Source organism: Cheilinus undulatus, linkage group 4, assembly GCF_018320785.1.
Source record: "Cheilinus undulatus linkage group 4, ASM1832078v1, whole genome shotgun sequence".
Lineage (NCBI taxonomy): Eukaryota > Metazoa > Chordata > Actinopteri > Labriformes > Labridae > Cheilinus > Cheilinus undulatus.
In genome coordinates this window covers 43,440,198-43,722,179 of record NC_054868.1, presented here as the reverse complement: position 1 = coordinate 43,722,179, position 281,982 = coordinate 43,440,198, and the positions used below count along the sequence as shown (strand labels likewise).

At 38.8% G+C, this 281,982-nt stretch overlaps 10 protein-coding genes across 16 annotated transcripts; all 10 read right to left on the bottom strand.

Annotated features, from left to right (window-relative positions):
* Positions 1-4,625: 4,625 nt before the first annotated feature.
* Positions 4,626-6,989, bottom strand: LOC121507777 (toll-like receptor 2). Its single transcript, XM_041784117.1, has 2 exons — positions 6,380-6,989; positions 4,626-6,136 (listed from the first exon to the last, which is right to left on the bottom strand). Exons 1-2 carry the CDS (start codon positions 6,987-6,989, stop codon positions 4,626-4,628), a joined length of 2,121 nt encoding a protein of 706 aa, XP_041640051.1.
* A 7,581-nt stretch (positions 6,990-14,570) lies between these two features.
* LOC121507776 (toll-like receptor 2) lies at positions 14,571-18,665 on the bottom strand. Its single transcript, XM_041784116.1, has 3 exons — positions 18,562-18,665; positions 16,319-16,937; positions 14,571-16,075 (listed from the first exon to the last, which is right to left on the bottom strand). Exons 2-3 carry the CDS (start codon positions 16,926-16,928, stop codon positions 14,571-14,573), a joined length of 2,115 nt encoding a protein of 704 aa, XP_041640050.1. The 5' UTR covers positions 16,929-16,937; positions 18,562-18,665.
* Positions 18,666-20,814: 2,149 nt separating this feature from the next.
* Positions 20,815-23,157, bottom strand: LOC121507775 (toll-like receptor 2). The gene has a single exon (XM_041784115.1). It carries the CDS (start codon positions 23,155-23,157, stop codon positions 20,815-20,817), a length of 2,343 nt encoding a protein of 780 aa, XP_041640049.1.
* A 10,212-nt stretch (positions 23,158-33,369) lies between these two features.
* On the bottom strand, positions 33,370-35,733 carry LOC121507774 (toll-like receptor 2). Its single transcript, XM_041784114.1, has 2 exons — positions 35,133-35,733; positions 33,370-34,880 (listed from the first exon to the last, which is right to left on the bottom strand). The coding sequence occupies exons 1-2, from the start codon at positions 35,731-35,733 to the stop codon at positions 33,370-33,372; spliced, it is 2,112 nt and encodes a 703-aa protein (XP_041640048.1).
* Positions 35,734-41,307: 5,574 nt separating this feature from the next.
* On the bottom strand, positions 41,308-43,671 carry LOC121507773 (toll-like receptor 2). The gene is made up of 2 exons (XM_041784113.1): positions 43,071-43,671; positions 41,308-42,818 (listed from the first exon to the last, which is right to left on the bottom strand). The coding sequence occupies exons 1-2, from the start codon at positions 43,669-43,671 to the stop codon at positions 41,308-41,310; spliced, it is 2,112 nt and encodes a 703-aa protein (XP_041640047.1).
* An 8,940-nt stretch (positions 43,672-52,611) lies between these two features.
* LOC121507831 (toll-like receptor 2) lies at positions 52,612-60,856 on the bottom strand. The gene is made up of 2 exons (XM_041784172.1): positions 60,810-60,856; positions 52,612-55,645 (listed from the first exon to the last, which is right to left on the bottom strand). Exon 2 carries the CDS (start codon positions 55,634-55,636, stop codon positions 53,273-53,275), a length of 2,364 nt encoding a protein of 787 aa, XP_041640106.1. The 5' UTR covers positions 55,637-55,645; positions 60,810-60,856; the 3' UTR covers positions 52,612-53,272.
* Positions 60,857-65,316: 4,460 nt separating this feature from the next.
* Positions 65,317-112,183, bottom strand: tmem131l (transmembrane 131 like). Of its 2 annotated transcripts, none has more exons than XM_041784945.1 (34): positions 111,930-112,183; positions 111,147-111,220; positions 105,017-105,060; positions 94,421-94,492; positions 89,355-89,478; positions 89,127-89,243; positions 85,471-85,575; positions 81,906-81,983; positions 80,107-80,260; positions 78,525-78,583; positions 78,335-78,440; positions 78,116-78,218; positions 77,738-77,882; positions 77,427-77,597; positions 76,716-76,785; positions 76,506-76,629; positions 76,332-76,401; positions 76,111-76,220; positions 75,903-75,972; positions 75,618-75,751; positions 73,862-74,004; positions 73,547-73,733; positions 73,138-73,323; positions 71,480-71,629; positions 70,806-71,361; positions 70,584-70,696; positions 70,316-70,485; positions 70,019-70,225; positions 69,827-69,905; positions 69,570-69,676; positions 69,348-69,480; positions 68,663-68,733; positions 68,336-68,469; positions 65,317-65,857 (listed from the first exon to the last, which is right to left on the bottom strand). In XM_041784945.1, exons 1-34 carry the CDS (start codon positions 112,051-112,053, stop codon positions 65,546-65,548), a joined length of 4,602 nt encoding a protein of 1,533 aa, XP_041640879.1. In that variant the 5' UTR covers positions 112,054-112,183; the 3' UTR covers positions 65,317-65,545. The 2 variants fall into 2 exon arrangements, with proteins under 2 accessions (XP_041640879.1, XP_041640880.1); XM_041784946.1 differs by having other exon boundaries at positions 76,716-76,782.
* A 6,701-nt stretch (positions 112,184-118,884) lies between these two features.
* Positions 118,885-146,821, bottom strand: mnd1 (meiotic nuclear divisions 1 homolog (S. cerevisiae)). 3 transcript variants are annotated; one of them, XR_005991806.1, is made up of 9 exons: positions 146,684-146,821; positions 145,873-145,938; positions 145,057-145,114; positions 141,379-141,527; positions 135,304-135,378; positions 135,081-135,195; positions 134,608-134,676; positions 124,302-124,346; positions 119,643-119,662 (listed from the first exon to the last, which is right to left on the bottom strand). XR_005991806.1 is itself a non-coding variant. In XM_041785485.1 (8 exons), exons 1-8 carry the CDS (start codon positions 146,684-146,686, stop codon positions 119,556-119,558), a joined length of 618 nt encoding a protein of 205 aa, XP_041641419.1. In that variant the 5' UTR covers positions 146,687-146,821; the 3' UTR covers positions 118,885-119,555. The 3 variants fall into 3 exon arrangements, 2 of the variants coding, with proteins under 2 accessions (XP_041641419.1, XP_041641418.1); XM_041785485.1 differs by lacking the exon at positions 134,608-134,676 and having other exon boundaries at positions 118,885-119,662; XM_041785484.1 differs by lacking the exons at positions 119,643-119,662; positions 134,608-134,676 and adding an exon at positions 122,660-123,312.
* Positions 146,822-147,874: 1,053 nt separating this feature from the next.
* On the bottom strand, positions 147,875-202,051 carry trim2a (tripartite motif containing 2a). 4 transcript variants are annotated; one of them, XM_041785325.1, is made up of 12 exons: positions 201,990-202,051; positions 164,516-164,694; positions 160,657-160,894; positions 160,164-160,315; positions 159,829-160,009; positions 154,667-155,390; positions 151,920-152,023; positions 151,587-151,754; positions 151,048-151,216; positions 150,038-150,108; positions 149,677-149,817; positions 147,875-149,027 (listed from the first exon to the last, which is right to left on the bottom strand). In XM_041785325.1, the coding sequence occupies exons 2-12, from the start codon at positions 164,647-164,649 to the stop codon at positions 148,875-148,877; spliced, it is 2,235 nt and encodes a 744-aa protein (XP_041641259.1). In that variant the 5' UTR covers positions 164,650-164,694; positions 201,990-202,051; the 3' UTR covers positions 147,875-148,874. The 4 variants fall into 4 exon arrangements, with proteins under 4 accessions (XP_041641259.1, XP_041641256.1, XP_041641258.1 ...); XM_041785322.1 differs by lacking the exon at positions 201,990-202,051 and adding an exon at positions 186,805-186,963; XM_041785324.1 differs by lacking the exon at positions 201,990-202,051 and adding an exon at positions 179,766-180,014.
* Positions 202,052-223,602: 21,551 nt separating this feature from the next.
* fhdc1 (FH2 domain containing 1) lies at positions 223,603-247,873 on the bottom strand. Its single transcript, XM_041786187.1, has 11 exons — positions 247,376-247,873; positions 242,616-242,677; positions 235,478-235,580; positions 235,309-235,394; positions 234,819-234,919; positions 232,961-233,031; positions 232,103-232,210; positions 229,672-229,742; positions 226,779-226,896; positions 226,459-226,623; positions 223,603-225,735 (listed from the first exon to the last, which is right to left on the bottom strand). The coding sequence occupies exons 1-11, from the start codon at positions 247,871-247,873 to the stop codon at positions 223,603-223,605; spliced, it is 3,516 nt and encodes a 1,171-aa protein (XP_041642121.1).
* Positions 247,874-281,982: the final 34,109 nt, after the last annotated feature.

Here is a 281,982-nt window from a genome sequence, read left to right as displayed (position 1 = left end):
ACGTGTTCAAAATGATATCACATAGAGATATAAGATGGTTTTCCAAATTTTCAAATCTTATTTATTAAGAAACTACTAAAATTTAGTCTTTTAATGCTTGAGCAGCCACCTTGTTGATGAAACGCAAGGCACTTGGCTTGAAGTGTGCCCCTGTAAAATCTCTTTTTAAAGGACTATGTTTTAAGGCCCCTCCATTCCAACGAGAAGTAGAACGCCCCAAACTCCTGATGTGAGAATCCAAAAACATAGGTGTAGCCATTTTCTTCATTGTAACTTCAACCTTCAATTTTTCTTGAGGGTGAGGTGTTCCGCAAGGCTCAATTCTTGGTCCCCTCTTATTTCTATTTGTACTGTCAAATGAAAATAGACAAACCATATTAATTTCAGTGCAAAAAAAAAAAAAAAAAAATAGCCTCTTTAACATGTGTTACTGTTATATTTAGTTGTTGTGCAGTTGAAGAAATAACCTATGGTACAACTTCTAGACTTGCCCAAGGCACACCAGCTGGGAACCACTGTTATTACACTGCTGCTTAACTAGACGTGACAAAAATGTCAGAAAAAGCCTGTAAAATTTTAGATAATAAATATATCATCTTGAATAGAAACAAAATCTGTTATTTTGTTCAGTCATTGAGATTCATCAGGGAATACTCTGTTTTCAAAAAACACTTACATTTTCTTTTTTTTCTTATAAATCCCGATAAATTGACATGAATTAACATTAATCAAGTTTAATCAAGTAAAAATTAATCATTTCAATTTGAAAAAAAAAAAAATAATGATAAAATTTAGCAGAAAAATGTCATGCAAAGTATGGGCCAAACATAAAAGATTTGACAAATTTGCTCCACACTTGTTAAATCATCCTGACATCTGTAACTCTGTAAACATGTGCATGTGTGTCTATTTATACATGCATGTCCAGTATTAATGCGTGTTAGTGTGTGTTTGTGACTCAGTGTGTTGTTATCAGGACACCCTGACTCCCCTGGCCTGCTCTTCATCAGTCTCCAGGCTTCTGTGTTGGTTTTAGGACTAAAGATCAATAGCGGCAATATGTCAGCTCTCAAGAGGCTGACAATGAATTACACACACTTTTAGGCACACGAGCACATGGACACACACTGACACAAATACACACAGGGGGACTAAACACACAACCATAGCTCGATCATTTGTGTTTTAAGTAATCGTCACAATTTGAGGGAAAATCACCAAAGTAGCAGAGGACAGTTAAATGTTTAGTTAAGTAGATTTTAAGGCTTTTTCTGCAAAAATAAAAGAATATTTAGTATGTTGAATATACTGTAGCTCTAGTGTCAAATGTTTCTCACAAATGCAAAAATCTTGGCCTGATTTATAGGTTTTGACCTCTATCTTTGTGACTGATTGTTTTGGTAACTTTACTGATTTTGCTTTTATTCTGTTGTTAAACCATGAAACTCCTTGGAACTGTGATTTAAAAAGTTCTATATAAAAAAAGGTTGCAGTGTCTAAACCATCAAATTACAGATAATTTGTCCAAGATATGATGCGCATTGCTTTTGAAACTAGGCTACACAGAGACGTAGAAGGTCAGTGAGATGGAGCACTTCTGCATAGAGATGGGCATGGTTTGGGCTTTGTCCCAAAGGGATGTGAAATAGAAACTTGTAAAATGGTGCTGCTTCTTAAATCAGTAGTTTTAAGAGAGAAAAATGACTCTACTGACTCTGTGCTGGGCTTTAACCCAGAAGTTGAACAGTAGAAATGCAAAGTGCAGCAGTGTAATATGATGTGTTTGTCTGAATGAAGATATTTAAAGGTTAGAGCAGGGGTGTCAAAGGCCTGGGGGCCAAATCCTGCCAATGGTGCAGTTACACCCGGCGATATCATATTCTATCATAATTGGCCCACTGGTATGAGGTCTGCAGATTTTCTCCAGTTTAAAAATGTAAACTTAACCTTGATGATTTAAAATATCCTTTTAATCTGAAAAAGTATCAAGAACAAATAGATAAAAAGTCAGGAATGTGGGACAAGAACTTAATTTGTTTGCATTTCATATTTTCATTTTTGCATCTCACAATAATTACTTAAATCTATAATTTATTATTATCTCATATTTTGACTTTTTAGATTCACAATTTTAAATTTTAAGTCACATTTTGACCCTTTAACTCATTATTTCAAATTTTATCTTACGTTTTGACCTTCCAACTCCTTACTTTGATTGTTAATCACATTCTTTTTTTACCATTTAGACTCTAAATTTCAAATCATAACTCGTATTTTATCCTTAAAAATTCATGATTTTGACTTTTTATCTCATATATTTTCATTTTGACTTTTAATTTTGTGTTTTAACCTTTTTAATTAATAAATATGATTTTTTTTTCTCAGATTTTGAGCTTTAAAACTTAATATTTTCACTTTTTTAATCTCAAAATCATCAGTGCTAAGTTTTCCCTCCATAATTCATTACTGGTGAAAATGAAGTTGACCGTTTAGGGTTAAATGTTGACCCTATTAGGCTCTCAGGTTAGACCTTAATTCAGAAACTGGCCCCTGCTGTGATTGAGTTTGACACCCCTGAGTTAGAGGTATAGCGTTTGCCATATCTGTACAAAAAGTAAAGCACATATTCTGTATGATATGTACAGGTCTGAATGCTTAAGGGGAAATAATGGACAGTTTTCTTAGCAGAGAAGGCAGAGACGCTTTATGTTATCTATAAATCTGATTTTAAAAGATGTGACATTATTTGAACAAGAGGACTGATACATGAGAAATCTAGTTTAACTTCAAACAGTAATCTAAAGTTCTTACAAATAAGGCTAAGTTTAAAAAAAAATAAATTGCAGTCGTCCAAATGTCCACTTGAGGTTGGCTCCTAAAATCAAATAACCCCCCAGTACTATCTGCAATATAACACCAATGCCAACAAATGTTTTTTTAATTTAAACTGCTCATTTCTTTGTCACCACAGAACTTTTAGATTAAGTTAAAAGAAGTTTAACTACTTGTTAAGCCCAGTCCAGACATAAGATTCACGATGCAATCACGCCATTTTAGAACATTGTAAAGGGGACCTGAGAACTGAGCCGTCGCCACCGAAATCAGGCCATTTGAAGGTGTTAGCGATGATTCAGTTTGTTAAATTGTCAAAAGCTGTTTTTCTTTTTTTTTTTGCATACAGCGTCTTTATTTAGGGGAATTCGTGACATCACCCTTAATGAAGGAATCATTAAGTCTAATGTCTGATCATTATCATGATGAAAAAGATACAGAGAAAAGGGCAAAAAATAGTGAACACTCAATCTCAAAGGTGAGAGTATCTGCCATTGCTTCTGTGAGTTTGCATGAGCAGTACTTCACTTCTTGTGAGGACAGATTTGTTGCACCATTTTATAAAATTAAATCTCTTTAAATTGTGTGAGTGTGAGTCATTGCTGTTGCAGCGATATAACATCTCATCCAATTGACCCTTCACTAAGCCCCCTTTTAAAACGACCACTGTCCAATCCTAGGTTAGCAACCGTAACTATGCATGGGAGGCCTGAAAGCTTTCACAAAGCCAAAAACTCAAGAGGAGAGATGTCAGATGAATGAAACAGTGTGGAAGACTGAGACCACATGAACAGAGACAGAGATTTAGCTTAGGTAGCAAATGGCTAAATGGAAGAGGAGAAGGGCCATTTTTGAAGGAAAAAATAATTTTGGTCAAGTCGAGATTGAAGTCAAAATGACGAGGAAAAAAGGTCGAAATTTTGAGACTAAAGAAAAATATCACATTTCCAGAAAAAGGTGTCTGAAAATATCAGAAAAGTTGACAGAAATGTCCACAATATGCTTGTAAAAGCATGGTATCGTTTATTAGTGGAGTAGTGTGAGCAGAGTTTACGTTCGCCAGTATTAACCTAGAGGACTGCAGACGGCTCAGCAACATAAACACTAAGCAGCAGCTTCAGCGGCACCCACAGTGGACGTTTTTCTCTCTTCCACTACACCAAAGAAATCACCATGGTTGGATTCTATAGATTTAACAGAACAGTGGCTAGGGTTAGGTTCTTCAGCTTTTGAGAACTGAATGGTAAGACTCCAGTTTCACTTGAATGCTGAGTTTTGAGTCTAACATTAAGTAACTGGTGCTGCTATTTGTTGTAATGGTTTCTGTTTTCTGTGTAGGATGTCATTTCCTGCTTAAATGGTTGTGGCTAATGTGCTAAAAGGCTAAATGAGAGCTAACGTGAAGCTAATATAGGAGTTTTTGTTCAAAACTCAAACGCTGGTGTCCAGATAACATTCCTCATGTGGTCTTCCACACTGTTTTATGAATATCTAACATCTCTCCTTTTGTTTTTTTGGCTACGGGAATGTGAAATATTGAACACCCCACTCTAAACATTTGGAGTATAGGCTGTAAGAGTCGAAGGTCCTGTAAGCACACCACTTCAGCAAACTAGCACTTGCTGAAAGCTTGTCAAACCTCCCGTGCATGGTCATGGTTGCTAATGCAGGATTGGAGGGAAACGTCAATTGCAGAGATCCTGCAAGTTACCAATCAGAGTGAACTGGGCTTTACTACAAGTAACACTGGACTTCAATGCATGTAAACAACAAACTGAAGCTCACAGTGTGATTTACACATTGCTGTTGTCCATTCCAGGTCTCAGAGTAGCTTTTCTCAAACTCTGCCAGAATCTGGGGATCTGGGTGTTGTCATCAGGCCACTCCAGGTATGTTTTAGAGTTCATGACTTTCCGGAGCTTACAGAACTTTTTGGGGATGCTGTCTTTGTCAATGGGCTCTAACAGAATCAGCACAACCGAGTCATCGTTATGATTAAATAGTCTGAAATGAGTGTAATCCAGCTCGTACTTGCACCACTCGCTCCTGACAAAATGCTGAGAGAGGACAAACAGAGTTCTGTGACTCCTCTCTATGGCGTCCATGATGTTGTCCACAATCCAGCCTCCGGGTAAGAAGTCTCTCTTGTGAAGGCAGAGTTGGAGACGAGGCTCCACCTGCTCCAGCTCAGGGACCAGGTGTGCCTCCACCCAGCCAGAGTCCATTTCGCTGTACGACACAAAGGCGTCAAACTCAAGCTCTCCCTTCTTTAACTTGGGCTTCCTCTTAGCTCTCAGCCAGGTCCAGGTCATCTTTAGATACCACAAAACATTGAATTTATGACACAAACCTACAATGAGCAAAATCACTCCAAGGATGAACAAGCAGAGTAAAGAAAAAGCCAAGGCTGTGTGACACTCGAACACAGACAAGCTCACATCTCCTACGCTTGTCCCTCTTTCTCCATCAGGGGAGTCACAGATGTACAACTTGAACTCATCTCTGACTGAGACCTGATGATGGACCACTTCACTCTTCATGAACGCCACAAAGTCACATGAACAAATGTATGTGTTGGTACTAGCCTTTAAACTCGTCAGATTGCTGTAAGCATTTAGAATATTTCTACTAAATGTCTGCAGGTCGTTATTTTGAATGGAGAGCATTGCAAGACCAGGGTAGAAACCACCATCTGGTAAACTTCTTAGCTTGTTTCCAGAGATGTACAACTCTTTAAGAAACGACAGACTGATGTTGAAAATAATCAAAGCATTGTCTGATAGATCGAGAATGCGTAAACTCTGTGGCAAACATGCTGTCACTTTTGTTAAAAGAGAGGAAGAAAGGTTCAAAACCTGAAGACTGGGTGGCCAGTAACAAGTCTCAGGCATGCTGTGAAACGCATTTCCACTCATATCGAGATGCTCAAGCTTATCCAATCTTGTGAAGATCCTGCTGTTGATCACTCGCAAGCTATTCCTGCTGATATTGAAGGTTCGCAGATTCCGTAAAACTCCCTTTCCATCACATAATAATTTGCTAAGAGCCAGATCAGGTATATAATTTTCACTGAGGTCCAAATACTCCAGATGTGAGAAAAGGACTGAAGATATACAAGGTATGGCAAACAATTGGCAGTTGACCACTGTTAGCCTGCGAATGACCATCAGCACAGGTGCCAAGAATGTTAGGACTGGGAAATTCCAATAATCAGGGACATCAACATTTTTGAGAACAACCTCCTCCAAGTGGTCGAATTTAAGGTCATCCTTGATCTGCCCATGAGTCAAGAAGAATTTCAGATCTTCAAAAGAAATTGTAGTTATATTGGAGCCTGACAGTTGATTAATAAGGACCAAAAAAGCTTCAGCTGTCATATTCCCATTCTTAAAAATAAGACTTCTTGTTCCACCGTCTGCGACCACATCAAACGGGAACATTTGATTGGAATCGCTGAACCTGGTGTTGCTGAATGTCAGGGTTGTGTTTGCATGAACAACATCAGTTAAAATGTTTCTTACAAGCTTTGCATTCATCTGAAATGGACCATCTAGACTGAGTGTAACACGCTCGATTGGCCCAGTTTGACTTAAACTTCCTCCTGCGTAGCCTTTTAGATTCACACCATCAATGATAATTTCTTCAAGATGACTGAGGCCAGAAAAGTCCACCGTTCTCACATCTAGAAAGTTGGGTCCTCCAAAATAAAGGATCCTCAATCTCTTCAGTGGCTGGAAAAGACCACCTTGACCCAGTGTTTTATATGTATTGCCCAAAAGGTTCAAATGCTGAAGAGAATACAGCTTCTCAAACCATCCAGCAGACAACGTCTCCAGTCTGTTGAAGGACAAGTCCAGTTTCTCTAAATTAGTCAGTTCTGCAAATGCTTGCTCCTGGATTGTGTTGATTTGGTTGTTGTTCATGAGCAAAGATATTAAACTGGCATGTGCATCAAAGTCGTTCTTCCCTATGGTTGTCAGCATGTTGAATGACAGGTCGAGTTCAGTGATGAGCTTTAGAGGGGTTACAGGGACTTTTTCAAGGTTTTGTTTTGAGCACTTGCAGGATGTTTGGTCACATGTGTAACACTGCGGTCTGGAGAGAGAGAGGCTTCCATGCATCAGCAGGAAAAACATGAGACAGGTGTGGAGTGTCATCTTGAGTCCCTAGGAAAGAAAAACAAGGCAAGATCATTTGAGCACTGTTCTTACAGAAAGAAATTCAAAATGCTCAGAACACATCATTTATAACATGAAGAGTATTTATAGACACATCTAACCTTAGAAAGCTGATGGATTTATCTTGCAAAGCTCCAATCTGAGCCAATCATGCTCGGCCTGAGAACAGACCTGACCAATCAGCATCTTTCAAGAGAATGAGGCTGTAGCTATAGGAGGGGTTTAGTCGCACTTAAAGCTGATGGCAATAGCAGGTGCTGGTGTAGCAATTAGCTTGGATGTGGCTATAGTGTAGCAGCAGTTTCATCAGACCTGAATAATAGGGATGGGGATCATTACTTTTTATTGGTATTGATACCCTTCTTGATACTGCTTATTGATCCAAGTCCTTATTGATACCACTATGGATACTTTTTTATAGTTTGGTGGAAAAACAAAATGTGGACAAATATTTGCACTAGTAGCAGTGTTTGAGTTAAAAATCTATGATTCAGTCCGTCACATTGATTTTATGTCCCTAATATTAACACATTCTTCATATTTACAACTGTATTTATTAAGATTTCTCGTCAAAAACTAAATGCCCCCATATTTATCTGGCATTTGAACACATCATAACATATAGAATACAGTCGTCTAATTTACTGAGGTTACCTGAACACATCATATTTTCCTTCTTCAGCTTGAAAAATTTACTAATTAACTTCAATTTTGACAACTCCACCGCGGATTTCTACACTGGATTATTAACAAACAGGACTTGCTCAAAGTTTTGGAGCACTTTTCAGCATTTATCTGAGAAGCTGAGGAAGAAAACTGTCCTGAAGCAGCTGAAGTGAGGGATATGAGAGCATGTAACTCCCAGCGCAGGCAGATATGAGTGCATGCGTCTCACAGGCAGCATCTTTTTTTCTCAAGCCGACAGTTGAAGGTACATTCTGGTTTGATGTGATGCACAAAAATTTATAGTTTATGTTCCCCTTGAAAGAACTGATGTATGTTTTTACACCAGTCTTATCTTAAAATGACGTTACGTCACAGAGCCTGTGAGACTCGATAGCAGTATCGATAAGCTAAAACGTTATTGATTCCGGGTATTTCCCGGGTTTCAATCCCCATTACAACTGAACAACAGTTTTTTTACTACAAGAAGAGCAAAGAAAAACACTGAAAGCTTTTCTTTCCAAAAAGTGTTTTTGCACTACCTCCGACTTGCTGGAGCATTTATCTCAGCTGTAGCATCAGCCACAGTTTAATCAGAACCAAGCAACTTAAATGAAATGTCTTCCCAATGATTTAAGCTCACAGTTTGCTCTGTGTTGCCACAGTTCTTATCTGCTTTGGGAAATTCCAACAGCTGTAGAGGTGAAACCCACTCAGTCTTTACTAGGGGTGGGAATTGATAAGATTTTATCAATATCAATGCCGTTATCAATTCTTCTTATCAATTCGATTCTTTATCAATTCCCTTATCGATTCCTACCTGTGAATTTTCTTTTTGGATGGCTAAAAATGTTAAACATCAAGTGTTTGGGAGGAGAACATGCTAAAATAGACAAAAAAAATCTCTGGATCTTTAATCTTTGAACTTGAATTAGAATATAGTACTACTGCTCATTTTCTTTAAAAGACAAATCCTTAAAATAAATATAAAACTAGACTCTAGATCTTAGCTTTCCATAGGTATCAAAATAAATTGAACTCTTGTGCAAAATTAACAATTATTGGGCTAAAAGATGCATGTCATGCATTAGGCCAGGGCAATATGGCCTAAAAATCATATAATTGTATTTTTCTTGCCTTTGACGATACATTATTATGTCACGGTATACTAAATTACAAAGAGATAATGCTTTTTAATCCAAATTCAAGCGTTATTAACCCCCTTCTCCCCTTAAAACAAACCTCTGATGGCATACTCAATTTATGTCCAAGTATAGGAACACAGAAAACATGTTGTACTTTTTGAAGTCTCTCCAGGTTTACTTCTGTCTAACTGCTCTCCAAGTTTCATATTTCATCTCTATCCTGATGAGGTGTGTTAAGCTGCTAATGACTTGAACACGTTTCCTAGTGAAGGCGTTCACAATAAATGTGTATCAGAAAAATAACAGCCGCAGACTTTTATTTTGAAGAGCTTGACAGAAGTATTGTGTTTAGCTTTGAGTTAGCTTAGCTTTGGCTGCCGTTCGGAGAATATGGCTAGTTTACAGAAGCTTTTCTGGCCTCATTTAACATCGCAGCCTGGGTCTTTGACTCACTGTGGACTTAGAAAATACAGTCATAAGTTAAAATAGACTTAAATGGTTGTTTATGCCATTTTAAGAGGAAGCGCTGCAGCGCTGGCCTCTGCGACCAGCCAAAGCAGCACTTAGCTTGTGTGCTTTGGCACACAGGCTAAGTGCCTGCACTAGCCCCATGCAGGCTGACAGAGACGGCACACTGACTTAGTTGCGGAACAGCCGTCAGACTTTGAGAGGAAAAAACACGTGTTTTGCCTGCTAACTCACACTGAGGTAGATACGATGATGTCATTAACAAGAGTTATTGCGATTGGTCGGCAGAGTCCAAATCTCTACCGTAGGCCAAATTTATATCATTTATACCGTCTACTGCATATACCGCGCACCACTATCATGCATTAGACATCACTGTTTGACAGACGTTTCTCATTGCCCTGAGTGTGTCATTTTTGGAGAAATGAAGCCACACTTTTGACCACTTTAGTCTGTTTTTGTGACAGTTCAATAGAAATAGGTGGTAATATGGTAATACGGTATCCTGGGGTACTAAAAACAGCCACGCTGTTGCTTTTACCATCATGAAGATGGTGCTGTGGGATTACATTAATAATAAAGAATTTATGTGTTTTTCCACCCACAGCACCACTGCCTGTGTGTGATGACGCTTTAAAAGTGATGACTGAACTCCTGTTAATGATGTCGGGACAGGATGAACACTCGCACATTTACCGGTGCACAGATACTTGCGCGCCATGGCGCAATCACGGTGCGGGGAGTGTTCTGGCACCGTGGTAAGGTCTTCTCTAAAGTCAAACTGTTAGACGTGCACCGCTGGCTCCTATGTGATCTAAGACAACGTGAGTTTAAAAACACTCTCATTCTTCTTACTGGCAAAACGTCAGTGTTGATATATTACGCATACCCACAGGTGCTGCGTCCTGCTGCAGCCATGCCAGGTACAATAGAAACCACTCAGGGTTTTTAAAAATGTTTAAACTTATCTTTACCTGTTTAATGTGAAATATAGATGAGAGTATTCACTGCTTTATGCGCTAAAGTATTCTGTAACTTTTTATAAGATCATCGTAAAATAAACACTCAACAGGACGGAGCTCATCATTGAAGCACAACGCAGACATAAATAATATTGAAGTCCAATCTTTTTCTGTTAAAAATCCCACGGAACATTACTTTACATGACCAGATTCTATGATAGCCTATTAGATTTGGATTAACCTGTCTCTTCTTCTGGGAGGAGAGGAGGGGAGAGAGGAAAAAGAGCGCACGTCTGTCATTGAAAGAGAAAGAAAGAGAAATTTCATTTGATCCCCTGCCATGATTTAACCTGTTTTACTTGTATAATTCACTTCTCCCACTCCTATAAACATCTCCTTATGAATGTGTTTTATTCTAGACTCGAAGCATTTTGATAAAGGATTAGATGAAACCCTGCAGAGGCGCACGCTCCGCTCATTGTGCATATGCGTGCATGCCGACAGGTGCTTGTTTAATGTTTTTTTCAAACACCTTGCGGTGATACTGTATAGCCCGGTAAATGTTTATTTTCTCAGCTTCTCTGTTCAGCTGACTGTCACATGCGAGGTCTGTATTTTATGGCATGCGGAGGTGAGGCATCGATAAGGGAATCATTAAGAAAAAGTGTAAATGATGTTGATGATCGAGCCAATCGGAACTGGTTCTTGGTTCCCACCCCTAGTCTTTACACTTAAACACTTCACCAGTTATAATTGAAATGTGCCTAACCTAACTTGATTTTTGATTTATCCTAATTTGCTTACATTTTCATTGATCAGTCTTACTGTTATTGGTTTTGGTGTTTTCTACGAAAGCATATAGCTTTCACATGAATTGTAGTTTAGATCTAAAAATTAAGTTCAAAAAATACACAAAGTCTGAGAATGAAGAAAGTTAAAGCAAACATCCTTTGAAGCGTGCCCTAAAGTTTAAGAAATGGAGATTAAAAAAAAGACTTCAACTGATGTAGGTGTATTTGTCCTGACTGAAACTTCACAAACATTTTTGTATGTACGGCAAATATTTACAGGATATATTGATTGTTCATATTGGGAGAAATTGTTTCAGGAAAAACCAATACAGCATAGTTTCATGATATTTTGTCTGGTGATATATTGTATCGTCTCGTCCACCAAGTATTCCTTTTTTTTTTTTTCAAATTAATTGCTTACATTAACTGAAGTATATGATAATGGAAAAATAAAATCAATTGTTTGGACAATTGTTTGTTCAGTGAAGTTGTTAAAGGTGACAGTCATAGAGCAGGAGAAAGTTAGTACAGCAAACATGCCAGCACCAGGGGAAGGACACTAGGAATGCAAGCAGATCACAAATGAGATGGACATGACACATGAGGTCTGCAAGAAGTGCTACATGAAAATAAAATACTGTGAAAATACAACAAACATGAGGGCTAGATTAATGGTAAGTCAGCTAAACAGTTGAAAAAATGGTAAAGATCGCAATACATCTCAAAATACTGTATTGCAATACTCACTGTATTGGAAAATACTCAAAATCGCAATAAAATGGAGTTGTGACCCAAGAATCGTGATAATATCTATCTATCTATCTATCTATCTATCTATCTATCTATCTATCTATCTATCAGCTATCTATGCACAGCAATAAGACAAGAAAAGAACTATATTACAATAAAAAAATAAAGATTTGAAAAACATACCTTATTGAATCCTGTGTCTTCTAGGTAAACTCTTGTGTCCGTCTGTAGCAGCCACAACACGGCAAAAGACGTACGAGGTTGTTCATATATATATATATACTGTAAACTTCCCGGCCATTTGAATTACTTCCTTTGTTGAGGGATTAATGAGCATTCAGAAGTAGATTGCTAGAAATAAAAATGAGAAGAGGAGCTTTGGTAGTACCTGGAACAGTAGATCTGTGATTATTTTGTTTGTTCTTCAGTTTAGTTCAGTTTTGTGAATGCAAATGGAACCAAAATCAGGAAGTTTTTTTCACCTGTTCTATCAGCAGAAGAACTGAGTTGCTATTTTAAAGTTCCTATGCTAAGAAATGTAGGTTTGAATGAACAATATATTTGTGCTTTGATTCTGACAGATTCAAATTTCAATGTGGGATTGTTATTGGAGTTTAACTACATGAGCAGAGGAAGAAAGAATAAATTGACTAGATCAGATGTCGGCAGTGTTTCTGTAGACAGGTGTTTAAAGACTCAAAACCTGTTTTTAGATTTTGAGTTTTATAAAGTTGACATTGCTAGTATTATAAAAGTAACTGCTCTTCTATTGTTCAAGCAGTCAGACAACTTAGCTTTTTTGTGATTCAAGTTTTGATGATTAAATTATAAGATTTTTGTTCCCTAATAAAAAGTAGAGAAAAGAGACTGTTCACTGAGATGGTCAGGAAAAGAAGAAATAAAATGTTGTGTTTCAAAGGTGATGATACAGTAAGTTTTTGCACAGAGTTAAAAGTCAATCTACCATGGATATTCCTCATCTCATTATTGTCTAAAGATACCAATGCAGTGTGGCCTGAATGTTAAAGGAAAAACTAAACATATAAATGAAACTGTCTGTGCAAAAAAGGAGAAATCCAAATATAATAAAAAATAACATTTTATGGCTCCACACACTCTTTCACTTCTGCTCGGAAATTTAAAGCAGATCAATAAAATTTAAATAGTGCATAATTTGCTGTTAAAGCAACATGAGTCTCAGTGGAGAAGTCACTAGTGTCTAATATGTGTGCATGTGTTTGTGTCAGTTCTGCTATTCACAATAAAATTGTGCAAAAAATGCACTCATTGAGAAATACATGCATGATATTTTGCTTGAGGAGACAAACATGGATAGTTTTATTTATTTTATCAAATTTGAACAAAACAGCAAGAGTTTTCTGTTTAGCTCCTAGCTATTACTCCTGATCATTTCATGGTGTATGTAAAAAAAGTGTAAACTAAGATGTCTTTATATATGATTTTATGGTGATCTCTACACCCCAAAAACTCGAAAATGGCAAAGACAAACAGAGTGTTGTTTTTGCCTTAGGTTGTTAAGTAATCTCTTTGTTTAAACTTTCATTCAGGGAAAGATTTCTGACTAGAGTTCAAGAATTGATGCTACAAGTTTGGAAGTGAAGTTATTACAGAAGTAACTCGTCAGTTGAGCACGTCTGTCGTGTTGTGTTAAGTCATGTTAAAAAAATCCACAAAAGACAGCTGCTGACTGAAAATCAAACCAAAACAGTACCTCACAAAAAATTTGTGAGGTACTGTGATTTTTTTTTTTTTTTCTGCAGGGTCAATCGCTACAGACCTCCAAACTTCATGGGGCCTTCAGATTAACTCAAGAACATTGTGTAGAGAGCTTCATGGAATGGGTTTCCATGGGTGAGCAGCTGCATCTAAGCCATACATCACCAAGTGCAATGCAAAGCACCTGATGCAGTGGTGTAAAGCACGCCACCAATGGACTCTAGAGAAGTGACAAATCGTGCTTCTCCATCTTGCAATCTGATGAACTTAAGTTTATATGCATGGCAAGGCAGGTGAGCGAATACTTTTGGCAATGTGGTGTATCTCAATAGAACCGACTGGTCAAGGAGTTCTGCACATGCTCCACAGTCTCCACACCAGGTTTGACCGGGACAAAAACAGTATCAATGCTAAGCGTTGCAGAAGTGGCGCTGATGCCTGCCTTCTGATATAATAATAAGCTGGAGGAAAAGTGTGCATTTCATTTTTAACTGATGTAAAGCATATAGTACATAAAAAGTGGACTGAGATGTACATTTTTCCATGTTTTTAGCATTTGACATAAACCATAAGCTGCTTACTAACCTGCTGGCAATCCAACCCATCAATAATTACAAAAAAATAAATGCTTAGACATGTTTGGAGGTAACAGAAAACCTTTTAATACTGACAATATATGATATTCTGGTAATGTTAATCAACTACAGAGTTATGAAACTATGAACTAAAGAAAAATGATTATTAACAGTAGCATACAGTAATACTGTTATTTCTATTCACAAACATTAGCAAACTAGATTTACATCAGCTGTAATGTGACATTAGTGCTGGTCTAATCAGGCAGCTTGGAATGTTTATTTCACATCATTACCTTGTTTTGCAGAACAAACACTTTGTGAAAGTGTCCTGGAAGGACAGCTAGCATTAGCTTTACACCACTAGCATCGGATACTGGTAATATACTGAAAGATGTTGGCCTATAAAACAAACTCGTAGAATAAAAACCTGAGAAGCAAATCCAAAAGTTTAAGCTCACAGTGTGATTTACACATTGCTGTTTCCCATTTCAGGTCTCAGAGTAGCTTTTCTCAAGCTCTGCCAGAATCTGGGGATCTGGGTGTCGTCATCAGGCCACTCCAGGTATGTTTTAGAGTTCATGACTTTCCGGAGCTTACAGAACTTTTTGGGGATGCTGTCTTTGTCAATGGGCTCCAACAGAATCAGCACAACCGAGTCATCATTATGATCGAACATTCTGAAATGAGTGTAATCCAGCTCGTACTTGCACCACTCGCTCCTGACAAAATGCTGAGAGAGGACAAACAGAGTTCTGTGACTCCTCTCTATGGCGTCCATGATGTTGTCCAGGATCCAGCCTCCAGGTAAGAAGTCTCTCTTGTGAAGGCAGAGCCGGAGACGAGGCTCCACCTGCTCCAGCTCAGGGACCAGGTGTGCCTCCACCCAGCTAGAGTCCATTTCGCTGTATGACACAAAGGCGTCAAACTCAAGCTCTCCCTTCTTTAACTTGGGCTTCCTCTTAGCTCTCAGCCAGGTCCAGGTCATCTTTAGATACCACAAAACATTGAATTTGTGACACAAACCTACAATGAGCAAAATCACTCCAAGGATGAACAAGCAGAGTAAAGAAAAAGCCAAGGCTGTGTGACACTCGAACACAGACAAGCTCACATCTCCTACGCTTCTCCCTCTTTCTCCATCAGGGGAGTCGCATATGTAAGACCTGAACTCATCTCTTAATGAGACCTGATGATGGACCACTTCACTCTTCATGAACACCACAAAGTCACATGAACAAATGTATGTGCTGGTACTTGCCTTTAAACTTGTCAGATTGCTGAAAGCATTTAGAATATTTCTGCTAAATTTCTGCAGGTCGTTATTTTGAATGGAGAGCATTGCGAGACCAGGGTAGAAACCACCATCTGGTAAACTTCTTAGCTTGTTTCCAGAGATGTACAACTCTTTAAGAAACGACAGACTGATGTTGAAAATAATTAAAGCATTGTCTGATAGATCAAGAATGTGTAAACTCTGTGGCAAACATGCTGTCACTTTTGTTAAATGAGAGGAAGAAAGGTTCAAAACCTGAAGACTGGGTGGCCAGTAACAAGTCTCAGGCATATTATGAAATCCATTTCCACTCATATCGAGACGTTCAAGCTTGTCCAATCTGGTGAAGATCCTGCTGTTGATCACCAGCATGCGATTCCAACTGATATTGATGGTTTGCAGACTCCGTAGAACACCTTTACACATAAATTCACTAAGAGTCCGATCAGTTAAAAAGTTTTCACTGAAGTCCAAATACTCCAGATGTGTGAAAAAGACCGAAGTTATACAAGGTATAAAATACAATTTGGAGTTGACGACTGACAACCTGCGAATCACCCTCAGCACAGATGCCAGGAATGTTAGAACCGGGAATTTCCAGAAATCAGGGACATCAACACTTTTAAAAACAACCTCCTCCAAGTGGTCAAATTTGAGGTCATCCTTGATCTGCCCATGAGTCAAGAAGAATTTTAGATCTTGAAAAGAAACTGTAGTTATATTGGAGCCTGACAGTTGATTAATAAGAACCAAAAAAGCTTCAGCTGTCATATTCCCATTCTTAAAAATAAGACTTCTTGTTCCACCGTCTGCGACCACATCAAACGGGAATATTTGATTGGAATCGCTGAACCTGGTGTTGCTGAATGTCAGGGTTGTGTTTGCATGAACAACATCAGTTAAAATGTTTCTTACAAGCTTTGGATTCATCTGAAATGGACCATCTAGACTGAGTGTAACACGCTCGATTGGCCTAGTTTGACTTAAACTTCCTCCTGCGTAGCCTTTCAGATTCATACCATCAATAATAATTTCTTCAAGATGACTGAGACCAGAAAAGTCCTCTGTTCTAATATGAAAAAAGTTTGGTCCTCCAAAATAAAGGATCCTCAATCTCTTCAGTGGCTGGAAAAGACCACCTTGACCCAGTGTTTTATATGTATTGCCCAAAAGGTTCAAATGCTGAAGAGAAAACAGCTTCTCAAACCATCCAGCAGACAACGTCTCCAGTCTGTTGAAGGACAAGTCCAGTTTCTCTAAATTAGTCAGCTCTGCAAATGCTTGCTCCTCAATCGTGTTGATTTGGTTGTTGTTCATGAGCAAAGATATTAAACTGGCATGTGCATCAAAGTCGTTCTTCCCTATGGTTGTCAGCATGTTGAATGACAGGTCGAGTTCAGTGACGAGCTTTAGAGGGGTTACAGGGACTTTTTCAAGGTTTTGTCTTGAGCACTTGCAGGATGTTTGGTCACATGTGTAACACTGCGGTCTGGAGAGAGAGAGGCTTCCATGCGTCAGCAGGAAAAACATGAGACAGGTGTGGAGTGTCATCTTGAGTCCCTAGGAAAGAAAAACAAAGCAAGATCATTTGAGCACTGTTCTTACAGAAAGAAATTCAAAATGCTCAGAACAAATCATTTATAACATGAAGAGTATTTATAGACACATCTAACCTTAGAAAGCTGATGGATTTATCTTGCAAAGCTCCAATCTGAACCAATCATGCTCGGCCTGAGAACAGACCTGACCAATCAGCATCTTTCAAGAGAATGAGGCTATAGCTATAGGAGGGGTTTAGTCGCACTTAAAGCTGATGACAATAGCAGGTGCTGGTGTAGTAATTAGCTTGGATGTGGCTATAGTGTAGCAGCAGTTTCATCAGACCTGAACAACATTTTCATTACAAATAAAAGCAAAGAAAAACACTGAAAGCTTTTCTTTCCAAAAAGTTTTTTTGCGCTACCTCCGACTTGCTATGGCATAAGTTTGCAGTAATTACGGGTGGAGTTTAGTTGTACTGTAAGCCAGTATATAATGGCTGCTGATGGAGCATTTATCTCAGCTGTAGCATCAGCCACGGTTTTATCAGAACTAAGCAGCCTTAATGAAATGTCTTCCCAATGCTTTAAGCTCACAGTTTGATCTGTGTTACCACAGGCTTTGTCTGCTTTGGAAAACTCCAACAGCTGTAGTGGTGAAACCCACTCAGTCGTTACACTTAAACACTTCACCTGTTATAATTGAAATGCGTCTGTCCTAACTTGATTTGTGATTTATCCTAATTTGCTTACATTTATATCAATCAATCTTACTGTTATTGGTTTTGGTGTTTTCTACAGAAGTATATAGCTTTCACATGCAGCCTGGGGCAAATGTGGCTCTGCAGGCAGTCGTCTCTCAACAAGCGATGCAATTGTAGTTTATATCTAAAACTTGAGTTCTTAAAAACACAAATTAAAGTTTGAGGATGAAGAAAGTTAAAGCAAATATCCTTTGAAACATGCCCTAAAGTTTAAGAAGTGAGGATAATAAAAGGACTTTAACTGATGTAGGGGTATTTGTCCTGGCTAAAACTTCACAAACATTTTTGTATGTACAGCAAATATTTACAGGCTTTTTTTCAAATTAATTGCTGATATGAACTGAAGTATATAATAATGGGAAAAAAAAATCACTTGTTTGTACAATTGTTTGTCCAGTGAGGTTGTTAGAGGTGACAGTCATAGAGCAGGAGAAAGTTAGTACAGCAAACATGCCAGCACCAGGGGAAGGACACTAGGAATGCAAGCAGATCACAAATGAGATGGACATGACACATGAGGTCTGCAAGAAGTGCTACATGAAAATAAAATACTGTGGAAATACAACAAACATGAGGGCTAGATTAATGCTAAATCAGCTAAACAGTTGAAAAAAATGGTAAAGATCGCAATATATAGTATTGCAATTCTCACTGTATTGCATAATGTTTAAAATCACAATAAAATCGAATTGTGACCCAAGTATCACGATAATATCACATCTATCAATCTATCTGTCTGTCTGTGTATGTATGTACGTATATATGTAATGTATGTATGAATGTATGTATGTATCCATCTGTCTATCAGCTATCTATGCACAACATTAAGGCAGGAAAAGAACTATATTACAATAAAAAAAAATAAATACTTGAAAAAAATACCTTATTGAATCCTGTGTCTTCCAGGTAAACTCTTGTGTCCTCTGTAGCAGCCACAACACGGTATAAGATGTATGAGGTTATTCAAATAAATTCTGGAAACTTCCCGGCCATTTGAATTACTTCCTTTGTTGAGGGATTAATGAGCATTCAGAAGTAGATTGCTAGAAATAAAAATGAGAAGAGGAGCTTTTGTAGTACCTGGAACAGTAGATCTGTGATTTTTTTTTTTTTCAGTTTAGTTCAGTTCTGTGAATGCAAATGGAACCAAAATCAGGAAGTTTTTTTTCACTTGTACTATCAGCAGAACAACTGAGTTTCTATTTTAAGTTCCCATGCTGAGAAATGTAGGTTTGAATGAGCAATACATTTGTGCTTTAATTTTGACTGATTCAAATTTCAATGTGGGATTGTTATTGGAGTTTAACTACATGGGCAGAGGAAGAAAGAATAAATTGACTAGATCAGATGTCGGCAGTGTTTCTGTGGACAGGTGTTTAAAGGCTCAAAACCTGTTTCTAGATTTTGAGTTTCATAAAGTTGACATTGCTAGCATTATAAAAGTAACTGCTTTTCTATTGTTCAAGCAGTCAGACAACTTAGCTTTTTTGTGATTCAAGTTTTGATGATTAAATTAAAAGATTTTTGTACCCTAAAAAAAGGATATATTTACATTTCTGTTTCAGCATTCATCAGCACTATTGGAGTAGTTACATGAAAAAGTAATTCATTACACATAACTGGTTACTCACAACTAAAACTAAGTGCTTACACTTCAAGTTAAATTACTTTTATATTACCTGAGATCTTTTGTGACTAAATTGCTAATAAAATAAAAAACTTTTACATATTCCCACATTACTGTAATATAATGTAATGGCACTATTTCATGCAGTAAAAAGTGCAAGGATATGTGAGTGATGGTACAAGCTGGGAAGAGAGGTTATTACAGTAGTAAATCTTCAGTTCAGGACGTCTGTCGTGTCGCGTTGAGAAAAGTCGTGTTAATAAAATCCACAAAAGACAGACGCTACCTGAAAATCAAACCAAAACAGTACCTCAGAGAAATATGAACAAGGCCACGGGAAGTAACATTTCCTCCACCACATATGCTGCCACAAGCCTAATTATCTCAGCATTTTTGGTTACCTGTTGCTGTTGTTGAATTCGAGCCTCAGCTTCTTGGTAGATGTCTAGATTCTCACTCCTGCCCTGGGGGTCTTTAGCTTCTAGCTTCGTGTTAGTCTGCTAACTTTGCAGGACTTCAGAGCAGTGGAGAGTTGTTTCTGGCTTGGGCACAGTTTACACCTCACCATCTCATTCTTATCATTTCCTGCAACAAATTTAAAGTAGTGTGCATATCTCTATGCATCTAAAGATTTGAACTGCCCCATTGTTTCCCTCTCCCCCCTCATGGGACTGGAGCTAATGTGTCAGTAACCTGAATCAGTGAGTGTAGCACCAGCATGTATCAAAGGGATTTGTTTTCTTCTCCGTTCAGGTAATGGTAAGATTTACAGAAACACCAGTAACGATATTATTATTTGACAGTAACAGTAATGTGATTACTAAGTTAGCAACAGTAAAGCGTTACGGAGGAATATAACGTGGTCTTGTTGTGAATCCTTGGTACAACTAAAACTGGACTTTGAAACCACTTGTAAACAAGCTAGTCTGACAGAAATCATTCCAAATGGAAAGTCTTAAAGTTGGACAAACATGCAAATGAGGTTGTACATCAGTTTTCTCTTGCATGCATCAACCTCAATACAACAGACTGGACAAGGTGTTCAGCACATTCTCCGCAGTCTCCACACCAGGTTTGACTGGAAAACAACCAGTATCAATGTAAAGCAGTAGTCACGTCATGGTCAATCACAGAGAATGCTTAGACATGCTTGCAGGTAAGAAAAAACCTTTTAATACTGACAGTATGTGATGTTCTGGTAATGTTAATCAACTACAGAGTTATGAAACTATGAACTAAAGAAAAATGATTATTACAGCAGATTTACATCAGCTGTAATGTGACATTAGTGCTGGTCTAATCAGGCAGATTGGAATGTTTATTTCACATCATTATCTTGTTTTGCAGAACAAGCACTTTGTTAAAGTGTCCTGGAAAGACAGCTAGCATTAGCTTTACACCATTAGCATCAGATATTGGTAATATACTGAAAGATGTTGGCCTATATATACAACCTCTTAGAATAAAACCGAAGAGGCAAATCCAAAAGTTTAAGCTCACAGTGTGATTTACACATTGCTGTTTCCCATTCCAGGTCTTAAAGTAGCTTTTCTCAAGCTCTGCCAGAATCTGGGGATCTGGGTGTCGTCATCAGGCCACTCCAGGTATGTTTTAGAGTTCATGACTTTCCGGAGCTTACAGAACTTTTTGGGGATGCTGTCTTTGTCAATGGGCTCTAACAGAATCAGCACAACTGAGTCATCATTATGATTGAACATTCTGAAATGAGTGTAATCCAGCTCGTACTTGCACCACTCACTCCTGACAAAATGCTGAGAGAGGACAAACAGAGTTCTGTGACTCCTCTCTATGGCGTCCATGATGTTGTCCAGGATCCAGCCTCCAGGTAAGAAGTCTCTCTTGTGAAGGCAGAGCCGGAGACGAGGCTCCACCTGCTCCAGCTCAGGGACCAGGTGTGCCTCCACCCAGCCAGAGTCCATTTCGCTGTACGACACAAAGGCGTCAAACTCAAGCTCTCCCTTCTTTAACTTGGGCTTCTTCTTAGCTCTCAGCCAGGTCCAGGTCATCTTTAGATACCACAAAACATTGAATTTGTTACAGAAACCTACAATGAGCAAAATCACTCCAAGGATGAACAAGCAGAGTAAAGAAAAAGCCAAGGCTGTGTGACACTCGAACACAGACAAGCTCACATCTCCTACGCTTCTCCCTCTTTCTCCATCAGGGGAGTCACAGATGTAAGACCTGAACTCATCTCTGATTGAGACCTGATGATGGACCACTTCACTCTTCATGAACGCCACAAAGTCACATGAACAAACGTATGTGCTGGTACTAGCCTTTAAACTTGTCAGATTGCTGTAAGCATTTAGAATATTTCTGCTAAATGTCTGCAGGCCGTTATTTTGAATGGAGAGCATTGCGAGACCAGGGTAGAAACCACCATCTGGTAAACTTCTTAGCTTGTTTCCAGAGATGTACAACTCTTTAAGAAACGACAGACTGATGTTGAAAACAGTCAAAGCATTGTCTGATAGATCGAGAATGTGTAAACTTTGTGGCAAACATGCTGTCACTTTTGTTAAATGAGAGGAAGAAAGGTTCAAAACCTGAAGACTGGGGGGCCAGTAACAAGTCTCAGGCATATTATGAAATTCATTTCCACTCATATCGAGATGTTCAAGGTTGTCCAATCTGGTGAAGATCCTGCTGTTGATCACCCGCAAGCTATTCCTGCTGATATTGAAGGTTCGCAGTTTCCGTAAAACTCCCTTTCCATCACACAACAACCGTGAAAGATTTGGATCATATATATAATTTTCACTGAGGTCCAAATACTCCAGACGAATGAAAAGGACAGACGACTCACAAGGTGTATCAAACACTTTGCAGTTTACCACTGTTAGCCTACGAATCACCATCAGTTGCTGCGCCAGGGATATTAGGACCGGGACATTCCAAAAATCAGGGATAATGGCCTTCTTGAGAACAACCTCCTCCAAGTGGTCAAATTTAAGGTCACCCACAAAAGTCCCAAAAGTCATGAAGAGTTTTACATTTTCAACAGTAATCTTAGTTATATTGGAGCCTGACAGTAGCTTCATAAGGGCGTAACAAGCTGCATCTGAAATCCTTCCATTCTTAAAAATAAGACTTCTTGTTCCACCGTGTTTGACCACATCAAGCAGGAACATTTGATTGGAATCGCTGAACGTGGTGTTGCTGAATGTCAGGGTTGTGTTTGCATGAACAATGTCAGTTAAAATGTTTCTTACAAGCTTTGCATTCATCTGAAATGGACCATCTAGACTGAGTGTAACACGCTCGATTGGCCTAGTTTGACTTAAACTTCCTCCTGCGTAGCCTTTCAGATTCATACCATCAATAATAATTTCTTCAAGATGACTGAGACCAGAAAAGTCCACATTTCTGACATAAAGAAAGTTTGGTCCTCCAAAATAAAGGATCCTCAATCTCTTCAGTGGCTGGAAAAGACCACCGTGACCCAGTGTTTTATATGTATTGCCCAAAAGGTTCAAATGCTGAAGAGAATACAGCTTCTCAAACCATCCAGCAGACAACGTCTCCAGTCTGTTGAAGGACAAGTCCAGTTTCTCTAAATTAGTCAGCTCTGCAAATGCTTGCTCCTCAATCGTGTTGATTTGGTTGTTGTTCATGAGCAAAGATATTAAACTGGCATGTGCATCAAAGTCGTTCTTCCCTATGGTTGTCAGCATGTTGAATGACAGGTCGAGTTCAGTGATGAGCTTTAGAGGGGTTACAGGGACTTTTTCAAAGTTTTGTCTTGAGCACTTGCAGGTTGTTTGGTCACATGTGTAACACTGCGGTCTGGAGAGAGAGAGGCTTCCATGTATCAGCAGGAAAAACATGGGACAGGTGTGGAGTGTCATCTTGAGTCCCTAGGAAAGAAAAACAAAGCAAGATCATTTTAACAATTGGTCATACAGAAAGCAATTCAAAATGCTCAACGGGGTAAAAAAACAAATCGTTTTTAACATGAAGAGCATTTCAGGTCAAAGCACAGAGCAAAAAGGACAATAAATATGACACATTGAAATAAAAAATAGAAAACAATACAGAAAATTTCTAAGTTGCTGAACATCCTCCATAGTTCAGCAACATCCATCATCAAGAAACTGAAGTAATCCAGCATGTGTACAGTGCTTAACAAATTTATTAGACCACCCTAACCCTAACCAAAGGAAAGTTTATGCCACAGCTGCCCTAAATTAACAGCATTGATAATTACCAAAATCATTTTTTTATGTTTCTGCAATAGTTATTACACCAATATGTAGAAGCTCTTTAACCCAAATGATATTTTTAATGCTAAAATATAATTATTATTGTTCTCCATGAATTTTCAAATTTACCGATTTATAAAAATAACTGAAAAAACAGTAAAGCACATTAATATTTCTTGATTAATATGTCAAATTATTATTTACTTGCATTCCTGAACAGAAAAATGAGTTTTAGTGGTTGAATGTTATGCTTGATTAATTTCTTACTTCTCAGAGAAGCCCAGTGAGCCGGCTCAAATTTGGGTGAATTCAGTTTGAAATCCCTCATTCCTGTTCAAAATGGTAAAACGTGGAGAGCTCACTGAAAATGAAAGAGTCCGCATTAAATCACTTCATGATGCTGGATGGTCTCTGAGACAAATATGACAGGTGGTCTCATAAATTTGTTAAGCACTGTAAATCGCCAAGATGCAGCTTTCTCACAAACTGAGTGACGGTGAAAGGACACTAGTAAGAGAGTCAAGACCAAGACATCTACGACTACTCTGAAGCAGTTACAAGCTTCAGCTGCTAAACGGGAGAGACTGCGTACAACATCTGTTGCTTTGGTTTTTAACCAGTCAAAGCTTTATGGGAAAGTGGTGAAGAGAAAACCACTGTTGAAGGAAACATATCTTAAATCTTGACTAGAGTTTAAAAGGCATGTGGGAGACTCCGTGGTCAAGTAGAAGAATGTTCTTTGGTCTGATGAGACCAAAATGATGCCTTTTTGGTCATCAGACAAGACGCTATGATTGCAGGCACCAAACACTGCACATCACTACTAACACAGCCTCCAAAGATTATAGTGAAAGCTGCACCAAATGGTTAAAGACAACAAGGTGAATGTTCTGGATTGGCCATGTAAAAGCCCAGACCTCAGTCCAATAGAGAATTTTAAGCTGGACTTGAAAAGGGCTTTTCATGCCTGATACCTGTGATTGAGACCTATCCACTTAGACTCAGTGGGGGCTGAATATTCATGCAATCCCTTATTTTAAATTAAATATGTCTATTTAATTGAAATTACTTTGTAGAAATCTTTATGTTGTACCCTGCCCTTCAAACAATAATAGCTGGGATTGGCTCCAGCCTTCCTCGACCCTGAACATAAACAACAGTGTAGAAAAGGATGGACATTGGTGAATATTCGAAACAGGTGTTGGAGGGTGAGCCTGGTTAGTACGAACAGCAACTGAATGTCTCAGCTGGGATTTTTGGGTTACCAGACAAATGACAAATTCAGAAAAACAGAGCATAGTTCATTTTTTTTTACAAAAACACATTTGATCATCAATCCATCCATCTATTCATCTCAGTTGTTGTATTTGGTGTGCTGTAGCACTCTGGTGTGCCTTGAGGCAATTCTAAGTGTGTACATTTGTAAAACAACACATTAATGAATTAGGGCTGCATGATATCGTATCTGTGTCAACATAAACTCTGTAGACATTTATAAAACAACCATAGCCAATACTAATATATGAATATAGTTCAGACCTTAAACTGCTAAAAAGAGCTAATGAAGGTCTGTAAGTCCAGATTAAAACTCAACAAACTTATTCATACACACAACAGTTGCTTACAGCAAATGCATTGGTTGAAAATAGCAGCAGAAGTGTTCCTGTATGCTGATACTGATGATTGATATAAGAAAATGGGATACAAATATGTAATCTTGAGCAAAAAATGACTACAAATCTCTAAATAATTTTCCGTTTTTATAATGTCAGATATGTTGAACACCTGCAGTAATTTATCAATGCAGCATGTAAGCATAATTAACCATTAAAATCGAGGCTGAAATAATCAGCAGGAGCTAGCTCTGTGCTACGTTATGTATGGCAAGGAAATAAATTACAATGAAAAAATAAACACTAAAAAAACATACCTTATTGAATCCTGTGTCTTAAAGGTAAACTCGTGTGTCCGTCTGTAGCAGTTGCAGCATGACAAAGATCTATGAGTGATTCAAATATAATCTGGACACATCTCTTCCTTTCAATTACTTCCTTATTAAGCATTAAGAAATTGACTGTTAAAAATAAAAACAAGAAGAGGAGCTCTGGGACTACCCTAAACAATAGTTGCACAATTTTAATTGATTTTTTTAGTTTCATCCAGTTCTGTAGGATGCAGATGGAACCAAAGTCAGGAAATTACTTTAGCATTTACCATCAACAGACCTTTTCTATTTTAGTCTCTATGATGGGAATAAAAAGTTTGAATCAGCAAACTGTAGCCTTTAAAAAGTATGCACCCCCTTCTAATTTTTACCTGATTTTTATAAATCAATCTTGGTCAATTTAATTTGCCTTGTTTGACAACAGAAAAAAAGACAAAAAAAACTTTCTTTGATTTAAAAATGAAAACAGTTTTCTACACAGTAATGTAAATTAAATAAAATTATGTAAGGTAAAATAAGTGATTGCATAAATATTTCTTCCATTTTAAGTGACTGACAGAGGTCCAGTCAATTGGTGCTAGTAATCTCACAATTAGTGAAATGGGGATCAACTGAGTGCAGTGAATGTGTCCCAAATGATTGTAGTATAAAGACACCTGTGTCTGGAAGACCCACTTACTGGTTAATCAGTATTCCTGGCTACCATTACACCATGAAGACAAGACATCACTCCAAGCAACTCAGACAAAAGGTTATTACAAAGTCTTTTTTTTCATTCATTCATCCTCTTACTTGTACTTTTAAATATTTATTTCTCTGAGTTCCCCACTACTACCCAATTTTCATACATGGAAAAAGGTAAGAAGAGGGGAGAAGCATAATGAGAAACAGATTAAGGAAGGTTGAGCATGGGTGAGGGGCCTGTTAGGGTCATTGTTCACCCTGTTGCTGATTCCAGGCTGCAGGAGCAGTATACCTGAAACTTGTTTTACCCATTTCAAGTAGAAGTATGAGGGAAGCAGATTTAGAATAGCCTTAAAAATAAGGATATGCTTTTTGTCTGTGTGTGGTCAAAGCAGGCCACCCAACTCGATCATACAGAAAACAATGATGAGTTAAGGGCTTCAGATGAACCTTGATGCCCCATTGTAACAGTATCCAAATATTTGAGGCATTGAGAAGATGCATGGAACACCATCTCAGAACTACCCTCACTTCCAGTACTCCCTCATTTTCATGAGGGAAGAAAGGGGAGAGGAGTGGGGAAGCATAGTGAGAAACAGATCAGGGAAGGTAAAATATGGTGGAAGAAGTCTGTCAGTGCTGTTATTAACCCCTGCCAGATAAGTTTGCATGCCCTAATTCTCACTACTCCCCCATTTTCATGAGAGAACAAGGGTTAGAAGAGGGGAGAATCATATTGAGAAAACACAGGGAAGGCAGAGAATGGGTAAGAGGCCATTTTGGGCCACTGCACACCCCTGCCAGATAAGGCTGCATACCCTAACTCCCACTGCTCCCCGAAGGGAATAGAAGCATATTGAGAAAGAGAAAACAGAGACAGATCATGGGTGAAAAGACTGTTAGGGCTACTGCACACCCCCTCTAGGTACGGCTGCATGCCCTAACTCCCTCTGCTCCCCCGTTTTCATGAGCTAGGAGAGGACAGAAGAGAGGAGAGGCATATTTAGAAAGAAAACAGGAAAAGATAGAGCATGGACGAGAAGCCAATTAAGGCTATTGCTCACTGCTGCAAAATAAGACTTCATGCCCTTATTCCCACTTTTCATGGTACAGGAGAAGAAAGAAGGGAGGGAATTATAATACGGAGGAGAACAAGGAAGTCAGGGCATGGGTGAGAAGCCTTTAAGGCCTATTGCTCACCCCAGCCAGAGAAGACTGCATGCCCTAACTCCCACTATGCAGTCTGCTTCTGTTTGTTAGTGTTTACTTTTTAATGTAACATTCTCAGTCCTGAAGTGTTTGTGACCTCAAATAATCAGTCATTTCTTCCTCCAATGTCAAAAACAAGCCTAAAACAGCTTGTTAACAAGCGCCAGCTAACAAGTGGAAATTAATGTTTTTTTTTTATATGGAATATTCACATTGCCTCCATTAATGATAAAAGAACATAAATTTTTCTTTCCTTTCTTTTACATATCAATGTTTTAATATGTTAGCACTTGTTAAGGTCTGCCATTTCCATAAATTCCTTTTAAACATTGCTGCAGTAGCTGGTTGGATGAGGAGTTCTATATGTCCAGATTCATGTGCAACCGAATGAGTTGAAGCTGGAGTACTGGATGGGAGCATACCTGCTGCTCCAGCTCCCAGCTAAAGGCTGTCTGCTCCCTGCAGTGATGACCAGTGATGACCTGGCTGTCGCTTCAGTTCTTTTTCTCTTCTTTCCTTTCAGCTTAAATAAAATCAACTTTTGGAAAAGTTTTCTCCCAAACAAAACTGCATCCTCTTTTCTGTATCTATCAAAATGCCTTGTGATGTAACATGTGCTTCAAACTTGCGAGCTTTGGGTCTCCCCTAATCTCTCCGATCCCTGAATAATTTCTGTCAATTCTACATCACCACTTTTAAAAGAAAAAAAAATAAATGCATACAATATCAATAAAAAGGACACTGGCACATTTATTCAATGTTATCTGCACCTTACCGGGGCACATTTTTTTGGGGGGCACCTCTAGATGTCTGTGAAAAACTGACAGACTTGTCACAAGGACAAATTTCTTTTGCCTTGTCTTAATTTGTGTTTCAAAGGTGATGATACAATGTGTTTTTACATAGAGTTAAAATCCAGTCTGCCACAGACATTCCTCATCTCACTGTTGTCTAAAGATACCAGCTGGGTGAGTCTTTCCCCTGAATTTAACAGGAAAAACTAAAGAATATCAATGAGACCATCTGTGCAAGAAAGAAGAAGCAGAAGTCCAAATGTAAGTATGATAAAAAAATAACTTTATAATGACCCTCCTCACTCTTTCACTTCTGCTCTGAAGCAGAAAATGCCATTTTAAACGTGGATAACTTCCTTTAACAGCAACACCAGCCTCAGTGAAGAAGCCACCAGTGTCTTTAATGTGTGTGCATGTGTTTTTGAAGTTACTGAAATTCAAATGAAATAAACATTAAACTGGTTATCACAGGTGTTCAGGGGGATGCAGCGGACTCAGTGGAGGAGGTAGCAAAGGCAGGTTTCATAGAAGCAAGCGGCTCTCTGTCCATCTTTGAAATTTGAGTTTCTTTACTCTGAAGTCAGTGACACAAAAAAAAACTTACGGTTGTCTGCAAAATTGTTCGCCTTTGCCTCTCAATTCTTTTTGCATCATTGTGTTTACAGTATTAAACAGTACAGTGTAACACTGAACTCACCTGGTTGGTCAGTGAGTTCCATCTACTGTTACTCTGAAGTGTTTGTTTTAGTTGGTTCAGCCTATAATGTATCAAAAATTTAACAATATTCTTGTTCTTTTCAGTTGAAACAAAAAAATCTATAAATTATTTCCATCACCAGGGCACTGATGGCCTAGAGGTTAGGCTGCACCCCCATGAACATGGGTGGCCTGGGTTCAAGTCTGGTCTTTGGCCCCTCTCCCCCAATCTCTCCTCCCTGTTTCCAACTTTATCCACTGCTCTCCTCTCTGACCGGCATAAAAACCCCAAGAATCTTTAAAAATCAAACAAATTGTCTGTCTCCTGATTTTGATGAGTTCAGTGATGAGTTAGATTTAAACAGGCGTCTGAGCAGTCCCATAGTTTATTAGTGTGAACACTCACCTTGCTGCCACACAGGCTGCTGTGTCCCAGGCTGAGGGCGATTCCTGAGGCTGTTACTCACTCCAGCTGGTCTGACTGCAGTGAACGTTCTGACCCTCCTGACTGGGATAACCACTCGGAAAAGTTCCAGTGCCTGCAAGATAAGTACAGAAATGCTTTACTTTAACCCAGAAAAACACTAATAAGTAAAGTTCCATTCCTAACTGGGTTAAATCAAATTTTTTATCGATCAGAATCAGGAAGGCTTCAAAAATGCTGGGAAATATGGGTAGACCTCAGTCCCTAGATCGTACTGATGTATGGACTGTTGCAGTGGCTGTTGGCACTACTTCAAGTAAACCTGCAGGAAACAAAGACACATTTGATGAAACAGCTTCAGCAGAAAGACTTAAAACTTTAGCACGTACCTGCTTAACCACAAAACTGCAGCATTAGAAAGGTAACTATTCAATATGTAAACCATGATCAGTGAACTCATCACTGGGAAGCTGTGGTCTATCATTCTCTGATTTTGACTCTGATGCTCTGATTGAGTCCTCATTATCTGTCCAAACATTGACATGTTGCATCAACAGATGCCCCAGTGGCCATGGTGGCCATTTTGATCCTTCGCCATAAAACAGGAAGTGGGTGTAACTCTCATATAAAACATCTTATTGCCTTCAAATTTCACATGTGATAAGGGTCTGCCTCTCTACAGATTTCAATGTTAATTTCATGTTTTTTGCTGAAGCGCCCCCTTCTGTGAAACGCCAGAAGCACCTTGGACGTAAAATGTGTACTCGTTTCTCAATTTCACATGATAAATCAGTGATACTCAACCGGCTGCTCTCGAGCCACATGTGGCTCTTTAGTGACCAGTTGCTGCTCTTTTAAGGCTTACTTGGAAAAAAAAACCCTTAACTCAAAACCTTTATAAAAGTAAACACCGTCATCAGTAAAGATTCATGGTAGGTCACATCAATAAAGCTGTTACCCACACAAAGAAGACAGGCTTTAACTTCCAAATTGAAACATTTATTATTTCAAATCTGTTTATTGTTACCGTTGGTTGCGCTCGACTGAGGAGCATGTGTGAGAGCAGAGGAGGTCCGCCGGTGTTGCATCTCTTCAGTAAGTTAATTCATTGTATTGTGCTGTCTTGTGCTCAAATTGAATCTTTCCATTTCCTCGTTTTGACTTTTTCTCCTGCCACTCTCTCACGCCCATATCTTATGACAATTATGCCAATGCACGTCATCATCAACAGAGATGTCGTTAGGCCATTTTTTGGGGGCTGAAGCCACCCTAAAATGTTTATCAGCTCCCCTAACAATAATTACAGTAAAACAGTGACAAAATTAATTGAGGAATGCACCACAGCATTAAGTAACTCTCTGATTAATGTATAGGATAGGGATACTTAGCCCATGGCTCTCTAGTCACCTGTGGCTCTTAGTGCCAAGTCTCAATGAAAACTTCTATTTACTTTTAATCTGTGTTTTATTATCGTTGGGTGTGCGCGACGGAGGAATGCGGGTAAGAGAGAGCAGAATAAGTCCACTGGTGGTGCGTCTCTTCAGTAAGCTCATTAATTGAGGTGTGCTGTCTTGTGTTCAATGCCCATGCTCTCACACACTGGTATTTTATGATGATCATTGATGATCATACGTGTCGTTGGTCATCAGCGACCCGCACACACATGGATCACATGTTGAGATAATGTAATATCTAGTGAAACATGTCCAAACGTGGGTGTTTTATTTGATCTTTAATGTTCTGCTGATAATAAATACTGTCAAAAGAGCAGAAACAGGACGCCAAAGCTACAGAATGAGGCAGGGTGGAATGATGTGTCTCAGAGAGCTGCAGGTGTGAGACAGGGCTGGTTTTAGTCATTTTGAGGCTGAGGGCAAAGACCAATATGAGGCCCTCCCCCCTTTAGCTAAAAGCATTAATAATGAGTGGAAAAAAATTTAGAAAGCATCTTTTTTATGTTAATAAAGCCACAGAACTACAGTAAATGAATTCCCAAATAGCCAACCATCATTCATCAGCACTTGAAAAGCATCTCAGAGCACAAACTAATATTTTACCATGTCATTAGACCAGGTGGAACTTGCATAAATAAAAAAAATATATGCTTGTTATTAGTAACATATCCTTTCCTCTAACACTATAGACATTTTGTGTGACCCAATGTATACCATCTAATTACAGAATAATCCAACAATTTACTGTTTCATTTTATTTCAACTATGGATCAGCTGACCTATGGATTTTCTTATATCCCCAGTTTTGGAATGTGGCTCTCCCTTAAGTATTTTAAGACAATAAGGTTCTTGGGTAGAATAAGGTTGAGGACCACTGTGATAAATGGTTCTTCCCTTATCACTTCCACATCTCAGCATACACCTTTGTCACTCTGCCACCTACTGTTGAGGGGCAGTGCTACCTCATAAAAAAGTCAACTGTACTCTTTTTTTCTCTCTGCTGTGCTGCAGCTCACTTTAAGGATTTGCTAACACCCCTCTAATAGCACACACTGGCGGTGGCGCCACACCCTGACTAGGCCGAGGTGCCCTTCAGTGCTGCTTGCAGCCCTAGTTTTGTTTGTTTTTCAGTTTAGTGCAAATGGAACCAAAATCAGGAAGTTGTTTTCACTTGTACTATCAGCAGAGGAACTATCTGAGTATCTAGTTTAAGTTCCCATGCTGAGAAATGTAGGTTCGAATGAACAATACATTTGTGCTTTGATTCTGACAGATTCAGATTTCAATGTGGGATTTCTACTGGAGTTTAACTACATGGGCAGAGAAAGAAAGAATAAATTGACTAGATCAGATGTCAGCAGTGTTTCTGTAGACAGGTGTTTAAAGACTCAAAACCTGTTTTTAGATTTTGAGTTTCATAAAGTTGACATTGCTAGCATTATAAAAGTAACTGCTCTTCTATTGTTCAAGCAGTCAGACAACTTAGCTTTTTTGTGATTCAAGTTTTGATGAATTTAAATTACATGATTTTTGTGTGCTAATAAAAAGTAGAGAAAAGAGACTGTTCACTGAGATGGTCAGGAAAAGAAGAAATGAAATGTTGTGTTTCAAAGGTGATGATACAGTAAGTTTTTGCACAGAGTTAAAAGTCAATCTACCATGGATATTCCTCATCTCATTATTGTCTAAAGATACCAATGCAGTGTGGCCTGAATGTTAAAGGAAAAACTAAACATATAAATGAAACTGTATGTGCAAAAAAGGAGAAATCCAAATATAATATAAAATAACATTTAAATGAGACCATCCTTTCACATCTGCTCTGAAATTTATAGCAGATCAATAAAATTTAAATAGTGGATAATTTGCTGTTAAAGCAAATTGGAGAAGTCACTAGTGTCTAATATAATATGTGTGCATGTGTTTGTGTCAGTTCTGCTATTCACAATAAAATAACCATTGAATAAAGTTGTGCAAAAAATGCACTCATTGAGAAATACATGCATGGTATTTTGCTTGAGGAGACAAACATGGATAGTTTTATTTATTGTATCAATTTTGAAATAAACACTAACAGTTTTCTGTTTAGCTTCTAAGCCATTACTCCTGATCATTTCATGATGTGTGTAATAAAAAATATAAACTAAGATTTCTTTAAATCTGATGTTATGGTGATCTCTGCACCCCAAAAACATGAAACTGGCCAAGACAAACACAGGGTTGTTTTGGTCTTAGGTTGTAAAGTAATCTCTTTGTTTAAACTTTCATTTAGGTAAGTTAATCAACTACAGAGTTATTAAACTACAAACTAACAAGAAAAAATGATTATTAACAGTAGCATACAGTAATGTTGATATTACTATTCACAAACAGTAGCAAACTAGATTTACATCAGCTGTAATGTGACATTAGTGCTGGTCAAATCAGGCAGACTTGAATGTTTATTTCACATCATTATCTTGTTTTGCAGAACAAGCACTTTGTTAAAGTGGCCTGGAAGGGCAGCGAGCGCTAGCTTTACATCATTAGCATCAGATATTGGTAATATATTGAAAGATGTTGGCCTATGAAACAAACTCGTAGAATACAAACCTGAGAGGCAAGTCCAAAAGTTTAAGCTCACAGTGTGATTTACACATTTCTGTTGTCCATTTCAGGTCTCAATGTAGCTTTTCTCAAGCTCTGCCAGAATCTGGGGATCTGGGTGTTGTCATCAGGCCACTCCAGGTATGTTTTAGAGTTCATGACTTTCCGGAGCTTACAGAACTTTTTGGGGATGCTGTCTTTGTCAATGGGCTCCAACAGAATCAGCACAACCGAGTCATCATTATGATCGAACATTCTGAAATGAGTGTAATCCAGCTCGTACTTGCACCACTCACTCCTGACAAAATGCTGAGAGAGGACAAACAGAGTTCTGTGACTCCTCTCTATGGCGTCCATGATGTTGTCCAGGATCCAGCCTCCAGGTAAGAAGTCTCTCTTGTGAAGGCAGAGCCGGAGACGAGGCTCCACCTGCTCCAGCTCAGGGACCAGGTGTGCCTCCACCCAGCTAGAGTCCATTTCACTGTACGACACAAAGGCGTCAAACTCAAGCTCTCCCTTCTTTAACTTGGGCTTCCTCTTAGCTCTCAGCCAGGTCCAGGTCATCTTTAGATACCACAAAACATTGAATTTATGACACAAACCTACAATGAGCAAAATCACTCCAAGGATGAACAAGCAGAGTAAAGAAAAAGCCAAGGCTGTGTGACACTCGAACACAGACAAGCTCACATCTCCTACGCTTCTCCCTCTTTCTCCATCAGGGGAGTCGCAGATGTATGACTTGAACTCATCTCTGATTGAGACCTGATGATGGACCACTTCACTCTTCATGAACACCACAAAGTCACATGAACAAATGTATGTGCTGGTACTTGCCTTTAAACTCGTCAGATTGCTGTAAGCATTTAGAATATTTCTGCTAAATGTCTGCAGGTCGTTATTTTGAATGGAGAGCATTGCGAGACCAGGGTAGAAACCACCATCTGGTAAACTTCTTAGCTTGTTTCCAGAGATGTACAACTCTTTGAGAAATGACAGACTGATGTTGAAAATAATCAAAGCATTGTCTGATAGATCGAGAACGCGTAAACTCTGTGGCAAACATGCTGTCACTTTTGTTAAATGAGAGGAAGAAAGGTTCAAAACCTGAAGACTGGGTGGCCAGTAACAAGTCTCAGGCATGCTATGAAATGCATTTCCACTCATATCGAGATGTTCAAGCTTTTTCAGTCTGGTGAAGATCCTGCTGTTGATCACCCGCAAGCTATTCCTGCTGATATGGATGGTTCGCAGACTCCCTAGAACACCTTTACCATCACACATAAATTCACTAAGAGCCAGATCAGTGAAATAGTTTTCACTGATGTCCACATACTCCAGATGTGAGACAAGGCTCGAGGTTTCACAAGGTATGGCAAACAATTTGGAGTTGACCACAGACACCCTGTGTGCCACCACTAGTACAGGTATCAGGAAAAATAGGGCTGGGAAACTGTAGTACTCAGGGATATTGACATTTTTTAATACAACCTCAACCAAGTGGTCAAATTTAAGGTCATCCTTGATCTGCCCTAGAGATAAGAAGAGTCCTAGATCTTCAAAAGTAAGTGTAGTTATATTGGAGCCTGACAGTCGATTAATAATGGCCAAACAAGCTTCAGCTGTCATGTTTATGTTCTTAAAAATAAGACTTCTTGTTCCACCGTCTGCGACCACATCAAACGGGAACATTTGATCTGATCTGAAGAACCGGGTGTTGCTGAATGTCAGGGTTGTGTTTGCATGAACAACGTCAGTTAAAATGTTTCTTACAAGCTCTGGATTCATCTGAAAAAGATCACCTGGACTGAGTGTAACACGCTCGATTGGCCCAGTTTGTCTTAAACTTCCTCCTGCGTAGCCTTTCAGATTCACACCATCAATGATAATTTCTTCAAGATGACTGAGGCCAGAAAAGTCCACATTTCTGACATAAAGAAAGTCAGGTCCTCCAAAATAAAGGATCCTCAATCTCTTCAGTGGCTGGAAAAGACCACCTTGACCCAGTGTTTTATATTTATTGCCCAAAAGGTTCAAATGCTGAAGAGAATACAGCTTCTCAAACCATCCAGCAGACAACGTCTCCAGTCTGTTGAAGGACAAGTCCAGTTTCTCTAAATTAGTCAGCTCTGCAAATGCTTGCTCCTCAATCATGTAGATTTGGTTGTTGTTCATGAGCAAAGATATTAAACTGGCATGTGCATCAAAGTCGTTCTTCCCTATGGTTGTCAGCATGTTGAATGACAGGTCGAGTTCAGTGATGAGCTTTAGAGGGGTTACAGGGACTTTTTCAAGGTTTTGTTTTGAGCACTTGCAGGATGTTTGGTCACATGTGTAACACTGCGGTCTGGAGAGACAGAGGCTTCCATGTATCAGCAGGAAAAACATGAGACGGGTGTGGAGTGTCATCTTGAGTCCCTAGAAAAGCAAAACAAGGCAAGATCACTTTAACACTGTTCTTACAGAAAGAAATTCAAAATGCTCAACAGGGTTAAAAACAAATTATGTATGACATGAAGAGTATTTAAAGTCAAAGCACACAGAGCAAGAAGGACAATAAATATGACACATCGAAATAAAAATAGGCTAGAGAAAAATACAGAAAATTTCTAAGTTGCTGAACATCCTCTGTAACACTGTTCTAACAGAAAGCAATCCAAAACGCTCAACGGGGTTAAAAACAAATGATATGAAGAGTATTTACAGACAGACAGACAGAGCCATTAGACTGGCCAGATTCCATGTTTTTCATATCAGGCAGAGCCATTGCAAAGCTCCAGTCTGAAACGATTGTGGTGAGTTTTGAACAGACCAGACCAATCCTTTGAGGAGAACAAGGCAGTAGCTATGGGCAGGATTTAGTAGTACTACAAGCCAATAGCAATGGCGTCTGCCAGTGTAGCGATTAGCACAGATGTGACTATAGCTGTGCGGCAGGTTTAGAAGGACTGGACAATGATTTTTCTAACAAGAAGAGCAAAGAATGGCCCTGAAAGCTTTGTCGTATTTTGGGGTCATTACAGATAGAGTTTAATTGTATTGTAAACTAGTATACATTGGCTGCTGATGGAGCGATAGCCACTGTTTTGTCAGAGCTACTGTATCCATTTCTTTATTACAAAAACAGCAAAGAATTGCACTGCAAGCTTTTCTTGGCAGGAAAGATATTGTTACTGTTCTCCTGACTTGCTTTAGCATGAGTCTGATTCACCTACTGGCTCCAGGAAAGGTTGGCATTTGCAGCTTTAGCGACTACATTGCCTAGTGCACTCTAGAGTTGCACATGTCCTGTACATCATATGCTTTGCTGCTCTGATTGGTTTATAATAAACGAAACCAGACCAGAAGTTTTAAATACTGGGGGCTTAGCCCAAACCCAAATCCCAACCCAGACATGATTCCCCTGGATATTTTTTGAGTTTCTGGCATTAAGTATTATGCACTTCTTCCAAGCTATTGAAGATACCAAATTTATGCTCACAAATCTATTCTAAAATGTTGGTCCCACCCTCCCAAAAAAATCCTTCAGGGACAACACAATTTTTAAAATTAGGTTATTGTTTTCAAATTGTCCTAAAAATTCTGACAGTATAATACATGTTGGTGATCACTGATTTTAACTTGTGCTGCCTAAATTGAGCCTAAACTGATGTTTAATTCTAAAAATTCCATATCAAATGTGGGATAGAAATTTTGAGTTAAAACTAATAATTGCAAAAATTCATTGTATGAAAAAGTAACACAAAAAGCAGAATGTGTGGTTCTAGACATATTCATTCATAAAATTGTAATATTTACTACCATATTAATACACTTTGTTGTATGTATAAAGTCTTTGAAGAGTAAAATAGGGTTCTGTTTTTTAAATAAAGATACGATAAGAAAATATACATGTTGTGATCAGCAGGATCGTTTGGTATATATCTATTTATGTGTTCATCATTAAAACATACTTTTCCAGACCAATAGTTTTTCATTTTTCATAGTTTTCCCTTCCCAAACACTTTCTTTGTGCAGTTGCTCTGATGATTATGAAGCAAAATAACCTGACATGCCAGATGAATGTTTCACACATCCATTTGGTAAACCTCTTATAGACAGTGTTTGGGAAAGGGCAGAGGCTTTGAAAAAAAACTTGGAGGGTGATTGGATGGACATTCTGTGTGTCACATCTTTACGGGCCAATCAGAGCAACGGAACATGTGACGTAGCCACTAACGAGGTGCAAACTCCATAGAGAGAACTGCATAATGCGAACCATGGCTACTGTTGACATGTCAGAACTTGACTTTTGTTGTTTTTGAAAAGAAAACTCACTGCTGTTCTTCGTTCTTCTTTTAATGAAGAAATGTCGTCAAGTTCTGCCCAAACAGTTCAGACGAGAGCTTTGCAAGATGGATTTGCCGGTGACAAATGCAGAATCAGGCAATCTGATATCCACTTGCTTTGCAATATTAGCAGCACATCCCCTGCAATGGATATTTAAAACAGTCCAGTGGGCATGTCATATTACAGCACACCACATTAAGCAAAAAATACAATAAAATTATGAATATTAAGATAATATTATATGGAAAATGACCTTTAGCAAAAATAAGACTTATGATACAAAAGAAAAAATTCTCCAAATGGATATCTGCTCGGTTCCCCCCTACCAACGGACTAAGATTCACCCACTAGTCCTGCCAAATTGAAGTGGTTGCTGTCAAACAACCTACCCTAGAACAATTTCTCAAGGATTTAGGCCCACAGTTTGCTCTGTCTGTGTTGCCACAGTCCTAATATGCCTTGGGAAACTCCAACAGCTGAGGTGGTTAAACCCACATACAGCCTTTACACTTCAGCATTGCACCAGTTATAACTGAAATATGTCTGACCTAACGTCATGTTTGATTAATCCTAATTTGCTTACATTTGATTAATTAATTTTAACACTGTATGTTGGGGGCTTTCTACAAAAGCATATAGCTTTCTCATGCAGCATGGAGTGAATGTGGTTCTGCTGGCAGTCGTCCCTCAACCAGAAGCAGCCACATGTTGATGAGTTCTTGGGCAGGATGCTTCACTCCAAACTGCTCCTTCTGTTGTTAGTGGTGTGTGAATGTGTATGGATCAATTAGCAGGTGGGTGCATGATAGTGGAATAAGCTGATATCTAATATGCAGTTGTTAAATTAATTTCAGCAAATAAGTGCACATTGTAAATAGTCTAAACCTTCAGTTCTTAAAATACACTTGAGTTTGAGGTTTGAGGATGAGTAAGGGAAAATAACTGACATTGAAACATGCTCTAAAGTTTGAGTAATGAGAATTAACAGAAATAAAGACTAAATCTGACAAAGGTGTATTTGTCCGGACTGAAACTTCACAAGAGATTAGTACATAGGGCAAATATTTACAGCCGATATGTTGATTATGCACTGTATTAAGGTTAGCAAAGGAATAAACTAGAATGAAAAAGTAAATACTAAAAAACATACCTGATTGAATCCTGTGTCTTCAAGGTAAACTCCTGTGTCTGTCTGTAGCAGCCACTGCATGAAACAAGGTGTATTGATTCAAATATATTCTGGAAACTTCCCATTTATTTGAATTACTTCTTGTTTAGAGAGTTCAATGCGAATAATAAAAAAAAAAGTTCTGTAATGAAGAAGATCTGTAAATCGAATAGAACCAAAATCAGGAAGTTGTTTTCACCTGTACTATCAAAATAGTAAAACCTGTTCAATTTTAGTCCTTATGATGAAAAATGTAGGTTTGAATCCACAATATATTCACATGTCAATATGGGCTCAATTGTAGTGGTATATTATCAATCAATTTCTTAGAAACACTAAATTAAAGTCAGTCCTTTCTGAGTAATTTTCAAGTATTTTTTTTTTTAAGATTTATTTTTGGCCTTATTGCCTTTATTTGATAGGACAGTGGATAGAGTCAGAAACAAGGAGAGACATGCAGAGAATAGTGCCACAGGCTGGATTTGAGCCCGGGTCGCCTGCATACATGGTTGGCGCCTTAGCCACTCAACTACCGGCATGCCCCAATTTTCAAGTAATTTTGAGGGTTAGGGTTAGGGCAGTGGGGGACAACTGGTGGCCTGGGGCCTCATGCGGTCCTCCTCACTCAGTGTTAAATTCATTTTAATGATCAAGAAACTGTAAATTTGATGAGAACAAAATCTGCCATTAAAACACATTTTGTATTTTTGTAATTATCTGTAAATGTTTGTATGATTTAGGTCTTTAACATGAAATTGGAGGCATAATTGGCTGTATTTTTTGCAGTAAAATTCTTTACTATGTATCATTAAATGCACTTGTATACAAAAGTACTTATGCAAAAAAAAAAAAAAACTACTAAAGTTACCAGTAAGTATTATGTCCGTTGGATTCAAAAGTAGTTTAAATTGGCTTAAGTTCTGTTTTTAGCTGATTGAATGAAGTGCCAGTTCTCTGCTGGAAAATGGTGGATTGTTTCCTCCGGGTAGGGAGTGAGTCTTTGCCTCAGGTGAAGGAGTTCAAGTATCTTGGGCCTTGTTCACAAGTGAGGGTAAAAGGGAGGACCAGATTGAAAGATTGATTGGTGCAGTGTCAGCAGTTCTCAGGCGTTGTACCCCCCTACAAGCGACTTGATTCAGTGTATAGTGGAAGTGTGTCAGGAACTATTCAAAATAAAAGCATTCTGTACAAATGAAAGGAAGAAGCGCATTTATACTGTGATTATATTTCCTGTGATATATTCTGCCAGTGTGGAGACAGAAAGTTTTACTAGTAGTCGATCTTTAGAAAACAACTTTATAAAGAGGTGCAATTAAGCTTGTGGCCTTCCTCAGCGTTATCAAGAAACACATAATTTATTCTACTCACATGGATGTTCATATGTGCTACAACAGGGTAAATATTACTCTCCATTTATCATTTTCCTGTCTATTATGGTCCATAACTGTATGCGACGTGTGAAAAAAATAGGCGAGATCGCCAATCTCAAAATTCTCTGCACCTCAGCCGAGCGGATCATCTGAAAGCTCTGCCTTGTTAACATGCAAACTGAAAATCCAGGCGTGTCCCGGTCGCCATGCTCCTGTTCAGGTAATTGAGGGATTTACAGCAATGCCAGTAAAGATATTAATATTTGACAGTAACAGTAACGTGATTATTAAGTTAGGAAGTGTTACAGAAGGATATGATGTGTTCTCATTGTGAATCCTTGGTACAACTAAAACTGGACTTTGAAACCACATGTAAACAAGCTAGTCTGACAGAAATCATCCCTAGTGGAAATTCTTAAAGTTGGACTAACATGAAACCAGGTGGTAGGTCAGTTTTCTCTTGAATGGATCAACCTCAATAGAATCGACTGGACAAGGAGTTCTGCACATGCTCCACAGTCTTCTCACCAGGTTTGACCGGAACACAACCAGTATCAATGCTAAAGCACTGCAGAAGTCGTGCCGTCATCTGCCTTTGGATATTACCATAAGCTGGAGGAAAAGCATGCATCACAAAAACTGCGAGCTGCTCGCTAACCTGCCGACAATCCAACCCATCAACAATCACAAAGCATGCTTAGACATGCTTGGAGGTAAGAGAAAACCTTTTAATACTGACAATATATTTGGTTCCGGTAATGTCACTCAACAACAGAGTTATTAAACTACAAAGTCACTAAAGTAAAAATGTTAGTAGCAGGGGCATACAGTAATGCTGTTATTTCTATTCACAAACATTAGCTTACTAGATTTACATCAGCTGTAATGTGACATTAATGCTGGTCTAATCAGGCAGATTTTAATGTGTATTTCACATCATTATCTTGTTTTGTAGAACAAGCACTTTGTTAAAGTGTCCTGGAAGGACAGCTAGCATTAGCTTTACATCATTAGCATCAGATACTGGTAATATATTGAAAGATGTTGGCCTATGAAACAAACTCGTAGAATAAAAACCTGAGAGGCAAGTCCAAAAGTTTAAGCTCACAGTGTGATTTACACATTGCTGTTGTCCATTCCAGGTCTCAAAGTAGCTTTTCTCAAGCTCTGCCAGAATCTGGGGATCTGGGTGTCGTCATCAGGCCACTCCAGGTATGTTTTAGAGTTCATGACTTTCCGGAGCTTACAGAACTTTTTGGGGATGCTGTCTTTGTCAATGGGCTCTAACAGAATCAGCACAACCGAGTCATCATTATGATTGAACATTCTGAAATGAGTGTAATCCAGCTCGTACTTGCACCACTCGCTCCTGACAAAATGCTGTGAGAGGACAAACAGAGTTCTGTGACTCCTCTCTATGGCGTCCATGATGTTGTCCACAATCCAGCCTCCAGGTAAGAAGTCTCTCTTGTGAAGGCAGAGCCGGAGACGAGGCTCCACCTGCTCCAGCTCAGGGACCAGGTGTGCCTCCACCCAGCCAGAGTCCATTTCGCTGTACGACACAAAGGCGTCAAACTCAAGCTCTCCCTTCTTTAACTTGGGCTTCCTCTTAGCTCTCAGCCAGGTCCAGGTCATCTTTAGATACCACAAAACATTGAATTTATGACACAAACCTACAATGAGCAAAATCACTCCAAGGATGAACAAGCAGAGTAAAGAAAAAGCCAAGGCTGTGTGACACTCGAACACAGACAAGCTCACATCTCCTACGCTTCTCCCTCTTTCTCCATCAGGGGAGTCGCAGATGTACGACTTGAACTCATCTCTGATTGAGACCTGATGATGGACCACTTCACTCTTCATGAACGCCACAAAGTCACATGAACAAATGTATGTGTTGGTACTTGCCTCTAAACTTGTCAGATTGCTGTAAGCATTTAGAATATTTCTGCTAAATGTCTGCATGTCGTTATTTTGAATGGAGAGCATTGCGAGACCAGGGTAGAAACCACCATCTGGTAAACTTCTTAGCTTGTTTCCAGAGATGTACAACTCTTTAAGAAATGGCAGACTGATGTTGAAAATAATCAAAGCATTGTCTGATAGATCGAGAATGCGTAAACTCTGTGGCAAACATGCTGTCACTTTTGTTAAAAGAGAGGAAGAAAGGTTCAAAACCTGAAGACTGGGTGGCCAGTAACAAGTCTCAGGCATGCTATGAAATGCATTTCCACTCATATCGAGATGCTCAAGCTTTTTCAGTCTGGTAAAGATCCTGCTGTTGATCACCCGCAAGCTATTCCAGCTGATTTTGAAGGTTCGCAGATTTATTAAAGCACCCCTTCCATCACACAACATTTTGCTAAGAGCCAGATCAGGTATATAATTTTCACTGAGGTCCAAATACTCCAGATGTGAGAAAAGGACCGAAGATATACAAGGTATAACAAACAATTTGGAGTTGACCACTGACAGCCTGCGAACGACCATCAGCACAGGTGCCAAGAATGTTAGGACTGGGAAATTCCAATAATCAGGGACATCAACATTTTTGAAAACAGCCTCCTCCAAGTGGTCAAATTTGAGGTCATTCATGATCTGCCCATGAGTCAAGAAGAGTCCTAGATCTTCAAAAGAAATTTTAGTTATACTGGAGCCTGACAGTCGATTAATAATGGCCAAACAAGCTGCAGTCGTCATGTTTATGTTTTTAAAAATAAGTCTTCTTGTTCCACCGTCTGCGACCACATCAAACGGGAACATTTGATCTGATCTGAAGAACTGGGTGTTGCTGAATGTCAGGGTTGTGTTTGCATGAACAACGTCAGTTAAAATGTTTCTTACAAGCTCTGGATTCATCTGAAAAAGATCACCTGGACTGAGTGTAACACGCTCGATTGGCCCAGTTTGTTTTAAACTTCCTCCTGCGTAGCCTTTCAGATTCACACCATCAATGATAACTTCTTCAAGATGACTGAGGCCAGAAAAGTCCACATTTCTGACATAAAGAAAGTCAGGTCCTCCAAAATAAAGGATCCTCAATCTCTTCAGTGGCTGGAAAAGACCACCTTGACCCAGTGTTTTATATTTATTGCCCAAAAGGTTCAAATGCTGAAGAGAATACAGCTTCTCAAACCATCCAGGAGACAATGTCTCCAGTCTGTTGAAGGACAAGTCCAGTTTCTCTAAATTAGTCAGTTCTGCAAATGCTTGCTCCTCAATCGTGTTGATTTGGTTGTTGTTCATGAGCAAAGATATTAAACTGGCATGTGCACTAAAGTCGTTCTTCCCTATGGTTGTCAGCATGTTGAATGACAGGTCGAGTTCAGTGACGAGCTTTAGAGGGGTTACAGGGACTTTTTCAAGGTTTTGTTTTGAGCACTTGCAGGATGTTTGGTCACATGTGTAACACTGCGGTCTGGAGAGACAGAGGCTTCCATGTATCAGCAGGAAAAACACGAGACAGGTGTGGAGTGTCATCTTGAGTCCCTAGAAAAGCAAAACAAGGCAAGATCATTTGAGCACTGTTCTTACAGAAAGCAATTCAAAATACTCAACAGGGTTAAAAACAAATCATGTATAACATGAAGAGTATCTAAGGTCAAAGCACACAGAGCAAGAAGGACAATAATATGACACATTGAAATAAAAAATAGAGAAATACACAGAAAATTTCTAAGTTGCTGAACATCCTCCGTAGTTCTACTTAATCCATCATCAAGAAACTGAAGTAATATAGCACATGTGGAAATCGCCAAGATGCAGCTTTCTCACAAACTGAGTGGCGGTGAGAGGACACTAGTGAGAGAGTCAAGACCAAGACACCTACGACTACTCTGAAGGATTTACAAGCTTCAGCTGCTAAAATGGGAAAAACTGTGTAGAACACCTGTTGCTTTGGTTTTTACCCAGTCCAAGCTTTATGGGAAAGTGGTGAAGAGAAAACCACTGTTGAAGGAAACGTATCTTAAATCTCAGCTAGAGTTTAAAAGGCATGTTGGAAACTCTGTGGTCAAGTAGAAGAATGTTCTTTGGTCTGATGAGACCAAAATGATGCCTTTTTGGTCATCAGACAAGACACTATGATTGCAGGCACAAAACACTGCACATCACTACTAACACAGCCTCCAAAGATTATAGTAAAAGTTACACCGAAATGGTTAAAGACAACAAGGTGAATGCTCTGGATTGGCCATGTAAAAGCCCAGACCTCAGTCCAATAGAGAATTTAAAGCTGGACTTGGAAAAGGCTGTTCATGCCCTGTGCAACCTAATAGAGCTTGAGCAGTTTCACAATGAAAATGGAGTAAAATTGCAGTTTGTAGTTGTGTAAGCTTGACTGAAACCTATCCATATAGACTCGGTGCTGTGATTGCAGTCAAAGGTGCATCTACTAAATACTGACTTAGTGGGGGCTGAAAATTCATGCAATCCCTTATTTTAAACCAGATATTTATATTTCATTGACATTACTTCATAGAAATTTTTATTCACTTCGCCATTAAAGATTTTTTTTGTATTTTGTTTTTCGTGTCTATATGTCAGTTGTGATTGACTAACAACCAGTCTATGTTGTACCCTGCCCTTCAACCAATAATAGCTGGGATTGGCTCCAGCCTTCCTCGATCCTGAACACAATCAACAGTGTAGAAATGGATGGACATTGGTGAATATTCAAAACAGGTGTTGGAGGGTGAGCAGAGGTGTCAAGTAATGAAGTACAAATACTTAGTTACCTTACTTAAGTAGAAATTTTGGGTATCTATACTTACTGGAGTAATTATTTTTCAGCCGACTTTTTACTTCTACTCCTAACATTTTCATGCAATTATCTGTACTTGCTACCTGACATTTTAAAAATAGCCTCATTGCTCCTATTTTATTTCAGCTTGTTTTCATTCTGGCTTGTCATTGTAAAAGAAAAAAAACCCCCAAAAAACCAAAACACAAATAAAATCCCTAAAACCTATCCAGATAAATCGCGCCATCTGGATAGAGTAAATTTCATTGTGGTTGGATGACAAGTATAAACACAATACCATTCTGACACCCTATTGGGATCCATCGCACCTGCTCACATGACACAAATCCCGTCACACTCCAGCAAGGAAATGGCAGACATATGTAACTTAGTACGAAGATGTCTGTGGAAGAGACTCAAGAGGACTCGAGTGAAATGTCCCAACCAAGCACCATCGAGGACGTTGGTAGCCATGAAGACCAGTACTTATAGGCAACTAGTCATCATATCTTCTGCTCCATAAAACACATGTTAATGCTCAGTAGTACACATATATGGTCCTTCAATGTATTTGCATTGTACTAAAATGTGTTAATTTTCAATGGGCATAAATGTGGCTGAAACAGGTGCATCCCAAATTTTTCAACTTTAACATTTTGATTTAACATTATAGTCATAATGCTTTTTGGGGAGGTGGGGTAGTGCACTATGGTAGAATGGAATGCAATGGAATGGAATGGTAGAATGCAATGGAAAGTATAATAGAATGGAACGGTAGAATGGAATGGAAAGTATAATGGAATAGAATGGTACAATAGAATGGAAAGTATAATGAAATGGAATGGTAGAATAGAATGGAATGGAAAGTAAAATGGAATCGAATGGTAGAATGGAATTGTAGAATAGAATTGGCCCCTGTGGTGCAGCCTAAGCTTTTGTCCTTAATGGCATTTTTTCCCCCTTATATTGCTTTTACTTTTATACTTTAAGTAGTTTTGAAACTACTTTTATACATTTACTTGGGTAAAAAGCTTGAGTTGATACTTCAACTTCTACCAAAGTCTTTTTAAACCCTAGTATCTATACTTCTACCTGAGTAATGAATGTGAATACTTTTGACACCTCTGAGGGTGAGCCTGGTTAGTATAAATAGCAACTGAATGGAGGTGGGAGCTTCAGTCTCAGCTGGAATCTATAGGGTTACCAGACAGAAAGAAAATATACAATTTAGACAAACAGAGCACAGTTGACTTTTTCCCCCCAAAAAATCATCATCATCCATCCACCCATCTATTCATCTCAGTTGTTGTATTTGGTGTGCTGTAGCACTCTGGTGTGGCTTGAGGAAATTCTTAGTGTGTACATTTGTAAAACCACACGTTGCTATACAAAAGTTTAAGATTAGGGCTGCATGATATCGTATCTGTGTCAACATAAACTGTGTAGACATTTATAAAACAAGCACAGCAAATACTTAAATATAAATATAGTTCAGACCTTAAACTGCTAAAAAATCTGATGTAAGTCTGTAGGTCCAGATTAAAACTCAACAAACTTATTCATACACACAACGGTTGTTTACAGCAAATGCATTGGTTGAAAATAGCAGCAGAAATGCTCCTATATGCTGATACTGATGATTAATACATGAAAATGGGACACACATATGTAGTCTTGAGCAAAAAATGTCTACAAACCTCTAAATAATTTTCCGTTTTCAAAATGTCAGTTACGTTGAACACCTGAGGTATTATATCAATGCAGCATGTAAGCATAATTTACCATTAAAATCAAGGTTGAAATAATCAGCCTATAAGTCCACCAGCAGCCAGCTCTGCGCTACATTAAGTATGAGAAGGGACTAAATTACAATGAAAAATAAACACTAAAAAAATATACCTTATTGAATCCTGTGTCTTCAAAGTAAACTCTTGTGTGTCCGTCTGTAGCAGTTGTAGCACGACAAAGATTGATGAAGTGATGCATATATATTTAGGAACCGTCTCTGCCATTTAAATTACTTGCTTATTAAGCATTAAGAAGCTGACTGTTAAAAATAAAAACAAGAAGAGGAGCTCTGGGATTACCCGAAACAACAGTTGCGCAATTATAATTTTTTTTTTTTTATTTGTTTCATCCAGTTCTGTAGGGTGCAGATGGACCCAAAGTCAGGAAATCTCTTTAGCATGTACCATGAACAGAGTAACACCTTTTCTATTTTAGTCCCTATGATGGGAATAAAAGGTCTGAATCAGCAAAATACAGTGCCTTTAACACGTATACATCCCCTTGGATTTGTTTTTTAAGATTTATTTTTGGGCATTTTTGTGCCTTTATTTGATAGATGAAGACAGTGGATAGAGTCGGAAACAGGGACGAGACCGAGGGAGAGACATGAAGTAGAGGGCCTCTGACCGGATTTGAACCCAGGCGTGCCTCTAACCACTAGGCCACATGCCACCCCCCCTTAGGAAGTTTTATATAATTGTGTAAATCGATCATGGTCAATTTAATTTGGCTTATTTGACAACAGAAAAAAACTCTTTGATTTAAAAATGAAAACAGATTTCTACAGAGTAATGTAAATTAAATAAAAATATGTAAGGTAAAATAAGTGATTGCATGAATATTTATTCCATTTAAAGTGACTGACTGAGGTCAAGCCAATTGGTGCTAGTAATCTCACAGTTAGTGAAATGGGGATCAACTTAGTCAGTGAATGTGACTGAAGTGATTGTAGTATAAAGACACCTGTGTCTGGAAGACCCACTCACTGGTTAATCAGGCTCGCTCTGAGACATCCAGATTGTTCCAAACAGGCTGGACAGGAGGGAGAGCCTCCAGGTCCCAGAGAAGTATGGCTGTGCAGGATGAGAAAGAAATGATATGAGATTTCAAACATGGTTCTGAAATATTATAGATTGTTTGTGTCTTTTCTAAAGCTAAATAAAGAAGCTGCATCCTAGCATCATATTCCCATGGTATTTTCAGACCTTACCTGCTGTGCTCTGTTACAACTTGGCTGTCTGCTCCCTGCAGAGATGACAAGTGATGACCTGGCTATCGCTTCAGTTCTTTCCTTTCAGCTTATATAAAATCAACTTTGGAAAAGTTTGTCCTAAACAAAACTGCATCCTCTTTTCTGTATCTATCAAAACGCCTTGTAACGTGCCATATGCTTCAAGCTTGGGTGCTTTGAGTCTCCCCTTATCCCTCCGATCCCTGGAATAAATTCCGTCAGTTCCTACATATCACTTAAAGAAAAAAAAAAAAATGCATTCAATACCAACAGAAAGGACATTGGCCCATTTACTCAATGTCATCTGCACCTTACCGGGCACATTTTTTTGAGGGGCACCTCTAGATTTCTGTGAATAACTGACAGACCTGTCACAAGGCCAAATTTCTTTTGCCTTGTCTAATTTTGTGTTTCAAAGGTGATGATACAATGTGTTTTTACATAGAGTTAAAATCCAGTCTGCCACAGACATTCCTCATCTCACTGTTGTCTAAAGATACCAGCTGGGTGAGTCTTTCCCCTGAATTTAACAGGAAAAACTAAAGAATATCAATGAGACCATCAGTGCAAGAAAGAAGAAGCAGAAGTCCAAATGTAAGTATGATAAAAAAAATAACTTTATAATGACTCTCCTCACTCTTTCACTTCTGCTCTGATATTTACAGCAGAAAATGCCATTTTAAACGTGGATAACTTCCTTTGACAGCAACACCAGCCTCAGTGAAGAAGCTACCAGTGTCTTTAATGTGTGTGCATGTGTTTTTGAAGTTACTGAAATTCAAATGAAATAAACATTAAACTGGTTATCACAGGTGTTCAGGGGGATGCAGCGGACTCAGTGGAGGAGGTAGCAAAGGCAGGTTTCATAGAAGCAAGCGGCTCTCTGTCCATCTTTGAAATTTGAGTTTCTTTACTCTGAAGTCAGTGACAAAAAAAAAAACTATTGTCTGCAAAATTGTTCGTCTTTGCCTCTCAATTCTTTTTGCATCATTGTGTTTACAGTATTAAACAGTACAGTGTAACACTGAACTCACCTGATTGGTCAGTGAGTTCCATCTACTGTTACTCTGAATTGTTTGTTTTAGTTGGTTCGGCCTATAATGTATCAAAAATTTAACAATGTTCGTTGTTCTTTTCAGGTTAAACAAAAAAATCTATAAATTTTTTCCATCACCAGGGCACTGATGGCCTAGAGGTTAGGCTGCACCCCCATGAACATGGGTGGCCTGGGTTCAAGTCTGGTCTTTGGCCCCTTTTGTAAGTTTCTCCCCCAATCTCTCCTCCCTGTTTCCAACTCTATCCACTGCTCTCCTGTCTGACCGGCATAAAAACCCCAAGAATCTTTAAAAATCAAACAAATTGTCTGTCTCCAGATTTTGATGAGTTCAGTGATGAGTTAGATTTAAACAGGCGTCTGAGCAGTCCCATAGTTTATTAGTGTGAACACTCACCTTGCTGCCCACACAGGCTGCTGTGTCCCAGGCTGAGGGCGATTCCTGAGGCTGTTACTCACTCCAGCTGGTCTGACTGCAGTGAACAATCTGACCCTCCTGACTGGGATAACCGCTCGGAAAAGTTCCAGTGCCTGCAAGATAAGTGCAGAAATGCTTTACTTTAACCCAGAAAAACACTAATAAGTAAAGTTCCATTCCTAACTGGGTTAAATCAAATTTTTATTGATCAGAATCAGGAAGGCTTCAAAAATGCTGGGAAATATGGGTAGACCTCAGTCCCTAGATCGTACCGATGTAGTTGTTCTTCTCACAGTAGGTGTATGGACTGTTGCAGTGGCTGTTGGCACTACTCCAAGTAAACCTGCAGGAAACAAAGACATATTTGATGCAACAGCTTCAGAAAGTGACTAGTTACACTACTAGTTAAATTACTTTTGCATTACTCCTTGTCATCTGAGATCCTCTTTAACTTAATTGCTAACAAAAAATACAATGCTTAATGTTAAATATTACCATAATAGTGTAATATAATGTAATGGTACTATTTGATGCAGTAAAAGGCGTAAGGATATGTGAGTGATGTTAACAAAAGAAGTTATGTAACAAGATGGGTCTTAGTGTGTGCTCCACTAAAAATTATTCGGCAGTTGAGTACATCTGTCATATTACGTTAAGTTAATAAACTAGGGGTGTGATGAGATCTTGAGCCACAAGATCTTGCGAGATGAAAATGTCACAAGATGTCTCGTCGAGGTGAAAATCATCTTGTGAGATCAATATCGCCCAGACACCAGGAGCAGCAGCTCTCCTGACAAAAACCAATTCCTAATTGGAAGTCATAAAAGATCACTGGTCTGCCAGCTAAATGAAGTAAAGGAGCTGATCTGTGGCTCGTTCAGAGCCTTGCTCCATCCCCCACCCCCTCCTCCGCGTGCACTACTCGGGGCTGTGCATTATCTGCCAATGCATAACAAGTTATCATAACAGTGTGAAATGATTAAATGCTGCTGCTGGAAACCTGTGCAGTCTCTGTGAGTTTGTGTATGCGCCCAGACTCGCTCATAGTGCTGGTATTTGTGACTTTGTAATTTTGATTCAGTCGCTTCTTCGTCATTTCTCCTTCTCTTCTCACTGTCTGTCAGTCACAAATCCATCAGCTGTTGGCTGTGCGTATCATCAATCAGAAACTTAACATGAGTAGCGCAACGGGCTGTTGTATACTGCAGGAGTAGCCTTAGCAAGACAAACTCTGTTTGAGTGCCATAAGAGTCCACCGTTAGCTCCAAAAAGCAAAGTTCTAGCTCTAGTTAAATGGTCCTTGTAAGTCTGACAGCAGACAGAGCAGAGACACACACTCACTCACCAACGCACACACATTAACACACACCCTCATCTGTGCGTCGTGTCCAACACTGTCAAAGGTCATATAGGAAAAAAGACCAAAAAAAAAAAAAGATAAAATAATCTATTTCTCTAAATTACTGTAAAAAAACAAACGTGTTACTGACAGAAATATTTCTTTTGAGTGTTTTAAATATGGATGTACCTTTAGAGGTTGAGAAATAGTTCGGCTTTACTGATGCAGCTCTTTATATTTCAGTCTGTTTTAAATTGTTTTTAAATTCCATTAAAAATGATCTAAATGCTTTATTATTGTAGCAATGAGTACATAGTGTAGTAAAATAAAGATGTGCTAGACTATTAAAATGAAAGGTCTGATTGAAGAGCATTAAAATGTACAGTTTGAGTCAGTGAGACAAGACAAACTGTGTGTGAGCATTGATAGCCTATTTTGTACAAGAGGAGTTTAAACATCTCTGAATAGACCTGAATGCTTTGCAATTATGACTTTCAGCCATATAAAGGACATATTTTCCATTCATATATTTTTTTTTCCAAAAATTGAAAAAAGGAAAAAAGTCTAAAATCTCGTCTCGTGAGATAAGTGTCTCCTCACACCCCTATAATTAAGTCGACCAAAGATCATTTTTGCCTGCTGAAATTTCTACATAACACTGCAATTTGCACAAATCATAATTCTAAAGAGGCAGGCTTACCAATGATCTCTCCTTTCTATTTTTTCATAAAAAGGTGACTGCAAAGTTGTCAAAATCACAGAAAAATATGTCAAGTTCAAGGCCTCAGTAGGTAGCTTTCCTCCACCATGTATGCTGCCACAAACCTATGGATCTCATCTTTTTTGGTTACCTGCTGCTGTTGTTGAAATCAGCTGCTTGGTAGATGACTCACTTTGGTCCTGGGGGTCTTTAGCTTTGTGTTGTTGGTGTTAGCAGGTATCTGGAAAGATTTGATGAGGAGTTCACAGCAGTGGATAGTTGTTTCTGGCCTGAGCACAGTTTACACTTCAATTTCTCATTCTTGTAATTTCCTGCAACAAATTCAAAGTAGTGTGCATATCTCCATGCATCTAAAGATTCGAACTGCTCAGTAGGTTCCCTCTCCTTCCTCAAGGGGCTGGAGCTAATGTGTCAGTAACCTGAATCAATGGGTGTAGTGTGAGCACGTATTTGTTTTCTCTGTACTTCTGTTCAGGTAATTGGGGGTTTGCAGTAAGGCCAGCGATGATATTATTATTTGACAGGAACAGTAAGGTGATTACTAAGTTAGCAACAGTAAAGCGTATAACATAGTCATATTGTGAATCCTTGGTACAACTAAAACTGGACTTGGAAAGCGCATGTAAACAAGCTAGTCTTACAGAAATCATGTAGAGTCTAAATTCTTGTAATTGGAATAACATGCAGGTGCGGTTGTTGGTCAGTTTTCTCTTGCATGCATAAACCTTAAAGAACAGACTGGACAAGGCATTCTGCACCTTCTCCACAGTCTACAAAACCATGATTGACCAGAAGATTAACAGTATCAATCCTAAGCATTGCGGAGGTGGAGCTGCTGTCTGCCTTTTGATATTACCATAAGCTGAAGGAAAAGTGTGCATTGCATTTGTTCCTGACATAAAGCATTTAGGACATACAAAGTGGAAAGAGCTCATTTCTCTGTTTTTAGCATTTGACATAAACCCTGTTGGTTGTTCTATAACCTGCTGGCAATCCAACCCATCAACAATCACAAAGAATGTTTAGACATCAATCAATAAATCAATCAACCTTTATTTATATTCAGGAAATCATTGAGGGACACCCTCATTTAAAATGATGTCGAGTCAATTACAGAATAAATTCAGAGAATACAAAACAATAGAAACAGAGTGAGACTGAAAAAAGGGCATTAAAATCATCAGACTGGTGATGATGAAATGACAATAAGGGTTACACTTACATAAAACAATTACAGAGCTAAGATTGAAGGTTTAAAATAACATTTCTAAAAAGCCCAAAAGGTAAAACCTCAGTAATCTTGAGCAGCTGCTGTAGCCTGTTCCACGAGTCAGGAGCTGAATAGGAAAAGGCAGTCTTTCCCAGTTCAGACCTGACTCGTGGAACATGCAAAAGCAGCTGTCCAGAGGAACATGTGTCGCATTGATTGCTAAAAGAGAGATGGAGAAGCTCAGTAAGTAAGATGGTAATGGTAGACATGCTTGAAGATGAGAGAAAACCTTTTAATACTGAAAAAATGTGATATTCTGGTAATGTTAATCAACTACAGAGTGATAAAACTACAAACTAATTCAAGAACAAATGTTAGTTGCAGTAGCATACAGTAATGCTGTTATTTCTATTCACAAACTCACATTAATTCATAGTAATGCTCGAAGGACAGCTAGCGTGAGCTTTACACCATTAGCATTAGATACTAGTAATATATTGAAAGATGCTGGCCTATGAAACAAACTCGTAGAATAAAAACCTGAGAGGCAAATCCAAAAGTTTAAGCTCACAGTGTGATTTACACATTGCTGTTGTCCATTCCAGGTCTCAAAGTAGCTTTTCTCAAGCTCTGCCAGAATCTGGGGATCTGGGTGTCGTCATCAGGCCACTCCAGGTATGTTTTAGAGTGCATGACCTTCCGGAGCTTACAGAACTTTTTGGGGATGCTGTCTTTGTCAATGGGCTCCAACAGAATCAGTACAACCGAGTCATCGTTATGATTGAACATTCTGAAATGAGTGTAATCCAGCTCGTACTTGCACCACTCACTCCTGACAAAATGCTGAGAGAGGACAAACAGAGTTCTGTGACTCCTCTCTATGGCATCCATGATGTTGTCCAGGATCCAGCCTCCAGGTAAGAAGTCTCTCTTGTGAAGGCAGAGCCGGAGACGAGGCTCCACCTGCTCCAGCTCAGGGACCAGGTGTGCCTCCACCCAGCCAGAGTCCATTTCGCTGTACGACACAAAGGCGTCAAACTCAAGCTCTCCCTTCTTTAACTTGGGCTTCCTCTTAGCTCTCAGCCAGTTCCAGGTCATCTTTAGATACCACAAAACATTGAATTTGTTACAGAAACCTACAATGAGCAAAATCACTCCAAGGATGAACAAGCAGAGTAAAGAAAAAGCCAAGGCTGTGTGACACTCGAACACAGACAAGCTCACATCTCCTACGCTTCTCCCTCTTTCTCCATCAGGGGAGTCGCAGATGTACGACTTGAACTCATCTTTGATTGAGACCTGATGATGGACCACTTCACTCTTCATGAACACCACAAAGTCACATGAACAAACGTATGTGCTGGTACTTGCCTCTAAACTTGTCAGATTGCTGTAAGCATTTAGAATATTTCTGCTAAATGTCTGCAGGTCGTTATTTTGAATGGAAAGCATTACAAGACCAGGGTAGAAACCACCATCTGGTAAACTTCTTAGCTTGTTTCCAGAGATGTACAACTCTTTAAGAAACTGCAGTTTGACACTGAAAACAGTCAACGCATTGTCTGATAGATCGAGAATGCGTAAACTCTGTGGCAAACATGCTGTCACTTTTGTTAAATGAGAGGAAGAAAGGTTCAAAACCTGAAGACTGGGTGGCCAGTAACAAGTCTCAGGCATGCTATGAAATGCATTTCCACTTATATCAAGATGTTCAAGCTTTTCCAGTCCCATGAAGATCCTGCTGTTGATCACCCGTAAGCTATTCCAGCCGATTTTGAAGGTTTGCAGACTCCCTAGAACACCTTTACCATCACACATCAAGTTACTAAGAGCCATATCAGTTAAATAGTTTTCACTGATGTCCAAATACTCCAAATGTGAGAAAGAGACAGAGGATTGACAAGGTATTGCGTACAATTTGGAGTTGACCACAGTCACCCTTTGAACAACCATCAGTATAGGTGCCAGAAATATCAGGGCTGGGAACCTGTAGAATTGTGGGATAATGACATTCTTTAGAACTACCTCCTCCAAATACAAAAAGTCAAGGTCCAAAGATGGAATCATAAAATACATGGAGAGTCTTACATCTTCCAAAGTAAGTTTAATTATATTGGAGCCTGACAGTCGATAAACAAGGGCGTAACAAGCTGCACCTGACATGTTCACATTCTTAAAATGAAGATTTCTTGTTCCACCGTCTGTGACCACATTAAACAGGACCATTTCAGGGACAGTGGAAAACCTGGTGTTGCTGAATGTCAGGGTTGTGTTTGCATGAACAACATCTGTCAAAATGGTTCTGACAAGTACTGGATTTTTTCGAAATTGAAGACCTAGACTGAGTGTAACACGCTCGATTGGCCCAGTTTGACTTAAACTTCCTCCTGCATAGCCCTTCAAATTCACACCATCAATAATAACTTCTTCAAGATGACTGAGGCCAGAAAAGTCCACCGTTCTGACATACAGAAAGTCAGGTCCTCCAAAATAAAGGATCCTCAATCTCTTCAGTGGCTGGAAAAGACCACCTTGACCCAGTGTTTTATATGTATTGCCCAAAAGGTTCAAATGCTGAAGAGAAAACAGCTTCTCAAACCATCCAGGAGACAACATCTCCAGTCTGTTGAAGGACAAGTCCAGTTTCTCTAAAATAGTCAGTTCTGCAAATGCTTGCTCCTCAATCGTGTTGATTTGGTTGTTGTTCATGAGCAAAGATATTAAACTGGCATGTGCATCAAAGTTGTTCTTCTCTATGGTTGTCAGCATGTTGAATGACAGGTCGAGTTCAGTGACGAGCTTTAGAGGGGTTACAGGGACTTTTTCAAAGTTTTGTCTTGAGCACTTGCAGGTTGTTTGGTCACATGTGTAACACTGCGGTCTGGCGAGAGAGAGGCTTCCATGTATCAGCAGGAAAAACATGAGACAGGTGTGGAGTGTCATCTTGAGTTCCTAGAAAAGCAAGACAAAGCAAGATCATTTGAGTAATGTTCTTACAGAAAGAAATACAAAATGCTCAACAGGGTTAAAAAGAAGTCATTTATAACATGAGCATTCAAAGGCACGCTACAAGAGCAAAAAGGACAACAAATATGACATATATATATATATATATATATATAAAATGGAGAGACATACACATAATTACCATAAGTAAAAATAAGTACATATGTATACTATATATATATATATATATATATATATATATATATATAGCTCACAGTCTGCTCTGTCTGTGGTCTTTACAAAAGTTATGTCAATTGAATGAAAATATGTAAGGTAAAATAAGCCTTTATTCCATTTAAACTGACTGACATTTTTCAACACAGGTTCAGCCAGTTAGTGCTAGTGGTCTCACATTTAGTGAAACAGGGATCACCTGAGTGGAGTGAAATGGTTTAAAAAACAACAAACTGAATGTTCTGGAGTGGCCATGGTCTTCGCAAAGCCAGACCTCAATCCAAGAGAGAATGTGTGGCTCAGAGATGCACGAAAGTCATTTTTTGCAAGTCCAAGTCAAGTCTCAAGTCTTTGGTCACGAGTCCAAGTCAAGTCTCAAGTCTTTGGTCACGAGTCCAAGTCAAGTTACAAGTCTCCGATGGTTGTAATGAGCGTTCTATGATTTGTCTCTGACGTCCAGTCTGCTTAGACCAGTGGTTTTCAAACTTTTTTTGCCCAAGGCACACCTAAGGTTAAGCCAAAATCTCAAGGCACACCAAATTTAAATCGACACAAAACAGACTTTTTAAATAATGTTACCATCAAGGTAGCCTATAAGGGGAGATTAAGGGGAGAGCTTTCTGGGGCCCAGCAAACTGGGGGATTATGGAGATGGCAAAAGTGGGCAAAAGGTGGCAAAAATGGGTTAAAAGTGATGACAAAACATGGCAAAATTGGGCAAAAAGTGGCTAAACAAAGTCAGAAATGGGCAAAAATTGGCCAAAACTTGTTTAAAGTGTCAAAATTGTGGCAAAGATGGGTTAAAATTGGCCTAAAAGGATTAACTGTGTGAAAAGGTGGTAACAATGGGATAAAAGTGATAGGAAAAAAAGGCAAAAGTGGGCAAAAAAGCAGTCAAAGGCAAAAGTGGGCAAAAAGTGGCAAAAACTGTGGCATAAATAGATCACAAGTGGCAGAAAAGTGGCAAATAGTGTTAAAGTTACTACAAGATGGTAAAAGGGGTTAAAAGTGATGGGAGAAAATGGCAAAAAATGGCCAAACAATAGCAACATTGTGCGAAAAGTGGCAAAAAGGTAGCAAAAACGGTGTAAATGTGGCAAAAAATTGGTCAAAAGTAGTAATAAGTAGTGGCAAAAAAGCAGTCAAAAGAAGTGGCAAAAATGGGTTGAATTTTTTTTAACTTGGTTAAAAATTGCACAAATTCATAACTTTAACACAAATTTCAACCCAATAATAGCTTGCCATGCTTTTCAGCTCTAGATGAGGTAACTGTTAGCCAGGATGCTAGCACCAAAACTACTGATCTAACACACACACACACACTGATATCATTAATAAATCCCAACTGGGGATGTCCCATTCTCAGGGGCTTTTCAGGGGTCCAGCCAGATCTGTGGACAGGCCTGGTTACAGTTCTTGCCATAAAGTTGTAGTAATAACATATGGTACAAATTCCCACAGCACACCTAGACTTGCCTTAAGGCACACTAGTGTGCCTTGGCACACCATTTGAGAACCACTGGCTTAGACCACTGCATCATTCTAAGGAATCTAAATCCTGTACTGTGTTATCACCATCACTAGGGTGGGGTATTGTCTGTGGCTGGCTCGCCGTGGTGTGTGCATGTGTACACTTATATATGAACAGGGCTTGACATGAACTTTTTTTCACACCAGGCAGCCACTGTGACTAATGGTTACTAGCCACTCAGTGTTTCCACTAGCCACAGTTCTGTTGTTGGAATGTATTTTCTATATATCATATGTACCTCTGCTATAAGATGAAACATATGCTCTCTCTTATTCCCTCATCAACATGATCAGTTTAAGCTCTCCTCTTAATAAAGCTCATCTCTGTGTCACACTTGACTGATAGAGACAGACACTGAGACACTGGAGATTAAATGTTCTTGTTATATGTCAGATATATTTCTTTAATGGTAGTAATTTTATACTAACACAAAAACACTGTTAATGAACTGTTTATTCTGAAAAAAAAAAAAAAACAACAACAACAACAAAAAAACTCAATCAGCATTTCTAATTCTCATTCATACAGATCTTCAACAGAGTATACTATTTATCCATTCTCCTTAAGAAACTTCCATCATTATTTATGGTGTACATTTTTTTATATGGGTAAAATCAAGCTAAATTTGACTTTATTCAGCTGAAATCTCCTGAGCTCCTTAGTTACTCATTTATCAGCCTCGTATATATCGGTCTCTGTTTCTCGCTGCCTCCATGAACCGTATTTACAGTTTTAATCTTCCTATTGTCTTTTATGTCCGTTCATTATCAATAAGCGACAAAGCAGAGATTCTAACAGTAATTTGTTCCCCACAAACATATGATATTAAGGGAATTATTAACCAAATATTTTAACATTGCGTACATCTATGGCTCACGAGGGTGACACAGAGAGTCCAAGTCCCAGACTTGAGTCCCCATCTCTGGTGTGGCTGGACTAAAAAAGGGATGTTCACACCCAATCCATGTGCGACCTGACAGAGTTTGAGTTTTGCAACTAAGAATGAAGTAAAATTGCAGTTTCTAGTCGCACAAGCCTGATTGAGCCTAAGGATGGGACTGATCCGATTCAATATTGGTATCAGGTCTGATATGAACATAATTAATAGATCGGGTATCTGCCTGACGGCGCTGATCCAAATCATCCTACAGTTTCCGGTAGACCATGAACGCACTGCAGTCTAACACGAGACAGTCTGTGTGTAACTGAACTAGTATCAGTTGGGGATGTTCTTAGCGGTATAATTACCTAGTAGATTAAACGTAAATCTATATTTAGAATAGTCAAAACTAGTCTAAAGACGAAAGAACACAAAAAGAGTGGATGTGACGTTAGCCTGATAACGGGCAGCGCTAGTATTGAAAGCTAGTGCTGCCCGCCTTCGTTCCTTTTTGCAGATTAATATTGTGCTTTGATATTTGGCCTCTTTTCACTTCGGGTAAGTAGTCATACATGAGCTTAACCCTTGACAGCCCACATACCACTTTATTTCCATTTACTACTTTGGAAAACTGTCATACCCCGGTCTTCCTACTATACGCTAACAGGTTAGCCGTAAGCCACCGCCGTCCTTCTTATTGTTTACATCCTGTGAAGGGTCAGAGAGGAAGGCTGCGGCCATTAACTGATGCTACGGTGGTCTCTAGTGGCGGGAGGTTCATTAAAGAGCATTATAGACGGGGATTTATAACTTATACTCAATTGTTTTTTTGGATAATGTTTGGATAATGAAACAATGATATTTTTTAGCAGTTCAAATAAATTTGTTTGGAATACATTTAAATTCAATTCATTTTTCTTTTATTTACTTTTTTTTTTTTTTTTTTTTTTTGCTTTTTAATAAGAGGAGCTGGGTGGTTTACTACAGCCTCATGTATCCTCACACATTATACCAACAACAATAATTGTAAAAAAAAGAAAAAAAAAAAATATATATATATATATATATATATATATATATATATATATGAATCAGTATCCGTATCGGCACATATTTATCGGAATCGGATCAGAACTGAAAAAAAGTGGATCGGTGCATCCCTAATTGAGCCCTATACACACAGACAAATTGCTGCCAGAGGGGCATCTACTAAATAATGACTTGGTGGGGGGTGAATATTCATGCAGTCACTTATTTTACATTACATAGTTTTATTCAATTGGCATTACTTCATAGAAATCTTTATTCATTTTGGCATTAAATAGGTCTTTTGCTTCTTTTGAAAAGAAGCCAAATTATATTGACCATAATTCATCTATAAAATCAAAGGGTAAACATCCAAGAGGGTAAAAACATTTTAAAGCCACTGTACATGTTGATATGTTTTAGGTTAACTGGTGATTCTAAATCCACCTTGAGTTTAAGCGTGGCTGCGTGTTTGTCTCTCTATGTCAGTTCTGTGATTGACTAACAACCAGTCTAAGCTGTACCCTGCTCTCCAACCAATAATAGCAGGGATTGGCTCCAGCCTTCCTCGACCCTGAACATAATCGACAGTGTAGAAATGGATTGACATTAGTGAATACTCTAAACAGGTGTTGGAAGGTGAGCCTGGTTAGTACAAGCAGCAACTAAATGGAGGTGGGAGCTTCAGTCTCAGCTAGGATTTTTGGGTTACCAGACAAATAACAAATCCAGAAAAACAGAGCAAAGTTGACTTTTTCACAAAAACACATCTGATCATCAATCCATCCATCTATTCATCTCAGTTGTATTTAGTGTGCTGTAGCACTCTGGTGTGTTTTGGGGTAATTCTTAGTGTGTATATTTATAAAACCACACATTGCTGTACAAGACTTTTGGATTATGGGTGCTCAATATTGTATTTGTGTCAACATAAATTATGCAGACATTTATAAAATGACCCAGGTCAATACTTATATATATATATATAAATGCAGGTCAGACCTTAAACTAACCTAAACCTAAACCTAAAGAGCTGATGAAGGTCTGCAGGCAGGTCCAGATTAAAACTCAACAAACTTATTCGTACACACAATGGTTATTTACAGCAAATGCACTGGTTGAAAATAGCAGCAGAAATGTTCATATCTGCCCATACTGACAATTACCTTTTAAAACTAATATCTGCAGATACTGAAATCAATCCTACTGAGTTAAGAACCTGTAGCACATGTTAGAGGCTATTTTGCATGGATATGATTATAGTGTCTTGAGCAAAAAGTGTCACCAAATCTCTAATATAATTTTCTGTTCCTAAAATGTCAGATATGTTGAACACCAGCATGTAAGCATAATTAACCATTAAAATCGAAGTTGAAATAATCAGCCTATTATTCTAAAAGCAGCTAGCTTCACGCTATATTAAGTATGAGAAGGGACTAAATAACAATGAAAAAAATAAATACCAAAAAAAAACAAAAAAAAAAAACAAAAAACCATACCTTATTGAATCTTGTGTCTTCAAGGTAAACTCTCGTGTGTCCGTCTGTGGCAGTTGTAGCACGACAAAGATTGAGGAAGTGATGCATATATATTTAGGAACCGTCTCTTCCATTTAAATTACTTGCTTATTAAGCATTAAGAAGTTGACTGTTAAAAATAAAAATGAGAGGAGGAGCTCTGGGATTACCCCAAACAACAGTTGCGCAATTATTAGTTGTTTTTTTTTTTGTTTCATCCAGTTCTGTAGGATGCAGATGGAACCAAAATCAGGAAATCTCTTAAGCATTTACCATCAACAGAGTAATGCCTTTTCTATTTTAGTCCCTATGATGGAAATAAAAGGTTTGAATCAGCAAAATACAGTGCCTTTAAAAAGTATACACCCCCTTGGATACTTAACCCTTTCATTGATTTTGTAAATCAATCATGGTCAATTTAATTTGGCTTTATTGACAAAAAAACACTCTCTTTAGTGTCTAAGTGAAAACAGATATCAAAATTATAATTCAATAAAATTTTGTAATATGAACTAAGTGACTGCATAAATATTCAGCTCCCTCAAGTCATTATTTAGTAGATGCACCTTTGGCTGCAATCACAGCAGTGTCTGTGTGGATAGGACTCAATCAGGCTTGCACCTGTAGACACTGCTGTGTTACTCCACTCTTTGTTAGGTTGCTATAGGAATCGTGTGGAAACAGTCCTTATCTAGTCCAGCCACAAATTCTCTATTGGATTGTGGTCTGGGCTTTGACATGGCCACTTCAGAACATTCTCCTTGTTGTCTAGAACCATTTCTGTGCAGCTTTCCCTATATACTCCAGGTCATTGTCGTGCTGGAAAATAAATCTTCCAAGCTGTAGTTCTCTTGCAGATTGAATAAGATTGTCGTCCAGGATTATACTACATTTTTGACACATCACTTCCCTCTACCTTCACAAGCCTTCCAGGGGGAGCTGCCGAGAAGCATCCCCACAGCATGATGCTGCCACCACCATGCTTCACAATGGGGGCAGTGTGTTCATTGTGATGGGCAGTGTTTGATATCTACCAAACATAGCGTCTTGTCTGATTGCCAAAATGCACCAATTTGTTCTCATCATACCAAAGAACTTCCTTCCACTCGACCATGGAATCTCCCACATGCCTTTTGGTGAATTCTAGTCCAGATTTAATCCGAGTTTTCTTCAACAGTGGCTTTTTCTTTGTATCTCTCCCATAAAGCTTTGACTGGTGAAGGACCCTGGCAATGGTTGTATGCAGAGATTCTCTCATCTTAGCTGCTGAAGCTTGTAACTCCTTCAGAGTAGTCATAGGTGTCTTGGTGTCCTCTCTCACTTGTCTTTTTTTCACAGTCACTCTTTTTGTGAGGACGGCCTGATCTAAGCAATTTTCCACATATACAATATCCCTTCCATTTCTTGAGTTACTTGGAGTGTTCTTTTTCCTCATGGTGTAATGGTAGCTAGGAATACTAACCGGTGACTGAACCTTCCAGACACGGGTGTTTTTAGTGTTAGAGTTAGTGAAATAGGGATCACCTGAGTGTAGTGAATGTGTCTCAAGTAATTGTAGAATAAAGACACCTGTGTCAGTCACTTTTCATGGAATAAATATTAAAGTAGTCACTTATTTTACCTTACATCTTTTATTCAATTGGAATTACAGTTTCACTTTGAGATTAAGGGGGTGGGTTTTTTTTGTCTTTTTTCTGTTGTCAAACAAGCCAAATTGTATTGACCATGACTGATTTATAAAACCAGGGAAAAAAATCTAAGGGGGTGAATACTTTTATATGGACAGTGTATTTGATTCTGCTGTTCAAATTATGCTGTGGATTTTTTTTCATCTACGTTCCTACCCCTCACCTATGGTCACAAGCTGTGGGTGGTGACCGAAAGAATGAGATCGCGGATACAGGCGGCTGGAATGAGTTTCCTCCGCAGGGTGTCTGGGCTCTCCCTTAGAGATGGGGTTAAAGCTTGGCCATCCGGGAAGGACTCTGAGTAGAGCCGCTGCTCCTCCGCGTTGAGAGGAGCCAGATGAGGTGGCTCAGGCATCTGGCCACATGCCTCCTGAAAGCCTCCCTGGTGAGGTGTTCCGGGCAGGTCCCACTGGGAGGAGGCCCCGAGGAAGACCCAGGACATGCTGGAGCAACTATGGGAATGCCTTGGGATCCCCCAAGAAGAGCTGGACGAAGTGGCCGGGGAGAGGGAAGTCTGGGCTTCCCTTCTAAGGCTACTGCCCCCACAACCTGACCTTGGATAAGTGGAATGTTTTTTTACTTTACAGAACTTGTATGGACAGAGAAAGAAAAAACTAATTTGTGTGTAGTCAAATGTCAGCAGTGTTTCTCTAGACAGGTATTAAAATGCTCATGGTTTATGTCAAGATTTTGAATTTTTAAAGTTTACATTGTAGCAGGAAAAATCAAAGTAGCCTCTCCTCCTTCGTCCAAGCATTAGTTCAGCCAGCCAGTTCTGCTCTTATGTGGTGGAAATTTCAATGAGTTCAATATAAATTGGTGTTTATGTTAAAATAAACACAAGATACTTGTACCTTAAATGGATCAGTACCGAGTAAGGAACTTCCCCCAAATAAACACCACACATGCATTCATCCCTATGCTTTTGCTGTACAGATAAATTACATGCGCACTATATGGCCCTTAGTGGCCACCATACCAATGCCTTCAACAGTCTCTGTGTAGTGACAAGAACAAAACAATTTATCCTACAACATGGCCACCAATGAACACACAACCAAACCACGAAACAAGATGGACAACTATAGACCCCACACATTAACAGGGGTTCACCTTCACCTATGTTTTGTCAAGTAATGCTCAAGAACTGACAGTTCTCTCCCCTCATTACCCAAGATAATGACCGCAGAACTTCTTTATGCGACTGTGTTCTTGTATAAAAGAAAGACTGACAAACAACTATTCATCAAAGTAGATAGTAAATGGGAATAAAAAGAAGACTGAAAAAGAAAACAGAAAAAATAGCATGGGTAGTAGCCTGTTTGGGCCAGCATTCACCCCCGTCAGATAAGGCCGCATGCTCTAACTCCCACAACTTCCTCATTTTCATGAAGGAAGAGAGGTAAGAAGAAGGGAGAAGTATATTCAGGAACAAACTGGAACAGGTAGAGCACAGGTGTGAAGCTTGTTAGGGCTATTGCTCACCCCTGCCCGATAAGGCTGTATGCCCCAACTCCCACTACTCCCCAATTTCATGAGGGAAGACAGGCAAGAGGGGAGGAATCACTTTGAGAAAGTAAACAAGGAAGGCTGAGCAAGGGTGAGAGCCTTTTAGGGCTACAGTTCACCCCAGCCAGATAAGGCTGCATGCTCTAACTACCACCACTCCCCCATTTTCATGAAGTAGGAGAGGACTGAAAGGAGGAGAAGCACATTGAGAAAGTGAACAGGGAAGGTAGAGCAGGGATGAAAAAGCCTGTTAGGACTATTGCTCACGCCTGCCAGATAAGGCTATATGCCCCAACTCCCTCTACCTACCTAACTGTATGAAGAAGAGGACAGAAGAGGGGAGAGGCACATTGAGAAAGACAACAGGAAGGAGCATGAGTGAGAGGCCTGTTGAGGCAAGAGCTCACCCCTGATGGGTTAAACCTGGCACGCACTCAAAGATTTTTTTGTTGTAATGTGAGAGACCCCACATGTAGACATCTAATGACAGATTTAATGGTTTTGTGTTTGTAGGGTGTGGTGTACAAGACAAACAGAGCGCATCACTTACTCATTCACCAACAACCAGTCTTGACTCTCAAAAATAAATGTAGTGATCTATCATCACCGTCTACATTCATTGCAATAGCAATTTCAGACAGGCTCTTCTTAATTTGATTGTGATGCATTTTACAGGACAGGTTGTATCAACACTTGTGTTGTTACCACAAATCAGATAATTGCTCCTCCATTTTAAATGTGTCTAACGTCATGCTTTATTTTACTACCATTGCCAAGGCTGTGTTTGCTGTGTTTCCTCCTTCAGTCAGCTTGCTCCCTGACTGGCTCCTGCTCGGTTCCACACAACAATTTTGCTCATGCCTACTCAGCTTTCCTCAGCTCTCACCACACACAAGATTTCTGGCTGTAAAATTGAACATTTAACATAACAATCTGAAGTTGGAGCAGCGATTGTCCGATTGTTTTTTGAGCAGGTCGAGAGGGAAATGCCACTTCACTACACACTACAACAAAAGGAAAGATAATCTTTGGAACCATTTGATAATAGGGTCTCTGCTGACTTTGGTCATGAGGGATCAGGTAAGAAATTGGCAGTTATCTTGTAGTGTGTGCCAGGCTTTGGCCAGTCTTTTTACTAAAAAAGAGCAGACCAAAGGGGCTGGCCACTGAGATAGTCAGGGAGAGAAGGACACAAAGAAAGAAAGAGAGGCAGGGAGTTGCAAGAACAGAGGATGGCATTAATTAAATTCTATGTTGCATATTTAAAGAAGGAATTACTTCAAGTACAAAACCTTTTTTTTATTTTCTATGATCAAAACTGCAAAACATCTAGAAAAATATACAACAAATGCTTAACCTTTCACAACATTTAACATTTGAAAATGGGAACATAAAAGAAAAGGAATATTCACATTTCCCCCATTAATGATAAAAGAACATTCATTTTTATTTCCTTTCTTTTACATATCAATGTTTTTATATGTTTGCACTTATTAACGTTTGCCGTTTTCCTTTTTCCTTTTAAACATCACCGCAGTAGCCGGAGTCGTTGGAGAGCTGTGAGTTGGAGCTGCGGTTGGATGAGGAGTTCCATATGTCCAGGTTCATGTGCGGGCCGAATGGGTTGAAGCTGGAGTACTGGATGGGAGCATACCTCCCCTCAGGCTCCCGGCTGAAGGGAGAGTGAGGGGGTGTTATGGGGGAGACAGGGGAGATGGGGGCAGATCGCTCAGGTTGGAAGTGGTGGCTCTGGTAGGGCTCGCTCTGAGGTGTCCAGATGGATCCAAACAGACTGGACATAGGGGAGAGGCTTCTGGTCCCAGAGAAGTATGGCTGTGCAGGACAAGAGTGAAATGATATCAGCTTTTAAAAACATGTTTGAAATATCATGGATTTTTTGTGCCCTGAATAAAGAAGCTGCATCCTAACGTTATCTTTCCACTGTATTTTCAGACCTTACCTGCTGCTGTGCTCTGCTACAACTTGGCTGTCTGCTCCCTGCAGTGATGACCTGGCTGTCACTTCCGTTATAACTCTTCTCTCCCTTCAGCTTAGATAAAATTATTTTTCCACCCTAGTACATGTGGAAAAATTTTGGCTCATCTGAAAAGTTCCTTCTCTTTTCTGTGTTAGTGTTATTCCATATGTTTTTGCACAGAATTCAACTTGAATCTGCCACAGACATTCTTCATATCATTATTGACTAAAGAAACCAGCTGAATGTGTCCTTTGCATGAATTTAACAGGAAAAACTAAAAATATCAATGAGACCATCTGTGCAAAATAAAGGAGAAGAACAAATCCAAATATATTTATATGATGAAAAATAACATTTTAACGACTCCCCTCACTCTTTCACTTCTGCTCTGAAATGAGAGCAGAGCAATGACATTTCAACAGTGGATAACTACACCTCATAAACAGGAGGGTACACTGATGTGTGTATAGGCTTATGTGTATGTATATATGTATAGATATGTCTAAGCATGTATATAAACACATAAATATACTCCCACAGTCCCAAAGATGCTGCAGCCACCTTCAAAAGTATGTATTTTTCTTCAATCTCAAACTGCAAGTTTAATTTTTCCCCCAATGGTGGATCAACAAAAGTTTATCTTATCTTCCTGCTGAAGCAACACGAGTCTCAGCGGAGAAGCCACTGGTGTTTTAAATATGTGTGCATGTGTTTGTGTAGTTGTGTAGTAACCAGTGAACTGGTGGTCACAGATATTCAGAGGAATTCAGAGGACACAGGAGAGGCAGAAATGACTGTTTTGTAGAAGCAAGTGGCAATCTTATTTGCCAGTGTTATGTTTCAAACTCGTGACAATCCTGAAATTTGGAGTCTGACACTAAAACTGGAGCGTATACAAGCTAAAATTCCTAATCTTTTCCCTCAGGGATGTAGTTTTGGGTTATGGTTATATCCATAACCATTTTGCCAGGTTTTATTTCTTTTTTTTCTTAACAATAAATCTTTGGGCTAGGTCTTTATTAGAGGGACAGGACAGTGGATGGACTCGAAAACTGGGGGGAGTGATAGGGTTAGTGGGGAATGACATGGGAAAGAGACCAGAGGTCAGATTTGAACCTTCAAGACTCTGCACATGTGGCACGCAGACATAACCACAAGGCTACCACTGCCCCATTTCTAGGTTTCTCTGTTTATTTTGAAACAGTCATTCAAGTTACAGTTAGTTACACCTACTGTTACTTGAACTACTTGCTTTATTTGGTGCTGCCTATAGCCTATCAAACATTTAGCAATAAGGATGAAACAAAGTCAAATACAGGATAGGGTCAAGTTGTGCAAACGACAACTTGTCCTCAATCACTGCTCAGGCACACAAGTCAAGGACCATGGACTAGCTGTGCACATGGTAGGAAAAAATTTTAATGAGGCTTGAGCAAGTAAATATACACTTTAAATCAGGGCCTTCTAAAACTAACTACAAGAGCATAGCCTGAAAATGTTAAAGCTTCAGTTATGTCTCTGTTAGACACTGCTTTTCTCTAGACCAGCTTTGGTGATTGGTACATCTGAGTGATGCAATCTACCATTAATCAGTGCCTGACATATTTCTTATAAAAACCCAGACTGTTAACATGAAATTTCATCACCAAACTGATCTAAAGAAGCAAGTGGATCTACTGGCTTCACAGTGTCATTTTGATACCGTATATTAATCTTATTCTTTGTGTTTTGTAGTGGCTGTGTCATCTGTTGTTTAATTGTGGTTAGCAAACACCAATGAGAACTGCCACCTCCTTGATAGAGCTGTGGATACCACCAAGTGTAACCGTCATTTTTCTCCAATCAAATGCATTTGTCACAAGACTGCATGCTCCAAATCATGATAAAACCAAGTAAAAATACTTTTGTGCCAACAAGGGACTTGTGTATGAGACTCTATTTATGTGGTTTTGGTTTTTTGGTAAAAGGATCCAACTTTGATCACAAAAGGTCACATATTGTGAAATTTAAAATGTGAACTTTTCGGCAAAAATTTTACACAAAGCTGTCATAATGTCTAGGATGCTTAATTTTACCTGTAGCACATCATAGAAAGGTAAAAACAATTTGATTACTGAAAAGTTGACAAATATTCACTGGTTTCAGCTTCCTAGATATAAGCTTTCTAAGTTACAAATGACCCAAACTCAAGGAGTAAGGAAGCTTACTGTCCAGAGAGTAATTCAGGCTTATGGCAGCGTGTAATGCAGGAATCACATACTTGCAGAAATTGAGTACGTTTTTTGTAAATGAGCATCAAAGCAGTCCATTAGATCATTAGTTTGAACACTCACCTTGCTGCCCACACAGGCTGCTGTGTCCCAGGCTGAGGGCGATTCCTGAGGCTGTTCCTCACTCCAGCTGGTCTGACTGCTGTGTACATTCTGAGCCTCCTGACTGGGATAACCACTCTGAAAAGTTCCATTACCTGCAAGATAAGTAAAAAAAAATTAATGCTGAACTTTCACCTAGAGGAACCTCTAGAAAACAGACATACAGCTCTATTTCTAGCTGATTTCAGTTTTAATTCCCTTCAATTTTTCATGCATTAGAATCAGAAATACTTCATCAATCCCTGCTAAAAAAAATGGATAACAGAGAACTGAGTCCTGAAATCATACCTATGTAGTTGTTTTCCTCGCAGTAGGTGTATGGACTGTTGCAGTGGCTGTTGGCACTACTCCAAGTAAACCTGCAGGAAACAAAGACACATTTGATGCAACAGCTTCAACAGGAAGAGGTCAAACTTGAACACGAACCTGCTTAACCACAAAGAAGCAGATTTTTTTTTTTTGAGGATATGTAAAATGTGCTCATTGGCAGAAAGACAAGTTATTTTCCTGACGGAGGCAAACTTGAATAGTTCATTTATTTTCCCCTTTTACAGACATATTTTGGGGACTTTTTCCCTTTATTGTGAATGGACAACTGAAGAGAAACAGGAAACATGGGGAGAAAAAGTAGGCATGCACCAAAAGGGAACGGGGATAGGGAATCAATCCTGCAACCAGTGTGTAGAGGACTCTAGCCTCTTTATAGGATCTCCTGCCCTTCAAAAAATACTTCTTTAAATCAGATTTTTCTGGCTAACTGCAAACCCCACAATATGAAAATGACAAAGTCAGACATAAGGATGGTGATGCTTAGGTTAGAAAGTCCAAAATCCAGTCATCAACCTCTTAACATTTCTTTTTCAATCATCAGTCATTCCAAGCATCTGGCTTCTAAGTTTGTTGGCTTGAAGCTGTAAAACAACACTGGCATTTAGTACAAAACAATTTTGACAAAGTGCATTCAGAAGCCTACCCATTGTATGGTGCGGTGGTAGCAGGTTGAGGTATGTAGGGCAGAGCTTCAGTGGTGTTGTATCTGAACTCATTGGTTAACGGGATGGATGGAGCGGACCACGTCTCCTCGGGCAAATACTGACCTGTCAGGTCTGGAAGACACATCAACACTTGTTAGAAATCAGAGAGTGATGAGACAGATGCCCCCTAAAAAGTGTGTTTGTACAGTGAATGTCTTCACCTGTGTTTCTGTCCACTCCTGCAGCAACAGCAGCAAAACTTGGGGTAAAACTGGGGGCTGTGGATTCTGGGCTTTGGCAAACTTCTTTACGGTACAAGCTGTTCATGCTGCATGGAGGAAAGATTACAGGTAAAACAGGGCAAGGATTAAACACAACTTGATGTTTTCATAGGACTCTTCAATGATCCAGGGTGCCAAATAAATTGAACCTTATTTTTTTCTTGTATTCAGTGGAGCATGAGTGTTCGGTCAGATACCTGAGAGCCTTGTAGTTTGTATTCATGTTCTGGTAGCAGTCTCGCTCTACTGGGTAGACGCCATACTGCATGGATTCCCCTGGGGAAAAAAAAACACAATTCGGTTTCAGAATGTAAAAGAAAAAAAATGCTTTTAGTTGAATAAAAATGATCAAATTCTTGTTGTTTCTTCATCACACAAGCCTCTCTTACTTTTTCTAGATGAGGTAGTGCAGGCGTGTGTCCTGGCGCTGGGATCTTTGTCACCCTCCATGCTGCTGGCACTGCTCCAGCTGCCCCAGCTCCCCCTGCTGGCCCTCACACTGCCAGATGAGCTGCCAGAGTCTGACCCTGACTCGCACACTCCACCACTGCGTCGCTCTGTTGCACACTTTCTCCGAGTACGAGCAGGACACACACCTGCAACATGAAAAGTGACATCAACTTCACAGATTATTTGTGATGTTATGAAAGCTGCAGAGTGCAGTGAAATGTCAAATAGACTCTCACCGTTCTGTTTGAGGGGGCTTTCGGTATTTTGTCCAGGCTTTGGTGCTTCTGACTTCAAGCCGTTGCAGCAGCGGTTCCTGTTGCGGGTTCCACTGATGTTTCGGTCCCCTGTTTTCCACTCTGAGTCTTTCTCCCTCTCTGACATCACTACTTCGTTGTGCTCAGGAGCACTGTGGCAAGAATCAGACAGGAAATTACAAAGTTCATTCTCTTACAGCTTTTTGCTTTCTTCCATCTAAAATAAGTTAAAGAATTAAATGGGGTCTACCTGGAGACACTTTCTGTCTTCCTGCGACTCCTCTTTCCCTTATTGTTTCCTGCTACAGCGCCAGTCTCTGCATTCTGTGCTTTCTTTTTCTGCCCTTTGCCATCTTCTCTTAGCTTGAATAGAAACAAAATAATATAACAGAGGTCATTTTTAAAAAAGAAACAAGATTAGAAAAAATCAAACTACTGAGGGTTTGTATGGTAACTTTAAACACCTTCTTACCTCCATCTCGACATTGTCCCTTTTATCAGAGTCGATCTTCTCTGCGTAGTGCTCGATGCAGCTCTTCTCTACAGGACTGCACACTAACAGCCCTGGTCTGGGTCCTGGACTTAATGTGACGTTATCTGGGAAACCAGCAGGCATTTCCATGGGAAACATAACTGCTGCTGCTGGTGCTCTATCTTCTATAGTGCTGTGGGGGTCTTCTTTAAAGTCTGCAGGTATCTTTTTATCCAGCTCGCTGATGAAAGCTGGTTCATTGTTATTGCAGACATCAGGGTCTGGGGTCAGAGGAGGGTCCGGTGTTAAGTCTTCTTGCTCTTCATCTACCAGCACGGCTCCAGCTGCTGCTGCGGATGAGCTTGACTTGTATTTGGTGTAATAGAGTGATACTTTGTGTTTCTTTTGCGACTGGGACGGGGTAACTGAGGAACCTTTCTTTGACGACTGAGGGCGAGGGGTGGGGCTGTTGGCTAGGGCTGGTGAGCCCCGCCCCTTACCTTTGTCTGAGGTGTGACCAGTGTCTACATAGCTCTTACAGCTGCCCTTGGTTTTACTGTAGAAAGAGACAGTGAGGAAAAACAGAACATTTTAAAACCAGAGAGTATTTATGTAGCATAATTATGTCATAATGTCTGAATATGTCATAAATGTCTGATAAACAGCTGACTTACTTTACTCCATTAGGTGTGATATTATTGACTGGGCCGTTGTCCCTGGAGAGGATGGAGTTGTGGCTGCTCCTGATGGTGGGGGTGGAGAACTCATTCAGGATATACTGGGCCTGATGAAAGGCCATCAGACACACGCCAAAAAGGGAGAAGCTGAAACACAAACACAACAGATATGCCACAAATCAACTAAAACTCCTTTGACATATCTATACAACAAAAACACAATGGCTAGTCTAAAAAATAACTAAAAGTAAATCTAAAACATCAGAATGTTAATTTATAATATAAAGAGAATAACTTCTCATTGAAGGACCACCACATGCCATTTTCCTTATTTAAACACAAATTTGAAAGACATTGTAATTCTATTACATGAAAGTATATATTCCCAGGGAGGGGATTTATTTTCCACTTTTTTTCAATATGACACATGCACAGGCCAACAAATGCGCACTCTAGGGTTGAGGGCTATGAAATTTTTAATGCCAAAACATTCCCATAATTTTCTGGTGACATTTGGTATTACCTTGCAATGTTTAAAAAAAAACCCACATTATACAAGAAGCAGTTCTGACCAAGTATCTGCTGGTGTGTATGCAGGGTATTTGCCTCTACATTTCTATAATCCAATCCTTTTGATAAATGCTTAGACCCCAAAAACAAACAAGCCTTAGAATGCAAAGTCCCTGTGCATTTAATAAAGCCTATCTTTGATAAAGATAGGCTCTAAAATATAACTTATTTTTTGAATTTCACAAGAAAAAGGGGGCTGCGTCCACCTGCGACTTTACTCAGAATACAGAATTTAGTGTCCACAATAACCAGCAAAAACTGTTAATGGCTTTAATTGTGCCTGATATTACTGCTGCATGCAGCACAGTTGGTTATTAACAACAAACTTCAGATCATTTCTCATTACTGATTTACCCTCAAGAAAAAAGAATCTAAGTGATTTTAACCAACATTGGACCACAACCAGCGATGCACATTTACCATTTGGACTTCAGAGAAGACTATGATGCAACAAATTTAGACAAGAGATGTTCAATAATTAAAATGAGGGCCAAAAGTGATGTTTAAAATAACAAGTAAGTCGATTGCCTTTTCTGATACCTGTGTTTTAATGTCTTCTCCCACTGTTTTAAGTCTGTTCTAAAGTAAGCTATGTAATAGGATGTATTTATTTTTTTGCTATTGGTCTTTCTTCTTAAAATGTCACTGGAACATGTCTTACAAACTGCATATCTCTGATCTTTCTAAGACATCCTCTCTGCCAACATTTCCTTTCATGGTTGACCATGAAATCCAGGCAGAGATTGTCCAACTGGTGACTTCTTCTACCAAATCCAGAAACCTCTTCTTTGAATCAACAGTTAGGTAACGTAGCTTGCCAGGAACAAAATGATAAACAGATCAGACTCAATAGAAACCCATCAGCTGCTGACATTCGTGCATGCCACATTATTTGCAGAAGACATGATGTCTGCTACCAGGGAAAGGAACTGCTGATACAGATGCTCAACGCAAACTTGGGTGCATTCTTAATTTTATCCTCTTTTATTTGTGATAAAACAAGCTGGACATATAGTTTAACCACAGGCACTCTAAATGTCTTCATAGGGAGTTGATAATTTAAGAATTAACATGTAAGTACTAACCAAGTGAAGACAAGTGTAACCACCCAGAAAGTTTCCTCCCAGCTAGGCCCAGGGACCACCTGAGCACAAAGAGGCAGCATGTGGTGAGGCAGCGTCACATTCAGGGTGAAAGGGAAAGACGTGCCTCGTGATGTCACCAGGGTTAGGTCCCGGATGACCCAGGATGACGTGAAGTCTGGGGTGAAGCTGAGGATAGATACACAAAGGTTTCATCAGTGAAAGGCATTAAAAGTAAGCAAGGGAGAAAGATGGAAAGTGAGAGCAAGATAAAGGGAAGAAGAAGAAATAACTGGGACAAACATGTTGAAGAGGAAGTTGTCAGCAGCTATTTTGCAGGCAGAAGTCTAACAGCAGCATGACTCAACTATAAAAAGAGAGAAGAAAAAAGAAATCCACACAACAAACTTACGCAATGGTGATCTCTGAGGAAGTGTTGTGGTCGAGACTGAAGGGGCGACATTGCAGAACTTCAAATCCAAACCCCTGACACTTGTATCCGTTTATATTCATGGACATGACGGTCAGAGGAAGCTCTCCTGCATTCTCTACTTTAAAACTCTTCCTGATAGCAAAGAGCGGCTTGTTGGTTCGCAGGCCTAAATGTGACAAACAGGAACCATTTACTGTTACTCAAACACTTTATCTTTCTGTTAACAGTAAATTTTCACCAGTTGTTATTACTGTACAGCCATGCAGTAATATAAAGTCGAACTATTAATCTCACCATCTCGACACTCCATCAGAGTTGACTGAGGAACGTTGAAGCGCAGAGAAGCTCCAGGGCCGGGCATCTTTCCTCCAACTCTAAGCAGCTCTTTGGCCCCGTGGCCCTGCACTGTCATCATGTCGAACACTGTCAGGTTGTTCCTGAAACACGGGGAAAAAGTTATTCAAAATCATTTAGAAATGAACCAAACATTAAAATCAGGGTTTATATGCGGCCAGTGTTAAAAATGATTTGATACATTTTCCTATATTGATTATGTTTGTATTGCTCCTTCATACTCTTCATGTCTGTTATTTAAATGAGCTATGACATTTGGCACATTTAGAAAAAACTGCAGGTTTCTGATAGCCAGATCTGATCCACTATCAGTATCAGGTCTGATGTTTGCGCGATTTTTCTACATCCATGTCATCAATCCAAAATTCTGATGTTTTCACTGGCCCATGAATGCATCGCACGGTCACAGCACCGCTAATGTAGCAGAGAGCTATGTGAGAGACAGCAGCTCTGTCTGTAGCAAGTCATCATACTTCACTGACACTAAAGAGCAGTCAAATAACAACCCATAAGCACCTGTTTGTGTCTGTGTGATGAATGTGAAGCACAGTAATGAGGCAAAAGGTGTGCTCTCCTCTCGACATTTAATGTCTGTATTACCAGCAGCATGAAGTAATCGTACTGTCTGTGGCTTGAACACGAGCTGCAGTGGCTCGTATTACAACGGTTAAAAGGTGTGTATTAACTCATGACTTGTTCATTTTTGGCCCATGATGATTTAAAGAAGCGAGCTGTGGTGTTAGGTCAGAGAAGCAGCTACAGCGTGGCTGACTGTAAAAACGGTGGCCACTGCGACAGCTATGTTAAATCAATGATAAATATGGTACTTCTGAAAAATCCTTCTCAATAAAAATCTTAAATTGTTATTTTACTCAGGCGCTTTTATTTTAAATACCCACATACATAAGTTATTTAGTAATAATATGACTTTTAACATTTGCAAAACAATTTAATGTATTTATAAACTGCTAAAAATCTACTTCAACATAGCTGTAAGGCTTAATTAAGAGTAAGATTTATAAGAAAATCCTTGGAGTAAGTGTTTCATTACTTCCCTGTCACTGCTCTGATAATACTAAGACTAGCTTTTATGTGGGTTGAATAAAATTACATTTATTGAAAAGTAAATTTTATTTGTTTTTGAGTGATTTTGAGCAGGTAGATCAAGCTTTTGCGAAATGTTGGCCAGTCGACACACTTGTGATGCTCTGCTTAACGAATTGTTGGCAGTGAAGACAAAAAAAGCATTAACTATAATGTCAGTACCCATCTGAGAAAAACTACATCAGACAAGAATTTTAAAACCATCAAAATTGTGTTTTTTGCATTATATGATTTATTAGAAAGGTCTTCATGTAAACCATATCTAATAACATAGAAGCTTGGGTCAAGATTTTTAACCATCTAAACTTTCTTTAATGCCACAACTTTCAATTTCAGTGTAATTCAATCCTGCAGCTAATGCTTGGATGGTTTTTGGAAAGAGATGCTTTTTAAAAAAGCCACATGATTGTGGGAAAAGCGAGAGTGTTTATAAAAATTTGTGACAATGCCCATTTAGCTGGCAAACAAAGTCAAAATAAAATCTCAATCATCGCATGAGATCTCTTTCAAACTTCACAAATTATGGGACAATGATTGCATGTATATGTTGAAAATGCATGAGCAAACACATCACAGTATCATTAAATATTACCTGATGATGAGAATGGTTGAGCTGGGTTTGTATTCAGAGGGAGTAAAGACCACAGCAACTTCTCTAGCCTCCCAGGGCTGCAGCAGCAGACGAACAACTCCCTCTCCTGTTAGATCCTCCATGGACGCACCCGCCTAAGCACAGAGAGACAGAAAGGATTATCTGAATGGAAAAAAACTTTAAAAGATTTTCAGTGTTGTTTAAAAAAGTTAAAGTCTTTAAGGTTGAGGTAAAAATGATTGAGTAAACACTAAAAAGTGTCACAAAACTATTTCTTAGATTTACCTTCGGGGGAGAGGCCAAAAGAGAAAACTCTGTAGTGCTGATGTTGACAGAGACGGGGCTGATATTAAACCTGCCAATCAAAACAGAAAACAGTTTGACACATCAATGACAGTAAAGTGGTGAACCAGAGAAATAATCAATTAAAGAACACTATACAAGTTTATTAAAACTTTTCTGTATCAAAATAATACTGCTGACTTCAGCGTACCATTTGGTTAGGAGGTCCAGGGCCTCTAGGGGGGCAGGGTACAGGGATAGGCGACGAATCTCTACAGAAACCACTGAAGAAGTAGGATTCTTCAATGTGAATGTCCTCACCTGGAACAAAATAAAATGAAATAATCATCCAATGAAAAGATGGAATATTTGTCTACACTTTACAGATTTTTAAAGTACAGATTTTGAGAGGAGTAGTTAAGCTTGACCCACCTTGCTTTCATTGACTGGTGTAGCACCAAAGTCTAGAGGAAGGGATGTCTCTACAGGCAGCCTCGGCCACCTGAGAATAGAAAAAAGAAAGGGATGTACAGGATTAAACACTATACAACACAAGATTATATGGCAAACATTATTTAGAAGAAAAATTTTCTGTTTGTGACTTACCTGCAGGGCAGTTTGTCTTTGCTGCTCTGCCAGTGAGAGCAGAGCTCAGCAGCCAGTTTGCTATCTGTGGCCCAAGATGAGGGGAAAGAGTCTGGGAGGAGGGACTGCTGCCACTCTGCACGACCTGATGAGACAGGACAAGGAGTAAATCATCAACGAAGAAAACTACCTTTTTCCCCAAATAAATGTTCATTAGGTGCATTGTCTCACCTGTTTCAGACAGTCTTAGAGGGCAGGGTCGTCCACACTCTCGTTCCACCTCAAACACCACCTCCCCCTGCTGGCAGACACATGAAATATTTATACTTCTGATAATGCCTACAGATTACAGGAATAACACAATAATGGTGTTTCATGCATACTACTTTTGACCTGTCCACTGAGCTCTCTGTGAGTTTTTTTTGTGTGAAATGAGACATTAAGGAGCAGTGGTGGACTTATTTTAATGTCACTGTGGTTGCAGGGAAATGTTAAAGTGGCTTAAACAAAGTGTGTTTAAAGGGACAATAAATCATGTGACTAATTGTGATTAAAAAACATAGTTCACCAAGTGTGGATCTTAAAAAATCACAACTAAATGCAATTAATCTGGACAGCCTTAATAAATAAAAAATAATACATTTACAGTTCTTAAAATTATTTCAAATGTTTGCAATCTCATCTCCTGACAATTTAGCGGTGCAAGGTTTCAGTCTGCTCTACATTTGGCATCCTCATTTATGTTAAAATATCACCAAACTGCAGACATGGCTCCAACTTTTCCTACCAGCTCAAATAATGAGATGCTAGCATAAATTTAGATGGCACAAGTACGTAACTGCAGGGTTTTATGAGTGTAAGGATTGGTATCAGTACCATTTCCAAATACTGGTACTCGTATCAGTGCATCTCCAAAAATATCTACTAGAACTGGTGTTTTACCTTAAAAGGAGTAGAGTGAAAGAATAGGGGAATGTGCAGAGCTGTGCCCAGGCTGGTGTCCAGACTCAGTGTGAACAACTGGTTGATGGGCAGGGACTTGCTGAGCAGCTGGAGGGACAGGAAATGCCAGCAGCCCTGAGGGACCACGAGTGGAGCACTGAAGTTCATCACCTGACAGACAGGGGGCAGCAGAGACATTCATGTTAAACCCTCTCCACTACTTAGAAGTGCAGTGGGCTCAGGTATGGACTGAGAAGGTTTTCTGACCATGCATGATATTTGGTATTATTGCATGAGGCAGCGGTTCTCACCTTCATCACTCCCTGAAGCTTCTGTGAAAGCCTGACATTCAGCACCGTGAGAGGAAAGAGGAGGGAGTTAGTTAGCCACAAATCCACCTGGTCTGCATCTCTTTGTTTCAGCTGCACCAGGCTGAACAAATCCTCAACGGTATGTCTAAACACAGAAGAGGAAGAAAATGTCACTGAAGTAACAACTCAAGTCTTACATGCTCAGCACAGGGATGTGACTGACAGGACAAAAGATCAGGAAAGTATGAAGTGAGAATGCACATGTGAGAGGGCTTGTCACTAAATACAACCACATAAGGGTCCTGCTTTCAAAAATACAATGAAAAATATGCTCTCTCGTTGTAATTTCCACTGATTAATCAAAGGTCTTCTAACTACCTGTGTGAGATATGTAGTCCAGGGAAGTTGTATGCTGTCTGGTTTCCCATCATTTTTAAACTGATATGACTTGTGCATTTCCTTCCATGGCCTGGCAATGAACCTAATATGAGACACAAAACTCATGTTAATATAACACTATCAGACACTTGGGTTAAATGATATTGCATTTATAATAGGATTTGGTTAGAAATGATTAGAAGTGAAATGAGTGCTTACCTCTGCAGGCAAGTGTAGCCACTTCAGTGAAGTTCTTTGCTTCTGGTCTCAGAAGAACTTGATTAAATTCCAGACTGGCCTCCACTTTTGATAACAGCTGCATATCCTGGGGAGATAAATCATCTTGTCAAAGTCTATAAATTGTTTCCTCTAATACCCACAATATAGCAAAAAAGGGAAAACTCCTCACCTTTATGTAGAACTTCTTGCCTCCAGAATTTAACAAATAAACTCCAAGCCTTAGTTCCCCTGTCAAAACAAAAAATGCCAAATATAATAAGTGTAAAGCAGAGCAAAGAAAATTACACAATTATGTGAGATGACGTTTGAACAGATTTACTCTTTCTGCAATAAAAAAGGCTTCCTTCCAAGGTTTCTATTACATTGAAGGCTTGCTGAAAATCTGCTTAAGGCAGAGAGCATTTCTTAAGAGGAGCAACAACAACAAGTAAATAATGAAAAATGACCTCCATTTCACAAGGCCAAAACTACACACACAGTTACCATCTGCTGCTGACAGAAATAGTCTGACACCGTCTGAGACAAATATGACACTATAACAAGTTTCAAAAAACAAAAGCTGTTGGCTGATTTGTGTGAACACCAAAGACAAAAGTTGTCATGGGTGAAAATGAGCAAGGTATTCACAGCATATTGACACAATCAAGCATTTTTAATGACTTTAGTACTCGAAATATTGAGCCCAACATAGCCAAAGAAGCACCATTTTTTATATCTTGTCTTGTCATGGCTACACATTCATTCTAGCCTCATCATCTTCTTTAATTATGGAATTTACTAGAACTGAGTTGAAAAAGGCTAGGAAAAGTGAAAGAAGGCAGCCACATTCAAATTTCACAACATGTAACTGGTGTTGTGACCCAGTTGGCCTCTACCTTTATAACTGCAGCATGGGGGGAGACTCCAAGACAAATGTCTCGCTTTGTGCCAATATCACGATAATATTTAGAGAGATTTCAAAGGGTTTTTTGTGTAGCTATACAATGTAAACACTTTCTTCACTTTTCATCCTTGATAGCCATGCACCACAAAAGCTCTTTAAGGAGTGCGATTTCAAGGACGGACTGAGACAAAAATCTGTGAAGTTTACTTTGAAAAAGTATCACACACTGAGGCTGAAGTTGTATCTAGTATCCTTGCTATCTCTCTCTCTCTATCCCACACACAAACTGCCGTCCGTGTCAGCTAGAGGTCTGCAGGTAGGAATGTTTCCTGCTCATTTATTTCCTTTATTATTGGGGGGGGGGTTTCAGAAAATCAGTCTTGCTGTTTTCATGATGATTTAAGATACTGTCTGACAGTTTACAAAGGAAAAAACACCCTAAAGTTAAGGATTCTACTCGTCGTACTGCTCTAACTGTGGGAGTGTCTGGAGTTGTACAACCAAAATACCAAACATGTCAGAAAATCCATCAGACCAGTTTAGAGCAGCTAGCCAGGCTATAGTCAGGTTGTGGCCAGCTGTACACAGCACAACAAACAACGCTTGATCTGACTGAAAGTCATTATGGCATCTAAATGAGTCGTGCAACTCAAAAGTCATGGCTGAATCTGATACAATGTGTAGTGTACGCCCAGTTTAAGAGGAGGCTGATAGAGTTGAGGTCTTTAGTGAGACAATAAATGTTAATTCTCCCACTGAAAAATTGTTGATTAATGACAAATGACTCTATAATAAGTTGTATGCTTGCTGTAAGTGATGCTGTCTTATTGGCCTCCAGACACTGCATCAGAAGGTCAAACAAACCCACCTACTGCAGCCGGTCCGGCAGTGGGGGCCATCAGCAGCACCAAAATGTGCTCGATGACGTAAGGTTTGAGCTTGTCCAGGTCAGCGGGCCGGTCACCACGCGCAGACAGATTAATCTGCAGACTGAGGCGCTCCTCACTCTGGAGGCAGGAGCCCTGAGATGAGAGGGGAGAGGCATGTTAGTCATGCACAAACAGGAAGATGAACATGGGAGTAATGTGGAGAAATTTGAAAGATTGAACATTTAGGAAAAACAAACAAAGAGTATCATACAGAAGACAAAAAAGAGATTGGGCAAAGTTGAAGTATCAGAGAAAATTTGAGATTATCATTTAAAAATGTTCAAAATCTTAAATTTTTCTTGGCTGTACATGAACAGATGGAAACACACTGGCAGTAATGTACCAATGCCCCCCCTCACCCTGTGAGTTATACCCAACAGAAGCTGACAAGTCAGTGCTAGAAGAGTGCAAATCTCCCTGTAAACCAGGGCTGGTCTCAGCGGATGATTCAGCTCTTGACGACCTGTCGACAGAAGCCTTGGCCTGGAGCCACTGGGGCTCAAGGATGCAATAGCAAACCTAATCCCCATGAAACCAAGACTCCTTCTAACTTCCTGTGAGGCTCGTTTGGTCTATTTACAGGGCAGACGATGACCGAAGGCCAGTCCTTGGTTTTGTTAATGAAGTCTTAGAAAAGAGCCAAGGAGCAGGTGTTGATCTTGGATTACAGCCGAGTGTCTCCGCTGGGAGAATCACGCAATTCAACGTAAGGAGGATTTCAGTTTGTATTATCATGACATTACAGTTGGGCTGTCTGCAGCTGACTCTTGCATCATGTGTATCACTCCACGTAAGCACAGGGAGCCACACATCAATTACAGAGTCTCTTGAGAAAGCAATTAAAAGTCTGGCAAGAGATCTCGCCCTCCTCAGGGGTTCTGCAGAAAACAGAAGGTGCTCGGATGACAAGCGCGGCTGTCTGTCTGGGCAGAAGGACGGTCAGTCTGAAACTTCAGGGGGTGGGTAGATGAGAGCCGTGAGAAAGTCTTATTGTAGAGTATGACAGTGCATCTTTTACATTTATACACAGGTACACCTCAAAAAATTAGAATATCATGAAAAACTTCAATATTTTTTGTCAATCATTTCAGAAAGTGAAACCCACACATTACATCCTTGTGTAGGGTGTCAATGACTGTCTTCTGGACATCTTTCAAGTCGGTAGTGTTCCCCATGATTGTGTAGCCTACTGACCCAGACTGACCCAGAAATGTCCTTAGCCAGGACAAAGAGAGTTGGGAAATATGGGGAGGGAGAGTGGGGAAAGACATGAACCAAACATGTGCCAGAATCGGGATTAGAACCTGTAACCAGGGCATCAAGAACTGTAGCCTCTGCCCCTGCTTCACAAACTGAGCTGTTGTTTAACTAGCTGTTCTTACAATTTCAATGACATGTTTGTAGATTATCACTGTGTTCCTACATTTTTTACAGATATAGAATTCCTTTAAACAGAATTTTCTTTAATTGTTTTTCTACAGCCACTCATCCTTTCAAATTAGGAAACATAATATGTTCAGAAATAACAGCAAAGCTAACTGAGGTTATTTGATGGTTCCTGATTCACTGGTCTTCTTCATATGAGAGAGAGTGGATAAAAAATACAATTTCCATTGAGGTAATCTAATATTCCAATAGTTAAAGTAGATTTGATTCATATTATTGGTACAAGTAGAGTATGTGAGTACATCTCAGGATATGTGTGGTTGGAATCTTGCAATAATGTAATCTCAAGTACCTGAGGACTGTTTAACAAACTCTTCGGTAAGCTGCACTCCAGGAGTAACCCCAGTATGGTGATGTTAGAGGCATCTTCCTGCAAGAAAATCAGAATGACATGGTTAAAGAATTAAAAAAAAATAAACAGCAGCATTAAAGATTCTATACAAATATTGCTAAGCAACTGTGCTCATCTTTTTTTTTCCTTTTAGACCTCTCATGGTCATAATTTCTGCTAAATGAAAAAAACTTTACTGAACTCTAGTGGTGCTGGCTGTGAACTGCACATAACAGAGTATAAAGCACTTCCTCCACAAAGTTTTTTGGTTGGTTAAGGTGCTAAAAGAGCAAATTAAAATTAGTAATTTGACAGCTTTCTATGCTCACAGATCGGTGAACATTTAAGTTGATTGCTTCAAGCATGGATAAAGATGCGTGGCTTTCATGCAGGAAGAGCGCATTGATGAATTTTCTTAGAAGAAAGTGCTTGTATTTTGCAAGATGTTAAGAAAAGTGCATAGGATGACCAGGGATTTTGATCTCAAAAGGATTTTTTGAAATTTTGTCTCAACTCAAACACTCACAACAAAGCCTTATTTGTACTTGTGTGTCAATCTGTGCTGGAGCATATGCCCTGCACCTACACAAAGGGCTGTATAACTAGCCTCAGGTGCAAAAAATGTAACAATACATTCAAATCAAACAGATGATAAGCCCTTTGACTGGTCCATTGGTATCATCTAGGGATGCACAATATTATCGGTAGTATATCGGTATTGGCCGATACTAGCTTAAAAAGTTAATTATCGGTATCGGCCGATAGTAAAATTTACATCGAAGTGTACGGCCAATAATGTGACGTCATAATTAAGCGCACGCAATGACGCCGGACGTGCGCCGACAACAACAAACTCAACATATCAGCTGTGTGGGAGAAGTCTGAGGTGCGGGAACAAGACAGCAAAGTAGCTGTTTACATCGCTTGTAAAGTACATCAGATGAGTGGAGGAGCTTGGCAACATGCCTTTAACACCACCAGTTTAATTTTGCATCTAAAAAAACGCCAACCTGATGACTACAAGTACTATAAAGAATGGCAAAATTTCTGGCCAGGGAAAACTCGGCAGCAGTGTCTACTTAAGTCATTCAACAAAGCTAAAGCAGTGACCACCCAAAGGTAAGGAGCTGAACAGGAAAATCATTGAATTTATAGCTCTTGATAATCAGCCTTTCAGCGTAGTGGAATATACCAGCTTATGATGCATTTAAAGCCCCGCTAGGTTATACCTAGCAGGCGCTTATAGCCTTACCTGAACTGCAAAACTTCGTTTCCAGTCATGTAGAGTAGCTCCTCGTTAAAGCTAAACATATTAGCTTCACCACGGATATATGGACATCAAGTGTCCGTCCTGTTAGCACGTTTAGCCTCACTACCTACGTAGATAAATGAGGATTTTACTCTTAAAAAATCTGTCCTACACTCACATGAGTGCTCATTCAGCAGCCGCAGTTGCAGCCGCTTTTGATAACATGTTTGGGGCTCTAAAAATAGAGATAAAAAGAGCGTGCATGTCGTCCTACGTGACATGTGTGAAACATTGCAAAAGCAATGACGACTTCTGTGTGCCGTCTCCTGTGCACACTCGAAGGTGCACAGAGATGTGTCCCGCATTGGAGATGTGGGTGTCACTGTGTTGTCACAGAGCTGTTTACAGTGAAATGCCCATTAGATTTGGCTGCTTAGTTAGTTTGTGCTGTTTAAAGCAGAATCAGGAGAAGTACTTCGGTTCAAGTTTTATTTCTGTTCATCTTGAGTCTCAGAAATTTGGAATCATAATTAAGCTCTGAACTATGGCTAGATTTTTTGCATTTAAGAATCCGTGTTGTTGTTGTTGTTGTTATTTAAAGCCCTTTGTCAGGAGTATCTCAGGGAGCCATCCTGCAAACTGGCTGAGTAATAAGGAGAATCAGTCTAAATGTATAAGCTATTTCTTTTTTGCACTGTGGAGCTCAGTGTAAGCAGGTTATTTTGCTGCTGCTTATTGCCCTCAGAGATGCAGATGACTTTGGCTGTACTGTTAAAAAAAACATGTAAGCATGTAATACACATGTAACCCAAAGACATTACTGTAAGTTTTTCATTACTGTATGGCTGTATTTAAAAAAACAAAAAACAAAACAAAAACAACAACAACAACAACAAAAAACAATGTATCCTTCAGTTCTGATAAAAATCAAATGTTTTGTCAGTTTGTACAAAAACAGACAACCAATATTTAAAAAAAATGCAGTCCATGATAGAATTGGTGTTTTTAACAGTGGAAAAAAATGTGATTAAATATCGGTATCGGCAAAAATTTGTTTAAAAAAATCAGCATATCGGATATCGGCAAAAATCCAATATCGTGCATCCCTTGTATCATCATTTTTCCTGCATTTCAAGAAAATCCCTCATCCTCTGCCTCCACTGATTCAGTGGCCGTACAGCCCATCTCCTCCAATGTCTCATACTTTTCTTCTTTGCAGTAACTGTAGTATAACCATCTGCTGTTAAACAGTTATCAGCTCCAACTCAAACAGAACATGCTTGACTTCAGTTGCCATAATTCCCTATGCACAAACAAGTAGCATGTGGCAGAACTGAAAACTGGTGCTACAACTAGCATAGAAGTTGCACTGCTGACTAGTGGGGTATTGCAGAACTATACAGACCTGCCAAAGCACAAGTATATAGCACTCATGACAGTGTAAATTCTATGCAGCAGTATAGATCAGACTTTACTGCCATTCACTGTGATCTCCATCCCCTCACACTTTTAGCATTTTTGCTGTAGCAAAAAATACCATCTTAATATGATGTGAGCTAAGCAGATACACACACACACACACACACACACACACACACACACACACAAATCAAAATAATTGTGAAGCAAATGTGTTAAACTTTGATCTAAACTCCAAAAAGGGTGTTGAAAATTTGAAAAGAATATTTTCATCACGTATGTGATGAAAAACGACAAGCTTGTTGAGAGACTATAAATCTGCATTCAACACAAGCAGCAGCTGTCTGAGTGATTCTGGAAGCTCAAGTGTCTCTGCACTCGGCCAAGCTGACATTTTGCAACTGCCACCCCACTTCCTGTTGCGGAGGCGAGAACTCCTGTCAGATCTCTCAGACTCTTTCAATGCCTCCACTTGCTTCTTACTTGCAGTAATTTGTCTGTGTGTCTGGTGTTTTCTTGTGCCTTTGAAACATCCATTCAAATAAATGACATTACAAAGCATGATTCATTGTAAATGGGGTGTTTGTGGTTGTAGTCTGCATGCAAGTATTTAAAATTTTAAACAAATAAAGAAAGGATTGTTTTGTAAGATCCTTCATGCTGACTGCACACATAAACTAATTTTATAACGACAAGGGCTCATCAGCGTTAAGCACAAGACCTCTGTGTGCATGTAAGCAGCTGTCTGTTTATCAGGACTGGGAGGAAAAGGGGAAATCAGCTGTTTCCAATGAGGAGCTCTTACTCACTATAATGCATGGACAGCACAATTTTAAACAGAGCAGTCTTAAAACATACCTGAGTTTGGGTCAGCTTAATACTCTGGATGTGAGGGAATATTAACAGACTGTCTTTTCTTTGGACAGACTTTAATGAACCCCGGTGAACTCCCACACCAAATACCTGGAAAGAAGAAGAGTTATCATTAGAAAAAAGGAAGTTTCAAATTTAAATTTCTAAGAAAAAAGCTAAAAAAGCTGCTAAATAACACACCATAGGGATTAATATCAGAAAATGAGCCAAATTTAAAATGGACAAAAAGGGTCTCAGATGAGGCCTGATGGTTTAATGTTTTGAAATCTGATGTTTTTTGTGCTGCTGGGCCTATGGTTTATTTACAATGAACTTCAGGTCACTGATTTACCCCTAGAAAAATGAAAAACTTAAGCCTTTTTTAAATGCACATTGCTGTTCAACACATAAAAAGCAGTTTGACTTCAGGGAAGATTGTAAATCTGTGCAGGATTCTGGGGCTCCATTCCTGGGTTAGCTCTCACTAAATCCCCGCTCAGGTTCAATGGGGATGGACAATGACAGATGCTAGAAATTGGGGGGGTTAATCTATTATCAGATGACGTAATGGCAAACACCACTGGAGCAGAGTGTCTTTGCCCTACTGTGCACTGTCCAAAAATACAACTTTAGAATATCTGAAAACCCACACAGCTTTGACGAATGGTGTCAGTATTTCCTCTGAATTAGCCATGCAGCTACCAATACTGCTGCCCTGCATGGACCCAGGACTCAGGACAAGGGGGAGACTGAAGTTTCAGGCATGTGGCAAAGGGGCTCTTAGCAGGAAAAGTGTCATAGTTTGATGTAACAGTAATAAGTAGTCTTAAAGTGAGATTTACAGTGAGATGAACCTTGATTCTGACAGCTGGGATGGGGAAGGGTCAGGCTTTGACTGCAGGGACAGAGGGATGTGAGACTGGACCAACAGAATGATTGCTCAGCTGTCTCATCCCAGAATCAAAATCCAGACCTGACTGGCTGTAGTTATCCTCAGTGCTTTATTTCTGACATAATTCTCTGCTGTCAAACTATGCAACTTTCTCATCTGATCTAAACAGTTATGCCAGCTCACCCACTACATTCCACGGGTAAGAAACACAGAGCACCTCTACAGACTTTGAGGACTTATGGATTTGCAGGATTTTCTTATGCCGATGTTTTAAAACATTTTTCATGCTTTCTGACTCTGTAATTTGTGTTTGCAGCAAGTTTAATGTTAATAGAGTTGATGTGGCTTTATGCAAATTTTTTTTTATTTGCATCAATTTTCTCCACTTCAGCTTGTTTCAGTTATGGCTTTGCTATCGACATTTATACGTGCTTTTTGATTAGCAGTGGCTCTGAATGGCCTGCACATTTTGTCTTAATGTAAGTGTTTCTGGCCATTGCTGATTAGCTTTTGTCTTCCTGTTCACCATATCCAAGTAGCTGAAAAACTTGGCTTCTTTATTTACAGCTTTGGTAAATTTGCTGTCTAGTGTGATGTGTGAATGTACTTGACACCTGTGATCTGTCACAGATCCAAATTACATAGTGGAAAGTAGGGAAAATTGTTTTAACTGTATCATAAGATCTGGGTTTTATGGTTTTTATGGCCACACCAGCAGCCCAGAGATAACGACTTGCACTGTAAAAATGATAGATAAACAGGAGGATAAAGGAAACTTGACATATCTTTGAAGCATGTGAAGGGAGTGGCACTGTTAAAGGAACTATCTGCAGGTCTGGGTGTGTTTGTTTGAGTACATGATACACTCTGGCACAGTTACAAAGTTGGACGACTAAATCACAACATATATTTCAAATTCTCCTAATGGCAGTGTTGTTTGTTTATAACATGCTGCCCCAGAGGTACAGTTTTCCAAGAGTAAGTAGTTTAGTTCTTTCAATTTAAGCTAAAAAAAAACAGATAAAAACTTGATTGAGGATTTGAAGAACATATCATAGACATTACTAATGCCTGCAAAATGTTCTACTCTGAAGAGGTAGCACAACCAGTTCAGGCAGAATAACAAGAAAGACTACAAAACTGGAGGCCAAGTAAGTACAGGGGATAAAGCAGTTAGAGGCATGTGAATGCAAATTACCAGACTGTATTTTAATGATTCTAGTAAAACAGTGAACAGGCAGAGGTCTCCTGAGGTGAAGCAAACACTCTACCAGTGTCACAATAAAAGCTGAAGAGGACATACAGTTTTATGAAACTATAGTGTTTTATGTTAAAGGCTACAGCAAAGAACTTCTCTTTTTCTTACTACAGACCACACCGCTACCCAACAGTCTCAGTTCCTTAATCTGAACTACATATGAAAATTTACATCCATTACATGTGGTTTCCTGGCATTTATTTAAAAAGAAACCCAATTTGTTAAGGACATTTGAACCACATAATGGCTTCTATTCTCCCTGCATACATATAAGGACCACTGCAGTTGAATCTAAACTTTGCACAAAAAGTAAGGAAATTTGTATTTGGTACATTATTTCTTTGTTGTAACAATGCTTCTTGACAACAAATCTTATACTGTTGTAAAGCCTGTTTATTTCCCTTTTAAATGGTGCCACATTTGTAAGGAACATGCATTTGTGGGATGAGCAGCAGAGTTGAGCATGTTGGTTGCGCCCATTAAAAATTTGCCAAATCTTCTCTGCCAATGCCAAACAGCTTACTCTGCCATTGACTCTTGTTTGACATATTGGCAATTTAACAATTTATTAATTTAACAAACAGGAACCTCAGTTTCGTGTGAAAGAACCATACACAGCTACAACAGCCTGGCACCAGCCTCCTTATGCTGGCCATCAGCCTGGTCACACTGCTGTGGGAGGGCATCTGATTCTTCAACCAGCAGTTGTCGCATGTCAGCCAACGTGGTTGTGTTGGTCACTCTGGCACGAACAGCACGCCCAAGCTGATCCCACAAGTGTTCAATGGGTTGAGGTCAGGACTGCTGGCAGGCAGGACTGCTGGCAGGCAGGACTGCTGGCAGGCAGGACTGCTGGCAGGCAGTCCTGACCAACGACATTATATGCACTATTTTGGTATTGCCAGATATTAGCTTAAAAAGTTATTATGGGTATTGACAGATGTGATTTTCCCCCAACATTTACAACTCATATATCAGCTGTAAACACCAACTACAAATAGGTTGGTGAGTTTTAGGCAACAGACCAACATCAGCTCAAGCTCTTTTCTTTGTTCATCCTCATTCCTTCAATTTTAAAGTTGGTTCTAAGAACTGAAGTTTGTTTCTTTTTTCATCCTTAAACTTTAAAGTCTGTTTTAAGGACTGAAGTTTCAGGTCTGAACTAGATTTTAACACTGGTATCAGCTAAAATGAATTTGTAAACATCAGCCAATTCAGTATAAACAAAAATTTACCATTGTACATCCTTACAAAACCAAATCATTAAGGGATCTTGTGTTTTATTTTCTTTTTTGTATTTGTATTTTTGTAATTATTTCTCCATGATTATATGATAACTTTGTTTTTCTTGCGCTTTCCTTTCGCATGTTCTCTGTTAGAAAGACAGAGTTTGATATGATAATAGTTTGGTTTGTCTGCAGATAAATTAGCGGGGAAAGTAGCATCTGTTGCATTATAATCCAATTTCATCAACACAGCGTTCAGTGTGAAGTGTGTTTAAATGAAACTGACCTGGTATGAGAGCAGCCCATGGGCTGATGTGTTTATAAATAATGTGTTTTCTACATTGCCCTCCTCAGACGGGAGGAAAATTAGTTTAAAAGATGTCTTCCCTCTGGGTGGGATCACCTAGGACAGGACAGGAAACAGGAGTCAATATTTCTGACATGTTCACACATAACAAGACATCAGTACTTATGATTTATTATGCAGAACATGAAGACACACACAAACACTTACTCTTCTGTGAAAGAAGGGTACGTAAAAATGCCTGCTGGATGTAAACATTGACAGCAGTGTCACAGGAACTTCCTGGCTTGGGTTTTGTATATATATGGTTTCAGCTCTTGCCAACCCCAGTGGCCTGTGAAGACAGATACATCAGCATTTGAAAGAAGAGTCTATCAATGAAGCATTTAGTCAAAGAGCTCCACAGCCAGCTGAGACATTTAATAACTTAATCTTAAGGACACTAAATATTCCCACACTTACATAAATGAGCTTATTCACGAGGCCTAGATTCAAATAGATCCTCCTGCTGCTTATTCAGAGCATCAGGAGTGGAGCAGATATGCTGGTTTCAAGCTAAGGAAGCAACATATCTCCATGCCACATAATGACTGTGTGTCACAGTGTAACTAATGAAATACTGACTGTACAAATGTGCAAAGCCAGTAAACAAATTCACATTTTATCTAGGTTAAGCAGAACTTTAATCCTTTTATTTAGTTTGAATAAGTAAGAGATTAGCCTGGTAACTCGGTCACTGCAATGAGTCACTGAATAATCACTGCTTTGCATTTTGTTATCTTTAGGAAGAAAAGAAGTAATTTGTCTTTTTGACAATAGAGGGCTTACAATGTTGACTTCTTTATTTCAGAAGTTAAAACTAAAACACAATAAGAAACAAATAAGTAAATAAGAAAGGTTTTAAAAGACTCCTAGTTACATCATAAACAAACTCAACCTACTTTTACAGCTACTCCAACCAGTCCACATTCTTTTTCGGCGTGGTGATACCCAAGCAAATGCAACCCATTCATCCATCTTGCCCCACCTTTTCCACTCACATCCAGGTTAACCAAAATGTATTATTTAATTATATGTCTATTTTATTAAAATACACATCTGTTTATGACCTCATGTTCTAACTGCTTTGCTCACATAGGTACAAATAATGACAAGGTCTTTAATGAGTACAAGTATTCATAAAGGGTGTTTTATTAATCATATAGTACTGACTCATGAAGACTGGGTTGTGCTTAAATGTGGGTTAAATTACAAGTCAACTGTGTCTCAGAGATAATCTTTCATAATGTGAAGTACATACATGGCTCAATGCAATCATATTTGTATTCATTTTGATCTACTAAGAGTCATAACAAGAACAGTAAGCTTTAATACATGCACTCTGACACCGAAGCCCTGCAGCAAATGCTGACACATTAAAGCTAATTGTCTGACATTAAGACCACACCAGAGAGGTGGTTGTACCACATTTTAACAGCTGCATTATAACACAAACATTGTAAAGCTGTCTCTGGCCGTGTTTGTGTTAACACTCAAACAATCCTGTACAAGTGTTTTTTTTTCTGTCTTATAAAAGAAGATACATACAAGATCACATTTTCTAGCCATTATTTGTCATCAGCAAACAAAAGGAAAATGATCTTATTAAGCGTCAGTGAATTAACCTGATGTGTTTGTGGTCAACAGACAATGCAAACAAAAAAAATCCTGACATCACTTGATTAATTTCAGTCCTTATCCAACAAACAAAACTGTATACTGTACAAGACCTACATTTGATGTTAAAATATAGATTAATAATTAAAATGCCTCATGTTGTGTTTTGTCTACATCTTCTTTCATGTGGTAAATAAGTGTGTCACTGTAATTTATTGCTTGTATTTCAAAATGTTGAGTGTTTGAGATCCATTAATGCAGGCACTGCAGATTTTGTAAATTAAGCCAGTAATCATAGTAAATAATCCATCCAACCATTTTCTCGAGCTTATCCAGGGCCTCTAATTTTGACTGCTCGAGCCCGCGATCTTATTCTTTTGGTCACTACCCAAAGCTCATGACCATAGGTGAGGGTTGGAACAAAGATCGGTACAAATTGAGAGCCTTGTCTTCCAGCTAAGCTCCTTGTTGACGACAACGGCATGGTACAATGTCTGCAGTACAGCAGATGCTGCAGCAATCCGCTTGTCAATCCCCAGGTCCATTCTACCCCCACTCGTGAACAAGACCCCAAGATACTGGAGCTCCTTCACGGGCCAAATAATTATGATCTTAATATGGATTAAAACTGTGATTAGGACTTTTACTAAGCAGCCCTAATATTGTGTGTAAAGACAACATAAACCCACCTGGTGCAACACAAACATGGATTTAAAATATGAATAAAGGAAAAGTACTTCAGAAGAATCTTTGAAATGTTGACCAAGCGCTTGCATATACTTGTCTTTATAGTGCTGTGATAGCAAAAATTTGGTCAGCATAACGCAAGATCTATCTGACTGGAAACATCAGACAGGATAGAAGAGTTTTATTTCTATCCTACCGTGGCTCTTTGACTAATGTGCAACTATTGCAGACTTCATCAACCAGCTTCCATTCTCCAGTGCAGAGAGGTAATGCATATAATACAGCAGTCAGCCTGCATGTTGTGCCTTTAAAGTGAATACAGTGAAAAGTTAGAAGCCAAGAAGCCAGGTTGAGGAGAAACCCTGATATAATTAGTCTGAAACTTCATGGTTGCCTGTATGTCATTGAAAAGAATGTGCCAATGAAAATCACTGGTAGTACGTTCTCATTCTATTAGTTTTCAAACTTAGGATCATTGAAGAAAAAAAAAAAATGCAGAAGTGTGCAAACGGCTTTAATTTCACTGCATATGCTAAAGAGCAAAACCCATACATCAGCATCAGCAGGTTTTTTTTTAGCATGTATGAGCTGTGAGTCAGTTTCATTACAGAGATAGTTTTTCACAATTCAGGCTCTAAAAAAGAAAAACATCACTTATTCTTTATTGTGATTAAGGTATCCATTTACAAGCGATTAAGATAATACTTTTAAAAAACTCACTTTTATAAATGCTTCTATTAATACATTCATGACCTTTTTACTTTTAGATTATTCAGTGAGGTGTTAACTGAAGCATCTTTCACTTCCTGTTTGACAGTGAGAGTTTGAGTTTACTTTCACTTTGGGCAAATAATATGCCCTCTGAAAAAGTTTAACTCAAGAGATAAAGAGGTCTGAATACAGTGCACACATTCTATGTAATGTTTTTGCTGGATAACCAGAGAAATGTCTAGAATTAAATGCCATACAGCATGTCATTAGTGGTTTCTCGTCAGGGTATACATACTTTTTCCAAACACTTTTAAAATACAGCCTGATGTATATAAGCTATTGGTTCTAGGGGTGTAAGGGTACGTGTATTTGTACCGTACCATACGGTACGGGCCTCTCGGTACGGTACAGACGTGTACCGAACAAATACATGTGAAGCCAAGCTCACATACAGACAGAAAAGCAGAGGGCAACTCACACTGTCCTGGCAACCACAGCAGACGACAGCAAAAGCCTGAGTATTCCCAGGTAAAAGTGTCCTGTTTAGGAACACTTCGTTGACCAATAAAATACAACAGTGGACAAAGACAACAACATTGGCGCTGACATTTTTCAGCAGCTGTGTCGCTAAAAGCTCATCATCCAGTGGACCAATCAAAGCATTTGAAAATGCTCCACTCAAGAACGCCGTTGTTAGGAGGAGGAACAACAAAAAGTCTCACCAGCCAGTTATGAATTTTCTATTCTTTAAGATTGGTTTTTTTTTTATGACAATTGTGCTCTGGCTCTGTGAAGCAAATTAACTTTTCCTTCAGCTATCAGCCTCAGAGGAGGACTCCTTCATGTCTGCAGCTGTGTCATAGGTAGGCATAAGATAGGCTGTGAAAAGCTCTCCAAAATTTTGTAGTAGGTCCCATTGGTTAAAAAAGTAATCCAGTGCTGAAGTCCGTGTTGAAATCAGCAGGAAAGACGCTAATTTACAAATTTAACAAGCTAATGAACGGCTGTATAATGATGCATTCAAGTTGGCTGGGAAATTTTAGTGTTTAAAGAATGGGTATAAATATGTCAATATATCAATTTAAAAAACCTAGTAATTCAAAAATATATTTATTTATTAATATTTTTAATCATTGAAGAACTTTTGGAAGGAGGTTGCTGCATTATTAATAATTTAAATGTAATTTAGACAGCCTATGTATTTTAATACAATTCAATAAAAAAAATAAAAATTAAATTTTATTTATTTGCTTCAATTACCGTATCGAAAATGTACTGAACAGTGACTTCAAAACAGTGGTACATACCGAACCGAAATTTTTCTGTACCGTTACACCCCTAATAGGTTCATTATTGAACTCCAGCAAGCCACAAAGAAAAGCATACTCTTGCATCAGCTACATCTCTATATATTAAATATCCAGTTTATTTATTAGTGGTTTATGTCTTATAACCTGTAAGTGACTTTGTGATGTTGGAGTGCATTCCAGTAGTTTTAACACACAGGATTTCAAACCAAACCTTCAGGATATTTTACTCATGAATACCTATGATGTAACCGGACAGAATGATGACGTCTGTTCCCACAGTTTAAACATTAAAAAAGGACACAACCAGCTGACTCGTGGGACTTAGGTCTCATATTTCTATTCTGATCTTAACTTTAAATTTCCTGAAGCAATCTTCCAGCATGCAAATATTTTTCCAGTACTTTTGGTCATTTGCCTGCTTTCCACATTCCACAACTATGGAACAAAACACTACAAAACAGACGCTGCTAGTGACTGTTTGCCTTTAAATCAGCAATGAGGACTGCCTTCCAACCACAGTACTACAAGTAATGTCTTGGCTGTTTTGGGAGTATGGAGGCAAACAGTGAAGTTCTTAACCCTTCTGACTGGGGTCAGCCCTCTCCAGTATGTGTCTAGATGCTGGGAAAGGAAACCTACTGCCATACTTGGATATCCCATCTGTATTTAAGGCTGAGGGGCCCCCTGCCTTATGAAATGTTCCCTTTCTGTAGCATTTATCACAGGTCACATGGGCAATACTGTTAATTTTATTAAAATGAAACTAGTATACTTTTTAAATAAAGACTGAGAGGTGTTGGATTTAATTTTTTAGGCATGTATAAAAGGATTTTGTCATTTAAGTTCAAAATGTCTTACAGGTAGGTTTGTAATGAAATGTAAACCAAAATGAGGAGGGAGAACAAGACTTACTGCGTCCCAAACTCCAACGCTGGGGGCTGAAATTGCAAGGGCCTCCCATTCTCCCCTGTATATGGAGAGGAGCTGGAGGAGAAAAGAAAAGAAAGAAGAGAAAAAACATCAGCACAGTATTTATATCTCTCTAGATGTTCCTGCATTTCACCAACACTTTAAGGCAGGAACATTGTGTCCCTTTTTCCAGCGGGGCATGTGACAGTTCACATGGATGAATGTACAAACAAAACTATAACTCCCTCCAGGATGATTCTCTAACCACTCACTGCCCTATCAGACAAGAAAACAGGGATGAAGCTTGCAGAAAAACAGATTACTATCATTAAAAAGGGGGGTCTAGGACTAGATAATATAGACCTTCACTTTTTAAAGGAAGCACTTGCATTTGAAAGTCCGCTGTAAACAGCAAAGATGGCACTCTTTTGAATACCATATGGCTTTAAGGTAGAGTTATTATAATTCATCTAACTTTTTTTTAACTTGAATTTCCTTAACTAGCAACTGGCCCACAAATAGGTAAAATAAATATTTCATAATATAAATCATCACAAGGTATGAAGTCTTTTGCTCTGCAAAACATGTAAGCACTGTTGAATATAAGACACAGTGGATTTCAGAGGTCAAGTTGTTTCTCTGATTTCTCTGTGCTCGTCTCCACAGAAACACACTTAGGTTAGTGAGGCAGCTAGCTGGGCTTAGGTTCATGGTGTTGGTGCAAACAACTGAGCTTTTGGGGGACAGTGAGAGCAGTGATTTGTTTCTCTGTCTAATCACATTTCTGTGGTCAAGGTAGGAGTGTGTGTGACACAACAATCTTAAATTGTGAGGAAATGGTGTATTGATGATTTTCCAAAGCCTGATTTATCTAACTTTGCAGCTCTATGCTCGTCCACCCCTCCCCTTCTGAATCCCGACATAGTGGAGACTTACGGCTGAAATTAAAAATTAAACTTAACAGTCAGCCCTTAAAAAGAACTATAACTGAACTATATTGAACTGCTTAATGGTTTTCTAAACTGTCAAAGTGCAAAAAACATTTATTTGCAAAATCAGCAGTGTGCAAACTTTTTGATAGAGATGGCACCCTAAATTGTTTACCAAGAGTCAAGCAGGCAAGAGGAGATTGCAGATTTGCAGATCTGATCCTATTTCTATAATAGTTACAGTTGATATCATGATCATTATTTTTTAAAACATCATCATTAAATTCAATGCATTCATTTACACACAATTCATCATGCTAAAGTGGTGGAAAAATGCACATACTGGTTGCATAAAGCAGATCAGAGAGCAGGAGAAATGTTTGGTGCTTAAAATATTTTGGGAGGAATGATGATGGAAGCAATAAATGGCAAATAATCAAATAATTCATGCACTGACCAAAAGGTTGTCACAGAAGAAAAAGAAAAGAATAAACCACTTATAAACCAAGTATTTGTGAAGTCTAAACAGTATTTGAGCATCAAGTCTGGGTTGTTTTGGTCAGTAACTTAGAAATTTGCCTTAAAATCAGAAAGAAAAATATATGATTAAATCCAGATAGTGATCTGGCCATAAAACAAATAGATCAATATCCTATAAACAACACAGAAAATTTGTACCAATGGATCCAGTGGTTAGCTCTATCTGTGAAGAATAAACTAATAGTCTCATTGGCGGTAGTGTTGTGAAATGAGGCTTGCTTAGTTAAAGCAAGAAGAGGTGTTTGAATGATCTGATGACAAAGCCATGTTCCCTTTTGTAGTGGGAAGCTGTCCCTTCTCTTAATGATAATAGTGTTTAGCTTCTACACAGAATGGTATTCCCCTCAGCGAGATACTGAGCTGTTGTTTAAAACAGAAGCAACCAAACATCACAGATAAGACACTAAACTCTTTTCTCCAGTCTTCCTCTTGCAGCTTCTTATGGAGCTCCTCTGAGTTATCATTAATGGCCATGTGTTTGACATCATTTACTATAGGCTCTGTATAGTTCCCTTAAAAGGAAAGAAGCAGCTAATTTGTTGGTGTGGCTGGTGCTCCATTCAGTTTCAGCACAACCTACATACACGGACCTTTAACCAGATGCCCGGATGTCAGTATTTATATATGAAAATGCAGTTTTATAGAAATGCAATATCAAAAAAGGGCTATTTAAAAAAAAAAACACTGCAGCATGTGTATGCAGTTATGCATAATGTTTGTGTATTTTGATAATCCTGCATTTTATTTTGGAAAAAAACTGAACATTGTTGATGACGTCCCCTTTGTAGGGGCATTTAGTTTCTTATAAGGAAAGTCCTATTGACTGAAATGCTGCTGTAGGATCTTCACGACCCTAAACCTGAAATAAGCAATCTGATATTGGACCATGTGAAAAACACAGTGACTTCAGGATAATCCTTTACAGTAGAGGCTGTTCACATGTTCTAATCAAAAATTTTTGCCTCTGTTGAGTTAGCAAAAAAGGTCTGATAGCTTTACTCATGTAAACAAAATAGAACGATAAGTTAATGCTGGAATGGCACTCTGTGTAAAGGTGAATACATTAAGGGATTTTTGTAAAAAAAAAAAAAAAAAAAAACATATTTGATGTGACTGTAACAAAAAAAGCAGACCAGGGCTAAAAAGACTTCTGATGATTTTAACTCATTTACATGACATGGAAGAGTGCAGCTCACAATGCTATGTAATAAATGTAAATGTTAGGGGGAACATCTGAGAGGATCGTTTCCTGTTTCAGCAGTAATCGTGTTTCCTGATTCCACGTAGGGGTTCTTCATCCTTTTCTTGTCATAAATTCCCATATAAACTCCATATTTGGGTAAACTCCATTAGAGACTACACATTGCTTATAGTCTATGCAAATTAACTTGGCTTATTACAGAAAAGAAAGATTATTATGTAAACGATATCTGAGTGATCTCAGTTCAACCTGTTGATAGCGAGGAAAGCCAAAGTCTACAGGAAGACAGGCATGTGAATCTTCTGCTGTGGGGAGTGTGGTTAGTGTTTACTCTGATGTTTTTCTGAAGGAGGGACACAAAACTACAAAATCTAAATATTGTACTATTGAAAATTGGGCACATACAACATTATTAATATGTAAACTTTCATTCAAGAGGTAAGAAAAAACTTCACATGAAGGGTTAAAGGTTTTAGAGGCGTTCCCTCTGCAGAGGAAAGATAAAAATGGTAACCACTTGCTGTTTTTTAACAGTACATCCATTCTGACCTAGATCACTTTCTGAGCTGCAACTCAGTCTAAGGAAAAAGAAGGTACAAAGCAGTCAAAAGCTTAGACATCAGATATAAAATAGCAAAGAAGAAATTCCCCCCAGCAAACCGTTACCTTTCTTCAGCTGTGGCAAATCAAATCTGCTAATTTTTTTCCTTGGTGCCCCAGAAAAGCATCAAGAGAGGGAATTTTATAAAAGGAAAGCCCTGCTTAGTCATCATAAAATAGCATCAGTTCAGGGCAGGCTAAAATGAACTGGTTTAATTATACATGCTGCAGCTTGTAACAAACTAATGTTGACAGACATACCTGCCAGAAATGATTTTTGGCAATCCTACATGTATTCAGATATTCTTTTAAATGTTTCTGGAGTCTACGAGTGTTTCACTTTTTGCATTCTGAAAATTAAAATCATGCACTTTGAGAGTTTATATGCTAAGTCATGGTTACAGGAACAATGTGCATCACATGTCCATCAACATTTCTAATATTAACAGGCACCTTTAGCCAAAAATGTATAGACAAAGGATATGTTTTCACTGAATTAATCATTTTTAAAGCTGTCACAATGCAAAGACGATGCAATCCAGATGAACCCAAAGGCTGGAGATATGTTTACTGTTACTGTTGCGTACACATGTGCATGATGGCTTCCACACATCACCTGTGTCTGTTCAGCATGTCTGTCAAACAAGCTGGTGGCAGACAAATTCTGTTTCCAAAGTTGGCATTTAAACCTCCAAAACAATGAAAATAAGATCTGTTGGTTCAATATATGACCTTGTAAACTGGTGACTTTCAGCTGAGTGCCACCCTGGCTGTGTTTGTATTAGTTTAGTTCTTCATTAAATACAGATCTGATGAGTATACTTTGTCTTTATAATGACAGAATAAACAAGGAGACATTCAAGAAGACTATTTTCATCAGCTGCTGTTATGATGACAACTACAAACACAGTCAGCTGAGACTCACCAGTTAAGGCAGTCACTGATTTAACAGCAACACTGGGACTGCTACGTTTGTGTTGCCATGTGTGTAGTTTACATCCCACACATTGCAAATGCATCACAAAATAGAAAGTATAAATCTAGCCAAAAAACGATCTGAAAACACAAACTATCAAGTCTAAAAGTAGGTAGTGATTAGTGATCCGACTTGCAGGTTAACTCACTGTACAAAATGCAGTTACGGTCTATGATAGAACAATACAGCAGTAACTGAAGAATGCAAATGCTCCTTAAAAGATAAAGTGCAGGATAAATGTATTTATTTACTGCACTTTGGTCTTATTTTTATCTGTTGTCCTACCTACTCTCTCAACTTTTTTCACTGCTGTCAAACATTGACTAGCTTTCATTTCCTTCTTGTATTCCTGGTACTACTACAGCACTTCTCTGGCCTATTAAATTTCATAAACCTCATTCATGTCTTAAGCACCATGAAAAGTCAACAGTAGTGACATGGCGACTCAAGCTTGCTGAGAAATCTGTCTAGAATGCCATTTTTTTCACACCTTGCAAAAGCAATTTGACGACTGTATCACACAGGTCTGCTGCTGAGCTACAACCATCACTTCAATGTGTAAAATGCTTATTTTTCTTAGCAACTTAACCAGAAGTTGTAATGGTAATAGAGGTTTTAAACATTTTAGTTGCACCCCAGTGAGTAAAAAAAAAAAACAACTCTATTGCTAAAACACTGCAGACTGCAGACCACCAAAAATACAAAAGCTTTAAATAAACAGATCCATGATCTGATTTCTCAACCACAATTGCAAAAATGACAAGGAGATTAACTGATCTTCAACCTGTTGCTGAGCAGCTGCAGCATCATGTGACTGGGTTCAAAGGTTCAAGCAGAAAGATGCATGAAACACTTATCAACAAGAAGCAAGCTAGTAAGACATGACAAGTTAGACTCTCATAGTAACGTCAGTGGAGAGAGAAAACAGAAGAGTTTTGTGGCAATATTTTGACTCAGATGCAGAGGGAAATGAGACAGATTTTCAGAGGCCACTGTGCCAAAGGTACCTCAAAAAAGTTAAAACAAAGGGACAGGACACTAATATTCTGGCAAAACATCTGATGGACAGACAGCCAGATCTCTTCTGTAAAGCAGCAAGTCGTGTTTCTAAAAATTATGTTTTCAGTACATGTTCCTTATGATAAACCCAGTGATAAACAATGCTCTATTTTTCACAAATCAAATTAAAACATCTTTGTAGGACACACTAAAACAAACGTTTGTGGCTATTTTACCTTAGGCAACAGCTACCGCCATCAGCTTTTGTGTTGGTTAATAATGTTACTGATGCTTGACAAGTAAATCCTGATGCACACTGTGACAACTGTGGTGCCGCTGTGCAAATGAAGCCTGGTTAGGGGTTAAGACTCCTTGGTCTTGGAGTGTAAAAGTGTATTTACCATGAAAGTGTTGGTACATGCTCTGTTACTTTTTCTTTATCAGCACGGCAGATTGTTAATCAAATGGACAACATTATCCTTCTTCCTTCTAAAACTCTTTTGCTGCGGTATCGAAGCAGGCACAGATATCAATTTATTTTTAACTGGTATCACATAGATGTTTGAATTTTGGTATTATGAAAGCCTCATTTACATTCTGATAATATGACAGAGCTGCCAAAAATTGTGTTTTTAGGTTTATTTGTTGTGTTTTACCGGCTACTAACAAGTTAACATTCAGTGTCTTGTTGTTTTCAGTCACTGGGTCTCAGATAATAGTGTGATTAACTTAAGCTCTGTCTATTTACTTAAAAACCACATGGCTGTCAAAGGGTGGACATTATTTGTAGACAGCTGCTGTAAAATAGTGTCAACACCAATATAGTTCTGCTTTTACTATTCACATACACGCCCTCACAGTTGTTAGAACCATTCATTTCTCTGCTCTTACATACTTTAAAACCATACAACCTTATGGTTTACCATCAGTTTTTTTGTCAATTAAACTTTATTTTCCTCTCTGTCTTCCTGTTGCAGATTCAGTTCATGATAAGACAGTCAAAACCATGACACTAAAAGCTAACAAAAGCTGGTGGTGTGGTTTGACACGATAAGAAGAGTGACAGTGTCTCCTCTATTGCATAACAAGTGCTCTTCTCTGCTTGTCTTACTGCAATTGTAATTGTTGGTTAATTCCTAACTTGTCATAAAGTGTAACTTCAAACACTGTGAGTCAAAGAGGAAAAGCTGTGTGTGGGTGAGTATATGAGAGGTCAGAAGTGAGGGGAAATGAGGCTGTCTGCCTCTGCAAATGAGCCTTGTGTGATGACACAAAGTTTCAATAATTCTAGATCAAATTAAGCAACCTATATCCCTAATCAAATATGACTAAACATTAATGTTTAGGAAAGCACATCATGACTATACCGAATGTAGTGATAAAAGCTGGTGTTCAATTAGTATTGATATACAAAAATATACATAAAATTTGGAGGGAGAAAGTAGAAAAGCTCCAAACTTGGACGTTAAGAACTTAAGCTTTTCTTGTCGTTTCTCCTTCTTATGCACTTCTTTAAGAGGTAGATGAGGGTCAGAGCTTTAAGTATTTTCTGCAAACTCAACGGCAGCTGCCCTAAAAGAAAAAAAATCCACCTCTCAACAAGCGTACCACTGAGCTTTAGTCCAGAGGGTTCTGTCCACTGCCACAGTACAAAAATAACAAGTTATGTTTGGCGCTATTTGATCCCCTGGATCTAACTCAAATAAAGTCAATGTTAGCAGTGACCTCAGCTGGGCTACGGGGGAGAGGTTAGGACGAGCAGAGAGTTAGGTCACCTGGTGTTGACATGTTTTTGTCCACACAGAAACATGTTGAGACTTAAATTGAAACCAAATGGTTCTTCATTCTCACGCCATGAAGTTTATGCTAAGCTGAAGATAAGAATAGACTTGTGACAGGAAAATGTCGTTTAAATAAAGAGAGTGAAGTGGAAATAGTTTTATAAGAAATTACAGTGTATCAGATTATTCGAAACAGCCAAAGTAGTTGAGAAAAAATGCTGGGACATTTTGGCACAAGGCTGGGCTGTGAAAGAGATATCATTAGCCTCTGTATCTGCAGCCTGCTTTCCTCCTCAGACTGGGAGAGAGTGATGTCAGGCCTGCTAAGTACCTGATAACCCAGGCACGAGAGGCTGCACAGCTCACAGCTCTGGGGGTCATCAAAAGTACTATGCCTCCTTTCCTTCTCACTCACCCTGGATTAAAAGTGGATTTATTCTGAGATAGTTCAGTTAGGGCTGTAAAATTCTCAATACATGTATTCTTTCTGATATATTTTAATGCCATGTGTCACTTAACCATATAATCTTTCTTCTTTTAAAGATCAACAGTATCAAAAATTTTAAAAAATGATTTAAAAAAAAAAAACTGCATCTCATTAGTTGTGATTCTTACAAAACTGCAGAAAGCGGCCCATTAAAATTCCCTGGTTGGCAAAAACTTTTTATCAAGTCTATATCTAATCACGCATTCTTTCTACTTTAGTATAAAATTCTGGTGCTGTGGCAGCCCTAGTTCAGTATCACAATGGGGTCAACAGGTTCATGTTACTCAGACTGTGGAAAAGCCCACGCAAGATCCAAAGATGACATGACTAGCATTCCTAACGACATGTTAGCTGACCTTTGCATGTTGAATTGGCCGCAGGCACTAAGGTTTCATAACTGAATTTTAAACATCACGGTGATGCTGGTGAAGGTCAAACAATACTGAGCCGTGTTTCCTGAGCACTAAATTTGTTCAGTTTGTTGCTTTTTATTCCAAAATCGGAACCAACTCCTGCAGACGTTCTACATTGTACAGAAACATTGGCAATACTTACAGTGTTTTGGTTATCACACAAAAAAGGATATATTGTAGTCCTACTATAGAAAATTCCATCTCAATTATCAACTATATCATTGATATAATTATATATTATATAATCAAATCACTTGATCTACAATATTGATGGAAAATCGCTGTACTCATCACTCGCAGCAGATTAGAGTTAAGTGTTGAATGTCCCTTTAAATGGGTTAAAAAAAACTATTTTAGGTTTGTTGTAAGACAAGCCACTGTGTTATGAACCATCAGGCCAAATCTGAGTAATGAAAAATAACACTAAGAATATTAAATTATACTTCATAGTCATGATATATGAGGCATTAAAATTTGCTGGTGTGGGTGTGTTGGCTGAATGAGCTGAAGCCACACCCACTCACTGATCAGAACACAGCTGCCTGCCTCTGTGCCAGAGCAGAGAGACAGAAATTGGGGAATAAATTTACTGTTTTCTGGTACAAATGTCTCCATCATGATACTTTTGATGGCCTGTGGCTGATAGATTGGGAAATTTACCCCACAATGAACAAAAACATAGCATATAACGGACCATTAACTTCCAATGAAGACAGTGATATCAGCTAACAACAGACTGTACTGAGACGAACTGCTCTGCGGTTTTATATCATTGTAGCACGTGAGGGCGGAGTAATTCCCAATCAAGACTGGTCTAAATCAGAAATTCAGTCACATATAGATCTATGGGTTTTCATATGTTCCCAGCAGCCTTATTCCAACATATCTAGTGTGTTGAGACACAAAGTTTGAATTTCACTTTACAGGGATATTAAAAACCTTAAGGACTTCTCAATACAATCAATTATTATAATAACAGACTGTTTTAAATAATGTGGTACTGGAAAGTAAAGGGGTCCTTCAAATTCTGCAAAATTTAAATTTTACATAGTCTTACTGCAGAAAATGTACAGTAAAATCCAATGTATAACTCACATTTTTAATACCTATTTTGGACGATATGGGATTTTTTCAGATCTCCAATGTGTGAGGGTTAACAAATTAACTAATTCCAGTTCTTCAAACACACTTTTTAGTGTAAGAAGTGATGATGAATAAAGAAAATTCAGCATATCAGCAGAAATTTCATATCTGTCGATATCAATATCATCCCAATAAATTCATGCATCCTTCATTTTATCATCTTAAAAGCTGACTGAGGTTTAGATCCATAATGACTAACATACCAGTACAGAGTGCAGAGATAAGCAACATCATTACCACAGCTAAGTGCAGGTGCCACTGTCACACACTCCTCAAGACGTAATGCGACTGAAAATTCATCCCCATTCACTGTGTACTACAAATGGCCGTGTAGGCTTCACTGTTTAGAATGTGCAGTAATACATAACACAAAACACACCGGCAGGGGTTGGTGTCCCCTCTGTAAGCCAAAAGTACACATTTAGAGAAAATTGGAAATATACAGTGTGGAGTGCTGGTCTGATGAAGAACACTCTTCAACAAGCAGAGAGGAGTCTGCACTGGAAGTGTGGAGAACATACATGTGAGTTTAGTATATTATGGGCTGGGCTCTTTACATTACTCACATGGCTTCTCCAGAAAGATAAACACAGCCTGAGCCAACACAAACACTTGGATACATATGTGTGACTGTAAAATGTGCATTTAACATCAGTACAAGAGACTGATGTGTTTATGAGCAAGCTATTTAACAACACTGTACTTAAATTGTTAATAATTTGCAGCAAACACTTATTTTCCAAACAATTTTCAGCAGGAACAAAAAACAGCTGGGAAAGGCAGACCTCCCCTCCTTTTTCTTTCAAGGAGTTTCTAAAATTAGTCAGGAATTTGGTTCTGTGCCTCTCTAACACACGCCCCCAAAACTCTCCCAGTCACACACGCCCCCTCACTCACCAACATAAACAACATAGCCTTCATACAGGGAGGACTTTTAAAGAGCCCTTTTAGAAAGCTTCAGCACTATTGCACTGAAACCACACCATGCTGTTTGAATTCACCAAGTTAAGACAACATTTGACAGAGTGCTACAAAAATTTGTTGCTTGTTGAATATGGTTGCATTTAATTGGAGCACTTTTTGCAGAAAAAACCCTCCTGTACGCAGTCATTCTGTGGTGATGCAGAGGTAGGCTTGTTTTTCCATTAGGCTGTCTACACCACAGGCCTGCTTTCATTCTGTCTTTCAGTATAATTCTAGTCTACATTATACAAGAGAAACACTCTGTATGATGCATTATGTAAGCTGGTTTGGGGTTTGTTGGTAATTATGATGTTGGTTAGTCCTGACCCATTCCCGAGTGGCATTCAAGAACAGGTGGAAACCTTTCATCAACCATTTCTCTGACCGATGTTTGAACCAGCAAACTAAGATGGTTGAGATGTCTCTTACGCCTTTTCATCTGAGTTTTCTTCCTGCCATGTGCGACAGTCAATTCTTACTCAATGTGTGAAACATAAATGTGTGAAAATAACAGAGGAGTTTCAATTTTATGCTGTTCACAAAAGATTAACTAAAAAAAAAAGGTACCTGTCTTCAATTGGAAGACCATCTTTTCTTCGCTCCTTCTCCACCTGAGAAAAAAAAAAAAGAAGACAAAGGTATTCAAATCAGCATGGTCAAACAGCAGACTGTCACCCACTTAATCTACATTTACAAAGTTGCCCAAAAAGACTCATATCTGGAGGCTCCTTTGGATGGAAGTCTACTTGTTACCAGTAAAAGAGTTTTTTCTTTGCTCAAAATGAGGTTGTGGATGTGCCTTTCTTACCACTTATCTGAGCATGTGTTGTGTGCATACAGGCTTTCTAATAATGCTGTAACTGAGAAAATACAAACATACCTGCCGCCACCATTTCCAGCATTTTGTGCTAAGGGATGTCAAATTCATCCAATGCTTAGAAGATGGAAATATTTATTAAAACTAGGACGCACTGATGGTATAAACATCGCCATCAGCTGATGTTGACCCTGCTGACAAACCCTGGACATCATCAAATGATGTGGCATAAACAATGTCAGTAACCAATGTTTATCAGTTGTGCCAATTTAATTTAACGCTGGAATCTGGCATACCTAACCGTTGAATCAAGTAGGAGAGTATTTTTAGGCAGACTCTAACAGTTTTGATGGTCAAACATGAGAAAAAATGTTGGCATAGTGGAAGTGTTACAACAAAAGAAGTGATGAAATATGCATCAGTATCGGCAATCATCTGTAAAGGCCCCAATTTATCATAACTGGTGTATTTCTAATAAAAACACATTTGACTCCGATGAGGGCTGGTGGTACGAAATTAGGCAGTGGGGGCCAGAACTAACTTTTGAATGAAGAAAGAACCCTGCATAAACAAGAGCTATGATGCATTTTCATTCAACAAAAACTGCTACCAAACATTCCACTGGGCAAGAGCATTTTTCCTAAGAAATGCCACAGGTTTTATGCTGCAGAAAATATAATTTCACCGTAAATAAAGTAAGGAATCCAAGCAGGAAACTGGAGTAGCCTTAGGAAAACAAAATTGGCATTGCATCTTTTTCAGCTCTTAGGGTAACACAGCAGGCAGCAGTTTCTGCAAGTGTTGGCAGAGTGCACTGTAGCTCTCTGAATAAAACAATGAACATCCAGTTTGTTGTCTCTTACTCCTTCAGACAGTAGTCAAACAGGATTACAGGTTTTATGAAGACATCTGAGATGATCTGCAGCTACAGAAAACAACTGTTGGCTAAAGTGCTGTAGAAAGTTGATGTCTGGTAAAACTGGGATAATAATTTCACATCATCTTAACCTTTATGTTGTCGGTGTGACCCACTTTCAAAAGTTTTTGATAATACCTATGTGTTTTTTGGATCTACTTGCATACAAATCACATGGCCTCTCACTGCCACACCCTCTGCAAATACCATTCACGAGCAATACTTACTTTAAATAAAGGAGGTGATATAAAGTGTGGAGTGTTTGTTGTCTTGGTGGGTCAAAAATGACCCAAGGGAGCTTTGATCATAAATAAAGCAAAATAGTTCACAATTTCACCTAAATCTGACTATTAAAAGGCATAAAATTATGAAAATGAGGTATATTGCCTGTATATTACAAATAGAAGCGTAAAAACTTGTTTAATGGTGATGCTATGATGCTGTCAGACAGAATGGGCTGATATGTTTATGCTTTATTAAGAAAAGTGGCGATCATCATCTATTATCAAATGTGCCTCTAATCATAACTACAGCCAAATAATAAAACACATTTTAAACTCAAAAACAAAGAATACTCTCATGTAAATAAGTCATACTGACTTAAAGGTTGAGTAAAAAACATGAAACATGTATGATTGAGTCCTCACTGGTGAGTATGAATGAGAAAAATTTGTGATGCATCACAGGAATTGGGGACATTTCATGCTATCATGCTTTAAAAACAGTGAAACCAGACTAGCTCAAATTTTACCCATGAGGACAGCAAACTCATTGTTCAAACAAAGAAAAATAGGATGAAATAAACTTTAACCAATCACACAGTATTTTTTACATAACTAGACATGAGATTATTTTGAGAACACACACGATATTTCCACACAGGCTATCAGAATATTCTTCCATCTGCCAATCAGGCAGGTGAGGTGCTCTGCTCATGGTGGAGGAAAATACAATAACAGACAAGAAAAAGAAACATCAATTAAGAATTTTAATTCATTTTTCCTCAAATTTCCGAACAAATGATTCCTTTATGGAGTTTCCTTTCAGAAAGTCATTTAATCATCACAAACCAGGCAAACTCAATTTATTATGAAATTGATTTTATACAGAACCATGTGCGTGCAGCAAACTACTGCTTAACTAGATTACACTTTGCATGTCAACATACTGCCTGTACTGAGTGTTGTTCAGGTTTACCCTTCCAGAGGGGAAAACTGACCAGCAGTGTACACTGTATTTAATTGGCAACAGACAAATCGGTCACACTGACACAGCTGGGATAAAAGCCTTACATCTGTAGTAACTGTTCTTCACCTCTGCAAAAAACAAAGCTATCCTGGAAAGAAGGACTAGCTTGGCAGCATTCTGGACACATGTTCCATCAAAGTAGAACTTTTCAACATGCAGCAGAAGACAGCTACATAACCAATGCAAATTTTCATTTTTTATTTACTAAATGTGGCGCTTAAAGTGACCGGCTGAAAATGACAAAAAGAGCAATCCAAACAGCACTTCTAACACTGTTAACTAAGGTGCTGTAAATGATGTTCCACATGTATGGCCTACAGAGATAAGCTTTGGTCTCTTCAAACATAGATCATACAGTTTCCATAGGAACAATCTAGGGGCTTATGGCTACATCATGGCTTCATGACCAAACTACTAACAGTGATGTAGGACACATAAGTAGCGTGGCTGTGATAAACACTGAGGATCTGGACTTAAAATCTCCTCTTGAATCTCTTCACCTGATTCCATGGTTAGAATGTCGGCTCCAAGTTAAACACACACCTTAAGGAACATAGAGATAAAACTGCATCTTAAAATGCAGGTGTATGAAGTTCTATAATCTCTAGTGTAGTCTGAATACGGGCTCAGAGGTATGAACTAGGGCTGAACAGTTTTGGAAAATAATCTAATTGCAATTTCTTCGCCCAAATTGCAATTTAATATGTGATTATTACTTAACTCGCTTTTATTCCTTAACAAGGTCTGGAAAAGTCTTTGAGTCTTTAAATTTATCTGATTATGATGATTTGAACTTGTATTGCAAATTGGATATAATTGGTGCACTGAAGGGTTTTTGTCATTCTCATATTTAATAAGAAAAAACGTACATAAATGAAGGTAGGATTTTTTAATAGACTATTCTAAAAAAAAAAAAAAAACTGGCACTTGAATGACTGCATGATATGTCATGCATAGCATCTCTGCTGCAAAAAAAAGTTTCAAACTGCTGTTTTGACACAAATTTCAGGTCAAAGAAATATTGCACCTTCCGTGATTTCAAAATTGCAGCAGGCCATATTGTGATTTAATCTAATTTACGATTAATTGCCCAGCCCTAGTATGAACCCATTTGAAATAAGACCAAAAGATTTTTAAGCCTGTAATACTTTAGAGGTTGTCTTCTCTGAAGAGCAAAACACTCTGAATGTATTCACTTACAACTGTAGCTCAAAGTAGGATTCATTTATGGCAATGAATATAAAATAACCCGCCATGGTTTAATGATATATCAGGCTTGTTGCCAAGAAAAGCAAAGCACATTTGCAGAAGTTTTTCAAGCTACATCATAAACTTTGATATACTGACTCATTCTATTATTGCACAACCATTGTCTTAATGTGGCAACGTGTGCAAGCTGCAGCTTGAAATGTTCCAGCGAGCAGATCCTTGTTTTACTCTGTGTTATATCCTCCAATACCCCCCAGCAACTTTAAAGCTTGGCTTAACTGAATGAGACAAAACAGATTTTCCAGCTGATTAGGCTCAGCAATGACAGAACACATTCTGTCGCTGCTTGTTGCAGCAGGTGAGCCAAAAATGCGTGAGGAATATTCATTGGAGGTGCAGCATTTGTAAACTAATTGGATTCTAGTTGAAGGGGGGTGAGGAAATTTTGCATAACAATAGTATGTATATGAGACATCGATAGACAGGAGAAAGAGATGGAAACAGCACCTATAGCACAATCAATAACACTATGAGACAATGCAAACATGTGATCCTTGATCAAATCCAAAACACGTCAATGTTTTAGAGATAAAAAATTAAACGCTACAGCTGTACACACAGTATCTGCTCAGTCATGATCTCTGCAGCTGATATTTGATCTTGGATCTGATTTTTACTACTGCTTACGAGACTGTATCTTCTGCATCACCACTTCGATGCGCCCGTAGCAACATACAGTAGTTACTTAACCAGCTGACTAGCAGAAGCACTCTAATATAGAGGAAGGAAAGATACCCATGTCATGCTCCATTTCACATGGCCCATGTAACTGAGACAGTCACTCCATTCACCACTGCCTATCTAAACATGACACCTAACAATGTCAACAATTCTGCCATCTGCCAATTGGTCAGCAAGGTACGGTGAGTGGAAAATACATGACAAAAGCCCAGGGCTTCTTCCTTTTCTTTAAACCACTTCAACCTAAGCAAAAAAATATTTACTAATCCTGTGCCATTTTTAGTTTTGGCATGTGTAAAGTAATTGCTGCCGTGTGCAGATTGAAAAAAAACAAACAAGAAGTTAAGTAACATAATGAACTAGGGCTGAACAAATTGGAAAAATAATCTAATTGTGATTTTGTTTCCCAATATTGTGATTTAACCCCTTAAAGCCTGTTGTATCATATTTGATACATACTTTTATGATACCTCTATCTAATCAATATGATCAATAAATTACTAAAAAAAAACAAAAACACCAAATGTATCAAATGAGATACAAAACCCATATATGTTAAATTTTATGGAAATTTGGATCTCAGTAGAAATTTAAATAAACATTTCAGTTCCAAAAAGTGACAATTTTCTGGCTATAATTTGTGTTTTCAGGCTATAATGGGTTAATATGAAAATATTTTTAGATCCCTCAAATGATGTTTTCCTCAAAAAAGCAAGCGAAATCAGTTGCTATTCTGAGGGGATAATATTTTTTGAACAGGAAAAGTAGGATTTTTTGAAAGTATATTAAAATAGGCACTTAAATGTATGTATAGCAAAAAAAGGTATCAACCTGGTATTTTGACACATTTCAGGTTAAGAAAATATTGCACTGTTTGTGATTTCAAAAATTACAGCAGGCCATATTGCAATTTAATCTAATTTGCGATTCATTGCCCAGCCCTATAATGAACTAAGCATAATTATCTTTGTGATAATCTCAATCTACATTTATAAAATTGCTTTGAAGTCTATTATTCATGGTTGAAACATACTTCCTTTATGTATTGAAAATATGTATATGCAATGTGCATGAACATTTCTGTGTTTTCATTGCACACAAACACATCTTTTTCACACCTGTAAACCTAAGCCTGCAGAAAATGCCACACCCCCCTCAGGTAACATGACAGTCAGCTGTTGACCTCATGACAGGTTATCTGTAAACATCAAACTTCTACTGTTTGTGCTTGTTCTGCTTCTGGATTATATAATCATCTACCCCCTGCTGCTTGATAATATTTAGGATTTTGCAAGCCAGATTACAAGAAAATCCTGCACAACACCAAGTATGACACACACACCACAGCAGGAGGAAATAAATGCCAACTTGTATGCAGGAAATAACTGCAGAGTAGTATTCCTAACGTGCTCTCACAGCGTGCGCTGCAGACTCAACTCCACAATGGACACTATGTACAAAAGAAAATAAGGAGGAGCCACATGGCAGGTGGCCTCCCGCTCTGGTTTCATTTCAGTATTGAACTAAGGATTCTAGCTCGATAATTACAACATTAACACAGCAGTGTGGTCACAAACACTGCCACTGATCTGTCTTCATGTAAACAAATAACATACACTCCTCCACTATGTTGAGGCAAACACAAAGGGGATACATCAACCACACACGTGCTCATGCATGAGGCTACTACTCACTTATTTGTGTCTGCAGATTAAATCTCTTAAATCACACATAATAAACAACCCCAAGGAAGAAATTAGGATTACCTGAAGTGGGACTAATGGGTCTGCATCCTCCGGTTGCCAGACCTCGACCACGCTGGTGGATATCTGACCCAGAGCTTTGTGGAAGTAAAAAAATTAAATTAACAATGAGATGTTGATAAAAAATTGAGCAACACTGAAAGAAAACAGATGCTGAAAGCGCTGTCTTTCTGTAGTTTTAAGTTTTAAACTGTAAAGGGGCGTGCTCTGTTGTTAAAACCAGTCATAACAAATGAATAAACTTCAACGGCGTGGATGATAATCATACAGACAAGTGAGGAAATGACTTCGCTTGACAAAGGCTGTTTGCTAGCTTCTTGATTAGCAGGCAGGTTAGCTCGATGGCTAACGAACTTGGACTCCCACTAATACTGTACAGGAGAATGTCTTAGCCGTGTATGGCAATCTTACATGAATATTAAGTTTTATTTAAATGGTAGAAAATGTAGTAATGTGCCGCTTTAAAGTTCCAGTAATACGTTACTTCCCTGCCTGAGTAAGTTACCGTTTATACCAAACAGCAAAGGGAACTGCCAGCTAGCATGAACTAGCAGGCTGACAAAACATCACTAAAAACCGTATTTAGTGCAAGAAAAATATAATTTACACAAGTGGCCACTTGAAGTGTATTCACGACCTATTTTTCGCCCTGTTGAAATTCACAAGCCGTTTGTACAATTTCGCCTGACAACCATTTTTATGCACAACGTCTGCTGTCATGTCAGTTTAGCTAACTCAACGGTCGCGTTGCACCTCCGGAGAGGAAAATAAAGGTGAGTGACAAACCTTGCAGCTGTGCCCCTCCGTGCTGGACGCAGGGTAAAAGCAATTGAAGTATTCCTAGTAGTATATTGATCCACGTTTTCCTGTGGCAGTGGCTGCCTTGTTGGAAGTCCTGTAGCCCCGCCATGCTGCCTTCTCTCAGCTTGCAGCCTGCCTTGTGTTTCGCAGCGTTGGTCTTTCTTTCTCTCAGCACCGAGCAGCAGAAACAGCAGCAGGAGCAGCAGCAGCTCCCTCCCTCTGCTCCTCCTCATGCACATTGTAGAGTGAGAGCAGACACCACTGTCACTTACAACAAGGCTGTTTACGTGTCTGTCGCTGAAGGTACATTAAACAAAGTTCACCAAAAAAGGGATAATATGAAGGTGCACTTGTATAATGTGTCATACAGTGGTGGAAAGTGACTAAAACATTTATTCAACAAACTACATGTAATTATAGCCTACCTTACATGAGCACTTCCATCTCAGGCTTCTTCTATTATTCCACACATTCTCAACTAGTCTAGCCTCAGGACCCACTGCCCCCAATTTACAAGGAAATCCCAACCCTTATTCCCCCAGCTTTATGACCAATCAAATGTATTAAGTGAAAAATGTTGCAGTTTGGACCTTAGATGGAAATAAAACATGACTAAACAATGAAAAAAGGACACGGAGTGCCTATAAAAAGTATTCAACCCCTTGGATGTTTTACTCTTTTAATCATGGTTAATATCATTTGGCTTTTTTGACAAAAAAATATAAAAATCCTATTTAATGCCAAAGTGAAAACAGATTTCTAAAAAGTAATGTCAGTTAAATAAAAATATGTAAGGTAAAATAAGTGACTGCATAAATATTCAGCCCCTTCAATTCAGTATTTAGTAGATGCACCTTTGGCTGCAATCACAGCACTGAGTCTGTGTGAATAGGTCTCAGTCGAGCTTGCACATCTGGACACTGCAGTTTTACTCCATTCTTAGCAAAACTGCTCAAGCTCTGTCAGGTTGCACAGGGATCAGGTGTGAACAGCCCTTCTCAAGTCCAACCACAAATTCTCTATGTGATGGAAGTCTGAGCTTTGACTGGGCCACTCCAGAACATTCACCTCATCTTACACATGTGCCATATTTATTTTATTTTTTTTAATTTGCACACATATAGGATTATATAAAATTGAATTAGAAAATGTATAAAAAATGTGTCGGGAGAGGTCAAGAAGCCATCAAGCTTATGCAAAGGACCTAACCTTTCTATGAGACAACAGATTAATCAAGATTTCAGTAAGAACACAAACTAATGCAAGCATACACCTACATATGTAGGTCCATGTGTAAAAAGAAAATAAAAATTGACGATAAACTAACAGATTTAACAAACAAATAGAAGTATAAAAACTATAAAAGAGTTGACAGAATTTGAACAGATTTAAAACATAAAAAACTAAGCTTCATGAATTAAATGTAAGGACAGTTTCCTTTTAAAAGTTTGTAATGATGATGAGCTCTCAGTTACAGGTCTTTTAGCATTCCATATTTGTACACCATGATATCTAATGGAGAACTGACCATGTTTAGTTTTATAGAAAGGAAGGCGAAGATGATTAACCTGTCTGGTATTATATGAATGAATCTGTGAATTTAAAGAAGTTTTTAAATGATAATGGTAAAGATAAAGGTAAAAACATGTATTTGTTAATAAACACACATATCTGATGAATGTTTTTAGCATAAATTGAAAGAATGTTTAGTTTTTCTTTAAAGTGGGGCAGAAGCTTCTGTTGAATTACAGAAAGTTGCCAATCTTATAAAACGTTTTTGCAGAGAGTAAATTTTAAGAAGGTTGGACAGGTAAGTGTTTGCCCAGACTGTTACCATAAATCAAATAGGATAAATAAAAGAATAATACAACGCCAATAAACAAGCCTTATCTACAAAATGTGTAAGTTTGCTGATGATCCCCAATGACTTAAAATTAATGTGATATTTCCAATTTAAATTCTCATCCACTAGGATACCTACAAATTTGACATGGGATACTTGAGAAATTCCATTTCCCTCGATTGAAACTCTAGCATAGTCCTTGTAATAACTGCTGCCTCTTCCTGCAAATACTATGAAACTTGACTTTTTAAGATTTAATTAAAGTTTATTAAGTTTGAACCATTTTGCAACTCTTGCCAATTCCTCATTTGCATTCTTTATTAAAGTATGTAAGTCAGTGTGTGATAAAATCATGTTGGTAAGAATTACAAGCTAATGGAAAATCATTCATGTAAATAAGAAATAATAAAGGTCCTAATACAGATCCTTGTGGTACTCCACATGATATGCCAAGGGTGCTAGAAGCACAACCATTGGTTACAACATACTGTTCTCTTTCACCCATATAATTGGTTAACCACTTCAGTGTGTCACCCTGAAAAGCATAGTATTGTAATTTAGTAAACAAAATTTCATGACTGACCATGTCAAACGCTTTAGACAAGTCTAGAAAAATGCTTACTGAATAACTGTTATCATTTAGAGCTGCCTGTATTTTGTTTACTAGCTGTAAAAGTGCCAATGTAGATTGTATGGTCCTTTCTAAATCCATATTGATGTTCAAATAAAATTTCATTTTCTTGTAAATGAGTTACAATTCTGCCATAGATCAATTTTTTCAAGAATTTTTGAAAAACTTGTTAAAATGGATATAGGGCGATAGTTTGTAAAATTACATTAGTCACCAGTTTTACATAAAGGTATATTTTTTGCTTTTTTAAGGTCTTTCAGAACAATACCAGTTGCCAGTGATAGACTGAGAACATGAGTGAGGGGCTCCAGTATGTAGATTGATACCTCATTCACCAACGAACTACTGATTTCATCATGACCAGCTGAGGTGTTTTTTAGGTTTTGATTAAATCTCCTACTTCATTTAGTGATGGGGGCTCAAAATGGAAAATGCAGTGATAATGTTTCCTTAGGTATTCTAAATGACTATAATAATAATGTTGTCGATTTTCTGTGAGAGAGAAGCACCTACATTAGCAAAAAAGTTATTGAATCCACAGGAGATTTCATATGGATCACTGATCAATTTATCACCTTTAAGAAACTGTAAACTAGGACCTAATGATGGTTTCTTTTTTATTTAGCAGCTGGTTTATAACACCTTCCATTTTTTGATGGATTTAGCTGAACAAGTGTCCTTCAAGCAACTCAGAAGTGTTGTCTTGATGGTGTAATGGTAGCCAGGAATACTGAGTTACCAGTGACTGGGCCTTCAAGACACAGGTGTCTTTATACAAAATTAATTGAGACACATTCACTGCACTCAGGTGATCGCCACTAGCACCTACTCTAGCACCAATTTGCTGGACCTCTGATGAATTAGGTCAGTCACCTTAAAAGGGAATCTGTTTTCACTTTGACGTTAAATAGTTTTTTTTGGTCAAAAAAGCAAAATAACTTACTTTAGTTTTTACCACATTTATGCTTTATTCACTTGGGTTCTGACCCACCAGTTTAGAACCCGTCTTACAGGGAAATATGCTACATTAAAAATAAAGTTATTCAAACTATATTCAGAATAGTAGCTCCTCCCCAACCATCTACATGAGAGGTCATGTGAGGAACATTTGGCTCGTTATGAAAGATGCTCAATCAATATTAATGCCTTTTTATGTCCTACAAAAACAAATCAGACAATCATCATTTTGATCGATTGTTTCTACATAATTACATTAATGTCTGAAATCACAGCAGCATGGGAGGTGTTAGACAAAGTGATTAGCACAATACAGAAACTGACTTTTTTATTTTTACATTTGCCCATGTTGAAGATAACAATTTAACCAATGGCCAATACTGATGCCAAACATATTTTGGTGTTATACTCCAACAGTGTCACATCTTTTATCTTGTGTTTTACCATGAAAATATGTCGGACTTTGTCCAAACAACAGGTTAAGTCTTCTGCCCAATAATAAATCTCATCTCTGCTGTTAGATGTGCTAAATGCCAGCATGAAATTAACACGAAAAACATCTGCTACTGACATTGTTTATGTCCACATTAATTGCTGATGTTTTCTAAAAGGGCTGATATCGGCCGATACCAATGTTAAACTGATGCATCACTTTTACGGCTGTTAAATATGCACAGGGCCAGGGTTGTGGTTAAACTTTGCATAACCTGAGATGCCAGATGGATTTGTTTCACACTTCCATCTGGAAAACCTCTGATATACAGCGTTTGGGAAAGGGTGGAGCCTTTGAAAAAAACTCTGAGAATGATTGGATGAATGTTCTGTCTGTCACATCTTTAAGGGCCAATCACAGCAACAAAACACTTCACATCATCGCCACTACCAAGGAATAAACTCCATATAAAACTGCATAACGCAAACCATGGCGACTGTAGACATGTCAGTACACGATTTTTGTCGTTTTTGAAAAGAAAATAACTCACTGCTGTTCTCAGTTCTTCTTTTAACGAAGAAATGTTGTCAATTTCTATAAAACTGACGCTTTAGCTGCATCTATGCTAATGTCTTCTGCCATAACGGCACTGGCCTCTTGTTGCTGCTTGCATAATGTTACGACTCCGTCGCACCCGAAAGTACTGCCCCTCGTCACTGATTGGTCCTGTCACTTTCTAACCGGGCCCAAATGGTTCAGATGGGAGCTTTGCAAGATGGATTCGCCAGTGAAAAACAAGGAAACGGGTATCCATCTGCTTTGCAAGGGTTATTCTTTGCACAAGTACACGACAAATCCAGGAAGAGTTTAATGTTGCCACTTTGTCCACAGGTGTGCTTCAGTGGACAAATACTGGAAGTTTTGAATGGGAGTTTAAAAAGGCCAATAAATACATAAATAAATAAGGAGGCACGAAGATGGTCGAGTAGTTTAGGGGGCTACCCATGTACGCGGGTGGCCCGGGTTTGTATCTGGCCTGTTGCCCTTTACCGCATGTCTCTCCCAACTCTCTTCCCTGTTTCTGAGTCTATCCACTGTTCTTCCTCTATCTAATAAAGGCATGAAAAGGCCAAAAAATAAATCTTAAAAAAATAATAATAAATAAATAAAACAACAAGCCAAGACATTAACTAAAGCTCAGGAGTATTTTGCATACTTAGAGCAATTTTAAGTACATTCACCTTTAATAAAGGCACAGCTCAGGAACATACAGTAGAAATTAGCTCTGGCAGTATGAATGCAATAGTGTGTGGAAACAGTTCACTTGCATTATTCTTGTCCCTAACATTAAATAAACAAGTAATAAAACTTACATTTTTAACTTAAGTGACCATTTTACTTTAGCCTATTTAATAGTAAAGCTTCATGCTTTTACAGCCTCACTCATGTCATTGAGGAGAATTTATAAAGCTTAAAATTTTAGCAATTGAACAGCTAGAATCCAATATTACTAATAAGTTAATTATTGTAACATTGCCCAGAAGCAAAAAAAAAAAGTTTGTCACATTTACCAGTGGCTGGAAGCATTTAGGGATTGCAATGCCATAAAAGATAGCAGTGTTGAGATGAGGGTCTCTAACATGTTAGACATGTTTACGAGTTGTTTGCAGTGGCATCATAAAAAGGCTGCCTTTTAACTACCTAGGTAGCTGTGTGCATGCAAATGTTGAGTCTTTAAAGAAAAGAAAAAAGGTTGGTGTTTTGGAACATTGTTTTTCACCCTGTATTGTTTCTGTGTAATTAAACATGTCATAACTCCCAGCTTTAAATTTGTGGTCATTCAGATGGTGCTGAATTTATGTTAGTAACAGTTAATTAAACTACCAAACTTTATGTAAAACAGAGAGACTAAATGACAAAATCCAACCAGCTACAACAGAACTAAGCTCATGTTTAATCCAACGATGTATTTTCAGAGCTTGTTAAACAGGCCGCATTCATTGAAAAGAACTTCGCTCAAGTCACATTCTGTCAGAGCCACACCTCCCTTTACTTACAGGTATATAGACAGTATATAATTGTCCTTAGGATCAGGTGAGAGTTGTTGTCAGAGTAATTATTACCTTACTGATCCCCTGTGAGGACAACATGTTTGACAAAAAAGCTGCAATGAGCAGCAGTGTTTAAGTCAGTGTTAGTGAAGTAAAACTGCACGGCCTTCTAGATAGCAGAGCTTTTGACATTCAGCATGTCAGGCTCATGAATCATAGTCAGGACAGGTTGGGCAGGTACGCACATGAACACACACTCAGGTTACTCTTTAGTGGGTGTGTCAGCCCTCAAAACAACACTACAGCAAAACACTTTGAGGAGGTTTTTAGCTGGATCACTCTTCTTAAAAAAAGAAGCTTAAGGTTGACTCGTCACATTTACAAATTCTGGTATTTACATCTGCTTATCAGTTATTAGTAGGATATAATAAACAGTATAAATACTAACATGTATGCACTAGAGAGCCTTATAAACAGAAAAGCAACCACACTTTTAAACCAGCAGACTGCAGGATGTTTGCAAGGGCACACATCTTCCTCATAAACTGTTGTAACACTAACATCTTTGATAGTTTAAAGATAAAAACAACTTGCACATAGAAACACTGTTTTAAAAAAGCAACATAACTTAAAATATGCTCCCTGTACGTGAAGGAAACTAAACTTATAAGTAGTTCAAACAAGCATTGATCAAATTTGATATTTAAATGATTTAACCTGGATACACTGGCAGCTAGGTTACTGGGTAAATACTTGTTTTGCATCTGTTTTGACAGAGAAAAATGGAGCAAACAAGCAAATGGCCACTCTAGGCATGTCACGACAACACAGTTCCTCCCTGGCGTCACACAGAAAGTGAGTGTGCAGCACTGAGGAAAAAAAAAGTTGTGCTTTCACAGAAGATTTTGCAATATTTTAGTGGCAAATTCTGAAGAAATAAATGCATAAAACCGGGCATGTTCAAACGATTTCTACACCACACTGTTTTGTTTTTGAAAGGAAAATAACTGCAATGCAAAAGCATGTAAAACTCAGAGGAACATTTTATTTTCAACACAATAAAAAGAAGTTCTACAAAAGTAACTACGCTTATAATATTTAGCACTTGCAGACAAAACATATCCTAAACATGGCCCCTTTTATATGAATGTCAGAACTGTCTGAGAGAACCTTTTGGGAATGTGGAGGACACACTGAGGGATTTGCCTTCCCTGCTCCAGGCAAAATTAGAAAAAGAAATATGGGGGAAAAGTGCACAAGCATTTGATTCCAAACCATCTGTGTAAAGCATATAAATTACATCTTTGGCTAAACAGATGTGTTAAATGTTGATTCCTTTCAGTCATCAACTTGGGCCTCTCAGTTTTCATGCAAACAGGTGTCCCAAAAGTCAGGCTGCTAGTTTGTGTTCATCACAGAACCCCTTCACCCCTCAGAGCCTCTAACGGTTCTCTTCTCTGGTTGCACCAATGCAACAGATCAGCTGATAAGGTCCATCTGCCACAGCAAAAATACTGAAATACAGTCTTATTCAAAGCTCACCCCAGGTCATATGTAGAAATCTGGGGCATTTCTTTACATTCTAACAAACAGAACTTAAACTGAAACTGAAATCAGCTTACTGCCTTCAAACTGAAGTGTAATTAGATATTTTTTCCCTTATTTCGTCCGTGAAGTTTTGTGGAAACGTAGGCACTCAGTCCAAATAGTCAAAGTCCTCAGGGATCCCAAAGGCTTTATTAATGCGGCTGTCATCGAAGGCAAACTTCTTCTTTGTCCATGACTTGATGGCAAAAACATTATCTGAAAGCAGAAATCTTTGTTTAATGAATGGGAAAAATCGCCAGTGTTATGTGGCACTATAGACTGCTCATCCAGTCTGAGATTAGAAGAATAATCTTGGACTTCAACGTGATGTTTGAGTCCAAGAACAAACCACCTGTCTCATTGCTCTGAGGCACTTTCTCAATGCTGTTTTGGGAAAAGTAAAAAACTAATTTGGCTGAAGAGATATTGCTTGGAAACAAAACATTTCCCACCAATAAAAACAACCCACATCTAAAAATAACTTGTGCGATTAGGCTGAATGGGTGCGTCTGGATCTTGTTGTGAAAACTGCACACATATTTTGTGTCAAAATCATGCATAGTGCAGATTTGATATCATGAATTCATGAGGTGAAGCTCGGCCTGATAAACCTGGTTCAAATAGTCGATTCCCTCATTTGAGCCGTTTTCAAAACCATTAAGAGGGGATGAAATATTCATCAAAATACATTTATAGGCCTTAGTCTAACAGATTTTTTACTGACTTTAAAATGACACAAACTACAAGAAAATTAGGCCATTTTTAGGCCCGATTCCCCCCATATGACCAATTGAGCAAAGGTCTGAACATCTGATGGTGCTAAATTTTATCTCCCTGGATGAACCTGTGGTGTTAGATGTGTCAAGAGTGGTTTTATCCTCGCTTACCTGATCAGAACATGATCAGGGCCACCCTGATTTGAAATCATAAATTTACAATATTCTTATTTATTTCTTTGAATTGAAAGACTTTAATTTTAAGGATCAGAAATCCTGCTGTGTGGAGGGGAACAGCAGGGATAGCTGAGCATGCACTCTGTTTATTGTCAGGTGGCCAATCAAAGCGCAAGCTGAGTAAAGGAGGAAGCAAAACAAACACAGCCATGGTGATTGATAAACACAAGGAATACAGTAAGATAAAAAATAATGGAGATGTTGGAGTTGTTCATTTGTGGTTAAAACATGAGTATTTATACATACCGCTATTACACCACTAGGCCAAAAAAGTGTATTTCTTTATTAAGGGGTATTCACTACACAATGACTCTGAATTTAATAGGAGACAGAAGATCTGATTTTTTTGCCATTGGAAATTGGATTATACAAGGTTCTACTGAAAACTTCATAAGTGTATACCTTGTTTTTCCATCCAGAAGGGGATAAAGAGTCCCCAAATGTAAACTGAACCGGTTTAAAAAGTAGTTTGTTGCCCACCTCTATTGGGATTTTGAATAAAGTTTGGTTGTACGATAACGTCATGTTCTATTACAGGGCAGATACTTTAAGATTATTTTTACTTCTGCTCCTTTTCATTCAAAGTTGAAGATTTTACAATGGATACAAATTGATTTGTTTGTTTTATTTAATGAAATAAAGGTATGAATACAAATAAACAAATATTTATATTTTATCTTCTCATCGTTATTTATCATAATCATCATTTTTATGAAGATTAGGTATTAAATTGTGTCAGTCCTTGTGTGTGAGTCTTAACACTTGATATTTTTTGTTACTGAAAAGTAGGTCTGCCAGAGGTAGCCACAAACTACTGCTGACATCAAACTGGTATTTTTGTGACCCAATAGAAAGCTTAAATAACCCCAGTTACAAATGTATTAGAGCAAAGTTTGGAGACTTCCATCTGTAAGCTAGACAATGTTGCTTTGCTAAGTTAAAAACTGAAAAGAATTAAAGAAATGAACTGATGATACATTTAAAAACGTGAAACATAGAGCTGTAGGTTGCATCAAGACTTTCTGACATCACAGCTTGTTAGAGAAAAATATCCTTGTAGCTTTGCTCTGAGGCGACAGTTGTGCACTTCTCCAAGGAAGCATTTTGTTTCTGCTTACTGCGACATGTTCTTGTTCCACAGAGTCCACCCTGACTGAGGGAAGTACAAGCCATGGAAGTGGCAGATATGACTCACAGTCTCATAAAATGAATATAATTACATGGAGGTGGAGCAAAAATTTGCCAACCAAAGCTGACAGGGTGACTTTGTTGACCAGCAACAGGCAATGTTGACCCTAAAGAGTCAAAAGAGCACAAGCCTGGCTGGTTACCATGATCCTGAAAGGTCAGCTGTCTCCAAGGTTACGGCTCAGGTCAATGAATGCACACAGAGAGCTTAAAGTGTTGACTCCTGGGAGGTGACACGCTGAACACAAAGTGCCCTCACAGCTCTCACTTTAAAGAGAAATCAATAGAAAAAGCCCCGATGCGGTGATTCTGAAGTTATTTTGGGACTCAATGCTCAGGAGGAAACCCTCTGCAGTAAGTGCTGAGTCGAATCTAAACGGATTCAAGAATTTTAAATCATCAGTCAGCCTACTGACCAAATATAAGCCTGAATTTGATCATTGATCTGCTGCTACAGTCCTCTCTTAGAGAGTGAATCATGTGGAGTTTCTGTTTAATACAGTTTTATTCAAATTTTGGCCTCTGCACTGCTGGTTGAACAAAACAAGAAATCTATTAGGTCATCATTTTCTACATTTATCATTAACAATAAATGATATCTGGATTTGCTGATATTTCCAAACTTATTTTAGCTGATACTGATATATACCTAGTTTTTAATTGTGAGGAGCACCAAGTGTGTCCTGTATTAGAACTGAGCTTTTCCTCTTTTTTGCAACACTATTGGTTTTAGAAACAGACACTGAAAAACAAGTCAAACAACATTTTATTTCCAAAGATTTGATGGATGTGTTTGTTTATAAATTTGGACATTCAGTGAAAAGTCAAAATGTATTTCTAACCATAAGCGTCAAACTAAGCTTCATCTGCCTCTCTGAGTGCTGCAAACAGCAGTGTAACAACTTCCTGACTGACAGTGAGCTCTGTCAAGCAATAAATTAAAATGTCACCCTTTTTCCAGGGAGCTTAGACTTTCAAATTACAACCTGTGCTCCAGAAAAGTTGGGTGCTGTGTAAAATGTAAATAAAAACAGAATGCAATGATTTGTAAATGTCATAACTCATATTTTCTTCACAAGAGAGCATGAACAAAATATCAGACGTTGAAACTGAAATTTTTTAACATTTCATAAAAAAAACACCAGCTCATGCTGAATTTGATGGCAGCAACACATCTCAAATAAGCAGGGACAAGGCCATGTCTACCATTGTGTTGCATCCCCTCTTCTTTTAATAACAGTCCATAAATGTCTGAAAGTGAGAAGACCAGTTGCTAGAATTTTAGGACAGGAATGTTGTCCCATTCTTGTCTGATGTAGGATTCTAGCTGCTTAACAGTCCTCAGTCTTCTTTGCTGGATTTCTCGTTCTGTAATGTTCCAATTGTTGGAACGCTAATGTAAACTCATACCATCAGAGATGCAGACTTCTGAAATATGTGCTGACAACAAGCTGGATGGTCCCTCTCTTCTTTAGTCTGCAGGATGTGGTATCTGTGGTTTCCAAAATGAGTTTCAGATTTTGATTCAGCTGACCACAGAACAGTTTTCCATTTTGCCTCAGTCCATTTTAAATGCACTTTAGCACAGAGACGATGTCAGTGTTTCTGGATCGTGTCCACATATGGCTTCTTCTTTGCATGATACAGCTTTAACTTGCATTTGTGGATGGTATGGTGAACTGCGTTGACAGTTGTCCCTTGCACACAGAGATTTCTCCAGATTCTCTGAATATTTTGATGATATTATGGATTGTAGATTATAGGATATTCACAGTGGAATGTTTTTTTCAAAATTGCTTTCAAACACAGGTTTTTGCAAATTGGTATACCCCTGCCCATCTTTATTTCTGAGACTCTGCCTCTCTAAAATGCTCCTTTTACACTCAGTTATGTTACTGACCTGTTGCTAATTTACCTAATTAGATGTTTTATATATATATATATAGAGAGAGAGAGAGAGAGAGAGAGAGAGAGAGAGAGAGAGAGAGAGAGAGATTTTTGACAAAGAAGACTTTTAATTCTTTATGTTTGATTGTGAATAAAATATGGGTTTATGAGATTGTTTGTGTCTGTTGATTGCCTGTTTTTATTTACATTTTTGTAAATAACTTTTTTGGCATTGGGGTTATAACAGTCCTAATTAAACAACAGCGTTAACAGCAGAGTGGTTCACTGATACAAAATACAAAAAACACATTCTTTAGTACTACAAAAAATGTAAACAAGCTATACTGCAGACCTAAAAATTCAGTCCTTAAAACACAGGAATAAGCATATTAAAGATTAATAAAACCTATACAAAGGTGGGTCTGCTGGTTCTGCTAAAATCTCCACAAACTTATTTATATGATGTGTATGGTTTATATAGAGGCTGAAAATGTCAACAAAAATGGTCATATCTAGTGGTAACTTTTCAAGCTATAATTTGCTGATGCAGATAAAAAGCTGATAATATCACACATCCTGACTGTTTGGTCCTAAACATTAAAAACAAAATGTTCACATAAGTTCCAAAAGAGCAAAATGATGTTATATCTCCTCTTGTTCATGCAAACCTCAAAATATTAAATTTGCTATCATGTTAAACACTTGATAAATGTCTTTAAAAATCATTTAAATAGTTATGGCCTTTTTGATTTAAACAGTAATGGCTGTACCTTAACTCAACAATAATTATGTGTGCAATAATAGAGAATAGAAATAATATGACTCACCTGTCCACCTGGAAACAGCTTCTTTTGCTATAACATTTGACTTTCCTGCAAAAACAAATCCACAATCAATTAGTGCATCGGTATGATAAAGTTAATGAAATGTTTATGTGTAGATATTTAATGTGTTATTTTATTCCAACTAAAGGGAGAGTAAATCAAATAGAATATATAAAATGTTAAGATTTGACCCGTATAAGCAGGTCAGTTTTAGTAAGGCAATTTCAAAAGGTTACCTGAAAACTGAGAGTTGCATTTTATTGTGTTCATACAGTGTATTCACGGGCTTAAAAGATCTGTGTCAGAAAATGAGAATCAGAACATCATCCATCTGTTTCCTTCTGTGTTAAAAAATCATACTGTACATTTATGTTTTGTGAGCTATGTGTGAACCAGACTTTCATGCTGTGTGTGTGTAAAATAGGCCAAACAAATAAATGCTTAATGTTAAAAACCCAGCAGACAGTTGTCTTCAGAAGACATGTATCTGCAACAAATGTATGGTTCAGTAAAAAAAAGCAAAACACTAGACTCAAGACAAAAAATGCGCAAGAATGGAGGAGCAATGTTTGAAAAATTGATGATTACAATTGAGGGAAAGTGGACAGATCAGCTCACATCTTCCCTTAGGTTTGAGCTACCCATCAACATCCTGAAATGGAGCTAAAAATGAGCTCAAACAGCTTTGATGTCAAGTTTTAAGCAAGACATTTGGCACTACATGAAACTGAATCCTACAACAACTGCAGGTAGCACTGTTAAGTTGATGGGCACCTGCAAAGATCATTTTATCTTTCCCCAGAAGCTAAATCTTCTGTTTCATCAAAAGACTGTTTTTGGCTGCTGTGCTGAGGAGAGTGGGCTGCAGCATCCTCAAATCCAGCCAATAGAAGCTATTTCAGGCCGGGCTCAATTTACAGCAGGATTTGGCAGAAAATTGAAGCAGCGATCTGGTCTAAAGACATGTCCAGTAGCGATGCTTAGAAAATATCTGCTTTAGTTGTCACAATTGGTGCCAAATGTTGCATAAGTCTAAAGGTCATTGCAGCATTAACAGATGATGAAACACTGAAAACAAACTATCTGAAAAATGTTAAATAGCAGCTGCAGGTGGGAGTGAATGAATTGAATAACTTCTGACTCATGAACCTGGACCTGTTATGGTTTTATGTTGTGTATAAAGATTTCAATAACAAGGAGAGACCTCAACAAAAGTCTAAATGCCGTCCACATATAGCAGGGGTGTCGAACTTATGGCCCACAGGCCACATCCGGCCCAGCAGCAGGTGCCATATGGCCCGTGAGATGTTTAGGGAAAAAGACGGACATTTTAAATTATTTTCAATATTTACTAACCTGTTTAGATTACTTACAAGAAGCTGTCCAAAGCAGCTAATATACCCTTGTGTGTGTGTTTATAATTAAAAATAACTTCTCATTGGAGCAAATCTGGCCCCCGACCCAAAATGAGTTTGACACCCCTGACATCTAGTCAGCAGCTATAGGGGCCAAGGTTATAATAGTTTGGAATATTTCATTAGTTTTAATTTTCATTTTGTTTTCACCTTTTAGAAGGACACTGTAATGACTGGATGACACAATTTATCTAGTAAATCGACTCCATGACCAGTGTGTTTAGGGCTATACTCTCTGTATATGTGCAACAGCTCTACCAACTGAGCCAAACCAATGCTGAAGGTAGGTTTTAATTGTTTAAAAATGCAGATTTTTAATTAATAATTTAGTACTTTTAAATCAATCATTATGCCATTGTATATAAGCACCTGAATGTCTATAACTGCTTTAAATGTCCTTTGTTAAGAATTAATCATAAATAAGGAAACTTTGGTGAATGTCAGAATCTTCTAAAAACTGTCAGTCTGAAGAATGATTTTTGAAATATCAAAAGTAAACAAGGCGCATTATTGGTAAATAATTCAAACAACTACAACAAATACGGTTTCCTCCTTTGTGCAAATTCACAGCCCTGTTTAAGGTCTGATTTATGCTCTGTCAAACAGTCTCACACTTTGCCCGCACATGCTTACAGCTGTGATTTCTTTGCCCATCCCATGTTTGGTGGTTTGTGACTCCACCTGTTACCAGCAGCTTAATGGTATCTGTGGGTGTGGTTGCCATTGTTTAAAATTTTGACGGGACAAGTTCAACTAACATCAAAATGTTGTCAGTCCACTGGTTGGCAGCAGTGATGGTATTTTCTGTGTTAATTTCACTGAGCATGACTTCACTTTATTATTTGACTGTGACAGGTTTACAAGGAACACTCACACATTTATTCCAGTATTTGTTTTTGTATTTCTAAACTAACTGGATACGCCACAGCATTTTTGGGGTTTTTAATCTCACCTGTAGTTGAAAATGCTGATAGGTTTACAAAGGTGAGGCAACCGCTGTCAAACTTGATCTCAAGACAGAAGACACCCTAAAAAATGCACCGCACAACAGTTTGTAAACAAAGCTAAATAGATAAAGGAATAAAGCCACCTAAGTTTATCCTACTTTAATCTTTGAAATATCCTTCTATAAAATAACATGATTAATCATCTGTTTGAAACTATCATGGTTAGTTTTTTGTTATTATCCTGCACTTATTTTTCACTTAAATAAAGAAACTTCAGTATTACTACAGTTTTTATGTACCTTAAAATTAAAAAATAAATAAATAAATAAATAAATCTTTTCATTGCTGTTACTTTTACAGTACTGATAGGCTAACAATAAAATGCAGAGAAAACATGATCCTATTAGCACTAGCGCTAAACGATTTTGAAAAAAATATCTAATTGCAAATATTGTTTGCAATTAATGACATTGCAAAAATGATCTAAAATGTCGTATTGAAGGGAATGGTCGTTTTTGTCGACCAGAAAAAAATCCACAAAAAACAAGGAAAGTAGGACTTTTGGAAACTATTCTAAAAAACTAATACTTGAATGTTTGCATGATGTGTACAACACAACATCTCTGCAGCAAAAAAGTGTATTAAACTGGAAATTTGAAACACATTTCAGGTTAAAGAAACATTGCACTGTCTGCCATTTCAAAACCACAGTAGGCCATACTGCAATTTAATCTAAATTTCGATTAATTGGTAAGCCTTAATTAGTACAAGGTCATCTCTTCATGACATGCCACCTTGACCAACAACAGAAAAAGTCAACTATACGGATTTATAGCAGGTACACTACCCAGCAATAACCTGACACAGGTGCAAAAAAAGAAGGTAACAGGACAAAACAAACAATTAGTACTGGCTAAACTGACCCAACAAGGACAGTTTTTCCCATAGGATGTAAAAAAAAAAAAAAAAAAAAAAAAAAAACTACCTCCTGCTCAAGCCTGATTTCTAATCCTGGGTCAAATCTACGCTGTAGCATAGGATGTAGGTTTATGTGGCCCTACACAGAGATGTACATGATTTTTACCATGAATTATTTATGTATTCAATATCTGGATAAAAAGTGAGATTCTGGCTCCTTGGCTTCAATGTTTGGTTTGAGTTAATGCATGTTGTCACATTCCACCTCTGGTCTCAAAGGATATTTAGTTTAAAGGTGCATCTGTAGGAGCTCCATGTGCACAAACAGGCCTGAGCCCATTCAACAAGTTCAGTCCAAACCCCCTCAGCAGCAGACATAACATAATGTCAGTGCAGAGCTGCATGCTGCTATCTGAGCACAATTCAAGTTTCAATGGGGGGAGATGGTTATCACTAACAGAGTTCTATGTGTGTGTGGAGGCATGTGGAGACAGAGAATAATTTTGAAACCAAAGAACAAGAGACTAAAAGTTAGAGAACGCCTCTCCTCTCTGTCTTAATAAATCTAATGGCTATCTTTGTAATTGTAGTTGCATAATGTGTATTTCTGATGTGTATCACATTATATAACTTTCACTGTGCAGGGTCCGACGTTAAGGTTTTCCAAGTGCTTCCCAAATCTACTTGCCCCATCTAAATTCCTACTTGCCCTGTCCAGGAGGTACTTTTTCTGGCTGTCAAGTGCATACATTTTGCTCACAACATACTTAGAACTAAAATCCATTGCCTGTTGACTATGGAAAGCAATACACAACATGTCTTTCTTATGAAAACTGTATTTATTAGCTATGTGTTAGCTCACTGAAAATTATATTTAACTTTGTACAGATCAGTGCAATGTGAGAGCTGAACCAGGCTGTTTTCAGAAGAAATTCAAACTCAGGAATTTCATATTTACAATACTAATAAGGTAATAATACAAAAACAGATTTTTTTTTTCATAACTGATGAAACCAACTATTCTCAGAGGAAAATGAGGTCAGCAAAACACTGACACTAGAGAGGTGGCGGGGTCTGCTACATATGCACCAAGTATAAAATGGTGCTTTTCTTCTGTTTTTGTTTGGTTTATTCATCATGAAACTGAAGATTTTTTTTTTTTTTGGGGGGGGGGGGGGGATTTTTGTGCCTTTATTAGATAGAGGAGGACAGTGGATAGAGTCGGAAACAGGGTCAGGAGTGGGGGAGAGACATGCGGTAAAGGGCCTCAGGCCGGATTCGAACCCAGGCCGCCCGCGTACATGGAGAGTGCCTTTAACCACTAGGCCACCTGCTCCCCGAAACTGAAGAAATTTTGCTGACATGTGGAAATCAACCAATTAAGATTTTTCTTGTTTGATTAAAAATGTCTTCTCCAAAACTACATAGTGCCCCTTTAAAGTACTATTTTAGAGTTCCACCCTGTAACTGTAACAGTTAGACCAGTGGTACTCAATCTTATTCTACCAAAGAGCCACATTGTCTAAAAAATACTTTAGCTAGAACCACAATACAAACCAGGAATGTAAGGTAGATAATAGATCAGTTAATCTGTAGTTGAAATGAAATAAAACAGTGGATTGGTGGATAATTATGAGGTTAAATGGGATACAAAGATTTTTCAAGATATTAGAATGTGCTTAGTTTGGGCTCTTAGATGCTTTTCAAAGAAAATGATGAATGATGGTTGGCTATTTGGGTATTTATATCTCACATTGGGGCATTTACTGGAGTTCTGCGACTTTATTAACATAAAAGAGATGGTTTCTAATTTTTTCCACACATTATTATTCCTTTAGTAAAAGGGGAGGGGCCTCATACTGGTCTTTACCCTGGGCCGCTAAATGACTAAAACCAGCCCTGCCTCACCCCTGCAGCTCTCCAGACACATTGTTCCACCTTGCCTCATTTTGGAGCTTTGGTTTTAAATTTCTGCTCCTTTAAAAATATTTATGATCATTGGTGCATTTAAGATCAAATAACACACCCGCGTTTGGACAACTTTCACTAGATATTACGTTATCTCCACGTGTGATCCGTGCTCATTGATGACGCGCATCGGTATAACTGTCAAAAGATATGGGTGTGAGAGAGCATCAGCAGGAAGTGGCTGGAGAAAAGTTAAAACGAGGAAATGGGAAGCTTCAGAATAAACATGACAGCGCACCTCAATGAATGAGCAAACTGAAGAGACGCACCACCGGCGGACTTCCTCTGCTCTCTTCTCCTACACACGCTCCTCTGTCGAGCGCATCCGATAAAATACGGATTTAAAATAATAAATGTTTAAATTTGGAAGTTAAAGCCTGTCTTCTTTATGTGGGTAACAGATTTATTGATGTGACCTACCATGAATCTTTACTGATGACAGTGTTTACCTTCATAAAGGTTTTTAGTTAAAGTTTGTGCAGCTGTCTGCACGCCAGCAGCCAATGGAGGCAGCGACACACTGCATCTGGCTACTCGGGGGCTCCGTAGTAACAGAAACGAGAGAGGAAAATAATAAAATTAATGAATAGAAACACTCAGTCGTGCTTGCCCGATCGGGCATGTCCTTACAAGTTTTGCTTGCCTGTCAGCTTTTTGAAGTTGCCCTGGGCATTCGGGCAACCGTTAATGTCGGACCCTGCTGTGTATCATACATGTCAAAGTGAAACGATCATAAATACCAGTCCAAAACATTGATATAGCATTAGCTCACAGTGGAAACATCTAGAGAAAATGAGAATGAAGATCACTGTGATAGATGTTATTTAATAAATATGAAGGTTTGGTTTCAACATAATCCATTTAAATAAAGATAAGCATCTGATATCTTGAAAAAATGATATTATCACTTGGGCTTCACATTTAATCATAAATCAAATATGTATACGTGAGATGTAATCACTCTTACCTCTTTATATTTAAGAATGAAAATTGCTCTTCTGGAATTTAACCCATATTTAAAAAATGTTGAGGCATGGATCGGGGTTCCAACAGTTGTAATGGTGCTACATTTAGCATAGACACCACAGGCTCAGTTTTTTACAGAGTTAACATCAAGAACAAAAGAGGGGGACTTTAGCACGGTCCTGCAGCAAGCTAAGAATATTAAACAGCTTTAACATTGTAATATATGATTTTTTTTAGGTTACTTTTTGGCCTTTTACCTTCATTTGACAGGACAACTGAAAATAAAAGAGGAAACTTTGGGGGGAGAGAGAGTGGGGGAAGACATGCACCAGAAAAAGAAAGTGATAACAGTGGAAGCTCATGGTAATTCTAACTTGGATGCCTAACATTATGGCTAATTATCAAATCCACTGTGATGAAAAGAATAGGAATTTTCTCTGAAGAACAACAAGCTTCAGCTCTATTACTGAGCTGAGAAAAATGATCCAGAGGCTGGACGGACACTGGCTGTGGAAATGCTAGCAAGATCAGGGTCTACTGTGCCAAACTGTGCAAAACTGTGCAAAACTGTACTGAACCAAACCAGCCTTCTAGGAGGAAACTTAGCATATGATAAAGGCAAGAAAAGTTATTACTGAGCTTTAAGGCCCACCATGAATGTATCATAAGTGCTTCAATTTTAAGACCATTTTAGTTTATAATAAAACATTTATCTAAACTGATGAACCAGACTCTCAACATTTCCTCTGTTTCAGCAACTTCTAAGGTATCTTAAGGTCTTAACTGGATTATGAACAGATGAGTCAGAGTTTTTATTTGCCTGCACGCCCATCTGACAGTCTGTTGAGACAGTGCTATCATGTTTTAGCAGAGCAGTTTGCTTCATTAATGAATGAATGCATGCTTGGTATAACTTTGGGAGGTGCAGGTAAACACAACAGTTTTTTTTTATAACATCACATGCCACACATGTCAATAAAGTTACACACCCCCTTGACCACAGGTTAGCTGTAACTCCGACACGAGTCAGTGCTGGATTTTTCCAATACCACTAATAGCTGTGTGCACTGTGTGGAAACCCTGTAGACGAGGTGTGCAGCCACCAGTAAACAAGTTATAGCCAGTGGCCTTGCATTCAAGTTTTTTTAAAAGCGTATCACTCAAACTGGTTTGAGCTGAGAGGTCAGAGGTTTGTTCGTGCGACAATAAAAATTCATATGCAAAGACTTAAGATTAGACCAGGGGGAAAGAAAGCTTCTTTTCTCAGCAGGAAGTTAGACTGTTCACACTTGTCGTCTTCAAACTGCATAAAGCCTGTTTGTGGTTCAAGCTGACATTTCAATCTGACATGAAAGTGCAGAATAAGCGCATGCAGAGTGACCACTTAAGATCCATTTTCACTTCCGTGTTCAAGCTTGATTTTGAGCATGAGAAGCTGAGACTGTGCTGCTAAACAGAGAACATACACATTACTTCAGGAGAGTGCAATAAGGCACAGGTAGATATGATGTTCAGCTTGCTATGTTGGTTTGTTTATCAAGTTAAATGAGAAAAAGGTCCTTATGTAAACTGGGGGCTAAATGAAAAACTCTAAGGGACAAGGAGACATCGCTGTCTCTCTTCTCTGCTTTCTTGTCTGAACTTTAGCACTGCAAAGCTGAGACAAAGGCTAGCATGTAACTTTAACAGTAGCTAATCAATTCATAAGCTTAAAGCACATCAGCCTTGCAAAACAAAGTAAACAAAAATGTGGTACCTTTGATTGCTGATATGATTTTAATGTGTCTTTTAATAATTTAATAATATGTTATGTTAATATTTTAATGTTAACACAAATGAGCTCTGTAGAGCTCTGTGCTGCTAATATGACTTGTAATTTTTTTTTAATTAACTTGGTAAAATGATTTTAAATGATGAATCATCACTTCGATATGTTACTTTAATCCTGACAATAAATTTTCAATAATGTTAAATCTCTACCAGCAATATAAAAATGTATCTTTCAGGCAGAGGTGGAAAAAATACATAACTGTTGTACTCAAGTAAAATTGAAAGTATTTCATTTAAAGTTTACTTTAACTACCGAGTACTGAGTAGCTGTACAGTAAAATATGACCATTTTTATTCACAAGAAAAATTAGAATAGATCCACAACCAGGTTTTTCAGGTAGAGTCACATCTCTATAATACCGTAAAATAAACTCATATAGAGTTAAATTTAAAACTTTCAATGCATCTGTTTTGGTCCACACTATAGATAGTTAACGTACATTTTTTAAGTGTTAAATATTTTACAACATGACAGAGCTGCAGTAACTGTTGAAAATCTGAAGCAAAGTGGGTCACCTCCGGCAAGAACAAAGCAGAGTCTAATTAAATGAGGAAATAACCAGTAATAATAACCAGTAGTAATACCAGTAATACTGATACTTTAATGTCAAACTCCAACCCAGTGGATAATTTCACTCATGGTATAAATGTGTCTTACATCATAGACAACCATCCACTGAAAACATGAGCAAAAAAGCCCAGCAGGGTATGATGGCGAACTCTACCGACACACACCCCAGATTTGAAATTGCAGTGGGTGGAGCTTAGATCAACTGACTCTTTATAAATTTGAACTACAACTGTGGATCAACTCCTTCAAACAATGCCAGATGTGTGGACTCATTCTCTCCCTTTGTGCTGCCATGTCATCAGCAGCAGAGGAATATGTACAAGAGTATTGTACTCAAGTAACAGTGTAGCTACTCTAGTTAAAACACACTTGAGCAGAAGTAAAAGTACTGATTTCAAAATGTACTCAAAAAGTACAAGTATAAGAAAAACCTACTCAATTACAGTACTTTGGGTGAATATTATTAGTTACTTCTCCCCTGCTTTCAGGAGTTTTGGACTTAAATTTCAGAATCTCGCATTTGACATCTAATGCACAGGCAGCACTTTTTCTCAACCCAGAAGATTTAATTATCATTTGTAAATATTCTGTTTGAATAACTACATGCTTAGCAGGCTTGAAGGATACTTACTTTGCCTAAGAAAACAGAGAAAAACAATGTCTGCACTAAAGTTCACTCAATTCATCCGTTAAAGATGACAATTTTAAGAGCTTATAACAGATGGAAAGATAATAAAACAGTCACATTGACACTAAAACATGTGTAGTCAACATTTTTTTAAAGGTTTATTTTTGGGCATTTTTGTGCCCTTATTTGATAGAGAAGGATAGTGGATAGAGTCGGAAACAGGGGTGAGAGCAGGGGAGAGACATGCGGTGAAGAGCCTCAGGCCGGACTCGAACCCGGGCCATCCGCGTACATGGGGCGCGTGCGCCTTAACCACTCGGCCACATGCGCCCCGAGTCTACATTTTTTAAAACAGAACACTGACCATTGTTGAATAGTAAATTCAAGTTAAACGTCAGTGACCACTGGTATTAATAAGGCTACACTTTAGATGACGGTTGCTGGTTTTCTTCATTCAAATCTCCCACATAAAAGAGACTTCTGAACTCTGTGAGACAGCCCTGTTAATAGAGGTCGAATAAGATGAACAAAAATGTGGTCATACATCTCTAGACACCATTGAGTTTAATTAAAGTAACCATTCTGTGTACCTCTCCTGTTTGGTTACATTCAAAGCCATCTGGACATTAAAGATAGCTGATACATAAAATGTGTGAGGAGGGCGTTTGAGGGTGTGAAATATGTTTCTTAGGATCCAGCTTGTGTTTGTTTTGAGCACTATGAGTGGGTGATTTTGACTCCTGGCCAAGTTCATAGCGTCATTTGTTATTGGAGTTTGTTTTCCCTAGAATATTTGTATTAATTTTCTCATATCTGTACTGAATGATTTATGTGCTCAGTAGCTGAAGAGGTTCGCTTGACTTTACTTGAAGATATAACTGGAATTTATGTCATCTAAATTAAATCTTATTTAAAAATATATACAGTACATCCCAGAAGTTGGGAGAGGGGACAGAACTAATTCTGTGGTTATAACCTGGTGTACAGAATCACTTATTAATGATGTTGTAACTCAAAACCTCCTCAAATGGTTGGCTTTTTAAGACTAGCAAAATTGAGCACTTACTGCAAACAAGCATCATCTTTCTTCGAAGCCACCGTGTGCTTGAGCACTACATCTTTGTTTCTGGAGAGTCTGATGAAGGAATGATTGCAGGAGTTAGTCCTTGAACCCAGAAAGGTTCAAGGAGTTTGCACGTAAAGCTCCCTTGTCTTCAAGTTAGTGGATTTTTGGTTTGACGGCTAAAATTAGAACTGTATTTAACACAAGCTTAACACATTTTCACTTGTTGTTCATTCGTAAAGATTATGGCTAAGAGCTTATTTTCTGCTATAATCCAAATCCATGTAAAAAATCTTCAATGGCTTTACTTTGAAGGATTCTAACTTCTAGGTCAGCCTACCAAAAACACAGAACAGCAACCACAAATATCCCCTTTGAGCAGGTGGTAAGGAACATGTCTGGGTTTCTCTCGTCTGTGTGTGTAGGGGCCTGACTGATGCAAAACCTTAAAACAGTCATGTTGTGTCTGTACTCACTCATCTCCTCAACGACTTCTGGGTCACACTCTCTGTATTTCTCCAGCTCGGCTTGCAGCTGAGTTTTGTCTTCTCTCAAAGCTGTCAGCTCCTTCATCAGAGAGCTCCTCTCGTTCTGCACAAACACAGGAAGACCATTTATGTGACTTACTGAAGCACTGATTATTCAATTCATTCAATATTAAATATATATTTCTTATCTTAAATATGAAAAGATTCTTACTGTATCCTCACGACCCAGTTTTGCCTTTTCAACTGCTTTCTGAAGAGATGCTTTTCGCTGTTTTGCTTCAGAAACCTTTAAAGTTAAAAAAAAAAACTTGAATTAAGCAGAAAAATAACTAAACATATTTTATATTTAGTTAACTCAAAATGACTTCTCAAGACACAATGTTCATACACAGAAATTATCAAACTGTTTTAGGACTAAGCAATAATCCACTAAAGGAAAAGATCATCAATGTTTAGTAGAAAGCAGGCGATAAGCTAGAATGAAAAGCTTTTAACTGCAATGTAAACACCGTTTAAACATGGCAGCTACACAGTAGATTAAAGCCTTATGGCTTACAGGCTTTAATCATTAATTACACTCAAGTTTATTGTATAGTTAAAGCTTGCATACAGTCGTCAGAAAGACAGGAAGTTGTCTTTTGTGCTCTTAGTAGTTTCACTTGAACTTTTGAAACAGACAGAAGGCTCTTCGCTTGTTTTACTTATTCTAAGCCTTACATATAAAAATAAATACTAGTGTTTAAACAGATAATATCATAACTGTTAAACATTTTAAGATTTGGTCCTGTTATTGTTACCATACTTTAAATAGCTGGTTGGGTATCTACTTAAAAATAATTTTGACAGTCAATTCAACAAAAGTTTATATTGATAAGTTAAGTCATAGAGGGTCAAACATTGTTGGCTGGGTATGTATTTATACTTTATACATGTATTTGTATAATTTGACTATTTTCAATTTTGTACTTATTTATTGGTTATTCTGTTTGAATCAGCTATAGGACTCAGCTTGATACCATTAGTATAACTTATACAACATTTGAGTACTAATACATGCTTGTTTGTGTGGGTGTAATTTCAGTTGAATGAACTTACACCCACACACCAACCAATCAACTGGTCATTCAGGTATAAAAGAAAAGTAAAGAGAGAGAGAAAGGGCGAGAGAAAACCTTCCCTTTATCTAAGAGTCTGTTTGACCCGTGACAGGTTTTTTATCGCATCCTTCTAGTAGTCTAAATGATCTTAAAATTCAACAAAACAAGTTTTATGAAACATTATTAATTATTTTTACTTTATTATGTTGTACTAAAATAACAGCTGACTCAGAAACAATCAGCAGGCACTTGACTTTAATAATTCAGTACAAACTTCCATGATCATGGTGTGATAACCATTTAGCATAATGAGGCTGGATAGTTGTTTGTAGTAATTCATAACAATAACTATTAACAGGATCACTTGCTGCAGCCCAGGACTTAATACTTGTATTTGCTAACCAGTGAATTAAACAGGCTGCAGGAGTTAATGCTTTAACGTAGGGCAGCAGAGACACCCTGGGAAGAACCAAGTCCTTCCCATTCAGAGCAATCTAACTTCATATTAAAACCTGAAATAGTTAGACTTTGTACCTCCAAGCTCTGGTCAAAGTTTTTTTTTTCATGAAACATACATTTTCCAAAGACAGTAGGTCATGAATGTGTCATTTGTTACTGAAATTACAGCATGATACTGATGTGGTGATGGCACAGTTTTGTAATCAAAAGTAAAAACAGGTGCCAGCTGAGAGAGCCTGTGTGGCTCTTCATGTCTGCTGAGGATTTCATAAAATTCACCAAGTGACCTGAGAACGATGCAGAGCAAAAACAGGCTTCATGATTAAAGTCCTGTTCAGGTTTCATGCTCTCTAAGCGCCCTGTCTCTCCTGTGTGCCCACAGTTAAGTAATAAGATTAATCATCACTGATGTAATAATCACATGCCCAGTGTTAATTTTGGCCGCTATTTTTAATTTTAGTCTTAGTTTAAGTCTTTAAATGAAATGCATTTTAGTTTTAGTCACATTTAGACATTTCTATGCTTTTTAGTTTTAGTCTAGTCGACGAAAACTCAAAACACTTTAGTCTAGAATTAGTCCATAAAAAGTCTTCACATTTTAGTTTTTACTCCTAGTCCAAGCATTTATTTTCTTGTCTAAATCTTGTACCAAATCATGGTAGTGTGTTCTATACACTCTGCTAAATCTGGGTCCCTTTTCTCTACAGCTGAGAGGTAGAATAGCTACAGCTGCAATGTTTTTTTGACAAATTTACCAACTGTGGAGAAATATCACAGATTTTGAATGTCAGACGAAAACTACATTATACTTTAGTCTAGGTTTAGTCATCTTGACGATACAAAACTTAGTTTTAGTCAGTTTTGGTCATCACAAATCTATTTTCGTTAGTCTAGTTTTTGTCATGGAAAAAAAGGCTGTCGAAAAACCTTTTCAGTCACTGCACTAGCCAAACATCTTTGTTACAGCATTAAGTATGTAGTTGAAGCTGTCTATGACAGAGGAATACATATTGAGAATTTGCAAATGCACGTATATACAACCATACAAGAATTTGAGCATTCAACATTTAAAACCCCAAGCCCAGCAGACCCATATATATTTGAAAAACATTTCCTTTTGCTGTGTAAATGAACACATGAACTTTCATGTTGCTCTGAATGGACTTTTAAACAGGGCTCTGTTTTTTCAGCTTTAATTGTGAGAGTTGTCTTTAATTATCATCTGCTTAATTTCCATGGGGCCCACTAAGATCACCACCAGTGAATCCTGGGAGTACACTACATTAAAAATCTGCATAAACCTTATATATTGGTCGGATCCTACCCAAGATCCAGTCTCCCTGTACCCTGACGGCAGGTTTGATTTTGGGTTTTATTTTGTTTGACAAGATCAAATCACAACTATACTCATCAACATGGAGGAAGTTTAATTTCAGCTCTTCTGGTGTTTTTTATGATTTTTTTTTTACCCCAAAAGTTCTTCAGAATCCACCCACTTGTTTCAGTCTAGTCGGATGTTACTATACATATAATCTGATTATTCAGACAACAGTATCAGATCAGCAGTTTATCAGAGGCATGATCAGCACTGAAAACATCAGATCAGAGTAATCATAATCAAGCATGCCTGTTTATTGTAATAGCTCTGGTAAATTAACACGTCATTACTTTATGACAGATTGCTGCCTGACAGAATTTAACTTCTGTCCCAGAAATCTGGTGGCTGACATTCTCAGAGGAGTCACCACCCTCACACCATCTGTCTGCAGAGCGACATGAGAGAAAAGTGGAACACAACAGAGATGAGCAGCCGTGTTACTTTCTTTGACTACTATTAGCTCGCCAAGATATGAGATTATTTATAGTGAAGTTTCATTATTTGGTGTTATTTTTTCTTCTTGTTTTTTTTTTTCTTTTTATACTGTATATTGTAAAGGAAAGAAAAATACAATCATTACAAACAAACTATAAATAATCTGCGCTGTAGTAAAGGATCAGAGGAACTTGCCAAACAAGCTTGTTTGCATTAATGCCATCTTTTCTCTTCTTTTTGAAGTCAGGAGTTTCAGGTCAGCTGATGTCATTTGCTGACCTCATTTACTGTAAACAGTGAACAGCATCCTCTTACAACTTCTACCAGCCAAAATAAAGGTTTAGTCATACATATCTAAACAGTTGCTGTAGATAAAAGTCTCCATCCTTTAGAGATAATCTTGAATTTTTGCTTTAGGAAGCTTCAATGAACTACTACTTATTTAAAAGACCATTACAGCACATGACAGAGGTTTTCTAACAAAAGTATATTTTAAAATTAGCATTTCAGTCCTGATGACATAAAATGACTTGAAATTCAATATGAAAATAAATTAAATAGTTGAACAAATATTTCCATGACTTTTTTGGGGATCCTCTACCTGGAAAATTTCAGTGCTAACACTTTATTTCAACCACACTTTCGTTTGTGAGTTAACCCACTCTAACAATATGACTCTTTAACACCATCCCCTGACTGGAAGGCACATTTTTATGGTGTAAAATGATAAATGTATGATGAGAAACTCTGGCCTATTTGGTCTCTCCACCTCAGTCACTGTTTGTAACAATAATGATTGGTATCTATTCATTATCAATATAGAGTATTCTTTAATGCTAGGATGCTGAGGCCTTTTTGAAAACATGCTGTAACAAGGACTTGATGGTGCTGAATTTTAAATGTATAACAATCTACCGTTTCATGCACACACGGAAGGGAGAAAGAGAGAGACAGACAGACAGACAGACAGACAGACAGACAGACAGACGGACAGAAAGCAGCAAAATGGGATTTTTAACATGAAGCCTGTCTGCTTTGTTTAACCGTCAGGTCAGAATGTGCAGTATATAAAACCCTCTACAGTCTGCAGACACAAACTAACTGTGTGTCTCATATCAACGAGTCCTGCATGTAGCACATATAATAGAAGCCGTGTTTAATGTGGACCCTAAAGTCCCTTCACACGCTGTGGAAAACTTTTAAAAACTTTCTTTAACCTTTCATTACGACACTGCAATGCTACTTCGGTATAATGCTGTAACTGCCATTATGCCACAGTCAAAAAAGACACAGCACATGTACCTTTCAACATCACTGCATTTTCTCCCTACTCCTTCATGATTTTCATGCCTGATATCATCTTTATAGCATGTAAAGTTACAGCAACAGTGAAAGCAAGTTCATTGTAACACATAAATAATGGTCAGTGTAAAGCATACTATGATGCACAACACACAGCAGGATGTCCATGCTTAAACCATGGGCATATATGGGTATTTAAGCAAAGCCTCGAGGCAGATAATTTGAGGGATTTTTGTAATTGAGTAACTCTTTGCAGCCCTAACATAAACTACACACCAACCAGCATAAAATCATTTTAGAATAAACCAAAAAAAGCAGTGGTAAAAAAAATCTCACAATAATATAGTCCTTTTTATTGTTACCTTGTCTTTTTTCGCTTTATTCCATTTTCATTGGATATGCTAAAATGTGCAGTCTTTTTCAGCACTGGGGTAATGCATTTCAAAGTAAGCCTTTAAGAATGTTCTAATTACTTTTCTGTTGTAATAACTAACTCATCATGTTACCTCTGCAATTCAAGTAATCCATTATAAAGTTATTTTTCATGACTAGAATTTGATACTGGAAAAAATTATGTTATTTCTCTTTACATTTTGTACCTCAAAAAACATCCCCCTGAATAAATGCACAGTTTCTGTTTCTCTCCAACTTCTGAGCAGGTAGCTGTGCATCAGGGGAACCTAAATCACGTCTTAAAACTCACTTTTATTTTTTGACTTTTAATTCAGAATGAGAGTTGTGTGATCTCCGTCCTTTTATGTCTCCCATGTTCCTAATCCCTGTGTTTTTACGGCTTTTTTTTTTGTTTTATGTTTTTATGTGTTTTTATTTTATTTTAAATGTTTTTTTATGGTGTTTTGCCTGCTTTTATTTCTTTTCTCTTAATGTGTACTTCTGCTGTGTTTGTGATTTTACAGTGCAGCACTTTGGTAAACTTGAATGTTTTTAAAATGCGCTATATAAATAAAGTGGATTGGATTGGATGTCAGTACTCATTTGCAGCTTGCTAATTTAACCAGCAACATGGCAGAAAGGGCAGCATTTACTTTGTATAAACACCTCTGTTAAACTGATCTTTTGGAAGAAAGGGAAAAGAGCAACATCATAATGACACATAAGGTGAAGATCCCATTCATTGACAGGTTAGCCTCTATCACATCTCCAATCTCTGCTTACAGGCTTCAGAGTGGCAGATTATGGTCTGCAAATTAGGTTGTAAAATGGTGGTAGAGCAGATGTTTTTTATAGTTGGCTAGGTGCCTTTTGGACAATTTAACCAATATTTAACCAGTCACAAAAGACTTTTCAATATTGGGGATGTAAAATTACTCTAATGCGTTACTTTTCTCAGTAGGAAAAACAATAACTTAACATGTACATTTTAAATGGTATTAAAAGTACTGTTGCCCAGCAGTGGCCTCCTTATTTGGCTTCGTGGTTTTCAATGTGCCACCTTGTTTAAATGTATTACCTTGTGTGAAAATGGCATATAATTGCACATGCAGGGCAGATACAAATTTCTGCTCTGATTTGTTGACTTCTCCTCTATTCTAACAACATAAAAACTAATGGGAAGTCCAAATCTGTTTTGACCTTGATTCTGTTTCAGCCTCACCTGTTTGTTCAGCTCCTCCAGTTTGTGTTTGCGAGCATGCAGAGCCTTGCTTGGAAAGGCCCAGTAGTAGTTGGATGTTCCCACTCTCTCACAGTCTACCATGTTGTCATCCACCAGACTCTGCAGCACGTCTTTCACTGTCATGGGGGCTGAAAGCACAGGAGAGAGAAAAATAAACATACACCTTCCACTTTAGAAAGTGCACAATCCTTTATCATCCATCGTTACACTGCCTTCCCAGCAGAGATGATGCTATTTGTAGATCACTGATTTAATTTGAGGAATTCTGCTTGATGTTGAAGGTATTGTTGTTACACAGACAGGACACTTTAAGCATCATAAGACGTAACTGATGGTAAAATGATGCTTCAGACTGAGAATTCAAAATCACAGGTCAGTGCTGGGTCTCATTTTCACTGCTGACAGGAATAGCCAGTAAAATGTTCACAAAAGTAAACCCACACATCTGCAGCCTATCTGCCCGGTTGTATTCTTATCTAAGAGAGCGTTGCATGAGAGGATGTAATAAAGCAGGAGCTCCATCTTGAACAGAGTCAGCGGTGAAATGTGATACAACTCCCACACGTTTGCTCAGCCAGTCCACAGTGGAGCTGAAAGAGCTTATCTGCTGAGTTGTGCCGAGTCCTGAGAGGATGTTAACCAGCAGCAAAAATAACAGCGAGGATGGAGAGTGAAAATATATATGTGTGTATCTGGATGGATCAGATAACACTCTGCATGTGTGTAACTTTTGCACTGTCCTTTTGATTTCTTTCTCTTTAAAAAGCTTTCTATCCTTTGTCAACTTCAAACTCCTCTGTCTCATAACGGCTACCAGCATGTTTTTACTTCTGCTTTTTTCATCTGAGCTGAGATCACTCCCTTGGCCCCTTCTACAGAAACATTTGCCCATTACACAGCACTCTTGCTGCCCCCTTCCCCCCATCTCTCAGTAACCACATAGTGCCCAAGTAAAGGGGTCTAAAACATGTGCTTTTAATCACAGCAACATGATCCAGTTCCTCCAGATTAATGTTATGTCAACTTTTAAACCAAGAAATCTCCTCTCAGCTCACCCAAACACACACAACACTTTTGTTCCTCAGCAGGGTCTGGCACTTAAAAACCCAAGAATATATTTTCTTAAATTCTCCCCTTGATACTGGTGTCATTGCTCTCCATGTTTGCATTGAGATAATGTGTTTTATTTCAAAACCAAAAGCTTTCAGCAGTTCTCAGGCGATGAGATTACTGTCACTGATAGGTCTGCTTCTGCTTAGACTAAATACAGCAAAGATGGCAGCTGCAGCTTAGCTAGCTCTGGTTGCCATGGTGATTTTGCAACCATGCCAGTACAATGTTTCCAAGAATGTATGAGGGTGTAATGAATGTTGACACTAATTGCACAACCTAAGGTAAATAAACTGAATGTTAACTTATAACACCAATACTGGTATTAATGCATGCTTTACTTGATTCATTGCACATAAATTACAGTAAAGTTCCATTGAAGTTTTCTAAAACAGACTATATATATATAATAATATATATTTTTCAAAAGTAAGACACTTTTGACAAGTGTCTTGTTTAATGGCTACTTTGTTTTGGATGTCAGAAAAGAATAAAGAAAATGAAAATTATTAATTAACTTACCGTGACGGCAGAATCCTAATTTGCTTAAAATTATGGAGCAAAATTGCATAGCAAGCTCAGTAGGGTTAACAATATAAGGATCATCCAGGGCAGGGTTTGACATTATCCACCTCTGATTACTCTTAGCCAAAATCGGACACTCTGGGGCCATTATTAGGGATGTACAGATGCATCACTTTAACTCTGGCATCAGCTATTATCAGCCCTGCTGACAAGTATCAGCCATTAGCAATCAAATCTGCTGTGTCCAGTCAAATAAATGCTTCATCTAGTGCACCTCACTGTTGAGACAAACAAGAGGCACCCAATAATTTGCGATGAGATGAGTTGAAACTCCAAAATGCTTGCAACAGGACACTTTGCAATGTTCTGTCCCAGCAACCTCCATGGCAACAACTCTCCCAGTCACTCGCTTCATAGTGATTATTTCTGAAGTTATCAGACAAAAAAATCTGTCTCTACAACAAGGACTGTTTTGTACATTAACATTTTTTCATGTGTTTTTGTCACCATGATAACGTAAACATTTACATCTGCACAAGATGATTAATCACCAAATCCCCCTTTTCATTACCATCATAGGGTAGCAGTGAAATTTCACAGCACATATAACCAGAAAAATCCTTTGCTAGTATAGTCTTGTTACGACAAAGGTATCTGCCGACAGTAATTAAGATTGAGTGCAGCTAAAAAAACAAGCCTGTTAACACTCCTGTCTCCTCCATCAGCTGAGACAAGGGTGTTTTAAGTTTCCATGTTAAAACGTAAGGTAAATAAGGATAGGTATCATCATCCACAAAATTCATGGCATGACTTTATCTAATTAAATTAGCATTTAAAGCCTTTCAAAACAAGATGTATATTCCCCTATTTAACATTTACATGTTTGCAACATCCTGCAACCAGCTGTCTGCAATTTCACAAGCTGAATCACAGGTGATTACATCTGATGGATTGATTTGAGCTGCAACGACTTGGTTCAGACTGCTGCTATCTTTGACAGCAAAAACCGCCGAGTTGAGAAACCTTTGGTCTGAACTGGGCATAGAAGGAGTCATACATCGAAAGAAGAGATGGAAAACTATCAGTATCTGTACTGGCTATCCGCTAACTTGTTATCTTAAACATCGGTCTCGACTCTTTTTTTCACAATCGGTGCATCTTTGGTCAAAATAAATACTGAAAGGGGGCCCCCAGCAAAGCTATAAAAGTTTTGGATTTTTCATTAGTTTCTATTTTTATTTCATTTTCCCTTTCTGTGTTTGATTTCAGTTTAGTTTTTTTCAGTTTTGACTGCTGGTTTGTTAGTTTAGTTTTTAATTTTGCAAAAATTCTACGTTTTAATGTTAGTTTTTTACAGATAGATGTTGGGGCTGAGTGAGAGTCATACATTCTGAAAAAAATATTAAAACAGGCTACTCTTCACGTTTCATTTATTTATTTGTTTGAATACAACTCCAGACAGAAAACTAACACTGTATGAAGTCTTAACCCATCAGATCAGGCGATTTTACGCTCCCCAGACTTGGGTGTAGGTGTCAGTCACTATGGTTGTGTCAAAGACTAAAACTAAGGATATTTTGTCTCCAGTTTTATTTTGTTTTAGTTAGTTTTGTAAGCACACTTTACAGTTTTAGTTAGTTTTAGTTTTTTTGGTAAAGCTTAGTTTTCATTTAGTTTCAGTTAACTAAATTGAATTTTTTGAATTTTAGTTTTAGTTATTTATTTAGTTTTAGTTAACTATAACAACCTTGGCCCCCAGTGACCAAAATTTTTAATTTCCCAATACTGCAGCTTTCCTGACTGTAAGGTTTTTTCTACAAACATCCAGATTCCCTCATGTTGGAATTACCTTGTTTATACTCCAGTTATAAGTTGCACCCGCTTTTCATTTTGAGAATCACGTAAAAAATGATGACCCCTTTATTTAAGAAGAAAGACCTCTGTACTTGGCCAGCTAGACTGGATCAAAGACAATTTAATAATCTAGCATTAAAGACATTTAAACTACAGATCATTACTCACCAATGCCCTTTTGCTTAGGAGCAATCTTTTCGATGTCTTTCAGCTGAAACACATCTTTCTACAAAGAAATTGAGAAAAGAGTAGAATATCATTTTTATCAAGCAACATGGAAAAGGTGTTTATTTAACATCATGAAACTCTGCACAGGTATCTAAGATTTAGGATATGCTTTAATTAGGCTTTCTGGAAATGTATAACACTGATTCAGTATGTTCAATTTCTGTATTCTCTGTAAGATTTATTCAGTCAACTGCTGCAGTGATGTGCGTTAATTCTTCCATATGTCACAGGTAAGAAGTTTTTCTTTTTACACACAAAATATACAAAAACAGGCTATTAAAATCACTAAAGGAATGTCTCAAATACTGGTACTGAAGTTATCTCACTATAAACATTGTCTACTACAGATGCTAGGGGCCATTTCAGATATGAAAAGTATCTCTGGTTTTCTGTGCAGTTCATGTGTCCTTGTATAAAAGACAGAAAACCACAAAAATTGTGCTTCTCTTCTTAGAAGAACCAACTCTTCGTCTGCTGCAGGTGCTCAAAATCAGAACCAAAAAAACCTCTTCAGAGTCTTAAAGGCACAAATTCTTTACAAGCCAATTTACGCATAGAATTCTAAGTAGTTTGGATGTCAACTCCTGTCTTATTCACATAAATATACTAGCCCAAATCAATCTAAATAACATCGTAAAATCAAAGTTATCATGCTATTCTGCATAACTTTCATTGTTTTTAATGTGATGTGTTGATCCTGAGAAGATTTTTTTCCTTGAAATGTATAATAAAGTCACTTGCGATGTAAAAACTCACTGATTCAAAGAAAATCTCCATCATGCGAGTCCTCTTCTCCTCCAAACTCAATCCTTTCTTCTTTGACTGTAACACATACATCAGTGTAACAAAAGGACTGGCTGATATCAGCAGTAGTAGATCATGATAATAATTACACAGCAACACAAGAAAATCCAAGCAAATTCAACGATTTAAGCATACAATGAAAAATAGAACACGATCATTTTACAATACATGTTCAACATCTGCAGTGTTTATATATATATCCATGTTAAATAAAGGCTATTACTGTAGGTTGATGGGTGCTCTTAATCACACGTCTCTACACTAGTTGTTGTAATGCATCTCAAGGCCACCAGAGGCAGTGTCGGACTACACTCAACTTGACGAAGAAGAAATCTTGCGGTGAGTCTTCTTCTGCAACAGACTAATGGAAATGAATAAGCCCAGTAATTCGAGTTTATCTTGTTCTTGTCGTTTACAACTCACATACAAAGGTCTGTTTCTCCGCTGGTGATACACATAGAAGATCACATTTATTTTAGCCGGTTCAAGCACCCTTATGCCCTTCATTTCTGAACCTTATTGAAGGTTGACTACATCAAGTGCTTATATTGTGACAAAGGGAAATACCAGCAGTATGACACGTGATTTAGAATTTTAAGCTTATTAGCTAACTCTAAATAATACCCGTGTGATCATTTGGCCATGCTACTGTCGGTTGGTAGATAGCTTAAACTACAACTACCGTTAGCAAAGCGCGAGCTTGTTGCTGCCAGCTAAAAACAACCGTTGTTAGCCTCTGAAAACATTAGAAACATTTACTCACCATTTTGTTGCGGGGGCTGCACCATAAACTTCAACTTAAATAAATTATTTAAGTCCTTTGTGTTGTGAATAGAGCTTTTGTAGTTGCGACGTTACGAGAAAATAACCGCTCACAGTGTACTGAACTTCCCGCGACTGGTTGTCATGGGGCTTTGCTGCCTTCTGGGCTCCTCGTAAACTCGAACATCGCGTCCTTGTTGTTAATGTCCCGTAGATGTCTACAAGTTCAGGGAACTCTTTGTGCTTAACGTAGTCCATAAAAAAGCGTTTTGTTTTCGGATAAGATTCAAAACACTTTCATTATCCTAGATAGTTCGCTGAAAAATATTTTTGTCAAGCCTTTTACCTTCTGTCCCCAAAAGTATTGTTCTTTCCGACTTTCTACGAAGGCAGCATCTCTGTATCAACATAGGAAGATAGATGTCTTGCGCCCTCTGCTGTCTAACATAATGCACTAGTCAAACGGAGGAAAAACTCAAGCCCAGTTGAACCATTTAGTCTGTTAAATCAGGTTAAGCCAGTAAAAAATCAAATGCTTAATAAAGTTCAGCTCAATTAATAACAGTTTTTATATATGTAGTAAAAAAGACAAGTACTATTGTACTCATGTTAAAGGGAAACTGAAGTAATATAGAGTTACTCAAAGTTCTGACTACTGAGAAGTTATTTCTGATACCCATAGTGCTTTGGGTATCAGTGCTCTGAAATGAGGGATCATTCTCTTGCTTCACTATGTGGATAAAAGTATTTGAACGCAGAAACAGTACAGTACAGAAACAGTACAAACACACAGTTGGCAAAGAAAAAAATCAAATGCAAACACAAGCTTTTCTTTTCTATGGGCACTTTAATTCCATTTGGCATGACAAATATAAACAAGATGATGAAAAAACAATAATTTAACAGAACTGTGTAGAAAATGTAAATGACCAAATTCTGGATAAAAAGTGATGAAAAGCATGTGCTTGAAGACAAACATGTTTGGACAAAGGCTCTCTACAGTGCATTTTTAAATCACATAGTTTAACTACTGAACTACAATTGCATTTTGTATTCTAAGGTAGACACATTTCTCTCTTAATTACTACAGATGTTTTCATGAAAGGCATAAGAGCTCATGGGAATGCGTGAAGGTGAGGACAGTTCTGCAGCCTGAGCCTGATGTCAGCTCTCGGATGTTTGTACAGAAATCACAGCAGGTTGTAAATCCAAACGTCAAGAGGCTTCATACACATTACACCCACTTGCATACATACATACAGTACACAAACACACTCCAGATTGTAAGTCACCATATCAAATTGCTTCAGTTTGGTACCTTAATCGATCACAACAAACACAACCAGTCATTTTATGTGTTCTTTGTATCAAAATTAAGTTATCAGCTTACTAAAATAACTGCTTATGTGTTATTTCTGAGTGATGACATACAACATCCAGTGGTTATTTTTATATATAGGTTGAAGTGTCATTGAAATAGTGCTTCAATTGAATGTCATTTTGGTGCTGTTGTTACTTATCAGCCTAAAGTTGGTTTCTATACAGTGCACTCTATCTTTTTACTGGTGTTTATTAGTAAGAATAGCATGCACAGAGATGCATTATCATGCTTTAAAATACCCTGCTACCTACAGTGTTTTTATTTCATAGTGAACAGGCAAAATGTGAGGACTCTTCAGAGCAGGAAGCTACAGTTAGTGGAACTACAAATTGATTTCCTTTATCATTCATGTAACTAAGGTCCTTGCTTATTTGAATAGCAGTCTCTGATAGCACTGTGTCTAACCAGTACCTATAATCATGAACCAGTGCAACAGCCTCATTTTCCAGTTTTACCACAATCTCACAACACATCAAAAGTCAAACATATTTACAATTCTTAAAGTTTGATTTTAAAAACTGTGAAGTTAAGATGGGACCTGAAGAAGGTAATGAGTGTCTCCTCAAAGCACCAATCAGCATCAGCCACCTGTGAACATTGGAGATCCTCGTGTTTATTTCAAACCACAAATAATCCCCTCTGTCTTTGTTTGGTCAGAGGTGATGCCACGGACACACACACGTGGAGAAAGAGTCAAACAGATGGCACAACGACAACAAGGAAGAACAGGTGAGTGCAAATCTGCCGGTCGCCCGACACAAATGGGTCCATGTGAGTAAATATATACACTGTACACAGAGCGAGGGGGGGGCTACTGAAGGTAGCGGTAGACTTTGAAGCAGTGGTTGCCAGAATCTGCAACCACAACGTGTCCGTCAGAGGTGAGAGCCAGACCCTGAGGGCCGTACAGTGGGTCTGCTGAGGTGTTGATGTAGGACAGGAACGAGCCACTGCCATCAAACACCTGAGAGAGAGAAACACAAAGGTGGGGTTTAGTTTTGTGTTTAGAAAAAAAAAAACAGGAGATGCTTCATCTCCCACACCACAGTTATTGAGATCATGAATGATTAAACACAAAAAAATTAAGTGAGACCTGTTGCAAGGTTATTATAGTTAACTAAAACTAACTAAATAACTAAAACTAAAATGTTAAAATCATTTAAGTTAACTGAAACTAAAAACTAAGCTTTAAAAAAATGAAAACTAAATAAAAACTAAATTCTGTGCTTAGAAAATTAACTAAAAAAATAAAATGAAAGACAAAATCTCCCCTGATTTGATTTGAGAAGACTTCACACAATGGTAATTTTTGGTCTCTAGTTGTATACAAACATCAAAACTGAATAAATGAAATGAAAAGTGGTGAGCCTTTTTGGGTCTCGCCCCTGACAGGTATCCGATATTGCCAAAAACACTCAAACTAACACTAAAACTAATAAAAACTAAACTAAAACAAAGCATTTTTGCAAAATATAAACTAAAGGAAACTAGCAACCCAGCAGGAGGGACTTATTAAGACTAAACTGAAATGTAAAACAAAAGGTTAGCACGAAATAAAAATAAAAACTAATGAAAAACACCAAACTATTATCACCTGGACCTGTTGCACTGACCTGTATCCTACTGTTGCCCCAGTCTGCCACTATAATGTTTCCATTCACATCCACTGCCACTCCTGTGGGGGCGTTGAACTGACCGTTACCCTCACCATTAGATCCAAACTTCAGCAGGAACTCTCCCTCTGTGTTGAACACCTGAGATTTGAAAGTTTACAAAGGGTCAAACAAAGTTAGACAATCATTTTAAATATGAAAACACTGAACATTAAGGGAATCCATCAGTTAGAACATGGTTTAGTTAATTATAAGCTGCTTATCAGACACCTGGATCAATGAACTGAGCTGAACCTAATTTTTAATGTTTTAAACTCTGTTCTGGTTTAGTACACCTCCATCTCTTTAATACTTCACTTACTTTGACTGAGTGGTTGTGGAAATCCGTCACAATGATTTCATTGTTGTTGTTGACAGCAGCAAAGTGAGGACCTGAAAGAGAAAAGTGACAACAAAGACTCAGATATGTACTACTGCAGTTCATGTGAAAACAGTAACTTAAAGGTCACATATTATACCCCTTTAAGACAAGTTTATATTGCTCTCAGAGGTCCCCAAAACATGTCTGTGAAGTTTGTTGCTGAAAAAACACTCCAGTATTGGATTTATGCATGTATAAAAAACCCTCAGTTTCAGTCCTGCTCAGAACGAGCTGTTTCTGTGTCTGTGGCTTTAAATGTTACTGAGCTGTCTGACTCCCACCTCTCAGGAAATGTATGTGGCTCTCCTGATCTTGAGAGGAGGATCAGGAGAAGGTGGCGGAACTTTCTTCCAAGCAGGGAGGGCCTACCAAAGCTGGGGGTGGGGCTAACTCCCCACATGACATCATCAGGGGAAAGTCTGAGGACAGCTTGTTTCAGCATAAGGACTGAAAGGTGGAGAACGAGAGGGGAAGAGGAAATTGATTTTTCTGATTCTTGGTGGGAAGTGTGGACAGGCCAGGGGCACATATTTTTTTTTAGAAAAGCCTGAAAAAGTTTTTTTTTGCATAATATGTGACCTTTAATGAGGGGTGTTTTTGAAGGGCATGCAAGATAATACACATACATTGCATATAAAGACAGAAAAACAAAAAAGATGATGATAATTATCTGTACCTAAAAATGTGGTACTACATGCTTTCAATAGTCTTGCTGTCAACATGCTGTTTATAGTCAAGCTAATACCCACCGCAGTGACCATTTAATCCATGGGAGATTAAATAAGAACTAAATGTTTTAAAGTGTCACTTTATTATAACTATTTAAAGGATTATAGGATCTTTATGGTTCCTGGTTTTGCATTTGTCCTCATTCCACATGCAGGTGTGCTCTGGTTGTAGAGAGAGAGGGCGACTGTAGGGGGCAGTGCACATATTACCATTGAGTGTACCTGCAAACTGCCTGTCCCCGTTGCCGCGGTTACCAAACTTGGTGACCAGCTTGCCGTTGATTTGAAAGATGAAGACGCAGCATGCCTTGTTGTCGACCACGATGATGTGTCCGTTTTTGTCCACCGACACGCCTTTAGGACCCATCAGCTTCCCTGAGCCGATCTTATTCTGAGGGAGACATAACACATTATATCATTATTGTACATTCAAATACAAGATAGAGCAACTGTTTTAGTATTTTTTAGATAATATCAGATTTTTGACACATGTGTGGCTCAAATAAAGTAAATGCAAATAATTGGTTTACTTGTCAGTAAAATAATGGTGATTTCTGTTGTATTAGCTAAAGGAAAAACGGCTAATTGTACTTTATAACATCAAGTTTCTTTTATAATGAAGATTCAGCATAACAAGTCAGTTGAAATAAATAAAAGCCAGCCATTATGATGATTAATTGGTTGTTTCAGTATTTTTCAAGCATACATGTTAAACATTTTCACCCTTCAGCTTCTTTAAAACAGACCAGAGTCTGACTCACCTTAAACTTCCCTTCACTTGAAAAGATGCTAACCCATTTGTTGTCATAGTCAGCGATGATGATGTCACCGTTCGGATGGACAGCCACACCTGTTGGCCGCTGCAGTTGACCAGGTGTCCTTCCGCGGACCCCAAACCGGCTTTTGAACAAACCATCATTTGTAAAAATCTGCAGCAAGAAATACATAATAGAAACCACTTTGTTAAAATGATGCAGAGGAAACTGCTAGAGTTAACTGAGCTGTAATGTCTTGGTGCTGGACCAATGACTTACTAAAGAGGTCATTGACCTCGAATATTTCTGTGCTGTGAGCGCACAGGAAGTCATTTTTACCTGGACACACTGGTTGTTGCTGTCTGCTATCAGCACCTTTCCTAGAGAGGAGGCCGCCACTCCCTGCAGGTTTGTGAACTCCCCTTTGTTTCGACCTTTGGTGCCTGAAAAACATTTGAAGAGACATCCTTCAAATCAGTATTGCACTGTAAAATGTATAATTGCACAGTTCTGCACAACACGTTGGATTCTATGTTTAAAAACATTTTAAAATCAGGAAAAAGTGTTTTTAATGGTTGAAATCAACAGCTTCTGCTTACAGACTAAGAGTGTGTTCTTGACAGAAATAACTCTACTACTGCCTAGAGAGCTGAAATTAATATAAAACTATTTTTCTTAATGATTAAAAAAAAGTAAAAACAAAATAAATCTTTTGATTAATTTGAATCTTTTGAGTCTCATGGTTAAATCCATAATCTAATCCTCTAATCTACTTTAAATCTCCTCTTCAGACATCTTTATTAGTGAGCCTTAGTTAGTTTTTTGTTGTATTGTCCTTTTGATGTCTATTTAATCTCTATTTGCAGAGTCTACATAGGAATGAAGAATCTCCACACAGATGTCTGAGTTTTAACATGGGAAGTGTTCTGGTTTCTCTTGCAAGCTTTTGTTTATACTGCAGAAATACTCAGTGTGGTTAGCAAAAAGTAGGCGTACTGTTATCTACACTAATTATACACCAGTCCCCATCAGCAGTAATCCAACAATGGTGAACTGATCCCTATAAACAGATAGCTGAATACAAGAGCAGTTGACAGTCTATCATAGATCAGACATTTAAACTTGAGCCACAAATCTGTGTGATGCTGTGATGTTTAAGACAAGATGTTTGAAATGCAGCTAACCTGAAAAATCAATCCTAGATTCAAAAAACACTTTAAAATTTGTTTTTTTTCCATTCCACTAGGGAAAGCCAGAAGCCTGCATGTTAACTTTGTACAAATGCTGTGTTGTTTTTCCTGCAACTCCATTTCTTATAAGTAAATCACAATATCACTGCTGTCTTTTTTGTGACCATAGAACTGAACTGAGTTACACAGAATGGAGCTACACTGTAACACTGAACTGCTCTGAGACTCAACAGATGAATGATCCCTCTACCAGGATGTTACGATTTGAAAACTGACAGTTTACTAAAGCAGGGCACTCAATAGAAATTAAACTGCAATATGCAACTTTTAGATTTTTCTTTAACCTAAAATGTGTCAAAATGCCAGTTAAATGATTTTTTTGCTGCAGCGATGTTATGCTCTACACATCATGCAAATGTTAAAATGTCAATATTTTTGAGAAAAGTTTACAAAAACATCCTATTTTCCCTGTTTTTCTCTGTTTTTTAACAAAAATCTAGAATGGCATTAAAATGATCATTCTCTTGAATGTCACACATTTACCATTATTTGTTTGTGAACACAATTTAATTGATGTTGATGATGAGAGGTCTCAAATTGATTATTGGTTGTTTCATTGCTGATGTTTATTCAAAATAAAAATTAAAAAAATACAAAAATAAAAAAGCTTTTATTCACCACGTGCATTGCCTTTAACACTGCATGGCAGCACCTACATCCAAATGGACTTGAAGCACTTAGTGGCACTTACTGATGTTGTTTCTTCTTGTCTAGATCTTTGCTTGTGTTTTACTTACTCTCAAATGTACTTTGGACAGAAGCGTCTGCTAAATGACATCGTAACATTGTAACAACAATTCATATTGAATTTGTAACAAGAGTCAAAATGATTGGAATTAGGTCATTTTTTTTGGAAAGTCACTCTACAATAGAGACTATCATAGTACCGTCATCAATTATAACTAAATAAAAGTAGACTTACTTTAACTTAAAAATGTCAGAATGTGAAATGTATTGAATTTTAAAGTAAGCATTATTTTAGGAATCTAAAGGAAATAAATCTGATTTCTAATTGATACAAAAATATTAAAAAGTGGTTTTCAAAGTGTGAGACAGGCCTCCGCTGCTAGAGGAGTTTAGGAGAGGTGCAGTGTGAGTAAACATTTATCAGAAAAAGGTAATTTCTTAGATAATTTCTGCAATTTTGGTGGTGAAATTGAAATTTAAGTAACCACAGAGAAAGGAGAAAGAATCTGGAGTGAACAGTAAAGAGAGGAAGTACAACCACGACTGTTTGAGTTTGGATTTTTCTTGATTGGTCCAGATGATGCTCCGTACTCACTGTGTTTAATTTGCACAAAGGTGTTAGCCAATGACAGCATCTCTGGCGATGTAAATGCTGGCCTCACATTGAGACTAAGCAGCCATGTTTAATGACCAAACCATAATAGTTTTTTGACAGGAAGATCAAGTGACTGTGGTCACAGAAAAGGCAACTGAGATATTTAGCACATTAAAACCAAATAAAAAGCAAACTGTGGGAGTGCAGATTATAAGGGTGGAAGATGATCCGCTGTTATTCATTTCAACAATGCAACTACAATATCAACAGCAAAGATGCAGACTGATTTTTCTCACTAAATGGATGCGCAAATATATAAAAAGCAACGTTGGTATTATGTTTATCGCCAAAACCAATAAACGAACTGCCCTGGAAAGATAGATGTTTAAAAAAATATACAGACAAAAATGCCAAAAAGCCTTATAAATGTTGACCAAATAGAGATAGGTGTTTAGAACTCGAGTTGTTTTAACTTTTTTGAGCTCACTTTCCCTAACTCTGGCTTAAATGATTTCTATCCTCCCTTCCTGCTTGCACAACGTCTGTTTTCTCACCGATTCTGAAAATAAGGTCGTCCTCTATGGGGTTCTCTTTCCTCCTCCCCGTGCTGTACATGCTGGCCGGTCTCTTTATGGCCTTCTGCTTGATGTGACCGCTTCCTGGAGACTTCAGCCTCTTCTTCATGCCGTCACAGGTTGGCGATATGTCTATAGACTTTGTAGCTTTTATCTTAAAGGGGCTTCCTTTGATGTGTTGGTCATACAACCACAGAGATAAGTTAAAAGTCCCCTCTTTAGGAGCCGTGAACAGATACTCATAAGTGCCGTTCTTGTTGTCCAGGATCTCTCCTTCACCTTTGCTGCCATCAGATGAGGACATTTCAGCCCTGATGACTGCATTTCCCATCTTGCACAGCTCTCTGTCTTTGTCCTTAGTGGTGATGGTGATAGAGGTGGGTACTCCGACCAAACAGTGCCTCAGCCCTTCACCTGTAGCTACAGTCTCAGAGGCCACAGCGTTGGTCGTCACAATAGTGCCCAGGTTGTGGATGGACTTCTTGAGTCCCTCTGTCTCCACGATAAAGTCCAGCTGGTCGTTCTCCCCGGGCTGTAGAGGAAGCTCCTGGCTGGCGAGCTCTATGAGACGCTCACTCATCTGTTTCTTCACCAGCAGCACCTCTGCCTCGGTGCCGTGGCTCAGCGCCTGCTCCGTGAAGTTACAGCTGCTGTTGATGCCGTCCTGACCCTGCAGCAGGCTGTCCAGCTGGGCCTGGAGCACCTACAAATGCAAACACCAGGGGGCAGCAGAGTTACTTTACAGTGGTACCACTAGTTTTAAAGCTTACCACAATGGGTAGTAAAGGAAAAGTGCACAAAGTCTCTTGGATTTAAAAATGAAGCCCAAAAAAAAAAAAAAAAACGTAACCATTTGAATAAAAGCAAAAATATCAGGTAACAAAGACAGAGCAACTGGACGGACCTAAATTAGATAGATACCCAAACACCCATTAGCACTTGCTCATAATCTTTTAGAAGTGCATCATATCTCAAACTCACCATATTATAACATTTCAACATTTCTCTAAGCCAGATGGAACTTGCTGAAACAAAAACACATGATCGCTATTGGTGCAACATCTGTTCTACTGCCACGAATCACACATTTTTATTAACTGCATGCCATTTTATCATACAGTAAATCACCAGTTCTTTATTTTGATATGTCTACAAAAGCTACCTTACTTTAATTTGCTTGATTTGAAGACACTGAGGGGTTGGACCTTGCTGATGGGGCCTTGGGTCCTCCAAGGGACCTTTCTGAATAATCAAAATCTATTTAGACACTTTCTATTCACTCATGGCAAGTAATTGTAGACATATACCTCATTACTTCATGCACCACTTTTATGACTATATTGAGGCTCCTTGGAGCAGGAGGCTCCAGGCAGCTGCCTAGCATGGTTAAACTTTCAATATAGCTACCGTAAAGCTTCATTTGACTGCATAAATATAGTTTGGAAGCATCTTCGTAACACCCAGGCTGCCATCCAGCAGGTAAAATGTACATATACTGAGTGAGAAAGTTGTGGGTTTTTCTTTCATTAACAGAGGGGTACCAACAATTTTGTCCACGTGTGTAGTTACAGAAGGGCATGCATACCTTTTATTCTTGCGCTTTCCCAAGATAGCATGGGAATATTTCTAGGAATTAACTCTACCTTAGGGAAACCAGCTTTGTTATTCCAAGAAAATAAGACACATAAGGTAAAATGTTTAGAAAATGACTGAACTGTACTTGTTATAATTGGAAAACTACGTAGAATGAAAAGTTTTGATGTATGTCCCCTTAGGGCTTCTGTACATCATACACTTTTTGCTGCTTTTTCTTTGCAGGCACACCTCCAAGATTGATTAGACCTACTTTTGTATCCTGAACCACCAGTTGAGAACCCTACAGGGGTTCTCAACTGGTGGTAGACTATGTTTATAGACTATAAACATAATTGGACAGAGATTTGACAAAGTATGGGAAATTTTAAAAAAGTACACATGTGAAATGACAATCTAACCATAACTTTATGGGAAAATAATACCGAACTGATAAAGTGATAAAGACGTGACACTGAGGAAAAAGCGACTCCAGCAGAAGCAGGTACTGACCCCTTGCTGATCAGGATGATGAGGAATTTCTGAATAATTGCTCAGCCTTTATATGAGCAAAGCTGCTTGTAACTTCCGTATTATCTCAGAACCACACAGCATGGTCTGCGTGGGTCTGGGAACAGCTGATAGACGCTGTCCTTCCACTTTGAGCACCCACACATTTATCCCAACAAGCTTCACTGTTGTGTTGAAGAGAGAGTGGGAGTTTTTGTGTAAAAATAGAGCATCAACCATGACTGGGCAGTCACTGGAGGGATGTGATATAAGCTCATTAAGTGTGTTATGAAAACATTTGACCTATAATATGCTGCTTACATTAGAGGCCTGTTTAAAGGAGATCTGGCTATGCAGTTACAGTTAGTGAAAGTCTCTAACGATGGTGAGATTTCCAGAGTCATATTATAACCACTGTGATGATTGCGAACACAAGCTTAACATGCCCATGTCAATGCAAACGAAAATATCTTTAAAACCACACTCCACTGACCCAAAGCTTGTAAATGTGACTTAAAATAGCAGTTGGGTAAACATGCAGCCAGCGTGAGAAAATACAACTTCATATCTCTAGAGAACAGGTGCTCTTGTTTTATAAGAGAGACTAATCAAATAGAAGAGTAAAACCCAGACTTTCCTTCAAATTTGGCTAATTGGGCACCTAAACTCTGTTCACAAAATAACTTTAATAATTGTGTTTGAAATGACCATATAAACTCATAGATAACTAAGCATTTTTAACAGTACATGTCTGCGAATATTCAAAACGTCCTGCAGAAATTCCAGTGTTATATCATCATGAGTCATTCATTAGTTTGCATGTGGTTTGCAGCAGTAGGAAGTCTCAGTGCTGTATACAAACACGAGCTAACACAAGTCACATTTAGATCATAAAATCTTTCCATATGCTTGAACATCTTGGAGTAGTTCTTTGTTATTTAGGTACTTTAACTTTTTGCTATTTCACCAGGATAGAAGAACCAGGGTAGACTCACCGCAAGCTGACCATCACACTCCTCTTCTTCAACAAGAGAGGCCATCTAGCCATCTGTTTCTAACTGCAGTCAAATATTTCCTCTCTATCTTTAACGTTATACTAACTCAAACCCTGAAGGTCTGAAAACAAAGATTGACTATACAAACTGTAAAGATAGAGCTCAAGCTTCAGCGTAAATAAAGCCTTGTGTGTTTGCATTGAGCAGTGTTGTGTTCCCTCACTGCACATGACACACCCAAATCATCCAAACTGTACATTCAGAGCGCTAGCTCCATCTAGCTACAAGCAACAATACAGCTAAACGTCACATTTCTGACTTTCCCTCAGGGATTCGGTGTTTGGATGGTACACCAGCTACTGAATTGTGAATCATTAGTGACCCATGTGACGCTGCTCCCTGAGGGGTGGTGGCTCACTCTGACACAGACGGTACGATTGGTTGTTTGGACTTGGGTGGTGCTCCAGCTCCCCGCCCCTTTCTGCCTGTAATCACCCATCAGACCATCTGAGCCCTCTGACACATAGATCAGCAGAAACAGCCTCATGAGCAGCCTGTGACTGCAACTAGGTCAGTGATTTGTTCATATTAGTTGTTGTATTTCTTGGTTGTTTGCTTTGATACTGCCACTCCAAACACTTTTGATAACAGCCAATCAAACCCATTTGGAACTGACACTTTTTTTGTGACCTCCTATCATTAAACTCTGTATTAGACACTACATAAAGTGTTATCAAAGATATTTGCATATACACTGGTGTGGATAAATTTACAGGGTGGTCAAGGCTGCAACTAAGGGGTCCTACATGTACATGGGCCTGTGAAATGGCCAGAAAACTAAGAATTTAAAGTTACTTCAGAGAAAAAAAAATGGTATTAACCCATATTAGTCCAATTTGTACCAGCTTGTTTGGATAATAATGGGTCACATTTAAAATACCAAATGATGGGCTTCCTGTGCCGATGTTCATAATGCCTTTGTTTGATAGAGTAAGGACAGTGGATAGACTAGGAAACAAGGAAGAGAGTGGGGAGAGACATGCGGTAAAGGGCCACAGGCCAGATTTGAACCCGGGCTGCCCGTGTACATGGGTAGCGCCTTAAACCACTCGACCATCTGCACTCCCCTGGAGAATGTATTTTTAATTTTTTTAATTTGCTAGGAAATTTTAGGGTGGATTTTCTTTGACATTTAGAGAATTTGTTTGACATTGTTAAAGAATTTGCATGGGATTTGGGGGGGATTTTTATTGGAATGTTAAAGCTCTGTGATAAAGCTTCACTGAAAGATATGAGGATTATTTAAAACAATTTTAGGCTACTTTTTATTGGAATTTATTTGGAAAGGATTTTTGTCTAAGAAATTCCAGCCTGATGTTTTAACTTATCAGACCACACTCAAACTCAGTTCTTTCCAAATAATTGGGAAAAACTAAAAATTCTTTCCAAACAAAAGCTCAGGTCTCAGGAGGTGAAACATACAGGGTACAAACTTCCTGAGACTAAAAATTGTGTTTATTTTTTTGGTTTTTGTTTTTTGAGTGGGCAGGGATTTTAAGTTATTTTAAAACAATAAAGCTGGCTGGGTGAACAGTGTTTCTGTATGTCATTTATAATATCCTGAGAGCACAGTTTTGACACATTTTAAAAGATTTATGGTTCTACAAGTGTTTTAAGTCTCTGATAAAACTACTTCCTGTTGCATGGTGAACAATAAATTGCCATGACTAAGTTTGTTGATGTGAGTTGAACCCACTGGCAGTTGTAAAAAGGCTACAATTAACAACAACGACCACTAACATTTAGTTTTTATGTTCATATTAATTTTGTGGGAAATTATCACAATTTTCAAACTGAAACAAACGGTGACCTCTGTCAACCACTACAAGCCTAGTGTCAGCTATATCAAAACAAACAAAAACCCCTCAGTAATAAGGCCCTTTTAAGAGGTTAACAAACACTTTAAAGTGCTTTTACCTAATTCAAAAATAAACAAATGACTTGGGGCAGTATGGAAATATCAGAGGAAACAGCCATGGCCTATTTCAAATGGTGTTAGCTTACCTTCTGCTTGAGGCCATAGTTGACTTCCAGCTCCATGAGTAAAACACTCTTGCGAACGTTCAGAGTCTTCTGCAGCTCATCAAAAGTTGTGTGGATGTCGTCCTCGATGGAGCTCTTCTGATTGGTCAGCTGCTGTAGGATTTCTGACAGAGTCTGCAGCGCTGAGTCGATCTCTGGCAACCTGGAAGGAAAAAAGGGAAGAGAACCAAGCACAAAGTTTACATTAAGAAAGTCAATATTCATAGCATAGCAAGCAATTGAAGAAGGATTATGTTTATTTTAGTGATGCCATTCTAACTGCTGCTTTGCATACAAAGATTGAAGTGCTGTTGTACCTCTTCTTGACGGCGTCCAGCTGGTCCTGTAACGAGGCCTTGTGTTGTTCCACAACGTCTTTGAGAGGCACAGTGGGGTGTTCTCCGTGTTCTCCGCTCGTACACTCCTGACACATGGCTGTCTCACAGGGTGGACAGTAAAACTCCATGACCTAAGCAGCAGGAAAAACAAAACTACCCATTAGACTTAAATACAGGGTTGAGGTCTAGTCCAAAATGTTTTAGCCACATGTGCAGTGTTGTTAATGGCAACGCTGGACGGTGACCTGCAGTCAGAAATATCTACAGGACGCTGCCAAACTGACTTCAGAGAATGATAGATTTTTTTTTCCCCAGGGAATTAAATCCACTGATGTTTCCTCTGAAGCTGTGAGAGAGGTGACTATTAAAACAGGCTACACTGCTTTTACGGAGGGTTTTAAGTTCTATGACAAATACATAGTTTGTGTGAGAGATAAAGAGGAGGTAATCATAGGTAAAGTCAGACTCTTACGTTGCCTCCATGGTTGGGACAGGACAGCAGCTGTCCTGCAGCCACAGTGGTGATGGTGTTGAGCGCGGCGGCCTCCTGGCTGCAGCTGTCCGGAGCCCGCTGCAGCACGTCCATCAGGTTGGTGATGAAGAAGTTATTCTGCAACGCCGCCACACCTTTCTCCGGCAGGATGGAGGTCTGGCGGCACACGGGGCACGACAGTGTGAGGCTGTGGGCCGGGATGTAATTCTGCAGACACCTGGAGGAGGAGGAGAGCAGCAGGAACACAGAGTGTGAGTGGGAGCGGGCTGTAATAAGACAGATCAAAGAGAGCCTGCAGAGAGATGTAGGTGGTGTTTATGTGATCTATGTAAAACAAATCCAGGAAAGAAAAAGGACTTAACTATCTAGACTATAAAGACAGATAAATAGCAGATATGCAGTTACTGATATAAATACAACAAGATTTCTTTATGAAAGTCAGCCCTTCACAAGTTACTTTATTTAACAATGTTAAAAATGAGGAGAAATTTTGTCTCTACTGCCATCTAGTGGTTAAAATATTTGCAGCAAGAAAGTAGTAGTTTGTTTCAAATGAGAGGGTAAATGGAGGGCTCTTTTACCTACGAACAATAAAATACAATCTCACATTTTATTTTTAAGACTATTATTTCAGTAAATAAATTTAAAAAAAAACAGATCATCAGGCTGCTCCAGTGTTCTGAGACCTGGTGGTTCTCTTCATGTTTTCTGCTTTAGAAACAAGCAGGAGGGGATTTTCCTTATGAGATCAAAAAAAAAAAAAACTGAGCTTTCACAGATCTGTTGCAGGGTTATTTTTTTTTTAAACTTTAAGAGACATTATATGTTTTTGATAAAACTGCATCCCAGCACTATTTTGATCACGTTTATCACTGGATTAAACAGGTATTATCTGCGGTCTTAAGCCGTGAAGACATACACTATAGCATGGAGCTACTGCACCTCTGGGACGGTTCTGGATGGAGTTTATGATCATTTACATAGCTGTTAATTAGCTATCAATTCCAGTTTAGGGGGATGCAGCTCACTAACAGAGCCAGCAGCCCTTGTTGGCCAACTCACCGGAGTATTTTCAGGCAGGCCCATGAGACAGAGAGCATCAATTGCAATGAGTTAGTCTTTCAGTTTTAACAAATCACAAAGTAGTTTTAGTTTTTGTCTCTTTACTAATTTGTAAGCATAATTGTTGCAAGTATTACAGTAGCACTGGCTTTTATCAGGACTAATTTGGACAAGCATTTACTAAAATGATTGACTGTAGTCTGTGTTTGCCCTTATCAGCCCATTAAATCCAGTGATAACAATGAAAACGTGATCTTAGTGCAGTTGTGGTCACTCCGCTGACTCTAACCATCATCATCAAGGATGTGGTCAGAAATGCATTACCATACAGGAAGCTTTAAGCGTCCAAACATGTCAGTAATGATACATGGACTAGTAGAGGTTGCTGTGTAAAGTGTCTAGTATGAACCAATTCCTTTTATACACATTCATGTGCATTCAAATGCCAGTTGCGAAGCAATAAGAGCAAATTGGGGTTCAGTGTCTTGCCCAAGGACATGTTGCTGCAGGACGTGGGGATCAAAGCCCTGATCCCAGTGCAATAATACCTTTTAAAGGTCACATATTATTCAAAACACACTTTTCAGGCTTCTCTCCATTCTCAGATTTTCCCCTCATGATATCATGTGGGGAGTTAGCACTTCCCCAGGTTTGGTTGGCCCTCCTTGTTTGGATGAAAGTCTCACCCTCCACTCCTGATCCTCCGCTGAGAGGAGTTGCAGGAGAGCCAACGATTTCCTGACAGGGGCAGAATCAGACCACTCAGCAACATTTAAAGAGACAGACACAGAAACAGCTCATTCTGAGCAGGACTGAAACAGAGGGTTTTTTAGACATGCAAAAGTCCAATACTGAAGGGGTTTTTCAGCCACAAACTTCACAGGCATGTTTTTGAACCTCTGAGACCAGTGTTGACTTGTCTTACAGGGGTAAAATATGTGACCTTTAACATTTAGGATTTATTGTACACTACATTTTTGAAGGGGACATATTATGCAAAAATCACTTTTTCAGGCTTTTCTAACAAAAATATGTGCCCCTGGCCTGTCCACAATCCCCTCAAGTACCAGAAAAATCCATTCCCTCTCCCCTTCTTTTTCTCCACCTTTACATCTAGTGACCACACATGGGGAGTAAGCTAGGTTTGGTTGGCCCTCCCCCACTTGGAGGAAAGGTCCACCCTCCTCTACTGATCCTCTCAACTGCCAGCTGAGATGCTGGATAGCTCAGTGGGTTACCCTGCTGACTTTGGTCTGGGAGATTGATGGTTCAAATCCTAGTTAGGTCTTGAACTTTGGATGAAAGCGTCTGTAACATCAGGAGTCCTGCATCCATTTCCTGAGAGGGGTGTGGTCAGGAGCAGAGTCAGACAGCTAATTACCATTTACAGACACAGAAACGGCTCGTTCTGAGAAGGGCTGAAACAGAGGGATTTTTACACATGCAAAAATCCAATACTGGAGTTTTTTTTCAGCAAAAAACTTCACAGTCATGTTTTGGGGACCTCTGAGAACAATATAAACTGGTCTTAAAAGGGTAAAATATGTCCCCTTTAATGCTTCAGCATACCAAGACATTTTGGACAATGCTATGCTTACAACTTTGAGGCAACAGTTTGTGGAAGGCCCTTTTCTGTTCCAACATAAATGTGCCCCCTGTGCACAAAGCTAACATAAAGACATGGTTTGATGAGCCCTGACCTCAACCCCATCGAGCACCTTTGGGATGAACTGGAACGGAGACAAGGAGCCGGGCCTTCTTGTCTAACATCAATGCCTAACGTTGAAGATGCTCAACACAAACTGGGCACAAATTTCCACAAAAACACTCCAAAATCTTGTGGAAGCCGTCCAAGAAGAGTGGAGGCTGTTACAGCTGCAGAAAGGTAGCCAACTCCATGTCAAAGTTAACGTATTTGAATGCGATGCCATTACAGTCCCTTTTGTGTAATTGTCAGGTATTAGAGAAAAGCATCTACTAAAATGAAATCAGCTCCATTGTTGTGTGTATCAGTAGAATGACTCTGCAGAAGCCTCCAGAGCGAGGGGACAGACTGGCACTGTCCACACTTTCTCTTTGTGTCAGAAACAAAGGCTGACTGTCGGAGAGGATGACACCAAAGCACAATACCCCCACTGATCACAAGATCCAGATATTACTATAGCCAAGTCTTAGTTGTAAATGTAGCTACATGTATTTACTTGAGAAAATATGATGCAGTAGGTTCTTAACCTTTAGAGCTTATAAAATTCTTTCTTCTGCTCTTAATCTCAGAGGAAACAGCATTTTAACAAGATTGTTGAACACATGCAGTTAGTTAATAAATTACAATGCTTCATCTGTGCTTGTCTGATTAAAATCTTCATATCTGGCCTTTTCCAATGCAGTTTTTATCCCTTAAGGAGGAACCTCAGATTAACTGGAAATGGACTATCACAGAGCTGAAAAGAGGCCTGCTTACTAAACTTACTAAAACTTTGGTAAAACTGGACATGTTAGACATACATGATGGAGTGTGGTGATGTACACTGCCAAATCTATGCTGTGGACAAAATAAATAAAACTTATAACAACAAAAAAAGCCCAAATTTGTTAATAAAGCGCACTTAAAAGCAATCTAAGTTGACCAAACTGCTGTAGACTTACAAGTAAAAATGCAGACGAGATTAATTTGCTCATGTAATCCAACACTCTCTTCAGATTAGTCAAGTTAGCATCATTTTCAGGGTAAAAGCACAGAGTTCCTTCATTAAAACAGCACACTTAGTGCACTCACCTCTCACAGAAGGTGTGTAGGCAGGGCAGGACTTTAGGGTTCTCGTAGCGGTCCAGACATATGCTGCAGATCAGGAACTGCTTGTCGATCTGACGGACCACGGGACTGGGAATAGTGGAGCCTTCACTGGCCATCCTAAAACTCTGACATACGAGTCCCTCTTCCTCTTACCCTGCACCCTGCAGAGACAAACACGGAGAGGATGAGGTGTGTGACGTCACGGTAAAACATGCATGGTCAGTGATCAAACACAGACAGTGGGTTGTAAAGATCAGAGCACCTTTCTTCACTCCATCCTCACAGAGAGAGAGGAAACGTTCACACAGAGTCAGACACGGTGCCCTTGGAATTGGGATTTATTTGTTTTGTTTTGATTTCATTTGTTTTGTTTCCTCTGATAAATCTTTTATGGATTCACTCACAAGATCACAACCAACCTTATTAAAGGGATCTGGTGTTAACAGATGTGCCTATTCAGCTTCTTTGTGAGCATGAATATAAATCAGTGTTGAAGTGAATCTTGACCTTGTGTTACCTCAGATGAAGGAGTAATCTGAGTGAAGTACCTTATATAATGATATTAGAACGAGGGGATGAGAATCCTGAATCCATTAGCTGCAGATATGCGAAGCTAAAAGTATCAGAATAGGTTTCAAGTGATAAAACTGGTGCTTCCCTGGCATCCAACAGCATGCAGAGATAAAACTAATCAACGCAGTGCATAATTATAATACTTACATTGGAGAATGAACCAATTTAAGGCATTTAACTGACATGTCTTGACCCAACAAGGAAGCAGAGCATGAGTATGTGCACGCTGGATGTTTCTCTCAAAAAGCACTTTGGCTGATAAATATTTGATTATAAAGTGAACACAAGGCACACCATGTTCAGCTCTCTACAGCCAGAGTACATACAGAAATAAACACTTTACTTCGTAACCTACATTCCCAATATTTGCACAGATCCGTGGGTTAGTAGAAGTCTAACTCACTCGCCCGTTTGATCTCAAACTTCCTCTGCAGCGCCCTTATGCCTGACTCCTCAGTAATGTTATCTGACAGCTAACTTAGACACAGAAAGTGTGTCAGTGCTTTTATTGTCTCCTCACATTGAAGACGGTCTCAGAAACAGGCCACCTCTGCTGCTGAGAGGAAACCCTGCGGGACCGGGATTCTTCTGCGGTGCACGCTCTCTTTCTCCTCCTTTATCTTCAATCCCTTAACGTCTTCCCCTCTAAAATATGTCTCCTTTATTTTCTCTTTGTGAAAACAGAGCGTGTACAATAATACAACATGCTGTGATCTTATAAGCTTGCGTGGAAAGAGTGTTATTTTGTTCTCATATAAATCTGCTATTTCTGCAGGATGTTTCTAGAACTTCCTAGGCACATACAAAATAAAATAAGTACCATTTTCTTTACAGGGCAACCCAAAATTAAAGCAAACTATTAGTTTCTCTCAGTAATGTTAGCTCTGGGTAGGCCTCTTTGGTCAGTGAGTGGGTCAGTCTAGTTATAATAAGTCAGTTATAATAAGCAGAAAGCTGACATTCACTTTATGCTGTTTACTGTCACAAAATTATTGTTATTCACCTGCCCCAGTGGCTGGTAGGTTAAGTAAATTCACCAGACACTTATTTGGCTGTTGCCAATTTCCCACCCTAATATGATACAAAAAATGATGCACTAATACAACACCCCACAATATATATAACAAATAGTACGCTTTATGTCAAATGGTCATAGATTGAAGAGCTTCTGTCATTGGCTGCCTCCAAAGTAGAATCAAAAACAAAAAAAAAACAAATAAAGAGTTGTAAACTAAGACACTACATGATGCAATACCTTTATTCTCCCATTAGAAAATTTACCTCAGACCAAAATGCTGTAGACCTTATGTCATTAAGCCAATCACAGCTCTTTCTCTCAAGACAGCAGTCCATGTAAATATGACATAACTCTCACTAATCCAAGCTGCTGCTGTTATTGGCATAGCACAAATCTTGCTGCTCCCTTATAATGGCATTCATGCTACTATGGATTAATTGCTTTTGAACTAATTTTATTGTATTCACTACACGTTGTCATAAATGTCATAAATGTATCCATCCATATGGAGGTTTCTAGTCATGCATTCCCTGGAAAATCAAAGCCTTCTGCTTGACTAACCCAGGGAGTTTCTTTAAAGCAGAGCCTTCTCTGCCAAGTAAAACTGTACATCCATTTGTAATAAAATGGTGAAATGTATAACCAGTGTTCCTGACTGAACTTTATTCTCTCCTTGGAGAAATTTACCACTATATAAAAACTGTCAGAGCAACAACAATCCACAGATTCGTCAGGCTATGATACAATACAAAACAAAGTAATACAAAACAAAGCAATACTATAAACTTTACTGTGCCCATATGAGAAATGGTTATGCTTAAGTCTCTTCACTGATTTCACAGCAGCATCATAAAAAACAGAGAAGAAAATTAAGAATCCATCAACGATATCAACAATACTATACAGTCTGATACGATATGAAACTATACGATACCATACAATACCGTTATTCTCCCCTTGAGAAGATTAACCTGGAACTACTGTTTATCTTAAGTTGACTACACTTGGCATAAATAGCAACAACAATCCAACGATAGGATAGGATACAATACCTTTAACCTCCCATTGGGAAAATTTCCCTTCAACCTTTAAATGCCTCCACAATAGTATCTTTAACCCTCAGAGATCTAAGCACTCGCTGGTGTGCTTGCTATGTTTTTATTAATATCTTTGTCATTTTACATCGCAGAAATGCGGTTCAAGCACTTTCGTGAGCAAGAGAATCTCAACTACTGCCCCACCTGCCATCCCACGTGATTCCCGGCCGGAGTAACAGGGCAGTTAAGAAAGCAATGGGCACATGTCGTCGCCTCTCACTGTGCTTCTCTGGATGAATCCTTTGCCCGTTAACCTTTCCTAACCAACTGTCACCGTGGAGCCCCTAAAACCCTCCCTATCACAGCTTTTTCAGGAGAGGTAAGGCGAGACAATTAGACCTGTTGATCTCCGACGATGGGTAAGCGTTTGAATGTTGCAGAAATCTTGGAAAAAAATACTGAGAGGAGGTGATGGAGATGACACAGCTTCATTTTGGTGAAAATACATTTCTGCTCAAAAAAACAATACGACAGAATTTCAGTTTAGACACGGTTTCTACACTTTCCTATTATTCTATTCATAGATTACACTGCTTTTGTGAAGCTAAGACTTTGGTAAACTTATTTCAAGCACCAAAACAATTTGTCCACATGAGTGAGGGTTTTCTAAAACAACTCTTTACATAGTCCTCTAGGACAAAAATCAGCCTCAGTATCCATAAAGCTGAGATTTTCCTGAAAATTTTGATATCAAACACCTGGGTATCGTGTTATTTGCTAGTACATTAAAAGGGGGAACTAAAAATCAAGGAAACACCCTTAGACCTCAGAGGATTAACTAAAAAACATAAGATAAGAAATATGAAGTGGTACAGAACAATCCAAAACAACAGCATTTCTTGGATTAAAGCACTTCGGCCACTTAGATGCCTGTTAAGTTGCTCCATTAATTTAAAACTGTACAAAAAAACGAGAATCAAAATGTAAACAATAACAATGATACAATAGGAAACTATGGGATACCTTTATCCTCCTCTTAGATGACATTTTCCTTAGACTCAAGTACTGCTTATGCAAAAATGCCCTCAGAGCTGTAACAACTCATAAAATCAATAGATAGAACAATCCACAGGTAAACAGCATTAAAAAACACAAGCAGCATATACTGCTCATTACCAATGTGGGGCTAGAGACAGCAATGACAGTTTTTCTACTGTTTACCAGCACAGACATGCTCAAACAGAAGCTTAGTACTAAAGCTGTAGGGTAATAACTCACCGGCTCTTCGGAGCAGATTAAGCAGATGAGCAGAGCATCAAATATGGCACTGATTATAAATCCACACAGACAGACACAACAGGACAACAGAAGCAGCCCCGTGCTGACTGCGCACAAGGTCGCAGCAGCCTCACAAACGCTACACTATTACATAATCAGACCCACACAAGCTGAGCGGAATAATTCCTGCTGGATGGAGCTGTCATACAGTGGAGTATACGCATGAAGAAGGGGAAGATTATTGGAGGAATTCAAACGTAAGCAGAGGAACTTCCCACGTGCAGTGACAGCCAAGATAAAGAAGTTAAGATGAGACAGACATAAATGTTAAAAACAGCTGCATTCATCACGGTTTTAGGGTAGACTTACAGTGCTGCATCTATGGGCAGATCAACAGGCGTCATCCACCTCAGGTCCCACACTGAAACACTGGCTCCATGTGAGTCTAAGCCAGGTCATTTCAGTTCTCAATCAAGATGATGCTCCCCTTTAGGTAGCAGCAGACAGCCGGCAACAGGATGTGTGTGTGAGAGACACACCGCTCCTCTGAGTGTTTTTGGGTGTGCGCACACACGTGAGCCAAGTTGAGGAGGAGCGATTTGTCCAGATTGTATTTCAGTTTTTACATCATCTCCTCCCCGCCCTCCCTCTATGCTCCTTCGCTCTTCCTCATCACTTCCTCTCCTCCAATCACTCTTCCTCTTGGCTCCGTCTGTCTCATCCATTCATCTTCCTCCCCTCTCTCTCTCTCTCTCTCTCTCTCTCTGTGAATAAATGCTGGCTCACTGCAGTGCAGCGAGCGTGTGCAGCATCAGGAGTATGTGACTGGCTGACAGCTGATGATCTAACAAACAGGATGAAGAGAAAAAGGGGGACAGCACTTATGGGTCCCCTCTTGGCCATTAGAGTTAAAGCCAGAGGGATTTTTCTGTGAGCAAATGTTTGTGTGCATGTGGGTGTGTGCCTGCTGCTGACTCACTGTGCATAAAAACACAGGTTTACAGCAAAATGGTAAGAGAAGGGAAGATCAGATGCAGAAGGGACAAAAGCATGTCTGAAAAAAGTGGCATAAACCAGATGTACTCTTAAAGGGCATGGACTCCTTCAAACATAAATACTTAATGTTTGCAATGATGTACGCCACATAAGGTCCAAGAATTCACTAAAAGCTTCTAAATGCTCTCATTATGGCCTCAGAAGGAAACCAACCTCCATGATTTTAAGGTAAGAAGAAGAATAAAGGTCACAGAGGGGTAACACTGCATCATCACTGAGGCACAGATCTCTTTTACTGCACTGCACCTCAGAATGTGTTTTAATCCAAACTCTATAAAGCTGCATTTACAAGAATATACAGATCCTGAATCATGTAAGCGAAGACTTTACAGGCTGTAAAAACATCAACCTTCTGAATGAATGAGGCTTGGATACATTTAATTATTTAAATACTTGTGTATATTTGCATCAAACACGCACAGTATGTTCAGAGTGCACATCTGTATCGGCTAGTTTGAAAACAGTGGATGACCTTTTCAAGCAGTGATTAAAAACAGGAAAATGACAATCAGAAACTGTAGAAGACATGGACACACTCTCAGGGACATTTCTAACAAGGTTAAAGCCTAGTATGTGGCTGACCACAGCTATCTGGATTGCCTGTTGAAATGCCAGACTGAATCGTGGGTTCTGGCAGAGTGGTTAGTTTTTGGGGTGTGGAATTGTGCTGTCCCTCATGTCTGTGGGTTGAGAATTGAAGGATTTAAAAAGATTAAAAAATGAAGCCCTGTCGTCAGGAAACAGCTAGTTATCTAGCCAGTTTATGAATAGTCTTCGGTCTTAAGCCTTTGGTTCAACCGGAAGTAGTTTCTGACTACTGTCCCAAAGGTCCTTAGCTGGTCTGGGGACCTAAGACTGAGGACTGAGATCTGAAGACCGATGAGCGGAGACACATGAGAGCAGGCTTCCCTGGAACTCTTTTCCTGAAAAATATGACCTCTTGTTGGATGTCACTCCCTGATTGGACACTGCTACACAGTGAATGTCTATTAGGGGTGGGAATCACTAGTGGCCCCATGATTCGATATTATTGCGATTTTTTAAACATTTTGCAATACAGTAAGTATTGCGATACATATTTTGCGATCTATACCATTTTTTCAACTGTTTAGCTGATTTAGCAATAGTCTTGTCCTCATGTTTGTCGTATTTCTGCGGTATTTTATTTTCATGTAGCACTCTTTGCAAACCTCATGATGGGATGACCCAGTCAGTCATCTAAGTGCTTTGGAGCCAAACAATGGCAGTCAGCATACGAAATCAGGGGCTGACTGATACTGCATTGATAGCGATTTTTTAGTGGTCTTTGAGCTTGGTAACCGATATGCATTTACAGTCAAACAAGCCATAAGTGTCTGAAATTTCAATGTTCTTTTTTAGGGGTGTGACGGTATCGATAACACCGCGGTACTGCGGTATCAGAAGCGTCTCAACACCAGACATGTGGCGGTTCAAAATGGAATGTCAGGCCAGGATCCAAAAAAAAAACAAAGACTGGTTAGTGTGCAGAATTGAATGTTTGCCCCATTCCATGTCTGAGTTTGCAGATATATAAAAGTACACATTTTTTAATTCAGCTACTAGCAATGAAAACTAAATTTGAATAAACTTCTATACAATTGGTGATATAGTCAAAGAGCATTTTTGATATGTTGACAATTTTACACAGTTTTGTTAATTCCATGCAGTTATAACAATTTTACAAATTCTGAAATTTGCCAAAATTTGCAATCTCTGCTAATTCCATTTTTACAGAAATTTCCATCCATCTATTTTCTACACTGCTTACCCTGTTTGGGGTCACGGTGGGGCTTGAGCCTATCCCAGCTGTCATTAGGCGAGAGGCGGGATACACCCTGGTCTGGCTGCCAGTCAAACACAGGGCTGATGTTTAGAAACAGACAACCAAGTATGCTCACACCTACCGCCAACCTAGAGTCACCAGTTAACCTGACGAGCATGTCTTTGGTGGTAGGAGGAAGCCAGAGTACCCGGAGAGAACCCACACGTGCAGAAATTTGAATAATTTAAATATTCTGATAGGGATCTGGATTGCAGTTTAAGTTGGTTTTGTGTGGGACAATTTTGAGGAAGACCCTTGTGGTGTCTGGCGTCAGCCAAAGAGTTTTATTCTGTGAGTTTTCACCAGACTTCCTGGGTGAATTTTAAAAATGATTTGTACATCCAATTCAATCGCCATTACTCTGCTTCCAGTAAACCCCGCCTCAGTCTCCTCAAATGACACTTACTGGTCACAGCTGTTCTCAGACCGGGGATAGCTGTCTGAAGTCTGGCTGATCTATATTAGAGCCCGACCAATATGAGATTTTTGGGGCCGATGCCGATACCGATATTGGGGGCTAAAAAAAAGCTGATATCTGATATATCAGCAGATATATGAAATAAGAACATTGATATACACAGGATATGTACAGTACATGAACACAAATGTGGACATGTGAATAACCAATTGCATTTATCTTTGTTTATTTCACAAAGATGCAACTTAGACGACATTACAATGCTGTATAATAATCTTATATTTTGGCTGTGGACCATATTAGACAGGAAAATGATAAATGGAGAGCCATATTTACATCATTGTGGCAAATATGCACATAGAATATGTTTACAGTTTGTTTCTTGATAACCCTGAGGAAGGCCACACGTTTAAATGTGCCTGTTTTATAAAGCTGTTCTCTAAAGATCTACTATTAGTGAAACTTTCTGTCTCCAGAATGTCACAGGAAAGATAAACACCGTATGAGTGTATTTCTGGTTTGTGCTTCTCAAAGTAAAAGCCCGGTTTAGCATTTCTATAGAGAAACTCTGTTCACTTGTACAGAATGCTTTTATTTTGAAAAGTTCCTGACAAACTTCCACTGTACACTGAATGAAGTCGCTTTTATAAGGGGGGTTTATTGAGGTAAAACTTATGAAGAAGCACAGGGCTTTGAGAGCAGGGAGATGCAGCTGACAGGCAGAAAACTTGCGCCCTGTGTGAAAGCTGCACCGGCAGGAATCAGAGCTGACACGCGCGGCACAGGCAAGCAGTAAAACAAGCCGAGTGAGTCTGCCTGCAGCAGGGATTGGGCTGCATGTGAGTGCTTAGGGACAAGGGAGGCAGTCACCGCTGCTCAGTGAGTAGAGCAATTATGATACGTGCTTTCATGTAAGAGTCTCCAAAACTTTTCAGTAACACCAGAAGAAGTCGCTAGATTTGTCACTGGTCGCTTTTTTGAAATGAGTCACTAGAGGGGTCTGAAAACTGGCTAAATACAGCGAAAAAGTCGCTAAGTTGGCAACACTGAGTGAGGAAGAGCTGCTGCTGCACTCTGCGTCTGAGGGGGAGGGGCCAAGCAGTCGGGCTGAGTTCTGCATGGAGACACACAGAGTGACAAGAGCAAAAAGAGAGAGAGAAAATCCCTGCGCAGGAAAAAGAAAAAAAAGTTAATCGGCTACATATTGGCTGATGTTGATTAATCTGTGGAACGCTGTAATTTGCCTGACTAATTGGCCAGCCGATAAATTGGTCAGGCTCTAATCTATATGCTTTGCAAAGATAAATGGCAAGGTGAACATCATTCAACCCCTTTTTGTTGTAAAAATCAGGATTTCAAAAAGGGACTTGATTGATCTTTGGATTCCAGCCCCAAGTGGACACTTTAGGAACTGCAACTTGTAATACTTCTACATTTGCTTCTCTTTCAAGGCTTGGTGTCATGTTCACGGTATGATTTACTTTACAGGCAAAAATGTTTTCTTTTGTTTCATACCTCTAAATTATTTCCCTCAGTACTGAAACGGCTCCGCCTACTCAATCACAGCTGATTGGCTGGAGAAACAACCAGTTATTTCAAATATGGAGCATGTAAAGGTCCACCTCTTATGTGGCTGGTAGTGTTGTACTCAAGACCACATTGTCCGAGACCAAGACTTGCCTGAGACCAAAGTGCACCAAGACCAAGACAAGACCAAGACTTTTGGGAATCGAGACCAAGCCAAGACCGAGACCAAGACAAGACCAAGACCATAAAAATCAATTTTATAATTGATTATAATTTAGTTAATTTTAGTTTTCTTTTCAATAAATTTGACAGATAAAAGGTTGCTAAAGACCACAAAACATGTCCTTAAAAGTCCCATTTCATGGGAAATGGAGATTTTAAGAAGAGCTTGGTTGCGTTTAAAAAACACAAGAGACTGCAGCATTTTGTGACCAAAACCTGCACGGTGGGGTCTCATTATAATGAGGGATCGGGGCCGTTAATTTTTATTGAAATCGGTACTGTTATCAATACTCCTTTTCAATCCGAGTCCTTATGGATACCGCTAACGATACTTTTCTACAGTTCGGGGTAAAGACAAAATGAGGACAAATACTTACAATAGAAGTGGTAAAAACTGAGTAGTGTTTGAGTTCAAATGTCATGATTCTTATTTCATATCCCTGAAATACAATGTCCTTATCTTCAAAGCTGCATTTATTGAAATTTCTCATCAAAAATAAATTTTCTTATATTTTATGGGACATTTGAACATATCACACTATATAGGATAAAGTCTTCTAATTTACTGAAGTTACCTGAACACACCATATTTTCCGTCTCTCAAAATTACAGACAAATTGAAGGTGTTTGTTGTTTTAGCAAGTGCTTCTTATTATTATCACATTATTGAAGTCGAAGAATAGCAGATCAGTGTTGGTCTCGACCAGTCTTGATGTAAAATCCCCATTCAGGCCTGTCCGAGACCGAGACAAGACCAAGACCTTCAAAATGTGGTCTCGAGACCAAGACCGGTCTTGAGTACTACAACACTAGTGGCTGGTCAGTTACTTTGCATTCATGAAAGAAATCACAATTCTCAGATTAAAGTGTGCTTATTGGGTGTGCCATAATTCTTTTCTGCAAGATCACCAGGGCCTGTAGGAGCATTAAAAAAAACCCCACAACCAAACAGACCAAAATCCAATTTTCTTTTGTCTCTGAAATCTAAAATAATTGTCAAACATACTTTGAAGTCGGCTAAAGATCAGAGTCTTTCTGCTCAGATTCAGACTGGTCTACTTGAAGAAAATCAAAGTACAAAGTGCATTTTAAGAGTGCATATGCACCGGGGGGAAAATCACAGAATGAACCAAGTTTATATGCATAACTGGAAATATAGGGGAGGAAATACACAGGGTTTACCAAAAGCCTCTGGAGAGTTTTTGAATTCCAGTTAAGTTGCATGATAATGTTTCATGAGTCATGATAAACATTAAATCATTCAATTTTTGTTACTAGCATGTATGCATCTAAAAAAAAAGGACATCATCAAAAAGCCAATGCAGCAATCTATGATCTGTAACAGGTCAATTCCAAATAAACGTCAGAAGTAAATTCAGCATTACATGGGAATTTTGCATCGACATAATGAGTATCTTTGGTGGTTTTGTGTCGGCCCATGCTGTTTTTTTCTGTTCATCACTGACCACCAAATAAACAAACACATCACAGCTCTTTCTTCTCCCCTGTTCTAATTAACAGGAGTTGATCTGGACAGAGCTTTTTCACACATTTCATTATTCCTGGCAGCTCTGAAGCTGTTCCAGTGATCTCATCTCAGCCGCTGCCAAACTCGGCGAGCTGTGAGTCAGTCAGAGGAAAGGAACACACAGACAGAGAAAGAGAGAGAGAAGCTGATTATACTCTGGAGGAAAGATAGAAACATAATGGCTGAAAGTCAACAGTGAAAATTCACCACATAATCAGTCTCTAAAGCAGAACACAAACAGATCAGGCCGACATTACTCTGATTCTTTTATGGTGATGGAACATGAATAGAACCTGACTTATGCTTTGAAATACTCTGAATAAAACCATGGCTCACCGGCCTTAAACTCCACAGGATACTTTCATTGAGTTACCGGGGCCGGCATTAATTTGGATAATGCAAATCCTGTTCATACACCGGCATCCTTCAGACAACAGCTTCCACGACAAACAATGCACTGCTTCATCTCTTTGTCTATAATTTGCTAAAGTACACATTGCAATCTGAATGTTGAGTCTCCACCCTGCAAAGAGAAACAAAAAACAGGGACTGGAAAACACCATGACTTCCAGTGTCAGGCTTTTAGTAAGAGCTAAATCAAAGGATTTATTACATGAAGAAAGCAAAGAGAAAATTTCTTTTTGTATTTAAATTATCAACCTCCTGTGTTGAAGAAATAAAGCCACTACTGACGTGAAAAGTTGCTCTTGAGGCCGGTGGCAACAGCACTACTAACACCACTATTACAATGACAAATTTTACAGTCTGGTTCCAAAAAAACAGTTGTTTTTTTTTTGTACACAATGAGGGGTGATTTTTTTATATTAACTGTGTAACTTATTCTTTGATTATGTTAGGATATGAGTCAGTGTTTTCCACAGAATGATGCCGTACCTGGCTGGTAGAGATAGCCATCCCACCCTGCCTCTTTCTGTAGCTTTTGCTTCTGCTGCTTTGACAGTATTCATCAACAGTACGTTATATAAAGACACTCAAATACCATCATTCCACTCTAAATGTTGACAATCCATAATCATAGCGGGGGAGCTGCATCTGTAGAGGTTTACTGTGGATGAGACAATACTTGAGTTGTTTATGACAACCATCAGATATGACACCTCAAAACTGGAGAAATGTTACAATCAGGGATGCTTTATTATCAGCATTATATCAGAGTCAGCATACTATATGGACAGAAGTATTTGGCCATACCTGTTAATTATTGAATTCAGGTGTTTCAGTCAGATATGCAGCCACAGACATGTAAAATCAAGCACCTAGCCATGCAGCCTCCATTTGCAAACATTTGCGATACAAAATGAGTCACCCTGAAGAGCTCAGTGACTTCAAGCGTGTAGGGCCCTCTGATTTCCATGTTAACGGAATCATGGATGGAATCATGGAACTGGCCGATAAAAACAGAATCTACAATTTAATGCGGAAATTGCGGAGATTCAAAGTCAAAGCGTGACGTGACGACGGAACAGCTTGCAATTGGTAACCACAGTCCAGTCGCAATGCATTCTGGGATATAAACAGACAATACAGTGGTGGGCTAACCAGCTAACTGCGGGAACAATCAAAAAATGGATTATAAATTGAAACAAAATACGTCCAATATCTGAGTTACTGGAGTGGATTTAACCTTTCAAGACCCTGGAAAGTCAGACAAGTTCCAGGCTCACTAGCAAACATTTTGTAAGAGCTATGAAGGCATTAAGAGTGTCATTAGAAAGGCACAATAGAGAGCTTTCAAAGGAAAAAACAAGTAATTGCCCACGACTTACAGTCCAAAAGTTATCAAACAATATACCAAGAGTGCACCAAATACTTTTGTCCATATACTGTATCTTATTCAGCAGCATGCATGTGCCAGCAGCAGTGCCACTCTGCTCTGCTGGGATACAGGCTGACACTATTTTCAGCACACATCAGTCATGCAGTCTGACCCAAACAGAAATGAGAACACAGAAAGAATCCGATCATTTTCAAACTGCTACACATATTGTAAATCTCATCACTAGAGCAACGTTATTTTATAGAGGCAAGGGGCATCAGTAGGTCAGAGGGTCACATGGCGCCATGGCCAAAGAGAAGTTCATTTTGGAGGTGAAAAAACCTTGGATTTCATACGACAATGTACTTTCTTTCAACAAATGTTGAAAAGTGAACAAGTCATCCATGGGGAGGAAAAGTAATCTGTTGTTTACATGTTATTCTCACTTTGTACTCAGTTTCCTGTGATCTAACGACTCCCGTGTGAACTGGTAGTTCTCCTGTGGTCTTGTGATTGCTGCTGATCTTCAGCTGCTCTGGGCTGTGCTGTACTTCAGAAAGACTCAGTCACATATTGCTTTGAACACTGCAGGCTATTATGGAAATTTTGGGTAAGGAATACATAAACTCCACATGCACTTGTTACTAGGTTGATTAAAAATAAATCAGTGTCATAATTTCCTTCATAACACTTTTCCAGAAACCAACAGGTAATGAGACTACACCTTTACTTTGTATTCTTTGAGTTGCATGAGTATCAGCCTCAGATTATTTTCAGCTAAATGCTAAAATCAGCATGCCATCAATAACAACATCGCAAGTATGCTCCCCATTTTCACCATCTTAGCATGCTGGCATACTTTTTACTTCTTTAACATGATGATTCTCAACCTTTTCAGCCCGGGACCCCCAAAATAAAGCTGCCAGAGACGGGGGACCTCCACTGTACCTGAAGGTGGTTGAACACAGCCACCCACATTCAAAGATAGTCATGTGCACACAAGGCTGCCCTTAAGGGGGGAGAAATGGGAGCACTGTTTGAGGCCCGGCTGAACCGGGGGACCATGGAGGTCAGAATTAAACAGAATTAAAATGGGTTAAAATGGAAAAAATTGGTGGAAAAGGTGGTGAAACTGGATTTTGAAAGTAGCAGGAATGGGTTACAGGCAGGGATGGGGATTGAAACCCGGGTCCATAAGGACCAGGTTCTGTGTTTTTTTAAAATACCTGAAAATCAATAAAGTTTTGGCTTATCAATACTGCTATCGAGTCTCACAGGCTCTGTGATGTAACTTCATTTTAAGATACATCTGGTGTAAAAAATACATCAGTTCTTACAAGGGGAACATAAACTAAAATTAAACAGAATTAAAGTCAATTTAGGAACAGCTGAGACAGAAAATATGATGCGTTCAGGTAACCCCAGTAAATGAGACGACTGTATTCTATATCTTACGATGTGTTCAAATGTCACATAAAAATGGGACAGTTTAGTTTTGGATGAGAAACCCTAATAAATACAGTTGTAAATATGAAGAATGTGTTTGTATTTGAGGGATATAAAATCGATGTGACAGACTGAATCATAACTTTTTAACTCAAGCTCTACTCAGCTAAGACCACTCAAGTGTAAATATTTGTCTCCAATTTGTTTTTCCACAAAACTATAGAAAAGTATCGATAAGGACTCAGATCAATAAGGAGTATGGATAAGGGTATCAATATCAATAAAAAGTAACGATCCACATCCCGAGTTACAAGTGGCAAAAATTAGATAAAAATGGCTAAAATGGGTTGAACTGGCAAAAATGTGTATAAAAAGTGGTAAAAGGGGATTAAAAGGGGCTGAAATGGGTATAAAGTTGCAAAAACGTTTTAAATTTGGTGAAATGGGAAGAAAAAATGGTTTAAACTGGCGAAAATTGGTTAACTGAGGCGGAAAAATATGCAAAACTTGGCAGAAATGGGTTAGACAGGCAAAAATGGGCATAACAAGTAATAAAATGTGGTTAAAATGGAAGTAAAAGTGGTTAATAGTGGCGATAATTGGTCAACAGAGGCAACAATAAGCATAAAGTGGTAGAAATTGGTTTAGTAGTGGCAAAAACAGGCAGGGGAAAGTGGCAAAAATGAGTTACAATTGGCAAAATTGGAGGAAAAAGTGATGAAAATGGGTCAAAATTTGGCAAAATTGTTATTAAGTGGCAAAATTGTAATTTAAAAAGTATTCTTAGTTTTTTTGAGTCATCTGAAGGGCCTCTGGAGAACCACTTCTTTAACATAAGGAATGCCAGAGTTGCAGATATTTTCTTCATAAAATCTCAAATGTTGTGATATTTCTGCCTGTCTGGCACATAAATGTCTGTGCAGCGTTTCTGGGTAAACCTGCCCCCAGTTTTAGAATTGGTGGCCCTAATGTTAGCACTCAACCTTTTGGAAATGTGATGCTCTTAATGTCACTTCAGTCCATCCAGTAGCTGCAGGGATTTACTGTTTCACATAAAAGCATGTACCAGACAGCAGATAGAACAACATTATCAGTCCTGAGGCAACAGCAGCAGCATGAAAATGCTAAAAAGCAGCTGAAAATGAAGGGTTGGCGTTTTATGTCCTCCTCTTTAAAGCAGTCAGCGGGGCCATTACAACACTAAAGGGCACTAAAAGCTCAGCTGACCTCTTTAACACAGACACTGAACACATCACTTAGCTTGTCCATGTTGCCTCAACTGTTCACACCCCTCTCATCTCTCCACATACATTAGGACACTTCAAAGGCTAAAGTGAGGCCAAGAACAGCATTTCTAACTGACCTGAGAGCTGAAGTGTACACAAATAAACCTCAGCTGATCCTCCAGCCATCCTTTAATAAAAACACAACTTTAACACAAGGTTAATGTTTGACTGTTAGAGAATGTAGGGAATGAGGAGAGTTTAAAGCAGCTCATTTCATACTCACCAGTATGAAGAGAAAACAGTTTTCAGACTAGGCTTTAGTCGTATGTTAGGCCCTGCTCCCTCACTGTGGATCTGCTTCTGCTCTCCATCCTCTCTCCAGAGCTCTGAGCTCAGCTGTTTACACCTTTATTCTGTGTCTAAATACACAGAATGCCATGTCATCCTGAACTTTAATGACACGGCTCAATCAGATAACTGCTTTAGAGAAAGGAGGACGACCGGGCTGATCACAAACACATGATTTCATCCCCTTTCGTACAGGACACAAGTGTTTTCAGAGACTGAGGTGTTGCTGTTTATATCCCACTAACTCCTGTGTGTCACTTCACATTATTTCATGTTTTATAAAGCTTCGTGATGTAACACTCATTCGTTTGTCGGGTTAAAAGTCCAAAAGTCCAGTCACATGCTGCTCTGCTTGGCAAACATGTTTCTGTCAGCTGGGAGTCGAGACACGGCATTTTTCTTTGATTAAACTTTTTAAAGATGCAAAGTTTCATACAGCTTGTTTGAGTTTATCTTGTTTATATCTCCAGTTCCCACGTCTGTGCAGTGATTGCTAGAGTATCTTAAAAGTAAATGGTAAATGGACTTGAGATTGTATAGTGTTTTTCTAGTCATCTGACTACTCAGAGCGCTTTTACACCACAGGTCTCACCAAGCCATTCTCACCACATTCACACACTGATGGCAGGGGTTGCTATGGAGAACTGTCCATCAGTTTTGGCTATTCCCATTCATATGCATGCCACAGTGGGAGCAAATTGAGGTTAAGGGTCTTGCCCAAGGACACATCGACATGTGACTGCAAGAGCTTGGAATCGAACACACAACCGATTGAGAGACGACCGACTTGAAACAGTTGCCCCCAGTCTTAAATGTTCTGTCAACATAGCTGTCCATTTAAATACGACGTACTCCCTAATCCCTGCTTGCATTAATGCTGATGCACCACACTGCTGCTGGCAAAGCTTAACCTCCTCCACCCCAGCCTCCTCTTTTATAGCATAAAGCTGTTGCACCATCATAGTCAGATTCATGCTACTACTTATTAATTGTTTTTGAACTAATTTTGTTGTATTCAGTACACATTGTCATATCTGTATCTATCCATATGAAGATGTCTAGCTATGCAATAAATGGAAAGTCAAAGCATGCAGCTTGACTAACCCTCTGACCATCTTTTGAGCATATCCTTCTCCGTCAAACAAAACTGTATATGCATTTTGCAATGAACTGGTTAAATGTAAGACAAGAGTTTTCCTGACTGAACTTGGTTTTACAGATATATGTTAGGACACAAAACATTGAGCTTGAAAATGGGACATCCAGGTCGAACTAGGGTATGTGGTAACCCTTATTTCAGTGCTAAAGCATTGCTTTGATGAATACTATCTCTCAAGCTTACAGACAGCCAAAGACAGATGACAATGCAACTTCTGGAACTACTGATTATTTTGCTGTTAAAACCGAATGCATAAACTGTGGATGATGTGCAGACCTCCTACGCCACTCATTTATCCTTTGAATGTGTCAACTCTACTGTCATGCTACAGTCTAGTTTATGACTCTGCCACTCTTGAGCATGATAATATCACAAACAGACATAAAAAAAACCTTTACAGCTCTTAAATATGTCCCAATTCTAACAAAAAAAAAAAACAGGACAAAGGCATACTGTGTTAGACACAGACTGTACATAATACTGTATGCCTCATACTACAACATGAGGTTTTGAACTTAATTTTCACTACAATGCAGTTTTAATTTTGGCAGCTATTTTTTAATTTTAGTCTTAGTTTTAGTCTTTAAATGAAATGCATTTTACTTTTAGTTACATTTTAGTAATTTCTATCCTTTTTAGTTTTAGTCTAGTTTTAGTCAACGAAAACTCAAAAACATTTCAGTTTAGTTTTAGTCGATAAAAAGTCATTGTTTTTGGACAGATTTACCCTCTGTGGAAAAATATCACACATTCTGAATGTCGGATGAAAACTAAATTACATTTTAGTCTAGTTTTAGTCATCTTGACGAAAACTAAACTAAGTTTTTGTCTGTTTTAGTCATTAAAGATCTATTTTTGTTAGTTTTAGTCTAGTTTTTGTCATGGAAAAAAAAGGCTGTCGACGAACATTTTTAGTCATAGTTTTAGTCGACAAAAGTAGCACTGCTACAATGTTCTTTTCCTTATTATCCAAATATTCAGCATAATGTTGGATAATTCCACATTGTAATGCTGTCCTATTTGCCATCTACCTAACTGAATAAGCTACAGCTATACATGCGTACTGATAAAAGTGTTGTTACCCTCTGCTGGCTAGCTTTGTGCCAATGAGCCAACAGGAACGAGAGAAACAGAAACAGTGCAGATGCTGTAGGGATATTCTTTTTTTCTTTCCATCTTTATTGTCGCCCTAAAAGTTTAACAGATTACTATTATGAATGGATTACTTTAACTACAAATCATGTTACATTTCTCATCACAACGGAAAAGTACTCTGAGTACTCCAACAGATTAGATTACCATGTTATCCCCGATTTGAGAAATTTGATCAGTGCAATACCAGTTGGACCAATAGAATGATTCAACATTTGCTAACTGCATGTAAACTTTCTGATTGCTACAGTTTAGGCCTGGAGAGAGTCCCATGCTCCTTTCAGCTTTTATGCTAAGCTAGCCTAATTGCATCCTTGTTGAAGTAGGCAGCAAATGATTACACCCAACATTATCCTCATAATCAGAAGAGGAAAACATGGACCAAAGACTAAAGTACACTGACGACTATAAAACACATCATATAATCATAATTAATATTTATAGAGTTCAATTATAGCTGCTTCTTGTACTTGAAAGTCAGTGTGTTCCTCGAACTCCAAACCAAAGGGTCTATCTAATAGACATACCCATAATAACACTATTCATTATTGTGTCAACGGCTTCAAAAAAAAAGTCAAAAATTCATGGATAACCCTTCATCTGATGTTTCTTTTTATAGTGACGTCTCCACACCTTTATGTCATACCGAGGTACATATTAAGGGCTCTACTCTTAGCTTCAGTGGACTCAGAGGTTTAACATGCCTTTAATGTTAGAGGAGGAGACATAAGCCCAGCCCATGAATTATATGAACAGTTTCATGCTAATCTAAAGCATCCACTGAGGACAGGATGATGAGAGATTACAGCGGCAGAGCACGCCTTCATCCTAAACATCCCCTCATACGACCCCACGCTACCCCTCCCCCACTTAAAGGTCTTTAAGACCAGCAGCATCTTTGATAAGTGGTCATAATGGTTGGTGGGGTTTTATATCAGCTGTAACAGATTTCATAGGGGCTTTGTTTGTCTTTGTGTGATCCTTTAAAGACAGCTGTGTAGTGGTCCCGATGTAGTCCTGTCTTTAGTGGGTTAAATGCACATGTTGCAGAGAGAAAAGGTCGTATTCTTGGTGAATGAGGAAGCCTATGTCAATGCGTCACCCGTTATATATCTGCCAACCGAGCACTCTGGTACCACGAGATAAGACAAAGCTCTGCGCGGGTGTTTTAGTGCATGTATGGTAGCAAGTGACCTCAAATTAAAGCCTACAGATGTGCTAACGTAGGGCTGGTGGGAAATGTCCATGCTGCACATCTGTCAAACAGAATTTAATGAAGCTCAAACATCATGGCCTCATGTCTAGACAAAACACAACACAGAGGAATTAGAACAGCCATTATATCTATAATGTATTTATATTTCATGATTGACTAAACTTGAAAAGTATGTGTAATTCCATGCATTGTTTTAAATGTTAGGCAGAGATAGCCTTTATTTTCATGGAGAGTTAGTTACTAGATAAACCTACTTTGTTATTATAATTTATTTAAATGAAAAAGTTTGATAGTTTGGGACATTTTCTGCCTTTTTTCAGATTGTTCAAATGATCCAACATACTCACAATTTAGCAGAAAGAATAGAAAAAGTCTGTGTCTATTTACATGAACATATAGTCTGCTTACCAACATCTACAAAGCTCAAATACCCACCAAACATAAAAGAGGAAAAGCAAGCTTTGGCATGGCTAACTGCTAAATTTACACTTTGCTTGTCTACAGTATTATCTCACTGGTAGCTTTTGTCCCTCTGACTACCTGTATCTAATCTTTATACACAGCTATGCTTTGCTAGCAGCTAATGGCTGCAGGTCAGCATACCATATTGTACAGCATGAAGGCTGAATCAAAGATCACTTAATGAATTTAGACCACAAATAAGAGCATTTCTTGCATTTTTAACAGTTTCCTGAAAGTCCTAGTTTATATTGCGCTTACTTTTGTTTTTAACTAGGAGCAATGCAACACTGTGCACAGTGTTGGTAGCCTTAAAGGCCAACAGTATGTCTTACAGCTGGGCAATTAATTACAAATTAGATTAAATCGCAATATGGCCTGCTGCAATTTTCAAATCGCAGAGGGTGCAATATTTGTTTTACCTGAAATTTGTGTCTAAATACCAGTTTAATTTTTTTTGTTTGTTTTTTGGGGGGTTTTTTTTCAGCAGAAACATCATGCATTACATATCATGCAATCATTCTAGTAGCATATTTTTAGAATAGTGTACAAAAAAGTCCTATTCATTTTTGAATGTTTTTCTTGTTAAATATGAGACTTATATACCTTTTTCATTCCCTTAAATAAAACAATTCATATCCAATTTGCAAAATAAGTCAAAACCATCAAAATTAGATATTTTTTCCAAATTGTTCAGCCCTCGTTTAATCTAATATTGTGTTGGTTTAGAATGATTTACTGTATGTTTTTGTTGGAAAATACATGAGATAAAGAACTTAAGAAATAATCGTGTATTAAATCACAATGTTGGGTAAAAAAATCGCAATCAGATTTTTTTCCCAAATCGTACCTTAGTATGTCCACAGCTGCCTGTTTTTTTTAGCAGCACCCAGAACCATTAGTTTCAGAGCACTAGCACTAAATGTTGCAAGGTTAAAAAGCTGACAAATGTTTTTTTCTGTAATATATGTAAGGTCTGTCTGCACTTAGAGATTTCCTTTATTTAAGGAAAAACACTAAAAACCATGAAAATAAACTGAAGTAATTATATCCTGGCATTAGCGGCAGCTGCAGACCTAGAAACTTTGATAGATGGAGAGAGTCAGATCAGTTTCTCCACTGCCATTGTTGTTGACAAAGCTGGAATCATAAGCTCCACCCCCTCCCTTAAATTGATCAGCCAGTGATGGAGTAGTGACACTGACAAGAGTTGTTGTGTTCCAGAAGATGAACAGATTTCAATAAAAAAGCACTAAGTGCTTGAAAAGTGATGGAGATCTTTGCTTTTTTAACCATCATTTTTGGGCATTTGGCCTTTATTCAGGTAGGACAGCTGAAGAGAGAAACAGGAAACATGGCGAGAGAGAGCGCGGGAGAAGACCTGCACCAGACAGCACAAAGCAACAAGTGCATCAAGGACTACAGTATCCGCAGTGATGGAGATATTTGTTTTAAGAGTTCTGCATTTCAAAAGTCTTGGTGCCATTAAAATGGACTAAATTGGAGCGCATGCATGGCTTAGGCCACACCCCATTTGAGGAGACTAGTCCTAAAAGTGGACAACCCTAGCTACAAGACCAACATGCTGCTGCCAGTTCCTGCATGTGATTCCCCTCTCTTGATCCCTCTTACCTGATTTCCTTTTCTACACTGCCCTGCCAAAACAATGGATTAATTTCCTGTGAAACTGCTCCAGTGCCTTTTACTTTTCCCAGTCCTGGAAGTAGCTTTAACACAGGAACAACAACAAAAAACTAAACATGGTAATGTTTACTTTTACTAGACAGTCTAATTGTTTGAATGCATTTGTATAAAAGCTATGCAACTGATTGTGCTGTCATTGTTTACCAGACGTGTTTGCTTTTATTTGGATAGGACAGCTGTGATAAGACAGGAACATGAGGAGAGAGAGTAGGGTAAGACATGCATCAAACAGCACCAGGATCTGGATTCAAACCTGCAACCAGTATAATGACAAATGCAACCTCTGCATGTGGGAACCTGCTCTACCAGCTGAGCTAAACTGTCACCAATTTAACTTTTGTGAATTCACTGCAATTCACATCATGAGTACAATGTTACTGCACAATGCATGTGTTTCTCATGTTGAGCAGGTCTACTCTCTCTCGGAACATTACTCAATTTCCCAGGAGATATTTAAGTGAGAGGAGACCGATGTTATGTTTGTTGTCAGTGAATGTTAGAGAATCATTAAAGAGGATCAAGTTTCAGGTATTGAGCCCTCTCTTTGTGCTTTTTACTCAGAACAAGGTCCTAAAAGCAGCTGTGTAGCCAACTATTCCCTTAACATTTTCAATGATGCTGCAAGATTTCTTATTTCATCGCATCAGCAGCTGATATACAGACTACACTGTGTTGTTGGTGTTTATTCTCTGGGGGTTATGTTCTTCAGATTTTAAAGAACAGACTTATAAACACTCAAGTATCTATCATGCATCATTTAATCACTTTTTAACCAAACTAAAAGGGAGCGTTACATGCTTTACAGACAGATGTGCTGTGCAACTCTTTCAGCTGTATAAACTTGACTTTCTTTTAAACATGCAGAGTGCACCTGTTTGGCTTTAACATGAGTCTGAAGTCACTGAGCATGACAAACAGGAAAGAGGAAATGAGAAGAAAGTAGTATTTTCTTGCATTATTACAGTATCTTAAACTCCAGCACAGACAGCAGCATGAAGCACATCTGCTCAGAGTAAATAATATGAGTGTGTTTTGCTATTGTTGGCTCTAAAACTTGCAGGTTAATATCCTGGACTTACAGAGGCATCTTTTAATAAGATCAGTCCTGTGCAGAAGCAAAACACTTCATGAACATCCTACCCTGTATGGTGACTTTTCTAAAGCATCCTCTATAGCACTACTCTCTTTTTATAAACATAAACCTTTCTGTAGAGTACATTTTCTGGCATTTCCCCACTCTTTCCATCCTCCATTCCACTTCCAAACCCCAAACATCCTACTTACTTCATCTCCATGGCTGCTGTTTTCTCTCCCCTCCTCTCTCTCCCCTGTGGTAAAAGCAAACGCTGCTCCCCGTCATCTAATCCTTGCCATCTCTGATGTTCACATCGGTTTGTGCGGCGGGCAGAGAGGGGAGCACATGTGAGAGGCCTGAGCTGTTACAATAATCCAAACAGACTGACAGGGAGGCTCTGGGTGAGCACAGACAGGCCGGGAGGTGGGAGGAGGGACGGGCCTGTGTGTGGTGTAGAGGGAACTACACGGACCAATCAGAGGGTTTATGAAAGCAAAAGGAGGTGGGTCTTTGAGCTTCTGAGGCTGCTCTTTAACCTGAGTGAGGGCAAGAGTCCCTGAGGCATGATGGGAGAAAGTGATAGAGAAAGACGGCGTATAGGAGAGAGAAATAAAACCAAATATTCCAACAAAATCCAAAATGTCGCCCTTTTTTTTTTTTTTTTTTTTAGGACTGACTCCAGCATAACAGCATGGCACGAATATCTCTGTATGGCATGCTTGTTTAAACACTTTACTATAAAATAAACACAGAAAGAAGACAAAGTTGAATCAACATTCAATGTCAATACTTTAATCGCCATTTCCAAGTAAGGCCCCATGTTTACATTAGCCTGTCTGTTCTCATTATAAAGCTGAAATTACATCACTCTTTAGGGACATGGGGCAAAATCTGAGAGATTAAAACACACACTCTCCCTAAAGAGGAACACATGTTCATACTGACTTAATTTTTCCATTGTCATTCCCCAGAATCCATGATGTAACACAGCAGCTGGATAAAGTCGTAGTAATTGATACAATGTGGCTCAGAAACATGGTCATAAAAATCAACAGTTTATCATAAAGACACTCATTACAGTGCAGTCAGATACATAAACATCATGCTGCAAAGGGGGAAATTGCATTTATTCAACCGCTAATCCGGAGAGCCCCTCTGGCCCCTGGGGGACGCAGCGCACTGAGGTGAAGCTGGTAAACAAGACTACAGATGATGCAACAGAACTTCAGACCACGACACTGCGGAGACGAGAGAGAGGACTGCTTTACCCTCATACAGTGTCTAAAAAAGTATTCACCCCCTTGGATGCTTTAACCCTTTTATTAGTTTTATAAATCAATCATGGTCAATATAATTTGGCCTTTTTTGTCCAAAAAACACCCCGATACAACTCTTTAATATCAAAGTGAAAAAAGGTTTCTACAAAGTAAGTCAACTAAATGAAAATATGTAATGCAAAACAAGTGACTGCATAAATAATATAATTCAACAAGTGATTGTAGTATAAAGACCCCTGTGTCTGGAAGGGCCAGTCACTGGTTAATCAGTTTTCCTGGCTACCATTAATAATAATAATAATAAGAAAAATTATAATAGTAACTTTATTAATCCCAAGGGGAAATTCTCATCTGTTTATAGTAGAATTACATTACACCATGAAGACAAAAGAACAATAAACCAATATACCAATAAACTCAGAGAAAAGGTTATTGAAAAGTATAAGTCAGGGGATGGATACGAAAATATTTGTAAGACACTGATCTTGAAGAAATGGAAGGAATATGCACATGTGTAAATCTACTGAGATCAGGCCGTCCTCACAAACTGAGTGACCGTGCAAGAGAGGCCACCAAGACACCTATGACTACTCTGAAGGAGTTCCAAGCTTGCAAGCTTCATCAGCTGAGATGGGAGAGACTCTGCATGCAAAAAGGCACGTGGGAGACTCCATGGTCAAGTGAAATAAAGTTCTTTAGTCTGATGAGACCAGAATGGTGCTTTATGGCCACCTGACAAGACGCTATGTTTGACATCACTACAAACGTACCATCTCTACTGTGAAGCACAGTGGTGACAGCATCATGCTGTTGGGATGCTTCTCTGCAGCCAGCTCTGGATGTGCGTAAAGGTAGAGGGTAAAATGGGCTTGAAAAGGGCTGACCACACCCTTGATAGCTTAAGCAATTTTGTGAAGACAAATAAAGTAAATCGCAAGCCTAGCTGAGACCTATCCACACAGACTCAGTGCTTGAGGGGGTGAATATTTATGCCATCACTTATTTCAGATTACATCTTTTTGTTCAGTTGACTTTACTTTGTAGTAATTTGTTTTCACTTTGATATTCAAGAGGATTTTTTTTGGTCAGAAAATTAAAATTATATTGACCATGACCAATTTTGTTTCATGGATGAATATGGATAAATAATGGAGGAGAAAAGCTGTTAAAAGTAGTACTACATTCCCACTTTACGGGCAAATGATCCCAGAATGCTTCATGAATAGCTCGAGGCATGAAGCTTTTCTCTATCATTTTGTGAAATTTTTCTAAAAGGTGGGGAGGGGCATGGAGGTGCATGTTGGGAGTTTGGGCAACAGAATGTGGTGCTGACAGGTGAAAATAATCGTGATCTGTTACAAGTAAGCAGCACAAAAGATGACTTAAAGGTTGGATGGTAGCTGTTTACAAGGAGGCCAGGTTTAACTTTAACTAAATGTTGTTACTGAACATAGGCTGCAAGCTTGGTTAGTGCTGTTTTCAGTGTTTGGAATCTGTCAGCTAGATGATGAGTTAGTTGGCCATGTTTCAACAAACAAGACATCCTTTTAGTCCACGCTGCACCTAGATTAGTTAGAAGATCATTGGAATCAATGTTTCCAATATGGCGACTGCCATCTTATTAGCATCTGTTTAATAATCCAGTGGGAAACATTGAAACTGTGTCCATGTGATGGTGCTGATACCAAAAATTACTTTAATACAGACAATTTCTTTGCATTAGTTCATAAGTTGTTCTCATTTTCATTTCTAGTTATAGGGAGTATCTAATAACCATGCACTAATGTCTTTTTACTTCTGTGTTAAGGTCCCTGACAAACTGAATTGGACTTGAAGATATTGTTTCTTTACTTTTTAGTCATCTGCACAGCAGCACATTTCCAGGGAATCCAAGTTTCCCCATGTTAAACATTCTCTAAAACAGCCATGCAAGAACTTTGACCAGATATAAGAGCCTGAAATGGAAAAATTAGGCTCAAAGTTCATTCTTCATTCAAACCAAACTGTTCCTTTTTCCCCTGTACTCCCCAAGTATGTTAAGTTTATGTTAAGGGTAAGTTTACTGATTGTGATAATATGAAATTCTGAAATCTCTCAGAATAACATCAATACTTTAAAAAGCACCCTTATAAAAGAGTGTTTTGTCAAACGAACAAACACTAGACCACAGATCAGGCCCCCCAAAGCTTCCTGTCCGGCCCGCAGAAGATATTTAAATTCAGAAAAGGAGGAAAAGAAGATGTTGTGGTATCTTTTGTCTTTAAATGTCTGCAGCTGTTAAATCAACCCCCAAAATAATTAATACTAAATAGTTTTAGAATGACTTAACATCTGGTCTGTTTTTTACAGAAACTCACCTGTCAACTTTTTTTCGTAAATATTAAAAAATGTATTAAAACTGGCAAAAATGGTCAGATTAGATGGCACAAAAAAGGGGGTTGGAGAGTGGCAAAAATAGGTGATTAGTGTCTAAATGGGTTGTGGAGTGGCACAAGGGGACAGAAACTTGCAGGAAAAGTGGTGAAAAGAGGTTAAATGGGGCAAAATTTGGTAAGAAAATTAAAAAAGGGGCAGAAAATATATCAGAAATGGGTTTAAAGTGGCAAAAATGGTGAAAAATATAATGAAAAATGGCAAAAAAAATGGATAAAGGAGTGATACAAAAGTGATAAGACAGCCAGGGAAAGTGGTTAAAAGAGGTTAAAGAATGGAAAAATATTAGATTAAAGAGGCAAAAGGGGCAAAAGTATCAAAAATGGGTTAAAAGTGGCAAAATAGTGCAAAAGCAGCCAACGGCAAAGTAGTGAAAAGGCAGGAAAGTAGGCTGAGGAGTGATAAAATAGCAAAAAGTGGCAAAATGGGTTTAGAGTACCACAAAATGCTGGAGAAAAAGCAGAATGACACTGTGAAGTACTGAAAAGTGTCAAACATGAGTTCATATTGGTGCTAAATCACAATTGGGGAGGGTCCATTCTCCGGGGATTTTCAGGGGCCCAGCAAACTCTGTGGGCATGACTGTCTTCTTGTGGTCTACCTCATTCTACATATTAGGGGCAGATCTTACTAGTAATTCCTAAAAATTTCCCGCGTATTGAAAGAAATGCATATACTAATAAAATAATATGTTAATCAGACAAAAATGTTGACTTAATTTTTCTTTATTTGAAAGTCCAGCCCCTCGAGACTCTGTCAAGACTAAATCTGGCCCTTGTGCAAATGTACTGGAGGACCCATGCACTAGACGGTACGATAAAGGGCTGAGGTTTGAAGAATCCTTTTGCAGTGGATCACAGTCCCAGTATCCCATAACATAGCTGCAAAATAATCGTCCTTCTATAAGCACAGACAAAGAATCAGTGACATAACTTTTCGGGTCCTGAAAAGGCAGCAAAAGTGCTGACTTTCAACTAAACTAGAAAACAGAAAATTGAGGATATTGCATAGCCATCTGGCAAATAACTACAACATAAATGACCTGAAAAAATATGCAAACAATCCAAAATACAATTTTAAGAAATATGCATGAATCTCTACATTAATATTGAAGTGGATAACTGATAAAATTAATTCAACCCCTGTATAGTTTTTCTGAATGCAAATACAAACTAACCTGACACTGACCCTCAAAACAAAGCATTTGGGAAAGGGCAGACCCTTTGAAAAAAAACTCGGAGGGTGACTGGGTGAATGTTCTGTCTGTCACATCTTTATAGGCCAATCAGATCAACAAAACACGTGAGGTAGCCTCTAACAAGCTGCGCAAGTACCCCTGCCAACTAGGTTAAACTCCATGAAGAACTAAATTATGGGAACGATGGCGACTGTAGACATGTCAGTACACGGCTTTTGTCGTTTTTGAAAAGAAAACAACTCACTGCTGTTCTCAGTTCTTTTAACAAAGAAATGTTGTCAAGTTTTGATAAAACTTACACTTTAGCAGCATCCTCACTAATGTCTTCCTGCGTAATTGTACCTGTCTCTTGTTGCTCCTTGCATACGTCACGACTCTGCTGCACCCAAAAGTACTGCCCCTCGACTCTGATTGGTCCTGTCACTTTCTAACCGGGCCCAAATGGTTCAGACGGGAGCTTTGCAAGATAGATTCGCCACTAAGAAATGCGGAAACAGGCGTATCCATCTGCTTTGCAAGCTTAAATACAAGCAATACTTATTTAAACCAGATTTTCTGTATGAAGCTGTTAACGTGTTTTTCTCCAGTAATAATGACATCTTGATACAAGCGTTGGTGGGGACTGCTTGGCCTCCTCAAGTGGATGCTCGAGGATATGCAGTTTTCCTCACTTGTGCATTGGCTTCAATTTTTTGTCTTCTTTTAAGATGTATTTTTTGGGTTTTAATGCCTTAATACAGATAGAACAGTGGATCAGGTCAGAGACTAGGAATAGAGAGAGTAAGGAAGGACATGCAGGAAAGGAGCCACAGGCCTGCTTCAAGAACATCAGCCTCTATACATTTGTGTGGCACAGACAAACCCACTAGGCCACTGGCGCCCCCTGGCTTCACTTTTCATCTCCTGCTGATGGTGCTTGGTTCTGACACAAACAGGACAACTGTCACTGCCATGACACAACTATTTAATCTGTATTTATGCTTCTACAACAGCGAAATCCCCCCCAGCAGCCTTCTCAGTGTGCCTGCACACATCCACACACACCCACCCACACACACACACCCACACACACACTCTTCTACAAACAGGAACACACATAGCCAACATATCACAGACATGCCTGTCCCTGGAGAGTTACTTATTTCTTGATTGCTTTAATCTGATTGGCAGGCCACAAACTGTGTTTGCACTAATTATCTAAATGCGTCTGGTTTCCTTCTGTACATCCACGACCACTTAACTGGATTACTGAGAGCAGAGAAAACGTGTCTGTGTAGACACAAATTCAATGTTTTCACCTCATCTTCGAGTGATGTGTTGTTTGTGTAAGCAAGTAAGAACTAATCAGATGTAAAATGTGAATCCACATCCACATTATACTGTACATCAGTGTTGGTATGATACCAGAATTTCACATTTCAATATGACACCATTATAAACAACACTGATACCTTTGTCAGTACCATAAAAAAATTCCAAGTGCTACATATCAAATATTGGAAATTTGGTACTTCAAGCACTTTGCCAGGACTGTCTCAGTGAACCATCCTGCTAATTTGCTTAAGGGCCACTCACACTAGGGCGTGTTGCCCTGTTCCCCTCTGGCCTGCACTCACAATGCTCCACCCCGGGCCTGACCATGAACACATTATCACGTCATAATATGAGTAACAGAGTTTACAAGACCGGCTGTTTCTCAGAGTCTGGACAATGAAGAAAAATACACATGACAGCAATTTTACTCTCTTGTGGGTTTTTTTGGGGGGCTGTTTTGGTCAGATATGCTAAGACAACTCTCATGATTGTTCAGAGAATTGCTCATATATATTGAAAGTCGCATGCACACATAATCTTACCATGCCAAAGCCCACCTCTTTTCCTCTATGCCAGGGCCAAGGAAGTGAACCGTGCCTGAACGATGACTGGCGCACTCACAGTAGTGAGAAACAAACTGAACTTTGGGGCTTAAGCGTGCTTGGAAATGGTATAGATTGCTGAGTGTAAGTGCCCCAATCAGGAGAATAAATTCTAATTTAAAAAGTACAAAAAAGGCACAAGAACATTGGTCTGACTGTTTAAACAGGCGATGAAACAATCTGAGAAAATTGTGTTAAAACTGCAGGAGAAGAATAAAAAAAGTTTTATAGTTTTAAACCAGTCGTTCAGGATGTGCCGTTTACTGTTTTTTACAGACAAAGTACCGGTCTGACCGTCCACTTCAGAAGAAAACTACAGGAAATGTGAGGATGAACAGCAGACACCAGAGCCATACCAATAGAAGTACCAGACTGTTTAAGGTAAGCTGGTAGTTTCCTGACAACTGCTCCTCTTGTTCCCTCAGGCAGAGAAGACAAAAACAACATAGTCAACACACAGTAGAAGCAACCAGAGGAAATTGAAACAACAAGGACTGAAAATAATACCAAAAAAAGGATGGGAAAACTGTAAGAAAGAGCCATAAACACTACAAAATGCTGTAAACTACCATCATTCTTCAGTAAAAACCTCAACACTGCCTTCAAATAAAAGCAAAAGACTGAAATGAGTCATAAAACCAAGACAGGTTTATGGATATTCTCTCCATTTGGCTCATATCCTCTGCACAGTGTTGAGTGGGTATGGTAGAGCAGCAATATCCAGTCAGTATTAAGCTTACTGTGATTAGGAGAGTCATGTTAGCTCCTTTCGTGCAACTCTGATCTCCCCTGCTGGCTGTAGTATGACATACACTTTACATTATAACAGTGTTTGTTTGAAACACTGCAGCACCTCTTGTTTAAGTACTACATAAATCCACAGGCATGTGAATACATTGTGGAGTGGAAATCTTCACCCACAAATAAAAAAATGTAAGCATAAAAAGAGCATAGTACTGCTATTGCTAAGCAAGGCCAAATAAGTGTGGTCTGACTGGCTGTTTTCCAGAACTCTCAGCCTCTCCTTCAGATATATGCTAAAGATGGATTAAATTGTATCTTCAAGGGTGATCACTTAAAAAAAAATCACTTCATCAAAAAGTTAGTGGAGATAAAATTCATTCTCAACAATAATTATGAGCTACAGCCTAAATAATCTCTGCAGTCACAGCATGTTTTCACCCAATCAGCCTTCAGGACTCTTTGTACAGGCCGATGACTGACAGCTTCCTGACGGCTCTCCTGTGTCTTACATCTCACCTCATGTTATTCCCACCTTATCAGCGCCCACCAACGTCCTATAAACAGACACCTGACAGGTGGGAATACCTGAAGTCACTGGTGTAGGTAGACACGACCTTTAAGTTATCTAACAGAAACATTCTCTTCCATTATAGTTTGTTAAATATGAGGATTCTTTAAATCTGTTCTCTACCTGGGGTTCATAAAACATTTCTGTTTCTGTTTCACACAGTTTGCTTAAAGGCAGTTGAAATAAAACATTGATTGAAATTAACTTAAATGCACTATACAGAAATTGTAACATACTGTATCATAAAGTTACATTACGTAATGTAACATGAAGTTTCATATTTCATTGCAACATATCATCCTCTGTCGTATTATAGTGTAACATGTATTGTTTCATAATGTAACAATGTGTAACCCAGTACAACCTATGTCAATGCTGTAACATATCAGATTGTATTGTAAAGTGAACTAACAACATACAGCTAATGTAACTTTATGTAATGTGAGATAACATCATTTCAAGCATAGTAACATCATGTTGTACTGTAACAGAAAATGGTGTACTGTATCATAAAGTTACATTATGTAATGTAAAACAATGCATTTTAAATACATTCTCATTGTGTTGCAATATAACATAACCCAACGTAGTGCTTCGTAATACAGCATTAGACAGTGTTACATTGCAAATCAGGGCACTGCATTGTAACATATTGTGTTGTATTGAACTGTAATGTAAGATAATAAAATGTAAAAAAAACTTCACGTTGCATGCTCGTATCATAATATTGTTTTGTATCATCCTGTTACATTTCATTTGATATAAAAATGGAATGAAATTATGTTGTGTGCCGTTACATCACTTGACATTATGTGTCGTGACAGCCTGAAGTTACATGACTTGGCATTATGTGATGTATTTGACATTACATGACATTACATGACATTACGTGGCATTGCGTGATATGGCGATACATAACGTGGCGATACGCTACGTGGCGATATGATAAGTGCCGATACGTTATGTGGTGATGTTATGTTATGTGATGTTACGCATCATTATGTAACACAATGTTGCATGTGATGTTGCGTTATGCGGCTTTACGTTATGTGATGTGTGATTTGACGTTTCATGACGTGTTATGTAATGTTATGTGACATTACATAGTGTTAGATTACATAACGTTACGTTACATTATGGTACATTGTGTAATATAACTTGTATCATTTTTTGGTGTCCAGTTATATCCTATTTTATTGTATCTTAAAACAACTTTACCACATATGATATGACTTTGAGTTAAATATAGTGAAGATAAATTTATAAAAAAGATGAACGCTTAAGAAAATTAACATTTAAATTATAATGTAATGATTTCTCATGCCACTCAGCAGTTCATTTTTACATTTTAGCCGTTTGTCAAACTGTCAATTTTTCTACTGCATCCTGTGATCTTACAGCTCCCTCACTGACAAAGGTCCCTGCCCACAGTGGTGTTTGTTGTTGTTGTTGCTCCAGTAAACGTTTCAGCTGTTAACACACAAACACATAGCGACTTCTTCAAATCCCTTTCACTCAGACACATGGAACTACTACTCTACTTAAGAAACACTAAGCTGGCTGATGTCCAATCCTGATCAACGAGCTTTAACCAGCCAGACGTAGCTGTAGAGCCCCAGCAGAGCTCACAACGCAGTGCTCATTGATCCTTGGAGGTTAAAGTGTCATAGGGCAGCGGGTCAGCTTGAGCTGCAGGGCTGCAGTCACTGAATACGCTGGAGAAAACATCAATATGAACACCAGTTGGCTTTGCAATGGAAAATGATGTCTGACAATTGAGATAATTAAACGCTAAAGTCACCTGACTGCCTGACAACAACAGCATCTATTGAAATATCACTTCCCTGCACACAATCTAATGCAATCTAACATAACAGCAAATAAGTCCCATATGTACATTATTGCTTAAAATCTTACTAGTGGCCATATGATACCTGGAAGCAAGTAAAGACACCAAGACAGTAACTGTAAGCACATACCTTACAGGACCAAGAGGAAATAGTGCAGTCTTCTTTACATTGGGATGTAGCACAAAGAAGTACAACGAGGGGGTATGATGAGCAGTCAAAGCTAGCATTGAGCAGGTGTGCCAACTGTCAAGTCTTTCTAAGGGCCTAACTTGATGAAACACCCATGAAGTGAATCGCCCACTTAATAATCCCAGTGATGTCCTGGCTCTTGCTGCCCATCTGTCTAAATGGTTTAGTTAGTGGAGGGGCCATTAAGGTATTGGCGTTGTCACATTAATGAAGCCTGGATCTGCTTAAGGCGGAGGTGTTGTTTGGATTGCGGTGGCCACTGAAGACCATGTGGTGTTATGTAACCAGTGAGTAGTGTATAAGGGCCTGATTAGGTTAAAGGGTTTCTCCGCTGAGTGTTTATTCCTGCCATTATAGGGCACAAGTACACTATATAGTCAGAACTATTGACCCTTTGTGACAGGTGTATCAAATCTGCTCACCTAGCAATTAGGGATGCACGTTAGATTCATTTTTAAATTAGTTGGCGCAGGATTTACAAGCCGGTTAAACTTATTACCTATCATTTTTATAAACACAGGCTTGAAATCCTGGTCTATAATGCTCTTTTAAACTGTAACGAACCTCCCACCACTATAGGCTACTATAGCTTCAGTTAATGGCTGCTGCCTTCCTGTCTGGCACTTCCCGGATGTAAACATGAGAAGCTGAGGGGTGGATTAGCAGGTAGCGTGTAGTAGGAACAGCGCAGTATGCCCATTTTTTAAAGTAGTAAATGGATGTATGTAGGTTGTCGAGGGTTGAACTCACGTGTAACTTTCATCCGAAGCGAAAAGAGGCAACATGTCAAAGCACGATATTAATCTGCAAAGAGGAACGAAGGCTGGCGGAGCTAGCTGCTAATGTTAGCCACGCTGCAGAGAGTATCAGGCTAATGTCATACACAATGACCCTGTGAGGAATTTGAGTGTTTCTAAGGATTTTCTCCTCTTGAGACTAGTTGGTTAAACAAAATTTAAATGGGTGTTTAGCCAAATAGGGAAAAAGACACTCAGGAACATCCTTACTAGTGATGCAGTCTCTATTTGTGATACAAAATGAGGAGCTCGTTGACTTCAAGCATGGTTCTGTGATGGATGCCACCTTTGCAATAAGACAGTTTATGACATTTCATCCCTGCTGGATATCCCACAGTCAACAGTGAGTGATATTGTTAGAAAGTGGAAGTGTTTAGGAACAACAGCAACTCAGCCATGAATTAGAAAACCATGTCAAATCAGAGCAGGGTCAACGACTGCTAAGGCACATGGTGCTGGCGTTAGACTTAAATCTGCTTCACGGTGAATGTTATTAATGTGATTTGGTGTCTCGACCTTGTGTTTACTTTTTTTCATATGGTGAGGCATGGTTATATAACCTTATCTGGACTGATAGTTAATCATGTAAGGGCAAATATCTTTGAACATGGTTGAACTGGAGGTCATATCATATCTCAAGATGCTGCTGCCTCACAAGTTTCTATTCAGTTGCCTTTGGAGGCATTTTTATTTGCAATCCTTATGTTAAAACAGAACAGGAGATTACCGTGACTAGTTTATGTTTATAAGATTATTAAGTCAGAGCCTGGCTAGTACACGTGCCCACTTTTGCTCAGTCTAAATGAAATCAACCAGAGTGGATTTACAGTAAGAGCCTTTATGTGTGACATGAAGGCGTTATGACGAGTCAGCCGACCATGACAGAGAGGTTAAGTGTACATTCAACATTACTTCAGTGCACTCATTCGTCTTAATGGCTGTAGTTTTTTATCAGCATGAGTCTAGTCTTACAGCTGCAGCTGCTGCCCAGCGTACTGCAGAAGTGATGCAGCCTCACTGCATTGCTCAAGCAGACTTCCTGTTCCCATTATCACTCCCTGCATTCAAACAGCTGTGATGTCACAGTGACAGAACGTAAAGAAGCTGCTTAAGGAAAAACCTCAGATATCAACAAAGAAAACCCACACGCTCTAGGGAAGATATAGAGGAAGGATGGACAGTGAGATCGAGACTTTAATCTACTTTATCTGTGAGGATGAATAAAGCCATCTAAAAACATGAATATGACTGTGATTTTCAGCTGAAATAATTTGATAAAGCCGGTAATAACAGCAATGCTGCTTCACATTATTTTGATGCACTAATGTGCACAGAATTGTACGAGTTACAAGCAAATAGAATTAATAGTTGGCCTTTTGAATGAGAGCTTTTTCTTCCCTGGAAGCAACCCTTTGCTTCATTTCATGCAAAACCTCTTTTCAGTTAAGGTTGGCCAAAATAAGCTAGCTAGTTTGATCCTTAAGTGTGCTGATGTTTGTTTGTGTCATGAGTTCTTATGCTTTGTTTAAGTCTAAGTGCATGATGAGGCCCAAACCTACCATATGAACACTCACAGAAAATAAGTTTCCAGTCCTTGGTGTGTCTTTCATGCCTATTTGTCTTTGAGGCGTTTGCAATGCATGAAGAAAGCTACTCGCAAGTGATGTTAATGAAGTTAAAAGCCAGTCATTTTGCAGAGTAAAGCTTTCTGTCTGCAAAGTTTGTCACTACAACTCTGCTCCATTCAACCACTTATGTTGCACTCAGAGGCCAGGAACAACAGCATTTGCATGCATCCGCAAGGTATACAATAGTCGGACTGTGAAAGTACAGGGATGGGTCAGAAAGAAGGCCCAGGGATGCCTTGTACTCAAAATACATTCAGGTTATTTTGGAGTCAGAGTATGTTTGTGCAAGTGTACTCCCAACTCACTCCCAACTCATATCCAAAACTGCATGGACCTTCCTACATTCAAATCACTCCTCAAAACACACCTCTTTAGAAAGCTTTTAATCTGTGACTCTGATCTTCCTTTGTTGCTGTTTTGCTTGTGTTGACTTGTCTGTTTTTATGGTATGTTTAATGCGATTTTATCTTTTCTGCTTTGTACAGTGTCTTTGAGTTTTATGAAAAGCGCTTTATAAATAAAATGTATTATTATTATTATTATTATTATTATAGTTACTAGAAAAAAAATCAAAATATTCCTGAGATATTGCATTCACATAAAAAGGCCTCAATGGACATAGATATGGACAAACTGACAGGAGAGATGGACATACAACCCAAAAACATAATCCCTCCAGTCTCCAGTATCACAGCCATAGGGGCATATAAAGATAAAAAGTAGCAGCAGGTACGTGCAGCATTGCCATTGAGTTCTCATCACAGTGAGACAAGAAGAGAGAGAGAGAGAGAGAGAGAGAGGGGGGCTGTCAACTGTGACAGTTGAAATTGTGTAATGCACCTTTAAATCATAATGTGTTGCTAGGTTACTAGGGGAGCAACTTCACTAGAAAGCACTTTTGCTTATCCGTAAGGTCAGTTTAAGATAACTTTGGGGACTTTTTTGTTTTTGTTTAGGTAGAACAGCAGAAAAAGAGACAGAATATGGGGAGAGAGTGTGGGGGCAGACATCCACCAATCAGCCCCAGGACTGGGAATCATACATAGAGGTCTCTAGCCTGTGGATATGGGTGCCTGCTCTACAAACAGAGCTAAACTGAAACCCATGATTGAAATTAGTTTGGGTGGCATCTCATCATGGACATGTACCTGATCTTTACATTTTTTATAGTTTGGTAGGTTTGCTTCATTAATTTATCTTGCTAAGCAGACTTCGGCTTTTGTTTTTTGTCCAACTAAAATCTGACTCAGTTTTATTGGCCTGATGTTTGTGAACATATAATAGATCCAACTTTTGTTAACTTTGCTGTCTAGGTACAAATATTAAACATTACATTTTGGCTATTCTCAGGAGATTTCAAAGAAACAAACTCATTGTTATAGCAAAACCAGCTCTGTTATCTAAGATACACTACTTGGACAAAAGTATTTAGCCACCTGACCATTACACCTTTACACTTGAATAAGGAGTTGGCAACCCTTATAACAGGCTCCACTCTTCTTAGAAGGCTTTCCACAAGATTTTGGAGTGTTTTGCGGGAATTTGTGCCCGTCCACTCTGTAGAGCATTTATGAGCTCAGGCACTGATGTTGGACAAGAAGGCCTGGTTCACAATCTCTGTTCCAGGTCATCCCAAAGGTGCTCAATGGGGTTGAGGTCAGGCCTCATCAAACCATGTCTTTATAGTCCTTGCTTTGTGCTCTGGAGCAGTCATATTGGAATAGAAAAAGGACTTCCCCCAATCTGTTGCCACAATGTTGGAAGCATAGCATTGTCCAAAATGACTTGGTATGCAGAAGCATTAAGAATTTCCTTCACTGGAGATAAGGGGCCTAAACGCTGAAAAACAGCCCCAAACCATTACCCCTCAACCAAACTTCACAGTTGCCACAATGCAGTCAGGCAGGTAACGTTCTCCCGACATCCGCCAAACCCAGACTCACCATCTGGCTGCCAAACAGAGAAGCGTGATTCATCACTCCACTGCTCCACAGTCCAGGGTTGGTGAGCTTTACACCACTCTATACAATTCTTGGCATTGGACTTGGTGATGTGAGGCTTGCATGCAGCTGCTCAGGCATTGAAATCCATTCCATTAAGCTCCAGCTGCTCTGTTTTTGTGCTTACATTAATGCCAGTGGAAGACAATGCGGCTTATTAAAAGACCTGAGTACAATTATTAACAGGTGTGGCCAAATACTTGTTTCCATGTAGTGTAACAAGATCAATAAGATCTCAAGAAAAAGGCCAGAATTACTTGTTATTGCAGCAACATTGAGTACTATGGATTTATGTCCGCTCAAGGCTTCTGTATATCATGGAATTTTTGCCACATATTGCTTTCGTGTTACACATTCAGGGTCCAATGAAAACAGCTCCGCAACCCACATTTGGGTCACACGCCACCCCTTGAGAACCACTGGTGTAAGATAATAAAAGCAGAGCAGAAAGAAACAGAAAGTGAGTAAATCCTGACTCCACACAGGACACCATTCATTAAAGTGCATCAGCAGGCTTGGAGCTTCTTTGGGTCTCAGATTTAAGATTGGAGTCAAACTTTGTCGTGCAGCAGGTTTGATCATATTTGATCAAAGTATTCATGCAGAGATAAAACTCAGCATTACAACACTTGTAAACTATGCACTGACCTAAAAGTCTCTCAACTAACAGCGCGCGTTCTTTCAGTGTTAGCTAGGCTATAGTAGAGCGTGAGTTAAATTCAGATTCAGTGGTCTAATGTTTATCTTATCTACCGGTGTGTCCGCTAGAATGACGCACGAGGATGTAACCTTACCTGACTTTCTCCTGCCTGTCCTTCTGTCTGTCTGTGTCCCGGATTTGTTTCTGTTCTCCTCGCGCGCACCGTCCTGTCTGCAGCTCTGCATGAATTAAACTCCAGCTGCACCGAGCACAGCGCGTGCACTCACTCCCGGCTCACTTATTAAAGGACCCGCCGACATTAAAGGTGCAGTGAGAGCCCGGAAACAAACTTCATCAATATAACATTCAGGTGTAAAAATAGCTTCAGCATCCATGCATTATTTCTGCTTTTCTCTGCCATGGTTATACATGCTTGTTTTTCTTATCTTGTGTGATGTAACACGGAAAAATACCGAAAGATATGACAATTTCAGGGAAATCCTGCCGTCTGGATAACAAGACTGTTGGCTTTTGAATATATATAAATAAAATAAATTATTTTTGTTTATTTTCTAACAAGTATCACCAAATTCTTTCTCATCCAGCAAAATTAGAAGAGGAAATACGTTTAAAAATATCTTTGCAATAAGCCTGAAAAATATCAAAACTTGATTATTAATTGAAAGGTGGAAAGCTGACGTGTGAAGGTTATAAACAACTATAAAGACGACTTTTACTGTCTTAGTGTGGTTGCAATGAAAACCTCATTTTAACCAGGAATTCAATATTATATGGCCCAGTGATTTTCAAAGTGGGGGTCCTGGCCCCACAGGGGGGTGGGGGGAGTCGTGAAAATTTAGCATGAAAATCCAGGGAAATGAAATGGAAAAAAAAATCAGCCAAACAACCTTGTTTGTGACAAAATCGTTTTAAAATGTGTCTTTTCATTTGTTTTTCATTATTGCATGAAATCTATGTATTTTTTCCTCTGTCCTATTAAAAATAAAACACATATAAACAAACTAAAAGATAGATGAATGTAACAAATCAATAACAAGAGAAAAACATTAAAATTTTAATATACAATATATAGTTTCATAATCTCACTGTTACTTTTGCCATTGATATTGTCAGAACATATATCCTGAAAACTGTTGGCAAATATATGTTGGATGAAACAAAGTGGAAGAATGTTAAATGACAATAAAAAGGAAGCACATTAAGAAGTTGCATTTTTTATTTCTGATATTTTCTATCATAATATAAAAGGAAAAGCCTATCAGTAATATTTGCTAGAAGGGAGTACTGGCCAGACAATAATGTTTGATGGGGGTCCTTGGCATCACAAAGTTTGGAAACTCCTAATTCTCTTTTCATTATTTAACCATCAAATTTCTGTAATGTATTTTATATGATGTTATAACATAGTATATACAGCATACTCTCAAGTCAATTCACAAAAATATTGTTTCAGCAAATTGAGCATATAGCATTAGTTCAGATAGTCCACGGAGTCAAGCACTGCCATAACTGAGATCAGCTGATATCACATGCCCTCTTCAGCTGATTTGCACTAAGCATGCTATTGGCTAATTGCTGTCATGCTGCCATATTTAACAGCTCTACACTGGCTGCGCTCTGCTGCTCTGTCTGCAAGCTCCTCTTGCAACCCTCCTCCACCCCAGCTCCTCCTTCATTCTGCTTCTGACTAAATCGATGTCATTCTGTTGTCACTGACGCCTGCTCTGCTCTGGGTTGTTGCTGCTACTCTCCCCGCCTCAGGCTTTCCTTAGCTTGTTTAGTTGGGATAGAAATGCTGTTATTGCCATGATAACGAGTTAAACCCAGTCAATTCCAGGGGCACATGGATGTGGGCATCCTGGGTTCAAGTCCAGCCTGCAAGTCCTCTCTGGTGTGTCTAACCCCCATTCTCTCATCACTTTGTTTCTATCCTCCTTTATCAATAAAGGCTTAAAGGCAAACATTGATCTTAGAATGAAAAACTCAGCAATTCCTTGAAATTTCAACATATTATGTTTTTATCATGGGAAAGCCAGTTAAAGTACTCTTATAAAGTGTTGCTGTAACAAGTAAACATAACCCATTAGATTTGCAGTCTTTATACGTTTTCATAAAAAGACCTTGCCTTTAGCCAGCATACAAAAAGAGAAGAGAAAAACCCCAATGCATCTGCACTGTTTCTGTTTCTCTCCTATCTGTTGGCACATAGCTGCATACCAGAGGAAGGGAAACACAGCTGTGCCAATGCATGTGTGTCATTAACAGGTTAAGCTAGTGGGACGACAGAGGACAGCATTACAGCATGAAAATATCCCCATTGAGTTAAGCTATTTTGATATGGCATACCGTATTACGCACAGCCTGTGTGTAACACCGTATGTCTCTGTCCTGTTTGTTGTCAGTTTGTTTTTATAAGGAGCTGCAGAGGATATAACGAATGTTATTTTATTATTTGGCTGCAAAGTGACAGACAATGGGCAGAAGATAAAGCTGCAAATTGAAAGTAGAGTCCACACATTCAAAGGTAGATGTACAGTAAGCTGAGTACAGTTTTTACAACTGTCATGTAAGTTGTAAAGTAAGTAGTTATAGGGTTTTAATTTTTTGTCACAACAAAGTATTCTAATGCTTTACTGTCATCTATATGTAAATCACAGTGGTGTAATAGTGTGTCCAGATGTGGGTATACTCAGAATTTATATACTCTTTATTGGATATGCTATTATATATAAAGCGAGTGTACTCTATGGGGTCTGAAATGATAAGTGGGTATACATATTTTAAAAGTAACACCACCAAACAGCTTATGTTATCGCAAGAATCCATGGGAAAATAAAATGTATGGATTTATGACTGCTTAGGACCTCCGTACCCATCAAACACCCATGCAGAGGGGCACAGGTGGCCGTATGGTTAAGGTGCGCCCCATGTGCATGAACGGTCTGGGTATGAATCCGGCCTGGGGCTCTTTACCGCATGTCTCTCCCCCGCTCTTGTCCTTGTTTCTGACTCTATCCACTGTCCCACTCTATCAAATAAAGGCACAAACTAAACCTTGAAAAAAAAAAACACCCATTCAGAGATTTAAAAATGTACCTCAACAAAAGTCAGGCCTGTGCTTTAGATAAATGCACATTATTGGGCCTGTAAATGGACACATATGTTTGCTTAACCATAGATTATTCTTACATACCAGTGCTGTTAAAGATCTTGAGCAGCATTGCCCTACTCCTGACCGGACATCCCAGCAGCACCAGCAGCAGTAGCTGCTGTTTCCAGTTAAGACCCTCCCCTCTTATGAGGGAGGCTGTTGCTGTGACAACCCTGCATAATGCAGCCACCCATGAAAGAGTCTTTTCAGATTAAAAAAGAAGAAAAGGGAAGAAAAAAAGACAGAAAAAAGTTATTTGCATTCCTTTTCCATTAAAGATTTTGTTCAATAGAAAAAGGCGCGATGAGGTTTATTGTGCGGTTTGTATCTGAGGAGGTGGAGGAGGAGGGGAGGGTTGAACTTGAAGCATCTGAAGGCCCCAAAAACTAATGCACAGTGTGTTTGTGTGTTAGCCTCAGTCAAAGGGCACCTGCTTAACATGCAGTGCACATTTACAGGCTCAGTGCAAAGATTTCTGGTTGTTTTCACACCCCACCTTCAATTAAAGCAGCAAAACAGGTACACTAACAACATTAAAATTCAAGTTCATGTCCCTGAAAGCAGCACAGATATTGATCTGTTGCGGCTTTGTTCTTTAGTTTTGAGAATTAAATACACACATAATGAAGCAGGCTGTAAAAACTCAATACTCATTATCAAAGTTTGGGAAAAATCAATTCTGGTGCTTTTGCCTTGAGTGATTTTAATAAAGAATCAAACCAGAGCTTCAAAGGAAAAACAGTCCATAAATCCTGCACCAAACTGTTTCAGAAATGTCTGATCAGAATCAGACAGGGTTAGAGCTCGGTTTGGTGCTGCTCGGCTCTCAGCTGCCTGCACCTGCTGTCATCAGTCCAACAGAGCATGGAGGGATTAGCACAGACGCTTATGAATGGCTGCTGAATAATTGACCAACTTCTTTTGTCTCTTTCACGCTGTTTTGATTGAACATATGTTTAAGGACAATTTTCACTGAAAATTTGATGTGGAGCGCCTTATTATAGGGCTTCTTCTACAGTGGAAGAGTTTTTTAAGAAGACAGTGTATAGTCCAGTAAACAATAAATTCAGTTTTATGTTAAAGGAGTAAGAGCAAGCATATTACTTTAGAGAACACCGTTTTCCATCTCTGTTGTAGCTGTCCATTCTAACCCATAAAAAGTGAAAGGATACTCAAGTATATATTATGAAATGCTGTTTATAAGACTTGTTTTGATTCCACTACATTCATGACAGATACTGTATACAGGCCCACCCACAGCTTTGCCATGGCCACTGAAAAACCCAGTAAATGGGCCCTCCTCAGTTGTGATTTATTGACATGTTAATGTATTAATGTACTGTGCAGAAGTTTTAGGCATGTTTGGGCCGGAATTTGAGGCTGAAGTAAGGCGTCTAATGGTGAGTACGCATCGGGCGGGAAGGAGGATTGACACAACCCAGGTCATGCTCTGGATGTCTATGTACATTACCAAGGGTATGGGAAAATAATCTGATGAAAACAAAACAAAAAAACTATAGCTTTAGGGTGGAGTTATGGGCAGATATGGCACTTAAACATAGCCTAGGATACTGTTAGGGCAGATAGGAGGGTTGCCACAACCCCCTGTTGTTGTGTGTATGTTCTAAGCACCTGAAAACTGTTGGTGGTTGCTGGGTGTATTACCAGGGGTGCTGTCAAGAAATGCTGATAAGCTCGACCTTGGCTGCTGAGCGACACATACATGTCAAATGTGTTGACACTGACTCTGGCTGTCCTCCCTCCTCTCTTCAACCCGGGGTTGTGGAACATCAGGACCTGTGAAGAACCATTAAGGTTCTACATGCCTAAAACTTCTGCACAGTACTGTATGTGTGGTGGATCAGTGGCATTGGTGCGAGCATCCTGGCTCACAGTTACTTCATTTTGGAGCTGAAAAGTGTGTCAAGCTATTTTGGGTTCTGATATTCAGATGACTTATTCATGCCAAACTTTAACCCCTATACATCACTGTTTCTGCACAATTTTTTTTAACGTTTTCTACATTTTTCCACTTTTATGACATTTTGTCACTTTTTAACCACTTTTCAAAAATTTCCCACACATTTTTGTCTTTCCTGACCAATTTTCTCCATTTTAACTTTTTTTTTTTTTTGCCACTTTTTAACTGATTTTTGTCAGTTCCCACCCATATTGCCCCTATTTGTCTTTCTAGACCAATCTTTTAAATTCAATTTAAACTATCTTTGAACCACTTTCCACTATTTCTGCCCCTTGTATGGGCTTTCTTGACCCATTCTTTTCATATTTTAAGCAATTTTGCCACTTTTTAACTGCTTTTCACCATTTTCCTGTCCATTTTTCCCCATTTTGCTGGCCTTGACCCATTTTTGCCTATTTTAACCCTTTCTTTGCCACTTTTTACAATTTTCTCACACATTTTGTCCCCTTTTGCCTTTCTTGACCTTTGCCACTCTTTAAATCAATATTTCTGTAGACAGGCCCACCTACAGATTTGCCAGGGCCACTGAAAAAAACAGTGAATGGGCCCTCCCCAGTTGTAATTTATTGACATGTTAATGTATAAATTAATGTGCGGTGGATCCTAACATCAACAACTTGTTCTCCCATTTCTTTTTGGAACAAAAGGGAAAAATAATAATTCTATGAAAAAAAAATCTTCAAAATATTCACATATTTCCAAATAAGAGTCCTTGTGCTTCTTTGTACTGCTCTACTTGTGCCATTATTCAAAGAAGTTCCTGTCTGCAGCGACACAGAGGGCCACATCACAGTCTCTCTGTCTGTCTTTCTCTCCACTATGAGCTATTCAGGATGTAAAGACATGTGCAGTTTGCCAAAGCATGATGTGAGGACAAAACAGCATGCTTTGGTCATCACAGCCCATCACAAAGCATCGTGGGATTGGATAGGATAGGCCGCTGGCAGCAAAACTATCAAAAATGATTAAAAACTTATAAAAGGACATTCAATATCGGAGTTATCGTTGTGGATTTTATCTTTTAATACCCCGGTAAGCCACCCAAGTTCCAGGCTCTCTAGAAAAGCCTCTGTAAGGGCAATGAAGGCGTTGATAGCGTCATTAGAATGGCACATCAGCAGGCTACAAGAGGGAAAAAACTAAGTTGCTATGATTTATGGTTCAAAAGTTATTTAACCTGTAAAAAAACAGTGTCTCCTTTTGTCATATACAACAACATAGGCCTCAGAGGGCTAAAGAAATATATTGGAGTGCATGTATAAAATGACTCACTGAAATCCAATGATCTTTCTTTAATGTGGAAACATTTGCATTTTTCAGGAGTTTATGTTTTGTTACCATCTCTTTGTGATAAAACATGTAAATTTATTAGTTAAGCAAAGAGATTTTTTCCAATAAACTTTTTTTCTGCTTTGTAATTTGTTCTTACACCAAGTCCTAACAGAACGAGAGCATCAGATGTTGCATTGCATTATACAGGATCACACGCTCGCTGTCCTACACTCTGTAAATTTCAGTTTCAGTCAGAGCATAACATTTCAAACACAGATATGGATATTATGAATGCACAACTTTCTCAACTCTGTCAAACAAGCTAACAAGCTCTGTTGCAAATTTTAGAAAACATTCCTGTCCGACACTCCCGAAGCTTGTCATCTCCCTCTTTTCTTGTTCCTCCCCCATCTCAATGCAAGCCACAGAGAGGAAAATAGGAAAAGGTGAAATATTGCACTTCATTGCTCGCATACTGTAAGGATACAACAGGACTGAGTGATGCTTGCCTGCATCACATGTAGTTAAATCTTGTCCTTATAGTGTACCAGCATCAGACATTGTGTCACATTGCACAGCATCAAACAGCTTGTGGTCCACACTAAGTCTTAAATATTCAGTTCTCTGGCCTTGGGATTTTTGTTTCTCCCCATACATCAAGGGTTAATGTTTGCAAAATGGAATACTGTTATTCAATCATTCAAAAAAGTTGCCTTCAAAATACCATGATTGTTCTGTACCTCTTTGCCTCAGCATTGTTCTGTCACTAAGCATAAAAACACAATGTTGCAGGAAAAGGAAGCAGTCCATCACATCAGTGTAGATGTAGATAGTAAAAAACTGTCTCACCCCATGTCCATTTCCTTTAGTTTTTTCTCTGTGTTCCTTCTCTGTGCGTCTCCAGGATCAGCTTACATCCTTCCTTTGGTGGTTTTTAGATCTGAAGACAGAAGGAAGAAGAAATGTACATTAACAATACAGACAGATAAGAAAAGTAAAGTTATCAATATAGACAGCAACAACAGTTTAAAAAACATTCACAATATATGACACCAGAGGCTGGTGGAACTGGTAGTTCAGGGGCAACATTTACATCAGATTTTACACTTGGCCACACAAGAACACAAGTTTGGTTGGTAAGAGGAGAAATGCATAAATAAAAACAAAAGATTATATAGAAAAGAATAAAGGACGATAGGAAGACAGAAATAATGGTGTATGCTCCCCCTTTTTTTTTTAAACTTGAATTAAAACATATTTTTTACAAGGTGGTCTAAGGGTTTTTTTTAAAGGCTAATCCTCTGTGTGGTCTTGTGTAGATGTCACATTGATTAGCCCTGCAGCTGTAGTTAAATTAGTCCCTACATGGTGGTGACATGCTGTGGAGGCTGTAGCACATACATGTGGTACAGGGATGTTTGTTAAAGGTCAGTGTGATTCAGAGACGAGAATCAGATGTGACAGAGTGTCCTTTACTGTTACAGGGAGGGGGGTCATCTCAGGGACCCTGTAGTTCAATTATAAACAGAGATTTATCTAACAGCAAGTCCACCCTGAACAATAGAATAAAGATATGGTTTCAGTAGGGGTGGGAATTGTTCTCTAACTCAAGAGCAGCCCAGCTAAAGCTACCTCCTCAGTAGCCTCAGTAAAAAGAAACTATAAAAACAAACAATCAGTATAACAGGATAGGATAGGACAGGTTAGGATAGGATAGGATAGGATAGGATAGGATAGGACAGGACAGGATTGGATAGGATAGGATAGGATAGGATAGGATAGGATAGGATAGGATAGGATAGGATAGAATAGGATAGGATAGGATAGGATAGGATAGAATAGGATAGGATAGGATAGGATAGGATAGAATAGGATAGGATAGGACAGGAAAGGATTGGATAGGATATGATAGGACAGGATTGGATAGGATAGGATAGGATAGGATAGGACAGGATAGGACAGGACAGGACAGGACAGGACAGGACAGGACAGGACAGCACAGGACAGGACAGGAAAGGATAGGACAGGATAGGAAGAAATAGGATGGATTGGGACAGAATGAAATTGAATACGATAGGATAGGATAGGATAGGATAGGATAGGATGAAATAGGATGGATTGGGATAGGATGAAATTGGATAGGATAGGATAGGATTGGAAAAAATTGGATGGGATGGGATTGGATAGGCTTATATATTATTGGACAGCATAGAATAGGATAGGATGAAATGGGACAGGACAGGACAGGATAGGATAGGATAGGATAGGATAGGATAGGAGAGCCATATTTAGGAGCTGTGTAGTGCTGAAGTATTAAGTCAGAGTGCCAGGGGAAATCTGTTTAGAGCACCATATGTAATTAATTAAAATACTGATATGTGGCAATAACCATTGTTTAACTGTATCAAGAGTCAGGACCATAATAATTAGTTGAATGGTGTTTTGTCCCACCTGTAATGAATGCATTTTTGGGCGAGGTACCCATAAAACTTTGTTTTTGGCAGTCAATCTCATTGTCAGAGAAAGTCTATATCAAACATGCAATAAAGTCGACACTGGAGGAGTTTAAACTCTCCAAAAGAAAGCATGCCTCTGTCCAATCTCCCAGAAACCACTGCTGTTGTCATAAATAAAACAGACAGAAGATATGACTCACTCCTACTAGGCACGGTTGTTCTGAGACCTCCTTCCTGTTTGATCCCACTTCTCATCTTCACGATGCATTAGCTGAGCAGGAGAACATTGTCCAGCTGTTATAAAATCCATCAGAAAGATCCCAAACCTGGAAACATGAGGAAGTTTTCTGACTGGGTGAGGACGTAACAATCAGAGTGAGAGTAAGGATCGTGCTCTTCAGGTGTTAGTTTGAGCTGCAGGATAATGAGGGATTGAGAGGAGCATAATCCCTCGCACATGGCTACAGAACCCTTCATGTAGAGATAAACGTGCCAAGTCACGAGCACATCTCATGCTACACAACAGAGAGAGGCAGAGAATACAGGACAATGCAGCTGGCATGTAGGCCTACTTAGACTAAACCAGGACACTCTTTATACAGGTTATCAAACTCCAGTGTGTTTGATGCCTTTATGTGTGCATCCCTGTCCCTTTACAGCAGCATTTATGTCAGTTATAGCCTTTAATTAATCATACATCCAATCTTACAGTATGCATCTGTTAATGTAGGTCCTAAATGTTTTTTCTTATTTCTGTCTTTTAATACCAATCATCTAGACCTTTATGTAGACTTTAGTCCTGATTTTAAAAGGGAAAAATCCTGTAACAGTTAAAAAACAAGATATATATCTCAATAAGACAAGGGGATACAATTAAAGCTCATAGGACTGGAAAAGGGTGTTTGGAAAAATAAGCATGATGAGCAGCTTTTGTCCTGCAATTCTGGGAAAAAGCTGCAGGGGGAGACAAATGTCAAAAATAATTAAACAGGGTTAACAACAGCTGTCTTAATTGTATCAGGATAGATTAGTAAACGAATCAAACATAATCATTTATTTCACATTGATATGATACTAAATTTAATTTATTGTATAGAGATGTGGTATTGAATTACTGTGACAGAGTCTGTTGAACTCTTCAGGGACATACGGTGACCCCCCCCCGAGGAGTCCAGTCCCCATGGTGGAGATGCTGGCTGATGATGTCATCTGAAGCTGATGATGTCACCTAAGGCTGATGGGAAGAAGAAAGGGAAGAAACTGAGAAGATTTGGCATTGATGGGGGGCAGGAGGGTTGCATGAATAAAGTAATGGAGGTGAAAGCTATATTTCTAAAATGACTACACCAGTATGATTGGCTAACCATGAGGATGAGGGGAAGTGCTATTGGACAGATAAGACTAGGTGATGGGAACAGCTGACTACATGAAAATGAATGGAATGCATGGAAGAATGCATGCAACAGTGTTTGAATGCGCCAGCATGCAGAATACAGTCTTAGTGCCTAAGATTTCACCAGAGCTAAGCTAATAGCATCTATAATATAAATATTAATAATAGTTACTAGAATAAAAGCAAATGCATAACTCTTGGGTGTTTAATATTTAAACACAATAGAATAATACCTCACTATATGGAGAATAATAAAGAGTGAATGTAAAATTAAGATCAAGCCTTTTTTGCTTCTATTCTGGTTTCTTTGACCTTTTCTTGCTATTATATATTTTTCTGATGTAAGGAGCTCACTTGCTGCTGTTAAACTCCAGTCCTTTTAAACTTCTTTTACCTTCTGCTTTTAAAATCAGTCACTTAAATCAGCTACAAAGTACTTTAGAATTTGCTTCCAAGTCTGCTGGGAAGTAAGAAAAAAAAGAAGGAATACTAGGGCTGCAAGCAGCACTGAAGGGCCCTCGCACCCCAGTGCAGGTCAGGGTGTGGCGCAACCGCCCATTAGTGCCAACAGTGGGGTGTAGGTAAACCCTTGCAGTGAGCTGCAGAACTGCAGAGACAACAGAGATCCTCCTTTAAGCGCCCTTACATTAAAAAAAAATCAGCAAGGTGCACTTTGTACATGAATGTAACAGTAGGGGGCGCAAGAGCAAAACCATAAAATCAACATAAACATTTGTGGAGATGCAGACCCTGATCATACATGTGAAATTTGAAGGTAATCGGGTGTTTCATATGAGAGTTACACACACTTCCTGTGTCATGGCGAAGGATCAAAATGGCCACTATAACCATGGGCATCTGTTATTGAGTCATGTCAATGTTAGGACAGATATTGATGAGTTCAGGTGAAAAACAGGGCATGATAGGTTCAAAACAGTAAGAATGATACAGAAATGACCCATTTCCTGTCTGAGGTGAAGGATCAAAATGGCCACCATGGCCACTGGGGCTTTCAGGAATGAAACATGTTGATGTTTGGACAGATATTGAGGAACGGAGATCCTCCTTTGAGCACCCTTTAAAAATATCAGCAAGGTGCACTTTGTACATGAGGTAGTACTGCCCCTAAACAGTAGGTGGCAGTATGTCAGAGGTGGATGTTGATATATAGAGGTGATGAGGGAAGAACTATTTACCATGTAAAAATTAAAAAAGGTTGGATTTGTTATTTTTGAGGTGTAATTGCATCTTACAGTAGGGGGCACTACATCAAAACCTTGAAATTAATATTGAAATTTGTAGAGAGGCAGACCCTGATCATAAATCTGAAATTCTAAGGCAATTAGGTGTTTCATATGAGAGTTACACACACTTCCTGTCCAATGGCGTAGGATCAAAATGGCCGACATGGCCACTGTGGTGTCTCCTGCAGAGCATAAGCTGAAATCTCCGTCTTGTCTAGTTTTAGGAAATACCTGTCTGGAGTCCAGGAGATGATCCTCAAATGAGTTCATTCAAATGTGAGGACTGTAAATTGACACCCCCAGTCCCACCCCTCTCCAAAAAGGCCAAATTTGGACACTTTTCCTTTATAATGTCACTTATGGTGCATTTTAGTGCATGGTCCCAAGAGGACTTTTTGTTCATATAGTCATGATACATATGTGTACCGAGTTTCATGCATGTTGCTCAAACTTGTGGGCGGGGCTCCTAAATACCAGTGAAAACCAGGTTTTGTGGCCCCTGAGGGGCCATTTTTTGAGTAAGATGAATGGAACCACCAGAATACAAATTTTTTCACCAGGATCCAACAAGCCACCAAATTTTGTGAGTTTTGGAGCATGTTAGGGCCCCCAAAAATGCAAAAGTTGTGACAAAAAAGAAAACATTCCTACAGATACAATAGGGCTTTCGCACTTGTCAGTGCTCAGGCCCTAAAAAACCACAATACTGAGCAAATAAATCCAGTTGCTACATGTGGAGGAAATAAACCGTAGAAATGTCTGAGGACAGCAGAGAGCTCTCAAATGAGGGGCTTTGCTGCCCTCTAGTGGCTAACGGCTGAAGTGGAACACTTTCAGCCTGCAACATCCCAAATGTGCTGTTTTTTCTTCATTAAATGTAGGAGTATTCACAGTAAATAAGTGTAAAAATGGCTGAAGTCACGTTTTTTCGTTCAATAAAATATTTTTGAAAAAAATCCTTTATAACCGTTAAACCTACCTGATTTAAATGAAAGCATGAAAACGACTAGCAGAACAAGTCTTTGGGGTCTAAGGTCTCATTTTTAAAAATAAGGATCTAAAGCCCCAAAAAACTAAAAGAAATACATAGCATATGAAATATTGACCCCTTTTGAGGACCTACACAGACAAACTATTTCATCTGATGAGTTGACATGTGAAGGTGTTGCTAACAGCTACTTTGTGTGGTAGAAGTAACCATAGAAGATGATTCAAGTCGAAGTAGAAGTGTTGCTTCAGTTCAGGAATTTAAAGATGGAGATATCAGTGGTTGTTGGGATTATAAACTTAAAACAAAAAGTAAGGCAATTTGTGTTTGGTACATTATTCCTTTGTTGTAAAAATGCTTCTTGGCATTAAAGTTTATACTGTTGGAAAGCCTGTTTATTACCCTTTTAAATGATGCCAAATTTGTAAGGATCAGGCATTTGTGGGATGAGCAGCAGAGCTGAGTATGTGGGTTGCACCCATGAAAAATGTGCCAAATCTTCTCTGCCAATGCCAAACAGCTGATTCTGCCATTTACTCTTGTTTGGTGTTTGGTGGATTGGATGATTGAAGTTTGAAGAAACAAGACATATTGACAATTTAACAATTTATTCATTTAACAGACAGGAGCCTCAGTAGCGTGTGGAAGAACCATACACAGCCACAACAGCCTGGCACCTCCTCCTCATGATGGTCCCCAGCCTGATCACACACTGCTGTGGGATGGCATCCCATTCTTCAACCAGCATTTGTCACAAGTCAGCTAATGCGGTTGTGTTGGTCACTCTGGCACGAACAGCACACCCAAGCTGATCCCACAAGTGTTCAGTGGGGTTAAGGTCAGGACTGCTGGCAGGCCATGCCATCCTCTCCACTCCCAAATTCTGGAGGTAGTCTCTGATAAACCCGCTCTGTGGGGGCGAGTGTTGTCATCTTGGAGGATAGAGTTCTTGCTGACAGGGTGAGAAAACTGTATTCTTGGGGTGTTGTCTTCTTGGGACGCCCACTTCACAGCCTGCTCTGACATGGAACTTGGCCTTCACTTTGGAGATGGTACTAGGGTTCACTCCAAACAATGCCGCAACTTGGTTTTGCAGAACACCAGCTTGAAGTTGCCCAACCGACGGGCCCTATCCAGATCAGTCAAATGTGGCATGCTGATTCTTGAAGCAGACATCCACTGACCACTGGTAGCAGGGCCCATGCTCACAGGTGCTGCCAATCAGGTGCCTGATTGGCAGCACCTGGCAATCAGGCAACATGGCAACAATAAAATAAGCTGGCTTTTCAGTGGTATAAGATTTATTACCAAGAAGCATTGTTACAACAAAGAAATAATGTACCAAACACAAATTGCCTTACTTTTTGTTTTAAGTTTATTTTGACAGAGTATTTTAACGTCTTCTCCTTGCTTAAAGTTTTAAATGCTACATTTTTCCAGAAGTAAATCACTCCTAGTTGCTCTGTGGTGGTGCTCTATAAATAATCTTGCCTTACCTACAAAATAACTTATGATTGCATCATATGCATTTTATTGTCTTGTGCACACAAATGGGGTATCACCAAATCATGTTACACTGTTATATTATCCTTACGGGTAATAATTTTACTATATCTTTATTTAGCCATTTATGTGAACACATTTTCTCATGAATGCTTTGGCCAATTCTATTCAAACTTTCCAACTTTCAAACTCTGACTCAATGACAAAATGTTAGAGATTGGAGTCTATAGGTCATTGTGAGCACAATTCAAGAACTCTTCTAGGGAATCCACTCTGACACACAGATAAATTAGTTAGATTTTGTGGTCAAAGGTCAAGGTCTTTTGGCCTCCACTTCATCCCTTGCTCATACACTTCTATGAACCATACTGCCACTAAACAACCCAAGCATTCTTTCTTGCTGTTCTTTGAATTAAGGTTGATGTAAACATGTGAAAACACTGAGATCTACCCAAGCCTGAATTTTTTGTTTAGAATGTTTAAAAGTTGTTCACCTCTTCCCTGTCTTGGTTTTATTTGAGCAGCGCAAATACACAAGCCCCCCTAATGCTACAATGATATAAAATCACTGAGCAGTTCATCTCAATATAGTCTGTTGTTAGCTGGTGTCACTGCCTTCATTAAAAGATAAGAGCCAGCTATACGCTGTTTTTATCTACTGTAGGTAAATTTTCCAAATCTATCAGCCACGATGGCCTACAGGTCAATAAAAGCATCAAAACGAGAGATTTGTGCCAATCAATCTGTAACATCTATCTACTCTGGAACAGAGGCAGACAGCTGTGGTCTGATCAAAAGCTTTTTTTTTTTTTTTCAAGTTTTAGAGACTTTGACTAATTCAACTGACATGCTAACACCATCCCAGAGTTGATTTTACTACCTAATTTTTTATGATTTTGAAGCTTAATTTTAAAAACTAAAAGATGTTTTTCATGACTGAAATTTGGCCTGGTGGTTCATTACACAGCGGCCCTTTTTGTCTATCACTTTACAGGGACTTTAACCCCTTAATGCCTATTGTATCATATTTGATACATACTTTTATGATACCTCTATCTAAGCAAGTTAAGGTTTTTATTGTTGATTGGACAATGGGAAGAACTGGATACAAGGGAAACAGAGAGCGGTGAACAACATTCAGAAATGGGACAGATTTGAACTCAAGCCTCCCACTTTGAAATAAACCGCCTTTGTAGATGCGCACAGGCAAAACTACTGGACTAACAGTGGCCCTATCCCTGAACTTTTTCTAGAAAAACCTCTACTTTCACTTTCTGGCCATTGCACACCTTACAGAGGCATGTAACCAATGGTAGATGGTAGTTCTGGTTTATCTTATTATCATACCGCTCTACTGTTTTTTTCTGTAATATGTGCTATTATCCATCTACATTATTGAGTTATCCATAGGTGAATGGTGTTTTCTGTTTCAATTTACTTTATTACTCAACTTTTCTCTACTTCTACCCAAAAGTTTTTAAACAGTACAGCTGTCTTAGTAAGTTGATCTCATCTTGTTTAAAATGGTTTTCATTGTACTATAGAGCGTGAGTAGAGTTGGACTAAGCTGAAAGTTTCTACATTTTGACCTAAAGAAAATCAGCTTTATGAAAGAGATAAATAAGCTGCAGGATCCGTGCTCACTTTACAACACAACCATTCAACTTAAAGAAAACAAAGAGCTGAAGTTTTCAATGTACACAGCAACATGTGATTTTATTTCTTTCTCAGATGTCAACATCAGAATATTAACCGCGGTAAAACATGGACGGAGTTGCAGCCCTGTGGTTGAGTGTTCAGTGATGATCAGTTGCTCAGTTCAGTGATCAGTCTTTTGTTTTCACCGTGAGTCTTCAGATTGTAAATGTCTACGCAGAGAAGAGCAGAGCGAAGGCGCGGAGCAGCTGCTGACATCAGACGTAAAAGCCAAGATACTTTACATGAAGTCAAAGAACAGATTAGCCATTACTTTCTGTTGCAAAACACATCCTTGGAGAGACACTTATGAACATTTGGGTAATGATTAAAGACAATAAAATGACTGATTCTTAATCATCACATTTGAGAAGACTGACCAGAAACATCAATTTGAACTTTAAGATGAGAGTAACTTGTGCACGGCAGTGACCTTTTTGGTTTACAGGACTTTTAGTTCAGTAATGGTTATTGATGTTTGTTCTGTTACCATGGCAACCACTCCCTTAACAATAAGGTTGTAGTGAGACAGGGCAAGAAAGTATGCAAATTCCTCTGCAGAGAAGCCCGCTAATGCAATGTAAAGGGCATCCATTGTGATGCTGGGGGCTGTTAAAGAGGAGGCAGCAGGGGGCATTATGGGATACACAAAGGACGAGTGTGAGAACGGAGACGCTGTGAATGACATCGAGAGTTATTGTGTCGACTGTGTGGGTCTGCAGCAAGATGGTGAGGTGCATCAACCTGATCCTTGATCCAAGTATTATAAAAGGGAGATAAGTGGGAAATACCATAATTCTCCTAATAAAAGCTCATGTGAATTTAAGGCCTGGTCCTTGACTAGTGCTGCTGCACGTTTTGACAAATTCAGGCTGGTTTCTATTAGAGGCCCACATGCTCTGAGTGTTGGATTACTTTGTGAAAAGTCCATCTGTCATGTGAAAATTTAACCCTTTAACATCTGATTTTAAACTAAAGATGTTCTGTTCTCCATACTCCAAGCATGCAGTCATGAAATGATGGTACCAACAAGTTAGACTGACCTATTATGGGATTGAATACTATTTAAAGCCTCCTATTTCCTCTATTAGATATACAGTCAAAGAGATCTAAATTTACACTGTCAGACCACACAGGCAGCGCCACGTCACACTGGGTCCTTTGTGTCATCTCTTCATTTGCATCACAGGGAACAGGAAGACCCACAGCATGTCAACACGCTGCAGGTCAGGACTCTCAGCAGCCATCTGATAAGAGAAACGTCTGCTTAGACCACTGTTAAATATGAGCTTTATGATCACGTAAAGCTATGTAAACATGGTGATAGTCAGAAAAATACTATGTCTTTACACTATGTACAAAGTGATTCACTAACCAGCGGCGTCACTTTCTCAGCTCAGTGTGATGAAATGTAGGAAAAGGTTTTTTTTTTTTACAATCTTTGAGTTTTTACTGGTGAACAGCAACTTTAAGCTTTAAGGCAATGAGCGGGTGTGAGTGTTGTTGCCATTAAGGCAATGGCACGATGCAGTTTGAAAGGCAAGTGGTGTGAAATAAGCTAAGGTCCAGTTTGCTTCTCACATGTATTTCTACCACATTACAGCCAAGCATCTGATAATACTATAACATAGCTTGTAATGTCTGAAAGCTGACAATGTTGTTCAAAAGCAAACAAACAGCAAAGCATATGGATTAGCCACCTAGCTTAGAAGCTGACCGCTACTGATCTGCTTAGTTACAGTGTTGGCAGCTATTTCAGCTAACAGTCTGCAGAAATTTAAAATGAACTTTATAGTTTGAAAAAAAAAATCAAATTATCCCCATCTGTTTTCATAAGACAATGAGACTAAAATTTGGGTTAAAAATAGCAGCTAATCATATCTTTTAGCCACATCCTAGCTGATGTAACATTAGCTAGGAAGAGAATGACGGCTAACATTAGCTCCATAAGTGTTACACAATGCAACAGGAAAGACTTACAGAGTTTAAACTTTGTTAAAGACATATATTTGATGACTCATTAGACGCAATGGGTTAACTGTGAGCTAACCTTTCTTACCATTTTGTAAAACACGCTAAAATGACAATGTTAGCCAGAATGACTAACACTGGCTGTTGTATGTTAGTTGCTATGTATCAAATGTGATACTTTAACTTTATCGATTCCCCAATATAGACCTTGGCTCAACCAAACATTGTCTGTATGGATGCCAATGTACAGTATAAGGTCATAGAGTGCTGCAGTACTGAGTCCTAAATCCCAGAGATGCGTTAGCATTTTAGCACTTCTACTTCCATTATCTTTAGCTCTTTGGCAGTTTTGAATGTGTTTTTTTATTGGTTAGTTGTCTGATAAAAGGTCTGTGGTCGACACAAGCTGAAGGATTTTAACATTCTTTAACTACTATGACTTTAAACACATCTAAAAGTGCCACACTTGGAAATTTTGAAGCTTTTGCGCATCCCTAAAAAGGCAGATGCTAATAATTGGTAAACTAGGACTACAGATTTTGCCGGGACAAGAAAGCTGTCTTTTTACCAAGTGGTTCGGCTTAGTGGAGTACAGTTTTGTATGGCTCCATAAGGTAAACCCCAAGATGGCTACTGTTTCCACAGACACCTTTGCCCTCAATTGGTGGGCGGGGGGGTCTAAGTCAGATAGCTGCATAGTGAAAGACAGTCTGGCTGCAACCCTTCATCTCTGACTGCCACTCCCACAGAGCGTTCATCTAAGAGGCCGTATATCTCAGAGAGGGAAATTTGCCCTAAAATTTTCCAAATAATCAGAGTAAACTTCTCTCTGGGGTTAGGAAGAGATGAAAGTTAAAAACCTGACCTGATAAACCTGATTACAAAATGTTTAATAAAGGCTGGTAAACAGTTTTCTAACAGGAAAAAAAGCTTGTCCTCAATGAAATCACTCAAACGGAGCCAACGGAGCTGCATAAGCTACATAGATAGTATGGCCACATAGCTAACCTAGCTAAAGCTAAGCTCACAAAGCAGCTACAGAAGCTATATTTTCTATGTGGAGCTTTTAGCTCTAGCTTTGTTTGCTAAAGCGCACCTTGTTTAAGCTAACTTAAAAAAACCTTAATAACTGAAGATGAATGAATGTTTTTATTTCAATATGAATTGAAATGGATGAATTAAAAATGAAAGAACACCTTCAAAACATTTGAAAGTGTTAGAGATATACAGATGTAGATGCTTAGCATTGTAACTTAGTAACACATGAGAAACAAACTGGAGCCTTAGGCTGATTTATGACCTGTCTGTGAAATCCTTTAGGTTAATAAAGGTGAGAGTATGTAGAAAATGTAAGAAAGCTACATTCACAGAAGAATCATGTAAGACTGATAAAACAATCACCTAGCTGTTGATCAGTGTTGTTTGAGTTGCATTCAATGCTCCTCTGTTGAAGCACTGGTGTTGATCGTGTGTTAGCCTACAGGAGATATTTCCTACGTGCACGTCTACTCCATGATAATATGGAGGAGTTCTAACACATTTACAAACTACAGACACTTACAAACACAAGGTACAACAGGTACCACAGTCAGATATACACAGGCTTATAATCTGTGACATTACATATTGTAGTAATATTAATATATCATGGATTTGCAAAAAGTGACATTGCAGTTGAGAACAGGTCTATGTCTTCATCATGCACAGTCAAATGAACATATTCTACATTTTCCTGCTGGTACAAGGCCACTGCGATCCATCTGAGGTAACAAGCAAAGACAGCAAAAAAAAAAAAAAAAAAAAAGACAAATAAAAGAGAGCAATACTCTACAGTTGACCACCACAGAATAACAGAAGACACCATAACAGCAGCAGGTAAAGGTTCAATAAAACGTGTAACCCTGAATGAAACAGACACTGAAACTCAGTCTCTAATTGTCAGAGCTATTTAGCAGCATTGTATCGTCAGTAGTGTTCGACAACGACATCAATCACAGACACAAATGTGTGCAGTAAACAGACAGCCAAGCAGGCAAAGACAAATAAATCTGCTGTTTGTCGGATTACTTTACTGACTGTATATTAAGATGGACAGAGCAACAGTCGCCTGGGAGTGAAGCCCCCATACTTAATCCCACCTTCTCCATGTTAGCAGATGGGACATTGGTCAGACTATAAAGTTAGATTATATAACAATAAACTTTTGCCATACCTGGATTCTATCTTGATACTTAGGCTGGAGATATGCTGTTCACACTTGTGTTCTCCAGCTGAGTCATGAGCATGTTTGCCTGTATGAAACACATGCTACTGGAGGACACCTCTAGAGGGCACACCAAAGAGCTCAGGCTACTACTGTCTGATTTGTGGGATGTATGTAAGGAATATGGCTGTACTTGAGAAGGTAACAATAACATTTATTCTGAGACCAGAAGTGCCCTTAAAGAAACATCGTTAGTCAACAGTACCATCAGATCAGCTCAGATGACTGGTGGACATGACACACCATTGACATTGGCACCGGTTTTGCTCCATTTCTCCAACATTTTTTTCTGTGCCTTGATGTAAGGGTCCTGGTGTCAGTTTAATTAGTGACTGTGTTAGCTGGTGATTTTCAGCTGACTGTTTAAAGATATTGTAATTACAGCAGCTGTTGAAAATGAGTAATTGCAAAAAGTTGTAATACACCAAACACAGCCATAGGCACAGTTGACTGAAAAGTCACCAGCTTTCATAGTCACCTCTTGATCTAATACGCCTGTCTAAATTCCATTCGTTTTCTATCCAAGGTACCAATTGTTTAAGAACCAGAGGGGGGACAAAGCCTTCATCTAGCATTTGGCCTTTTATCTACAGCCAGGCATGCACTGTGCACTTTCAAGCCTATTCTGTCCTGATTTTTTGAGTGGTGCTGCTGGTTTGCTGTGCGTCGTGTATGGGGAAACCATATCAGCTTATCCTTATTTGGATGATTTTCAGACATTTCTGATATTTTGGCTGCACAAGCTCATACAGAGAAAGCAGAGCCACTAGCAGATTAACAAACATCAGGGCATTTTCCTGAATAAACATTTGTACAACATTTGAAATCCCCTTGACCACTACAGGAAGGCCTCTCTGATATGCCATGCAAATCTAAAGTAAAAGAAAGAACAGGAAGCATTTGCAGCTGTCCAGCCGGTTGTAATGATGGGCTGTTTATAGATGAGTTTGTTTAAAGAGCTGTTTTTTTAATATGAATCATAGGAGCCAAAGGTTTTGTTTCATTTGAATGACTATTTTTATTATCTTATATGCACAAACTTCAATCATGAGTCATGTGCATACTGTATCTCACATCTGGATGGGCATATGGCAGCGATGAGGCAGAGATTAAATTTCAATCGCTTATTTGATGCAAAAAAGGGTGAATGTAAAGATTGACAGTTCTGCTGAAAAATATCACTCTTTGCTGTTCTCAACTAGATTAGCAGAGTAGAGGAGGAACTTCTCAGAACTGTGAGTGGCTGCTTTAGACTGACTCTAGAATCTTTTCTGCTGTAAACTGTTTTGACCTGAGAGGTCATTGATGCTTCATCACCTCACTTTTATCTGTGATTCAGTTAGCATAAGGTCTGTGGTGTCAACTTTCACCAGCCTCCCATCTGTGCATGCCTCGGCTCCAAATTATGTCATCCGTACAATATGTCAATATCCCATGACAAGGATATGGCTTCAATTCAGCACACTGGAAGAAGACAGACATGTGTTGTCCACATTAATACACAGTCAGTGATTTAGTTAATGCCCCGCCCCCTAAAGAAAAGCTTAGAAAGACAACAAAATTGATGAAAATAACAGTTTTTTGTTCCAAAGCTGGAACAAATTGGACAGTTCATTCCATGTTGCTCTTTGCATTTCATAAACCTGATAGTCTGCTACTAAGGGAACCTTACAGGGCTAGAAAGCTCAACATTTTCAGTTTCTTGTCTTTTGCATGATATGACAGTGTAAGAGTGCACTTAGATGTGAGAGAAGAGCAAATGTCAATTTACATCAAACTCATGGAGAAAGTCTCTTTCTTTCTGTCATTTGAAGTCCACCAGGTTTGTTCTACTTCCAGCTTGGTTTAGCACTTCTGCTGGGTGTCGAAGAGTCTCTAGACTGAACTGCCTTTTCCGCGCTATTAGTCTTTCTGACATCTTCACGTGCGTAAGGTAGTGAGGGAGTCTCGCTGACGAGGCTGTTCCTGGACACTTTCACACTTTGTACCCTTCGTAGGTTTGTCCCTTGTGGGCGCTCCTCGCCGGCAGGAACTGTTGGCGAGAACCTCGTCTGCTTCACTGAAGTATGCCGGCCGAGGACGTAGGGGGTGCCAGGGGTGGGAGGGATGGACGGGGGGCACAGCTCCTTCTTTGTCCTGGTAGTCGAAGCTACGGTGTTGCGAGCAAAGCTCGGGACATCAGAGGTGTTTCTTGCACTTAGAGTGTTGGAGCTGCTGTTCTCAGAAGATGCTCCAGCCTGAGCTTGAGCCTGGGCCTGGGCTAGGGCTCTCATGGTGGAGCGGCACATCTTCTCCTCAGGCGGAGGTTTGGGGACGTTCCTAACAGGTTTGGTGCTTGGTTTGTGGACAGCCTTCTTCTGGGCTGCATCTTGTGCCCATCTTGAAATGCTGCTTGCGAGTCCACCCCCTCTTTGAGCTTTTGACTCATCAGGAGGCAGACTGGAGTGTCGAAGAGGCCGTGTGGTCTTCTCGCTTCTTCCTCTTGGTGGCGTGCTCTGATCGCGAAGAGGACGGCGTGGTTCACTGCTGTCTTGCGCCGAAGGTCTGTCAGTTCTCTTGATGCTTCCCGTCCTCGTTATTTTAGAGATTGGTAGAACTTTCCTCATGCTCTGGCTTTCTGTGCTCGTAAGTGTCCGAACACCACGACCAACGCTGGACTTGGCCGCTTTGTTGGTTTTGCTCTTAACTGGTTTTCTGCTGTTTCTCAGAGCGTCTCTCTCTGCACTTTGTTTCCCCTCCACGGTGTCACAGCTCTCTGTATCCCACTCTTCTGTGGTAGCAGATGGAGTCATGGATGCTGCATCCACATATTTGGGCTCTGCAAACTCACTGTTTGAAAGAGACTGATCATTGGGGGACATGGAGTCCAAATTTGAAGACAGGGAGCTTGGATCCTGCTGGTTCTCGTGATCTTTGCCTCGGTAATGAAGCCCCTCTTTCATTAGGGATGAACTCTCAGCTTCAGAGTAATCGAAGGTGACAGAGCAGTCTGTTTCTGTGCAGTCTAGTATATAAAACACTGGTTTCTTATTGGATGCAGAGGTATCTAGAGGAAGGGGGGTATCACAGGTTGTTGATGACACAGTACTGTTGTCTTCTTCTTCTCTTTCTCCAACCTGCAGGCATAGATCTCGTTTCCCTTCCCAGGCTGCCTTTGGATCTCCAAAACTTCTATTACGTACATGGTTGTCAAGATATCCAGGAGGGGAAAATCGCTCCTTTTCTAAATCCGTCACTACCACATCTCCCTGGTTGACAAAGTGCATATAGTTGCTGTTATTGTTTGGACTTGGTAGGTCAAAAGCTTGAGGACCTGGAACCAAAGTGTGCTTCTCCACACTGACATTCATGTGGGTGGTCGTCGCTGGGTTGGGGAGATTCACGGACTTCTGAAAGACACAAAATGAGCGAGGCACGGCGCTGCTCTCTGATAAAGAAGAGTATTTATTGTTGTTGATGTTGTAAGGATCATTATCATTCAAACCAGGGGAGGAAAACCTCGCCAGTGGGCTGATAGGCTCAGTTTCTGCATGTGGAGACGTCACTTTCCTGTCGCGGTCCAACTCTCGGTTGTCGTCCTGTGCTAAGATCCACGGGATTGTCCTTCGCTGCACTGTGCGCCCCGTCCGAGGTAGGCTGTTAAATTTGGAGTAGTCTGTGGGATTCCCAGAACCTCCAAATATCTCCAGGTATCCTTTGAGTTCTCTGTCTACTATGGAGGTCATGGTGTGTCGGTGCCGGCGGGCGCTGGCGGAGCGTCCCATGGGGCTGTGTGGACTCTGAGACCTCTGCTGGAAGAAATCCAGCAGGCCTTCCTTGGTGAGCATCTCCACGTCGTTCTCGCTGCTGCTCCGGCCAAAACCACTGCTCTGGTCTACACCCGACCAAGCGAAGCGCTTTTCCTCCAACTCCTTCAAACGGCGCTCTCTCGCTGCTTCCTTCAACTCTCGATCCATGTTGTCCTGAGGAGACGAAGGTAGAAAACTTTACTGGCAGGCAAACAGACAGCAATACCACAATATGATGGTATGCTAGCTTCACCTCCATATCTGCCTGATGTAATGGAGATTACCCCTCTGTTTCAATATAGCTGCTACAAACCCCTATTCCAGAAAAGTTGGGACATTGTGTAAAATTTGAATAATAAAAGATAAAGTTACTTGTAGATCCTTTTCTCATGAAATATGCACACATTCTGAATTTCATGCCTGGAACACATTCCAAAAAAGTTGGGACAGGAGCATGTACCATTGTGTACAATGAGTGCTCCTTTTATACCCAATCATGGTACTTTCCACTGTTACTTATAAACATACCAACCTTCAAAGTGTTTTCTGAGCATTCCACTACTTTTCTTGCCCCTGTCCCAACTTTTTCAGAACATGCTGCTGTAATAAAATTCAGAACAAGTCAATATTTCCATAAAAACATAAAGTGTATGGTTATATTTTGTTTCTGTGCTGTATTTCTTTGAGTATAGGTCGAAAAGGACTTGCCAACTACTGCATTCTGCTTTCATTTACATCTTATGCAATAACCCAACTTTTTTGGAGTTGGGGGTTTGTACATTTGTAGCTTGGCATTTAATTACCACTGGATTTAATGATGACAGATAATACAGTTTGTTTGACCATTTCTAGAATAAAGAAGATGAAATAAACTAGACTTCTCTCCCTGACACTCACCTTGACAGCTTTTTTAAACTTTAAGCAGAAGTCCTGAAAGATGCGGAAGCACTCGTCTAGCTTGAAAGTGTCCTTGTCTTCACAAAAGAAATCGATGAGAGCATTCCCCTCTTTTCTCAGATCCAGTCTCCGTCTCTTCAAGTCCTGCAGCCTCTGTGCTGAACTCTGAGACAGGACATATTTAATTTACAAAATGTCTTAGACTTTTATGGATGTCATCATCTATAGGGCCTGAGTCAGCAGTGTCAGCGATGTACAGTGGCATGCATCCAACTTTCTGTATATGTAATGTATTACATAACTGCTGCTGTCTGCTGTACCTGCAGAAAAGGCTCCAGCTGCTGCAGCAGCTCCTCGTCTCCTTGAATCTTCTCCTCCAGTGATTTGATCCGAACATATAAAGATGAAAACTCCACCTCGATGTTTTCCACTGAGACCCTACGTGAAAACATCACAGAGACATGATTCTGCACTTTGAGACAACGTTGGAAATGACTTGCATACAAACACTGCTTGGTGGTGATATTTGACAGTATTTGGGAGAATGTTATCAGACTCTCATCAGCTGAAGGTGAAGGTAAAAGCACTGTGAGAAATGCATTCATTTATTCTGAGTAAGGGTGGGGAGTTACTGTAGTCTCTGGTGCAGGAGTGCTGACTGCATTCACAGATGACCTTGTGAAGCTGACAGAGCCTGACAGCCTTAAGCATCACACTGCCTGCTCAGAATGACTTTCTAAGTGCTGCACTTAGGTTAGATGTCAGCTCATGTAAGAACTCTGGAAGTGGTTGTGAATTTGATTATACATCATAATGTTAAGCCTTTAGTTTCAATAAAATTCTAGTTCGCAGTTTCGGTCAGTAACAGGGCACATTATTAGACACAAAATTAGGCCCAGTAATCATGGATAGATCACCTGTTTTCAGAGGCAAATGTGTGAAGCATAAGGAGTGTTAATTTGCTGATGAAATGTATTACTTATTTACAGTGCGGACTCTTGCAGGGTGATATAATTCACTGCCACAAATGCAATCCAAACAGCTCTTATTGCTCCCAATGCAAAAACTTTTGCAATCCTGAGCTGCAGTCTACTTTATATAATACAGATTCATTAATAGATTGACAACATTCCACATTATTGGCAGCCATTATTGTTTGTTATAAAAATGTCTCTATTCCATGTTAAGCCTGCTTTAAATTAGCTCCATGGTTGTGAAAGGCCTTCCTCATCTAAATCAGGCTGAACCGGAGGGGGCCCAGTCAAAACAGTTTATGTAAGAGATGGATGTGGACTTTATTTTTTTTAAAATTGGAAGCCAATCCTCATGTTGCCTTAAATCTACACTCTTCCTAATGGTCAGCAGGGAGTGACTCCACTTCTTTCAAAAATAACTTTGCATCAAACTAGATAGGAAGATTATCATACCTTGCACCTGTTTTTTACTCCCGTATACAGGCCTGCTCACAGAAGTGTCTGCTCCCCCCAGTGAATAGGCCCTCCCCAGTTGTGATTTACTGATAGTACCAATACATTTTATTTATTTATTTATGTATTTGTTTATTTAAAAGGGACAGTGCACATTAATGTACAAATGTATGGGATACATATTGTACCCTGTACATTAGCAAAAATGCTAATTTGCATCTGTTGTCCCTTGGCAGGTCACAAAATTAAACAAACAATTCATAAGGCTTAAACATTTGTGTTGGATCAGTAGCATTGGTGCTAGCATCCTGGTTAACAGTTACTTCATTTTGGAGCTGAAAAGTGTGTCAAGCTATAATTGGGTTCTGATATTATTCATTTGTGCCATTTTTAACCCCTTTTCATCACTGTTGTCACCTATTTTACCATGTGTCTTCACACTGAACCCATTTTAGCTAATTTAAGCCACTTTTTAAACCTTTTTTCTACTGAACAACTGCTTTTAACAGTTGAGTTGCCATTTTTGTTCCACTTTTAGCCATTTTTGGTCACATTAAATGCATTTGTGCCACCTTTACTCTATTTTTTGCCACTTTTTAACCACTTCTCACCATTTTTGCTGCCAATTTATGTCACTTTGTTCCTTCCTTGGTCCATACTTGCTGCGTATCCCTTTTTTGCCCCTTTTAGCAACTCTTTAACCACTTTTCACAACTTATTTCTGCCCATTTTTGCTGCTTTTAACCCATTTTTGCCACTTAAAATAAAATTTGCCACTTTAGACCCAGATTTGCCACTCTTTCACCAATTTCCCAGCTTATTTCTGCCATTTTTTTCACTTTTAACCTATTTTTGTCAATTATTATCTTTATTCTACATTTATTATTTTCTGATGGTATCCTGACCTTTGTGCACACCATGGCTTAGCTTTAAAGTCTGAGATTACTTTTCACATGGGTTAGTTTAATGTGCCTATCCACATCGTCAACATTACCAAAAATGGTAATTAGGTTTTAAGAAAATGTGTTTTCTTTTTGAAAATGCTTTGTGGTACTAAAGTATAAATAAATAAAATTTATTCTTGCTGCTTTGATTGGAGTGGTTATTATGCAGGTTAAAAATAAAATATGGTTATCACAGCTTAACTTTACAGTGGATCCTGATTTTGCTGACCTCTTAAATCCATCAAATATTCCCTGTGTGTGCTCTGTGACCCAATGAAATGAGGAAAGTTAAATGAAGCAGCTTGAGGCACCAGCCTGCAGGTGCACCTGGCTCTTAAAGATGCCAGGTGTAAGAGGCACTACTGAGACAGACGCGCCCAAAATCGTCAGCTTGCTGTCAAAATAAGGCCCTTTTCATCTAAAGCACTCTCACAACTGAAAATACGGCAAATTACATGGCAGATACTGTGTTTATATATCAGATACAAGTATGAGGCTGTATCAGAAAGACAAACTCAAACTTGAAAACAATGTAATGACATCTGAGGTGAGCAGTGAAGACAACAGAGCAGACACTGCTTAACCTGAGTGACATCAACACCCTGTCTTCTTTCTTGCAGTTAATGTTTCTGACTTTCATTTTTCATACATTAGCTCATCCAAACTTCACACTAACATTAAACCAGGGGCAGCTGGGACAAAAAGTTTGCATAAAGTCATATGTACAGATTCAGTGGATTGCACCCTCTGTGAGTGAAGCTGGTAAATCTTCATGAGTGTAGTGCATGAGTGAGAGAGGCTAATGTTGAAAAACTTGTCTCAAAATATCACTAACTGCGTACCTGGCAGCACTCTGGACATCCTGAAGTCTCTCTGGAAACTTGAGCAGATTCTCGTCTTTTTTCTTTGCCTCCTGTGTATGAAGAGAAGCACAAACAATTTAAATCCTTGTGTTTGTTACAGCTCATTTTTAAGTAGCATCACTGCAGTGTGGAGGGCTTTCTTTTGTTTGGTTATATAAGCCTGGCAAGCTTCTCTTGGCTCTTTTCTGTTTCCTGTCACCATCTGCTGTCCACCTGCCCTCCTACTGTCTTTGCACTTGTCTGTTTGCACAAGCACCTATGCTGTGAAACATTTATACAAAACTATGTCTGAATTTTCTCTGCTGGACTAAAACACTTACTTTTGTTTTTGATCTCACACATTTAAAGCTTTGTGTGTAGCCGGCAGTGTGAACCACAGACTTTCTAAAATTAAATATTAATTTGATAAATTCTTGTCCAGATATTATACAGGTACCTGACTGATATATTTAGGGAGGAAAAGCTACTATAAACTGTGTGCATTACCTTTAGCACTGCACGGTAGCACCTGTGTCTGACTGGACTCGTGGCTCTTACTGATGTTGTTTCCTCCTGTCTAGATCTTTCCCTGTGTTGTATTTACTTTCAGATGTAAATCTCTTTGGTCAAAAGTGTCTGCTTAAGACTTTGAAACAGTTTTAAATTTTTGGCAGCACTTTATTTTAGTGGGCTCTAATTACCTTGTAATTGTAGGGTAATAAGTGCATTAATCTAGCAGTTTCCCCTAGAATAAAGTGTAAATACCAAGTAATAGGTTCCCATATTACAAAGTAATAATTTATTAATATTACAGAAGGATTTAACTCGTAATAATGTATTAATTGTGGAGTAATTCTTCACACTATTTAGGGAAATCTCTGGTATTAGGTGGTATTTTACCCTAACCCTAGACCTCTAACCCTAACCCTTGTAATACTGTGGCAATTCTCTGGTAATTAGGTGGTATTTCACCCAAATCCTAGCCCTCTAACCCTAACCCTGGTAATTTTGTGGCAATTCTCTGGCAATAAGGTGGTATTTTATCAAGTTATTTCTTAGAAATAAAATGATCATTTTCTATCTAAGTTGGCAATTCCTTTATTATGGTCCTTTAGATTAAAGTGAGTCCTTCCTGAATAATTTTCAAGTAATTTTTAAGGTCAGGGTTAGGGGAGGAAAAAAGTTGCCACAATATTACAAGGAATTACATTATTACTAGGTGAATACTTCCTTAATATGCAAGATTCCCAAGTTATTACTCGGTGAAATGCTGCCTTATTACAAGGTTATTACAACTTCATTCTTGTAATTACCACCTTATTCTTGAGAAATTACTAAATAATTACCATGTATTACTATAAAAATTCTAGGTGATTAGTGCCCACTAAAAAAAAGTGTCACAAAATCTTTAAATGAATTTCAGTTGTGCAAAACTACTTTAAATCTAAAGTAGTCTAAAAGTTTGTTTCTAGGACAGTTTTTATTATCATACACTTTAAAATGAAACAATCCCCATTATTTCAATGACTAGTAGTATAGAAATGAAATAAAGCTTTAAAAAATATGTGTGTCTGTTTTGGAGAACAGGAGTACAGGAGAAGAATGAGTCCAGTGAAAACTTCAGGCAAACTTCTGCACACTGTATGGAAACATCTCCAAAGTTTTTTCACATTTTGGACCATGTGCAGGATATTGAATGCAATTTTTGGCAATCAAATAAAAAAAATCTAACCCTCGTAGCCTAGAACCCAATTTTTTTTTGTCACTGTTGTATCAGAAAAGTTAGATTTTTACTAGAACCATCAAGAATTTTAAACCTTATTTGAATCAGCTGTGTTGATGGAGTAAATATTCACTACACACTAGTATATTAGATTATTCACATGTAAATAAAGCTAAAAACAAACACATTCATGGTATCAAAAACATTCAGAACTGAACAGAACTTGTAGGCAGGTTTGGTCCAAAACATGTGGCTGAAGTAAGGTGTGTAATGGTGAGTAAGCACGCCTGAGAGCACCGCTGATGGGAAGGAGGAATGACACAACCCTGTTTGTGCTCCGGATGTCCTATAAGCAGGGGTATGGGGAAATAATCTGTTGAAAAAATAACAGAGTCTACACCTGCAGGGCTGAGTAAGCAAGACCTAGGTTACTGTCCAGGTGGGTAGAAGGGTTGCCACAAGCCCCTGGTCATGCTTAGGATGTCCCAAGGTCCAAAACCCACTGGGATCACCTGGAGTGACTGGCACATGTGGCACATCTCTGATGAATCCTTAGCGCCCTACATGCCTAACACCTATGCATATGACTGTATATAAATACCAAAATATTACTATTATACTTAAAATTCATGTTTAAATCCTTCCCTTGCTTTATTTTGCAATATTATGAGCATCATACACAGCAGTATAACTGCAGCCTTCACTGACCATGGCAACAAAGTGCAGCAGGTTCATCCCGGGCTTGTTTGCCTTGGTATCAGCCAGTGAGAGGAGAGATGACAACTTGAAACCAGCAGCGTTGCCAGCATAGCCGCCCTGAAACGACACAGAGAAAATTCAGTATAATGAGAAACTGATGATAAAATAATAGCTCTGCTAAAGTGCTCTACTTCTAGGAAAAAAACTCAAATAATGACGAAAACACAACTTAATCAGCAAACAAGTATAGCCTGTGCCGCTAAAGCTCAATGCAGTCCATTTATCTTTGCCATAGACCTCAGCTGTTTTTTCAAAAAGTATTAAAGAATTAGGTCAACATTTAAGAAATATGCTTTGTTTCTTGAGGCTAAGAGTTCAATAAGAAGATCTATACAACTGCTTGTCTGTAGGGGAAATTAGAACAGCAGCTTAGAAGTTTAGCTTAGCCTAGCAAAAGGCTACTGGCAGTATCCTGGATCCATTTAAGGTCTGTATAAGGCCATTTTATTCAGGATTAACCACCTGAATTAAATGACCAAACGTGACCCATGATGTTAACTATTGAGGTCAGAGGTGTGGAAAGATTGACAAAGAGTATGGCTAACTGTCTCTCTTTGTTTCCAGTCTTTATGATGAATGTTTTTACTTTAATACACCATTTATTCTGGCATAAATACTGTGATTTATTTCCCATAATGTATGTCTCAGCAGGAGTACCTAGGTTTGCAGAGGAAGAAGTAAAGCACTGAATCTATCAAAATGACTGTTTTTTTCCTTTAAAAATCTTTCAAATAAAGCCAGTCTTATCCCCCTGATTGAGATGGTTTAAGCGTTTAAAAGCATTATGGGAACATAATTGTGACTCACGGCGTTAAGGATGTTTCCAGCCTGCAGCACCAGATGCAGAATGGCATGAAGTTCCTCACAGTTCATCAGATCTACAGGATGAGATCAATATAAACTTAATTAGAGAGCATCACATCCTCTCATCACACACTACTTTACTGTCATTGCTACCTCCACACAGAGCAACAACCAAGCCCACTCCTAATTCAAATCAACTGAAATCAATTTGGCATTTAAACTTGAGTCTTTTTAGTATCAACAGCAAGTCTGAAAGTAAAAACTGTTAAATTTTTAATTAAAATTTGTCAGAAAAGTCCAGATTAATTTGTCCCTTGCAGTGCTGAAGTGACGGCTCTGCAATGCAGTGAAAAGGTCACAGAACTGTAGAGGAGGTTTAAGAAAAATCCAATACAGCTCTGAGAGGCAAACAGAGTGACTCAGCTAAAACGACACAGGCTGCAAAATAAAGCACTGGGTGATTTTTTTCAGGTCCTTCGTCTGTGTAGAAATACTCAGAAAATATATGGGACATGGATGTGGTTATATACTATATGGACAAAAGTATTTGGCCACACCTGGTAATTATTGAATTAAGGTGTTTCAATCAGACCTGTTGCCAAAGGTGTTTAAAATCAAGCATCTACCCATGCAGTCTCCATTTGCAAACATTTGTGATATCAAAAAGGTTGAGATCAGTGACTTCAAGCGCAGTGATGGATTCCATCTTTGCAACGAGACAATGTGTGAACAGCAACGACAGCAATCCAGCCACGAAGAGGAAGACCAAGCAGGTCAAGTCGGCTCAGGATCATGGTGCGTAACGTTCCGCTGATTCAATAGCTGAAGAGTTCTGAACTTCCACTGGCATTAATGTGAGCACAAAAACTGTGTGTTTGGAGCTTCATGAATGAGTTTGCATGACTGATCAGCTGCATACAAGACTCACATCACCAAGTCCAACGCCAAGTGGCAGATGGAGTGGTGTAAAGCTCACCGACACTGGACTGTGGAGTTGTGGAGACATGTTCTGTGCAGTGACAAATCAAGACTCTGTTTGGCAGTCAGATGGGCGGGTCTGGGTCTAGCACGTGCCGGGAGGAAGTATGGGGAAGGTCCTTTTCTATTCCAACATGACTGTGCCCCAGTGCACAAAGCAAGGACTATAAAGACACGGTTTGATTAGTTTGGTGTGGAAGAACTTGACCAATACCCATGGAACCCTAAACTTAACCCCATTGAGCACCTTTGGGATGAACTGAAATGGAGATTGCAAGCCAGGCCTTCTCATCCAACATCAGTGCCTCACCTCATATATGCTCGACAGAATGAATGGGCACAAATTACCACAGAAACACTCCAAAATCTTGTTGAAAGACTTCTAAGAAGAGTGCAGGCTTATATAGCTGCAAAAGGGGAGCCTCATCCACATTTAAGTATATATATTTGAGTACAATGCCATTACAGTCCCTGTTAGTGTATTGGCCAGGCGGCTGAATACTTTTGTCCAAGTAGTGTGCATGTGATAAAACCTTTTAAACAGCTTTGTCTTGGCTTTCAGTGTTTTCATGTATGCATCTTTGTATCTGTCTTTGACTAAATGCTGCATATGCCGCTACTGTGGTGCATGAAACATTCCAGATATTGTCTGACAGTACTATTTTATCAACTATAACAAAGCAAAGTAAAAGTATTAATATGCAACCAGCGTAACGACACATGAAAGAGTAAAAGATGAAACAGCGCTGTCTTTCCAGTCAGTATCTCAGGTGACACATTCCTATACTCTGTTGTGCTCACTGACAGCTCAAATATCTGGGTTACCTGTCTTGGCACATGTAGGTGTGTGTGTGTGTGTGTGTGTGTGTGTGTGTGTTATTACCTTTAGTGGCCACACGGACAACATCGATCTCGTTGCTCATTACATTACAGGAAGGGATGAACTCTTCACGGAGCACCATGGCCTCGATCCGTACCTCAAATCTGTTAGACAAAGCAAAAATGGTTAATTTTGTGATAATATGGGGTGTATCCTACTCTGGAGGCTGTTATCAACCATAATAAAGGAGGGGATGGATTTTTTTTGTGAGGGATAGTCACTTTAAATGTAGATATGTCTTAAAACGAGTATCAGTGGAGCTGACAGATGTATCTCCTGACACTCAAACCTGGTTTTACAGTCAAACTACTTCAGGAGAGCTCCCATAAATCACAAACCTATCCTGAAAAAATAATAATAAATCCCTTGACACTGGATAAACCGTCATCCTTTACTGACCCCCCCCCCCCCCCACACTGTAGACAGGTAGGCTGTTCTAAAATGTTCCTTTATCCAAAACTACATTATGTAAACACCATAGAAATCCACCTACCGGGGCACCTGGATCAAGAGGAACATAAAGGAGTCGACCAGTGTCAGCTTGCCTGGGTCTCCTTTAAACGACTGAAGCTTCTTGATCTGTTTGAGGAGATAAAAAAGGAGGAAGTTGAGCAGGCTGTATTGTTTTTTTGTACATTCAGTACTGGTGAAAGAATACAGACCTCCTCTGCGTCAGGCAGGAGCCTCAGCAAGTCTTTGAGCAGCTCCGCTCCGTAAATCTTTCCCTCTCCTCGCCGTATGTCCTCCACAATGGAGCTATTGGACCTGGAAGATAGATATTTCAATTTAGCTGGATGACAAATAGCACAGGTGCTCTCTTATGACGCCAGTCTGAGTATACAAAGGCTGTCTGGCTTGGTGAAATTTAAAGGTTTGTAAATTATTTACAATCACTGACTAATAGGAGCAAACTGCTGCAGCCACTAAAAGTTCTGTTATTTGCTTCCAAAATATATCTACTCCCAAACTTATCATTTATCAGTGCATCCCTGCAAACTTCACCCTTTGTGTAATCTGTCGCACTGTACACCTGCTTTAATGTTTATGATGTTATTTCACCAATAAAGAGAGAAACTGTTTGGCTGTTTGTGCAACAACAAAGGCCTTTTTGATACAGAACAGGGTGCTATTTTGACACCAGAAACAGGCGTTTAATCACCACTTTAACATTGCTTAACTCCACTGACAAAAACAGTAACTTTATCCATTAGAACGTGGGAGTGACTTCTCATGTGATGCTTCAATTGATCACTTTTGGGGCTCTTGTGTGTTACACAAAACATTTCAAACAATAAGACAAACAAGAACTCTTGAGCTCAGGTGCCTCCAATTTCTCTTGATCTTTGCTGAGATGTTTCTACACGTTGACTGGGGTCCACCTGTGGTAAATTACATTGATTGGACCTGATTTGAAAAGGCCCAGTACCATCCCAACAATGACGCATGGCGGTGGCAGCATCATGCTGTGGGGGTGTTTTTCAGCAGCAGGGACAAGGAGACTGGTAAGTGCAGAGATATCCTCAATGAAAACCAGATACTCAGACTGGACTGAAGGTTCACCTTCCAACATGACAATGACCCTAAGCACAACAGTCAAGACACCACAGGAGCTGCTTAGTGACGACTCTGTGGATGTCCTAGAGTGGCCCAGACAGAGCCCTGACTTGAACCCCATCAAACATCTCTGCAGAGACGTTAAAATGGCTGTCCACCGACAGTTCATCCAACCTGACTGACTGAGCCTGAGAGGATTTGCAAAGAAGAATGGCAGGAAAATCCTTAAATCCAGGTGTGCCAAAGCTTGTTGCAAATTCAAAAAGACTTGAGGCTGTAATTACTCCCAAATGTGCCTCAACTAAGTGCTGAGTAAAGGGTCTGAATAGTTAAATCAGTTTTTTCTTCTTAAATTGCACTTTCACTTTGCCATGATGGGTTACTGAGTGTAGATTAATAAGAGAAAATGAATTTAAACAATTGTAACATCAAGCTGCAACATAACAAAATGTAAAAAAGTGAAGGAGGTCTTAACACTTTGTGAATGTACAGTACAGTACAGGTACAAAAAGATTCTGATTTCCACAGACCGTCCTTGAAGACAGTGATGCCTGTTGTAGGGTCATAACGCCAGAGTTTTAGCTTCAGCGTGATACTAGTAAAATCAAATGTTCTTGAAACCTGTTTCAATACCACTGCAACCTAAACAGTGATCCTTGGTGCCCCACATTCTCACTGGAAAACTCATTGACATATCTATAAAACTCAAAATATTGCTCAGCCAAACCTATAATGTCTGTATCATGAGGGCCCTCAAGTCCAAGGTGACAAATATTGGCATTGTTTTTGAGCAACAGTGCAGGATTTAGACTGTAATTCTTGATGGACTTCTCCTTCCCAGTACTTGTATGTTTCAAAGCTTCAGTTCGTTTACTGTTCTTAATTAGAATAAAAGAAGTTGTATTGTTTAAAGGTAAAATATGCTGTTGTTGCATTGAAATATCTACATTAAGTTTAAAAATAACAATTCCTGTTGCACATACATGTTTGTGTTAAGTACTTACATAACTTCAAATCTTTCCAACAGTCTTCAAAGCTTGGGGAATTCTAAAATGTTATAACTGTCATGTCTTGTCAAGCTATGGCAGAGCTAAAGTGAAAGATACCACATGTTTACTGTGCTGTGAAAATGCTGAATTTTACATCAAAGGCTGCTACATGAGCAATCACGGAGAGCTATTGCCTGCTGTCTCTGCTGCTGTGTCTAATTTATGTTTCATGCTGCCACTTGTGATGGACCACATTTAATATTTGCTACTGAGAGTCCAACCCCTGTAATGTTGTGATCCAAATACATTTCTAAATTGAGTATGTGAGCTTGTGTGCTCACCTCCACCAAGCACGCATGCTTACTGAATTGAAAACTCTGTCCAACACAAAACTGCACTGCATAAGTTATATTTACTACTGGCTCTGTATGAGGCAACAAAATTATTAGTTGGTTGAACCGATTATCCATATTCTAATCAGTTTAGCCAGCAATCCTAGTCAGATGCTCCTTCAAGACTGTTAAGAAGTTGTAGTTGCCCCTCTTGCTGTGCTTAACGGCAACTGCCATTATGCCGTGATCTTCCCTAAAGCTGAATGTAAACAATGGTGAACTGATGAGACCAGGCATTTGACATTAATTTGCAAATAGACCAGAATGACAGCAGTGCTAGCAATGCTAACATCAGCTATGTATACCAGCTTCACACTACTCACAAACAGCTGCTGTGACCCATCTGATATAAATCAAGGATGTTTCCAGGCTTCTGTTTCCCATGCCTATTTAAATCTGGTTTAACCGCAAACATGTCAAGTTAGAAATAAGTCAAAACCTAGATATATAAAATTCCAGAATAAATTAAAGACCAAGAATAAAAATGAATATGAAAAACCAAAACTGTCATACCGCAATGTTCCTGTGACATACCAGTTGCGAAGCTTTCCATTTTTACGTCCAGTGACGTGCTGAAGGAAAGCTCTGGCAGGAAAGCAGCAGCTATTTAACTGAAGTTACAGCAGCCACTAGTGGCAGGGGGCTTCATTACAGTTTTAAAGAGCATTTGACTGGGATTTCAGGCCTGTACTTTGAAAAAATAATGGTTCTTAGTTTAATCAACTCGTAAATCTTGTACCATCTAAATTTGTGTACGAATTAGACGGTTTAACCAGATAACCACGTGCATCAGTAGTTTAAATGGTGCATGATTTTGACTGTTTTCTGTGTTTGCTTGATTTTAGAGTAGTCAGCTAAATACAGTTAAATTTTATGCAAAACTATTCGCCTAGGAACATCATGACTAAATAGTCTTTGTTTCATGGATGAATTTCACATAATGAGGGAGAAAAGCAGTTAAAAGAGGCCTTTATGGACATTTTCTTCCTCTTTATGTGAAAGTAGTTAGTAAATCCACCAACTGGTGGATCAGGACTCATAAGTAGGTGGCATGACCTTTTTGGTGGGTTGCAAATGTCTTTCTGCAAAGAAAAATTGCACCAATTATCCATGAAAAATCTTTAAAACATGCTTGTTTTGTACTGTACATGGCCCAAATGTACTTTTTCTTGAAATAAATCAGATTGATCAAAGAATATCAGAAATTTGGATCGCAATTTCTGAGTGATGGAGGGTCCTGAGGCTCAACCAGTTGAGAACCACTGCCTTATGGAAAATATATACTGTATGTATTTTTAATTAAACAGAGTTCTCTTTCCAAGCATGGAAACACTAGAGTTGTGCAGAACTGGGCAGTAATTCTCTATTTGTCATTGATTGTTATTGTTTTGGTTTATTGTGCATTTAAAAGAAAAGGTATGAAACATTTTTTGGAGTATCAACATTTTTACAGCCTTAGTCTGTTCTGTGCCTCAAAAAATTTGACTGTACTGAACAACATCACTTAATTAAACTAAAACAACAAAAGCCTTTTCCCTTTTAATTGAAGTAACAAGCACCATAAGCCATTTTAAAGCAATGTTAGTGATGAAAAAGGATTACAGAAGAGTCTTTGATTTAAAGGAAACAGATTAGTCACTACTACGATGAAGTCACAGTCCTGACTCAGTTCAGTATGGCTGACAGTCAAATGTCATTAAAATACAGTGGGGAGCAATGCAAATACACTGTCATACAACCCACACACTTTTCTCTTCTCTCTGCCAGACGACTTCTGTAACACAACGCTGAGTCTGCTTGAAACACAACTTGAGAGGTCCAGAACTAATTAATTATGAACAATGGGGAGCAAAGTAAGCCTATTACAACAGCTAACACAGATTTGGACCCTAATCTCCCTCAGTTATAAAGCTTTTGAATGGATTCTTCCACAGTCTGGCTCAAAAACACAAACTTAAACAGAAAACGTTTCAAGAGAACAGCCCCACTCCTCCCGGAAATTCAAACAAGGGTAAAGTAGAAACATCTAAAACACACTGCTCTAACACAACACTGTATTCTTCTTTCTTAGCCACTTTTTCTAAATGTCAAATAGCGTCTGGATTGTTTATGTTCACCAAAGTGCACCCTAGCCATAAAGACAAACCGTATAATGAAGCCTTTAAACTCACTGATTGCTTAGTGCTTCCCTTCTGATTAGCAAACCCCTCTTTCCTCCACATTTATGCAGAAACTGATCAGCCACAAACTAGCTGGAAGCTTAAAAGTGCTTGCCACAACCCCTCTTTGTCTGAGGGGCTATGTATTTCATATTTTTCACAGTTATGGCCTCATAATCCAGCCTTTAAGACTGTAAAGTCTCTAAAACTTTTACACAACCACACTGAGTTTCATAACAGAGGCCTCAGAGGAAAATAATGAGCCCACTGTATAATGCAGAGAGGTTACAGAAGGAAAAAAGAATAGACAAGTATTAAAATGCCGCTAAATGCCAACCTCAGTAAGTGGTTATGGGGCCTTTGTAGCACTGCTACACTGGCAGCACAACAATAACAATAAAATATGGAATATTTTTTATTATAGAGCAGACAGCTGCAGTGTAGCAGCTTCAGTAGGAAGCAGACATGTTTGTTCTCTGACCTCCATCAGGTCAAACCCACTGATGAACACCATACATGTTTTCCGTACTGCCTCTGAGGTGGTTTGCACCTGCAAGTACACTTTCTTACCAAAGTTCTTCGGTAAAAAGTTAACAAAAAATGAAGGTTTTGTACTGAAACATTGCAAAAAAATTGCTTTCTTTTGCAAGTTAGACAGTGTAGGGGAGTTCTCTTTGAATTTTTGTTGCCCTCCTACATACCTGTCTTATAAAATAGATGTGTGAAACATTTATTTCATTGGGGACAAATCAGCAGCAATGATTCCTTGTGTTCAGGTCCTTACCTTAATTTAGTTTAGTTTAGTTTAGTCTAGTCAGTCATAACACAACACCAAACATTTTGCACAATGTAGACATTTCAAACAAAATCAATAGTCATGTGTTGAATAATCAGAGCTTTAGTCCTAAATACTGAGGAAGGACAGATACCACTAAAGCAAAGTGTGTGCAAATGCATGCATCTGCATATAAATATGTAAAAACACAACTCTATGACTAACAAACAAAAGAATAAATGGTTTCTAATGTAAAGATAACTTTGTTACATCAAAAGCCATTGTGCTAAGTGTATCTGCTGTTAAATTGTTAACTCAGTTAGCCACAGAAGGAGTGGCACTTGTTTTAGATTACTCTGCCTAGTCTGGGAACAGTAGTTATTTTGGAGAGTTTACATAAAGAGTGTATGTGCTTATTCGACTAAGGGTACACTCACACAAGGGGAGTGATAGCCAAAGTGGGCAAATTTAGTGAGAGGGGTTCCAGGTAAATGTGGGGACAATGATTTACCTCCAACAGACATCAGAACTATTAAAACACTCCTTCCTTTTACCAGTTCCTACCTGTGTGGTATAGGATTTTCAGTGTACTTAGTGAGGGTAATGGGTTAAAAAGGTAGAAAAGAGCTAAAAAAAAAAAAAAGATTAGTTTCTTGCTGTAACCTGTAAGGCATTTATAATTCAAGTAATCCGTCATTAGTTACCTTTTGTCTTAAAAGTAATCCGTTACTTAAAGAAAAATCCCTGTTTTGTGGCCACAAAAAAAGAAGGAAAGGAAAAAAAACACAAGTTAAAATCCTCCTGGTGTATTGTTTTCAATGAATCAGCTGTGCAGCCTTTCCAAATACGCATGGTTTATACTCACAGCGTCTGTACTGCATTTGTTCCCAACCTGGGGTCTGGGGAGGCACCAAAGATCTTAGAGGGGGCACGAGACTTTGTCTGCTCTGAGGCTGCCAAAATTAGATTCGCAAATATTGACTAATAGCATGATAAAGCAGTTATCAAGTAGTTTATACAAAAGTTGTTTGATAAGAAAAGCATGCAAAGGCCTTTTTTAAGGTTTTATCAGTGAAATAATTAATTTTCTGGTAATTTTTGGCGGCATTGTGTCACTTTTTCTTCTCTTTTGGGTGCTAGGGGAGCTCTGCTTTTCTTAGTTACATGTAGGGAAGGCTCCAAGGAAAAAGGTTGGGAAACCCTGCTGTATTGCTCTGCCTGGTTTGCTGTCAGACTGTGGGCATATTACTATGTGATGCCGCGTCCATGCTCAGGTCTGATTGGGCTTGGATCAATGTGAGTGAGGCCACTAGTGCAAGGACAAGAGGTTTTGGGGGGTGCGGGCAAGCTTCAGTGCTGCTTTAGTACGGTGCAAAGAAACTATCTCTGCAGTGAGTGCACCCTAACTTTCACGGGATCCAGTTTTCCCATCGCGTTTCCTGAAAGCCTGGAGCAAATCTCTTCGAACTACAGTAATCAGCCTTTTCTGCTTCATTTGTTTGTATGTTTTTGACTTTACGTAGTTGATGGATTTGTGACTTTTTAAGACGTTTTTATTCGGTAACAGTTTAACGTTTGTTGAATGGCATTATTTAGGAATTTCCAAACAGCAAAGTTGCAACTAGTTTGCTCTAGCATGCCACCTTAATAAGGCTTAAAATTATTTCATTACATTTCTCCCTTTATCTGACCTTTTTCTCTTTTGTATGATTAATTCACTTGCCTTAGTCATCAAGTTATATGCAGCAGACAACTTGATATTTGCAAAAGACAATCAAAAACCTTTTTCAACACATTATAACACAACAAATAATAACCTGTCTTCACAGACTTAAACATTTAAATTATATGCTATTACAGGCTTGATTCCACATTTTAACATCCATTTATTCTCCACCCTCCCCTCAGGGAATAAAACAGTAAGGACTTACTTCTTGAACTGCTTCAGGAAAATGCCCACATTCATCCCCCTCTTGGAGTCAAGGATACTGACCTGAAAATAAATGAAAAATATCACAGAATTACAAACAAAAACACAAATTAATGCTCACAAACAGCACTCATCCACACCCTTTTCCTTTAATTAACATCACCTGGTTGCTGTTGCTTTTCAGCATCCCCACCTCACCACCATAGTCACCCTATGGGACTCTGAAATTCCACCGGGCTGCACGTGGTGTTCACACCTTCCTCATTAACAATGGCTTTTACTGCACTCCCTTTACAGGTGACTGTACAGTACGTACATTTTTAAAAAGGATCCCTCATAGACCTCATTAGGGCTCTCAAATAGGAATTAGACACTTGTGCCGCTTGACTAAAGACAAAGAGTACAGCTGAGGAGAAGAAAAGTAATGGAACAATTTAAAATAACACACATTTATACACGCTAGGCAGTAGATGTGTTTTAAGGTGCTAAAATAAAATAAAAATAGTTCTGACTTAAAGCTCCCATGAGGAACATTTTGATTAACCCCCTGTGAATAAAGCAGTTCATCTTTACCTCTTCTGATTTTGTCCTGTAAAGCTGCTGAATAAAGCACAATGTAGAGCGTCATACTGCGTTTACAGATCAGTTTTACAAGCAGCAAATAGTAAGAAGCAAAAATAAACATCAGATAATAATTTTTGTTAGTTAGATACTCCCACACACCATCACTACAATATGGATTAAACATGACAGATGAAAAATAGATGTTCCTATACAATTTTTCCTAGAGGAGTGTTAAGCATCAGCCAATACAGAGCACCAATCCAATACCTGTGTGAACTTTCTGAATATAATCATAATGTACAGCCTCTCCGTGACACTCCAAGTTGTTTATCCTGCAAATTACTGTGAGTTTTACTGCTAAATATTAAATTACAATGACACAGAGAGACATATTGCAGGCTCTCTATCTCTCTTTCTCTCCATTATACTCTATTCAGGCCATCTCCATCATGACCTGCATGTTTAAGCATGCACACTTTGGCAAAGCATGACAGGATAACAGAGCAGCCTCGCAAAGCATTCTGGGAATGCAATAAATGGCTGTTGGATTTTAAGTGAGCAGCAATAAATGATCAAAAATGGATAAAAATGGATAAACAGACATTCAGTATTGGACCTATCACTTTGGATTTAATCCTTTATGCTGCTGAAAAGTCACCCAAGTTCCAGGCCTGCTAGAAAAGCTGACATAAAGGCTGCGAAGGCATGGATAGCACCACTGGAGCAGCACAACAGCTGTCTTTGAGAGGGAAAGAGGGTTTAAACAAATACATACAGAATAATGAATGTCAGTGGCCAGTGGGTCCTTTGTTTGGCTCTTCTTTGCTGCCTTAAAAAATGGTAGCACATGTGTGCAGTTTTTCCAAGCAGTGAATAATTGATTTACAATTTAAAATGCTAGCATTAAGCATGGCTAAATGAAGGAAAATATAAAGTAGAAAAACAAAAACAAAACAGTGCTTGTTGATACCAATACCCGCAATTTTAGCAGTTTTTCCGACACTGGTATAGGAATCAGAAAAGGTCTAACTGCAAAGAAATACTGATTTTCCTGATTTCTTACAACTTTTTCTTAATACAAAAGCATTGTCTACATTCAACTAAATACATTTAAAGCTAAAATATGTAGAGTTTTTACGCTGTAATGTCTATATTGATTTGAGGCAAACACAAGATACTTGTGCTCTACAGAAAATGTGAGCAAGAAATCCTTAAACCCACGTAAATCCTTACTATTCGCTCCACAAGTCAACTGTGCCAACTGAAGGGCAGCCAGAGGCAAACACTTCGCTGAGGTTGTCAAGCAGAAACACTCCTTTACTGGTGTTTTGTCCAGTTAGTCCTGGGACATCTCCAGAGGGCTTAACAGTGATCGCCATGGAAACACTAGATGTTATGTGAAAGACTGCAACATAATTCATTTATAATTTGTGCTGCTTACTTGTGATGTACCAAGATTATTCTCTTCCTTCAGTTGCAGGTTCAATTGCAAAATTCACCCCGAAATGCAGAACTCTGTGGCCCCACCCCTCTAGGTATTTCCAGGTCAACTAGCACCAAGCTCTGTGGCTTACTTCTAGATTTGAATTGAAGACTCTGTTCATTAAAAAAAGCAGTTTGTATAGTTTATTTACTAAACAGTAAACCAGTGTTTTGGTTTTATTTATGACTTTTTCACAATTAAAAACAAGAGGTAAACAGCAGAGTTGGGTGGAGCTGAGCGCTGGTCTCTACTTGTTTTGAGTAACTGTTTTGATTTAGACACCCCCTCCCCTCAGCAGTGACTTTACATACTGTATGTTTAACAACCTAATGTGATAATAAAAGTATTTCGAGGGCTGATATCAGCACTCATACCACCTTTTGTATGATGAAATTGATTGGGTCTGACTGTTGTATAATCAAAAACTAACAATATAGTTGCCCAAATGCTGGATTTATTTCAAGCTCCCCATGAGCGTTTGGTAACAGCTGTTCCCTGAAAACTGCTCACGCTTTGGGGATTGAGAATCAGCAATGAGTTCATTGTCCTGACAAAGACGTCATTTTGTGTCATGTGTCTCTGCACTTCACGCAGGTATTGCTTTACAGCTCACGTGTTACTTTCCAGGAGTTGGTAATGACGTGAGGATGTTTTTGTTCTGGTTATGAACACAAATCATTTTTGAGGCTCAAAGCAAAGCTGTAACTGAGCACCGTTACCTAACAGTCTTTGTAGGGAGTACGGAGAGAGAGGTGTGTACTGCAGCATTGTATTGGGGTGAATCCGGGACTTTCTCATGCTTGTGAGTCCAGGATCTAGAGTATCCAACAGGTCTGCACTGATGTAACAGTCCCACGGTATCAAACATCTGAACTACCTCTGATCAAGCTTGTGTATTCTCTAAATCAGAGTTTGAAGACAATATGTAGTAACTATGATCAAATAGTTTCTGTTTCAGGAATGATAGCATACCAGGCCATCTCATATTGACTGACAGTTGCTGGACAAGTGGAAGTCACATGGGGACCACTGTTCACTGATCTCCATTGTTGGACAAATACTACACCCATCAACATACTCTAGAGAAATACTGCAGTTCTCATAAGCCCCTTGAAGAGGACTATAGTCTGTAAGCTGCAGCGTTCTTTCCACAATTGTTTTGCTCTGACTGACTGCTCAATGCAGTCACTCACTGAGTTCATTTCTGAAGTGCGATTATGAGTTTATGGAGAAATACAGAGAACAGTATGAAAAACAGCATGTTACTGCACCTGTGCAGGGTTGACCTTTTTATCTGCTTCCTTTTTAGATGTCTTGTTGATTAAATGATGGTATCTGGCATTTTATTTTGAAATTGACTGGATGTCCTGCATGTTCCTATGTATGTGACTTCCTGTTTGAGTTGATCTACTCTGCTCAAATCGATGCATGCTGGCAAAGAGGTGCAAAGTGGGGGCAGCATCATGCCGAAAGTTTAGTTTGTTTAGTTTGGGAATAACTGGAAGGGAATAATTAAAAGCTACAAAAAACAGTCAGTTTTGGCACAAACAACTCAGGTGTCTGCTAGAAGACCTAAGATGAAGAGGACTTTTACCTTTCAGCTGATAATGACGCAAAAGAAGGGCTTCACCAGGAAAAGATTAAGTTTGGGAAAGAACCCTAAACCTGAATCCTGCTGAAGATCTATAGGATGACCTAAAGAGGGTAACTGCCCTCTTATTCTGGCAGATTTTTTGCACTTTTGAAAGACAGAGTAAGGAGTTTTTTTTTGCCAAGATGAGCTAGGCGACATTGATGGACTCCAACCCAAAGAGAATGAATTGTGATAAAATCAAAAGGATCCAAATTTTAGTCTCAGGGGGTGCAAAATTTGGTCAACCAGGATTTTGTCATTTTTATTTATTCATCCTTGAAGATTTTTTTAATAGACTGTAAATGTTTTAGGTTTCATTGAAGGTGGAGAAAAAGTTCTGTAATGTTATCTCTTAACAGGAGTGTAAGGACTTTTTACAGCCGCAGCATTTAGTTGTGTCTTTGTTTTGTAGTGTCTATTGTGTTTGTGATTTTTTCCCTGTGATTTAAAGGCCCATTCAGGGATGGAAGTTGCAAATTACAGTAGCTTCAGTTGTGACTGCCATAGAAAGTAGCATCGGTTTGCCTTCTTCATGCCAGTTCTCTTACAAAAGGGCATGTAACCAAATGATTTGGGGTGCCTGGTTAAGTCCGTGTGCTGTTGGCTGTTGTCCTCGAAGTGTGCAGTCCAGGTTCAAATGTGGCCTGTGACATCCTGCCCCTTCTCTCTCCTCAGTTTCTGACTCAGTCCACTATCCTGTCTGAGTAAAGGCCTAAAAGCTCCCCAAAATATCGACCTCAAAAAATAAAAATAAATACAAGCAATCTTTGGCTTTCATGAAAAAATATTTCAACCAGTACATAGATTTACTGGATAGTAGCAGTAAGTCATGGTTAAAAGCTTCTCAATTAAGCTTTACTTTCATCTCTTTTACTCCGGAGGTTGCTTTTTGCAGCTTTAAACCATGTGTGAAACCATCTGTGATTTTGTGTATGCTGTTTGTTAGTGTGGTTGTGTGTCTTGTGTTGTGTTGGACATAATGACTCTCCACACAAAAGGCCCCTCTTATTGATGTATACTTGCTATATAAAACCTCTGCAGACACATTTTCTGCTTTAACTCAATCATGATATCTACTCACATCCTCCTTGGTGCTCTCCTTGAAGGAGCGGGACCTGGAGATGTGGGTTGAAGTTCCGGTTGCTGGCCTCGGCCCTCGGATGCCTGTCAACGCCTCCTCCTGCTGCCCGAACAGCTCCTCCACCGACTGAACATCGATCTGGTACTGCTGCTGCCGCACTGCCAGGGTCCAGATGTTCGGTTTCTCTCTGACCCTCTCCTCTGGTATCGGCTTCCAGAAGAAGCTGCGGACGCGGCGTTTCTTCCGCGTGTTTTGGTTGGTGGTGGTTGGAGGGGGCGGAGGTGCATCTGGAGGAGGTGGGGGCGGCAGGGGAGGAGGAGGGGGAGCTTTGTGGCTGGAGGTGTCGGGGTCATCGCTGAGGGAAGGTATGTTGGCGTGCGTGTGTGCGGACATAGAGGACGGGTCAGAGGTGGTGTTGGAGGAGGTGGTGCAGCTGCTTCCCTCGCTGCTGCAGCTCTCTGGCTCATTGGATGTGGGTAGAAAACTCATAACAAGCATCGGAGGGGATAACCGTCACCATATGAGCTCTAATCTGAAATATTACGGTAGCAAAACTTGTTTCAGGACATCAATACTTCTTCTTTTTCAAAAAAGTTCCCAAAGGAAGATTTCAGATACATGAGTTCACTTCAAAAACATCTAAATGCTGTGGCATACATCCTCTGATTGAAGAAGAAGTTCAGTATCCCTTCATCTAGTCACAATGAAGGGAGCAAGTCCTTTGATTCTGTCCGTCTCCATCACTCAGCTGGTCAGCCATCGTGCCGTGCAGAGCCTTTGAAGGTTACCTCCCGGGGGCAGAGGGCGAAGGTCGGCGATGGCCATGAAGCTACAAGGGCAACAAAAACAACACAGGACAGGATTATACAGAGCTAGTCATGCATGTTGTCATGGACAATCTGAAATTAGGGGAAATTAAGGGGTGCTACAGATCAAAAGAGAAGGGGTACAATGTCAAAGGAGCTCACAATGAACGAAATGGCAGATCCTGCTTTTTTCCTGTTTCTGAAGGGCTTTGAAGTCAGGTTGTGGGGTGTGAAATGGTCAGAGATGTGACGACCACCATTTAGAGTCTGTTACACAATTTGGTATCATTTTCCATCTTTAGGATGTTTTCTCACAGCAAACCAAGGAGCAAGATCTCAGAAAATTAGAGATCAAAGCAACAGAGCAACTCAGTATTTTGTCTTAGGGCAAGTCCACACTCATTTAGCCTGAAAGAAAAGGTGGATTTGTCACAAGTTCAATTAAAACTCATTTCTACCATACGTTACATAATCACTCTACTTATGTCTCGTTCAATTACACTGATTTAAAAATCCGTCATAAACTCCACACCAGTGAAAACAGGCAGATTTCCTGACTCATACTTGTGGCCGACCAGCATCAGGTTGTGCCACTCCTGTGTGAAAAACAGCTGGCGGTCCTTCACGTATTCATATCAGCATCATCTGTTGCCAGATGGAAAAACCTGTCGCACAGCAACTCGATTAACAAACAACACAGCAACAGCAAAAAAGTGAATCAGCTGATTTTGTGGGATACTTTATGAGGTCACAAAGGACCCAGTTTACCCAAAGCAACTCCAGTTATCACCCAGATAATTTCTAGGTAATTTCAAGATATTCAGGTCCAGATATTTTCAGGAAACCCCTTACTGCAGAAGATTGTTCATCTCAAGATACTTTCACAGCTGTTTAAATAAATGCCAAACATTCCCAGTGCTCTCTAGTTTTATCATGTTATCATCCCATTAACCAACAAGAGTGATTAGAAAGTGCCATGGACATCCACATGGACTTTGCATGGAGGAGAGCCTTCTGTCTAGCCACTCTGCCATAAAGCTGAGATCAGCGGAGGGTTGCAGTGATGGTTGTCCTTCTGGATCTTTGTCCCATCTCCACACAGGATCTCTGGAGCTCAGAGAGACCAGAGGGTTCTTGATCAACTCTCTTACTAAAGCCCTTCTCCCCTGATTGCTCAGTTTGCCTGGACAGCCAGCATTTGGAAGAGTCCTGGTTGTGCCAAACTACTTTCATCTGAGAATTATGGAGACCACTGTGCTCTTGGAAACCATCAGCGCAGCAGAACTTTTTTGTAGCTTTCCTCAGATCTGTGCCTTGCAACATTCCTGTCTCCGAGCTCTGCAGGCAGTTCCTTTGACCCCATTGCTTGTTTTTTGCTCTGACATTGTCAGGTGGACTCCAATCAAGGTGTAGAAACATCTCAGCAATGATCAGGAGGAACAGGAGGACCTGAGCTAAATTTCAAGTGCTTTTTGAAAGTCGATGTAATATTTCAGTTTTTAATTCTTAATAGGTTTGTAAAAAATTCTAATATTCTGTTTTGGCTTTGTCATTATGGGGTACTGAATGTAGAATAATGAGAATAAAGATGACTTTTAAAATTCTGATATTTAATGGACCTTTTCCAATCAGAAATGCCCAAAGTCTCTCCTCATCCAATGTCTTATTTATGAGGATTTATGGCTGCTCATAAACCTAAATAGCTTGGACGTTGCAATGTAATTACCAACTACAAATGTAATCATCAGTTTTGATTTCAATCTAACAAATTGGAAGTTTTTCTGCTCCACAGATCAGTGGTTTTCAAACTTTTTTTGCCCATGGCACACCTAAGGTTAAGCCAAAATCTCAGGGCACACCATACTTAAATCAATACAAAATAGACTTTTTAATTAATGTTACAGTCAAGGTGGTATAAGGGGAGATAAAGGGGAGAGCTTTCTGGGGCCCAACCAACTGGGGGATCATGGAGATGGCAAAAATGGGCAGAAGGTGGCAAATATGGGTTTAAAGTGATGGAAAAGCATGGCAAAACTGGGCAAAAAGTGCCAATAAGAAAGTCAGAAATGGGTGAAAATTGATCAAAAGTTTCCAAACAATGGGTTGAAATTGGCAACAAACTTGTTGAAAGTGTCAAAATAGTGGCAGAAATGGGTTACAAGTGGCCTAAAAGGGTTAAATGTTGTAAAAGGTGGTAAAAAAATTGGTTTAATGTGATAAAGAAGGGCAAAATTGGGCAAAAAAGTGGTCGAACACAGGCAAAAGTGGGATAAAAATTGGCAAAAGGGTGTCAAAATAGATCACAAGTGCCAGGAAAGGAGCAAAAAAGGGGTTCAAGTTACTAAAAGGTGGTAGAAAGGGGTTAAAAGTGGTGGGAAAAAGTGGCAAAAAATAGCCAAACAATAGCAAAATTGGGTGAAAAGTGGCAAAGGGTAGCAAAAATGGGTTAAATGTGACAAAAAGTTCCAAAAAAGTGGCAAAAATGGGTCAAAAGTAGAAAGAAATGGCAAAAACACAAACAAGCAGAAATTGTTTAAGTTGTCTGAAGAAGTGGCAAAATGGGTAGAAAAATTGGTTATCTTGGTTAAAAAATAGCATGAATTAATAATTTCAACACCAATTTCAACCCAATAATAGCTTGCCATGCTTTTCAGCTCTTACTGAGGGACTGTTAGCTAAGATGCACCAATGCTTGATCCAACACGCATTCACTGATATCAATAAATCCAAACTGGGGAGGTCCCATTCTCTGGGGTTTTTCAGGGGTCCAGCCAGATCTGTGGGCAGGCCTGGTTACAGTACTTGCCATAAAGTTGTAATAATGTATTGTACAAATTCCCATGGCACACCTAGACTTGCCTTAAGGCACACTAGTGTGCCTTGCCACTTCATTTGAGAACCACTGCCAAAGATTAATACATTTAATCTGTTTTGAGATAATGCGTCATAAAGTCGGTACGTAGATGCTGAGATTTTAACACGAAAAGATTAATATTGTAACTCTACTGGACATCTGTCGAGAATGCAGACCAAACATCCGAGCACAATCAAAATTAAATATCAAGGTTTACCAGACTAAGTCTTGATGACTGAAACAACTATCTCTGAAAACAAGAGGATAATTTATTTAACACCTAAGTGCTTATTGATTGTTGCAGAGGAAAACTCCACCACTCTGGAAGCTCACAGACCAGGAGAAGAGGAAGTACGTGAGCGCCAGACTCTCCCCTATCCTGCTTTGTAAGCCAACGGCAGCTCTGATGCTCTCGGTTGGAGGGAAACTGGTTCTGTTTCAGGACGGCACATCACTCACCACCCACACTGACAGGGCCACAGTGACACGATACTCTACTTGACCTAAACAAAAGAAATGAAAGGTGTTTCTGACAAAAAAGCAGGAGATAATTATGCACGGTGGTGGATTGTCGCCTCAAGCACTTTAACAGAAAGAATTTGGTTTCAGGGCTTAAATACTGGTGTTCTTTCTCTGGCATTTTTATATGAAATAAGTCTTTAAACTTTGTGTTTGACCACTCAACAGAATCACCTCTCTGCCTCTTACACAACTCTTTAACATCTTCAAGGTAATCTCCTATTTGTCAGCAGCCGTGTCCACCTGATACTCAGAGTTTATAACTAATTAATAAAGCAGACGTCACAAATGGCCTCGTGTTGCCAACATCAGCCTGCGCTCTCAGCTGCTCTGTCTTCAGAGCTGGACCACGCCGTCACTCATGTCTAATTCATGAGACTGTGAGAACATCTGACCTCACACTGAGTCAGCTCCTCCTGTGAAACTACAAACACAGCTACGCTAACAGACGCTACAGATGAAACTAAAGAGTTAAACTGTCACCGACTCACCTGTTGTCTTTATCTCCCTTTTATTTAGCTATTTCAGCTAAAATACAGGGAGGAATATATTTGCCTAATTTCAGTGTAAAACAAAGTTTACTCCTTCTGTGAGTAAAGTATGAAGCAAAAGGAAAAATGTTCTCTTGAAGATCAAAAATCTTCCAAACTGAGAGAAAATTCAACATAAAAGACAAAACCATTGTGTAAAGCTGTTGAGGCTGCATGCTCAAGTTCTCTTTCTTTGATGAAATGCTAAGACAGTGATTGATTTGTGGTCGTTCACAGCAGAAAGGCCCAAAAAGACTCAACAAGGCTGTGACTGATACCCTCCACTTTAAAATGATTCACAGAGAAGGAAGCACAGACCGACCAGTAATATAATACAGGGAAGCCCTGAGGACTGAAGTAACTACATTTGGCGGTTTCCAGATTCCACACATCATCCCGCTGCTGTGAATGAACACAGACAGGTTATATTGATTCATCTTAAGTCCACCTGTCGTCTACCCTGAAGCGTTCCTGCTCCTCTCAGTCTCCATTAGTGACAAGTTTTACTCCACCCACTGTCAGCGGTCTTTGATAGCTAACACGGCCTGGGACCACAGATGTCAAGGTTTACATATAAATGCTCTTCAACAGCAGTGGAGCTGGGACCCTCCCAGTTAGGTGCATTTGTATACCAGTGAATAAGACCCCACCCAGGAACCAGGTCTTTTTATAACAACTGTGTGTCCATTTGTCAGGTTAGGGCCCTTTATTGAGTCTCTGTCAGTGCTGCAGCTAAAGAATTGTTTATTTTTGACGAATCTTTGGAACATTTTTTGGATTAATTGAACATTTTTAATCTATAAAATCCCCAAAAACCTGATGTTGATGTTTTTTAATGTCTCGTTACATTTTAAGGACAGTCTAAGTTCCTAGACATTTTTAAACCTTATTGGTATGGCATACAGATGTAAATATTCAAATCTAATTTGATGAATAAGCTGATGGATTATGGGAAATATCATACTCATGAATATTTTGATAAAGTTTGAGAGTATGATTATTAATCATGATAACTTAACATCTCGCTTTACAACATCTGCATCTGTGAATTAAGAATAATTAGTTGTGTCATTGCCTTTAAAAACAGCCACATCTGAGTGAAATAATTTTGCCTGTTCCAGGTCCGTTTTTGTTGATTGTTAATGATTTCTTTCTTTTGCATAAAAATGCATGCACTTAGAGAGAGAGGGAGAGCATTAAAGACATATACACAAATGGTCCAGCACAAAACCAAGATTTTCAAAATGTAAATCAGCCAAATCTTTAAAAGACTCATTATTGCAGTTTTATATGTAGAATATATCTTATAACCATGTGGAGCTGCTATCAACCCTGATAGCATACTGTGCCAGAAACAAAAGAGCTTTGAACCATAAAATTCAAGGAATCTGCCTTTTAAAAAGAGATGAAGAAGTAAGCATCTGCAGGTATTAATAAACCAGTGGTATTCAACCTTGCTCTGCCCAAGAGCCACAATCCAAAAGTGGTGCTGCTTGACGGGGTGGGGGGTTACTAGTAGTAGTAGTAGAATATAAGGTACAAGACTTAAATCTATATGTCTTAAATAAACACATTTTCATGTTTAAGTCATGCATTTTGAGTGTAAGAGTGAATACATATCAAAACAAGTTTCTGAGGAGGACCCCTGGCCCAAACAGCAAAGCCCCCCAGAAAGCTCACAACTGTTTTCATATCGTCAATTAAATCCTATCATCTGGGAAACTCATTTATTGATGTGACTTCTGAGGACATTTTTTTTTCCAGGTAAGCCTTAAAAAATCCACAGCTGGTCAAAAAAGAGCCATAAGTTGAGTATCACTGTATTTAATGATTGATGTGGTTATAGAAATACTATCATCAGGTTTATTTCTTTCATTTCTGATCTAATTCCATTTACAATGATTTTGATGATTCTATCTCAACACCTTGAACACTACAAGAATTTTGGTGATATATATATATATATATACTGTATCTAGAGATACTATAGTATATTTTTGACAGTAGTTGGGAAGATTTGCTCATGATGCCAATAAATGAACTGGAAAGCAAAAGAAACTTGTATAAAGTCTTCTGGAAAATTCAGACACAACCTACTACAGAGTTAGAGGTGAATAAATGGGTCAACATACATGACTAATGTGGATGATTTATTACAGGACACTAAGATCACTTATCTGTTTGATTATGACACAGTTTTCATAGTCACCAAATGTTTATCACCAAGGTTAGATTTATGACTCTATTATAATAGCATACAAATAAGGATATTTCTTACATTAGCCTAATCGCTACTGTGGAGCTTTAGACTTTGAACACCCAGCAAGACTCATACTGTGGCCAAATATTTTACTTTGTCAGCCATCTGTTGATTCTGTAAAGATGAAAAGTGATGCAGAGATGGACCATGGCGTGTCTTGAGCTACCATGACTCCACATTTGTTTTCCTGTCTTACTGTAGCTTAACTGGACGGACAACTACGCTGATCAAACAAAGAAGTTAACCTAGGGTGGAGCACACGGAAGATGTAACAACACATTTTCAAATGAGGGTCCAAGATTAATCACTGCCAAGAATAAAATCTGAGTACATTCTTTCTATTTCCCATTTTTCAATAAATTTGGTTCCAGAAAATTTAAATACACAAAAAACCTTCCCAAATAAGGTCAAAATTTAATGTACTTCTATACTTTCCAATCTCCTTTACTCTAACCAGTGGTGGTATTAAAAGTACTAAAGCTTCAAAAAAAGAATGCTGATTTCACAAGACAGGTGCTTGATCGTTGGAATCCCAAACCAGTTTTTGCTATTTTAGGTCTGCCTGTATTTTCTATGTAAAAATGCCTGTAGAATCTCAACCCCTTTAAGCACAATCTAGTTACAGAAATCTGCTATTATAGGACAACCTGGACTATCAGAATATGTGAGCTGCCTGGATGTCAGATAAAGTCAAAAGTTACATGACCAGAAATACCAAGCAAAAGAAAAAAACAGAAATTGGATCACTATTATTTATCTCCGTAAAGCCAATTCACATTTTGCACACGTGGTATCCCAGGGTTGTAAAATGCACATGAATCCCATTTTAAGAATGCAAAGGCCCTCTTTTCATTATTTGGGCCATAGAGGACTATTTTTTCTTTCCAAACTGGCAGATAACTATCCTGTCTCTTGTTGGTCTTTGGCTGGCCCTGATTGGTCACTACCATCAAAAACAATAGAAGAAGAAATTGAAGCATTATGACTGGTCAACAGGCTAACAGGAAGTTGTTGTCTTTTTCTTCTGGTGTCAAAAAAGAGGACTGATAGCAACACTGCTAAGTTTTTCAATGCAAAAAACATAATACATAGTCATACTATCCTGGATTTACAATGTGTATCAAAGCTCTAAATAGGCATTGTGCTTTGCTCCATGATTAAAATATTCTGGCGGGGGGGGGGGGGGGGTCATAAACACAGGAGCCATCTGTAGAGTGGCAAAAAGGTAAGCTATAGATCACATTTCACTCTGTAGAGATCTGTCCTATAGCTCCTGACATATTGTAAACAACGCCTGCACTACTGTTTGAAATCATCTGCGATCTGGAGGGTTAGCGAGGAATGAATCCATCAAAGATCTGTGCAAAGTTGAAACTGCACAAATATGTTGACATTTTTTAAAGTTGCCAGCATGTTTGTGCAGTTTAGAGACTGTGCAGTAGTTTGCTTGCAATCGATGATGATAATAAGAAACAAGATCCAAAGACTGGATTCCTACTTCCTTCTATTTTGCTTGCCATGGCATTGAAAAAGGCACCTATACAGTTTCTTTACACCAGTATCAAACCAGAGCAGTGTTACTCAGCGCGTGGCTCTTGAGTCAGATGTGGCTCTTTTGTGATTATTTGTGGCTCTTTTATATCTTAATTTGAAACATTATTCTTCTAAACTTTGACCTCAGAATTTTTTATCAATGCAAGTTCCCACACTATACAGTAGGTTTAGTTGGTAAAACTTCATTATCTACCTTTATTTTTTCCCTTTTCTACATTTTTTTGCCACTCTAAATTAATTTCTGCTGCTTTTAGCCCATTTTTACCACTTCTTTCAGCCACTTACCCACGATTTTTGCCACTTCAATCCCATTTTTGCCCTATTTCATCAATTTTAGCATCTTTTATCCTGCTTCTTAGCAATTTTTCACCATTTCAGCTGCCTTTTGCCATAAAATACCACTTTCCCCCCATTTTCCCACCTTTTTACAGCTTTTTGCCCACATTAGTCACTTTTCACTCATTTTTTGCTGCTTTTTGACCACCTGTATCTCAATTTTGTGTGATTTTGCACCCACTTTTGCCACTTTTCACCCTGGTTTCTCCATTGCATGTCTATTTTTCTACGTTTCCCCCCATTTTTGTCACTTTTAATCCATTTCTGCTGCTTTTAGCCCATTTATACCACTTCCTTTAGACACTTTGTTGTCCATTTTTGCCCTTTTTATCCCATTTTTGCCCTTTTTCATCAGTTCTAGCCACTTTTATTCTGCTTCTTTGCAATTTTTCACCCATTGCAGCTGCCTTTTGCCATTAAATGCCACTTCCCCCCCTTTTCCACCTTTTTTGCCCATTTTAGTCACTCATCATCATTTGAATTGTGGCTCTTTCGATGACATTTGTCAACAATTTGGCTCTTTGGTCTAGCAGGGTTGAGTAACACTGAACTAGAGTATTGTGACTAGCCTATCCTCTGACCTTCTGTATTCAACTGGAAAAGCACAACTCCACTAATTGTAACTTTTCTTCAACCATTTCTCCAAACATGAAAATAATTCAGCCTTCATTTTTGCTAAGAGACATACACTCATTGTTTACTTTCCTTGTTCAATAAAAAATTTTCTCAAAAGTATTCAAACCGGAGGTAACAGTCAACAAAAGCGGTGGGAACCAGCGGGTCCAAAACAAATATAATCCACTCTCACGGCTGCGTATTGCTGAGTGTGAAGGCTGCTGTAATAATCCCCTGTAGCTGACTTCCACTTCAATTTCCTGAGGGTCAGCGAACACCCCACAGGGCCCAGGTCTTTCACTCACACCGCTGGGGCAAAGAGGTATGTTCTCCAAGAACTTGGCCGATCCTGCTACATCATAGTTACCATGGGAACGCTCGTTAGCAGGGGGAAGTTTTGCGTAGGTCTCAGTGGGATGTCCCCGTCAGACCTGTTTGTTTTTTATTTCCCTGACAACCTTGATCTCTGCTTGTCAAAACGGTGGTTGGGGGCAGTCAATGACAGGAGAGTGGAGGCACTGGGATTATCATAATCATCATGACTGTAACACAGGACTCTGCAGTCCAAGACCCCACTAATAAGTTTGGTAACTGACTTATACTGTGCTGAAAATAATAACATTGAGGATAATCGGCATCAATAATGCAAATCTCTTCAGTTACAACTGCAAATTAGAACAGTTTATGTTTCTTCAAAACTGTCCTTGTTTTGCATCTTTTATGTATCAGAAATCTCCTGTCTCTAACCCCAAAAGAGGTTTTCCAGTAAAGTTTGGAATGAAATAGCCTGACAAATATCTTCTATGCCAAGAAACTTTCTACATATCCATGCTAAAATGAAAAGTTAATCCTTAATCTTCAATGCAGAGCTCACATCATGTTCACATTGTCCAATACTTGACTGACCAAATTTCAGAACTCATGAAAGTTCATCTCCGACACCTCTTAACCCATTCAGGTCGCCAGTCAATTACAGGGCTGATTGACTGGAGTTGCCGATTAACTTAATTAGCATATCTTTGGACTACGGGAGAAAACAGGCTCCCCCATGCACAGGGCAGCATCCACACATAAATAGCCCTGTCTGACCAGAATTCGAACCAGGAAGACTTCAAGCATGGTACTGTGATGAATGCCACCTTTGCAATAAAACAGCTCATAAAATGTTATCCCTGCTAGATGTTCCATAATCAACTGTTACTTACTAGAAAGTGGAAGCGTATCAGAACTACAGCAACTCAGGTATGAAGTGGAACACCACGTAAAATCACAGGGCAGAGTCAACGACTGCTAAGACACGTGGTGCATAAAAGCCGCCAAAGCTCTACTGATTCCACAGCTGAAGAGTCCTGAACTTCCACTGGCATTAATGGAAGCACAAAACTGTGTGATGGAGGCTTCATGGAATGGGTCTCAATCACCAACTGCATGCAAGTCACATCTCATCAAGTCTGAAGCAAAGTGCCAGAGTGGCGTAAAGCCCACCAACTCTGGATGCCATGAGAATGTTACCTGCCTGGCTGCACTGTGCCAACTGTGAAGTTTGGCGGAATCCGGAGAATGGTACGGGGCTGTTCTTCAGGGTTTGGGCTAGGCCCCTTATCTCCAGTGGAGTGCAATCTTAACACATCAGCTTACCAAGACATTTTGGACAATGCTATGCTTCCATCTTTGTGGCAGCAGTATGGGGATGGTCCTTTTCTATTCCAGCATGACTGTGCTCCAGTGCACAAAGCAAGGACTATGAAGACATGGTTGGATGCGGAAGAACTTGACCGACCTGCAGAGAGCCCTGACCTCAACCCCAGCGAGCATCTTTGGGATGAACTAGAACAGAGATCATGAGCCAGGCCTTCTCATCCAACATCAGTGCCTGACCTCATAAATGCTCTACAGAATGAAGGGGCACAACTCCAAAATCTTGTGGAAAGCCTTTCAAGAAGAGAGGAGGCTGTTATACCTAAAAAGGGGGGCAAACTCCATATCAGAGTGCATGCACTTGAATGCAATGACATAGTCCCTGTTGGTGTAACGGTCAGGGCTTAATATTTGTGTCTCTTTTTTCCATTCAAGTCTGCAGAGCTTTAAAATCGATCAACTTAAGAAATAAAAACAAACACCCCTGTCATGAATCTCAAGGGTATTTTGGCTTCTTGGAGGGGTTTCACAAAGACGAACAAAATTTCTCTTGGTCAAACTACATCTAAGAACTAATAACAACAAATAGTTTGCCTTTATCATGTCATGCAACATCTTGGTATGAATGATGGTGATTCTTCATTCACTATGACATGCATTTTTCTCTGTTGCACAGGAAGCGATGATTCTTTTGACCAATCAGTGGACTGTAGTTTAGGGTCAGAGAGGTATGCTTTGTACTTCAAAAGAAGGGTTAGAAAAAAGTAGGATGGTACAGATTGGTTATTTCAGAACCCTTCCAAATTTTGATAGTGGAAAAGCAAAAAACTGCTGAACCAAAGAAAACAAGACTGCCTCGTTAAACTCACCATATATTCATGTGGGATCTCTCCTCACAGCTGTGGCATTTCTCTCTGACTTCCTTGTTTACAACACTGAGTTTAGCATATTCTTTACAGCCACAGATACAGATGGACACGCACACAGCTTCTGCCAAGACACAAAAGACAAAAACAGAAGGATGCCAAAAACTCTCCTTTTACACACTGCAGTTATGAAATGACAGCTCTGAGGTGATACGTAGCAGAGATGGTTGTTTACAGTCCGGTGGATCCTGGCATCAGCAGAGTGGCTGCAGCTCATCATTCAGATGTAGCAGAAGGTGGCAGACTACAGCAGGACCTCTAATGTATGCAAGCTATATAAATCTGCTCTGTTACATAAATCCCATTAACACTGCAGCCTCAAACACTGATTAAATGTGACATGGTCCAGTAAAGTGCATGTCATGTATGTAAAAACCTCTCTGACATCTTTACATAACTCTGCTCTTCTTACAGTTTCTGAGACCTGGACAAAACGTGCTGCAAACTTTATCTCAAATGTCCAGTGAAGTACAGATCACCTTGTTCTCTGGTTGTTTACTGCATCACAATTCCCGTAGCAGCACAGAAGAATAAAAGTCTGATTGGGAAACACTGGAGCCCATTATTCAGGAAATCCAGGATTTATGAAATACCTTCAGAGACTGAGCTCTCGGTACCATCATGTCTGTATTTTCTAAGTGAACCCTGGCAGAACCTGGCTGTGTGAATAATTCACATCCCATGAATAAAGTAACCCCTCTTCAAACTCCACTGCTGATGTCCTGAGTGGATAGACACTTAGCCGTGCCGACCCAGAGGTGACTCACCTGGGTAACTTTATGGCTTAGTGATACTTTTAGTGCCAGGAGCAACATGTTTAGAAGAAAGGGCAAAGGAAATTTAAGGCAAAGATCACAATACCAGAGAAATGTTTATGCTGTCAGGCTTTCTGGAGAGTTTACAAAACTACTTCAACGTGTTTTAATACCACAGAGATTGCAGATCTGTTTCAGGGTTGCATGGCTGAATTCATGATTAGCATCTAACAAGCAAATTTCTCTTACTCCATGTCTGCAGTGTTGTGTGCTTGCAGCATTTTGCTCAGACTGACAATGCACACTCACCCACTGGGTGTGTTTCTGAAGTGAAGTGCAGCTGGAGACAAGAGATCACAAGATCATGGGAGAACTACGAGTTCACGGGGGAATTACAAGGCCACACAATAACAACAGAGTCCACCGTGACGTTAGCATGCAAACAACCTGTCTGAGGTTGATTTGCTGTTCTATGGATAGAATTTTTGCTTCTACCATGGTTGAATACATTGGGAAGTGAAAAGATTTGTGTTTTCTTTAAAGCAGAGGTGTCAAACTCAACCACAGCACGAGCCGGATTCTGGATTAAGGTCTAACCTGAGAGACTAACAGGGTCAACATTTTACCATAACTGTCAACCTCATTTTCACCAGTAATAAAATCTAAATAAAATATTTAAAAAAAACAGCCCTGATGACAAATCATTTGGAAACTCAAAAAAATAAAAATGATAAGTTTAAAGGCTCAAATCTGAGATAAAAATCCCAATTTATTAGTTCAAAAGATCAGCACGCAATATTAAAAATAGAAAAAAAAAATGTTTTCAAAGAGCAAATATATGAGGAGAAAGTTGAAATCATAAGTTTGAAAGGTCAAAATATTAGATGAAATTTGAAATCATGAGTTTGAAAGTCAAAAAATTACTTAAAATTATAAATTGTGAGTCTGATAGGTCAAAATATGGGATTAAAAAGCCAAAATTAGGCCAAAATGTACCTTATTGAGCATTGCAAATGGCTGCTATTCTGCCACTTTTTAACCGCTTTTCTCCTCATTGAGTCATAATCTTACATTTAAGGAAAACAGGAAGTTGTGGGGCGCTGGCCTATGAGTCTGTCCTACAAGAATCCTGGCACTCAGAGCTCGGTTACAGTTCTGGCTAGTACTTCACACAGAGAGAAAATCAATGCTACTAAAAGAATGCCACAGCTACACAGAAACTACTGTATGTTGTGGACTTGTCATTGTCATGCTGGAAAACAATTTTAACACTTTCCCTCCTGGGAGACTCCAAAATACAGATTGCAGCTGATCATTAAGATATTATGATATTAAAATCCTTTAACACTTTACAGATGGTTAGAAAATAATATAAATACAAGCATGCACAAAGATTTGGTGAAGTGGTTGATTTAATTTGCACTATGTTAAACCCACTGTCAGCAGTGAGGCTATCTGTTTTTGTAACAGTGCAAACCAAAACAAGAAAAATAGAAGGTTTCACTCGTGCAAAGACATAAAACTCAGACCCAATCTTGCAGAGACGACAGGTTGTAATGCTGTTCATCCAGGTTTACTGAACCATAGCCCCTCTAACAGTATATTTTGTATTGTGGGACTCTGGCTAATACAAACTCTTAATCAAAAGGTTTTTTTTTAAATAGATTTGTGTTCAGGAATTTCAGTACCTGCAGAAGCTCATTCCTGTATGTGAAATGAATTACATTAGTTCTTAATTTGTCCTTTTTTCTTGCTTAATTTCTCTCACAATCACACATCCTCTCTGGAGGATCAATGAGTAGAAACACTCAAGCTTTCAATACTTGGCAGTAGATGAGCTAATACATCAATGAGGATGTCAGTAGTTGGTCTACAGGCTGTCTATCAGATAACCCTCATGTGAGTCTCTTTAACTTCCTCTACCAACTCTAATCTTTCTGCTTACCTCTTACATTTTGTTTGACTTTGTCAGAGGTCATTTCATTGCCTTTCCCCAAACTTGTTCCGAGTGTAAACAAAGACGAAACCCAGAGGCCAAAACTTAAGAACAATGAGTGACCCCTAACTGAAAGTTCTGATCTATGACCTTACACATTAAAGCTGGAGAATTAGGTTAGGGTACAGTAAGGATTCGAGCTGACAAGTTTGCTGAATGTACAGCCTGACAACATCCAAAAACAAGCAGCCATGCATGATACAGCAGGTTCAATGAAGGATTAACATTTCCTGAACAAAACTCAACGATCCCTTCACTCCCAATCAGGTATTAAGGAGATTATTACATGGAATTATTTGTCTACAGTGAGGAATAAATTACTAATAAGGCCAAGGTACAGTTCCCTTAGTACACTGTAAAACTAAACCTTCAGTACTGACCGATGTGGATCTCTCCATGACTGGTTTGAATTGAGGCTGTCATTATTAACACATTAATAGTGGTGTATTAAGGTCAGAAATTAAAGCATTAAATGTTTGAAATCCCATTAATTACATAGTGTTTTGTGCTTTTAGGTGCACTGTAGTTAAGCTAGCATAGCAGGGCTGCAGCTGCATAGAGCTCACTAGTGCTGTGAAATTAATCAAGATTAAATTTCGATCACAATTTTGTTCATTAAACAAGATAATTGAGATTTAACAATTACTGTGCTGCATGCTCTGCTGCTTTATTTCTACATAGCTTCATTTATAAATATTCATACTTATATATTTGGTTTTTTTTGCATGTTTTTCAAAGTGCAATAGTGTTAAAAGTATTTAGGTTCATTAATTACATATGATGCAGATGCTGTGACATCAATGAGCAATAATTACAGAAATTGATGATGGCACGGCAGAATAATAATCATGATTGAAATGTCAAAACAACCTCGATTATGACTATAATTTAGCTAAGTCCTGTTCTCACAGTCAACAGGATGATACTATGGTGAGTTATGGTTTAAGATTTCACCTTTACCTGTTCGTTTAACTTTTTAACCTTTAATTTTCTATCCATAGCAAGTTCATTTTTCTGTAGTCAAACTAATGTTGTTACCTTTGATCTTTCAGATCTTGTTTTATGAAAGTTTCTTCCAAAATATAAGAATATTTTTTATTTCAAATGTAGTTAAGCATCCTTGGCTTATAATAGTACAAAGTACCAAGTAAAATCATAAAAGAGAACTGTTTGTTTAAGAAATGCTTAATTTTTAACCCTAACTGGTAAAGATAAACAAGTCCAAAAAAAGTGTAAAAGATGTCATACTAACCTGTCCGTTGGACATCATTTTGGAGTTATTTCGTACATGCACTGCTGTATATTTCTTAGTATTAGAGCTGACAAAAGATTATTGCACTCTTTTGACTGTTGTTTTTGTAAATTATAATGAGACATTAAGGAGCGGGGAGATGATGCAGTGGCTTAACCATGTTTGTTGAAAGTGAAAATAAAGCATGCGATTAATTGAGGTTACAAAAAAATTAGTGCACTAATTGTGGAGCGTAGTTAACCACAATAAATGCGATTAATCTTCACTGCCTTTACTTAGCCCTGTAAAACCTGCAGGAGTGCCAGAGCTCCCATTGCATATCTATTTTTAACCGCAGGTAGAATTTCAACCAAATGGGATAGAGCAATAATTCTTGGAGTAACACTAACATATCACACATTCAGTGTGTCCCAGAATACTGTTTCCGTCCAGAATATCCTTCCTTCTTTTGCAGAAATGTAGTAAAAAGCACAAACCAAAACAGTATACTATTATGTTATCCGGGCCGCTGCTTTTCACAGCACTTCCTACTTTACGTGTACGTAAAGATGATGATGACGTTTGTCTACATAAACCCATCGCGTTGTTTTCTCGCAGGTCACAAGTCGCACTTGTTATTGTTTTTCTTGTTAACATGATCTTCTACAAACAAATTCATGCTCCAAAGTATTTGACACACTTAGAGATTTGATTGTACTACTTATAGCTCATGAAACTGTTAACAAATCATTTGGCAGAAAATGTTAGACTGATATAAAACAGCTGATAAACCAATGGCAACATGTATGAGCTAATAGTTTATTTTTTATAAACATGCTGTCTTTTTGCAAAATGAGCACCATTTCATTTTTTTTTTGTTTTTGTCTTCCATGGTAGGCCATAAAGGGATTAATATACAACAGTGTTAAACACTGTATGTGACAGAATAAGTACTTTGAAGCAGTTTCCTCCCTCTAATTCCTAGTTTTAAACCATGCTGTTGCAGTGCAGATTAGAACTCATTCAAATTTTAATTATAAAATGTAATTTTATTAAGCACATCCCTTTGCATTTATTTGATTCTAAAATCAAGACACTGGAAAAAAATGCATCACAATGCAAATATTCAGAGCCCCTAAAAGCACATGGCAGAAAGAGATGAAATAGTTTCTAGTGCAGACAAGATAGTTGCTTGCAAGAAACGATGTCCTACACGATACCTTTTTTCATGAGCATGGGAAAGCACCGGAAACTTCTGTTTTTATTTTTTTCAGCCCATGTCCCCTAAGGCACTCCAAATCAATATGAAGGGAAATTTTTCAGAACTGCAGAAAATGTAATCTTCATTTTGTGATTTATAATGCGATTAATCATGATTAACCATCAACACAGCCTTTAAAAATGATGATCTGGCAGCCCTCGTTAAAAGGCAGATGTTGCTCTCTCCCAAGTAAGTTCATGTTTAATTTGAGGATATTAATGTGACTTTGTTGTTACGAAGCAGAAAAGCCACAGTCTCCAAACAGCAGTCTTTTCAAGTCTGTAAAGCACCATCATAAAATGATCCAATAACAAAAGTGGTCCTGCTGGTTCGTCAGCTTGGCAATTAAATCAACCTGAAAACTGTCCCCGATGTTCCTCTGCATTGACTCAAAATGGCCCACAATTCAAATCTGTTACTATAAATAGACGGCAATCTCCCTGCCACCCCTCTCTGCATCAAAGTCCCATTCAGAGCGAGAAGAAAGCTGTCAGCTGGAGGTGACAGCAGTGATGTGCTTTTATTCAGAAACTTTATAATCAGCTTGATTTTTGACACCACTTAACCATAATTACGGTGTTTTCTTCTGCAGCTGAGTGTGACGCGGAGAGAGGAGGATTTTGAAAAGTTACTCTTTGAGTCTTTTTAGTGTAGATAAACCTAAGATTTACTGAGTGTTTCTGCCTGCAACATGGGCTTCTGGGTAATGTAGTGCAAGCTAGAAACACAAAGCATTAAGAGAGCTCTCATTAGTCCCATAGCTGTTGTCCTCTAACATCAGACTATCAAAATAACACAAACACAAAAAAACTAGCGTACAGAATGAGGCAGGGCAGGATGGTTAGCCCTACTTAATCATGTGCCTACGTGAAAACATCCTTAATTGTCCTGATGAGTTAACAAATATGCTGTTAGAGAGCTGCTTATGATTGATAATTTATTTACTTAAGAACAGGAAAAAACTTTCTCCATAATCAATATCTATATTATAGAGAGAAGCAGCATGCAAACGCCTGCTGAAATGACGTCTTATTCATCTCTTGTAAAACCACAATCTAACCTTCTGCTGACAGCGTGAGGAAATGATTAATATTATAGGACATACTGAAATTAAAAGCTGGAGAAAGCCAAAGTATGAAGACTGCCAACAGTTACAAATCATACTTATAGCTTACATCAGCTGTATCATGGAGTCGCAGCACCATTCAATTAAAGCTGTTCTTTGTTTAAAAAGCACCTGAAGAACACTTTCATGTAGATCCATATCCTCTAAAGCACTGATCAGCAACTGGCGGCCCAGGGGCCATATCAGGCCCCCCCAAAGCTTCCTGTCCAGCCCCCGAAAGATCATTAAATTCAGAAAAGGAGGAAAAGACGATGTTGTGGCTTTAAGAGTATCCTATGGCTGTAAATGTCTACAGCTGTTAAAACCATCCCACCAACAAAGATATTGAAATAGTTTTAGAATGACTTAACACCTGATTTGTTTTTACAGAAAATGACGGTCATATTTAGTAGATATTTAAAGATAGCGTTAAGGTTGGCAGGAGTGCTGCAAAAATGACCTGAGAGAGTGGTGAAAAGCAGTTAAAATATGGCAAAAAAAATGGTTAAAGGGGGAAAAGAGGAAAAAAGTATCATAAATTGGTTACAGATGACAAATATAGTTCAAAAAAGTAATGAAAATGGGTTAAAAATGGGCAAAATAGAAGAAAAGTGGCAAGAATGGATAAAAGAGTGCCACTAAAGGGATAAAACATGTGGAGAAAGTGATTTAAAGGGGTTAAAGAATGGCAAAAATTGAGTTAAGGAAGCACAAAGGGCCAAAAAGTATCAAAAATGGTTTAAAAATTACGGCAAAAAGTAAATGGCAAATTAGTGAAAAGGTGTTCAAGAGTGGCACACAAGGGAAATAATTGGCAAGGAAAGTTGCAAAAAGGAGTTAAAGAGTGACAAAATTGGGAGAAAAGTGGCAAAAATTGGTTAAAAGTTGCAACTGTTGTTGAAAAAATATAGTGACAAGAGGTTTAAAAGTTGCAAAACTGATAAGAGTGGCACAAAGGGGATAAAACATGCAGGAAAAGTGGTTTTAAGGGGTTAAAAAATTGCAAAAATTGAGTTAACAAGGAAGTAAAGGGTAAAAATGAATTAATACTTGGGGTTAAATCACAATTGTGGAGGTCCCATCCTCCAGGATTTTCAGAGGCCCAACCAACGCTGTTGTCAGGCCTGCTGCATGATAGATAATAGGGGAAGATCTCACAGGTAAATGACCGAAAAATGTCCTGCATTTTAAAAGATAACACAAATACTAATACAATAGTATGTTAACCAGAACAAAATATTTATTTAATTTTTGTGTATTTGAAAGTCTGGCCCCCAGACTTTCTGTCGAGACTGTTTGGCCCTTGTGCAAATGTACTTGATTACTTGATTGAGTTGTTTCTTTGTGTCTTGCTGTAACTGTAGCACCTGTAGAGTCAGAGAAAGAAATGTAATGTAGAGTCCGTGTCAAACAGGAGCCCACAACACATCTTATCCACCTCGCTTAGCATAAATCTGCTAATAACAGGCCGCGTCTAAAAAGAGGTTTTCAGACTTTAAAGATTAAAGCTGCCAGTTTACAGCGCACGCACGCCTGAGCTGTCAATAACTGTTTAAAGAGGCTTCACATAATACTAATATGACTGACTAGCTCACATGTATCACAGGTTAGATCACACCTGTTCACCACCCTGTAACTGAAAATGTAATTCATCTAATCATCGTAACCAACAGTTAACGCTCTCTAAATCTGATTTAAACAAACAAGAATCTGTGATTATCCTCTTAACAACTGAACAAGCAGAAAATTTCAGCGTCACACTAAGTGACAGACTCAGTTAGAGCCATGAAGCATAAATAAAGAAAAAAGACATGTTTGCTATAAAGATTAAATTTTTTTTAACTGGTTAGTCCAGATACAGAACATTGAGGACCAGTTTTACATGACTGATACATTTTTTGAAGGTTTCTTGAGGTAGAGGAGTCAGAACATGGCAGCTTCTAAATCTGCAAGAATTTTCCACTCTTCTCAACATTATAAACAGAATATTTCTTATTTCTATATGTTAGTCATCTCCTGGTTGCTGATGACTTTGGGCTAAAATCACAAGTATTTCCTTCTTACTCAGTCCCAGTAAAAAAATATGATTTCACTGGGCTCTAACTGCAGTACTTGTGTAAGGCAAATGCTTCATCTGGTTTGATTTTCCTCCATGCAATGACTATTTTTGACATCTTATTCTCAAAAATTCTGAGTTTTTGTCTTACTAAATTTCTGGCATTTTAAACTAAAAAAATAAAGTTATTTCTCATAAATTCATGACTTAATGAACTCAAAAATGTAGAAAATATCTCAAAAGGTCACATGTTAAAGGTGGGACGCAGATGTCCTAGTGGTTGGGTGTCAAACTCAAGGCCCGGGGGGCCAAATCCGGCCCATGGAACAGTTAAATCCGCAAGATGATCTCATATTTCTGTTATAACTGGCTCATCAGTACAAGGTCTGCGGATTTCCTCAAGCATAAAAATGTGTAAGTGCGTATAAAAATATACTTGATGGTTTAAGATATCCTTGTTAAGTCATAAAATCTGAAAAAAGTAAGGAGTAAAAATATGAGATAAGAAGTCAGGAATGTGGGGAAAAAAATTAATTTGTGTTTTAATTTCACATTTTCAATTTAGCATCTTACAATTAGGACTCAAACTTAGGATTTTGACTTTAAATTTCATACTATGAGCATTTCAACTCATAATTTAGACTTTTCAAATAATATTTTGAGCTTTAAGATTATTAACTCTAATTTTTAAGTGATATTTTGACCTTTTTAACCAATTATTTTGTATTTTATTTCATATTTTCAACTCCAACTTTGACTTCATAATCCCATAATTTAACCTTTTAGACTCACAATTTACAATTTTGAATCATATTTTGACTTTTAATTTCATGACTACAAATTTTATTTCATATTTTGACCTTTTAAACTCATGATTTTGACTTCTTTATGATACATTTGCCACTAAAAAAACAATATTTTTTTAATATCAATTTCATGTTTTGACCTTTATGAACTAATACAATTTCTTTTCTCAGATTGTGAGCCTTTAAACTTAACTTTTTAACTTTTTAAATGTTAAAATCGTTGATCATCAGTGCTAAGTTTTTTTTCATATTGTATTACGGGTGAAACAAGGTTGACAGTTTATGGTTATAAAGGTGACCCTGTTAGGCCCTCAGGCTAGTGCTGAATCCAGAATCCAGCCCCTGCTCTGACTGAGTTTGACACCCCTGACCTAGTGGTTGGGTGGTCGCGCCCCTGGGTTCAATTCTGGCCAGTTGCTCCTTTCCCACATGTCTCTCCCAGACTCTTTCATCCCTGTTTCTGACTAAACAGTCCTCATGAAAAAGCCCAAAATGTATCTTTGGGTGCCTGTGTAGCTTAGTGGTTTGACTAGGCGACCATTAGCAGAGGCTATAGTCCTCAACACACTGGTCCTGGAATCGATTCCTGTTCTCGGCAAATGTTTGGTGCATGTCTCCCCTGTTCTCTCTCCCCATGCTTCCTGTCTCTCTTTGGTTAGCCTAACAAATAAAAGCAAAATACCCAAAAAAGCTAATCTTCACCAAAAAACAAAAAAAAAACAAAAGAAAAAAAAAAAGAATGAAGCCTAGCATTAGTTCATGCAGGACATAGCAATCATACAGCCAGCTGATCCTAATTATTGTCCCCCAGCTCCGAAATCCAATCACAGCTCTATCTCTCAACACAGCAGTGTATTTAGTGGGGATGCTGAGCATCCACGCTATTGATATTTGTGTCGGCCATTTTTTTTATCATTATTCTTCCGCTATCTCCTCCTTCATACTTTGTCGTAACAACACCCTTTAAACTTTAAAAAATTCTGTTTCTTTGTCATTCGACTGCTATGATTTTCAGCTTTTTTAGGCTACTTTCAGCTATTTTTATCGTTTTGTGAGCTATTGAATGCCATTTTCAGCTACTCTTATGCCATTTTATGCTATTTTTTTGCTATTTTCAGCAATTTTTGTGTTTTTGGCTATTTTCAGCAGTTCTTCCACAACTCAGCTCTCAGCATTCCCATGCAATTTCAGCTGAAATTGCAATTTTGATCTAGTTAAATATGACATACATTTCACCAATCCCTGCTCGCATCATTACTGCTACTGTTGCTGCTGCTGGCAAAGCTTAACCTCCTCCACCCCAGCCTCCTCCTTTATAGCATAAAGCTTGTTGCATTATATTCCAATTCATGCTACTATGGATTAAATGCTTTTGAACTAATGTTTTAGTTGCATTAAGAATGCATTGTAAATAATGTATGGGGGTTTCTAGCAGTGTGCTTCCTGAAAAGTCAAAGCATGCTGCTTGACCAACCCGTTACGAGTAAACAGGCACCAAATGAACAGCAAATCAACATCAGAAAGCAAAGTAACCTGATGTTTGGTTGTAGGTTGTCATTATTGCTATGTGATCTGATCTTGCTGCATCAAGCTGCAAAAGAGAAAGCTGACATGTCTGACAGAAGGTGGTAGCGACCAAAACTGTGCCAAAAGAGCTGTCAGATTGTACATGCTACAAAGATGTTCATGCTTAATGTTTGCATGTGATGTGACTGAACAGTGCATCCACAGAGCTAGTTTTGTTGTTCACTGAAAGCCCTTGCTCTTTCTGCTGAACCCTTCTAGTAAGAAAATACTATCCCACACAATGACACAGCATCTAAAATGTTCTCGAATGGTTATTTCCCAGAGTAAATTCCTCTGAGTCTTCTAATAAAAAATACAAAGACAGCACACACCCAGAGAAAAGTAAACCAGGTGAAACAAAACCCTCGGTAATGACAGGAAAGAGGGACTAGCAGACAGAGTACACCTTCTGCAGGGCTGCGGATCAAAAACCCGAGCTTTGAGTCTTCCTCTGTTTGTTCTTTTGTTAACAGGTGATCAGTATCTGGCCTGCAGCAGACTACTGCGTCTCTACCACCTCTGGCTCTGCTCTCCAATTGTTGCTTCAGCAATCTGAACCCAGTGCCAACATTAGCTTTAGGCAAATCTCACTGCACCCCTCTGCTTTCTCTCCCAGTCCCGTACAGCAGAGTGCCAGCGTCTGCCACAGAGGCTTACAGATTAATCACAGCGTTTTGAGCTCAGTAACACCCCCACTGAATGATTCAGTAAAAACTCAGCTTTACTACGGGCTTAAACCTACAGATCCGGACTAAGGTGAAGGTGATTATACAAAGGTGGAAATAAAGCAGGTGCTCAGGTCGCCATAGAGACGACAGCAGGGAAACCGGAGGGAATGCAAACATGTTTACATGGCAGCAGAGGGGGGAAAGAGTTTGCCCAAGGGCACAGAGGCACTTTTGGCTTCATTATAAGAATACCCTTCAATATCTGAGACCTGTAGAGAATGAAAAACACAGATCGCATTACAGACACACAAAAACAACGCAAGAAACAATTAAAAAAGTCAATAAATCCACATAAAATATTTAAACGCACAACTCATAGGAGAATTGAATTTATTCATCTTATGTTTGATATTATTAAAGTGAACATAACTCAGCTTATGATGCTGCACAAACCACAATACTGCATCAACAATAAGATTTTTCCAGTTTTAAATTAGTTTCTTAGCTTTAAACAGAAATGAGATTTAAAGCTTTTATTTTAATTCACTAATGAAAATGCTACTTATCCCTTTTCCTGACCTTTCCTTATAAATTAAAGCCATTCTTCTTAATGCTGAGGCTGCATAGAAACTCATAAAACAATATAGCTTTATCTATGTTGAAATTTACACAGATGGTTTTCTTTAAATTTTGAAACTTTCTTTAAAGGCAAGAAGGATTATAAAACGGATGATTACCAACAGTACTGTGTTGTATATTCTTTTAAGTCAATGTAATTGGTTCATGTTTGTACTGATGTTTAGTTACATTGTGAGGTATCACATCATTACATCCCTATTTACAGATCAGTTTCTTTCAAATCATTTCCTAAAGTGTAAGTTAACCTGAACTGAACCACTTCTGTGTTTAAAAAAGCATTTACTCTTCTATTTTTGTCCCTATTTTTTTTAGCTGTATTAATGTTTAATACAATTTGGGGCTTGTCTGGCACTACAGGCATAAACAAAAGATGGGGGTGCCTTATTTTATCCCTTACATTTTTAAGCAACTCATCCAGAGAAAGGATACACAGCCTGTCTTACAGACCACTGGGTTACAACCTGGGGTCCGGTCCCGCTATGGGGGGGTGACAATGTTGTTGAATGTTGTTAGAATTAGATTTAATACTTTTTAAAATCATGATAACACACATAATGTTTCTTTTGGACAAAAGAAGTGTGTGTAGGCCTATTTCTTTTAGGATTTTATCAATGAAAACAGTCAATTTGTTTCAATTTTTGGTGTGACTCCTTGGCACTCGTACCTGTCTGCTAACAACCAAAGAAGAAGAAGAAGTAGACATAGCAAAACACACAAAGAAGAAAATTCAGCTATGGGTGCAGTAGTAGATGAGAGACCTGTTGGCTTCTTCTGCTCATGAACTTCTCTCCACCGTTTTCAAAAAGTCTCTGGATGTAAACAGAGAGAGGGTTGAGGATATCAGCGATGCAAATACATTTTAGAGGTCATGTGTGAACATGCAGAAGCAGAGAACAGCGGCTACAACCGTGTGTTTACGTGCTCTGCTGAGACTCTATTACAATGGTTACACTACTGGCAGCTAAAAAAAGTTATAAACCTAGAACCAGGCCTGTAAATTTGGGATTTAGGTTCCTCCTTTATCAGTGCATCAAACCTGTACCAAACGTGGCTCCAAAAGCGAGGCACTGTACTGTACTGAACCATTAAACTCGTAATGTAGACATGTCTGTGTCTACCTCACTGACCAATCAAAATCAAGAAAGGGCGGTACTTATGATACCAGCTTTGTCAACAAAAAAGGCAGCAGAGAATCTGATCAGACTCGTCTAATTCAGGGTAGCTCTAAAGTGCTGTCTTCATGTTTTTGGTCATATTTCCTTGACTAAATGAAAATATTAAGCACACAGAGCAATTTAAGTTTAAAACTCTGGTATCATGAGAAGCTTAGGGTACCCTTTAAATGAAAGTTTTAACAATGTAGCAAACATTTGTAGCTATTTTTTATTGCCTTCTGTTTAATTTTTAGCCTTTCTTACTTTATAAGACACTTCAGACCTCAGACTTGGGTGGTATCGGGTGGGACTTTGCAGGCTTGTCATAAGAGAAAGGCAACTAAAGATGCTTTCATTTTCTCCTTTTCTTGTCCCTTTACGTCATGTTTCCTTTCCCTTGACTGTTTTTCCAATTAATGCAGATTAAGATTCAATTTAAATGACGGGGTCCAATTTTCAGGCAATAAAGCCCACTCGAGGTTGACCCATCTCCGCAACAACTATTCACCCTTCTTTGCTCCCACAGAAATAAATCAAGTCTCCCTCCTCGGGATGACGTCAGAGACTTGAGTTTTCCGTGTGTCTCTCTGCTTCCACAGCAACCAGAAGGGGTGTCACCGCCCCCTCCCTCGACCTGACCCGCGGGGGTATTGTTCCCCACACTTGAATGGATTGCCCTCTAACTCATCCCGGCGTGTTTCAAAGTGTACAAAAGCCAAGGAGGCTGCCATGTGAGGTGTACAACAAAACCAAGAGGAGTCATAAAGACAGAAATGAAGAAATCAAAAAAGAGCAGCAGAACGTTGCATGTATGAATCCACAACAGCCAGCAACGCACAAAAACAACTGCTGCTTTTCCTGCAGTCAGTCAGAGTAAAAACAGAGTCCTCACAGAGCTGCATCAAACTCATTTACACTCTTTTCTTGCACCATACATCTCAAAAAGTACAGTAAAGTACTGCCAGCTTAATCTGAGACTAAACGCTTGTACCGTGGTTTTCAAAGTTTTTTGCCACACCTGAGATTTAGCTAAAATGTCGAGGCATGATTTGCAAAATAGCCTCTTTACAAGGCTGTTTCTTTAGTTAATGTATAATTATAGTAGTAATGTATGGTTGTACCAACTCCCACAGCACAACTCCACTAAATACCCATTGCTTTTGTATGGTAAGTATAATGATACCATGCAATATGATTTTAAATCGACACAAACATAGACATTTTTAACTGATTTGACAAAAATATACATTGAAATGCACCTTTTTAACCAGCAGGGGCAGAGTTCCTTTCCTTTAGCAAAGGCAAGACTTTCAAATGGGCTTTTTCTAAGTTATCATTAGTGCCACTTATCAAGAAAAATAATGCTACAAAGCATTAACCTGATACGCCAGATGGATGTGTTTCACACATCCATCTGGGAAACCTCCCATAGATGGTGTTTGGGAAAGGGTAGAGGCTTTGAAAAGAACTTGGAGGTCGATTGGATGAACGCTCCATCTGTCACAACTTTACAGGCCAATCAGAGAAACAAAACACGTGATGATTAGACTCTTGCTGAATCCGGTTGGTAGGAGGGCAAAAACATTGTTTCTGCAAAGAAAAGAACTCACTGCTGTTCTTTGTTCTTCTTTTAACAAAGAAATGTTGTCAAGTTCTGATAAAACTGGCGCTCTAGCAGCATCTATGCTAATGTCTTCTGCCATAACTGCACAGACTCTGCTGCGCCCGGAAGTACTGCCCCTTAGTCCTGATCGGTCCTGTCACTTTCTTGCAGGGCACAATCTGTTCAGATGGGAGCTTTGCAAGATGAACTCGCCAGTGAGAAACACGGAAATGGGCGAATCCATTTGAAGGTTAACATAACACTGAGTTTAAACAGGATGAAAAAAAAACTGTGGGACCTACTAAGAAATTTGATTCAACTGGTAAAAATGCAACTGAATAAAGTTAACAAACAACATTATTTTCTAAGTAGATCTAACAATTAGGATCTCTATATACCTAAAACAGCCAGCGGGTAAAATTGACCTGTTACTAAAGTGCATTGATTTTCATTAATAGCGATGATCAAGAGCAGTTATTTAACCACAGACACTGAACAGCTCATTAACCACAGAAAGAGAAGTAGATCACTGCCTGATGATGATCCGTCACATTCAAAATTGATCACTCAGTCTTGAATCTTCCCCGCCATCAAAGCACTAAACAAATCTATCGAGAGTTCACAATCATGAATCTTGTTTTTGCCTGTTATATCCATGTGAAAGGTTGAGCTATGACTTCTGATTAGACAGTGCAGCAAGAGAGAGAATGTGTTTTTATGGGAACATCTATTATTTATTTGCAGGTGTGAAATAAAACAGAGGGAAAAACCAATGCTTTCTCATGGGGTCAATTTTACCAGCATAGCTATTCTGGGTATAAATGGCCACTTATAAGATTTGGAGTTATGCAAAGATGTTTATGACACCAGGTGCTATGAAATAAACTTTTAGGAAAAGTCAAGACTGACAGATTTTAAATTTTTATCAATAAGAAGTCAGACATGATTAGGGAACAGCCTTGGGTAAATTTTACACTGTGGCAGTTCTACTGTTAAAACAGGATACGGGGTGTGGCATTTATGGAAAGATTTATTTCTGGGCATTTTTAAGTATTAATTAGAGATTAGATGTTTGAGTTGGAAACAGGGATGAGAGATCAAGAAATGAGTACAGCACAGGAAAGCAGCCACAGGCTGGACTTGAACCCAGACCACATGAATACAATGGGCCATCTGCACCCATTAACTGATGTGTGTTCATGAATTTACTTTAATCTCAAGTCTTTATGAATATTTTCAATTAAACAAAAAGTAACAAAATATAACCGTGAAAACCAGTGTTATTAGCTAAGTCAAGATAACAACATAAGAACAACTCAGAGAATAAAAATAGATATTTATGGACATATCTCTCTCTGGGCTTTCTTAATTTTTCCATGTAAGAGAGGAACTCTGGCTGTTTGAAACCACCTACACTAACATTCTGTTTTCTGCAATACAAATTTGAGTTGAAAAACATTATTGTTACAATCTGAAGCAAATCTTTTAAGTAGATCCAACGCTATTGCTTTTTTAGTGCTGTTACTATACAACCTCAAAAAGAACAGAAATATGTATATATATTTTGCAATGATTCAATTATTTAAAAAAAATGTAAATATATCATGTTATACACTATAAGAGAGCTACCATTCACTGGATTCTGACCATGCAAACCATTCCAGTATAAAACCACCACAGCAGCCACAATTAGCCTAATGCATATGTCAGACAACAGACTAACAAAAAGCGTCACAGCTTTAGAAGCTCACTTGTACTCTCCTGATCATAATATTCATTTAAACGCAGTCCTGCTGCATCAGAGAGAGTCCCCACAATCTAAACCAGTCAAATGTAGACCCAAAACAGGATCACATCAGTAAAGATTCATGGACTGGTTTAGTATCATTTCAAATTTGCCATTGTTGTTCTCAGTGGTCCACTGTATTTTATGTAACAATGTCTTTTTTCCCCAGGCAATTATTAGCAATGCTATGTAGGAAAATGTCAGCCAACCTTGATTTTTTGCTGTCTCAGGTGTAGAATACTGATTTTCACAAGCTAAGGCTTCATGCTTTGGTCCAGTTAAGCTTTCCAGCTCACACCTCCCAGCTACATCTCCATCGCCAAGAGGCTTCTGTTTAACAATACAAATTCAAATGGGAAAAAAGTGTTTTTTTTTTTGTTGCATTACTCATCAGTAGCAGCAACAGTAAGTATGGGAATAAAGTTAAGAGTGTCACCTTTCTAAAGACATCTTGTTTGTGCGTGTGCTCCAAATAGTTCAAACACAGCGTTCAATTAAATTTTGTGTTACCTCGGTAGGAGTTTTTGACTAATTTCTCCCAGAATTTTAATTTTCTATCTTTATAAATTGAAAAAGTGTAAAATGTAATTGTTCAACCAGTATTTTGATATGCTTGTATTGGGAGTTTCTACACCCCTAGCTGTTACTGAGCACTTGGAACATGTTGTAATAGTTTGCATATTGTAATCACAAACTATTTTTGCAAAAGTACAACAGCTGAAGACAGCTGAAAATATCAGTTTTAACATTTTAACCTCAATCTGAAAACTATTATATTCCCAATATGCTGCTGCAGTGGCTGTTAAGTATTTTCTATTGTCATTTAAGGGTCCAGTTGTGTGAGTAGAATATCAAAGCCAGCTTAAATATTCTGTTCAATGTTGTAAAACTAACGCATTAAAGTTCTAAAACAATAAAAAAAAAACCCTCATAGGTAATATTTTACGGGGTTCTTGAGTTAGGTTATGAAAGCCTTTATCTGTTATTTGGCCTAATAAGGAAGATTTTGTTGTTTTCAGATGAATATGGTCAAATTCTTGAAGCAAATCTTTTAAAAAGTAAGAATAAGCTAACTGTCTCCTTGCTGTTTACATTGTCAGCATACAGCAACAGCTCCAGGCCCCAAACTATAATAAATGCTCATAATGATGTAATTTTGGCTCCTAACTGCATTGCAGGACACCTTCTGTTGTCACCTCAGCGGCTCAAATAAAAAATAAATCAGTACTAAAATGCTAAAACGCTCCCTGCTTTGCTAACATGGGCATCCAGAGTGCTCTCTCACGGTGCAATGACTTTTCACAGCAGAGTTCCAGCGGGTCGTAACTCACATCCACACAGCAGGATGCGGCGGCGGTCACCACCGTCCTGCCTCACTTACCGGAGGGATGAGGAGCTCCGTCGGGACACGTCACGCGCTCCGACACCGTTGCAGTTAGTGGTCGATACTTTTCAGAGGAGAAAATCTGCGTGTTTCAGGTTATTCAGCCCGTCAGGTGAGGTGCTGCTGCCGTCCTGGCCGAGCTGCAGTAGACAGGCATTGACCAGCAGCAGGCGGCACCACCGTTGTGAGCTTCCTCGTACGTGATTGGGCCAGGTGGAACAGGCGCGCTCGCGTGCACACTGCACGCGCCACAAGCAGCTCGTGGACACTGGTGCAATAACAGGGCCGTCACCAGATACAAGCCCAGGTAAAGAGTTAAATTCAGGTACGTTCAACGAGTTTGAGCTGAGGTGGAAAGTCTCAAGGACGAACTAACTTAATCTGTTACAGACCAAAAGTCTGAGTTTTACTTTCCCTGAATTATTTCCAACCATTCTATTTCTACGGTAGCCCAAAGAGAACAAACGCTCATACCTTTCAATTTACTCTATTTTCTGATAGAATTAAACTTAACTTGCCTTCTTGATATCGACTCATTTATCTATTTTTTAGAAAAAAATAATGCTAGTATCCAAAGATAGCACCACAAGTAGAAATAAAGAAAATAAACTCATCAAAACAGCATAAAATCAAGTTTATGGACATGTCTCCCTTTTGGCTTCCACAGTTTTCTCCCATTAAAAAGAAAAACATTCTGGCTGTATAGTGTACTATACTAGCAATGCACAACAATTTGGCTGGAAAATTTCATGCAGTGTATGAACAAATGTGAAATCCACAGCAGACCAAAAAATACCTTGATGTTTTACTGGTTTTAAAAAAGTAAGAATGCATTGCACCAATCTACCTTGCATTTATTTGCAGCAATGCAAAGCACCATCCAGTCAGAAGTTGAAATATTGGACAGCCATGGCATTTATGTCTGGCAACAGCATTAGTATTATTAGCAATAACATAACTTTGTTATATTATAGTGTAGTGATGCAAATCCAACCCTGGTGATTCGACTTTTTAAAAGAATTACACAGGTTTTACACATATTAAAGGATGAATCACTTGTGAGGCTTGCCAGTGGATCCTACACCTTGTCTGTATACCTCTTTGTTGGTATACAGCAGGCGGTATGGAGTTGGTGGCAAAATGTAAACAGTATTCATTTGGCAGTATGCAGTTGGCAGTATAGAGCAGACAGCATGCAACAGGCAGTACTGAGTATACAGTATTCAGTTGGCAGAATTTAGTATGCATTATGTGGTATACAAAAGACAGCTTGCACTATGTAATAGACAGCAAGCAGTATGCAGTATACAGTGGGTAGTATAGGCTACAGCAGGCAGTTTACAGTCTGCATTATGCAGTATGCAGTAGGCATCATGCAGTACACAGTTTGCAGTAGCACCAGCGGTTCTGGGAACAACCTATAGCTTTTTCTTAAACCACCTATGTACTGTCTGCTACATAGACACTTCTGCCAGACAGCCAATCCTGATTATACTTTATTTCTTGTTTTTACTTGAATTTTAGCTTTTAGAATTTTACGTCATTCATGTTTATGAAATTAAGCTACAATATACAAACGTAACATTAATAACTTAAGCTACATAATAATTTGATTATTTATTTCAGTAAACTGAATATTACTTCACCACCATGAGGCAGACTGAGGAGCTGCAGTGCATTGTGGGGCAAGGTGAGTATAATGCAAGGGAGCACTCTATTATATATAAAAACTCTGTACGGTGTAGTTTCCACCCAAGGACTTCTTGCACACACAAAATTGTGTACTATGAAGGGATACTTTTGAAATGATGCCATAGTTAGCATAAATAGTATGAAAGTATGCAGTTTCAGACATAGCCTATACTTTTTATTCTAAATATGAGATATTTAAAATAGGCTTAATTCATACCAATCACAGATATTATGCATGTTAATTTTTATGTTAAACTAATTATACTTTAAAATACTGTAGAACCTCTCTCAGCCATGGGATTACGCCACAAACACACTTTTGACAGTTGGTGTGTACTTAATTTTTGAAGCTCTGTACTGACTAAGGGCAATTAGTTTTTTTTTTTTTTTTGAAGAAAACAGGAAATCATTTTATCTTCAATGGTTTAAAAAAGGCCATTTTTCCTGCTCAGTATTAAAGTACATCTTGTTACTGTATTTACTTCACTGTATTTGCTTTTAATAAGGGCTGGGGAATTTAACTTGCACCATACTAGGTAAACACAGTGGCAATTGTATTTGACGTGTAAATAGATCTTCTATCAACACTGTTTTTCCAAGTACAAACAACTTCTTTCACAGCTTTGTAGTGTTACAGGAAATATGATTTTATACAATGATGGTATGGCAAAGAAATCATCTCTCAAACAGCTTTTTTTTTTTACTGCTCTTAACTTCATAACTCAGCCATATGTTTTATTTGAGCTGCTTTTCATGTCGTCTTTTCCTCTGTTCTTATCCTTGTACTCTTCATTCACATGAGAATTGCTGACACTAACTTTTTAAGTCAAATCCGGCTAAACATCTTCTGCTTTCAAACACTTCAAATTTGGCTGGGAGTATGCTCTAATCTGTTAGCGTGCTGAAGAGTCACAGCCATAAAACATCACAGAGGCAGCCATCAACATCCTCAAGGCTTTTCTAAGGATTAAACAGATCCCGTCAAATGTAGGCTGTACCTGTGGGTGTGGTGGTTTTGTGATTATGAGAACCTAAAGGGCAATATAAAAGCAGCTGGACCTGTGTAAACATGAGTCGATCTGAATCCATATGTCAACAGAATACAAACCGCTGCCGTCAATACAAAGAGGAACAAGCTGATATAAAAACAAGGAGCAGGTTAAATGGAAATATAATTGTAAATTCTCACCGGGCATGTTAAGGCTTTGCTTGCCCCCATATTGCCTTTATATTCTTTAACCTTATGCTATACAAACATACAGTAACACTTTACCTTCCCACATATAAAACCATAGAGAAGAACACTCAAAAATGTCTGGGGATGCTTACAGAAAAAGTTTTTATTTCCCCAAAGATGTTACACAACATTCAGAAACCTTTAACTCAACATTTGTTGTTAATGTTTCATTATTAAAAGGGCAGATCCACTAGCACAGACTAGCTAGCACATCATTCTGGAGGTCTTCAGGAAATAACAAAAAGCCAAACTGCAGCATTTGTAACTGACTACATACTCGAGGTAAAATGAAGAAAATTACAAATATATATCCATCTATTTCAGGGAAACAACAGATTGTTGTACAAGATTCCCACTCTAAAACTGCTAGGATAGTACAAAGTGAGGACGTTACAGCAGGTTATCAATACCAGCGTACAACACGTCCTCTGTGAAAAATATACTTTTATAAAGTCCAATGAAAGAATCAGTTAGCAGCTCAGGCAAAGGATGCTGGTCTTTCAAATTTACAAAAAAGTTTCGCATTTTGGTTTTCACCTTACGTATCATACAAGTTTTTGTAATTAGTCTCAAATGTATAAATGTGCATATGTGCAATACGGATAAATATCTTTGAGAGAGCAAGTCTTAAAATACATTTAGACTTTGTGGACTCACTGGTGTTGTTCTGTGTTGTGAAGAGTATTTTAAGATGTGGTTGGAGTGTTTTGTTTGTAATTCTGTGCATATTTGGTCCATCCTGCTCCTTAAAGAGAAGAGTTGGTCCCGAAGACTGGTAATGACAACTCCTGTTTTCAATAGCAGTGCTAGGTATGTTAGCAAAGAGGGGAAGAAAGGAGAAAATTCAAGAATTCAAGGCACATTTTGTTACATAAGGCTGGTCCTTCATTTTATATGGAAAAAATATTTTAACCCATTAGGCATGTGCCGATCATTGGGACAAAAACAGGAGAGGGTAGCATCAATTTTCAGAGGCATCATATCACATTTTTACGATCAGCATTTAAATGTTCTGAATAAGTTTAAATGAATACTTGACATTTTTTGAGTTTTCAACCAAGGGTTGAAAAAGACTGAAAACCACTTTCATGTCTGTACATTAAAGCTCCTGTGAGAAATTCTGTTTGTGTCATAGACTGTATATTAAGATGGACAGAACACCAGCTGCCAAGGAATGAAGCAAAAATAGTTAGAGCTCCCACTGCTGACTGGATGCAGTATAGCTTATGAACCCTGTCTCCTGCATGTTATCAGACAGGACATGGGTTAAACCTCAATTTACTTTTTATCAAGCTTTGAAATCATAATAAGATATATTTTGACAGCTTTTTTTATCCAAGAGCTTATCTTTCCATGTAGTTTTGTTTTAATGAGTGATATGATATAAATAGAGCTCAACAGTCCCCACCCACTTTTTTGGCAGACCTGTTTTGAAAGTGAAATTGTCTTACAAACCCCCCATAGATAACTGACAAAATCCTATTATCACTTGTAATGCATGAACCAGCTACTTGAGTACTCATGACTCTAAACATTTGATTTGGTGCAAAAAACAGCAATCAAAAATGGAGAAAATAGGCAAAAGTGCAAGATTGTGTACATACTTATTTTAAAGGTCACATATTTTATC

Coding starts and splice junctions, on each gene's coding strand:
- tmem131l (XM_041784945.1), bottom strand. CDS start 112,053: ATGGCGGGGCTACAGGACTTCCAACAAGGCAGCCACTGCCACAGGAAA. Junction 105,061..111,146: donor ACCCATTAGTCCCACTTCAG/GTAATCCTAATT, acceptor TTTTTTTCTCAG/GTGGAGAAGGAGCGAAGAAA. Junction 73,734..73,861: donor TCTGATGGAGTGTCGAGATG/GTGAGATTAATA, acceptor TGTCACATTTAG/GCCTGCGAACCAACAAGCCG.
- fhdc1 (XM_041786187.1), bottom strand. CDS start 247,873: ATGCTTGTTATGAGTTTTCTACCCACATCCAATGAGCCAGAGAGCTGC. Junction 233,032..234,818: donor TGTCCGTGTGGCCACTAAAG/GTAATAACACAC, acceptor CTCATCCTGTAG/ATCTGATGAACTGTGAGGAA. Junction 226,624..226,778: donor AGCTGGAGCCTTTTCTGCAG/GTACAGCAGACA, acceptor GTCCTGTCTCAG/AGTTCAGCACAGAGGCTGCA.
- LOC121507777 (XM_041784117.1), bottom strand. CDS start 6,989: ATGACACTCCACACCTGTCTCATGTTTTTCCTGCTGATGCATGGAAGC. Junction 6,137..6,379: donor TGTTACACTCAGTCTAGATG/GTCCATTTCAGA, acceptor TTTCTTTTGAAG/ATCTGAAATTCTTCTTGACT.
- LOC121507775 (XM_041784115.1), bottom strand. CDS start 23,157: ATGTTTTTCCTGCTGATACATGGAAGCCTCTCTCTCTCCAGACCGCAG.
- trim2a (XM_041785325.1), bottom strand. CDS start 164,649: ATGGCCAGTGAAGGCTCCACTATTCCCAGTCCCGTGGTCCGTCAGATC. Junction 151,755..151,919: donor GCAACAACCAGTGTGTCCAG/GTAAAAATGACT, acceptor TTCTTGCTGCAG/ATTTTTACAAATGATGGTTT. Junction 150,109..151,047: donor CGGGGACAGGCAGTTTGCAG/GTACACTCAATG, acceptor TTTCTCTTTCAG/GTCCTCACTTTGCTGCTGTC.
- mnd1 (XM_041785484.1), bottom strand. Junction 135,196..135,303: donor AACTGGGTCGTGAGGATACA/GTAAGAATCTTT, acceptor GTGTTTGTGCAG/AACGAGAGGAGCTCTCTGAT. Junction 123,313..124,301: donor AGCTGTTTCCAGGTGGACAG/GTGAGTCATATT, acceptor CAAAATATTCAG/AGAATCTGGAGAAATCTCTG.
- LOC121507773 (XM_041784113.1), bottom strand. CDS start 43,671: ATGACACTCCACACCTGTCTCGTGTTTTTCCTGCTGATACATGGAAGC. Junction 42,819..43,070: donor AATCGAGCGTGTTACACTCA/GTCCAGGTGATC, acceptor TTTCTTTTGAAG/ATCTAGGACTCTTCTTGACT.
- LOC121507774 (XM_041784114.1), bottom strand. CDS start 35,733: ATGACACTCCACACCCGTCTCATGTTTTTCCTGCTGATACATGGAAGC. Junction 34,881..35,132: donor AATCGAGCGTGTTACACTCA/GTCCAGGTGATC, acceptor TTACTTTTGAAG/ATCTAGGACTCTTCTTATCT.
- LOC121507776 (XM_041784116.1), bottom strand. CDS start 16,928: ATGACACTCCACACCTGTCTCATGTTTTTCCTGCTGACGCATGGAAGC. Junction 16,076..16,318: donor TGTTACACTCAGTCTAGATG/GTCCATTTCAGA, acceptor TTTCTTTTCAAG/ATCTAAAATTCTTCTTGACT.
- LOC121507831 (XM_041784172.1), bottom strand. CDS start 55,636: ATGACACTCCACACCTGTCTCATGTTTTTCCTGCTGATACATGGAAGC.